A 287617-nucleotide genomic window follows, 5' to 3' on the forward strand; every position below is an offset into this window, starting at 1 on the left:
CCAAGATTTTGGTCAGAGACTAACTTTTCTCATTGAGAAAATTCTTGCTCAGTTCCACAATGAGTAGGAGGTTGGATGATATGACTCAAGTTCTTTCTTTGTGTCAATACCTCCGGAGAACATTCATCCAAACAGGCAAGACATCAGCCAGGATATCTGATGTTCCTTTTCCACCTCAGTGATTTATTCACTGCTCCTACCTCATACTTGTTCCTGTGTTGTAGGAGCACCACGTTGCTGACACAGATTATGGTATCTCCTTTTAAACTGTGTTTTCCTCGGCTTTTTTTATAAAGAGTGGCACTGGTAGTTCTAGAATATACCAACTTACTGGGAGTTTTAATGATTTTTCTTTCTTCCTAGCAGCAAAATTTTTAAAAAAAGTAACAAATTCAAGAGTCTAAATCATGGTTATTTTTTATCTAGAAATTTCCCACATCAGAAAACTTTCTGCCAAGAGGGTGAATGACCGTTTGCTACATGTGTCATTGCAGTGATTGCAGCCCAATTCCAAGAAAAAAAAAGCAGGTTTGGGAAGAAACTATTCTCACATTAAGGCAATGAAGATTGATGGTGAATATGGAAGGAAAGAAGTTCCCTACCAAATATGATCTTGAAAATGTGGTTTGATAGGTTCGTGATTTTTTTTTGGCGGGGGGAGGGCTTTAAACTTTTGTGGTTGCACTTTATTAGAAAAGTAACATTTAAATTAAAAGATTTGAGATTAAAAGGACAAAAATTCCCCTTTAAAATGTCAGTAAAGTGGAAACTGCAAACTCTATATATGTGTATGTACTCAAGTGTGTATTGGTGACATACTGGTGACTATATTTAATTTAAAGTTAGTAGGCTGATGTTCAATGAAATTTTTCTTACAGATAAAAAGAACAGCTAATTCTTTAAACTTCTGTCCTTTTGATACATGATTCAGAGGGAAGAACAAGAGAATAATTGTTCTCTACTTAGATACTCCTCTTCGAGTAACTTTTTTTGCACAGTAGCCCATTGAAGTAAGCCCTGAAGGTGCATTCCCTGCAGTTCTGGAAAACAACAAAGTGAAAATCCCTTTGGAAGCATACTAGTCTTCCTATTGTGGTCAAAAGAGGAAATTGGTGTTTCTAGATTTTAGTTCATCTTATCCTTCAGGAAACAGTAAAATCTCCAGTAGGAATTGGGTCATGCTTTTCTCTATTCACTTCTAAGAGAAATCAAGCAAACGTGATGTAGGCATCTGTATTTACAGGAATGCCATAATTATACTTCAGTTGTGATTTCTGTTGCTGTGCCCTGCTCCATTCCAAGTGATTTTATCCCACCCTTTTTATTTGTGATGATGTCAATGTTTTTGATGAAATCAACAGTATCTACACAGATAAATCACAGAATTGCAGAATGGATAAGGTTGGTACGGGGTGCCCAGAGCAGCTGTGGCTGCCCCTGGATCTGTGGAAGGATTGGATTGCCCCTGGATCTGTGGGCATGGAGCAACCTGGGATAGTGGAAGGTGTTCCTGCCCATGACACAAGTGACCTTTAAAGGTTTCTTCCAACCCAAACTATTCTATTCTTCTATTCTAAAACTACACAGCCACTTGAATAGGGGTGTCTTCATCTGCCAGCTAAATGACATCTTTGCCATCCATCCCATGCTCCAGTTCCACTGCTCCCAAAATTGTTGTTTTGTAGTGAAAGTGCTGCAAGACAAAGTTGTCAGCTAGCAATATCACTCTCAGTTTTGAGAGACATTACAAAGGTGACAAAAACACCCTTCAGTTGTCAATAAAGTGTTTCCCTGCCCAATCACACAAGCTCCATGCCAAACACAAGCTACAAAAATTGAGTTGTGCTATTGCTTCATTTGACATTAAAGCTGCAATTGATAAATCTAATTTTTATAGTTAGGATGTGTTTGCAACAGTGAGCATAGTAGGCTGGGATTATAATCAAGCATGTTCAGTTTTGCAGGATCCAGGAGCTGTTGGTTAATGAAGTTCAATGTGATAGTGTCAGGAACCAAGATGATAATTGGTTACACAGAAATGGCAATTTCAACAAATGCTCCTCATGCAGGTGGCTGGGAGAAATTGCTTTCACTCAATTATCTCTTCAATTATTTTGGATGAATGAGGCAGGATCCTTTCGCTCATTATAAGCCCAATTCCACAATAAGTAAGTAAATATTTTGACACAGTGTTGAAACTTCTGCAAAAGCATCTATAATATTTATAAGCATTGGAGAGGTCACATATTGTATTATCATCATTTGATGCATTCAGTGCCAGCTGAAGGAAATTAATGGTTTCAGTAGCCAATATCACTGGAGAAATATTTTAATACTGTGAGTAGTCAGTAGTTTTCTGGAATATTGTCAGAGATTTTATGGCTTATAAATACCCATGTGTGGTATCATCTCTAAGAATGGAGCATTAAGCAATAGGAAGCATTTGCCTTGGTTATGGGGGTAAAACTATATGTTATCATACACTGTGTTGGAAAAGCTGTATCTATCAATTTAGGAGTAGGATTTGATATTAATTTACATCAGAGGCCAGACCATATTAAAAAAATACAAGAAAATATTAAATATCTGAAGACTCATTTGCTATGGCTGAGGTGCAAACATTGACATCTTCCATTAATCTCCCTGTTCATCCTGAAGGAAGAACAGGAGATTTCCACCACTCCACTATCTGCCCAAAGAGCCAAATGTAATCTTTGACTGGAGCATTTCAAAATTAGCATCCACATTCAAAAATTATTGCCAAGATTTAGGTAATCCCTTCCTGCATGTGCATATATTTTGTCATTAGACTTTGGATAAAATCACACTCTTTGATTCATTAATTGTAAGCCTTTGTTAGAGGGTTTATGGGAGATCTCCAGGTGATTCAGCTTGAAAAACTTAATGGAATTTTTTTTTTTCCTTTTCAGAGATGAGTGTACACCCTGAATCTCTTTTACCTCACACAGGTATAAAATTCAAATTTGAGGTACCCCTCAGGCAGCTAAGACTTCTTTAGAAGTCTTTCGAGAAGACCCAACATGTGGCCACGAGAAACACTTGTAGCAGACATGGAAAATTTCAGGTATTGCTGGCAAACATCTCTCCCAGGCTGGCACCAGGAACTGTGCCCTGCTGAGATTCAAAAGCCATGTGGGAACTGGCTTTGGATAGCCCTGCTCGAGTGGAGAGGGTGGACAAAGTGACCTTCGGGGGTCCTTTCCAACCCCAGCTGTTCTAAGGTGTTCTGTCTTCCAGACCATCAAACTACATGGCTGCTCATTTTCCTTATATTCATGTATAATAGTTGTAATATTATATAATATAAATAATTTATGTAATATTATAACACTTGTTGAATTATAAAACAATTCCTAAAATTGATCTCAAAAGGGGAACCGAAGAGGGATCAATATGACAATAGACTGAGTCTCATGGAGTCTGGAATTCATGAGGTATCCTTGTTAATAATCCAGGATCCACAGAAGGTACAGGCTGGGAAAGGGAGAAGGGAGAAGGGAGAAGGGAGAAGGGAGAAGGGAGAAGGGAGAAGGGAGAAGGGAGAAGGGAGAAGGGAGAAGGGAGAAGGGAGAAGGGAGAAGGGAGAAGGGAGAAGGGAGAAGGGAGAAGGGAGAAGGGAGAAGGGAGAAGGGAGAAGGGAGAAGGGAGAAGGGAGAAGGGAGAAGGGAAGGGAAGGGAAGGGAAGGGAAGGGAAGGGAAGGGAAGGGAAGGGAAGGGAAGGGAAGGGAAGGGAAGGGAAGGGAAGGGAAGGGAAGGGAAGGGAAGGGAAGGGAAGGGAAGGGAAGGGAAGGGAAGGGAAGGGAAGGGAAGGGAAGGGAAGGGAAGGGAAGGGAAGGGAAGGGAAGGGAAGGGAAGGGATACAGAACAAAAGGTCTCAGAAACAGAGGCTCCAATTTGGATAAAAATGAAGTCTTTTTCATAGAGACAGAAGAAGGTATAATTCATAACCATCTCAAGGAGTCAGTGAATGTTTTGAATTTCAATTTTGCACCTGAACCAGCCAATAGATGATGATAAATTTGGTTCTTTCAGACCATGTTTCTTTCCTCAGACTGTTCCCACTTTTTCAGCTGATAAATGACTGTTACAATTTCTTGTGCTTATAGATGGTATCTCAGGATGTCTCTGGGTTCTGGGAACCCCAGCTGTACTTTAAGGAGCCAGATGCAGTTGTCAGGGATGTTTGTAGTATGAAAGTTTAGTTCCCAGGCTCACAGCTGCCGGGCTGGCTGGAAATATCTCTGCCAGTATTTTCCAGCAGACATTTTCTTCTGCTCAGTAATTTTCCCTTCCTAACCAGGCCACCTTTAAGGCTGGTCACATTGAAGCCTCTGCAGAGGAGATCCAGTCTGATTATCCCACCTGCTTCCCTTTTCCAACTGGAAATTCAGTCCCTCCTGAAAGGATGGGATTCTCTTAGTGTAAATATCTACCTCCTCCAGTGTGAGCACCTCTATTTCTGCCTAGGAAAAGGAAGATTTCCTGAAAAAAATCTAATATATAACTCCAATTTAAGCAGGATTTATACTGGCTATACTACATATGTATGCACAATGCTGTGGAGCTGAAAGAGGTCAAGAAGGCAGAGCTTAAAAATCATCATTGATCCTTCTCATCAGAGGAATAAACAGTAGTGATGATGATTAATGATGAGAAATGCAGAAAATCTGAAAAAAAAAAAAAAAGAGGAACTGCAGAAATTAAGGACTTTAACTACTGTTAACCACTGAACCAAAAAAAAAAAACCAAAACAAAAAAAAACACAACACCTTCCTTATTTTAGACTCAATAAAACCAATCTGACTTCTGAGTGGTCTGAGGAATTCCAGCATTCCTTGAGTTTTCAAGACTATTAACCTAAAAATATTTTTCTTCAGTACACATTGCAAATGCACACAAGGCTTAATTTGCTCTTAGCTGCTCATGTAACAAAATCAAGCAATCCTTTCAAAAAGCCTTGGAAAAATCCGTGCACAGAACAAGTTTCTAAGGTAAATTTTATTTTATCCTGTTAAGTGTTTTGCCTCTGCCATGAGCTGCCTTGAAGCACTGTCCTCATGATGCACAAGGGAAATCTTATCTGATATTTATGACCAATTTTGAATTATCCATAGTGAACCTGACTGCCTCCCCCACATTCCCAAGGATTATAAACCATGGATCTGCTGTTTCATATTACTTGACTAAATGTTTAGGTGAATCAGTTACCTTTACAGCATGTGAAAATGAGCTTTTTTAGCAGCCGATTGTGAATTTTCTGAGTTTTTTCTGAGACTGTCTGTACTTGTGGGTGACAGAAAGAAAAGAAAGGATATGCAGGAACTGCAAGAAGTCAGAAAAAAGGACTTGTGGGACTGCAGCAGATCGATTTATAGTGCTTACAGATTGCATGCCCAGATAATTTCAAAGCACATGGTATGAAGGGGTCAGATCAGCCTCGTGCCAACATTTTTTGCAGCATCAGGCAAGACTGTCACTTAAGACCCAGCCAAGAGATTTACAATGTAAAATGGTTAGTGCATATGGGCATGAGATTGCCTAAAGTCCCCAGCTGCCAGTGTAGACAAAGCCTTAATTAGCCAATAATGCTGGAAATTTGTGCTTCTATGGAAGTTTTCTTTATTCAATAAGCAGTTCCCCAAATAGTACTGAATTGAAAACAACAACCAGTTTGACAAGAAACCGAGGAATGTGGCTTTAGGTCAGTATATATTAACTAAAAATTCAATTAGCTACCTAAAGGTAAAAGTTTATCATTATATCTCATGAGACATTTGGTACACTAAGTGACTGAGAACATGTTTCTTTTCAAAGATTAGATATCTGTGTTGGAGATCTAATTCCTTAGCAAGAAACCTGATTATGTGGCCAGTTTTATAGATCTGGAGAAACACAGTTTCCATGAAGGATATAAGGAACAGTATGCACTTGTTCTGCAGGCAAGAAATGTCTGTCCACATATCTGGGTGAAGAAATTCAACAGGTTCTAGAGATTTAGACTCAGTTCTCAGTAGGTGTCAAAAATAGCAGTTTCTATATTCAACTTTATGTAAAGTCATCAAATGAGACAAAATCCCTTCAGTGGTTTCTTTTATTGTTTGATTTAATAGTCTTTCTTAGCCCTTGTTTTCTTGATGTATGAAATGAGGCTGCTGCAAACAATGTTAAACCTTAGGCAGAGAAGTGATTTTTTTTTTTACATATTCAAGACAGTACAAATGTAAGTTTGTTTCTTTGTTTTCCTCAAGTACTCCCTAACTTGTCTCAGATTCTCACTCTTTTGCATGTAGGGAAGTGCAGAAGTATAACATTATTTCCAAAAATACAAGAATTCTGGATTACTTGCTGTAATGTCCTGGAGCAGAGTCAAAGTGTGTAAGGTACATAGAGGCATGCAAGACTAATCAGCTTAATGCTGATGAGAATCATTGAGATGTGTCCAAAATGGTACTTTGAAACATTTTCTCTCTCTCATTTGTGTGTTGTGCTCTTTAATTCTGGAGAGGTCTCAAAGATTTCAGAAATTTCCCTTGACAAAAGCAAGAAGACTCTCATAATAGATATCATCTGTATTTTTCATATGGCTAAAGGTCCTTAATTGCAAGTGGACACATCTCATGATCATCTTCAATCCAGAACTGGGGAAATTCAAACCTTCATGTTTAATGGACCAACGACATCCAGGACAGTAGTGAGAAATCAATCCTAGGTATTGTTTGAACTACAAAAATTATCCTGCATTGGGAAAAAAGCCCTTTTGCTGTGCCTGCTGACTTTACTGTGTGCTGCTCAGTACTATTAGTACCTAAACTTGGTTTCAGAACTTGGTGAATTATGCTATAGTTAAGCTCTTCCTACAACAGAAAAGGCATGGAAATGAGTGAGACCAGCATTTCTCTTCCAGTCCCAACACTTTATGGAAGTTATAATTCAGCTGTCTGAAATTTACCTATGTACTAGATATTAGTTTTTCTCTTCAGGTTATGGCTGCAGCACCAGAGAAAAGGATTCATTGTCTTCTTTGGAACTGATATGAAGAAAAGATTTTGTTCCATTTTACATCACTTCAAAATTTCAAAGGGTAACTAATGAGCTATGTTTACTCACCTTGTCCCAAAAGAACCCCCTGGAGAAACTGTCCTCACGTTTGCAACAATGGACTAAGCAATAACTGAAGGGTTGATAAGAACTTTTGTGGATATTTGATGTGGCTTTAGCAGAGTTGAGCTGATTAATCCATTACAGGTGCAGGGAAGGGGATTTATCTTCCTGTTTGTTTTAAAAAACCACAAGTGTTTGAATTACCAAATGTGTAATATAGCAATTACCAATATAGATTCAATGCATAAAGAACTACCTGACACATCCACAGGGATGGGATATACTCTTATGGCCTTTTGAATCCAGAAGATATGTGAGTTTATATCTCTTTAAGGAATAAAAGTGGTAAATTATGTGTCTGGGAGTGCAACTGCTTCCCAGTGCCCAAATGTGATGGCCCCTGTGGGATCACACCACTGGTACAAAAGTAGTTACAAAACCAGTGTCAAATGAGCCCATTTCAGTGGAGCAGGGGCAAATATTTTGCCAATTATCTTGTCAGAACAGAACTTTGTGACATAAAACCACACATATGTCTGAAAACACTATTCTGGTTCCTGCAAGTGCATCACTGATAGAAAATCACTTGCTTTTAAGGTTAGTTCTTGTGGTACAATGCAAATTATCTGTATTAAAGAACTCATTTCCAAATCTATAAAAACTTTGTCTGCTTTACTCTATACTTACACTATGGCCATATTATAATCTTCCAGTTGGCCTTTTTTTTCTATCAATTCTTGCTGCCTGTTAACTAGAAATATGCCTCCTTCAAATCTCCTGGCTAATCTAATTCCTTTCTGAAATACCTAGACCCTCATAATATTTTTTCTCAATCTTATTTGCCTTGACACCATTTGAGAGAACTCAAGAAAGATGCTACTATTACTAAGTTGTTTCCAGCTTTTAATCACCATTGAATTTTCAGAGAATCTGCAATGTCTTGTTTTTCAGGCTTCTGAACACCTAAAGAAAATTCAAGGTATCTTGCCTAACTGCAGATTTCTAAACTTTAAGATGATCCAGTGTAGTCTTTTCATTTTGCCTGGATAGAAAGAATCAACTGCAGAAAGTGTTTTATATTAATTTTCAGACGTCTGCAAAGAAGTGATGTAGAACCCTCTTGCAGTTGTCCATCTCTGTTCATCTGCTACATGGGGAGCTTACAGAACCTATTAAATTGGACATTTAATGTGAGAAGATCAAATTGTTGGGTCAGATCAATTCCACCCTCTGCTGAACTACTGTATACGTGCATTTCAATGGAGTAATGATGAATCGGATGAAAACCAGAACAAAATATGATCCCATGTCTGCAAAAAGATTCTTTAAATATATATATATGTATTGTATCATGTTTTTAAATCTGGAGGAGTCAAATTAAGGGATTTTCGTACCCGATAGATGAATGTTGCACAAGAGCACACTCCTAACTTTTACTCAGGCAGAAATTCAAGGACTTGAAGAACAGGAAAAAAAAGGGAGCCTGGCATTTAAGCAAACTGACATCTGTTTCATTAACAGACAACCTGGATAACTTGAGTTTGTGTATAAGGGGTTTTCATTTGTCATAACTCTTCAAACTGGAGGAACTGTTTAATCAGCTCCAGCAGAGCATAATCTCTTACCTTGATACTTTTCCCTCACAGCACTTAGCAATGCAAACAATGTTATGAATACCTGGGAGCATTGCAGCAGGTTCACAATAGCAACCTGCCTTAGTCTGCCCATGTGAAATTGTTCCTGAGACAAAAACAAACAAACAACTACAAGAAAAAAAAAAAAAAAAGAAACTACCAAGAGAAAATAGCTGTCATTTGGGAAACTCATATTAATTGCCTACAGTCATAGTCAATGTGAACCTACTCAGCAAGGAATATTTAACATTATGATTTGAGCAGTCCCCAGAAAACCAGCTTCTCTGCTTTAAGTCAGCTGCACACTTTAACAACTGGCAGAAGAGGATTTTCACTAAGGCAGTTGCTCCATTGATCTGGAAATGACAAGATTTAGGACGTGCATTTACATAGAACAGAGGTGGGGACAGCTTGAAAAGTTATCAGAGTATGGAAATTTCTGAGAACGTAAACCTGAGGTTTCCATCATGGACCATATGTGTGCCCCCAACAGGCACTGCCAAATAGGTTATCCTGGGTAACTAAAGCTGTTTCAGACTGGCAGTAAGAAAGTCAGAAAAATGAAAAGTGGAAAATGTTGAGAAAGAAACGCAGGAGTTATTCAAACAGATAAAGTTTAAAAAGTAAAGCAACGAGCAAAAGCAGATCTCATCCTCTGTGAACATCTCTAGACTGCAGGAGAATTAAGTTAATCAATCTCTCCTCAAGGTATCGGGCAGAAAAAGGGAGATGGAAAAAAAGGCAGAATAACCCAAATCCTTCATATCAGTCCCTGTGACCTCTGTGATGGTGGTCTGGTTTCCTCAGGAAAACCAATTCCTGGCCAATATATGACCAATGTGTTTCTGTTACTGAGTCTTCCTCTTATCAGTGTAGGGAATTACTTTCTTCCACAATATTAATGCTGATGAAGATCTCATTTTCCTTCTTTATAACCTTCACACAATACATAAACCATGAGATGGGACCTTTATTTCTCTACATCTCTTAGTCCTACCTCGATTTACAACACATTTCCTTTTGGTTTTTTTTTTCCTGTATAGCTGCATACCTGCAAGAATCTGAAGTATTGTGGTAATCAGTGCAGATTCAAAGGCATTTCCTGAGATTTTGCTGGGTTTTTAAGAAATCAGTCATCTGGAAGAGTTGTAACACCAAGTGAGTTCCCCTTGACATATCAAATCTCATGGAGATTTATCGTACTGAAACTATGAACTATTTCTGAGCAGACCCACTGCTTCCTAAAATAATTCACTGTTACATTGCAGCTGAACGACACAAGGTTGTACAACTACTTCAGTGCTGAAAGTGACAAGGACCTCAAAAGAAAATAAGGTATTTATCAGTACTGGCAGGACTGGCATGGAAATGGTACAAACAGTGATTTGAAAAATGGTGAAGTGTTTCATTCCACCTATAAATAACTATTAAAAATATTCACATGACTATTTGTTATGAACATGATTTTTCTTTATTTCTCTGTTTACAAATTCTTTCATAACCTTGATCAAAGTTTTAATTAATTGGTCAGGAAATTTTTTTATAGAAAGGAGTTTCATCTGGTTTTAACGAAAAAGCAAAACAACAAACAAACTAACTAACTAACAAAATCTCTCCAAATCTACGTAGAAGGAAAAAAAAAATCATTCAAAAGTCAAAATTTTGACAGTTCAGAAGAAATTATGGTCTTTTGCTACAATGATTTTTTAGGCAGACATTTGTGTCCAAGAGCTCTGCCATCAATGTAGCAGTGCAAGCATTTCCAAAATCAATAGGTCTGGTCTTTAGTTGTCCAATCCAAGTGGGTTAAATCCAACGATGTCTTTTGCAGTCTAATCACTACAGGACACCTATATGATTATCTTAGACCAGACACCAGGCTGTAACATATGAAAACTTTGTTGAAAAATTATCTCACCATTCATACCTAAATATGGTTATGTTATCTTTTGATATAAAAAAGAAAAATACCATCTGTTTTGCATAACTCTGATCAGTAATAAATCCTTGTTCTTTTCTAAATGGAGTGAAAACTAATATGGAGAAACATTTTCAGTGCAACTGTAACTCACTTCAAGTAAGCTCATTTTTTAGCTGCATGTTCAGATCTGGTGAGTGCAAAGAACCTATTGAGTGGTGAGACAGGGGCAAGTGAGATTACAAAAAAATTAGTAATAAAAGAGCACACCTTTGCCTACAATTTAACTCCCAAATCTACTGCTATGTAGCAATATTAGGGCATAGTGAATGTGCTCTGTTATTTGCTTCACGGTGGGCTTTGAGCCAGGGAGTCATTCTGCCCGAGAGACAAAAGACGCTCTGTCTGCGCAGAGATCCTGCATCTTCCCGACACGTTTCCTCATACATTTTGTGAACTGTCTTTCCCCTCCCCTCTCCCTCTGTTATGTGAGCTGTGAACTGCACTGAAAATCTGTCTGTGACAGACACTTTCAGTACTTGGTCAGCTGTCAGACAAGCATGAGGTGAAAGACTTCAAATATGGCATTGGGCTCACAAGCACACACACACAGAGAGAGAGAGAGAAACAGCCATCACTGGCTACTGCTCATGTCCAAGCATGGAATAAACAACAAAACACACCACCGTCCACCCCCGCCCCCCCCAAAAAAAAAAAAACCCAAGGGAGAGACTGCTTCTATATAAATCTGAGATCTTGCAAACAAAGAAGGCATATTTTATGGTTTTCACACGACCACAGACACAACGGGTCAGATTGGAAAGGAGCACAAAATGGTCACCTGCTCCAACCTCCATCAAGCAGGGTCATTCCAGATCACTTTTCAGTTTGTGCTCCAAGTGAAATATTCTCTCTAGGCCCCGTACCATAATAAAAGAATGTTGTCTTCTCCTACAGCACCTTGCAACCCCAATGCAGTACTGAGGAAAACCAAAGGAAACATCCCAGGTGGATCCAGTCTGAGATCAGACCTGAAAAGTCTTCTCTGTTTAAAATCTTACCAAACAGAGCATCTGGGCTGCAGTATACAAATGACACAAATTCCTTGATTTGTTTTTGACTCTGAGAGAGATATTTTAGAACCTCTGGGCTGCAGAACACCTTTAGTGTAATTTATAAATCTAAACAAAAAGCATGGCCCACATGTCTAATATTTAAAGGTAATCCTAATGTCTCTGGATGCCTGTAGAAAACTGAATTTCACTGACAGGGATTACAGGAGTCAGGACATGTTCCTCAAGTGTAGACACCTACAATTAGGTGTGTGAATTTGAGTCCTGCCATAGGCTCACTTCCTGTCACTGCAGAAATACAGGCACCTGTGGCGGGTGTAAAAACCTTCTTTTTAAGATTGAGAGAAAACATATCAAAAATAAATATGATAGAAGTGTCTGAACTTTATCTTCATTGAGCCCTAAAGTGGACTAAATGGCTGCCATTTAGACAGCTGATTGTCCATTCCTCTCCCTGAGAGTTATTCTTGGCTGTCTGAGGTGCCCTGTCAAAGCTGAGGCAGGCACCCAGGGCTGTCAGATACTACAAAACATCAATGGGAAGTTCAAACTTTGTGCACCAGTAGCTAATGTTGAGGAACACTGTTTTAAAGCATCTCAAGACAGTGCCAGGCACTGAAGTGGAGACAAAATCAAATTTGAAGGAAAGTGACTGAATCAGATAGTGGGCTATACTCAGCTGCCCAAAATTTGGTGTTTAGTATCATGTACCAAAAAAAAAAAAAAGAAAGGCAGGCAAAAAAACCAGAACAACTAGCTCCTGGACATACTCAAACAGAAAAAGGAAGCAATTGACAGATAATGCCTGGTAAATGCCCAGAGCTGGAAGCATAGCTGAGCCAGGCAATTTGACTTATCACACATGAAATAATGGGGATGGGATTAATTTGCCTCTATGTAGACATTTAAGTTTATTTTTAAGTACTGCAGAATGTCCTACCTTGCCTCCATCTGACACTCCAGAAGGGGAGTCTCCCATAAGTGCTGTGTAATACCTGTTAGTACCGTGCATATGTCTCAAATATGCCACAGCAAAATTGGCAACAGACGTCCGTGTTTCAACAACAAAATCCTCCCTTGCACGCCTGCACTTCCAACTTCCCTGAGCATTTGGAAATCCCACCTTGCAAGTTGTCACCCAAATAGCACAGAGCAGTGTCAGCCAGTGATGGCACGGAGCAGAGCAGCCTGGTGTGCCTTCCAAAGTACCCTCATTCCCAAGCAGCTCGTGAATGGAGACATTTGTTCCTTCCTTTCCAGCCATGAGGGGGTCGGTCTCTTCTCCCAGATAACCAGCAACAGGACAACAGCACATGGCCTCAAATTGTGCCAGTGATAACATAGGGTTAAAATGCTTCTAAAATCATGGGAACTGTATACAACAGATTCAGGGGAGGGGGAAAAAAGGTTGAGCCTGGATAGGCCTGGGAAGGGAACCAAAACTACACAAGCCCTGAAACAAAGGTTAGGTTTTGCCTTTAGTAGATCATGTACAGAAGAAACTGAACCTGCATAATCATCATATGATCAGTGATAAGGTTGTTAAATGTAATGATTGGTTGGTGATGGAATATGATTATTATCTTAAACAAGAATCATGAGAAACTATATTTAGGGAGTCTAATGAATATTACAAGAATTCATACAATAGAACAATGTGAGTTTAATAATTAATGTGTAGTTACATAATGAAAGAGAATAAAAACATGTCCATTTTGAATTCATGTTGGAGTCAGATTTGGGTCTGTATCCTGTACCCCTGATTCCCAGAGCTCTTCAATAAAAGCACCTGCATATAATCATTCTGTGATTTTGTGTTTCAAAGTTAACACCATGAGAGGTTAAAACTGGATATTAGGAAAAGCTTCTTCATTGAAAGGATGTTCAGGCATTGGAACAGGCTGCCCAGAGAAGCTGTGGGGTCACCAGGCCCAGAGGTGTTCAAAAGGTGCACATGTGGCACTGAGGGACACGGTTCAGTGATCACCTTGGCAGTGCTGGTTGTTGATCTGAGAGGTCTTTTCCAACTTGCATCACATCTGTTCTGTGATTCTGCGATTCTTGCAAATAATCCAAGCTTGCTCAGTGTTCTCTACATTTCACCCTGAGAACGTATCCAGAGAGGATGCTCAGACCTTCCTGGTGTGTCTTCAGCGCATGGGTTGAGATCTGCCTCATGCAGTTCCCCATAATGACTGTTTTTTCCAAGAGAAGGTAAAAGGAAAGCCTGGCTTTGTGTGCAGAAGTTGAGTTTCATCTGTGACTGAGCCATAACCTCCCTGGATGTTGACAAGCAACTCTTTTCCTCTTATTTCCCTCTATCTCATCCTGCTATCAACGTTACGTCCCTTTTTCTGAGATTACTTGAGTGGGCATGTCCATTAATGCTTATCAAATATGTCCAGAAAAATCTTCACCACTGAATTTTTTAGAATCCTTGGGGGTTCTTGACAGAGAGATAATAATCAAAGTTTCCTCCTGATAATACTGAACTTTTTCACTTCTCTCCATCTCTCTGTTCCTTCTTCTTGTTTTTTTGTGGTGGACATCAAGAAGTCCCACTTCGTCTCCACAAATTCAGCCATCGTGTAAGAACAGAGTTTGCTTTCTCTTCCCCAATGTAGCATTTAGTATTCTCTTCCCCTTGCTCTGACTGAATTCTACCTTTTCTCAGTCTGTCTTTAAAAGTGTGTCTTTGCCCAGCATGAGAAACCACGCAAACCAGAGAGGAGCTACAGAATTTCTCTGTGAAGAGAAGAACAGAAAAGATGAATTCTCCCGGAATGTTCATGTGCTATTCTCTTCCTTCCCCAAAATTACCTCAGCTGCTGCTACATGCTTAGCCGAACAAGGTGAGTTCCTAGTGTCCTTTTCATTAATAAGTTAAATACAAAGGATTGAAATAAAAATAATTTAAAATATGTAAGACTTTAATGCGGCCATTCAATAATCATAATAGTATAATTGTAAGTACTTTTAGGACAGCATATGACTTTGTTTAGATGTTAACTTTAGGATCAAAGGAAACATGTCCCAAAGATACCTGTTAATTTTCAAAGCCTATGAAAGGAGCCTTCCTCAAATGTAGATGCCCATGATTATTTAAATTAAATTTCATGTGCATAAATGACCTGTAGAATGTGATCTTGATGGTCTTTGCAATATTCTTTTCTTCAGAATGTCTCATCATCTTTGCTGGTAAAATTTGGATTTAGGTGGATTCAACAGGGATGTGACTATATAAGCTATGAATGCAGGATAAGGCCACAGATATAATGTATAGACTGTTAATACATCTTAAAAAATCAAAATGCACAATCTGGTACAATAATCTCTATTTCTTCCTTGCACTGTTATCATAACTCAATTTTGACACAGAAGTTCTTTAGATCAGAAGGCTGATAGATAAAGTTTATTGCACTTTGTGTGTCTGTTAGCATAGAATACCTGACAAAAAAGGATTATTTTTTATTATCTTTATATGCATAGGATTTAACATCAGGATGGAGACAATATTGCTTCAAAGCCATTTGGAATTATGTCCAAGTACTTGGACAGCAGGATATGATTTCAAACTGTAGAAGAAAAAGGAATTAATCCAAAATATTGTGGGGTTTCTCAATAAATCTGGAAGCACATTATTCATAGAAATAATTATTAAGCTCCTCAATAGTGAAAAATTTCTGCTTGAACATTTCCTGTGCATGGTGTTAAGGCCTTTTTGTGGGAGGCAGATCGAAAAGATTTTGGAGGTTTTCTTTCCTGTGACAGGCCACAAGGTTTAATTCTGAAGTGCCATTGGGGACCTAAATGTCTTCAGTGCTTGGAGAACTACGAGTACTGGGGAAAAACAGAGAAGAAAATGCACTAGACAAGGAGAATTTTGTTCACAGTGCAAATCTAAGTCAAGGAGAGTTAAATAAATACATACAGCAATAAAAAAAAAAAAATCCAAAAAACCCAGAAATGCAGCTTGGCAACAAAATTTTCTGCCACTTAGTTACCTTAACAGAGGAAATATTTTCATTCTATGTCCATTTTCTTTATAAAGTACATTACTACTCTTAAACACAAGACACTGCTGCTCCTGTAAGGACCCTTGTTTTTGAATACCTCAGGGTCTGATTAGGCTAAAGACCTGAAAAATCATGTTGGAAAGAAGAGAAACAAGGACTCTACTAGTCCAGTGCAGCAATGAGTGATGAAACTGAATTTTGGAACTTTTCCATATATGTACTTCAATGATCCATGCTCAAAAAAGGGTATGAAATATATGTCAGACATTTATAAAAATCCACAGAATGCTTCTATCTTTTTTTTTTTTTCTTTCCATTTATGAAAATGCTTTTCATAAACCTTGCCTTCCATGACATCTAACACTTTCTTCTTGACATTTTAAATTCAGAATTGGTAACAGCAGGCATGCTGGGAATTAACTATACCAAAGATCTAAAGGAGACATTACAGAAAAGTGTGGTATGATATAAGGATGTTACACAGCCTTGCTATACTGCTAAGATAATGGCAAACAACATCTCACCCTAAACACAGAGACACTTCTTTCAGATAAACTATGCAAATTTAATTTCATTTCATGGTCGAGTAGATCCTTGAAACAGAATCCTTCTAAATAAACGCACTGTTGCTAAATGCATCTGCTACAGCAGAAATCTGAAAATACTAAAAAATAATTAATCTTCTTCAGAGTCCTGCTGGCCTAGAGCTACTGGCTATGGGAGGAGCTCCAGGAGAGCCTGGGGTTTGTGCCCTCAGTTAAAGTTAGGGATGAAAGAGCCATTGACTCTTGAAAGAATTAGTATAATTTTTAGGATGGTACCAAGTACCAAACCTCAGTGATTGACTTTGCAGTCTGTCTATTCCTAGAGATAGGTAGTGGAGCCTTTAGGCTGCCTTTTTTCCAAAGGTTGTGCTGATGTCACAGGGCTTTCATCAGTTTACTTGGAGAATTAAAGCCCTGGGAAACACAAAAAAATGAGGCATTAAGTTTCTTTCAGGATTATTAATACAGTTTGGAATCTCCATAATAGGCTCAAAATATTTATCAAGCCATGTAATCTGAAGCTGCACTGAATTACCTCCCTGAGATAAATGCAGATGATACACAGAAAAAAAACCCCACACTTTTGTTCAGGCTAATAAAAAAATTATATGCTCTGATAATTGAGAAAATTTTTATCATATGGAATATGAGAAAAGAATGTGGCTGATTATATCTCAAATTGCAAGGGAAAGCTGCCAAGAAAGCCTTTAAAAGCAATTTATTTATTGACCATTCCATTTGTGTAACAGGAATGGAACTCCAGCTGAGCATCTGGGTTTTCAGTCTGTAGTGGAAAGAAAATGAGAAAACTTCATCCATTTATAATGCAGGACTGAGTGATAGAAAGGGAATATGGGGTAGTGAAGGTAAAATACCTCAAATGTTTTGACATCTTTAATTCAGGTCTCTGCTTTATTCAGTGAACAGGAATATCACCCAAGGTTGGTCTCTAAGTAAGATGAACCTGGAGATTATTCACCACTTCAAAGACTTAAAAATAATTTTTACATTGATAAATTTAGTTTAGCTCATAAGGTTTGTCTCACAACTTAGATGTACCTGGAGGTTACCCACCACTTTAAAGACTTAAAAAAATTTAGATTTATAGATTTAGTTTAGTTTAATCCTAACCTATGCTAACAATTATTTTTTCCTCCACTGGAGAAAAGCTCATTTTTTCTAACTCTAATTCTCTCTCTTGAACCATGAAGTAAACAAATACCAGGAGCATCTAGACATCTGGAGACTGCCTCCTACATACAAAAAAAAAAACTTGGCAGAGCAGAGTTTCAGAGGTTTTTGTGACATTTACCCTAAGTCAGGGTCACTGTGTGGCCAACAGGAACAGAACAATACTTCCAGAAGTTAATTTACTAAGTTAGGAGTCTAAGATAGGAAAACAGAAAGGTGTCTTTGATTACTGAATATTCAGAGAATCTGGACACCTGTATTGTGTTATATGTATCATTTGGATTTCTGAAGATATCTGAGAGGAATCTAAATTATATAGTTTATTAGTACTTTTTGTTCTTTATGTGATAGGCTCTGGGACTCTTCTCTGGGAACTTTAGAAGATGCTGTAGAAATAAGAGTGAGTAGATGCTTTTCCTCCTAGATATTAGAGAGCTGGATACAAAACAAAAGAAGGGTATAGATAAATAAGGATAGTAAACAGAGAAAATAAATAAATAAAAGGTTTGATCTATATATAAGACAATATCCACAGACTAGATCTAGCTTAATGCACTGATATATTTTGTCAGCATCAAAACTAAGAAAATCCAGAAGAAACTACAAATGTTTATTCATCACTTTCCCATTACAAAGTGAAGATGTTGAAAATACACCAATAAACAGATTAAATTTATCACCAGGTGCTGAAGGAGTCATGGTCAAAATCTGAAGAGTGGGTGTAAGATGAACATCAGGAGACAAAGAGAGGCTGTGCATACCTGAAAAATGGGAACAGTAGCTTATGACTGATGAGATAGAGCTGGCATGAAAACTTAAAGACAAGGAAATGCATTCTTATTAGCAATGCCAGGCATAAAGAGTCACTACAAATGCCTGAGACTTAATGGGATTTGCTAGAGAAGTGAGGTTCACATAATCAGCCAGTTTGCAGGAGATGCAACCTGAAAGGAAGGGCTCCTACACCAGGTGGTTGAGCTGCTGTTCAGAGGGACCTCAGCAGGCTGGAGAAATGATCTTTTGAGGCTCCCTCCAACCTGAAAGGTTCTGTGACTCTATGAAAATAAAGTGTAGGAACAACTTAAGAAGTGCCATGACAGAATATTGGCAGAAACATTATCGGGGGATTGCTGCTCTGAATCATCCTCCCGGGTTTATAGGCAGCTCTTACACTTGAGTGGGAAGGTGATTCACAAGGTCTCAGAGTATATTAGGCAGAGAGATGACTGACAAACACAACAGGATATAGTCTTTACCTTGTGATCCATTGGTCACTGCCACCTGCATGGAGCCTTTTCATTGGTAATGGTTATAATGATTATGCTAATAACACTTGTTTTCTCATACAGCAGTGAGAGGTTCCCACTCTAATGTGTTGAACTGTCATATCTGTCAACAAATAAAATAAGACAAGTCTCACTTTGTTCCTCTCCAGTGTAAACAACATGAAAATCACACAACCTTAGAACAGTTTCGGTTCCACAGGATCTCTGAAGCCCCTTTGGTCCACCATCATGTTCAACATCAAGTCCGTGTTGTAAAAGTCAATCTCTGCATTCTGTCTTTCCAACACAGTAGCCCTTTGCTGGGTTTACTCTGTTTAATGCCTTTTTTGCACTGGGGATTCTAAAACTGGACACAGCAGTCCCAACACCATTTCAGAATTGCTCAAAGGTGAGTTTAATCACTATTTTCAGTTGGTGCACTATGCAGTGGCTAATCCAGTGCAGTTTGTCATTTGTCATAACTCTTGAGCAACTTCTCATAGAATCATTTACATTGGAAAAGACCTCTCAGATCTTCCCCACCCATGGTGGGAGGGTTGGAAGTAGATATCTCTAAGGTCCCCTCCAACCCAAACCATTTTATGATCAAGTCCAGCCCCTAATGTATTTTTCTAGAGCTGTTCCTTCAATGATTGGTGTCTCTCAATCATTTGCTTTCAAATCTTTTCTGTCAAATCACAGCTCCAGCTTTTTGAGGTTCATCTGAATGACAGCGCTTTTATCCAGCACATGGACTGCTCCCTGCAGTTTGGTGTCAACCCCAAACTTGCTGAGGGTGTGTTCCTCTCCACATAATTACAAACCATCAAACCACCCCACTGCCATGTCATGTGGCAGAGCCAAGGTGCTGCTTTCCCAGGTGTGGAAAAGCAAAGGTCTGTTCTGTAGGCATAACATCAGGATCAGGGAGGAGCTGAGTGACTATGAAGAGGAGAGATCTGAATTTAAATAGAAAAATGGCAACATTTGATTTAAAAGCAGACAATGACAGGTGCTCAGGTCAGCAATTACTGGAGATTGAATGTGTACAGAAGCAGTCAGTGCTCACACAAAAGCCCTTCTGATCTGGCAGTGTTCCAATCATCCTATCTCACCCCATGAACCTAGAAATGCCAAAAAATAAAGTGGTTTAATGTTAAACCACATGGTAATCTTTAAATCTTTATCCAATATTGATTAAAATATAAATTACAGAAACATCCTTGTCTTCTTCTTTGGCTTTTACACTGCAGGACCGATGCAAAGAAGCCACAGCATGAACAGGAATTTGGCCCAAGGCTTTTTAAACTCCCCTGGAAAAATCAATGGACATGATTCCATCTTGGTTACAATGTCAGACATGTGTCATTAAATGATAATAATAATAATAATAATAATAAACAACTCAGTAGCCAGCTGAGTCTATTTGCATTTCTGGAGATTAGGATCAAATGTTACCACAACTGGATGAGTCAATCATGAGCAGAGAGAGTTTTACCTGGCGTCCCCATTAACTGCAAATTTCACATTTAAGATGTAATACATTAAAAAAACCATTTCAGGGTATTCCACCTTTTCCAGTGCAAGAAGAAAGAGGAAATTAAAATGGAACACAAGGAAACAAACTCCTTTTTGGATGAATTTGGGGTTGAAAAATACGGTGTTCTATCTGGTCACTACGTGAATTTTGTAATACCTGTGACGTTGAATCACCTTGTCCTATCAGGAAGCAGGAGAGCTATAAATTATCCTCCAGTGAAGAATTCCAGCCAATTCCACAACTACCTGAAGAAGGACTGGAGAAACTTCTGATCTTCCTGGAAACAGAAGGTAGGATTTGTCTTGATTCATTGGCTTAAGGTATTGTGATTTTTTTCATGTATTAAAATAGAATCTATCATCAGAAGGCTTCTTGAAAAATTTAGGGCAGTCACAGAAGAGAATCCTATTCAGTGAAAAATAAAGATTATATAGGCAACAGTGTAACACAAGCTAAAACAAAAAGGTAGAGAAGTGGATAAACAATCAAAAATACAAGAAAAGCCACTTTTATCAAGAAAGCAGCATCTTAGTAAATTATATGTCCATAAAGAAAGGGACAGAGAGACAGTAAAACACTCTGAATGGGATATATATTCAGCTCTGTAAGTTCTATTGGTTCATGTTTCTACCACCACCTATTTTCAGAGTGGGGAAATTAACACCTTGTTTAATTGACTCGTCTTCTGCAAAGTGGCTGCTAAGTAGCCTTTGTGCAATAGTGCTGTACAAGTGCAATCACAGAAACTTTCAGGTCTTTTCAGGTCTGTTCAGTCTCTGTTCACAAACTATTTCAGGTCTTTTTCAAGGATAATAAAAAATAATTGGGATTTTTTTTTTTGTAATGGTTATTCAATTAAATGAATAATTTAGGATACACCTTTTAAATTTTTATTTTAGAAGGAGAGACGTGAAAAACATATTCACATGAGTTTGCCAAACTCATACAAACTAGGGATGCTAAAGCACCATCTTTCAGTGGCAGATCCCAGTATACAGATGGATTTGCAGGAAAGTCAGTAAGACTTGGCACACGTCCTGATTTATGTTTGATTGAGGGGGAACAGGGGAGGGGGAGAGAGAGACTGATTTTAGGACCGGTGCCTAGAAATTAATGCAGAGCAATTAAATTTACATCTCATAAACTGTAAGCATTTGGTTGAAATCAGTGGGATTGCCAAAAGTATGTTAATATCTTGGAGTGGGAAACCCACTGGGTCTTAAAAAGCATTCCAATGGCATTTTGAAACTTGTATCATTGTATTAAATTACCAATTATATTTAATTGTAAGTTAATTCATAGAAAATATTACAGTGAATGAATACTTTGCCCATGTGTCTAACTTAGCTTCTTCAGCTTGGTTTGCAAAATAGAAAGCTTTGCAATTTCAGTGAAGAGAGTTTTTTTCCTTTAAAATGTGCTTTAAGTGCAAAAAGGGTTGTTTTCTATTTGCATCTCATCATATTTTGCACTCAAAAGATGTATTTTTACTTGTAACTTGAGTACAGCTAAAAATAACCCCAATTCTATTTACTTTCTAGTTAAGAATTAAGTAAAAAGCATATTTTTTCATTATATTGGGATTATAACCTTTTGTTGCTGAACACCTGAGTCAGATAAAGTGCAAAATTTTGTAATGGCTCTGAGAAATAAGCTTTAGAGATGTTAATAAGAAAAAATTGTGTGATTCTAAAGCACTTCAAGGAGTCACAGGTGATGTCAAAATTAAAAGTAAGGGACATGAAACAGTATTAAGAACAGGAGATAAATTACTTGTTCTGCTAAGTATCCATATGTTTTCCACTGGATCAACTAGATCTTTCCTCAAATACAAGTTCTTGGAATAAGCCATCCTATTTTGAAGGCTGAGAGGGTTTAATTGGGCAGATGTGACCAGTCTTTCCAGTTTTTTTGGCTTCTGAGCTCCAGCTGTCCATCGTCACATTCCATGGGATTTGTTGTTTAGCAGAGCTGGAGCAGCCTAAGCCTGGGCACTGTGGGTCACCCCCAGAGCAAGATAAGAGGCTGATGAAAAATTGGGGCCTCGCTGTAACACCTGGAGAAAAAGGAACTTTTCTTAACCATGTGCTGTCCACAAGTACCAGTGCTCTCCAGAGCACCCTGTGTTTTATAAAAACTGGTTGCCTCGAGGCAAAGGGGCTTTGCTGAATATGAAAGGATCAGCAAACCCTACTGGCCCCTCCCCAAGAACAATTTAAAACTAAAATCAGCAGCCTCTCAAAACCAAACAAGTAAAGGTAATAATATACCTCTGTGGTAACACGCCCATAAATTCCCTCAGAGTGGGAGGCTGGAAAATTGCCAGAACAAGTAAATTCCACTTTAGTCACCTGCATGCCTGCCGGAGGTAGGTGAGCAGAAACATGCTGAATGCAACTGGTGTGACTGATTGCAGAAACCTGAACTTTGCAGTGACCTCCTGGGTCACTGGAATGGTTCTTTGAGCCTCCCAGGCAAGTGGAGTCTTGGAGTCCAGGGTCTGGTGGATGCTTCTTCAATTAGAATCAGATATTTGTAGAATAACCTGAGCTGGATGGGACCCACAAGGATCATCAAAGTTCTACTCCTGGCCCTGAATAGGAAATATCAAGAATCCAAATGTTATAGAAGGCTGTAATTTCTGTTGCCATTTCTTATTACTTGTAATATAATCAAGGCTTGTCTTAAAACACACACACACACACACACACACAAAAAAAAAAAAAAAAAAAAAAATAGCTTCCTGGTTTTTCCCAGTTCTGCCCCAGCTCACATGTCAGATTTCACAGTGCTGGTCATCAAGCTTTGAACAGGTTGTGAATCCTGACTCCTACACTGAACTGTAGAGATCACATGTAGAGATCACATGGACTCAGTGTCTAATTCCCCTTTCCACCAAAGCTCTCCAGTCAGAGCAGGCAAAGGGGGAGCAGGGGAATTTTCAGACTCACTTAGACACAGGGCCCAGCTAAGAGCAGCATCCCTTCCCATCCCATCCCACACTTTGAAAACGAGCAACAGGTTTCCTGCAGAAAGGGCAGCAAAAATATCTGTGAATACCTATGGGGATCTTCCATCAGGGATACCGCAGGAAGCATGAGATGTAAAAAGTAGTTGATTCATAGAAATTTGGAAATGAAGAGAGGAAATAAATTTTATTATTTTAGTTCTAACAATGGACGAGGAGGGAGGGAGAAGAGAAAGAAGGAAGGAAGGAGGGAAGGAAAGAAGGAACTTGAGCAAAAGCCAGCAAACACACAGGAGAAAGATGTACTTTGTATTCAGAGAAATGAAAGCTCTGTGAAAAATGAATTAATTCCTCATCTTCACCTTTTCAGAGATGATTCTGCCAGTGGTTTTCTGTGTCTCTCAACTGTGCTGTCTCCATCCACTGGACAGGTAGAATACATAATCTCTTATTTGTAAAATTTGGGTGGGCCCTGAGGCACTTGTAGACCAACTGAATGTGGTTTATCCTATGTACTCCAAACATAGGCAGAAAGAGTCTGATGAGGTATTTAGGATCTGGAAAGTATTTATCCTTGAAGTCTGCTTCATTTCAAAGCAGTTCTCTGGTTCCACATTTGAACAAAACAAAACAAAACAAAACAAAAAAAAAAAAAAAAAAAAAAAAAAAAAAAAAAAAAAAAAAAAAAAAAAAAAAAAAAAAAGATTCAGCATTACTTGGGTCAGAGATAACCGTATTTTCCAGAAGTTTCCATGCACAAATCCAATATTCTGGGCCTCCTAAAGATCCAGCACTTTTTGCCATTAATTCCACACAGGTTTACAGATATCATTTAGCTACCTCTGCTCCTTTCTCATCCTACAGGTCCTGAGGTGCTGCCTCTCCTTTGCTCACAGTCCATCCGCTCAGCCCATTTCCCCCAATTTCCCTCAAACAGCTAAATTAGCACCCTGGATGCACACAAGAGTGGTTCCTCCTGACCCAAATTTAGTCTAAAATCTGTAGTTTTCTACTTCTGCATCAGAAACACTGGATGTGACTGGTGGCTTGACTGCATTTCCTCCTAATTCTTCAGTTTTCTCCTCTCAATGCTGCAGTGTAGACTAGCTGAGAATGAACGTAAAGAAGAGGCTGAGCTCCTCACGTGGCTATTTTTTAATTAGAGAACAATGAAAAGCATGAGAAATTGTATCAGTTACGACAGAATTGGAAGAAAATCTATGGCATGAGAGCATAAACATTTTCTGTTCAGTGGGTTGTCCTGATGAAGTACCACAAGAGGCCTGAGACGATCCTGTGATTGAACAACAGAATTCTTCAATAGAAAAACTTTGATAGGGATGTTTAAAACTAGACAGAATAGAGACACATCACAAACACAATTCATAGATGCAGATGATTTTTAGATCCTCTTCCACAAAACCTCATCAAGGAAATTACAATATTAGTAAATAAGGCTGGTTCTGGTGCCTAAATGTATGAGTCTACAGGCACAAAGGCATTCCAGAATATCTCAGTCCTCCACAGAGGTTGGAAGATAGCAATACAGGAATCAGTGTTATTACTGCTAAGCTCTGCCCTGTGGAACACTGAAATGCTGCTCCACATGGAAGCACCCCTGGAGACACTCAGGAAACGCAGCAGGACCACAGTCCTTTCTCCCCAACAGGGATTATCTCCTTGGTTGAGAATAAAGTTTGGTATTTAATATTTCCTACACAGGATGCAGGATTTAGTTTACATTCAAAATAAGCAGAAATACAAATTTTTGTTTTTTTTCAATTTAGGAAACTGAAGCTCTGTCAAGCAGCAGAGCAGAGCAGCAAAAGCTGATTGTTGACAGACATAATGCCCTCAGGAGAGGAGTAAAACCAACTGCCCAGCAACATGATGAAGATGGTAAGTTCTATGCTGTAAATCTATTTTTAATGAGTAGTGAACTCTATGAGAGATACAGGACTGATGCAGGATCAAAATTTTTTACTTAGCCACGTTTATTTTATTTAGCTATATTTATTTTATTCCTTCTCTAGACCTTTCCTAAAGATGGAGCATAGCCAGCACCAAGAGAAAGATATGGATGGGCAAGTGGAAGAATAAAACTGGAAAAATTGCCGGTGTATCAACAATAATGTCTCTTTTGAAGGAAAATTAAAAGGAGAAAAAAGATCCATAGCATAATTAATTTCTTTCTGATTCATTCCTCATCTGGCTCCACAGTTTCTATTCCCTTGGTGCACAGTGACTTTGCTCCTACCTACCTCTCCCCTCAAAAAAATGGATGAAAAGGATTGTGCATTTGACTTTTTTCTTATTTAAATGTGATTTCTAAATGTTGCTCCTTTATGAGGGGTTATTCATAGGTATGTGACAGACTGATTTTTTTTTTCTTTCATTAAGGAATGGTGTCCTGCAGCTGCAGAGAATGCCCAAAAATTTGGGCCAATCAATGTACTTTAAGGCACAGCCCTCCTAATCTGAGGAGAACAAGTAAGAGAAGCATGAGTGGAACTGAACAACACATTATTTATGTGACCAGTTTGGGGTTTGCTTGCTGGGGGAAAATGAGATCCAATTTAAATTCTATATTGATTTTTCTTCTTTTTGTCATGTGACAAAGAGAAATTTTCAAGGCAGAAATCCTCCCAGTGAGTGAGAAAAGTTTCAATCCATTCTCATCCCAGTTTTTACATATATATCCTGTTTTCTACAGCAGATGAAAAAATTAAATCATAGTGATATTGTGTATTCTCCTAAATATCAAAAAAAAAAGTGAGTCTCAAGATCTAGAGCCAGTTAAGTGCAGAAACAAGTTTACATGTGCTGGTTTGAAATGTCTAGGAAGAAAGGGGCAAAAGCAAAGGTTGTAAAACTGGCTGGTGGTGCTAGAGCATAGTTTCTCAGATCAGACAGTTTTTAAATCTCCTGGCAAATTGCAACCTAAAATTGTCTTTGAGGTTCAGAATTAACACTTCAGTCAGTCACTGGATATTCAATTTACAGCTGTGCCATGTTAACAGCCCAATGTGCTGTTGATTGACTTCTGCCTAAACCATATCTAGATGTGAACAGTCCGGTCATATTTTTCCTAAAATCCAAATCCTATTTTTTGTCAGGGTGAATGCCATTTGAGGACCCAATGCAGTGGGGTTAGACCTGGACAAAACAGTAGATAAGAGCAATATAGACACTTTCTTAGGGTTTTTTTTTATTATTATTGGGATTTTTCCCAAGATTACTGGGCTGTGATCCAGACAACAATTACGTTGGCAACTTCCAATAGCAAAATTACAGTCATGAACCTGAATGCACCTGTGCAGATGTTCCTACAGTCATACAGAATATCTGCCCAACAAACAACCACCAGCCAAGCAGGGTCGAGTGACACCTTCAGTATTTACAAAGGTTGATGTCACTCAACTGGAAAAAAAACCCAACATCCTGCCACCCCTATTTAGAATGAGAATTTCTATGGAAGTCATCCCACCTTTTGCTGGTTTGTTTTGTTGTTGGTTTTTTTTTTTCCTCTCATGCATGTATTCTCTATGCATTTCTCTTTTCGATGTGCCATGTGGTGAAAATCTCTTCATGTCCTCTGCCCCGTTCTCATGGGCAGATATTCTTCAGGCCTGGTACAATGAGGAGAAAATTTCAAATATGGAACTGGGGCAAAAACAAAAGGTGCTAGTTTGGCCATTACACTCAGGTAAATGTATTTTATATATATATATATGTGTGTGTGTATATGTATATATATTTATATTTCAGGCTGAAAAAATCAATTTTAGCTAAGCAATTATACCATCTCATCTTTAAAGGAAGTAAATACAATGGAGACATGAGAGTTATTCTAACCAAACAAGATGAAAACTTTCAAAGGAACAGAATTAGAATGAAAATAATAGGGGAAATAACAAAATTAAAATGAAAATAATAGTCTAAGTGTATGTAGGAGTAAGAGTAAAGATATTGGTATTTCAAGACTTCAGGAAATAGCAGCTTATTTGTTTGTTTAACATCTGAAAATTGCCCAGATGCTGGAAAAACAGGGTTATTACAGTATCATCAAGGAAATATAAATAGGTTTGTTGCAGCCAACAGAATTCTTTTGACTCAGAGGAGTTGGACAATGGTTCATCCTAAATTTCTACAGTACCTGCACAAACACAGATACAAAGTTTTACATCATTATTCCTACATTACAGTTTCAATTGAAATAAGACATAAATACAAAATCAAAGGCTTTATAAACATGTGTCTTGAATTATTATTGTTATATCCCCTATATTCTTAGGTTAATAGGGGTGAAAATAGATTTCAGTAAAATGGACTTTTTACAATAAAGGGTAAATAAAGTGACTTAACATCATTGCAAACATTCCTGTGATGCATAATGTATTTCAGTGATTTTCAAATGTATATTTTTCATACTCCTATGATTTTTATTCTTATACCTACAGATGGTTTTGGCACAATTCTTATAAAATTGGATGTGGTTTCTCTTTCTGCAGCAACACTACCTACAGTTACTTTTATGTCTGTCAGTACTGCCCCGCGTACGTATGATTCTGATTTTGGTATTATTACATTATCAAAATTAGTCAGGAGCTGGTGAAATTTGTAACAGGGAACATTACCAATAGCTGAGAAACAGGTTGGAAGATTGTATTAGGAATATGAAAGGACAGAAACATACTCATGAAAGAGTTGTCAAACAAGAAAAGTATAAAATATATAAAAGGGATACTGATTTCAGATTAAATGTAACTTGCCTAAAAAATCATAATTTTCATAATAGTTAATTAGAAATAAATATTTTGCACCTTCTACTTGAAATCTCAGTTCAGAAAGGCATAGCAATCTGTACTGTACAGTGAAGACTATAATTAATACCAAAAACACTTTAATGGGAATGTTAAGGTAAAGTGATGATTTCAAATAGTGCCTAAAATTAATTTCCACATTCACAATATCTTGTTGTGGGTTGACCTTGACTGACCATCAGTAGCTCACCCAGCCTCTCTGACTCTTCTCCTCAACAGGAACAGAGTAATTAAAAAAGATGGCAAAAAGTTCACAGGTCAGGATGAGGTCAGGGGTGTTCACTCACCAGTTACTGTCATGGGAAAAAAAGACACTCAGCTTGGGAAAATTATTTAATTCATCACTATTCAAATCAGGCTAGGATAGTAAGAAGTAAAACCAAATCTAAAGCACCTTCTACTAGCCCCAGCCTTTTTCCCAAGCTCAACTTGACTCCTGATTTTCTCCACCTCCTCCCCCTCAGCAGCACAATGGGATGGCACTTGGGGCTCTGGTCAGTTCATCATGTGCCATTTCTGCCACTCCTTCCTCCCCGTGCTCTTCCCCTTCTCCACTGTGGGGTCTTCTCTCCTCCTTCAGTGTGAGCCCTTCCCATAGGCTGCAGTTCTTCCCAAGCTGCTCCAGCATTCCTTCCACACTTCCATTCCCTCAGGTTTGGACTGCTGCATAATGTGTCCCCCACAGGGTCACAAAGTCCAGTCAGGGGTCTGATCCAGTGAGGGCTTCCCATGGGGTCACAGTCTGCTCCAGGTGTCCTCCTGCTCCAGTGTGGGTCATCCTGCAGGTGGATTTTTGCATCCCCATGGACATCCATGTGCTGCAGGGGCACAGCTGCCTCTCCATGGGCAGCACCAGGGAATTTCAGCTCCAGAGCCTGGGGCACCCTCCTGCCTCTCCTTCTGCACGACCTGGGTGTCTGCAGAGTGGTTTCTCTCATATAGTCTCACTCCTTCTTCTGGTTGCTGTTGCATGCAGGATTTACCCTCCCTTGAATGTGTTATCTCAGAGCCACTATCACCATCACATGGGTCCAACTTGGAGCTGGCCAGCCCCTGGCCCTGTCTGGAACAGAGACAGTCTCTGGTGTCTTCTCACAAAAGCCACCCCTGCAAACTCCTCACCTCTGCCCACTGCCAAAGGGTTTCCAAATAAACTCAGCACACCTGTAAAAACTGATTCACATATAACCAAAGACTGAGCCTAAATGTAGCAATAAGTTGTATAAGTGTAAATCTAAAGGTCTTGTAGTTTAGTTTTTTCTCTCAGCTATGGTGTAGTGACTTCACAGCTGATGTTGGTGACATTGATGTTTCAGGGGAAATCTAATAAGTTCAATGAAGACTCCCTACAAGGAAGGAGAGCCCTGTGGGGATTGTCCCAGTGCTTGTGAGGATGGATTGTGCAGTAAGTTCCAAGCATTTTAATTGTGATCTGAGTAAACTTCATGCTTAAAAAAAAAAAAAAAAAAAAAAAAAAAACCCTAAACAACAATTATTTTATGCAAACTGATTTAAAAAAAAATATTTGCTGAACTACTAGGCCAAAAGCACTATCAGAGAATCACATTTCACCCATGCTGTCTGCTTTACCTATGTGAGATAATGCTTTTCCATGCCAAGGAGAGATCCTTGGTCCTAACAAAGTGTATGGAAGGAAGGGACTTCTTTATTTTTTTTTTCCTTCTCCATCCTTTGGAAAATGGTGGCAGATCAAATGGAAGTAGCAACACACTTGATAAGGGCAAGTGGCAAACGTGAGTTTTTAGAATTCTAATAGGAAATAAAAACATAGGGCTGAATCTCACAATGCAAGATTTACTCCCTATCTTCTGCTATGGAATGAACCAAATTCTCACCACAGGCTGTAGCATAAAGGAAGAAAGCTTTAAAATGCTTTTATGGATAAGTGAGAAATCTTGAGAGAGCCACGTATTTTCTCTGTGTGGTCAAATTAGTGGTTTGGATGCTGCTGGGTGGTAAATGACAACAGAGAGGCAAACATTAGAGAGAAAATGATGTTGAAAATTATTCTGAAAGGACACCCTGTGGGTTTTCACTTCCAACACATGATTAAATTTGTGTTTCAAATTGTTTTCAGCCAGCCACTGAAAGTTTGAAAATGCTTTTTTCCAACACTCCTGGCAAAGTGTCCAAGATGTACCCAGAGCTTCGCTAAGTCCACTGCTCTGCTCTTGTCATTGCAAAAATGGAATAAAACAACAGGTTCAACTTTTACTTTCCTGGACATCCATCTCCTTGATGAATTCTTCCACAGACATTGATTCCATCCTGCCTCTCCAACATGTGCAGAAGGACTGACTTGAGTACAATGACTCATACCAGAAAAATCTGTAGGATGATGTATATTCTTTTTATATAATGGTCCGGAACATGGTAGAGATCTTAATTTAAATTTGTTGTTTATTTGCCAGATATATTAATTATTAGCTTTTCTCATCTTTCTTTTCCCAAAATGTTTTCTAATAAACATTTTTTAAGTTCTGTGGTTCCATATGTTTATTATGTTCTTGGCATAGACAGATAGTGCTTGGTCATGTAACTACTCTTAACTTGATTGAAAATTTTAACTGTTGTTCTGTTAACAGGACCAGAAGATAAACAGGATTGCTTGAAATATGTAATTCTTAAAAGAAATTAGGAGAGCAGAGTAGTTTCCTCTAGTTCTATTCTGGTTTAGATTCTGTTGCTGACATACGTTCTACTGTAAAATGCTCAGTTGTGGAAAAAACAGAAAAATACCCCCCCAAAACCAAACCAAATGTAGTTAATTTAAATTAAGAATCCTGTTTATAGTGTAAGGTTGCATTTAAATACAGGTGACCAAACCTGCCTTGTGAAGAAAAGAGACTGTCTGAGAAAAGCGTTTAATTCATAAAACCAGATAGTCAAAAGGAGGAAGGTCCCTGCATTTGGAAACTTTGCTTTTCATAACAAGTAGACACATTCCAAAATTTTTTTAATATCTTCTTTTGCTGTATCAGTCATTAAATTACCCATTCTTCACTGACCAGTTCATCATAATTTTAATTCTTTCTTATTACCATGAAATAAAATTCTCTAAACTTCATCAACATTGTGACTTTATTGGCATTAGGTGTTGAAGGGAGCCTAAATATTTAGCAGCATGAGCAGAACAGGTTATGTGAGAAGATTCCTAGGCAAAAAACAGAAATCAAGCAAACAATCCTGCACCAGACTCCCCTTCAGAGAGAAATAACAATTAGCATAAATAACCTGCAATGCCCACTCTGTGACCTTTGGGAAACAAGTATTCTTTTGCAATTAATAATGGGGATAAATATTATTTCAGTCTCACCTTACAAAGACTGCACATTCCAGTCGCTTTTTAGTAAGGAAGCTGCTGTCATAATTAAGATTTCAAGTCCCAGACACCTTGGCACAGAATAATTTCATCACACATTTCTGACTCCTTCATTCCAGTGGCATTCCTTTTAGTGTGAGACAAGTATTAAATTAAAAGTTCAATTTCATGAGTCAAAGTGCTTATTATTTGTTTTGTTTTCTTTTTCCTCATTCATCTCCACCACTTTTCCCCTCCATGGCACACTGCCCTCTCCACTGGAGACAAGTCTAAAAGTGAATTAAGCAATGCCAGGGCACAGGTGTGAGTGCTGGAACACCACTTACTACACTCTGAAATAATTAGCACAGGTCCAAGTAAAAATGATTACATCGCAATAGTTAATCCAAAGTTTTTATCAATAACGAAGTGGGAAGAACCATTACTCTCACTAACAAAAGACTCCTTTACCATGAATAATGGGTCAAGAAATCATAGAATGATTAAGGCTGGAAAAGACCTCCAAGATAATCAAGTCCAAGCATTTACCTATCACTGCCAGGTCCCCCACTAAACCATGTCCCTAAGAACCCAAGCTGCATGTTTCTTAACCACTTCCAGGGGTGATGACTCCAACTCCTCCCTGAGTGGCCTGTTCCAATGCTTGACAACCCCTTCTGTGAGAATTTTTTTGCCAATATCCAATCAAAACGACCCTTGGCACAGCTTGAAGCCATTTTCCCACTGTTTGTTACCTGGGAGCAGAGACCCATCCACATGTGCCTACAACCTCCTTATAGGGAGTTGTGCAGAGCCAGAAGGTTTTCTTAGAGCCTCCTTTTCTCCAGGCTGAGCCCCCCCAGCTCCCTCAGCTGCTCCTCCTCAGACTTGTGCTCCAGACCCTTCCCCAGCTCCGTTCCCTTCTCTGGAAATGCTCCAGTCCCTCAATGTCTTTCCTGCAGTGATTTCTGTTACCATCCACTGCAACGTGAACCACAAGAACACATTTCTCAGTCACTCATAAGAGGAAAGAGCTAGTGTAATAAGGAAAAAATCAATCATCACACATCTGACCCAGGACATAAATGGACATAAGGCTAATTTAGATCTCCAGGAGGATAATGGAAATTTTTAACTTATAATTTTGTAACCAGAGTATTAAACATTAGCATAAATTCTTCATGAACTGAACTTGGCAAAACAAACTCTCTTCAGTGAGCACTCAGATGAGTTGTTGTGATGGCTTAAGTAACAAACTCGGAAGGTGTGGTTTAGATGAAAGTACTAGAACACAGCACATCCATGCAGCTGAACACACACATCCATGGATGCTCCTGAGCTGGGGGAGGAGTCAGAAACCTCTGGCACCTCAGTGTCCTGGTGGATGACAAGATGTCCATGACCCAGGAGTGTACCCTGTGATCAAGAAGACCCGATGAGGCACATCTGGAGTGTTGTGTCGAATTCTGGGCTCTTTGGGGCAAGAGAGACACGGAGCTCCTGGAGTGGGTTGGGTGGATGGTGGTAAGATGATGGAGGGACCAGAGCATCTCCCTGCCCAGGAGAGGCTGAGGGAGCTGGGGCTGTTCAGCCCCGAGAGGATCCCCAGCTGAGAGGGGCCCTCAGCCCTGGGTGTCCCTGTGTGCAGGGAGGGCTCAGAGCAGGGCCAGGCTCTGCTACAGGGGGCTCAGCAATGGCCCCAGAGGAACGGGCAGGGACTGAGCCCAGCAAGTTCCACCTGGACAGGAGGCAGGACTTCTTTCCTGCGCAGTGACAGAACACTGAACTGATTGTCCAAAGAGGGGATGGAGTCTCTCCCACTGGATGAATTCCAGAAATGGCTGTAAACACAATTGTGCCATGTGCTCTAAAACCACTGCCTTATGTGAGGCCCAGCTATTGATGTTTCTAGGGCATGAGAAATATTTAGTGACTGACTATGACACCAAAGGGCCATGTTGCAATCAGCCACTGCTGGTAAAGATTTAAAAGCCATTATAATATGTATCTTAACATATTACAAGGCAGTTTGCCTTGTCCCTGATAGCTCCTGTCATCACTGGGATCCCCACAGCAGAGCAGGCTTTCTTCTAGCACATCCTGTTGCTGCTTCCTTCCACATTTCAAGGAGAAACCCTTGACACCCTGTCTACCTTTAGCAAAGATCCAAAGCAAACAAGGAGATGCCATGGGAAGGCCTGTGGAAAGGGATTATTTCCCACTCCTCCTTCCCATCTACTCCCAACAGAGCTCCTTGCAGAGAGCTGGCTGCTCTGGGACAGGGCCTGAGTTATGTCCCACATGATGGACCTCCTGGCTCATTGTGAAAATACATAGGATAGGATAGGATGATAGGATAGGATAGGATAGGATAGGATAGGATAGGATAGGATAGGAAAGGATAGGATGGGATGGGATGGGATGGAATGGATGGGATGGGATGGGATGGGATGGGATGGGATGGGATGGGCTAGGATTAGGATAAGATAGGATACGGATAGGCTAGGATAAATCAGTTAGAGGGGACATACCTAGTCCAACTTCCTGACCAAGATTAGTTTGGCATAAATTAATCTCTAAGTGCTGAATTGTCTCCCTTGTCCAGTTTGTTTAAGAGGAACATGATGATGTGGACAGTTACCCCCAGTGTCCTGTCCTCTTCCCCATAAAAGCGAGTGTCCCTTAATGGCAGTCCAGTGGAAAATCTTGTATCAGGCAGAACTGTTGTGTTCTTTTTCCAGATTTCATGTCCTTTATAATGACCTTAACAAAATGGGGCTGTTGCTCTTGAAATATTAACCATTTAGCAGCTTAGCAGAAGGTGCTGCCGTTTCTACTTCTAGGGAGATAATCCTTATTGCTTTTCTCTGCAACATTTAGCCACACGTAAGCTTTTTAGGCACGTGTTATATAATGAAGAAATGACATTCTACTAATCCAGCTGGGGCCATTTTCAGATGATTTTCTGACTTTATGTCACTGTCCATCTGCTCTGCTGTATCAGATTGCCGAACAGGTAAGAAAGAAAAAAATATAAAGAAAGCAGAAAAATCAGATAGTTTTACAGGTTTGTAGGCTTAGCATTTATCATTTTGTAGTGGAAAAGAAAACATCATGTCTATTCTCAGGAGATCAGGTTGAGATCATACAGGGGCTGAGAACATCTGTGCCCCTGATATACAAAAAATGCTCCAGAACCAGGTGTTTTGCACCCTGAAATCCAACTCTGGCAGCCACAATCCTCTCTCTGGCACCCAGGCTGCCCACACCAGTGATTTACATGAGAGGGAAATGTCTCCAAATTGGATGCTACATTGCAACAATGGCTGAGCGGAAGAAGTGACCTATTTCAATTTAATAAGAATCAAAGTTTTAATCCTCCCCCTCCGTCTGTGCTGGGGTATCACAAGGGGGTTAAAGTTTCCCGGCATAGCAGAGTGCTATCAGAACAGTTAGGACCACACATTTGGATTTAAGCAGCTGTATTTCTCTCCCTGAGCTGTCCTGTAAGGATCCTTATATCTCAGTCCAGCCGTCCACAAACCAGCACTCACTTGTAATATGGTAATAAAAACTCTCTTACTTTCTCAGCCTAAAGTGCAAGCCACTGCCTGTTTATTACTCTGCTATATACATTTGGCCATAGTTTGCTGGGATTATCATATAGTATCAAAAATTGCTGTCCATTTTCCATAATTTAGATGTTAATGCTGTTCTGGCTTCACCATGGAAGTGAACTTACCTGAGGTTGTTACACAGGTTTGCAGGAGTAAGATCATCCCCAGTGCCACCACTACATTTTCTCCTTTATTAATTGATCTCCCCTAAAGTGGCAGAAATGATCCACAGCCTGGCTGTACTGAGACAGACAGCCACAAGAAAGAAATAATTCAGGACATACAGGGCAAAAGAAAATGTGCCAAGTTGTGAGTAGGTTTAGATAGACTTAGAATTGGAAAATTCTTGACTGAAAGAATGGTCAAACATTGGAACAGACTGCCCAGGAAATGATGGAATCACAAAAAAATATGAAGATTTGGTCCTTAGCCCCGTGGTTTGGTGGTGAATATCCCAGGATGAGGTGCAGCCTCAGGATGAGGACAGACCTTGAGTCTTTGGTCACACAAGCCTTGTAACCATACCACCGTACTAAGATGTTACCCTTCCCTAATCCACCCCTTTCTCCTCCTCACCAAATCCACGTCTGGTTGTGGATAAGAAGGAACAAAGCCAGTTTTTTAGCTATCTTCAAAAAAAGTGTCCTTGTGCCTGATTAACTCTTGCTGATGTAAACCCGGACACTAAACCCAGCAGAAAAAATATTCCTCTCGTTAGTTTTCTCTTAGGGGAGGTATTGCTCTTTCTAAATCACAGGTTCCAAAACTAAAGCATAACTTTTAGCAACTGGATGTACTTGACTTTCCTGTACTGTGTACTGCTGGAATTAAACACTCACATTCACACAAAGGCCAACACTTCCTGATACAGGGAGCGCTAAAAATTGGTTTCTGGTTTAAACCTGCTCTTAAGATCTGCAGCTGCAATGCTCGAAACGCAATAGAAACAGGTCAAAGAAGCACTCGTTAGATGAAAGCTCTCTACAGACCTTCTGCTGAGATTTTAGAGCTGGGGGAATACATCGCAGGGTCTGTCATGTGTTTATCTCCCAGCTTATCAGAGGAGGATGTCAAAGGAAGAGCATAAGTAAAATATAAGCTAGCTTGAGACTGACAAGACCATGTTGTCTAGGTTTGCCTGAACAGTGACACAGCAACGTGTTAACCAGCATCGTTAGCAAAATCAGGGACAGGAATTGCACATCTGATGGCGCTTGTGAGGAGCAGCCACCATCTAATGAGTGCCACAGGTCTGTGGTTAGTGCCATGTACTGCTGGCTACATCTGTGAAACAAGGAGGAGATAAAAGATAAGGATAATAAAGTGGGATGTCATTAATCGGCTCCTACAGAAGGAGTGTATCAGGATAGCATTTAATAATGCATCGCCCCAAGCAGCTCTGTGTCTGAGCCTGATCTTATCCTCTGCATTAAGCATCTCCCCTGAGCCCCTGCTGTCTTTGTTCACTTCATGAGCTGCAGCATCAGACCTGCTTTGCTGGCAGTGGGTGGGAGCAAGAGGCTCGTCCTGCCAGGAGGTGATACACAATGCATAAGATGCCTTTCTGCCCAATTTAAGGAAATAACAGCAAACAACAAGGCCATTTAGGCTAAACCATAATTGACAGCTGGCCCACCCCATTACCAGTGAACATGAAACAAGACTGTAGAGGTTGAGCCCTGAAAGCTCTCCTTAGCCAAGATGGACCACGCAGTGGCTGGGTTCAACCAAAGCAATGAGTTTGCCCATGAAAACCTCAGGAATATCAATATGAATGAATGTATCAGCTCAGTTCTGGGGAAGCAGCAGGCATGTTTCAAAGGCAAAATAGCAATTGTGCAGCATGCCTGACTATTCCAGAGTTCTGGAATACACATGGTGTGTGCACTGTTGACCCTCCTCATGACCAGGAACACATCAACAGCTGCAGCTGCAGTGCACACTCAAAATAGCCCCAAGGTCCAGGCAGGAATGAGAGTGCCTGTACACACATGTGCATGAGGTGGTTGTGAGGAGCTGAGCAGCTGAAGAAGTGCAGAGGTGTGATTTTGCATTGTTTCTCACAGAGGAAACACAGCCTAATTTAATCATTCCTACAGAATGTGGAGACACCATCAAACAGGCTCCAGAGGTGACGCACTGATGAGAAGATGAATCATGTGTCCATTGCAGTCTAATACCTGCCCTGTGTACTTCAGAGGATACGTGCACACTCTTGGTACATCACTGATGGCATTCTACAGCAGGACAAGTAAATGCTTGACCTGAATATTTTCTTAATTTCAGACCTTTTTATATAGATTTTCCTCTGAAATCTCTCCATCCATTCTTTTTGCATGTCTCTCTGTAGTAGGTTACAGAGTGTCAGAACACAGGTCTGAGCACTGAAAAGCTTTTCTGTGTCTTTATATTCTTAGTCCTTGACACAATTTTGGCTTAGAGCAAATAGCATTACCTTCCAGAAAAGCCTTGGCACAGGTTAATAATGCCAAGGGCCTTTCAGCATCTTTGAAGACATGGTTCAAGAAGCAGCTCTACTGACCGTGGCCTTAAGACCCAAAAGTTATCATAGACATATTTTACCATCCATATCCTTACATCTCTTCCCCAAACAATTGTTTTCCTCAACCTTACCCAGAAAGAGATATAGAATAGTAACTGACTTGACTAATATAATACTTCTTAAAAAAATCTTTTTGATGTCAAGGCAGTCATTTACCTTACCTGCTCATCCAGCCTGTCTCAGGCATCTGCTGTAAGAAGAAAGGTGAAATACAGACCTGAAGTATCTCCATTGCCTCTAAAAGCAGCATAAGGAGAATGGCTTTGAAGTAGAGCCCTGGTGGGAGATGAATGCCCCTCTAGCAGTCTCCATCATGCTCTGGCAGGGACAGGTTTTCCTCACCATCTGCAGGTTCAAGAGACCTGTAGCTACAGTGAGGTTGATTTGATGGCAGCAGGCCTGGCTGGGGTGGAGCATGAAGGTGAGGGATCTCCAGAGAAAAAAGTTCTGGATCAAACCCGGGAAGTGAATAGTGGAGATGCTGTTGGTTAAACACTGAGACATTTTCTACAGTGGGTCAGAAGTTTAAGAAGTTTAAAAGAAGTACTTTGAAGTAAACTTCTCAAAAAGAAGTTTAAAAAGTACTTTAAGATAAGTAGTCACAAAACACTGCAGAGGGTTGAAGTGACTGGTCCCATTAGATGAACCAACTTCTCCACTTCAAACCCCGAAGGCAAAAGGTCATCTGCTACACCACACATTCATGGGAGATCCATGTTCTTGATCACCATTTGACTACATTGAGAATGATGGATTTGGCCAAAGAAGAGAGTGGCTGATGAATTTGCTGGAGCACGGGGAGGGGAGTCACCACATGACCAGGCAGCCAAAGTCACCTTTATTCAGCCACAGAATGCAGAGCTATAAACAGCTGGGGGAAAAAAAGTGGGGCAGACAGAAACCTTGCCAAAGGTATCCATAGGAACAATACAAGTGAGAAGAAAGGATTTAACAAATGACACGTGCTCACGCCTGTGTTAGCTCAGCCTGGCTTTGCCTTGAGTTGTCCCATCTGGTGCAGTTTAACAGGGATATTTCCTTGGAGCAGAGCTGAGGGTCACAGTCTGATTTCAAGCTGTTCCTCCTCTTTGACTTAAGATGAAGGGCAAAGTATTTACCTGACCAGTTTATGAGTAGCTGTGAGAATCTGCCACTTTTGACAGTGTGCCAGAACATCTGAACTGCTCAATGCATCAAAATTTCAATCCTCTGCTTACTCTGTTCATCTATATTTTGTTCAAATTTCCAGAAAATCTTATTTCCTCCTTAAAACTGCCTAACCATTGCAGTAACTAAAGAACAAACCTGATTTAATACATCTTCAGGATAAATTCAGACTTCAGAGAGCTTGGTTTACTCTTGTGTGCATACATAAAACAAACTACTAATTTTCTGAAACATTTTATTCAGAGCCTTGGCTATTTTTATCTCCACAAAGTCATGCTTTCTCTTCTACATCAATAAGCAAAGTGCCTGGATTTTCTTCATTCAAGTACGTTTACCTTAATTACTGAAAATCATTCTAAGGTTATAAAAGCTAAAAAACAGGGTAAAACACAGCCCTGTAATTTATGATTGGTATAATATATGCACACACATGGAGATATACATATAATATATATATCTGACAGGGACACCACCAACAAATTCTTCAGTTTTTTACAGATTTGACTGCAGATGGTTGTCTTGCATTGTATTTTGATGTAAACTGCTGAGTACCATAACTACACAATCAACCCAAGCTGCATCAGCTGTGGAAGCAATTTAATTTTTGTAACAATGCGTATTTTTATGAGGTGAAGATTAAAACCACAGGACTGTGTATGGGATGGAATACTCCACGGAAAATACTGAATCTGGTGACACAGTGGCCTTGCTGCTCTTCAGCAGGAAGACACAGATCCCTTAATTAAACTGGGCCATATCAGACACTCGGTATATGAACTGGTTATTATTTTGTGTGCATCAGCCTGACACACATGGGGTCCTGAAGCCTGCTGTGCCCATCAGGTGGCAGTGGAGGCTCCCAGATGATGGACAGTGCTGGCAGATGTTCAACAAGGTCATCCTGCTCCTGCATTTTTCCCGTTGCCCTGTCACAGCTGGAATTGCACTGCCACACAGAACTTGCTCGTCTTGTTCTGACACTCGCCTTCATTGAAGATATAGGAGTGCCCTCTGGTGGAAAACTGAGCAGTGAAGCTCCAGTGTCACTAAAAGAACCATTATTTCCTCAAATACAAATGCCAGTTTCTTGCTGGTAACCAAAATATCTCAGTTACATCACTGAATGTTTCAAGGCCACGTTTTGTGCTTTTTCATTCTGCAATGAAGTCTTCAGAGCCCTGAGGCTCCGGTGCTCCAACCAGGGCAGTGGTTTGGTGAAAATATCAGAGAAATGGTTTAGATTGAAGGGGCCTGAAAGATCGTCTGGTTCCATCCCCTGTCATGAGCAGGGACCACCTTCCACTGTCCCAGGCTTTTCAAGCCCTGTCCAACCTGGTCTTGGACACTTCCAAGGATGGGGCAGCCACAGCTTCTCTGGGCACCTATGCCAGCTTTTTGAATTTTCCTCTAAGAATGAGTTTAATGCCATTGCTCTGCAATCTGAAGCTCCATCCAGATATGTGCCAGGGCTTGGCTGCCTGTGGTCCTGATATCCAGGGCTCAAGCACTCACATTTGGCTCCTACAACTGGGAAGGAGCAGATGGAAAAGTTTGTGAAGGCTCAGCAAAATAAAAACAGAGAAATTAAGTACTGTTGAGATTGTGTATTACTAGCTCAATGATTTACAAAGGAAAACATCAACATTTAAACGTAAAAAAGAAAAAAATATTTTTAAAAGCCATGAAATCGGATTAGGAGCTAATTGGGAATCTCCAGGTTTTTGGGTGAGCTGTCAGAGCCATCTGTGCCCAAAGAGCTGGTGGAAATTGGTATCACAGCAGCACCAAAAGAAAGAGAGAGAGAGAAAGAGAGAGGGAGAGAAGAAGACAGGAAAGAAAGACAGGGAAAGACAGAAAAGACAAAGGCAGGCAGGAGAAGGAAGGAAGGAAGGAAGGAAGGAAGGAAGGAAGGAAGGAAGAAGAAGGAAGGAAGGAAGGAAGGAAGGAAGGGAAGGAAGAAGGAAGGAAGGAAGGGAAGGAAGGAAGGAAGGAAGGAAGGAAGGAAGGAAGGAAGGAAGGAGGAAGGAAGAAGGAAGGAAGAAGGAAGGAAGGAAGGAAGGAAGGAAGGAAGGAAGAAGGAAGAAGGAAGGAAGAATGAAGGAAGGAAGAAAGGGAAAGAAAGAAAGAAAAAGAAGAAAGAAAGAAAGAAAGAAAGAAAGAAAGAAAGAAAGAAAAAAGAAGAAAGAAAGAAAGAAAAGAAAGAAAGAAAGAAAGAAAGACAGACCAAGGAAAGGAGTAGTAATTTGCTAAAAAACTTAGGCTTGCAGATGATGACGTTCTTTTAAGGTAAATATACATTAACTTGATTATTTGATAACCTGAACAGACTTTATGATTTGTTGCTTGGCACTAAAAGTATCCTTGGAGCAGATGAAAAAGTTCCCTGCTTGTACAATATGGAATAATTAAGAAAAATTACTTTGGCAAACGGCAGGTTTCCTGGTAAACACTCTCTGGCTCTGTGGGAGTGGTACTTCACTGACCCAAAGTGTTTGCTTTCCACAGAGCAAAGGACAAGCAAGAAAAAAATCTGTGAGACCAAAATCTGCAGGTCTGTCATATGAGAATGTCACAATGTAAAAACTATTTTTATTTATCTTCTAAAGCCACACAGACATGGGGATAATCCAGACAGAGAAATTTAAAACCCTTCTCATACACAGGGAAATGCAATAAATGTCCATGTAAATGGTTTTTTCACTACAATAGAACAGTGGGATGACAGAGGAGGAGTCAAGGCTGATGAAATTCACCACCAATGCTTAAAGAATCAATTGAATAAATTTTTGAACCATGATCAAGATTCAAAGCAAGGTTGGATGAGGCTCTAAGCAACCTGTGGGTCTCATCTCTGCCTACTTGAATTACATAAACTTTACAGTTCCCTTGCAATTCTGTGATTCTGTGATTTTAACAACCAATTTCATGAAGACCATCATCACACAAAATTTAGAGAATTGGGGCGATGGATATGGAACTTCTGCCCAAAAAGAGAGCTAAGGGAGCATTTGAATCACTGACCTCATCTGATCCAGGGAAAAAATCGTGAATCAAATTATTGAAAAAGCAATGCATCAATCTGTGGAAGCTATGCTGATAGGAAAACACACCTAATATTTTAAACTTTCATCAAGCAAGCCTGTGAGATGAAGAGGCCTCATGGTAGCAAAGTTCTTAGAAGGGAACTTTTACACTTCTCTTTACATACTCAAAGCAGAAATGTGGAACAAGTTACTCTGCTGCTTTAGTATGCAAAGTGCTGGCACAAAAACATAAGAACCTGCTTGTGTTCAGCTGAAAGAATCAAGGCTAAAATAGAATAATTTTACATAAAGTGGCTCTGTATGCTAAAGTAAATACAATAAGTCTGACCTGGAAAATGACAGAGCAGGTTTGGGTTGCAGTGACTCTCACACTTACTGTTCAGTAATGCCATATACAGATAAGATTGCCATGGGAACGCTCAGAAATATCATGGTTTGGATAGACTAAAAGCAAAACTAGGTTCAGAGTGGGATATGGAATTAGGAAAGGAGATATGGGGGTGAGTGGGAAGGGAGGAGATCGGCTCAAACTCAAGAAAAGGGAGAATGAAGAATGGAATCAAAGAACATTAGGAAATCAATCATCTATCCACAAAAAGAGGGACAAGTACAGACATGAATTATGCTGATTTATGGCCAGCTAAGGGCCACCCACTGTAAAACCCAATGCACTGTCATGAGATCAGTGTCTGGGTGAGTGGAATAGAACTGGGACACAGTATTTGAATAATTCTAATTTGAAAGTGGATCTAGACCTCAATTTACCTTTCAGGGGTATAATTAATAGCTTCATGGTTGCACATAAATGCCTGCATAGCAGTCAATTAATATTCAGAGAATTGCAAAATCACAGAATGGTTTGGGTTGGAAAGGACCTGAAAGATCATCTCAACCCACCCCCTGCCATGGTTAGGGACATCTCCCACTACCCCAGGTTGCTCCAAGCCCTGTAAAACCTGGCTTTGAACACTTCCAGGGATGAGGTAGCCTAAGCTTCTTTGAGCCAGGGCTTCACCTCTGAATAAAGAATTCCTTCCTAACATCTAATCTAATCCTGCTCTCAGTCAGTTTGAAGTCATCACTCCTTGTCCTGTCATTCCATGCCCTTGCCAAAAGTCCCTCTCCAGCTCTCTTGGGGCCCCTTCAGGTGCTGAAAGGTCTAAGGTCTCCCTGGAGCCTCATCTTCTCCAGAGTGAACAATCCCAATTCTCTCAGCTATTTATATTCCTCAAAGCATTTAGTTCAGCTGTGAGCCCTCAACTTCCTGACATCCCCCAGTGTATCCTGCCAGGGCTGCAGATAAAATCTGGAAAGGCACAATCTTCCATATGCACTTGCAACATCCTTATCACTTCCAAGGTGTCTTGTTTTGTATGAGATGACGCCAAGTGTCTCCTCATGGGCTGCTACATTCAGACTCAGGTCTTCACTAACCTAGAAGATCTCCCTCCTTCTGGTGAGAGAACTTACTTAGATGTAAGTAGAACATGTAGCAGAAACCTACACTTCAGGCAACCTCTTTTAGTTAGAAAACTACATATAATTCAACTGTAATTTATGACTCATCTCAAAAGAGTTTATTCACTGATTTATGAAGAACTGCACTGTATTTGCTTTTCCCTGACGTGACAATAGAAAAGCACTAACACATACTGAGATATCAATATACGTGTGAACAACTGAATGCTGTCCAACAGCAGAAAGCTGTAAAAGTTGTGTATCACTTTCCATCAGGAAATACTTTTTCCTCAGCAGTCGTTTTTTCTGCTGGTCACTACAGAACAGTGTGTTCTAGGTTCATCTTTCTGTATGCACATTTTCTGTCACAACACGTCACATCACATCACCTCTCTCAAGGGAAAAATATTGCAGGATGCAGAAAGCAGGAATTTATATCTGCCTTTGCAGAACTTTTCTCAGGGCCTTTCCCAGCAAATAAATGCCCCTTCTTACCTCTCTCCCCAGCCAGCTCTGTGACTCCTGGATGTCAGGCTGTGGAAAGGCTCAGCTCCAGTGAGGTGTGGGAAGCCCCCTCGGTCAAGATATGCTTTGAATGAGTATTTGAAATACCCTCTTGGTTATGTAGCTTCTATTGATCTTCTATCAAGTAATTTCCAGCTTCAGACTGTTGTCAAATCTATGCCACTACTAAAAAAAGTGAGAAGTCACTCCACAAAGAAGCTTGACTGTGGCCAAAGGCAGTTGGCCTTTAAATAAACTATTATTAGTCAAAATGCATTTAATCAGCAGTAGCATTTCCAGATGACTCTTCAGGCTGGGATTCTCTGGTTTAAAGTGGAGTTTCTATAAATATTTTTTTTCACAGTTCCAAATATTTCTCATTTACTTCTGCAACCAATCCAATAGAATGTTCTGTGTGAGACTCATGCACTTGGAAATAAGATTTTCCTGTTTTCTAACACATTTTACTCTTTGTTGCAACAGGTTCAAGGAATTTTTTACCAACTGGAGACCATTACAAGAAGAACAACCTTCTTTCTGCACCCTCTACAAAAATTCTGGTTTACTTTTATGTCAAATGCATGAAAAGACTAAAATGCTCATATATAAACATTTAAGGAATATAAGCAGTTTAAGGAATTAATTTCACACCCACACTTTTGGGAAGATTTTATAGTAAAAGGCCCCACATTGTCACTACTGCCAAGTTACAGAAAATCCTCTTCCAGCAAATGCATGCAGCAAAGGGATGCATGCCCATGAAAAACTTCAATTTGTGTAGCCTGTATTTTTCAGACAAGTATATCTGAAGTTATTAACCATATAAATTGAACATAAAACCTGTTTTATCCATGAGTAATGAACAAGTGCCTCCAGATGATCATCACATTTGAGATATCTGTGATAGCTTGAGTCTGCATTGTTTTGTGTCTTTCACCATTAGTTAGAGAGAAAGGGGTGTATTCTCACTTCCTTTAAATAACAATAAAAATTAATAAATCACCTATAGCACAAGTCATTTTGAATTCTAAGAAAAGTCATTATGGTTTGTTTGCTCTGTTTCCTGTTGTCCAGATTTAGTTTAAATAAAGGAATTGTTCTAGAGGATCAACTGGGCTTTTGTTTGGTTACACCTGACTCACACAGAGGAAGACATATCTGAAAAAAATAGTGTTGTTCTAATGGTTTCCACACAGAATTCTTTTCTGTTCACTTTTGGTGTATCCTTCCACGCTGTTGTTATAATTCCCTTACAACAGGCATTGCTTTATTTGATTTATGGGAGAAATATGATTGATGAGATGAAGCTCATCTCTCTCATTGACCTATATCTGATATTTTCTCTTATTCTAATCTAACATTTTAAACATATTAGATATTCTGCTTCCCAAGGTGACTTCAGAGGTGTGCTTTATCTATTTTCAAGGAAAAGTCTGGCTGAAATTGCAAATGCTTTCGCTATTGTCCCAGGAGATGGAATGAGTTTTACCCCAGACTTATTTTCTGGAGACAGATTTTTGATGTCCCATAGCAGAGATTTAGAAAATGTTTCTAATGACTTACTAGAACTAAAGTGAAGCTGAATTAACAAACCGTATATGCTTATAAAAGGAGAATTATGCCTTTTTACAGTGTTCAGCTTTGCCACATTTCAGCAAAGATAGTGAAGGGCATGAACACAGGCATGTATTGAACTTGGATATGAGAAGTGTATGATTGTACTGATTGAATCATCTGCTAATCCATTTTGGCTTCATGAAAATTACTTTCACACACATTCACAAAAAACCTCCTGCAATTTTGTATGTTAGACTTTAAAAGCTTTCTGGAATAACAGTACCGTGAAAGAATGAGGACATTTATCACCCAAGGAAAACCATGAAATCTTCTTGTTGCAAACTTTCTAGAAACATATAGAAACACATCTCTAAGGAAGAGCTGATATTTTACAGATCCCTTTTTGGGAGCACAAGAAAAGGACTAGACCTTTAAAAGTTTCTGTATAACAATTTTTTTTCATTATTCCATTATACTGTTCTTATGTTACTCTGACAGCACTTTTTGATTGATGGACAGCAACTCTGTTGCTTCTCTCAATAATAATTATCATCATCATCATCCAGAGTGGAAGGTGAGTTGAGTTGTGTGGAAGAAATCAATAATGTTCGTTTTTGCCAAACAAAGTTAGGTCTTCAAGGTGTCCTGACAGCCAAGAAAGAGATCTGTGCAATGTTCTGAATCACACAGAACTGCATGGATTTTAACCTAAAGTTCTGCTATAACTGTCATTGACTTCAGTGAAAATAAGAATCTGAAGAAACTGGGTTTTTGTCTTCATTGCTTGAGATAAATCAGATTCCTGCAGTTCAGGTTTACACAAGGCCTGGAGGAGAACTTCCACAGTCAAATCACTCAAACTCATCTTTTTTTAAGAATTTTCCATAGATTTATCTCTAAAAATGCACATACATTTGCAGAAGCCCATGGAATAAATTCTTGATATCTTTTTTAATTAAATTACCCCACCCATTCAGGTATTCCACATGGGGAAGTAGGAATTGCTGTGCTAAATTGTTCTTTGTACCATGGTTCCGGATGTCAGTTTTGTTAATCTTCTATTTCCTCCCAATTATTTCACCCACAGACCATGAATTGTAGCAGATCTTTTCCTTTAGAAAACAAATGGTTTTCGCTATTCAAACAGGTGGGGCACTCTTTAAAGAAATACTTGTAGCAGCATAATTTCATTTTAACAGTACAAATAAAGCTCAGGTGACTGTAGTGAATGAATGAAAATTGTTGAGTACAGTGGAAAGGGTAAAAGAATGGAAGCATCTCCCAGGACATTGGGAATCTGGAGCTGCTGGTCTACCTCCCCTCACAGTCAATAGAAATGCAGTCTCAGTAACCATGGTTGGTGTCTCATGAGGTTTTCTGATGGTGATAACCCTGGTCTCATCAAAATTTTCACAAGCACTTCAGATTAAAAAGTGCCTTTGCCCTTATCTCAGAACATGGAAGGATGTGGGAGACCTTATCAGAGGCAACTTATAGGAAGTAAGTGCTGCCTGCTGCAGAGAGAAAGAACAAAGGCAGCTGTGTTTTCCAACGCAGGGATTATAATGCAATATTAGAACTCTGGCAACAGCAGAGAGCTGCAGGAATTCGGCAGAAATCTGGAAACAGTGAGACAATATTGACTTGCAGCACGGGCAGCCACCTCCACCCAGTGTGGTGAAAAGGGTGGACACACCACAGCAAAGGCAAGGATGGGGAAGGGAACCAAAAAAGGAATCAGGACATGTGCAGATGCTTTATGCCCTCTGATAGTCAGCAGACTGCATGGAAGGGAGCCAGAAAGGTTGTGATTGAGCAATGAGGACCTGTCAAACTGCCTTCGTGATATTCTACCTTATAAGAGAGTGGACACAAAGATTCTGCAAGAAAGAAGGATGAGCAGATACCAGGTTGGACAGGGCTTGGAGCAACCTGGACTAGTGGAAGGTGTCCCTGCTCATGGCAGGGGGTTGGAACTTGCAGATCTTTAAGGTCTTTTCAACCCCAACCGTTTTTTATGCTGCACTAGAGCAGAGCACATGCCACACATCTCTCTAGACTGAAGAAGAAAGACATGAAACATCTGCTGCCCTTCTGCAATAACTTAACCTTGAGCAACATTTGGGGTGAGTTATGTATACAATAGTCACAGAATCACAGAGTCACAGAATGGTTTGGGTTGGAAGGGACCTTAAAGATCACCTTGTGCCACACCCTGCCATGGGCAAGGACACCTTTCATTAGACCAGATTACTCAGAGCCCCATCCAGCCTTGTCTTGGACGTTGCCAGGGATGAGACTGCCACAGCTTCTCTGGGCAATCTCTTCCAGTGTCTCACCACACTCATAGTCAAGACTTTTTTCCTAATATTTATTCTAATCCTGCCCCCTTTCAGTTTAAAGGCATTCCCTTTCGTGCTATCACTATGTGCACTGGTAAAAAGTGATGCCCAGAGCCACAGCTTCAGTGAGCTAATGGAATATGTTTTATTCAGCAAATGGAAGTTCAGGAACCACTTGAAAGAAAACATCGTTGTGTTGCCCACAGTACAGATCATTCTGTGTAGAGCTAAGAAGTTGCTCACTTGTGTCTCTGCCTCAAAACATTAATCCCACTCTTTTGCCAGAAACAGGAAAGATGATTGTACAACCAGCTCGGAACTCAAGCCTTTATTTTGTGAACACATTAACACTGTAGCTTGCTGATCAGACTAGAAGTTGAAGTTCTGCAAAAAGACAGGTTTTCTGTCTTCTCTTTATCCTTACCTTGGAGACGAGAAAAAAAATCCATAACAATGCAGCAGGATTGGTTCATTTTCAGTCATCTGTTTCTTAAGATAAGTTCTTCTTGCGCAATGGGCAGCCCCAAAGCTGACGTCATTTATCAGCAATAAATATTGACAAGGAAAAAAAAAAGGGAAAATGTGTATATATATATACAACTCTGGACTGGGGAGAGCCTCTCACTCTCCTGCAACTTCCTCAGGTACAGCAGGATCCTGGTGGACAGAGGTAATGTATGCAGAACTGAACTTAAGCCTTTGAGATTTTATCCCTAGCGTCTTGTTCATTGTGCTACAAAGGTTAGTGGAGTTAATAGCTAAGTTGTACCAATAATTGATGATGTGATAACTGAAAGGAAATTTCTGCTTATAATATCTCAGAGAAAGAAAGTTAAATAAAATGTATCTTCTCTGAAACCACATGTTCCATGAGTAGGGATGAAAAATTGCTTCAGTGGAATCTAATTCCTGTATTTCTTTAGATCAAAATGTAACACTTGGACCCACTTGCTTCTTTCTTCAAATGTGAACATAAAAAAATCCCAAGAAAATTTTGAATGGGGTTGTCAGTCATGGGGAATGCTTTTCTAATAGCTCTTGAATTGTTTTGATGCTGCATTTATTTCACTTGAGTATTGGGATACATCATTACAGCTGAACTCAGAATTTTGTCATCTCTAAATGTTAACTATCTGTCCAAACTTTCATGTATATATACTGCTGAAATGTCTAATATATATTATAGTATGTAATAAGCTGATTAACTTTTCTTAATGGAGACTGAGTTTATAACTTTAATGAAATTAAAAGGCAAACTCAGAGAAAGTAGAGGAAAAATATATCAAAATTACTGAGAAGACAAATATCCCCACTCTGCCAAACTCTCAAACCTGCTATGCCCTAAAAGCTGTATCAGATGGTGGGAGAAAGGTTCTACTGAGGAATGAAACATAAAGACTGTATTTTTCAAATAGAAATTTGTTTATGATTTTGAAGCTAACAATGTTTATTTTATTCATCTTTGCCCTCAACCAAATTTTGATGATTTTCAAGTAGAACTGCCTAAAGGTGCATTGCTGTCATTTTTTTTCAGAAGCATAGAAGTGATTCAGTGGACTGAGCACTATTGACAGGGGGGGATAATTGTATCTGGGAACCATCAGCGTTTGACTTTGAAAGTAAAGCCCACATTTAGTCCAAGACACATTTAGTCCAAGAGACAGATTTGATGGCAGAGTTTGGCAGCTGAAGATGTTTGGTAGTATTTAATCAACTTTAACTCTGGATCCAGAAATATTTTATGTTTCCTGTTGCAGCACTAATCTGGAAAGTCCCCAAAAATTTTTGGTTTTGTGTGTACAGGCAAGACAACTCCTCCATGTCCAAAAATATCCCTGCAGCTTAAGATTTTATTCTCCATTAATATCAGTGAGATCCCTGCCTCTACCTCATGCAAATTATTTCTTTATGAAATCACAGGAAAACAAGATAAAGTCTGAATATCTGAATGACATGACAGGACAAGGGGTAGTGATTTTAAACTAAAGGAGGGACAATTTTTTTTTTTTTTTTTTTTTTTTTACTGGGATAGTTTCCCTGTCAAGCAGAACTTCCTAGATTTCTATTGACCTATCCTGCTCACACCATGGATTTTTTCTCAGAGGCTATCTCTAAGGCATTTTATATTTTTGGGTTTTGTTATCTCTGTCTTCTTTTTGCCTATCTGGTTTAAGGCAACCTGCTGAGCTCAAAGTCACGTCTTTTTAACAACCAAAAAGACCTTTCCCTCCATATATCCTCATCAATACAAAAAATATGTAACTTTTACCTGTTTTGATGTGCAGAAAAAGCATTCTGCGTGTGTGAGTGGGTTTCAGAGTGTCTGTGTACATCTGCATGAGGTGCCTCAGGAGTAAGAGTGCAGTAGCCAACACTATTTGTTAATAACATCATATTTGAAGGTTTTCTTTATGTCTAGGTGTCAGATGAAACATGAGGGTGATCACCACCATTTGCTTGAGCCATTGTGTTGCAGATTTAATGAGGAAACAGGGAAGTGGGAAAGAAATGGAGACAACAGTCCATGTGTTCAGTGCTCCACTCCAAAACAACAAATCTCACTGTGGATGATACTTGAGAAGGATTCTGATGTGACCATACTGAGCACATTAATGGGCTTTTTTTTTTTAATGTATAGGGCGGTAAACATGAAGGAAATATTGCAAATTCAAGATATCTTGAATAAAGTAGTCAAAAGGTGGCTGATCCATCTGTTCCAAATAAAACACAATTTTATGCTATTTATAGACCCTGCTTCCATGCCAGGTGGATTCTTCTCTCTGTAGAATGCAGCGGTGCCTATGCACAGACCCAGCACAAATATATCCAGAATAAACTAAAATAAACTTTGTGCATGCTTCACTTTGCAACAGTTTTCTATCTTGCTTACTTATCACATTATGCCATAAAATGTCTACAGCAGAGACTAATGGATTTTGGGGGTTTGTTTTGGGGTTTTTCTCCCTGTAGAAATGGATCTATTAGCTGCAATTATTTTCCTGGCTGCTTTGCTACACCACTCTGATGGACAGGTAGGAATATTCATCTGCAAAATACCCATATCTGACTCTAGTGAATAGATATCTGACCTGATCTAGTCTGATCCTGTGATCTCTAGAGATTTAGAATTATGGGGTGCAAGTATTGTTAGTGTGTTAATGTAACAGTTTGAAGATGAACTCTCATTTAATACAGATTTTTGTACTATTGTTATTATTATTACTATTATTATTATTATTATTATTTATATATTGGCTGAGCAACCTGATCTCATGGAAGGTGTCCCTGTAGAAGACAGGGGCTTCAGAGCTCCTGGCTCTGTGAGCTCCCAAGCCAAATCATTCTGTGATTCTGCCTATCAAAATATTCTTCCTTTCATGGGGCTAATTTTAAAAAGACATTTTTCATAAATAGTGAAATAATTTAAAATTCAGAAATCTGATTCATAAATCTCCTAGAGAGGATTAGTATCTGCTATGCAGATACTTGCATGAGAGCTATTTATCAAGACCCTCATATAAAAAGAAATAAGTACTTTAGGGAAGAAAATTATCATTTTCTTCAATAAATCTGAAGTGAACCATGTTGTCAGTTGATACTTTCCTTCACCTGAATATAGCTGCAGCCTAAAACAACTGGCTGAGATGTTATTTATACCACCATAAATGCCTTAAGTTAAACAAGATTAATGAGACTAATTATTTGGGTTTGTTTAGTTGACCAAATAAAAGTGACAAGAAACTCATAACTTATCATTTTTATTATACTTCTGCTAACTGGGACCTTTACTGTTATTTTTTCCAGGGTTTTCCATATAAAAAAATGAGTGCTTTCTCCTTACCTCATTTTAAGTCTCAAAATGAAAAACAGATCCTTGAGCTGCACAATGAAATACGGAGATCTGTAATTCCCCCGGCCAGGAACATGCTGAAGATGGTGAGCTATGAATTACAGCTAGCCTTAATTTTCCCTTGAAAGGATGGGACAAACCCAGCACCAAAGGAAGCTGTGGGATGAAGGGATTAAGAGCAGCCTGATGAGAAGGACTTGGAGGCGTTCATGGATGAGAAACTCAACATGAGCCAGCAAAATGCTCCAGGGACTGGAGCACCTCTGCTCTGGAGTCAGGCTGAGAGAGCTGGGGATGTTCAGCCTGGAGAAGAACCCAAAGAGACCCCAGAGCCCCTTCCAGTGCCTGAAGGGGGTCTATCTTATCAGGGCCTCTTGCAATATCACAAGGGGTAATGATTTTCAGTAGTCAAGAGAATATTCATTTAGATTAGATCTAGGAAGAAGATTTTTATGCTGAGGGTGGTGAGGTCCTGGCACAGGGTGTCCAGAGAAGCTGTGGCTGCCCCATTCCAGGATGTGTCAAAGGGTTCTGAGAAACCTGGTCCAGCTGAAGATGTCCCTGCTCATTGCATAGTGGTTGGACTAAAAGACCCTTCAAGGTCCATTTCAGCCCAAACTATCTCTGATTCTCTGAATCTAAAATGAGAAACAAATCCTGGATGAAGGAAAGAGCCTGCAAAGCAAAGGGGGAGCGGGAGCCCAAGCAGCAGCTTCTGAATTTCACACTGTCAGGAGGGAAAAAGAGAACTAAATCTGCAAAACTTCTCTCATCCCTGTCACCTCTGATAGTCCTTGTTATCCCTGTCCCACGACCAGATGAGCTGGTCAGTGCTTTGAGGTTAATCCTGCCCAGAGACCACAAACCCTCCCCAGGTTCAAAGCCCAGCTGATGTGAATCACAACAACTCGGCTGCACCTGGGCTGAAAATCAGTTTTATATCGTTTTATCCAGTGCACCCTGCAGTGTTCATTCAGAAACAAAACTGAAAGAAGGCAGCAGTGTGTTATAAAACCCTTTTAATCAGCACCATCTGGAGATCAGGACTGTGTGATAGAACTGTGCAGAATAACCTGCTCCAAAATCTTTAAGAGTTGAAGAAATGTGGTTCCTCTGCCCCAGGAAAGTAAATCAGCACAATTCCTCCTCTTTCTGTTGAGGGCCATGGCAGCACTCAGTGCTCAACACCCTAGCCATTCCCTATTCTTTTTTTTTTTTCCCTTCTCGTAATCTGCACTAACCCATCTGTGACCTGGACACTTCTTGCTTTGTGTCTTTCAGGTGTGGAGTGAGAAAGCTGCCAAAAATGCTCAGAAATGGGCAAATCAGTGTGGGATGAAAATCAGTCCAAGAGACAAGAGAGTTATTAATGGTACTGACAAGGATGGAGCCTAAACTGATGAGTTATTGACAGTTTGCAGATGATCCCTGTGAATGTTAAATAGGAATAAACATGACTTTTAATCTGTTGTAGAATAGCTTTTTAGGATTATTAGACAGAAAGTGTCCTTGTACATGGCAAGGGGGTTGGAACAAGATGATCAACCCAAACTATTCTCTGATTCTGTGATTGTTAAACACAAAACCATCATTTTTATCAGATGAACGCTCAGAAAGACAATTTATGAAGGTTCTTAAAATCACAGGGCAACGTGATTGGCATTATAAGCATTTTTTTTTTTTTTTTAGAATATAGCTACAGCCCCTCTCCCTCCCTATAGTCCCTATGTCCCACCTCCCTCCCTATAGTTTGCTTCTCTCCTAATAAAATAGATTTATTTTTTCTCCAGGTGTCACCTGTGGTGAAAATGTGTTACTGTCATCCTACCCAAGAACATGGGCTGATACAATTCAAGTGTGGTACAGTCAGTCCTCCAACTTCAAGTATGGATATGGACCAATCTCAAAAAATATCAATGTTGAGAGCTACACTCAGGTATGGAGACTTGAAACAAACTGCACGAATACACCAGAATCACAGGAGTACACTTAGGCTGGCTGGGAGTTTTTAATAATCAGGAAAAAATTATCAGTGTCATCAAACTATTATCTATAATTCATACTCTGATCCAAAGATGTATGATAAGCTAAAATTCTTTTGCATCTAAGCAGGAAGCAATGGAAGCAGTATTTTGGAAGAGCTGTCCGGAAAGGAAATATTAGTCTGTAGAAAAACCTTTAGTTTGGAAATAAATATTTTCTATACAGGGATTGATATACATGATTAAGAAGCGCCAAAGCAAAATACCTATGATGAAAATATTTGAATTTCAACTTTAGTTCCTGCCATAAACTATGTTCAAAAACATTTGGAAGCTGCAGGAAAGTCTTTTTTCTATGTATTCTTTATGACAGCTAAACTTTCAATTTAAAAGTTGACTAGAAAAAAATGAAAGAAAAACATTATTTTCTGGTTCTGTTACATTGTGAGGTTTGTTTTGTGGGTTTTTTTGTTTGGTGTTTTTTTTTTTTGTTTTTGGTTTTTTTTTTTTTTTAATCCCAAGATTTCATTCTGAAATAATGTACTTGTTTTTTAATCTACAGCTGATCTGGTATGACAGTTACAAGGTGGGATGTGGAGTTTCCTACTGTCCCTCGGGCCCATACAATTACTTCTATGTTTGCCAATACTGCCCTGCGTATGTACTGCCTCCTAACTCAGTCGTGATGATTATGGATATGGTTCCAAAACACCCTTGGCTCTAGGATAAAACAATTGCAATTTACTTTAACCATTCATACTTTTGAAAATATCAATGAGGGTTGCAGGTTTAACAGCATGTTGAATGCCAGTATTTGTTTTATTTCGCATTGAAAGAGATATTAGGGGAATTTTAGCAGATGAACAGGGGTTTATCTCTGTCAGAATCAGGCACTGGGCACAAATCATGCTCTAATTTTGACCACAAAGGAGAAAAATCAGCTATAAAGTGGAAGCCACCACTTTCACTACCTCTGTGAATATTCACAGAGGTAAAGAACTGCATTTCAGAAGGGTTTTGCTGAGGTTTGGAGCAACCTGATGTAGTGGGAGGTGTTCGTGCCCATGGCAGGGTTTTGGAACTGAGTGATTTCTAAAGTCTCTTCCAAGCCAAACCAGTCTGTGATTCTGTGATTGTATTATTTCCTCAAGCAGTTGAAATAGATTAGAGAAGCAGAGCTAGGAAGCACACACATTTCATTACTAGATAATGATATACATATACAACCAATCAATTAATTTTGTTTCTCTAAACCTTATTGTTCTCTTATTTAAAATTTTTTTTTGTATTGTATCTGAAACTAAAACATGACTGCCTAGGAAAATACTTTTATCCAAAAACTTCTGGATGCCTTTCACTGCAATAAACAAAAAACTCCTGTTGATGGCTCAGAGCTTCTTGTTGATCTTGTTTTGTCTTGTAATTCTTTCAAATTTCAGAGGAAACAACCCAATGCAAATAGCCATGCCTTACAGAAGTGGACCAAAATGTGCTGACTGTCTTGGCCACTGTGACAAAGGACTTTGCAGTAAGTTGCTCCATTCTCCTTAAAATAAACCACATTCTATAATATTCAAGCCATTCTAATAGCAGAGGAAAAGTACAAAGTTTATATAGACATGAACAACTGGAATTTCTGGAAAATGCAGAAGTATCAAACCAGAGCTCAGTTTCCATACAATATTTTATGTGTTTGCTTCTCTCTCTTTTATTTTAGCCAACCCTTGCAAGTATCAGGACCTCCTTGGAAACTGCAAGAATCTGAAAATGTTGTTTGGCTGTAGCCACTCACTGGTGAAGAAGAAGTGTCCTGCAAGTTGCAAATGCACCACTCAGATCATCTAAAGTCCTGCTGGGTCTCACTGCAGTTGGTGTGAGATTATAAGGAAAGAGTAGAACCCACTGTAAAGTGTATTCACTCTCAGTGCATCTGCTCAGATTGACCTATAGGTGATAATTTTGTCTGAAATATTACCATTACTTCAGTCTTAAACTAGACTACTAGCTTAAAATAACCTCTGATGTTATTTTAGGTTTTGTAGAAATCATGTTTAAGCTACTAATGTGTTACTTTTGTCTTTCCTTGCAGTGGATCTGCCACTGATTTGTTCCTTTTTAACTGGAAACCCAGTTTTAAAACAGGTTTTAACAGGGGTGGGGTTTTTTTGCATAATTTGTTAAATGCCACGAAATTTTCTTCTGTTAACTTTTTGTTGATTGTCAATGGAATGTCTTCCTGCTAAATAAACACATGATTTACCACCAATTCACAAACAGAGCTTTTAATTAAAGTTATTTATAAATCTAGGAGGGCTTTTTTTTTTTTTTAATTTGGAAAATTCCTTATGGATATTTTGAGGCTCTTTTATACTTCATGTGATGAGAAAGGAAAAGAAGTGCAAAGCAAAAAGGGAGGTAATGTTTTGTACAGGCCAAATAAGAGGTACATGTTGTAACTGCAACTTTTCCTTTGACCTAATCACAATAATTCTGCTACCTCTGCTTGCAGGTGATAAATAACTTTATTCCTGTGGATCTTTCCCACTAACCTTGCACCACACTGAGGTGTCCCACCAGACCTCCAGCTGCTCCTGAAAGGGTCCTGGTTTTCCATAGCCCCCCAATCCCTTAAACCAGCCTCGAGCAGGGCACAAGTCACTTGCCACTTTCCCTTCTTATTTCAGGACAGTAAAAATAGTTTTCTCCACGAGGCTGCAATTCTAGATAAAGACACAAGAGGGTGAGCCATACCCAGACATGAATCTGCATTGCTTTTTCGTTTTTCTACCTGTATAAAGGGTATCTCCTTTTATTAGATATTAAGGTTCTGGACCTAGTTTGGTCTGATTTAAACACTTGCTTGCACAAAGTTTCTTAGGTAATATAGCCTCAATAAATAATCAAAACATATAGAAAGTTTGGCAGTGGTTTCCTCCCATCTATTGTTTCATCCTGTTTCTGCTGGTCAAATTACAATAATATTAAAACAATTGAGAACATTGAATTAGGGAAATGTAAGGTTTCCAGGATATAAATTACTAATTCAGGTAGCTTTGATTTTCTCCCTTCCTGAAGCTCAGTTTCATCTTCGTCATCACTGCCACTGTGCAAGGCTCCAAAAAAGCTGGAGAGAGACTTTTCACAATGGCGTGGAGCAATAGGACAAGGGCAAATGGCTTCAAATGGAGAGAGGGCAGGGTTAGATTGGATTTAAAGAAGAAATTATTTCCTTTGAGAGTAGTGAGGCACTGGCACAGGCTGCCCAGAGAAGCTGTGGCTGCCCCTGGATCCCTGGAAGTGTCCAAGGCCAGGTTGGACAGGGCTTGGAGCAGCCTGGGATAGTGGAAGGTGCCCCTGCCCATGGCAGGTCCACCTTCATGGAGGTGGAAAAAGACGACCTTTTAGCTCCTTTCCAACCCAAACTTTGATTCTATGATTTGTAGAGAGTGTAATTCAAACTAAAGCTGGTGAAAATTTCCTTTAAAAACTGTGTTCTCCTCAGAAAACACTAACCTGTAAAACCCAAATTCTCTTACAGGAGAATGCATAATTTTGGCAAAACTTGCAGGTGTTTTCTGGGTTATTTTCCAAGTCTTTCCTCTTTTCTCCCCCTTTATCTAGGCCAATGAATATTTAACAAGGAATTAGTTTATTATCAGAGGTTTCTGCTAGAGCTCCCTCCCCAGAGAGCCAGGTTTCATGCTCTGGATATCCAGCTATGATGTTTGAGCACAGCAGGAGCTGGAAGGGATCTCCTACAACTTGAATTGCCCCCCTGAAGCACCAGGCACCTTGCTGGATTACTGCAGGGTATCCAGGCACAACCTCTGTGCTTTTGCAGGAGACTTCAAAAGATTCTTCCTCCCTACTGGTGTGCAACAGAACAAATAGGAGGTGAGATGAGATGCTGCCTGGGTGTTCATGTTTCTCAGAGCTGACATCAAGGAGGGCTTGGGATTTTGTTGTTCATTTCCCTGTTAAAACTGAGATGCTGCTGAATTTAGGTTTATGGCACACAGATGGGGTAAAAGCAATATGACATTTGCTGAGATCCAGCATGTCAAATGACATTTTTCTCTGTTACTTGCCTGCTTTTTCACAAAGTTATTTTTCATACTGATGTCTTGACAGTGGTTTTATTTTTGACCCTAGGACTTGCTTTTCGGTTTGTTCTGAGCTGTGTTACCTTTCAGGTGTTAGTCCAGGCAAGAAGCAAATAACACCACGAATTTCTTACAGTTTCTATTCTAGTTCATAAGACGCACATATGCTGAGGGATGATAAGAGCAGCTATTACAGAACAAGTCTAAGCCTTATCTGTGGAGAGGGGTGTAAGAGCTCTTCAGCTGTTAACTCACATGACAAGGGCCTTAAATACACTTTTGAACAAAGGTTATGAAGCAACTTAACAACCTGACAGTTTCTGAAGAAAGAATATTTTTGATATTTAAAATGCACCAAGGGCAACAGTTTCATTAACAAATTTGGCCTCTGGGCTCAGCCAAAGGGAAGGTCATCACTTTCAGTATCCCAATGTCCTGCTGAGTGTCATGGGCCTGTATCTCCCCTGTTTTTCTCCATCTATTGCTGTGTTAGAACAAGTCTTCCACAAAACTTGCTCCACTCTTATTCTTGACAAATCTCGCCATCAGATTAACAGGAAATTAAAGGATCATTAAGGTTGGAAAAGACCTTCACCATCAAACAATGACGGCAAGTGCCACTCTCACATGCCTTTTAAACACCTGCTGTGCTGGTGACTTCACCACTTCCCAGGGCAGCCCATTGCAATGTTTGACAACCCCTTCCACGAAGAAATTTTCCCTAATACCCAATTTAATTCTTCCCTGACACAATAGCCTCAAGACCTCATACTAAACAGAAAGCAAGAGTTGGAAACATTCACATGACATTAGAAATTTGTATTGTCAGAATATCCAATTTATTCCCATAAAATAAAATCATGGCAAGATGTTTGAGCAAGCCCAAGCAGAAAAGGTCCATCAGAGCAGGGATGGGAGAGGATGTTCCCCACCCCTGGGCTCCTCCCATCTCTCTAGGCCAAGCTGCCAAAAATAGGATTCCTCTAAGTGTAAAGGCCATGGTTAAACTGTGAAAAACAGGAGACGGACTCTCTGATGAAGAGCTTTCTTGACAGCTCCTGTCTCCACTCTAGGCTGTGAGCAAGACTTTTAACCCCCAAGCAAAACATTTGACCTGTGAGCTTCAGCCTCACCGACTGCAAGGCAGAGATAAACCCACACAGTCAGGGCCAGGAAGATTAATTAGTGAACGCTGAGAAAGAGCCCACAAGGCCCACAAGGCCCTGTAAATTTTAATATCACATTTGATAGCCACACCTCCAACATAATTATATCTCAGTTTGACCGCAAGTCAGAGGGGACAGGGGGCAGTGGGAGATAGAAGTGAGGACGTGACACTCCCTCCCAAGCCACCAGGGACATCTGAGGGTTCATGGGCTGGTCACTGGGCCCAACCCTCTGCTCTGAGGTCTGCCAAATGCCAGCCTCAGACTGTTCCCTGGGACTAGCAGATGCTTTGACACCAGCATCAATAACAACTCTGGAAGAAAGGCAAATTTCAGGAAAAGCTGAGGTAGCAAACTGGCATGGAAAAAGTCCATGTTAAATATTCATTCAGTCACTGATAGAGAGCCCAAGGCTCAGCACATGTGACTGGAAATTCCTCTTTTAAATCATTATCATCAGATTCTTGCAGTTTTTCTCCACAGAAATGACCATTCGAAATCAAATTATGTTTTTCACTTGGTGTTTTGCATCATTAACACTCCTCCGCTTTCTTCTCTTCTCCCACTGCTCCCTGAAGTGCTGAAATTAAAAGAGGAAAGCCCTGGATGCCACAGTAAAATCAAATTACGGCATTTATTTATGACATTTTTTTCTGTTGAATGAACCACAAAAGTTTTTATTTCATTCACTGACTTTAAACCACCAAGTTTCTTTTTTAAAGCAGTCAAACCCATTCACCTATCTTCCTTAAAATGCCTTTTCTCAATGTAAACAAATTCCAGAAAACTACACTAAAGATAACAAAGGAAGTGTTCTATTATATTAAACATGTTGTTTTTATTTAGTGATATACAACATTCTTTGTGCAGGCACATATGATAAGTTCCCCACAAAGTTATTGCTGAAGTGTCAAAAGAGGCTTATTTTGGCAAAAATGGAACTGTAACCCTTGTGATTTTTTGCACAAGACTGACACATTGAGGAGTTAGGGACAGTGTCTGAGCACTACTGCTTCTGAAGCACAGAAATTAAAGGATTTCTATAAATTCAAAGCAAGAATGAGTTCAGCTCTTATGCAAATGTGGCTTTGCAACTCCTCTCAGATGATGGAGGTGATTTTCCACACTCACCCAACAACATACCAGAAAATGTTTCCTAAAAGAGACTCTCAAACTGGGAATTTTTTTCTAGGAGTGGCTCCTGTGCAGGTGACACTGTTCAGGCAGGAGATATCTCTCAACATCTTGCATTTTAGTATTTATTTTTAGCACAAACCAAAATATAGATATAGATAGATAGATAGATAGATAGATAGATAGATAGATAGATAGATAGACAGACAGACAGACAGACTTCATTAAGAAATTAACCAAAAAAAAGTCAATTTCTAAGCATTAAAACTGGAAAGGTCAGCGGCAGCCTTCCACCTGAATGAAGAAGACATAAAAATCTTACAAAATATTTATTCAAGTTGTTATGTGATAACCGACCTACAATTGCAGGAAAAGTCCTCAATGACCTAAAAATTCCATGCTCCTAAAGAGAAAAATGCTGGGTGATTGAAGAGGTAAAAAACGTCAGTCACAATAAATTAGGTGTTGGAAGCAGTGATCATGCTTCTTCCACAGATAGCAGTGGCTCAGTGTTCATGAGGAAATCAGCTTATAAAAGGAAAAGGAGAAAAATGGTAATGGAAAAGGACCCTGGAGGGGAAAGGTGAAATGAAAACACGTTGTAGAGTGTGAAGGCAGGAAGGCAAACCTTGTGATAAGGGAGAAGCCACCCAAAGATGCGGAAATTTGCTGGGCAGGTAAAAATAGCCAGAAATGTCAACAATCATCTGAGCCTAGTGTTTAATAATGAGCTCTGAGGAGATTTTAGCCTCCTTGAAACCTCTCCCAGCACCTGCTCATGGCCCAGGAGCACCATTTTGGCTCAGTCTGTCTCTGGTCTTGCTTGGATGAGCCTGAGACCATCCTTTCTGTAATCAATAAACATAAGGATGGGTGCATTGGAAACAGAAAATCAATCCAGATTTTGACATAATACTAACCACAACATGACATAAACCTAGCTTAAATCTTTGGATCTTAGGTTATTCCAGTAGCCTTGCACTAAAAGTCACTGCAGATCTAGACAGATCAGTTGAACAAACCAGTGTAAAGGTTTTTATGCAGCTTTATATGAGTTATTTACACTCTATGAATGTTTTAGAGATAAATGAGAGGTATCTAAGAAGAATGTAGCATCCAATGAGCGATAGCACAAAAACTTGTACTTTTCACAGCTTGGTATGAACATTTCAAGATTGGATTTTTCCACTGAGGTAATTTTTCCTTCCATACTCATATTTACTTGCTCTCAATTCATTGTAGTATCTCCTGTGTTGGCTAGTCCCGGAAGGGGTGCTGTATTTTAGATAGTAAGTTGAGTTGTAGTTGTTCATTGAATTTGTTCTTGGCCCATTGTGAGGAAATAATAAATTCATCTTGTCAGTTCAATAGCACAGGACTACTTCGGGATATTCAGTGATTTACCACCTACTTCCTAACAATTATAAAACAGTCATGTAAATTAATTATGAAGGTCACAAATCATGTCTTCCATCAGGTCAGCATTCAAGCTGCAAACAAAGAAGTCCTCACTTGCCTAACATTCAGCCAGCTGGAGGAGACGTTAGCTGTACCCAGGAAGAGCAAACAATATGGGAGTTTATTATAGGAATTTGTTATTTACTAATTGTTCTACTCAGATTTGCAACTTGTGCCAAGGTCAAAATGATTAGAACTTGTGAGTCAGTGTGGACACATGGACAAAATGAACAGTTTATGTTGGGGTTTAACTCGTGGTGTGGCTCAAAGTTTACAGCACTCACTGAGTCATAGAAATTTTGTATTTACTGTCTCCCTCTGGCTTGACAAATCCTTGTGGTAGATCAGACCAACTATTTCATGCTACCACTAAACTACACCCTGATGCTGTACCACTGAGAACATCAGAGCTCAACTTCCAGAGGCTGATGGTTGTAAATAAATCATGGAAGAGTCACACTTAGCTGGAGGTTTTCTGGAATTGCACAGATTGACCAGTGCCTGTGTCTGCTGATTTAAGTAAGGAATGCATCATGAAAGGTCAGTGAGGAGCAAAATCATAGAATTAGAATGGTGTGGTTTGGGAGGGACCTAAAATAACATCCATTTCCAGCCCCATGGGCAGGGATGCCTTCCACTGTCCCAGGTTGCTCCAAACCCTGTCCAACCTGGCCTTGGACACTTCTAGGCATGGGGCAGCCACAACTCCTCTGGGCAACCTGTGGCAGAACCTCACCATCCTCACAGGGAACAATTTCTTCCTAATACTTAAGACTCAATGCTATTCTCTTCACCTTCCTTTACAAGTGTCCTTTCCTAGTGCTCTTCTGGCACGATGCAAAGAGACAACAAAAATCCAGGTGTACTCACAGCTACAGAGTGGATTTTGAAACCTAGAGACAGCCATTCCTCTGTAAGGAAAGACAACTGAGATGATTCACTGCCAAGTCTGAGGTCACATCCTTGTGCTTTTTCAGATGCTTAAGACCTGCTTGCCTCTAGAACCAGACTCTATAAGGGACTTCACACGGGCAGGAACAGCCTCATCAAGTGCCCTGTTACAGGTAAGCACAGGGGATGATGAGGAGCAAGAGAAAACATTAACATAAGAAAAGTCAACAAAAAGACATGATTCATGGTTCACACCACCTGAGACTAAAACAAGGACATCTAATTGTTAGCACTCCTTATTGCTTTCACAAAGTATTAGGTAGAGCTTCTAGGTGTTATGCAAAGCATCCATCTTAGCTGAGGTTCCTTTTTATCACAAGAGCACTTCAGACAGGCCCACTGGCCGTTGTAGAAGGGAGCAGAACCCTGTTATCTTTAGTAAACACCTTCCCTGCAACTTTGGGATACACCTCCACCAAAAGTTTCTGCTTCAGCATTTAACCCCAGCTTCACAACATTCATGCAATAAAAGCAGAAGTGAAAGAGTGAAGTTTTCAAGTGAAACATGCTCCTCTTCAACAAGTCATGCTTTAGCTGAGGATAGCCTAACTGGATGCAACTATGTGGCCTATTCTATTTAGAGGAACAAAAAACCCCTAATTCCTTCTATTTTTACCTTCTATTGATGTTCTTTGTGTACTCAAAAAATTAAAAATACTGTATAGTAATTAAGCAGAGTCTTAGAGAACAAAGTCTGTGAGATTTCAAATGGAAAAATAAAACGCATTTACAAGAAATCAGCTAAGAGGCTGGTGGGGGTGATCTGGATCCAGTCAAGACAAAGAGGCAATGGGCAGAAACTGATGCACAGAAAATTCCACATGGACAGGAGGCAGAACTTCTTTCCTGTGCAGTGACCAAGACCGAACAAATTGTCCAGAGGAGGTCTAAAATCTCCTCACTGGGGATATTCCAGAACTGTCTGGACACAATCCTGTGCTCTGTGCTCTGGGATGACCCTGCCTGAGCAGGCATGAGGGACAAGATGAGCCACTGTGGTCCCTTCCATCCTGACCCATTCTGTGTTCTTATTGTTGCTATCTAAGGAGTCAGAAAATCCTCTGAATGTTACTTCTTTCTTTAAGGTGAAGGAGGCTGCTTAAGGACTGTGGGGACAAACTGTATTTTCTTGGCTGAGCTTTCAACTTGAGGAGACACAGGGATCTGCTGACCTGAAGAACTGAAGTTAATGTTTAATGAAAATAATGTTGCTACCAGAAAATCACAGAAATGGGATAAATGTCAATGTTCTCAAAAAACTTTGCTCAAAGCTCAGGAGATCTAAGAAATATTTCTGTCTAAGAAATATTTCTCCAATGTGGAGGAAAGATGGACCTTATTCCACCTCCCTGGTCTCCATAGCTGTGTCTACAAGAAGAGCACACATCAAAAAGAAAATTGAAGATTAATGAGCACTCAAGTCATGCTCTGTAGATCAACCTTGACTGAGGAATCCCTCAGTTCAATGAATTCTGTAGCTCAGAATTCATTGAACTGAGATCAGAGTCATTAATAATATCAGCCTCTTCTAGGAGACATGAAGCTGATTTGCATCTATGTCAGCCAACAAACATGACCAAAAAAGGCCCTTTTTTCACCTGGCCTATTTAGCCAGTTATTTTAGGTAACTTACTTTAACATGAAAACAAATGCTTCTGGAAGTTTCCGTTTCTTTTGGAAAATAAATAGAAAAAAATCTGTAGATATTGTGCTGAGGGGGTATCAGTGGTGGTGCTGGTCTAGTGGTGAACCTGGCAGTGCTGAGTTAATGGTTGGACTTCACAGTCATAGAGGTCTTTTACAACCCTAATGGTTCCATGAGTCTGAGATTTAAAAGGGAAGCCTTGCAAGTTAGATCACGTACAGAAATGTCTGGCCAGTGGAATGACACTCCTAATGATGCTTGAGGACATTCTGTAAGAAGATTATTAAATGCATAGTCTTTCTCATCCTTTGGGTAAGATACTGGCCAAGCAACCCCTTGATTTCTTATTTTTATCACTCCAGAAGCTTGAAACTCTGACACAACTGTTCACATTTATTTATATAAAGTTTGTGATATGTGACCAATGTCCTATTTAGATGGAAATCTGAATAAAAAATCCAACAGCTATTTAAATGACAAATATTTAAAATTACTTAGTAGATCCAGCTGTGCAAAAATATTTGTCAAAGAGCACCCTCAGTCCTTTATCTGCATTTGTAGCCACCAGGATTGGGATAAAGCAAATAAAGAGGCATAAGGGAATTTCCTAAAGAGGAACAGTTCAAGATGTGTGCATTTTGATTGCCCTAATCAGCAGCTGGATGGACACATAAAGGCATTTGAAAGATGTTGGAGATGGCTCTTCCCCATCACACGGAAAGTCTGCGTAAGAAACAAGGCAATCAGGAAAAAATATGGGAATGACACACAGCCACTGACATGGCAGGTGCTTCTGCTGGGAAATGCATCAGATCAAAATGTAGGACCTCCTGGGTGCAATGTTTCCAGTGGGATGTAGGGCTGAAGGATCCAGATCTTGTTTTCCTGATTTAACAGGGCAGACATTCCTTACTCTCCACAGTGTGTATGTGCCCAGGGTAGGGCTCTTCACAGTTCTTCCCGTGGAGAGCCTTGAGGAGAATATCCACCTGTCATTTCCTGAAGCAATGCCCAGACCCAGATATGACACAGGCCAAAGCCCAGCTCAGCAAGAAAAAACTGAGGCAGTAAGTCAAGCCAAACTGGGTTTCCCCAAAAGGTCCAGTGAGCAAAATAGTCCAGCTCCACCCCTTGGATAAAGCATCTTCTTCCTGGCAGTTTGTGTTGTCAGTCCTTTTAGCTTAAAGTTGGCAGTATCTGAAGATAATTTGTGACAGATTCAGCCTTCTTAGTGGTGAGGGAGAAACGTTTCATTTATTTAGAGGAACAAATATTAGAGTGCATAAATATTGAAGCATAACTTATTCAATATCCCTATTTGTGTGTAAATCAACTGTTCACATCTAGGGGCCATTCTGTGGCTGCTGGGCACTAGTTTACCTCTGGGTAATACTGGGAAAATAACTAAGTTATTCTTCGTGGCCAAGGAAAAAGGAAAAAGACGTGGATGAATACTTTTCCAATACAGACTGTGTGTCTCTGTGTGTGTACGTATCTGCATGACATTTAAAAGATAAAATAATAACCTCAGAAAATGTTTTTATTGAATGAATTTGACCCATTTTAAATTCTAAACACTATTAAAAGGCTCTTTTCCTGTTAAGATTTCAGCAAGGAAACTTTTCTGCAGCCCTGAAAGATCTTAACATAAGGATTATACATGTCATGAGATCTTCACTAGGAAAATCTTTATGCACTGAATACACAACATATTCCTGGCTGAGCTACGAGTAAAAAAAATAAAAATTAACTTTGCCCATGAGTTTGTCTTTTTTTAATCACATCCTGAGCAAATGTAGAAGCTCACAGGTCCTCACAATCAGACCTGGCTGTGTGTCCTATCCTGTGGTGCAGTGAGGATGAGAGATAGTTTTTAACAAAGCTGTTTATTTCCTTTGTCTGAGCTAAGGGGAATGCTAAAAAAAGAGCAACCATTCAAAATGAAAAATGGAGCTATTCTCTCCAAATTCTTCTTTTTAATAATTACAGCTTTCCTTTTTATCGACTATGAATATCCTTTTTACACATAAAGAAGTACAAGAATTTCCTTCTTAAATAAGTTTACAATGAGAACTCGTGCTCTGAGAATGAGTATTTCACTGTGATTAAAAAAATTACTTCAGCGTGTTGAAAGAGATTCTCTCTGCTTATCACAGCCTATATGATTTTCCATGTTTTATTTGCAATGCAAAATTATTTACTTTTTGGAAGAAGAGGTACAACTTGAAAATATTATTGACTGCAGGAAACATAATTGAGAGTCACTGTTCCTCACTGTGTGCAGCAAACCAGGCTCTGTGAGATTTTCTTGAAGGCAATTTCCTTTTTAAAATACATATAGGCAGTGAGTGGTACAACTGTGGCTGAATGAGCTGGCTTGTATTACAAACTGGAAAAAAAAAAAAAAAAAAAACAACAAAAAACACATGCAAGCCAGCATTTCACACACAGAAGTACCCTGGGAAATGGAAGTCACTATATTAACCCATACTTTTCCCCTCCCATAGTGGGTGGGACTGTGTGTTCACATCTCTGTTTCTTTTTTTTTTTTTTCTTTTTTTTTTTTTTGCTATATCACCCAGATCCACGGAATTAGTCAGCTCCTCTGGAGGCAGACACCCATTATCAAGCTCTCACAGCCACCTGCTCTCCAGCAATGCCTCCAGACTTTGACACCAACATGAGGTTCAAGTTCTCGATCCTGGCGCTTCTTCTGGAAGTGATTGTCATTGTTTTGTATGGGATATTTGTGGATTATGACAAAAGTTCTTCTTCTGAAAACTTATACCCACGTAAGTATTTCTTTCTAAGATTTCTAGAAGCTGAAATTTCTTTAAACTGATCCTAAGAAAAATTTCTGAATGACTTATGAGACCTACTGATAAAGCTGGAAAGGAAAGTTGTGTTTTGGGGCAAGCACATTTTTCTGAGGTGTGAGCAGCAGGCTTCAAAGAGAAATCCAAATTGAGCACATATAAAATTCTGCAAGTACCTCACTGCTGAGAAGTTTACTGTTCTGGGAGAGAAGAGCCTGGGAAATAGTTCTAGTGTTTGCACAGCAGGTTAAGATTTGGAGACCTGTGTATTACTTTGAAAGATTCCAGCATTTTCTGGAGAGAGATGGGAGTGTTTCATGCCAGACATTCTACCCTGATCACTGTATTAAATAGTCAAAATGAGTAGAACATTTCACTAGTACCATCCAGATTTGGAAAAGGTGTCTTATGAGAATGTTGAAATTGAGCTGCATATACATCATTATAAAATGTTAAAGCTGGACTTTGTGAAAGCTGGACTCCAAAAAGGGCCATAGTTTTGGTGACAAGGGAGATAATTCCCTGCTATCTTCCAAAGCAGTGGCTCCATTAGGCAGTAATGGCTTAGCCTGAAAATGTTTCTGTTGATTTGTTGTTCTGCAAATACTTGGTGATCAGAAAAAGCTCTTGGCCTGAGAAGTAGTTGCTTCTCTCACCTCCTGCTCCTCATGCAAAGAAAATGTGAATAAATAGAATGTGAATAAATAGAAAACAAGTTTGCAGAGCTTCAAACTGTGTTCTCCTGGCAGTACTGAAGGTTTGTTGTTCAGTTTTTCTGCTGTGAGGCCTCAATGACTTGTAGCCCTGATTGCAATGCACTTGGTGAGGATCACAGAGTACAGAATTCCCTGCCTGCAGGTAGCACTGTGTCATTTTCAATATATCTCTCTTCTTCTCTCACTCTAACTGTCTTTTCTGTGGCTGTGACAGGGGCATGTGATCTCAGGTTGCAGTAATCTTATGTTGTATATTCTCATGGAGAGCATTGTCTGGGCCAGAGAACAGCAAATGAGGGCATTATTCAGATCCAGATGCAGGTCAGCTGATGGACATAGGGACTAATTACTCCCATTTAGGTGAGCTCCATTGAGATGTGGCAGTACCCCTGAGATGTGGTAACTTAGGCTCTGCCAGAGCCCCGCTCTCTGTGACACAGTTTGGCCATGTCAATGGTGTTCATAGAGCTAAAGGAAAGCTTGGGTTAGAAGGGACCTTAAAGCTCATCTCATTCCACTCCACCCTTTTCCAGGGACAACTTCCACCATCCCAGGTTGCTCCAAGCCCTGTCCAACTTGGTCTCGGACACTTCCAGGGATCCAGGCACAGCCACATCCCCTCTGGGCAGCCTGTGCCAGGGTCTCCCCACCCTTACAGGGAAGATTTCCTTCTCAATACCCAATATAGACCTCTCTTCTTTTAATTTAAAACTGTTCCTTCTTGTTCCTCCTATCATTATCTGCCCATTTAAGAAGTCATTCTCCCACTTTTTTATAAGCCCCCTTTAAGTACTCAAAGGTGCTTTAATGTCTTCTCTTCTCCAGGCTGAACAAACACAGCTCTCTCAACTGGTGTCATACTAAACTATCCCAATTGTATTGAACCATCCAAGTTCCTAAATTAGGCGGCCTTATCTGACAGTGTATTGGGAATTTTCTTGGTCCACTGTGACCCAGGAGGTGACTGCTGGCCTGAGCAAAAGTTATATCAAAACCTACATGAATAATTTGACAGCACAGGTAATTGAACTAACACTACAATACAGGTCTTTAAATGTAACCTGCCCAGTTAGGGATCACTTCTGCTTATTTCTTTACTAATATCAGTGTTTAAAAATGAGGGAGGAATTTCCTACTGTCTCCCATTCCTCCCTGCAAAGGCAGTGTATGACTTATTCCTACACACTTGTCCCTTGGCTGCCCACACTACTGACCTGTGAGCTGCCTAATGGAACAGTTTGGGCTCATGCAAACTGGCCCATTGACCTCCTGCCAGGCATGGCTTTAGGCATAACATAGATAAGAGACTATTCTTAAGGTGGGAAAAGTGTTTTAGGAGAGAAGAACATATATTTCTTTTGGCCAGGGTATACAGACTACCAGTAGAAACATAAACCAAACAAACACAACCGATGTCATGTTGAATTTTTAGATGCTGATCTCACAGAGGTCATTCAAATAAAAATGGAAATAAAAGTAGATTTTCACAATATTTTCACTTTTAGGACCCCTTACTCTCAAGTTTACCTGTACAAAGTGTGAACAAAAGTGCAGTTTGCCTGACGACTTGGCATAAATTTATTTCTGTAGTTGTATAGGTGTATTAGGAAACATCTTGAGCCAGGACTTTCCTTGAGTTTCAAACTGATGGGTTCAAACTACTTCCCATGCTATGCCTTAGGAAGTTAACCCATCTGTATCTCATAGATCTGATTCTTTCACCCAGGAGGTAATTTATATTCTCAGAACTACAGTGCAAGACCTGATTTTTTATGCCTTCGACACCTCAGAACCACAAATTCAAGCTGTTTCAGTGCTTTTGGGCAGGAGAAAAATGAAAATAATAGTGGAGGATCAGCATAGCTTTGCACTCAGGTAAGGAGGGCTAAGCTGAGATCATTCCTAAATCGTAGCTTTACATTATATCTATTTCTGGTGGATACAAGTACAGGAATGGCAAATTGGATGGACAATCTCAGGTGAGTTGTGCCACTGGAATGGGAGAACAAAGGGGTGTGATGGTAATAATCCACTATAAGAGGATTTCTTTCATATTTGCATCCTGTATGCATTGTCCTGTGAGCATCCATGACCCAGAGCTTAGGAAAACTTATGCATCCCTCTTGATCAGGGTTCTATGGTTTACGACTTTAGGTCAAGCAAGACCAGTTTTGCAGTATGTCACAAGCATCTTTGTGTTGAGACTGGCCACCTTGCAGTGGAGTTTATATGCTGGTCTTGGCCAGCCTTGCAGAATCCTGTGCAGTGGCTTTGTTCAGGATCTTCTGGTGGGTTTTTTCCCAGTACTTCTTTTCCCCTCTCACAGAAGTGCTTTGCTTTGTCAAACACAGCTGGTTACTGAAACGGTTCAGTTGAAATCATGCTGTTTTCTTCATCATTTAAAGTCACTCCAGACCTACTCTCCATGAGATATAGTTAAAGTTCAAGGTACAGGCTAAACTAGAAGGAATTTGTCCTCAACACCCATGAATTAAGCTAGTTTTAACCAGGACATTAAAAAATTTGTGAGAATAAGTGCAGACAGCTTTAAAATGTCCAGCCTGAAGAGTAAACAAAAGGGTTTGGAGGTGTTTGTGAACCACCTGCATTTCTATAAAATCGGAGAATGGCCTGGGTTGGAAGGGACCTCAAAGTTTATCATCTAACCCCACGCCAACCAAAGATGCTGCTTCTAAAATGCAAAGTAAAGGCTCTTACTGGGTATTTCAGTGCTAGGGCAGGGCTGGAATAGGACACTGCAAATATAAAAGAGTTTATTAGGAATTCCCAGTCACTTCTTATACTTCTGGGCCCTCTTTTGGCTAAGCCTGGTAATGCAAAACTGAGGAACGCTTCAAGTAATGGGAATTGCAACTTCAATCCAGATGTTATACTAACCAGCTCAAGTTTTTCACCCTTGTTGGCATGTAAGAGCAATTAAATAATTTTTTAAATGGTCTCTCTATACTGGAGGTTCTTATTAACAATAATATCAGACAAAAAATTGCAATTACAGGTCTCAACCCTCTCTGATTTGGAGTCAATTAAATCACATAAAGCTTAAAAGTAAAAAAAAAAAAGTATCTACGTGTTGCTGATAGACTCATTTTTTTATTAAAAGCATAAAAAATAAAAATAAAGTAATAACTTTAAAAAGTAAAAAAAACTAACCATATTTTAACAAAATTCATATTTCAAAAAACAACAAAATATTTGAAGACCAATTGTATGCTGATTAACTATATTCATTTGTAAATCTAAACTTTGCGTAAAAATTAATTTTTCTTTTATCCATATAAAAAGATCAGTGTCTTGAACATTAATTTTTAGATATCCCAAGCATTCCTTTGCACTGGGACACCTAGCCCTCACCCAAACAAATCCCATCTACAATTTTGGAGGTAGTCAGAACACACTGGCTCTGACCACCTTTATCGGAAGGGGAACATGACTCTTCTGTAAGGACTTGAAGCTGTGATGATGTTCCAGGAAGCTTCATAAAGGGAGAACAGTGCCAGATACAAGCAAATTTACAAGTATAAAGATCTCTAGTGGCTTTCCATAATGATACAGCAATCAATATAATCAATAATCAGACGTGGCATTTTCCAGACATTCAGTTTTCAGCTGGTAGACTGGTCATGACGTGGGAGGAATGGATCACATGCATGACTGGAGTTTGGAACTCATGTCTCCTCAAGCTGCCTTTGTCCCTTGCTTTTCACCCTTAACAGTCACTCTTCACAGTCTCTACACAGACATGTTTTCCCTTCAGACTTCCAGGATGTCCATGTGATGATATTTGTTGGATTTGGTTTCCTGATGACCTTTCTGAAGAAATATGGATTCAGCAGCGTTGGTTTCAACATGCTCATTGCTGCCTTTGGACTCCAGTGGGGAATTCTGATGCAAGGATTTTGGCACATGAAAGGAGGAAAAATTCCTGTTAACATCAAAAGGTACATGTCAATTAAAGCAAAATAGATATTTCTATCCCTCAAGATATCAGGAGAAGCCATAAACCACAACATCTGTGGGGTCAAATTTTACCTAAATTTCGTTAAGCCTTACTGTCCATCTCTCCACATCCTTCTGCTCTTCGCCTCTGAGGAGGCCACTCCTGGTGCGCTGGGCCAAGGTAACCAAAGTTTGTGAAGAAATGTGAGGTGCTACATTATGTGTGGGAGGTGTGGGTCCTATAGAGAGATTGCTTTGAATCTCTGAAGCTGTGGAAGCTGGAAGATTTCCAGCAGCAGCACATCCTGCATCCAGCAGGCATGGAAAGATCTGTCTTTCCATGACACGTGAGGCCACAGCAGAAAGGCTGGAGCAGCATGTCTATGCGCTCACGAGGTTTTCTCTTCTCAAGGAATGATTTCCATCATACTCCAGCAAGGTCTGAACACTGATCACAGAATAAAAGATCTCATGGGCAATGTCTCTAAGCACATTTAATGCCCCTCTTACTCACCTGTCCTGCCTCTACCAAGGTCTCAGAGTGTTTTCCACATCTGCAGTTCTGTTTTCTGAGACCACTTGTGAACAATTTGGAAATGAACAGCTTCCAAACATTACTGAGGGCAAAACAGGAATGATACAAGTAGCTCCCTAATGCTTACAGGTAGGCATTTTTAGAGGGACCCACAGGTTAGTGCCTCTCTGTGCTCTGTTTTTGATCAATTTCTGGTTTTATTTACTTTTTCCCATCCCCTGCCTGACAGCTCATGCAAAGATGATGCAGAGACAGACAGGTATGCAAGGTTTCCAGGATCACACAAACCATCTGACCAAAGACCTCACCGTCATCTTTGAAGCCGAGGTGACAGTCAGGGCTGGAAATTGAGGGGCTGGAGCATGTTCAGAGAAGGGAACGGAGCTGGGGAAGGGTCTGGAGCACAAGTCTGAGGAGGAGCAGCTGAGGGAGCTGGGGGCGCTCAGCCTGGAGAAAAGGAGGCTCAGGGGAACCTTCTGGCTCTGCACAACTCCTGACAGGAGGGGACAGCCAGGTGGGGTCGGCTCTGCTCACAGGGAACAAGTGACAGGACAAGAAGAAATGGCCTGAAGGGACAAGAGGAAATCACACCAAGGGAGGTTTGGTTGGATATTAGGAAAACTCTCTTCACAGAAGGGGTGGTCAGGCATTGGAGCAGGCTGCCCTGGGCAGCTGTGGAGTCACCTGGAAGAGTTTTAACAAACCTGTAGATGTGGCACTGAGGGATATGGTTTACTGGTGGGCTTGACAGTGTTGGGTAAAAGGTTGGACTCAATGGTCTTAGAGACCTTTTCCAATCTAAATGATTCTGTGATTCCATGACATCTCTGCATATCTCAATACACTTCTCATCTCCCTTTTCATCATAATTCCAACCAGCTAAGCACATGTGTATGGTGTAAGTGGGAGGAAACCTTCTACATTTACTCTTCACTAGCTGGTAAGATCCTTACAAGATCCATCTGGAAAGGTTTGATTTAATTTTTATCCATGAAGGTGAGCTTGATAATTTTGTATCTAGAAGAATTAAAGCTTTATAATTTTAATGATATAATTTTGATGGCATGTTGGATACTACAGCTTTTAAACTAATTTTCTTTTTTTTTTAATGTGTTTTGGGGTTTTTTTTCTCTTTTCTTAACTTCAGCATGATAAATGCAGACTTCAGTACAGCAACTGCTTTGATTTCATTTGGAGCACTCCTTGGGAAAACAAGTCCCATTCAGATGCTGATCCTGACTCTTCTGGAGATCACCATCTTTGCATGCAATGAGCACCTAGTTACCGAAATATTCAAGGTACAACTACATAGCAGTCATTGTTTTCTCTTTATAACAAATGTTTTCACTTTGTAATACTTCTAGTTTACTTATGCTAGGCTCTGGTTTCTACCACAGAATTAAACCATTCAGTCCTCCAGACTTCTCATTCATCAGCCCCTTGTCTATATATGTTGTAAAAAATCTGTGGCATTATTTTGGCTGCCTCTTACAGGCCACAGATGTTGGAGCTTCGATGACTATCCATGCTTTTGGAGCTTATTTTGGTTTGGCTGCAGCTTTCGTCTTGTACCGTCCTGGTCTGTCTAACAAACATGAAAATGATGAATCCACCTATCACTCAGACATGTTTGCCATGATTGGTAAGTGAAATAATGTTGAGACCTGATCAGCTGTTCATCCCTCTTCTGTCCCTACTTTTTTCTGATTACCTATTATTATGCTACATTAAATTTCCTAAGTACACTTCTGGAGGAAAATTCCTTTTAGTCTCATGTCTGCACCATATTTTCAGTGGCACACATATTTTTACAGTTTTTCCTTGCCTCCAAGGATGGAAAGATCAAATTAAATATGTGTTTTCACTGTGCGTTAGTGCTGACTTCCTTTCTCTTAAGTCTTGTGCTTTTCAGCAGTATATCCAAAGCAGTTGTCCAAAATTAAAAGGATTGAGTTTTGCCAATCGTTTGCAAATCGATTGAGTTTTGCCGTTTGTCATGGTAACGAATGTCAGAAATCATATATCTGTCTGTCCATGAGAACTGTTCATAGACCAATTAACCAGCTAAAATGTTCAGTTGTGTTGATAGATGATAAAGGATTTGCATGTCAATTGTGTTGCCTATGCCTCTTATTCTGGCTGGGGTTTCACAGTGGTGGTGAGCTCTGACAGTGAGTGGGGCATGACCAAGAGGTCATTAGAGCATTCCAGTAAGATTTGACAGGAGACCATATGTCAAAATCCCAGCTGCCAGTGTCAAAAGTTTCTGCATATTCTATTATTTCTTCCAGAATTTTGGCTATTCCATGTTTCTCATTAATCGTGGTCCTCACTTCTTGTAGCTCACTCTGTTGTATTGGCCCTTGTGACTAAATAGGTTTTGTTTTGACTTCTATTCATCCAGGTACCCTGTTCCTTTGGCTTTTTTGGCCCAGTTTTAACTCTGCCATTGCAAGCCCCACAGCATACCAGGCAATAGCCATTATGAACACTTACTACTCCTTGGCTGCCTGTACCATCGTGACATTTGCCCTCTCCAGCTTGGTGGATAAAAGAGGCAAATTTAGTATGGTAAGAATCACATCATAACCCTTGTTAAATCGAGTCAACCCTCTCTAATAAGGATGAGTAGGCAGATTCCCAGTGTCCATCTATCTGTCCAGGCTGTCTGGAGCCCTTCCCCACTCTATAGCCAAAATTAGAGCTATTATACTTGTAAAACCTATAAAGTCTGATGAGAAGTGGCTGAGGGAGATAGGGAGAGCTCAGTCTGCAGGAAAGGAGGCTCAGGGAGGATCTTCTCACTCTACAACTCACTGAGTAAGAAAGATGGAGCCAGGTGGGGCTCGGTCTCTTCTTCAAATACCAAGTGACAGGTTGAGAGAAAACAGCCTCAAGTTACATCAGGGCAGGTTTAGACTGGATATTAGGAGACATTTCTTGACAGAAAGGGTTGGAAAGCAATGCAGTAGACTGGGAACATGGTGGTTGTACTGGTTTGATGGCTGGATTTATTAATCTCAAAGGTATCTTCCAGCCTTAATGATTCTGTGATGATTCTCTCTTGTCCACAGAACCTGCTGGACCTTAGAGACATTAGCCCAGTGTTCAGGTGGATTTTTGGATCTTATTCCAAAGATGCTCCTACTTGAGTTTCCTTATTACAACAGCCAAAATAGTTTTCTCAAGGCAATGACCCATTCTTAGGAAACCTCAGTGCAGCTGCACAACACAGAAAACCAAATCAGCTTCTATCCCCTTGCCCTAAAGTCCAGCTGTGTTTTCACCCACTCCTTTCCACCAGCTGCAGTTATTTGTCCAAGCCCAGCATGTGCAAGGCAGCCTTCAGAGGCACTCAGCCCTAAAACAAGCCTCTGCTCCTCATGTGTGACCTCTGACTCACTCTGTGTCCCCTCTGCAGGTTCTCATTCAAAATGCCACCCTGGCAGGAGGAGTAGCAGTGGGTACCTGTGCTGACGTGGAAATCCACCCTTTTTCTGCCATGTTCATTGGGGTCATTGCTGGAATTGTCTCTGTCCTTGGATTCCAGTTCCTCACTGTAAGTATTGGGGACCCAGCTCTGTTCTCATTTTTATTTCTCTTTGGCTTTCCTGGAACTCCCTTGGTTTGCTACAAAGGGAGGATAGATACAGCAAACTCCAAGTAATGGTGACTTTTAATAATGATTTGACTGTTGTACTTCTGCTCTTTCTTTTGTATATCCATCTAGAGATCAGGGAAGACTATAAACTCTCTATAAACTATAACTTTCTGATTCCCCTCCTTTCAGCCTCTGTTGGCATCCAAGCTGAAAATTCAAGACACCTGTGGAGTTCATAACTTGCATGGTTTACCTGGAATTCTAGGGGGTATTGCTGGCATCATAGTAACTGCAATAAAAACGGAAACTAGGTGAGTTATAGAGAGAAGAGAGAAAGAAGTTTCTTGAGTTTTAAAGGTCTGTTCTAATTTGCTGCCTTCTTTGGATCTAATTATGATCTTTTTTCTCAGAAATGCATCATTGTTTTGATGTCAGGCATTGTATTTTCATTTAACTTGGGTTCTACTTGATCTCCTGCCTTTAACACACTGTTTAAATGTCAAGCTTGTTAGAGATAAAAAGCTCAAATAAATAAATATATTACTTAAAATAAAATAATATAATAAAATTATATTTTAAATATAATTTATATATTATAAAATAATATACAAAATTACAATAATAATTATTAAAATAAATATATTATTAAAAGCTCAAAAAATTAAAACATCATAAAGAAACAACACACCAAACCATTCAAATATAGAAAAAATCTTTATAATGACTCTGCAATTATACTGCTGGTATTTGTAAGAATTCAAAAAAAGGCAAAATGGGTTTTTTCCATTGTCTCATAAAACCCCCAAAATAGGAAATGCTGGTCTTTTGACAACAGAGAGTATTCTGTAATGGCTTACAGGATATTAATAACCTTCTCAAAGAATTTGCTTTCATCTGTAGCCTAAAAAAAGCTAAATTAAAGTCCTGAGTTCAGTCTTGTACGCAACAATGGCAGGATTTGTTGGACTTGCTCTTGGAGATCTTTTCCAACCATAAAGATTCCAGGACATTTTTCCTGTGAGACACCTTGTCCAGCATGCAGCAAGTACAATGTTGTAAGATTGATCATCAGCCTCAAATGTAACAGTTTTTTGATAGGCAGTGGTTTGGTTTTCTGCACTTTTCAGGGATGGTCACCTGATGACTCCTGCCATGCAGGCTGCTGCCCTGGGAAGTACACTTGGAATTGCAATTGTGGGAGGAGCACTCACAGGTCAGTGTGATGCTTATAGTGACTAAAAACACATGTGAAATTAGAGGTTTTTCCATGGAGAACTTAAATGTATCAACAATTGCGTGTAAATAATAAAAAATTGAAATAATTGGTCCCGATGCCAGAAACTCAAATATGGAAAAGCAATTTTCCAGTGCTTTTATCTTCAAATCAAATTCAGGTTCATCAGCAAGAATTTCTTCACTGAAAGGGTGGTCAGGCATTGGAAGGGGCTTCCCTGGGAGGTGGTGCAGTTCCCATCCCTGGAGGTGTCCAAGGAGTGACTGGATGTGGCACTCAGGACTCTGGTCTGGTTAACAAGATGGTGTTTGGTCTAGGATTGGACCTGATGATCTTGGAGGTTTTTTCCAACCTAAATGTTTCTATGGTTCTGTGATTCTATGTACCTTACTGAATACATGCTCCAAAAGCACTGAATTTTATATCTATAGGAATAATAAGGTGTTGTTCTTATTAGAAGGAATTCTTCTCTAGATTCAGACACTTCACACTCTGAACAGAAATTACTTTGAGATCAAGACATACTCAATGAGGTGTCACATGTTTCCATGTGTTTGTGAATACTTCCAAACAAACAAACAAAAGTCAGGCTGAAATAGAAAATTTTGGTCTGAAAACTGGTCAATTAAAAACAAGATCTTATATATGGTCTTATTTATGTTTGTATGAATCTGCATCACCTCTCAGAATAATTGACCTGATGTCCCAGGGTGGTTGGGTTTTCCTGTAAATTAGGAAATCAGTCAGAAAACTTATCTGGCTGCCTAGGGCACATCTGAGGGACAAGTATTTGGCCATTTTCTTCATTTTTTTTATACCTCTCACTCTGGTTTCCCTGCAGGTGGTATTCTAAAGCTGCCCTTCTTGGGACAAGTGTCTGACCAGAACTGCTTTGATGACTCTGCTTATTGGGAGGTAAGACACAACCTCCTCCTATTTTCATTATGTTGGAGGATGTACAGCCAATGCTCTCCTGTGTTTTGTGGTTTGCACACACGAATCTGAAAGGCTGCCTCTTCAGAATTCAAAAATGCTGCTCTACCTCAGGCTGTGAATTTATCAATGCCACTTTCAGGATCCTTATGTTATCATACCTTTTTCATCGAACTCACCTGGAACAAAAAGCAGAAATAGAGACAACAAATTGATATCACAGTGGAGGGCTTTATCTCTTTCCTGTGTGCTCACTGTATCAGGTATCCTCTTCCTTATCAGAGACTGATGACGTATTCTTAATTTAGGCAATCTGAACTTTATCCTTTATGCCAGGACAAACCCAAAAAGTCAAGGCAAGAAGTAATATAAAGTATACATTCCTTGCAAATAAAATGTGAAGTTAAAGGAAATTTTATTAGGTATTTTTAATGAATTAAATTCCTTCTTTTATAAAGAAAACCCTGAGTTCATTCCTCTGCATCCAGAATTGATGGTTCATATCAGGCTGTGTCAGTGTTAATAAACAGACATACAATATATACAAATAGAATTACATTCTCAGCACATTTTAGTCTTCTTTTATGGCAAAAGCAAATTTGTCTGTCTTTAACTGAGCTCTTTGTTTTGCATGGCAGGTTCCAGAGGAGGAGACTGTACCCGAAATTCATTCCAGCCACCGTGATGAGCACAGCAGATTTGAAGCTGCCATGTAGAAAAATAATTAATCTGAAATATTTTTTCCTAGTGATGCTCTTTTCTGTTTCAAATGCTAAGAAACAATGAAACAACATCCAAGTATTGTCCCAATCACACCAGGTTTTTTAAGAAAAGCCTGAAGATAGCTATATATTTGTAAAATAAAAAAAGCTTGATTTTAGATTACTTAGTCATTATACCAAGATCAGGTGAAAAAATTATATCACTCTAATATTTTTGTTCATCAGAAAAAGGCACCACAAACTGCTCTTTAAATTTATCTATATTTTATATTTTGTTGTCTCTGACAACAATATAGCTGTCATAATAAACTTTGGGTTTCAAGATTATTACAGGATAATATATTTAATTGTGAGATTTCTCAGTTACATCCTTCAACTTTATAGGGGTAATCAAGAAGAAATGAATTGATATTTTTTATATGGATTTGAATAAAGTTTTCACCAGAGTATCCCAGCTTAACTTTTTAAGCAAGTGTGTTTTCCTGTTTTCTGATGGAGGAGAAAACATGCTGTATTTTGAAGTTTGATTATGACAGGAAGAAAAATATTGAAATAATTCTTACAGCAAAGCACAGAGTACAGTAATTGATAAGAAAATATGAGAGGCAACATGAGTATCAAGATTCATTGTTAATATGTTTATTGAAAAGGAACTGAAAGTGAAATTGTAAAAAAAATCATTATTATCATAGATCTATTTATTTATTGTCATAGATTTAGTTAGTTTTAAGGACATAATAGGGGAACTGAGCAGGACCTATGAAAACTAAGTGATTGCATAATAGGTCTTATTCTATTCAACAGTAATAAGTAGTGTTAATGTCAAGATTGTAGCAGTGTTAATGAACTAATGCCAGCCCCGGAAAAACATTAATTGTTTGGAACTGATTGGAAAGAACATGTTCAACCTACAGAAGACTTGGCAGAGAACTTCCATGGTGTGAATCACCGACTCTGAATTCACTTTCTCCTAAAAGAAGTGAAAGCAAAAAGAAGAAAACTGAAGCTGAATTAAGGAAAATTAACTTCACTGGAGAAGTGGCTGCCCAGTTCAGAGACAAAAATTGAGGTAGCTGAAGGAACTTCCTGAGGTGCCTTTGTGCATGGGATAATCCACTGAGAGACAATGGATGGGAAGTGGGAATCAAACAGAAGGAACACAGTGCCTCAGTTCATCATTCATGGAAAGCTACTGCTGGTGTCTCTGAATAAGAGGCCAAAGTGGGTGAACTTTCAACTTTTTTTTTATACTACGACCTTATTTCAAGTCTTGCTTATCAGACTTAAGGGGGAAACTCCTCTCATATAAAATAGCACATACATTTTAACTTCTGCTGATGTATTTTTCCTTGAAAATCTTTAGAAAGATATTGGCAGGGCTGTCCCTTATGTTATACCTGCTGTGCATTGCTAGATATGTCAGATTTCTATCAGTGAATTAAAATTCATTTGTTGTATCACACTTTAGTTCAGTTAAGCTCTTTTGCAGATGTGCAATGACTGACTCCTTCTACTTTGTTGGCTGTAAGACATCCTTTATCCTTTCAAAGCCATCACACATTCATTTGTTTGTAAAAACTGGGGAAGCATTTAAAAATGTAAATATCTCATTTGTCAAGACTTTAGAAACATTTTGCACATAATTTATGAAATGTTGAAGTACTTGAAAAAGATTCCATCTGTAAAAATCTTATCTTTAATACATGAATTTCACCCCTGAAATTCCTACTTGGGAGTTCAGAGGGTCTTTTATTCACCTTAAAGAGGGTGAGGAAATTTCACTAATTTTGAATGCTGACCACAGAGGAATACCTGAGTGAGGAAGCACCACCCACTGTCAGTAAATCTTTGAATTATAGAATCCTTAGGTTGGAAAATACTACTGAGATCATCAAGTCCAACCTTGGATGGATTATCATCATGGCCAGTAAACCACATTGAGAATGCTGTGTCTACTCACTTCTTGAGCACTTCCAGGGATGCTGACTCCCCTGCTTCCCTGGGGAGCCTGTTCCAACGTTTAACCACTCTTCCAGTGAAGAATTTTTTCCTAATATTGAATCTAAACCTTCCCTGGTGATTGATGCCTTCAATAATACCCTCAATTTAGAGGGTTTCTTGAATTCCAAGAGGAAAAAAAATTAACTATACAGTTTTGTTGTCCAGTTCTCCTTACAATCATTCCATAGTAATCCATACCCTCATCCTCTAAATACTGATTATTATCCCTGAATATCTTTTTCAGAAGATTCCTCCTCTAGAGAAATCAGTCCCTTAGGTTCTCTCAAAAAACAGAGTAGAGAGATGAATCCTTTTGTCTAATCAGAGCTTTAAATGTTATTTTCCTTTCCATGTGACTGTGCCCTTCAAGTATACTATTTGTTTCTCCAAAGGTTTTTTTTACCCTAATTGCTCACCTCCACCTTGCAGGTGTCAGTGGTATTTGCCTCTCTGGCTTAGGGTATTTTCTTTGGTTGGTTGTTTCCCAATTAATCAAAGCTTTGAATACCTTGAATCAGCAGAGCTTCATTAATAATTAGTTACAATTTCTGTGTAATATGTGATTGGACACTTAAAAGACACAAGCTTAAAGTATTTCATTCTTCCATGAGGAAGCCTTGCACTGGCAGGAAAGGAAAGTAAGGAGTTAAACATGACACAGAGTGGAGGATCAGCTCAAAGGATGAGACTGAAAAGTAAAGAAAAGTTAAAGTACTACTACTCTAAATTTGAGGCTCACAATCATCAGCATTTCTTTTCTTTCTCGTAAGAGACTGGCAATGTTTTATCCCTTCCAACAACCACTCAAGACTCTTACCTTTGCTCTCACTTTGACTCGTTTTTACATTAAAAGAGCTTAAATAAGGTGTAGTGTTCTGGGTTTCTTTTTTTTTTTTTTTTTTTTTTTTTTTTTTTTTTTTTTTTTTTTTTAATGAGTAAAAACTTTAACAATATCTTCTTTAAACTAACCAAAGGTCAAGTCTTTTTCAGAAAACCAGTGGGTGATCACAGCTTTGAAGGTTGTCTTATAGTGCTCCTTTCCTACCTCTGTCAGAGCAGTATCTTTGTATTTCATTACTGAAAAGAAAATTTATTTGAAAGCTATTGGCTGCATATTTGCTTACAAAATTTCTTTTAACATTTTTGCCCAAATCTGTTGCTGAATAAACACATTAATTGAATTTTCAGATGACCAACTGTATTTATTTGACATGTCTTGGGGATCTCTTCTTTCTCTCTTACTGAGATCAAATTTTTCTCCAAATACATTAACAAAATACGTCTCCTCTTGCCAAAGGAGAGCTCTTTCTGTTCTTCTCAAGCCTCCTGTAAAATGTTTAACCTTTCAACCTCTTCTCAGTTCCTTGCTATTAGTTAAGTCCCAGATATATGTGGAAAACTACATTTTCAGTGCCTTTTTACCCACTCTGGAAAGGTGAAGTAGAACCAGGTCAACTGGAGCACAGATGGACACTGGCCTTGGACTTTTCCCAGCACACCTTCCAGGCTGGTGAAATGTCCTGGTGTGTCCTTCAGAGCCCCCGGGGACAGCAGCAGGCTCAGGGTGAGCCAGGCCAAGAGCAAATTTCTCTAGCCCCTCTCCCGGGCTCCCAGCCATGTGCCAGGGCTCTTTTCCTCTAGGTCTCACACCCCCACTCCCTGGGGAATTCTCCCATTCCCTTCTCTCCTCTGCATCTGGTCATGTCTCTGCAGGGACCCTGACACTTTTGGGAGAGAAGGACAAGGGGCACTTCACCACACACAACCTCAAGGCCACAAGAAATTTAGTGTTCTGGATTTCTACTAGGAAACTCTTCCAAATATTGTTCTGTGGGCTGTGACTCAACTTTTATATCCAGTCTTCCCCTTGGCTTCTTCTTTCAACACCTCCTCCTCTACGGTTCAGTCTCTTGGACTCTGAGATACCTGAGGTACCTCAGCCCCTTTCCACAGCCAACAGAGGACATCTTTTCCCAGTGCTGTGCCCAGTTCCAGGATTCCCAGTACCAAAGAGATGTGGATAGACCGGAGAGAGTCCAGCAAAGGCCCACAAAGATACTGGAGTGATTGGAATGTCTCTTATGTGAGGAAACACAGAGAGGTGGGAGCTCAGACAGAGAAGGCTCAGGGGGATATTATCAGTAGACACCTGGGGGGAAGATCAAATAAGTCAGAGCCAGACTCTTCTCAATGTGTGCCAGGGTCTAGGGGCACACACTGAAACTCAGGAGGCTCCCCCTGAATATCAGGAAATACTTTTATATTGTGAGGTACTAAGCACTGGCACAGGTTGCTCAGGAGATATGGAGTCTCTCTCCTTAGGATCATAACAATTTTTAGATCCTTGGAGATATTCAAAGCCTTTCTGGACATAGGCTGGGGCAAGTGGCTCTTGGTGGCCGAGTTTGAATGGGGGATTGGACCAGACAAATTCCAGAGTTCCCTCCAACCTCAATAATTCTGTGATTCTCTGATTTCAACAGACCCCTGATGCCCCTGTATTCCACTGAATTCAATGGAATCGAAGTTATGCCACCCCTAAATAGTTTTGTGAGAAAACAGCACCCTGAAAAGCCCTGGAAAGCACAGGAGAAAGCAGGTTACACACAGTCTGAAAACAGGAAAGGCGTTCCCTTGAAGCTTGCAAACCTTGAGGAAAATAACAGACCCAGGCTAATTGATTTATTAGAGGTTTACAACCGGGTTATGCGTGAAGACCTGAACAGAAATTCTCACATAAAGTGTATAAGTACTGTCTTAACTCTGAGACAAACAGATTAATTTGCTCTCAGCTTGTGAGTCTCACATTCATACACTGCGCACTTCAAAAAATAAATTTCTGTGCGCTACAACTCTGGGCAGTGGAATTTTGATTTCTCAAGGTTATCAAGGATATCTGTGCTAAAGGCAAAAAAAAGAGATTAATCAGTAACCTGGGCAGCATGCAGAATTTATGGCTTTTATAGCAAATGTCAGGTTGATGACCTGCAGTAATCCACGTTCTCGGACTTTCACACTTGCCCAGTGATCCACACTCTCACCCGGTCACACTGCTTAGCAAACATTTATTTGTCCCTGTGCCCTTCTGAGGATTCATTAGGAAGCACACGGGAAAAGAACAAGTCACCAGCTGCAATTAAAACATACCCTTTCACTGGAAAAGAGGTTTATGGACTAACACAAGAGCCTCTCCAGCAAAATTATTTCAGGAGGACAGAGATCCAGAGTCCATATTTTCTGTTTTCTCTTCTGTGGCAATACTTGGTTGAAGAGAGATGGGCTGGAATACCAGCACTTCCATTGGTTTCGTGTTCATCCTGGCTTTTCTATCCATTTTGAAAACGGCAGGTTTCTGGAACAGCAGCACTTCCCTTCTTTTAGTGTTCACCTTGGCTTTTCTCTCCATTTTGAAAACAGCAGGTTTCTGGAACAACAACAGAATTCAGAATTTTCCTCCAGGTCCAAGACCATTACCTATAATTGGAAACCTTCTTTTGTTTGACTTGAAGAGACCCTACAGGACTTACCTACAGGTAATCATTTTCTTTTCTATTGGTCCTATCAACCAAGCCCCACAGTCCAAGATGCCAGAGAGTTTCTCCTACTGCACCCAATGTATTGCATCCACGCATGAGCCTTTAGCAAGGGACCCAGAGATGGTTATTTGAGCAGAAAATGTTGAATGAAGTATGGTTTTTTTGCTGTAATATTTTCTCCATGCATACAGGTTTCAGCCATCAACAACTTTCAAATTAATAGCAAAAGTCCAACCTATTTTTGTAGTAATTTTGAGAAAGAGGCAGCTGAATAAGGAATTATTTTGATATGTGGTGTAACCCTCTCTGCCTTCCACTGACTGATGTACCTGAAGCTGTGGCTATGTTGGAGTCCAGGGAATCCCTTTGGTCACCCTGGAAGGTCAGGGACCTCAGCAGAGATGTCTGGGACTCGAGCAAGAGGGTTTGAAACCTGTACAGGGGGATCTGGGGTCTGTACAGGGGGGTTGGAGACGCTGGCACAGAGCCCAGGAAGACACTGTCTTTGATTTCAGTCCATTGGAAAGGCTTCCAACACTGAGAGTGCAATTGCAAGTCACAAAGGTGTGAAAGACAGCTGTTTAGCTTATCACAGGGTGGAAAATTGTGTCGTTTTGGGTTTTTAGAATGTAAGTGCATGGGGGACAAAACAGAGGAATTAGGGTGGTGCCCTAGGTTCTTCTTCTTCATCATCTCCATCTTCTGCTGTGACGGTGGCACAAAGTAGCTCAAGGAGACTGGGTCAGAGTAGAGATGGCCTGTTTAGTATGGGTGATAGGTATTGGTATTTAATTGTGAATAAGGGACATGTAATAATCAGTATAAGAGGGCAGCAATGTCCCATCGGGGGGGGAGTTACCCGTTGTCCGCGCTGCTGAACTGACTTTGGCTGGGCACAGAGAAAATTGTAAGGTAAAAAATAATAAACAAAGCAAGAAACCTTGAGAAACAAGAACTTGAAGACTCTGTTTTATTCTTGCATCAGGCTCAGGGCTTTCCAGAGGGCAAAAGACTCTATAGTCCACCTGAATCTTGGATGCAAAAACCCAAGATGACTGCAGCATCTTGGTTTCACTGATTTATCAATGCTCTCATCTCTCTTTCCTCTTTTCTTCCCCAAAAGCTGAAGATATAACTATATACTCTTAATATTCAAGACGAACTTTTACCAAAATAATAAATCTTTCCTTTTTCTTCTAGTGCTTTCTTTACCTAGTTTACTGCAGGGCTTTGCTAGCTTTGAGTCAGAAGAATTCTATGAACTTGCTCCTTTCTTACAGTTTTTTCTGCTTGGACATTAAATTACACATCTTCTCTGCTGATTTTGAAAGGAATATTTGCACCAACAAACATACATATTTGGATGGATGTTCTATCCACAAATCAAAAGACTGCTTAGATGCAATATCTGGAATATCACTGTAGCTCTCCAATACAGCCCAATCATGTTGACAAAATCAAATTCCACCTCTTTTCAGGCCAACAGAACCAACTGTAATTCAATGATTCCTTTCTGATGCTGGATATTGGTTCTCTGACTTGAGCATAGTCCACATATGCATTAATGCTCCTGTTATATCAGCTGGTTGTATTTGCTTACCACTTGCTGAACATTTTGCATCTTGATGCCAAATAGATGCCCTCTGTTTCTCCCTGCAAACCCACTAGAAAATGAGTGCAGTCAGGAAATACCCCTCCAGCTGTCAGAAGAATCAGGAACACTGAGCTACATAAAAATAAATCTACCTGTACCAGCTAAAAAGGTAGCACATTGTCTCTGAGACATGGTGCATGTAATCATGTATGAAGTTTGAATGTATCTAATGCTAAATCCTGGCCCAGAAACAAATTGATTTATTTTCAATAAAATAATGGCAGCAACATTTGAACAGGTTGTTCAGGTGTAGTCTGTACACAAAAAAACCCTCACAATAGCATAGAGATAAGTGTGAAAACATGAGTCAAAGATTGAATTTACAAGGATTTCTGAGAGAAGACAGAACTCTCAGTGCAATCCTTTGCTGACTTGGGGTTTAGGCTGTTGACACTTCTGCTCAGTTTAGCACAATGGACCTCTTCTCCCAGCTGTGCCATTCGGTCATTATCCACCACAATGTCTGGCACATTCCCATCATTTAAATCAAGTGTCTTTTCCTGTAGTCAGTAAAATATCTACCATGTTAGTCACCCAGAGGCAGGACTGGAAAACAAGCAGCATTGGAAAGGCTGATGAATTTCTTTGTCAGCTGTAAAAGTTGTAAATCACTGTTCTCTTCTTCTGACAGCTGTCCAAAATATATGGTCCAGTCTTCAGTGTTCAGATGGGGCTCAGGAAAGTTGTAGTGATTTCTGGCTATGAGACAGTGAAGGAAGCTCTCGTAAACCAGGCAGATGCATTTGCAGAGAGACCTAGTATCCCAATCTTTGAAGATTTGACCAAAGGAAATGGTAAGTTGATATTATTTTTCCTTAACAGCTTGACCTATTTTTTTTTTCCTACAGACAGATTAGGAGCTGGGACAACACTTTGGATCAGAAATCACAAAAATTGGCATTAGAAATAGGGAGCAATTTCATTGACTTCAGCATTCTTAGTCAACTTTGAAACTACTGACAGTGGCAACAAAACAATCATAACTCTAAAAATAACCACCACAACAGATAATGGTAGTGACACACTTTCAGGATCTAGAACAGGGAATCCATGCCAGATAAACTATTCTAGCTCTCATGATATGGCTCTGGACTTGTGTTACTTTGGATTTATAATAGAACCACCTTTTCTGAAATTATTTTTCTACTATTGCTTGTCATTTCAGTGGTAAATGGTGCTTTGAAATTCAGAATGTGACAATAGATAGCATGTAACACATAGAGAACTGTAGATTTATTTTAAAAAGGGGTATACTGTCTACTGAGCTGGATTTCAAAAGAAGAATTTCACACCCAAACTTCATTCTAATTTAGCATAAGAGTTTTATATTTATATCTCTGCAGGTTTTTGGAGAAATCCAGGAATAATTCTGTGAATATTTTAGTGTCTGCATATTTTGATTATATTATTGCATAGACTCTTACTTTTCACTTTATTTTTTGTTTGAAAAAAATCATAGTTGAGGTCATCAGTTAAATAATGTAACAATTCCAGTGAAAAAAAAAATTGATGGTGGAGGGTTTTAAGACATTACTTAATATTTTAAGACATTGTTCCTACTTAATTTTTTCCTGCAGTCATCAGAGATCTCAGTTCAATTCAACTTCCAAACTATGATGCTCAGCAGTTTGAATTTGAATTTCCAATGTCCACTTTCTTTCAGTGACAAGTGTCTCTGAGGATATATATATATTATTCTTAAGATTTGATTAAATAAACCTTAAATATTTATCCTTTGCTTGTGTAATAAACCTGTTGCTGAGGATTGAAAATACTTGAGGCACAGTTGCATTTTCCCTCATCTGGATGCAATTTAACTTGTTTTAAAAGTGACTACTACTAAACAGCTCCCTTCTACACCTACAAAATTATTTAAAATCTTCTGACACATTGAAATGTTCTCTTGGTCTCAGGGATTCTTTTTGCTCACGGTGAAAACTGGAAGGTGATGAGAAGATTTACCCTCACAGCCTTACGGGACTTTGGGATGGGCAAAAAGGCCATTGAGGATCGGATTGTGGAGGAGTACAGGCACCTGGCAGACACCATCGCCTCACAGGAAGGTGGGTGGGTCATTCACTCTTCACACCTGCAGAATCACAGAGTCACAGGCTGGTTTGGGTTCGAAGGGACCTTAAAGATCATACATTTCCACCTCCTGCCATGGGCAAGGACACCTTCCACTATCCCAGGTTGCTCCAAGCCCTGTCCAGCCTGGCCTGGAATATTTCCAGGAGTGGGGCAGCCACAGCTTCTCCAGGCAACTTGTACCACAGCCTCACTATCTTCAAGGTTTTGTCCAAGTATGCTGAGGCTTTTTGAGCCTTCTCAAGTTCAGACCTTTCTATGAAATGTATCTCAGTTTGATGAATTTGGCTCCTCTGGCAATTTTGTGTCTTGGTATGGTATTCTGACATTGGATAATAATCAATGATAGCGATCAATCGTAACAAATAAACAGCAATATTTAATAATAAATTTACATTTAAAAATTACATATCTTTATTACAGTGCAATAAATCCTCTTGTTCCTTGTCTAGGAAATCCCATTGATGCCAGCAAAATGATTAACACAGCAGTTGCTAATATAATTGTGTCAATATTGTTTGGAAAACGATTTGACTACAAAGACTCTAGATTTGTGAGACTTCTAAACCTGACCAATGAAAACATGAGGCTTGCTGGGAAACCTTTGGTTACGGTAATGATACACATGTTTATGTTGCTTTTCCACAGGAAAATAGCAATACTGGTGATCAGTTTCTTCTATTAAAGAGGAAAACCTGAGACTTTGAGAGATAATAGGCTTACAAAGCACTTTCTTGGAAAAAAAAACCTTGAGAGAATCATGAAGTCAACAATCAAGCCCTCAGTCTCTCAAAAATATATTTAAGCAATAGTTCAAAGAGTGATAGTGAGTGAAAAATGCCTTCAGATATTTGCATGCAATGCTGCCACACCCTGGATTGATTCATGTTTATCTAGGTTTTGAAAAAGAAAAAAAAATAAAAAAGGTTAATGGAAGAGTTGGCTAAAACAACAAAAAAGTTGCTGGCCAACATTTCCATCTGCCTGGTGGTGGCCTGAAGCTGTTTGAGCCTGACACCTACACTACTCCTGAAAAACAGTAATTTGGGACAAGATTTTTGTATGTATTCACTGGTCCTTGATGAATTTTCTACCAAAATTCATCCAGTCACTTTTTCTGTGTCCTAAAAAACAAAATATTAATCTTAAGTTTTTGACTTTGTATCTGCAAAGAAGGCCAAATGTTGCTAATTTGTTTCTGTAGTGTTTTCAGAGCTCTGGCTCATAAATTCTCTCTCTACCAAATTCCACTCTCGTAGGTATACAATATCTTCCCGTATCTTGGATTCCTCCTAAGGGCTAACAAGCCTATCCTCCGAAACAGAAATGAATTCCATGATTTTCTGCGAAGTACTTTTGCAGAGAGCCTCAAAAACCTGGACAAAAATGACCAAAGAAGTTTTATTGATGCTTACCTGGTTAAACAGCAGGAGGTAATTGAATATTTTCTTGCTGATTCCATCTTTTATGGTTCTATGAAGGCATCTGCAACTTTCTTTCAGTCCTTACAATTGCAGCTGAATTTCTATAGGGAAGCTGTCTTTGAGAAAATACATAAGACAAAGTGGTAGAGTTGAACAGATACTTCACGCTGGTGAAGTTCCAACCTCTTTTAACCAGCAAAAATTTATCCTTATTTATTTTCTTCAGACTGAAAAAATATATTTATTTGAAATATATATATTTCTTTTATCCGCTTTCTTTGTTGCCACAGCTCTTCTGGCTCTTTTGAAAACATAACGCATTACAGAATGGAATCACTACCCAGGATTTATTCGGGGTCTTATTTGGGGTTTCTGATGTGTCTGGGTTACCTTCCCCACGGGGAAAGGAACTCTCTTGGCAGATAGTCCCAGTAAATGCAAAGATATGTCAGCACCCACCTACAAGCACAAGTCCAAAGCTCTTTCTTGTCTTTCACACTTTTTTAAAATATAGGATTTATATCTTAGCAAATGTTTATCTACATAAATTGCATTTTCACATGGAAAGCTTTGAGTTTTCATCCTTTTATCTCAACCACTTTTTTTCCAGGAGAAATCCACTACCAATGGGTATTTCCATAATGACAATTTGTTAAGCTTGGTGAGCAATTTGTTTACTGCTGGTGTTGAGACAATTTCCACCACACTAAACTGGGGCTTTCTGCTGATGCTAAAGTACCCTGAAATCCAGAGTAAGTGATTTAATGGTAGTTACTGTTATACTCAGGGTATTAGGGACCAAACAGGAACCTGGAAGATCAACACATCTGTCAACAGGCCAAGGTACAAAAAGCTGAGATTTCCAGCCAATTACTGTCTCTGTGATGTGTGGTTCAGACCAGAGGGTCACACTGGTCAGCCAGCAGCAGAACACAGAGTTCACAGAGGCCAGGCCCTTTGCTTAGGGAAACCTCATTAATTAATAAGTAAAGAGCTGTCCTGTGATGGTCAATGATTTTGCTCTCAAAAAACTAAAGCCCTGTGCAGATGTTAAATGAACTGTACTGAGGCTTTAGGGACCTGAGAAGATTAATGGACTTGCCCTTGTCTGGCATCTCCGTTCCAGCTGATGGCACAGCATTGTTTGGAGTCAAATGGGGGTTTTGAGACAACTCTTGGGCAGAACATAGATCTTTAGGCAGAAGAGATGGCAGAAAAAAAAGTCTTTAGGTTTCCTGGTGGTAAAGAATCAATCAAACACTATATTTCTGTCCACCTCCCATTATTTCTGAAAGGAAAAAAAAAAGATTTTTGGAGAATTTCTGGTTTATACTCCAGATTTATTATACTTTACACTAGTAAAGCAGACTGTGTCTCAGGGGTGAATGAGTCCTTGTATCTTAGAGCTGATTCTTTTTTCAGAAAAGGTCCAAGAAGAGATAGAGCAAGTGATAGGGTCCAACCCCCCGCGGATCGAGCACCGAGCTCAGATGCCATACACGGATGCTGTCATCCATGAAATTCAGAGATTTGCCAATATCCTGCCACTGGATTTGCCTCATGAGACTGCTGCAGATGTCACCCTCAAAGGCTACTTCATTCCCAAGGTGAGATGCCTAAAGGATTGCTTCTTTTAAACATTTCTTCTTTCTGAATTTGTCCAAGAATTCATTCCTCTGCCCTGTTTTGCAGGGAACCTTCATTGTCCCTTTACTGACCTCAGTCCTGAAAGACCAGTCGCAGTGGGAGAAACCAGACATGTTCTATCCCGAGCACTTCCTTGATGCCAACGGGAAATTTGTGAAGAAGGATGCTTTCATGCCTTTTTCAGCAGGTGCTTTCTCTTTGACATTTACACAAAACACGCAGCAAAATTGTTTCTGTGCATTTCCTGCTTCACTTTCCCACGTTCTTTTTAAAAAGTCACAAAAAATTTCAGCTGGGTCAAGATTTCATATAGTGTGGCAACCAAGAGTTGCCACAGAAACCCCCAAATTCTGTCTAAAATCAAAGGACAGAAGGGGCTTGCCCAGAGTGTGTCATTCACCTGAATTTACACACCTGCACCATGTGCCAAATCATGGGAGATTCCAACCCTGCTGCTTTGCTGGCATTTCTCCTGCTTTACAGGCTCTGAAATTGATCTTTTTAAATTACCATACATCAGTCTCTGGCTAATTTATTTATCATATCCACAACACTCTCCATTTTTTTATCGACCCTATTTGTAGGTTTTCAACCCTGTGTGAACTTCAACTACTATCTTTTTTCTTGTACTGACCTCCAGTACACCTTGGGTTTTCTTTGGTTGTTTTTGGTTTTTTTCTGTTTGGTTGGTTGGTTGATTTGTTGTTTTTTTCATTCTGTTTTTGGGGGGTTTTTTGGTTGGTTGGTTTTTTGGAGGGTTTTTTGTGGGTTTGTTTGGGGGGTTTTTTTGGTAGAAGAATTTAAGACATTTCCAATTCCCAGGTCTTTTTTCCAGACTTAAGTCTAGGTGTCCTAGCTGAAAGCACATCCAGGGAGTATCAGGTCTGGGCATTCTCTGGAGGGCTAATTTCACATCACAGCCATGCAATAGCTCTCCATTTTTCACTTTCTGTCACAAAGGGGTGTTAAAACCAAATTTTAGTTCAGGCTTTTGTTAGTTCTGTCCTGGAATCACCATGCTATGAATAAGGCAGTTCACTAGCTACTGGATTTGACAGAACTTATATTTACAGCACTTTTGAATATCCATAAAATATATCCTTCTACCTTGCTTTTTAGTCCCATTCTGACCAGCATTTGTGAATGTTCAAGGAATTTGCTGACAAATTTTAGTACAAAAAATTGCCTATGAGTTGATTAATAGACCTAAAGTCTAGACTAAACTAGTTGGTTTGGGATCCAAAAATTGGGCCAAATAGAAGAAAAATGTGAAAATTAAGTAAATATTCGGATTATATTGAGAACTCGAGTTTAGGAATTCAGACTACAGTTCCAAACATTCCCCTCCAAATGCAACCATTTAGACAAAGGAAAATAAAACCCCATAACCACCAGCTGGCTTTGGTATGATACCTCTGAAGATCAAAACTCTCTCTGATAACTTGTACCCAACAGACTTTTAAAATCTACTGTATTCTTTATTCATACCTAAGATATAACATTCAAATGTTCTGGGTTCCCACTGACCTTTTTCAGAGCAAGAGCTGATAAAAGAGGCTTTTTTTCTTCCAATACTGAAGAAGCAGCTCCCATTGATATTCTTGTGATCCTTTTGCATTTTGTTCCAGGGAGGAGGATCTGTGCTGGGGAGACTCTTGCTAAAATGGAGCTCTTCCTCTTCTTCACCAGTCTCCTGCAGAGGTTCAACTTCCGCCCTCCACCTGGAGTTTCCAACTCAGACCTGGACCTCAGCCCTGCCATTTCATTTAATATCATCCCCAAACCCTATAAAATGTGTGCTGTAGCACGTTCCTGAGACCTCTAATCAGCATCCATTGTGTTTCTAACATGTTTGAATCATTTTTCAATGAAATCTGTCTTCTTAATTGACCAAAACAATCCATATTTCAATTAAGGTTTCCAGTACTTCTAAATAAAAGTGGTGTTCTTTTGTTTTTCCCTTATTGGGAGAGGGCAGAAATGGTCCAGAAGCGTAAAGTAATTGATGGCTCTCAGATCACCTAATCTGGGCTAAATAAAGACCTTCAGCTTTCTTATTCTTGCTGCCATTTTAACTGAATGTTTGGTGAAAGCACATCCCAAAAATGCTCCCAAGTCCAGGTTGTTCCCAAAAGACCTACAAACCATGAAGCTGTGCTTAGGATGCACAAGGAGATAAAGGTGGGATGTTCAGAGTTTCAGGCTGTCAGAACAGAAGGGCTGTTTGACCTCGGCCTTCAGCTGGATTTGAAGCTGGGCTGGATATCCTGATGTTTTCCAGTGCCTCAGTGCAGCTTCTTCCCTTGGCTCTTCTCCCTGCTCCTTCCATTTACACATGCAAAGAAATCACAGTTCTGTACTTGCTGTCAATCATTTCTGAGGAAAAACCTTAAGCCAAGTTGACCCGAATCCCGAGGTTCATTCAGATTTTCAAGTATTCCTTAAATTGACAAACCCAGTAAATAAAGCACACACACATGGGAAAATGTCTTACCTACTTTAAAGCCAAGGTTGGTGAAACTGAAGTTTCAGGCGCTCCCAGGTCACAGCTGTGGTCACAGCTCCACATATATGGATCAACAGTGAACCTTCTGAAGGAGGCCTCAAATCTCATCAAAACCAACAATCTGATCATTCTGAAACTCTGTCCTGGAGTACCAAGTCAAGCTAAGACCACCTAATAACTGCCTGGATTTATGTTCCCTGTTTCATGTTGCCCTGTTTATGTGTGCCTGACAACCCCAGAGTAACAACACCCTCAACCAGCCTATCATACATCACCCAGGGTCAGGGAAAAACTAATTAAATTGAAGTACTTATGGCTTGCCTCTGTAACTACCCAGAGCTGTAATGGAGAAGCTCATTCTTCAGTTACTATTTCAACTTCTTTGTGTGGAAACTGAATCTGACTCCTATTCACTGCCCTTCTCCAAACTTTCTTTCAAAACAAAACAAAACAAAAAATTTAAAAAAAAGGTCTCTACCTGGTTCAGGAAGCTCAAGATCCACACAGTAAATCACCCTTAGTGAAAGCTAAGGAGTATATCTTTACTTAACCTTTCCCTGGCATGCAGGAAATTTTTTAATCCATACTCTGGATTAAATTATTTGGGGGGAATGGTTATATCAGTAAATGCTCCCCTAGCCAAGTGATCCCAAATTTGAGACGTATTTATAAATAATTATATTTCTTTTCCTGTGATTCAGTACAAAGCAAGTACTTACTCTGTTTTTTCTGATCCTACGTGGTTTAGGTAGTCCTGTGAGGAGTAGAAAGTTGGACTCAGAGATCCTTACAGGTTCATTCCAACTTGAGATATTCCATGATTCTAACTCCAGAGGTTTTCAAACCCTCATAAAAGAGAGATAATTAGCTTTTCTCTCATTAAGAGAAAAATTTACAAGCAGCAGCTTGTAAATAGAAGAACAAGTGTTTATGAGGCAAGTTAGTGTAAAGTGCACTGCTATCTTCCAGCAGGGAATTTAACCTGAGAAAGTATTTTGTTGTTTGATGTTGGTTTTTGTATTAAGCAATAAAAAAGTAAAAACAATTTTGCACATTTGATAAAAATTATTCAATTTTCTTCAATTGAGGGCTTTTTATTACAAAACAGTAGGAAAGTTGAACAAGGCATTTAAAACTGAGTATTAGATAAGTTTATTTTTACTACCTGTTACAGGTTTAAACTCCCAAATACAAACTACTTTGGTAAAAGACACTGCCTTCAGTGATTTACAGATAAAGAAGTGCACATACTGGAACAGTTCCTCCCTTACTCTGGAAAAACCAAATAACCCAGGATCCTCTCTTCTCCTAAGACAGGATACATCATCATTAGAAGTCACCACAAGTCAAAAAAAACCCTAAAAAACCTTGACAGATTACTTGAATCACTTGAGTCCCAAAATGTATCTACAGATTTATACACCAATGTTAACAGAAAATGCCTTAACAGAAATTCCACAGTCACAACAGGAAGGCCATTAGGAAGAAAGCAGTTTCCAAGCTCAGCATGGCGACTCCACACATTTTGGCTTCTCAAAGCAAATCTACCTTCTCATAGGTCTTTTCAATGAGGGTTAACAAGTTCTTCAAGTCAGCTGACTGCTGAATAGTATTCAGATCCTTTAAGAGGCCCTTCTGATTCTTGACCTTCAAAATTTCCTCCTAAAGAAGGAAAGAATAATGTAGACAACAAATAAAAAACCAGCCTTTGTCAAGTGCAACAGGAATTTCACTTTCATGCAGACCAGCTACAGCTACAACAAAAAAAGATTCAAAGTCACAGAATGAGTCTTCCCTCCAGCAATTATAGATGTATTTCAGAAATTATAAGTTCCCTAGGGCCATAGGGCTTTCAAGGAAAAGACATGTGATGTTTTAAATCATAAGATCACAGAATGGTTTGGGTTGGAAGGGACCTTAAAGACCAGCTTGTTCCAACCCCCTGCCATGGGCAGGGACACTTCCCACAAGGCTCTCCAGTTGCTATCCCCAGTTGCTCAAATCCCCATCCAACCTGGCCTTGAACACTTACAGAGATGAGGACTTTTTTTAGGATTTTGTCCTAGTTTTTAAACATATGCATATAGTTCTAAAGAAAAAAAAATTACAAAGGAAAATTAATACCTATTCGAATTTCCTGAATTTTCAGAATTGCTCCCTCTGGCAGAGGTTAAGGGATAAAAGCACGTTCTTTTGCCTTCCTCCTCATTACTAAAGTGTCTCTGAAAAGATAAATATATGTTCCCTGCTCACCTGCAAAATGGGTGCCTGAAAACTGCGCTTGGGGAGTTCTGGGAGGTGGAGTGCTCCACTGCCACTTTCCTGGAATACCTAGAAAAAAGAAAAAGAGAATGAAAAAATAATCCAAACCCCTAAATATCAGGCACACGAGCTGGAAAAGTAACCTGTCATTATCTACCTTCTGAAACTAAACTTCTTAATTCTGTGACTGAAGTTGGAAAGATTACAAAGATCCATTCCCAAAATGCAAATGATGCCTTTCTTAAACGGCACTGCCTGAGAAACAGTTTCTTTGAGAAAGCTCTGGAAGTCAGCTCATTCCTCTAGGTTACAGGAGTACACAAGAATTCGTGAGAAATACCTTCTTGGCATCTTTTTCATCTTCCTCTAACTGGTTCTTCAGCACCTGGATTTTGTACTGCAGTTGCTGTATGTTTTCCTGAATGCGCTCCGCTGACCGCTCCGCTTCCGTTATCTCTTCCTAAAACAAAACAGACACAAAAGAGAATTCACTTTAGAGATGGTGAGTCTTTCCCACAGAACACACTGAGTCACTGAAAAAAACAAAAAGAGACAGAGCTTTGCAGCAAAGGTGGGTGACAATGATGAACACTGGACACTCCTCCAGCACAGCACAGGCACAGCCAGCAGTGTGGTCAGGTAATTTCTTCCCTTTCTTACTTTTCATACCTGCAGTTGTACCAAAGACTCCTCGTTCACCTCCAGCATTTGTTTCTCTGCCGTTTGAAGGCTCAGGATATTCCTTAGGTTGCCCAGCTTCCCTGGAGGCACCTTCAAAGACTTGAAACTTCTCAGCACCCTTTAATTCCAGAAAAAGGAAAGTACAGTTTGTTTGGAGTTCTTGGCAAAGCAAAAAGAAAATTCTAGGGGAAAACTAATCCCAAGTTTAGTTTTAAACTTCATTGCTGCCAGTCAAGTAAAAGGTTGCAGACAGAAAAAAAAACTTCCTTGAACTGTTTTCCAAAATCATGTAGAGTAGGAGTCTTAGAAAGGAATCAGGAACAAGAAATCCCAATAGTCTCATGTTTGTTATTGCACTGACTTTCTGTGGTTTATATTCCATTGGCCTCTACACTCTCTGACTCTAAACTGACATTAATTAATATTTCCCAGTTCTGATCCTTCTGTTTTTCAAACTGAAGTTCTGAGAGGAGGATTCTTAACTGATTCCAAATGAAGATCATTTTAGTAAAAGCTAGAAATGCCTTTATGAAACAAGATATATAGCTTTAAGTCAGAAAGAGAATGTTTTAGCTCACTCTCAAAGTATGGTACAAAACAACTGGGTAGAAGAAATCTCTTCTCTTCCTTGTTGTTTTTTTTTTTTTTTTTTTTTAATTTATAATTTCATACCTTTCTTTCAGTACATTGAGGTGCTTCTGAACATCATCTTTTTTCTCCCTCTGTTGGGACAAAACAGATCTGGAAAGAAAATAAAGGCAGAATTTCCATCACAACGCCTGCAAGCACAGAGAACACAATAAAAAATACATTGACTTCCAGTTCAAATAACACTATTTTACTTTATTCCTTGTGGAAACAAAGAAGAAACACCAGGATATTGGGCACTTACAGTACTACTGAATCCACTATTTTTTCCAGGAGCAGCTTACTGTTCTCTGAGAGAGGCTGCCAAGATCCCGTTGTAGCACTGGACAGCTTCACCCTTTTTGAAGAACCATTTTCTCCTGTTATCACAAAGGAATAAAGCAAGAGGTATGACTTGTCAAATCTGGACAGACAGCTTTGTAACTCAGCTCAGACAGATCGGTGTCAAAGGTGTAAAACAGTTCTGATTTAACAGGAAACAACAGGACCTACCTGCAGGGGAATGGTCCTTCATTTCCTTAACTTCCCTTTCGACTGTCCGAGGGACCTGCTAAATGGAAAAATTTACAGCAAATGTGGTAATTTTGAGACATCCTCTACTGTGCAATCATTCATCTACTCCTATGAACTCACTATGCCAGTGTCTGACAAAAGACTTTGACCATAGACAAAGTTTTATAGAATACTGCTCAAAAGAGCTCTTCACACTGGGGACTTCCTCAAGAGAACTATTCTTAGTTAATGAATTATTCTCTATAAATTCCAATTTTAAAAATGGGAACAAGTACCTCTTTTCCCTTCTCCCCACCCCCCCAGGTACTTTCCTACTGTTTTTGATCCAAAATAATGAATACCTGTCTTTTTCGACTTTGTTTTTTCCCTTGTTCATCTGCTCCCTTTTTTTTGCTGGAAGGCCCTTGCTGATTTTGTGACTTAGAAGGATTTTTTGCTGATCTCCCACCAGTTGGTTTCCCCATTTTCTTGGAAGCGGCGGGGGCTTGTTATCTGTAAACCAACGGGAACAGGAGGAAACAAAGACAAAATTAAAATCCAGTAATTATAACCTATATAGCGCAAACCACACTTAAAAAAAAAAATGGAAATTAGACTCAACCCAATAAGCTCCAAATGAGCCTAAATGAGATTAAATGTTTGAATATTTGCTAACTTAGAGCCAGAATCCAGTAATTTTACTTAAATGTAGGACCACTAAAAAAGCATCTCTGGAGGATGTCTCTGCTCTTGGCAGGGGGTTGGAAATAGGTGATCTCTAAGACCTCTTCCAACCCAAACCATTCTGTGATTCTATGATTTATCCTTCTAATTTTCAGTGCAGTCATCCATTAGCAGAACTTTTTACCTTAGCATCTAAGCACAGTGATTCTTGATGAAATTTAAACCTTCAGCTTCTTTTCTTACTATAGAGACAGAGGGAAAAGCGGTCACGCAGAATAGAGTAAGTAAACCACAAACCCCATCCCCCTTCCAGTCTATAAAGCACCACGACTCAGATTTGCTCAGCTTTTCCCTCACCTCCTCGGGCCACTTTTTCCCTCACTCAGGTCCTGACACTTCTCACCAGGTGACTGTCGAAATTGACACCAGACAAAAAAGCGCCGGCCGGGTAAGTGAGGCCTATAACAGGTAAATAAACACTATACTAGGTAAATAAGCACTAAACCAGGTAAATAAGCCCTACCCCTCCCCTCCTCCGTAACTACCGATATTGTGGACAGCTTTCACGGCGGACTGCAAGCAAAGCACGGACTACAACTCCCGGCAAGTATCGCTCCCCGCCGCCGCCTAGAACAATCACCCGTCATTGCAGTGCATGCTGGGAATTGTAGTCCTCCCCACCCATATCCGCTCAGACCCCCCAAATGCCCGCTCCCCGGTGCTGCCGGACAGCATCAGAGATAACACCGCCACAAAACCCTTCCTCTCCTCCCGGCTCATCTCAGCCCAAGCCTCACCTTCCCGGCGCTGCCGCCGCCTCCTCAGCGCCGCGGCCGGTCCCGCCTTAGCCCGCCGGCACGTTACTAAACAAACCCGCGCTCCCCGCGGCGCACGCGCAACGCCGCTCCCGCCCGCCGCGCGTGCGCGGGGGCCGTGCGCTGACGGAGTGACGGGGCGGCAGGTAACGGGGGATCCCATCGCTGTCCCGAGCCTGATCCCTGTCTGTGTCCTTGTCCACGTCCCTGTCCATGTCCGCAGCCCCCAGCCTTGCCCTTGTCCTTGTCCCTATCCCGTATCGCAGCTCCCGGCCCGGCCCCCCGTCCCCATTGGCCGCCCGAGGGGCGTGTTGAGGGCGGGCGGTGGCGGCGGGCGCTGTCCCGGGGCGGAGAGCGGAGCGTTCGTGTCCGGCTGTGGGTGCTGAGGAGGGAGAGGTGCGGAGAGATGGTGACAGGGCGGCTCTGGGGTGCCCTCGGGGTGCGGGGATGGGAAATGGGCAGAGAACTGTCGGAAACTAAACAAGGATAAATGCGGCGTCCAGTCCTGGGCAGGAATAATCCCGTCTTGCGTTAGGAAGAGCAGGAAGGTGATCCTGCCCCGCTGCCCAGCCCTGCTGAGGCGTATCTGGGGTTCTGTGTCCAGCTCTGGGCTCCTCCGGACAAGAGAGACACGGAGCTCCTGGAGCGGATCCAGTGCTGGGTGACAAAGATGATGGAGGCACTGGAGCATCTCCCTGCCCAGGAGAGGCTGAGGGAGCTGGGGCTGTTCAGCCCCGAGAGGATCCCCAGCTGAGAGGGGCCCTCAGCCCTGGGTGTCCCTGTGTGCAGGGAGGGCTCAGAGCAGGGCCAGGCTCTGCTCCAGGGGGCTCAGCAAGGGCCCCAGAGGAACGGGCAGGGACTGAGCCCAGCAAGTTGAGCAGGAGGCAGAACTTCTTTCCTGTGCAATGGCTGAGCACTGAACTGATTGCCCAGAGATGCGGTGGAGTCTCCTCACTGGAAGTTTTCCTGAACTATCTGGACACAATCCTGTGTCCTATGCTCTGGGATGACCCTGCTTGAGCAAGGAGGTTGGAGAGATGAGCCTCTGTGGTCCCTTCCAGCCTGACCCATCCTGAGACCTATGCAGGAGTGTGGGCACAGGTTGCCTTCCATCCTGGCTGCAGCATCACATCTACATGGGGCATGAGTGCTCCTCAGCAGCTCCTCTGTGCTTTTCAGGCTATGGGCATACCACATTTAGCATATACATTATTAAGCACATGTTTGGAGGGTGTTGCTGCAGCGATACAGGTGCTTTCCAGTTTCATGCAGGATTTCTCATAAAGATGTCAGGAAAGTGTGTGTTTCTTGGGAGTTGTGAAAGAGATGAGGCAGTGAGGAAGTCACTGACCCTTGGAGCCAAGCTGTAAAGATCTTGTTTTTGCAAGGAGGTGCAAGGATAGGGATAGAGAGCAGAAGCAAAGGAGCTTAAAGCTTTTAGGAGTTACTGAACTCAGACTGGTTTGAGTGGGAAAGGACCTGAAAGATTGTCTCGTTCCAACCCCTGCCATGGACAGGGGCATTTTCCACTAGACCAAGTTGCTCCAAGCTTCATCCAACGTGGCCTTGGACACTTTCAGGGATTGGGCAGCCACAGCTTCCCTGGACAGCCTGTGCCAGGGCCTCACCACCCTCACAGGGAATTGTTCACATCATTGCCCCTGTCAGTCTCATGCATGGTGGAACAAGCTCTGCAGCTTGTATTGTCCCTGTGTTGTCACATACCACATTTCTTTTTTTCTCCTCTCTTTTTTAACCTATCTTTAGTTTCCATCCAGCCCAAGCATCTTTTTGAAAGTGTATGATTATATCAGCAATTTTCTGACAGCTCACTTCCTGCAGAGCACCTCCTTGGTGCTGGATACTGGAAAGAAATTATTCCCTGTGGGGGGTGGTGAGGCACTGGCACAGGCTGCCCAGAGAAGATGTAGTGTCCCATCCCTGGAAAAGCATTGCTCTTTGGCATTAAGGAATTCCTAGATGAGAGAGATGTGAAGGTGAGAGGGTAACTGGCCATGCCGTCTTCATGCCTCACACTGGCTTTTCAGTGGCTGATTAATGACAGTGGTGCTGTGCGACTGAAATAAGGTACACATCTCAGACATGGATATAGATAAGTTGTAGAAATGTTTTCCTTGGTTAGAAGAAAAGGTAGGATTTTTTCTGAACTCTGTTCCTGGTTGAAAGGCAAGAGGAAGGGCTGTCTATCAAATCAGTGCTTGAAAAACACATCTCATTTTTCTCCTGAGGGATTGTTTTTGCTTTAGCAAACTGCTTGGCCTCTCCATCCTCACATCTCCTATGTTGGGTGCATATAATAATTGAAAATACTTGTTTCTGTTTTGTGCAGCCTGCCCCAGGCTGTGAGGAGAGCCATGCTGAGGGCAGGGGACGCTGTCCTGCGGCTGCGGCCGCGCCGCTGCGCGCTCCTGGCCTGCCGCTCCCTGCACAGGCAGCCGCTGCACCCCGAGTGGGCTGCCCTGGCTCAGAAGCAGCTGAAAGGCAAGAACCCAAAGGATTTAATTTGGCACACCCCAGAGGGCATCGACATCAAGCCTTTGTACTCCAGAAGGGACACGGAGGACTTCCCTGAGGAGCTGCCAGGGGTGAAGCCTTTCACTAGAGGGCCCTACCCCACCATGTACACGTACAGGCCCTGGACCATCCGCCAGTACGCTGGGTTCAGCACCGTGGAGGAGAGCAACAAGTTCTACAAAGACAACATCAAAGGTGGGGCAGCTGGTCTGGGAAACAGCACTGCCTTCTGAAGCAATGGGGGACATGAATTCAGTCAGTTACACGGCAAGTGTGATTATTCTACGCTCTGAGTTTGGATTTCTGATAAGGTCTTTCCAGTGGCACTCTCTTTCTTTATTACTGCGAAATTGGATCGTTTCTGGAAGTGCCTTTGTTTCATTTTGCTGTGGAGAATGAATGTGTTAAATGCTGGTTTTATTTATTGGATCTTAACACATAGACTTAATTTGGATCCATCCCAGGGTTCAAGCTGCTGAGATCACAGAGCTGAAGCAGAAGTGGTAACCTGGGTTAGCTGGTAGCACAGCCCAGTTACTGGTCAAAGGGAGGAAGGCCTGGGGACAGCAGAGTTTTGTGTTTTGCTTTTAGGTTGCAGCAACAAGAGCTCTGGTTGTCCTTTTCCCTGCTTTATATGAATAATTTTTGCTTACTGCAGATTTACAAATAACAGCTTGTGTTGGTAGAGCCAGGGAACAGCCTGTGTGTGTTTAGTTGGTGATAAAGAGAAGGTAACATGACAGAGTTTATGACACTTCTGTTCCCAGCTAAGCCAAGCTGAGTTGTTTGTACTGCCTGTCTAAGCATATTTATAGCTTGTGGGAAAGCAATTTTTAAAGCACAGTAAGAACTACCTTTTTGGCTTTTTTTCCCCAGTTCAAAACTTTTTCATTTAAAGTTTAAGACTACTAGACCTTGGACAGGTTTGGGGAGGTAACAGTGTTTAACATCAAAAATTTATTTATCCATCCAAGCCTGAATCATGTAAAACAGAGTTAATAAATTTAGATCCCATCCTGATGCAAGTCTGTTCAACACTTCTAACTATTTCTGTTTGTTGGTTTTTGGTTTTTTTTCCTTTCTTTTTCATGTAGCTGGCCAGCAGGGATTATCAGTTGCCTTTGATTTAGCCACCCACCGTGGTTATGACTCAGACAATCCCCGAGTTCGAGGAGATGTTGGAATGGCTGGGGTTGCCATCGACACAGTGGAGGACACCAAAATCCTTTTTGATGGAATTCCTTTGGAGAAAATGTCAGTTTCCATGACAATGAACGGGGCAGTCATTCCTGTGCTGGCTACATTCATTGTGACTGGGGAAGAGCAGGGAGTGCCTCAGGCCAAGCTGACAGGGACAATCCAAAATGACATCCTGAAGGAGTTCATGGTCAGAAATACCTACATCTTCCCCCCAGAACCATCCATGAGGATCATTGCTGACATCTTTCAGTACACCTCAAAGGTATTCATTGTTTAAATTAAATTCTATCACTAGGTTAACTGTTTATGAGGCACTTTGAAGAACAAAGAAAAAATGCGAAGACATTCATCTTCATAGAGAAAAATAATGTGGTTGTTGAAAGGGCCATTAGGAGAGGTTAAGATCCAACATCACTTGTAATATGAATCTGAAGTTTGAGTCAGACCAGATCTGCAGACATATCTTTGTAGCGATGGGTTGTATTTGCAATCAACAAGGAATTCAGAGAATGGGCTGGAGCCCCATGACTCCATGCCCTGGAGGGCAGGCTGAGAGAGCTGGGGCTGTTCAGCCTGGAGAATCCTCCAGGGGAACCTCACTGCAGCCTTTCAGTGCCTAAGGGAGGTTTATAAAATAGATTGAGAGCAACCTTTTACACCAGTAGTTACAACTTTTTACACAGATAGTGACAGGACATGGAGAAATATTTTTAAACTAAAAGAGGATTTAGATTAGATGTTAGAAGAAATTCTTCCCTGTGAGGGTGTTGAGGCCCTGGCAGAGGTTGCCCAGAGAAGCTGTGGTTGCCCTGTCCCTGGAAGTGTTGTCCAAGGCCAGGCTGGATGGGGCTTGGAGCACCCTGCAATAGTGGAACGTGTCCCTGCCCATGGCAGGAGGTGTTGAAACTAGATGGCCTTTAACTCTCTTCCAACCCAAACCCATCTGTGACTCTGTATGAATGTTGATAGAATGAGTATTTGATCCTTCCTTCTGCTGTTATACCCCGTTATATCTTTTTTTTTTCCAGTATATGCCAAAATTTAATTCCATTTCCATCAGTGGGTACCACATGCAAGAGGCAGGAGCTGACACCATCCTGGAATTAGCTTATACCATAGCAGATGGCTTGGAGTACTGCAGAACTGGGCTTAAAGCTGGCCTCACTATTGATGAATTTGCCCCTAGGTGAGCTCAAGAAATTGGCAAGTATAAAATTCATTTTTGGTAAAACCTCAAAAGAGTTTAATACCAAATTCAATATTTTTACACATACAAGCAAATAGGAACATTCCCATCATCTGTGAAACTACATTAATCAGAGAGACCTTGCTGTATAGTGCTTCTCTGTTACTGATCCAGAGCTATTAGAATGATTCAATGTTATATTCTGTTCATGTTTTCCTGTTACAGGCTCTCTTTCTTCTGGGGAATTGGGATGAACTTCTATATGGAAATAGCAAAGCTGAGAGCTGGGAGGCGGCTGTGGGCTCACTTGATAGAGAAAATGTTCAAGCCCAAGGATTCCAAATCTCTTCTGCTGAGAGCACATTGTCAGACTTCAGGCTGGTCACTCACTGAGCAGGTTAGAAATTGGACTCTCATCAACATCCTTAATTTAAGGTGTTCTTGTGGTGTATGTCTAAAGGGGGCAGCTGGTGTTACTCACAAAAGTGCAGCTGCTGTCCTCTCAGTCTGACAAACACACACTGGCATTGGATACACCTTTATGTCAATTCAGGACTCAGAGGATGAAGCTCTCTATTGGATTTGTCCTGTGAGTTATCCTTCCAAAATGCAGTGCAGTCAGCAAGCAGAGGCACTTTTTTCTGAGGATCACTGGCTTGAGAGTTCGTTTGACAGCCAAGGGAGTCATTCATGGCCCTGATGCTCAGTGCTGAGGAGAGAAGTTATGGTTACAGCTCATCTGCTCCTTTGAAGCTGGGTTCACTCTCTGCAACTCCTGCTGATTTACATTACAGCAAGGAGATAAATCATTGGAGTGCATACAGATTCCCAGGTGAGGTCAGAGCTGGGTTCCAGCTCTGATCCCAAGATCTGCTGCTCAATCAAAGTCATGCAGTAGGAGGTACTTTTAACTTGTGATTGTAAGCATTGTTGACTTCTGTGCCTTGTTATTTTTGTTGTTTTTTTTAAAGCAAATTTCAACAATACAGTAAAACTAAAACAATAGAATTTTTTGAACAGTGGCCTCTGTGGGTCCTCCAATCAAAAGTATTGTGGGAGTGCAAAAATGTTATTATTACCAAAACTATATACAGTTGTCTTCCAGTGTCCAGTGTAAAAATATTTCTGGCTTGATCATAGCTCTTCCATTTTTGTCTAAACATTGTGTTTTATCTTAATATAGCTTCTCAGTGTGCAGTATTTTCTCCTTGCAGGTTTCAGAGGGCAAATATACTTAACATGCCTTTATGTTTTACATTCTTACCTATCCAAATCACACTTTTCTATAATTACCTTATGTGATGCTGTCATTAATGAAAATATTTAAGCCCATTTGGCTCCAAAACACATCTTGACTAGTAATTGGTCTGGCACATGTCCTGTTCACTGCTCCAAGAATTCTGTATTTGGAGGATGGAAGACATCAGGCCTGCTGTTCCATCCTCTCTAATTTGGATTCACTAAGTTCCTTGAAACACCACTAAATATAAATTAGGCTTTGATTTGTTACTGTGAGCATTTTAGTAGCACAGTGATCATTCTGGCTTTGTTCATGGATTAGTCTCTTTGTTAACATATCGACAAGTGATAAATCAGTTTGATTTGGGTTTTTTTTTTCCCAGCTTCTGTTCTGACTACAGTGGTTCAGTGGGGATTTTTGCATTTGTTTCTTAGCAATAATGGCTACCCTGCCTCAGCCCCTTGGCAGAACCACTGGGCTCCAGAGCTTTTCCTTTTTCCTTCCAGGATCCCTTCAACAATGTCATCCGCACCACCATCGAAGCCATGGCCGCGGTGTTTGGAGGGACACAGTCCCTGCACACCAATTCCTTTGATGAGGCCCTGGGGCTCCCCACAGTGAAGAGTGCTCGCATTGCCCGCAACACACAGATCATAATCCAGGAGGAATCAGGGATTCCCAAAGTGGCAGATCCCTGGGGGGGATCTTACCTCATGGAGTGCCTCACCAACGATGTCTATGAAGCTGCTTTAAAGGTCGGTTTGCAAAACCTCTGGGGAAATTTTTAGGATAGGAGTTTTGAGAAATGTCTTCTAAGAGACTGTTTGATTAATTGGTAACTTCTAATCAAGGAATGATTTTACACTTCTGCTTCAGTGATACCTTTGTAAAGAAACTTTACAAAATGCAGTTCAGAGCACAAAACTGTATAGAAAAGCTTTAATGAAATTGTGGGTGGTAGCACAGGTACAAAGCTCAATTTTTAAACCTTGCTACTACTCACTATCTCAACCCTCTTCATTTCACAGCTTATTGAGGAGATAGAAGAAATGGGTGGAATGGCCAAAGCTGTTGCTGAAGGCATCCCCAAACTTCGTATTGAAGAGTGTGCAGCTCGGAGACAAGCCAGGATTGACTCTGGTAGGAGCAGGGGGATGAAAGAAGGGAAAATTGCCAATAGAATACTTCAGTGTAAAAGATTTTTACTCAAATGTTCATTGTGGGTTTTTTATTTCTCAGTTTAAGAGTAGCAGATTGTGAGTGATAGAGAAAATGGTGATGGTTTTGTGTCAGTGAAAGATCTGAAAAGAGACAGCCTGTACAAAATACAGCACTAGTGTGAAAAGTCTTGCTTGACATGTTCAAGATTAGATTAGACCGAGCAGTAGAAACACCATTTTAACGGAGTGTTTGGAGCCTTCAATAGAGAATGGCTTGATTTCTGATAGGAGCTTTAAGGTGTGATTCCTGAGTTTAAAGGCAGAAATGTCACCAGATGGTGATACTCACCATAGCTGGCCAAATTCCTGGGTTTTCTGGAAAACTGCCCATTTTTTCTGATCATAGCAGAGGATAATACAGCTCCTTGTTGCCTATACATATGTATATGTACTCACAGAGTAAGTATTTGTGGAGATATTTACACATGTCTGCTTAAAACTCTATTCCACTTTTTGTAATCTTCATTCCAGTTGTAATCCAGGAACAGAAACTAGGGATAACTCAAACGTGAAAGAAGTTACATGGACTTCTTTGTATGGAGGATAAATTTGAAGCAAATCTTAATTAGGACCATTAAAGAGTAATCAGTAAAGTTCTGTGTTTTCTCTTATAAAGTAAATTACTTCATGTTGTTTCAAAGAGTGTATTAATGTTATCTGGCACTGCAAATAAAAATAGTTTATGAGTCCATACTGATTGAAACCTAAAATAAAATTTTCCAACATGATAAATTAATTTTTATACACATTGAGTAGTTTTAGGTAGGAATTTCACTTTCTTTTTATCTGTTTAATTAGAAAAGTAAATGCAGAGCAGGAGACCACCACTTCTGCTTAGTTCTGTTGGATACACTTAGGTAAGCTTAAAAAGAGAAAAACAGCCCATGTATTTTAGGGACTCATTACTAAATCAGTTTTCAAGATAAATATTGTTCTATTTTGGGGGGGGGGGGGGGGGCTTGGGGGGGGGGGTATTGTTTTGTTTTGTTTTTGTTGGTTTTTTGTTTTTTGGGGTTTTGTTTTGGTTTGGTTTGTTTTGTTTTTTTTGCTGCTGCAGTATTCACTGTTCATGCATTTAATCTCTCATCATAAAATCTGGAAAATACAGACTTAAGTCCATTCTATAAGAGTAGATTTTACGTATTTGAAATGAATATGGTTATATAAGCAAAGCAATGCATAATAATGCTCAAAATCTTCTTGTCCTGTTAACATTGTGTCTTTTCACAGTAGTTTGCAAATATGTTCTGAGTTTTGGTGTTTCCACTGGAATTAGGGTCTGAAGTAATTGTTGGAGTGAACAAGCACCAGCTGGAGAAAGAGGAGACAGTGGAAGTTCTGGCCATTGATAACACTGCAGTCCGTGCCAAGCAGATTGAGAAAATCAACAAGGTGGGAACAACCTTCTTAAAAATAAATCTTACTGTAATTGCAGACAGAGATTGAGTAAAGGCTCCTTGCCAGAAGTTTGACCTTCCAATTTCTGAGAGTCCACTCTGGTCATTAGTGGAGAACCTGGAATATATATCTGTATGTTCAGCCTTTAAGAACTGAGAGCTTTACATGTTCTGAAAATAAGATACAAACCATCTACGCAATGTTTTGCTCTAAAAGCCTGTAGCATTGCTTAATCACTCACTGTTGTGTGCTTCTTGTCAAGTTCTGCTGAAGGATACAGAACCAGAAATCAACATCCACTTTCATAATCAGTGAAAATGTAGATAAAATTGGTTTAGGGTTATGTTACGGACTTGTACACATTTTAAGGTCTGAGTTGCCTTTTGACTTCTAATCTTATTAAAATAGGAAGTGGATCTTGACAAATGCACATCCAGAATTAATATTTGAAATTAGACAGTCTTCCACACTTCACACAGACTTCCCATTTCACTTTGTGGTTTCTTTGAACTGAATGTCTCCCTCCTGCACTTTAGGTGAAGGCCAGCAGAGACCAAGCAGCAGCTCAGCAGTCCCTGGCTGCTCTCACACAATGTGCAGCCACTGGGGAAGGCAACTTACTTGCTCTGGCAGTGGAAGCAGCACGTGCCAGGTACTGGGGGTGGGGTTGAACAGCCAATTCTTGTTTAAAAATTGAAAATTCACCTTTTAACTTTTCTTGGGTGTGGTGTCAGCAAAACTGGAGTTCTGGGGGTTTTCTTTAGAGGTGGAAATAAATAATGGCTGCAGTTTCACATTGTAAGAGACACTATTATTACATTTTACAGCCTCTTAAGGCAGTGTTTTGATTTCTCACAAGGAACACTATGGATATAAAGAGTCTGATATGAGATGAGGCTGTTCATACACATTCTGCCATTTACAACTCATATTCTTACCAGTTCCAGGACATCAGTGGGTTTCTCTGTCACTCAGTTGTTTCATGGGTCAAGGAGTTTAAGTGTCTGAGATGTGAAAATGGATATTCACAGTCTTATCATGCTCTGTTGCTTCATCTTTCCTGGCACCACAGATTGGTGTGAAAACATTTTTTGTCTGAAGGAGAAATCAGTTTGCTTAGTCAGGCAAAGTTGTAAGAAATGTTCTTGAGCAGTGTGAGGCATCCTTAGAGTCCAGTGAAACAGTTCCTTTTTTCACCCAAGGTGCTTTTGAGGCTGTTTTCTTTCCTGTTTCAAGGTCAGCATCAATCTCTAGAATAGGTCCTGTCTGTCTGTTCCTTAATGAACTAAATAGCCCAAATATGAGCAAACTAAAATCACTCCTTATTGGAGTGCTGCCCTGTTTTTACTGTCACCCCTCAAATTCCTTCACTGCCATTCCTAGAATACTTAATAACTGTATTTTAAATGCATTTAACCACAGCCTGTCAGGAATCTCCAGCAGTATGTCTGCATTTTTCTTTGAACTGGGAAGGTCACAGGAGGGCAGTGTTGGATTTACAAGGGATTCATATCTTCTGTACCAAAATCGATCAGTCACCTCCTAGTTTCTATCCTTGGTGACCTCATTTTTGTTAATTGTAAAAGCATTAATGGACTGAAGATGCACTTTGTAAGTTCCAAACACAAAACCTAATTCTGCCCCAAAAGTATGTATGGGATGTGACCACAGAAAGAAACTGTCCTGGCTTTGGATACAGAGTGTTTGAAGGAGGATTGTGAGCTCTGGGAACATATACAGGGAGCAACATGGGAAAAGTTTTCAAAATTAACACATTCACCCTTCACAATTAGTAAACAAGTGGGCCGTATCACCAGCATGGGAGAGACAGATGCCTCTTTCCTGCTAAGTGGAAAATGATGGATTTTGAGCAGGATATAATATAGCCCACTTGGAATAAAATGAGTAGCATGGAATTGTCAGTGCTGAGCTATGGAAAGGATTCTGTGGACTAGTACAGAGATTTCAGTGCTGACAAACGCCAGTAGAAATCTAATTATTTCCCTCCTAGGAAAAGGAATGAATAATGTAGGTAGAGTTTACAAAACACTTGTCCTGTTTCCAGAATTTCTGAATTTTTCCAGAATTTCAGAAAACCAAAACATCTCAGGCACAAAACCAGGGCTACAGTCTGACACTCTGAAAGGGAGTCAGTATTTACAGACACTAGTTTTTAAATCTGCTGCAAACTTGCTTTTTAACCTTGGGGAAGTCACCTTACCCAATGCACTTCTGCAGTTTACTTTTCATTCTTTGTTAGTAATTGCAAAAAGCAATAATATTACTAAGATTATTTAGATGTCCTGAAAATCAAAACCTGATGACACAAGTGATTAACAGTGAGTCAAGCAGAATTCCAGAAAGCCAAGGGAAGGAAAATTACAAAAATGGCTGAAACAGCATCAATAACATGAGTTAAAAATGTGTGTCTCAGAGTGATGCTTTCTTTAGGCAAAGCTGGCAAACTGAAAAGTGATACCAGAGATAAGAGGCCACCTCAGACTTCTGAGCTGTAGAGATCTTACCTATGTGATCACAAATGGATTTCTGGCATTTTACCTTTGCATATTTACCTTTATAACTAAGTTTGCTGAGAGCAAAAGAGCAAATTAGTTGGGGAGTCACAGGAAGTAAAACATCTCTGTGATATTTACTGAGGGATTCAGTGAATGCTGCAGAAATCCATATCTTGTTTCTTTGGGGGCACGTGTGGCACATTGCACGTGGTAGGAATCAGTGGCTGCTGAAACTGCAAACAGCAGAAGCAAAACTGAGTACAGCTCATTTGACCATCTCCTTGTAGAGGTGTGTGGACAGCAAGGTGCACCTTGTCCAGTCTTTCCTGAGCATTTTATATAAAAGCTTTAGAGAGTGCTTAAGTTAATTTTGCCTCAGAGTAGCTTGTAGTTAAATCATAGAATCATTTAGTTTGGAAAATTCCTTTAAGGTCACTGAGTCCAACCATTCTGCCAGCACTGTTAATCCACTACTAACCCATGTCAGCCAGTGCCACATCTACACAGCTTTTAAATCCCTCCAGGGATGGGAACTCCACCACTGCCTGGGCAGCCTGTCCTAATGCCTGATACCCTTTTCAGTGAAGAAATTTTTCCAAATATCGAATCTAAACCTCCCCTGGTGCAACTTAAGGCCATTTCCTTTTGTCCTGTCACTTGTTGCCTGGGAGAAGAGACCGTCCTCTACCTGGCTCTACCCTCCTTTCACAGAGTTGGAGAGAATAACTATAATGTGGTAGGAGAAAATATGGATTCCAGAGGTTTGAAATGTGCTAGCTTGGTTAGTTATATACTTAATACTGCTTTGGTGTCTGTATTTGTAAATGCACTTTTAAAGTGGTTTAGAAGAGCAGTACTTTTATTTCCTTCCTTTGACAAAGTTTGCAGCAATTGGTATTCAGCACAAATTTTTTAATTGCTTTGGGATAGAGGCTTTTACTTATGATGTTTGTACAGCACAGCCTAGTTTGCTTCTCTCACTTGTACTACAGCAGATGTATTATTTCAAACATGTACAGTGTGCCCAAAGCAAACAAAACTTGTAACTTGCACGTAAATAAATTTCCCAGATCCTTCTTCATCTCAGTGGGTAAAGGAGCTGTGTCAGGTGTGGAAGAGAAGAAGAAATACTAAAATATAAGCATCAAGGGAAAGGCAAATAAATTCCTGTTAAAATATTAGGTTTCAGTCTCTCCTGTGTGTTCTTCCTTTTTTTGTCCCCTCTTGATTTATATTTTGTATTTTAGCATGAGTCCAAATGCAGGATCTTTCAGTCTGAGCCCACCCAAAAAAAGCCTCGTTCAAAAAAATCTGATTTAATTTTCACTTTGCCATTCCTCATTGGCTTGCCACTTGTAAATCAATTGTCACATGAGCAGTAAAGTATTTTCTTAAAAATGCCTTTGTATGTTCTATTAGTGAGGTGAGTCAGATGTTCAGAGTTGCAGCACCGGAAGGAAAACCAATGTAAATAAATTCGTTTGAGCCAGTTCCAGCGATGTCTGTGTTCTGTTTTCATTTCAGCCTGCTGATAACAGGAATGTTTTCTGTCTGTGCCTCAGGTGCACCGTGGGGGAGATAACAGATGCCATGAAGAAGGTGTTTGGGGAGCACAAGGCCAGTGACCGCATGGTCAGCGGGGCCTATCGCCAGGAGTTTGGGGAGAGTGATGAAATCCTTCATGCCATCAAGAGGTGAGAACTCTTCTCAGGTAGCCAAACATGTGATAGCCTCACATTTCATCCAGGAGGTACATGTGCTGCTGACTGTGCCCTGAAAAAACGTTTCCCAAACCTGGGTGACATCCCTGAGGAAAACAATGACCTGCAAAAGCACTCTTGTGAGCAGAGAAGTAGAATGATAAGGATTAAGTACAATAAGACAAAGTTAAAACTTAATTGGAGTTGTATTTGCTTGCAAACGGAATTTACTGAGGTGAAGTTGTGATGTGAGGATTTTGTTCAAGTAGCTTAAGCAGCCACAGGATTAAGAAGCTGGGAAACATTGCCTGAAATCCCTGTACATTGGGTTGCTTCTTTTAAAGGCTGTGTAATAGTCATCTCTAAAATATTTCCAGCATTTCATTCTACAAAACCTCGTTTTGATCTACCCATAAATTGTTCCTGCACTTTCACTCTTACTGTTGCTAAAACTGTTGCTAAAATCTGTCTGTGGGTGTTACTCATACCCCGATGGAGAAGGCATCCGAAGATGTTGCTATGTGTGAAAACAGTTGCCTCTTTGGGCCTTTTCTCAGCTTCTGCCTTTCCTGCTGCTCTCAGGGGTACAGAGCCTGAATTGCTGCTATGGGAGATGATGCAGCACAAATGGATGCTCACTAGTCCCTGCTTTGTTGGGGTTTACCCGTTACAGAGTTCAGGCTCTCCTCAAAGGGAATTACTGATGGATTTGCAGTGGTGATGATTAGATTTACGTGAAAGTAATTCTGCTAAGAAATGTCACCATTGTTCTTCTATTTTAACTATTTATATTTAACTGTTTTTAATTATGCTTTTATGTGAAAGAGAACTGAACTAACCCCTTGAAAATCACGATGTAGCTCCCTTTGTTACATAGAATCACAGAATCATTTAGGCTGGAAAAGACTTTTAGGATCAGCTCCAGCCTGTAACCACAGACAGATCCTGGTGGTACTTGAATAATGAGCAGTAAGATGACAGGTTAATATCTGAGGCTGTGATCACACAAAAGCATCAGTACAACAGAAATATGAACTGCCACTATGCAAAAAAAGAGGGGCAGTGGAATAAGTGACAGAATAGGCGATGCAATAATCTTTCCATGGACAGATTTTTGCCCAGTGGAATGATAATGGACAATATGATGACCAGGACCCATCTGTGTGTGAGTGCTTTTGAAATGATAGATAATAATTATTTTTAAAAACTAAAAAATGTGTAACTAAAACAGAGAATTCAGTATTGTTAGAAAGCAAATAGTGAAAGATTTTTTTAAACAAAGAATGTTTTATTTTTGAGGCTGGTAAATACGAGAAGTGAGTTAGTAATAACTTAACATGAATATTAACATAGTGTGCAGACTGCATAGCCAAACCATGACTTAGAAGATCTTTTTATTTGATGAAATTACACTACACTTGCAGCAAGTGCATTTTTTTATGTGTGGAAATACTTCCATCATTCTCACTGACTCACAGTGACAGAAATGTGTGTTTTCAACCAGGGTTAACAAGTTCATGGACCGTGAGGGCCGCAGGCCTCGGATCCTCGTTGCCAAGATGGGTCAGGACGGCCACGACAGGGGAGCCAAGGTCATCGCCACCGGGTTCGCAGACATCGGCTTTGACGTGGACATAGGCCCCCTCTTCCAGGTAGGACTGAGCAGCACCCAGAGCATTCCCAATGCTCCCCCTCTCCCTGGGATGTGTGCTCAGCCCCGTGCTGTGGCTGTGCCCCACCCCACGCCCTGTGTGTGCCCACAGACCCCGCGGGAGGTGGCGCAGCAGGCGGTGGACGCGGACGTGCACTGTGTCGGGGTGAGCACGCTCGCCGCCGGCCACAAAACCCTGGTGCCTGAACTCATCAAGGAGCTCAATGCCCTGGGCCGGCCCGACATCCTGGTCATGTGTGGAGGAGTCATCCCGCCTCAGGTACGGGCAGCATCATTTCCATCCAGCTAAGAGGCTTGTTTATCTCTGTCTGAGCTGTTTGAGCTGTTTCCTCTGTTCTGTAATGTCAGAGCACTCTGTACATTCATGACCAGCACAGATCTGCAAGGTGAAGGGCCCCCAATCTGATTTTCTGTACACCATGCCCTGGTTTAACTTAGAGTGTTTGTGAGATGGAATATGCAGCTGTGTTGTGAAAAGATGAGCTTCAGGGAGATGTTCTTTGTGCTCTGTTGTTTTGCATCACCAGTCCTTGCATATCATTGGTTCAGGCTGGCTTCTGTCTTAGGAGACCTTTTGACTTCCAGCAATGGTTGGGAAGAGCCACAGCCAGTGACTAAGGCCCCTAGCAGGTCCCATCACCCATAGGCTGCACATCTCACTCACTTTTCAGCCTTTCCTCACCTTCCTCATCATCAGGCAGGTGTTGCCTCTCATTCCCTCTGCTTTCTCCTAAACTGCTGAGCAGTTTGTTGAATTCCCTTGCAGTTGATCGGTGCTTTCATTTTTTAATTTTTCCTTTGCTCATGCATAATCTGCCTATCTCCATCACCTTACAGCCTTCCTCTGTCTGTGGTGATCCAAACTCATTTTGCACATAAATCTCCTGTTATTCTCTTTTTCCACACCTCTCCCTTTTCTAGGCAGTTAACTAAGTATTCGGGAATGACAGAATTCCAAACTGAACAAACAAAACTCATAGTATTTTTCTAGGAGAAATCTCTGTTCTGTCCAGTACCTCTCAATGGGATGCTACTACCCTGTGGTTGGTAAAGGTGTAATATATCCTATATAGAAGAAAGAGAGAATATAGAACTGTTTCCCAAGTCTTTTTGAAATTTCAGGACAGTCATAAAATTAAATTAACTCTAGATTGCAAGAGACTGCTGGCAGTCATCTGCTCCAAGCCCTTTTTTAAACTAGCATTTTCAAAATTGGAAGTTAGATCAAATTTAGGTTAGGTTATTCAGACTTATATACAGGTGAGTTTTGAATACTTTCCAAGGATTGCCATTAGTCTAACTCTAAAGAAATAAACCCTTTCCTCTGAATATTTTTCAGTATTTTTTTCCTACCTTCTAACTTCCACCCTTTTCCCATTTCCTTGAAGCTGTGCTGCCTCTCTCTGGGACTTGTTGCTTTCTCAGGCCCAGCACAGAGGACAGAGCACACACCAGTTATAAATCAGTTATATTATCAATTGTCTGTTTCACTATTAACTATAGATCTTAAATCTCTTTTTCCAACAGGATTATGACTTCCTGTATGAAGCTGGCGTTGCCAATGTGTTTGGTCCAGGCACTCGTATTCCAAAAGCAGCTGTTCAAGTGTTGGAGGATATTGAGAAGTGCCTGGAGAAGAGGCAGCAATCCATGTGACTCTGAAATGTCACAACACAGTAGCCTTACACTGACCACTTGATTGTCAGCAAGGGATGGCCAACCACAAACCTCTGCTCCCACTGCCCCCTGGCCTCGTGTTTTGTGCTTTCTAAGAAAGTTCTAAACTCTCTGCTTGTTCTATTTGAGGATTATTTATATAGGTACCCACAAGAAAATTTTATCTCTAGAACTATGACTTCAGGAAGTGAAGGGAATTCAAGTGAGTGTGTTTGAGTTTGTTTTTGTTTTTGTTTTTGTTTTTTCCAGATATACTGATAAATAAAATAACTGCTGCAGCTCTTTGGTTGATCTTTTTTGCCTGATCTCTCTTGCATGCAGAGAACTTGTCTGGAATTTTTTTGGCAATTATAGTAGACATAGAAGTCTTCAGGCAGGATCACTCATTCAGCAGAGATGAATCCAGCAGCACTTTGATTTGAAGAAATGGTGGCTTCTCAGGGAAGGGCAGTGATGGGGACAGAGCACAGTGCACAGCTGCTCTTATACAGGCTACTGCCATGTACAGCATTTGTATCTTATTAAGACACGAAATTCAAAAATTGTGGTTTGTCAACCTATAGTTTTATAAAGAGAGTTATGTTGTGGCTGCCCCATGCCTGGAAGTGTTCAAGGCCAGGTTGGATGGGACTTGGAGCAGCCTGGGACAGTAGAAGGGGGTTGGAACAAGGTGATCTTTCAGATCCCTTCCAACCCAAACCACTCTATGATTCTGTGTTTCTGATGAAGTTGTTCATCAAACAACTTGTGTTTTACATTCATGAGCAGCAAAACTGTATCTGTTATGTGCATGAGAGAAGAACCCAAGACAAAGTTTGAGTTGCACAGTATTACTGGCAAAGTAATGGGGTGGAATCCAAGCCTTTGCACTGTTATGCTCATGCTCTAACTTCTGGAATAATGACCTCTCTCAAATAATTGACCTTTGTTCTCAAGTGAGTCACATTTAATTTTACGGATGGACAATTGACCATTCAAATTTTCTGTAAAAATTCTGTAAGTTATTCCTATGCCTCAATAACCAGAAACTGCCTAAAAACTTTTTCAAAGTAAGGCATTGAATTCGAACTTATTTTAATACAAAACAGAGTTTTAGTTGTATTATCTAACTTTATGTGTCATCATCTAAATAGGGAGCTCCATTTATCCTCAATGGAGAGAAAGAAGCCAAAGGTGGCTGGCTCATGTTGAGTGTCTGCATTGGAAACCTCCTCTGAGTGGTGAGAAAACTCCTAGTATGTGAGAGGTCTGATCTGTTGGAGTTTTTAGATGAAATTTTTGTTATTGAGGTGACTGCACTGGTGATTGCAAACATGAGGTGCCCAGACTCACTCCTGAACTCGGTGCTTGCATCCAGCTTCCATCTCTGAAAAGACAGCAGAGTGCAGACCTGGCTAGGAAATAACCATGCTTTATAATGCATGGAATTATAATTTGACCATAAATTACTTTCTCAAAACTTAAGAAAAACAACCAAACAAACCTGGTGTTATGATTGTACTGAATCAGCAAACTCTGTCCTCAGTTGCAGTCATGTCAGTGCCCTAGCCAGGGGGGAGTTTGGGATCTCAGGAGTTCCCATGGAAGCCATGAGAGCCAAGGACTGCATCTGCAGGGTGACACTACTCAGAATGTGACCTGGTGTCATCCGATACAGAGAACAGCTGCAGAGAAAAGGATGGGAAGGCACTGGAACAGGCTGCCCAGGAAAGTGGTGGAGTCACCATCCCTGGAAGTGTTCCCAAAATATGTGGATGTGGCACTTGAGGACATGGTTTAGTGGTGAACACGGTGGTGATGGGTTGATGGTTGGACATGATTTTAAAGATCTTTTCCAACCTTAACAAGTGCTCCAACAGCTTCTGTGGCAGTGGAGCTGTTGTACCTCAGCCAGGAAAAGCTGAAGGACACAACTCCTCCTGCTGGGAGCTCCCTTCCCTTCCCACTGTGCCATTTGGGATGCACAGAAGGCCTCCTTCACTGACTGCCACATTCCCACCCAGCCTCATCCGACCGAGGCTGCTCAGCTCCTTGGACTTGTGTTTGGAGGCGTTGGAGCTGCACCTCTGAAAGAGCAAGGAACCAGAGATCCCTAAATCGTTTTGGAAGCAGCCACATTCTCACCTTTTCCTGGCAGTGAACATTACTTGCTCCCCATATGGTTTTCAATCTGTATAGCTGGAAAACTACACACTCAGCTGTGTTTATTTGGTAACACTCTGTGTAACCTATGGTTTTCTCTGATGGCTGTGTTACTAGTAGAGCCAAGAGTTAGTTGGCAGATAGATTGTATTAAAAAAATCAAAAGTATAGGGAAAAAAAATCAACAGAAATAATAGATCTCTGTTTATCTGAAAATAAGTTTAATTTTCATGATATTATGTTCAGTACATAAATCTATTTCCCCTAAAGTGGATTTGCTTGGGGAAAAAAAAAAAAAAAAAGAGAGATTTTTTTTTTTCTGTGATGCCTAAAGACAATATTTGAGAGATGCTTAAAAATATATACTTAAACCTCTGTATTGACTTAAGATACGCAATGACAACCTCATTTGCTGCATCCCTGCCCCTTTGGAGCTGGGGGTGAGGGCGGGTTGGAGCCGTGCTGGGACCCCGCGGCTGCACTCAGGGAACTGCAGCTCCCGGGTTCTCCGCCTTGGGCGCGGCGGACAGACGGACGTTGTCCCTCCCGCTCCACCAGGTGGACACGGCGTTCTCCGCGGAGTTGTCGGAGCTGAAGTAGTGAACCCTCCAGCCGCAGCAGCACCGCAGCTTCCTCACCTCGCAGCGGAAAGTCTTGCTGAAGACGTAGTAAATGACGGGGTTGTAGGCCGTGGAGGACTTGGCGAACAGGCAGGGCAGCAGCGTCACCACGGGCTGCAGGGAGTCGCTGGAGTTAAAGATGGACCAGAAGCTGGCGGCTGCATAGGGAGTCCAGGAGCTCAGGAAGGCCACTGAGATGAGCACGGCCATCTGCAAGGGAACAGAGCTGTTTGCAGCTGGCACAGGGAGGGTTGGATACCCTGGAACATCGGGGGTGTGTGGGACCACACCAGGACTGCAACACCCGGAGTGCAACACCCGAGCTGTGCTTGCTGCGCCCGCCTGACAAGAGAGACATTGAGGGGCTGGAGCGTGTCCAGAGAAGGGAACGGAGCTGGGGAAGGGGCTGGAGCACAAGTCTGAGGAGGAGCTGCTGAGGGGGTTCAGCCTGGAGTAAAGGAGACTCAGGAGGACTTTATCAGTCTCTACAACTCCTCGGAGGATAGAGCCAGCTGGGGGTCAGGCTCTGATCCCAGGAAAAAATGAAAGGACAAGAGGAAATGCCCTCAGGTTGCACCAGGGGATGTTTAGATTGGATATTAGGAAGCATTTCTTCACAAGAGGGGTTGTCAGTCATTGGGACAACTGCCCAGGGCAGTGGTGGAGTCACTGTCATTAGCAATATTAAGAAAAATGTGGTGCTGTGGTGCTTAGGGACATGGTTAAATGGTGGATCTGTCAGTGCTGAATTAGTGGTTAGACCTGATGGTCTTAGAGACCTTTTCCAGTCTTAATGATTCAGTGATTCTATGACTGGCCTCCACAAAGCTTGGATCAATTCTGCTTTTCCACAAGAAATGCACAACTGAAGTACTTATTTGAAAAAAAAAAATTCATAATAATACTTAATATTAATATATTAAAATCTTGTTTCCATACCGAATTTCTGTGTAAGTCTCCATAATTCCATGATTTTGTGAGCTATGCATGAGCAGAGCCGGCTCTCTGCCAGCTCTTGATTACTGCACACTCTTCCCATCACAGGGATAACTCACCAGGGTCAGCTTCTTCTCCAGTTTGGCTGCATTAGGGATCCTGTCAATATTCTGGATCTCTTGGTATGCTTTATGAACCTTCCAGGCAATCCCCAAGTAACAGGCAACGATGGTCAGCGCAGGCAGGACCGTGCACAGGAGGAACATGCTCAGGATGAAGGAGAAACCATTGGAGGAGTTGTGGAACTTGCTCCAGGCTATTGTACAAGAGATGCCAAAGGGCTCAGGGCCGTAGTAGCCCCAGCCCACCAAGGGCAGGATAGCCCAGAGCAAGGAGTAGAGCCAGATAAAAGCAATCAGGATGCAGACAGTGTTCTTGGTGATTTTGTTACCTGCAAGAAAGAGGAAGAGCAAGAGTATATGGATCCCATCCCAGCCACACGGGGGTTTGCCATAACTTCTCCTTAGACAGAAGGATGGTGGCTACAGATACACCTGGGCTGCTCCTGCAGGTCCCTAACCTCTGGGCTTCCAGACAAACAGGGTGTTGGAGGATTAGATGAGACCTGAACACAGCCCTCCGTGCTCATCCAGAGCTTAGTTAGGCAGGGAGCTTTACAAGATCAATTTCACCTGGAATGTGCTGTGGTCCCAGCCCAAGAATGCCAGGAGAATATTCCTTCCTTTTAAATTCCAGTGTATCTGCTTGGATACAAATAGGAAGGGAAGGCAGTCTGGTCTAGGAAAACATTTGTGCTCTCCTTTCTCAGGTAGTTTCACTTGGTAAAACTGAGAAGTGAAAAACCTCACTGTTTCATACAGAGTTTAACCTGGGAACACCAGGATTTGATATTGCACTAAAGGTTGAGGCTTATTCTGCTGTTACTGACCTGACATTCCACAGAGCACCCCTCAGAGCAGGAGCCCAAGCACAGCCAGGGGAGCAGACGGGTGATTTACTCACTGTTGGATTTGGACGAGTTGGTGACGAGGAACCGAATCACGGCCATGGCACACAGAGTCATCATGCTGCAGACCCCGAAGAGGAAACCCATCAGGGCATAGTAAACACAGGAGGCGTCTCCCCCGAGCCAGGCGTGGTTCCAGGCGGAGGCGATGGCCAGCGGGTACATGCTGAGGGCCATGCCAATGTCTGCCACTGCCAGGTTCACTGTCAGCAGCTCCGGGGGCTTCAGCAGGGAAGAGCGTTTCACAGCCGTGGCAAGGACAGCTGAATTCCCCAGGATTGTCAGGATGGCTGAAAGGGAAGTGTGGAGTCCTTCAGCCACTCAGTGTAATCTCTCTACACAATGGTTAGGTTGGTTCTGCCCCCGCCTCCAATGACCTTGGCCTTGCAGTTCCTTCCCCCTCGGTGTGTCTCCATTTGGCTCCAGTTCAATGCCCTCACCTGCCCTCTGCCAGCCCCCAGACCCTCTACTTTAGGGGAGACAGGACTGGAGTTCCCTCTCTCGCCTCTCTCACCCCTCGCCCTCTCTCTCTTCACCTTCTCCTCCCATCCTGGCTTGGGGTGGGGGGAGGAAATTAAATGGACTCTGGTGCTCAACCAAAGAGATTTGTCTCCTGTGTTTCCCTGCCACCTCCCTGGGCACAATGAACACTGTTGCCACACGATGCAACAAGGAAGGATCAATGCAGGCAAGAATATCACACAGGTAACACACCTGTGAAATCCGCTGGAAGTGTGTGAAGTGCCTGAGAGGGGCTATAGCAGAGCTTAGGAGGGATTTCTTACGAGATTATGTAGTGATAAGGGGGAATGGCTTTAAACTGAAAGAGAGCAGGTTTAGATTTGATATAAGGTGTTCTTCCCTGTGAGGGCAGTGAGGCCCTGGCACAGGTTTCCCAGAGAAGCTGTGGCTGCCCCATCCCTGGAAGTGTCCAAGGCCAGGTTGGACAGGGCTTGGAGCAACCTGGGATAGTGGGTGTCCCTGCCCATGGCAGGGTTTGGAATGTCACATGACTGTCTGCCCATGTGAAAAGTCACTTTCAGCCTTTTTTATAAGCCCCCTTTAAGTACTGCAAGGCCACAATGAGGTCTCCCTGTAGCCTTTTCCAAAGAGAACTCCCCAGCTCTCCCAATCTGTCTCCAGAGTGAAGGTGCTCCAGCCCTCAGAGCATCTTTGTGACCTCCTCTGGACCTACTCTGGCAGGTCCATGTATTTCTTGCACAGAGAAAGACTATCCTCACTTCTCCTTCCTGCTGAAGTACTCCAGCCATCCTACCCACCTGTCCTCTGCACTTCCCAAAGCCTTCCTTCTGGGTGACTTCCCTCATCTTCCACTGGAGCCCCAGCACTGGGCTCTGAGCTGCCTGGGTGGTGGGCATGTGCTGGCTGGGCAGCTCAAAGTCCTTGCTGATCCCATGACTGTTCTGGTGGTCTCTGAGAGTAGTGGGACCATGGGAGTTGTTTAGCCAGGGGCATGCAACAGACCCAGAGCTTGCTTTGCAAAAAGAGCTGTCAGACATACATTATTCAGGTGTGCCACAGGGCTTCAAAGTGCTGGTGACAGCAGTGTCAGAAGTACAAGCACCTAACAACTCATTTTCTCTCTTCTTTCAAGTGAACATGGTGCTGTAGCAACATTTTGATGACAGGTTTTCCTGAGAAAGTGTCCTCTAAAGTCAGACATGAAAGAAGGAGACAGAAAAAGATTCTGTCATGTTCCCTTGTGGCTGTGAATGCAGGAAGGTTGCATTTGCTCACAGGTACCACTTAAAAGTGCCCACAGAGCACTTAATAGAGGCACATGCAATAAAATGGAATAAATATATTGGCATAAATACAAAAACCTCAGAGGTGTCAAGAGGAAGGCTTAACTGAAATGGGGACACAAATCTGAGACCCCATGTCTCTCCTTCATTCACTTTCTGACCAAACAAGTTCACTTGCCACCTCTGGATGCCCTTGAAGGGTTCCCTGAGCTCTCAGGATCTCTGTGCTGCACACACGGGATGATGTCCACGGGGCCTTGGCCACTTGCTGACAGAGCAACCTGCAGCTCAGTGGGCAGAGCACTCTCCACAGGCTGGGACATGGAATCATGGAATCACAGAATCCTTTCAATTGAAAAACACTTCTAAGATCATCAGGTCCAGCCATTCCCCAGCACTGACCAGGCCACCTCTAAAGAATGTCCCCAAATGCCACATCCACACAGCTTTTAAATCCTCCACCACTGCCCTGGGCAGCCAGTTACAATGCTTCACAGTCCTTTCCATGAAGAAATGTTTCCTAATATCTAATCTAAACCTGCTCTGGTGCAACTTGAGGCCATTTCTTCTTGTCCTGTTACTTGTAATCTGTGAGCAGAGCCTGAATCCCCCTGGTTGTCCCCTCCTGTCAGGGAGTGCAGAGCCAAAAGGTTCCCCCTGAGCCTCCTTTTTCCCAGGCTGAGCCCCTTTCCAGCTCCCTCAGCCGCTCCTGGTGCTCCAGCCCCTTCCCCAGCTCAGCTCCTTTCTCTGGAGTCACTCCAGCCCCTCATTCTGCATCTCACAGTGAGGGTCCCAAAATAGAACATCCTCAGGCTTCAGGAGGAAAAATTAACCCAGTTCACTTTCTTCTGTAAGAACCCAACCCTTACACAAGATGCAGGAAGCAGCTCTGCCATCAGAGGTGACATCCAGGCCCAGCCTCTCTTTTGCCCTGACAGAGGCTCTTCCCATCCATCCCACAGCCTGCGTGCTGCTGGCTGGTCCAGGACAGAGCTGTAAGTGTGGGACAGTAACCAAACAGCTGGTGGTGATGCTGCCTCCCATGCCCTGGCCTTGTTCCCAATAAAAACATCATTTCAGGGCACAAATGTGCAGCCCCAGTGAGGTGGCAAAGCTATGGATAAATACAACACCTGTTTCCAGTTCAGCTCCCTGCTTTATTTCTGAGAGTCCCTGCAGGATGCAGTGCACCTGGCTGCCACACAGGGCTCTGGACCCGATGCTGGAAGATGTGCCTGGAGTTTCAGTGCCTCAAAGTCCTTTAGGAGAGGTGAGAGACTGCAGCATGGTGGACCATGAACATGGGGAGCTCCAGCCTCCAGCCCTTTTTTGTTGTCTCTTCTCATTGCCTTAACTGCATCTAAATGTATTTACATTTCTGAGAGAAGGGAGCTGGCATCCTGACTTGAAAAAGCCCTTCATTGTTTTGTAAAAATTTTCTCACCCTGAGCTGTGCTCTGCTATGCAGAACAAGAGGAAATATGAAGTGCTAAAGTCCAGCACTTCTGTCCAGAGCCTCAGTATGGAAGCACATGAAAATATAGGCTTGTCTTTCTTACATCAGCCAGAGCTTTCAAGAGAGCTGAAGGAAGGAATCAGGAAAAATTCAGGTGGAAAACATGCCTAAACAAGCTCCACTCCTCTCCAAACCCATGAGGGTAGAAAACAAATGCCTGTGTACATGCAAGAAGCAGACAAGGAAGAAAACACTTAACTGAAGCCATGGGCTGGTAGCTATCTCCACTTGTATTTCATTTTCAATCCGCCTGCAGCAGGGCAAACAGGCTGCTGCAAAACCCAGAACTGCTATCTGGAAACACTCTGCTGTTCTGTAGCAGTTCATCCTACCAAGACACAGCAGGATGACACTTCCCCCACCAAGGATCAGCCCACAGCTGCTTTCCCCTGACCAGTCCCATGGACTGAGCTGCCCTGGCTCAGTTCTCAGGGCTGAGATGCCACAGAATGTGACAACTTATTTTGAATATTTGTGATGCCACAGAGGCAAATTTGTGGTGGCCATTCTTCAGCATCAAAACAAGATTTCACATCCGAGAGTGGAGATTAATCCTGGCTGCCAACCACCTCCAAGGCACTAAGCAGGGGAATCTGTGGGGAAATATTTGCTGTCATTTCCCTCCAGGTTCTTCTGCCTGACCACAGCACAGACAGGGAATCCCTGTATCCTATTCCCTGGCCCCAAGCAAACGAGCAAGCTGTGAACTCACCTATGATTAGAAGAAAGACCCCAGCTCCATAATCCACTACTGGGTGGAGTTTGGAAATGTACTGCTCCTCCATGGTCCCTTGTGGAGACGGGTGAAGGTTTTCAATCAAAGGTGAAGACACTGCAGGAGCAAAGAGCTCGTCCTCATGGTTTGCCTGCTGCAGGTGAGAGCTGGTGTTGGGTGCTGGCAGTGCAGGGACCCTTCTGCTGCCTCCTTGCCCTGCCTCTGGTGTTGCAGGGGAGAAGCCTGGAGTGAGAGGAAGGATTTCCCCCTGGGAGGCAGAGTGAAAGCCAGGCAGAGCTGCTGCCAGAGCAATCCCGCCTGCCTGGCTGGCAGAGCAGCTCTCCTCCCACCCCTCCTCTCCCACCCTTCTGCTCCTTGGCTTGTCGGGAAGATTCACAATGCAAATGCCCTCAGATGAGCAAAACCAATTGTTCTTCAACCATCAGCAGCCCTGGGAAATAAAGCCAGGCTGTAGGGGCAGGCAAGGGAAGGAAGGTTGGGAGTTTTGTTTTCCAGCTTTATGGCTGAGTATGGGAGATACAAGGTTTGGGCAGGAGTCTCTGAGTTGAAGTGTAAGAGGAAAGGTGTTTGCTGCAGGGGCTCAGCAGGGTCAAAGTCACACCACTGAAGACAGGACTGTCTGAGCTGCTCCAGTGCAGATCTAGAGGATGCTTTGTCCAGTGTAGTGTACCAGAAGAGAACCAACCTCTGAGGTCACTCAGTGACACTCCAGAGTTCTGACCTGGCAAACAGCCACAGGAACACCTCACCTCCATGTTTTCCTTCTCCTTAGAATATTTGAGCCTAAAATCACCATAATGAGCAACCTGGCTTAGTGGGTGGCATCCCTGCCCGTGGCAAGGGACTGGAACTAGATGGTCTTTAAGGTCCCTTCCAGCCCAAACCATTCTGTGATTCTGTCATAAGGAATTTTTAAATTCATAAGAGCATGGAGACATCACAAGTGTGATTTAGGTGGAATTTAGGTGCTCAAGTATAGCAGTAACAGCCTAAAGATAGGAATCGGGGAGAGTTTGAAAACCTTTAGTTTCAGCAGGGTTCCATACATCTCCAAGCATGGAGACTACACAACAGTTGTTCCAGTGCCTTTTTGTTCAAAGTCCCACATAGTTCTGGAATAAAGGCACCACTCAACTCATGAAATGCAGCAGCTGCTCAGGAGCTGTTCAGTGCAGGTGTCCTTCAGGAGAGGAGGAGATTCAGCTGAATGAATGAATGTGGGTGGTTGTTGCAATGCTCTCGAGCCATGGGTGTATAAGTGAGACTCAGCATAGGAAGGTAGGATATATACAGTGTTAATCATAAAAGGAAGTTCTTTTACCAGAATAGAATAAAAAAGGGAAGAGGTGATGTCTCAAAAACATGCCCAGTACTGAGAGTTTCAAACAGCTTGGTCAATTCAGTGTAGTCTGTGCCAGAAAGAGCTTACCATTTGATAGCAGTGTCCTGGTTCTAGCCAGGACAGGGTTAATTTTGCAGTAGCCAGGAAGGGCATGGCCAGGACGTGGAGGTGATTCTGTAGCACCTGGGCAGAACAAGGACAGGGAGAAATGTCTGCTAGGAGTAGAAACAACACAAATCAGAAAGTAGAGAATTGCCACATTCTGACAGTTACTCCAGTACACAAACCCATTATATTGGTTCACAATTACACAGTGCCAGATCACCACAAAGAGGATGGATGTCCACCTTGCTAAATTCACAGAACAGCTCCTGGGACTGCTTTGGGCTGCACCAGCTGGCACTGTCCTGGCATTCCCAGGCACAGGTTAGCTAAAACAAGCCCAGGATTGTTGCCAGTGAGCAGTAACATCATCAGCTTTGAAAACAAAGAGTTTTGTTCCTTGGCAGAGATGTTGTCCATGTGTTTTGCTCTTATCCTGAGTGCAAACATTTAGATTCTCAAGGTGCAGCCACTGGATGAGGATTGAATGTTTTAAAGTTCTCAAACAGAGCTTTTAATTCTGATAAAACCCCTTACTGATAAATCTCCTGACCTGTGCTATGCAGTCATCTCACCTAATGTTTCTTTTTGGCCTTTCTTGGTGAAAAGCATTGAAGAAGGCTCAGTTCAAGGAGCCTGATGTCACCCAGCCAGATCTCCTGCTTTCCCACTTGTTGTATGGTCAAGCCTCTCTCTACTGAAATGAAACATTGCCTTTCTTCAGGCAAGCAAGGAGACCAAGGGTAAGATTAAAACATTTTGCTGAGAATTTAATTGCTAATTATTATTTAATTACTGGAGACTCCACTAGCTACATCATGAAGCCAGTCCTCTGCCAGCTCTTGTGGGCACCTTAGATTACACTGCGTGGCTCTTTCATGCTGGTTTAGATGGCATTTCATTTATTGTGAAACCCTCAACTTAGCATTCACATGGGGAAGGATTACATCAACAGTCCAGTTACGAAATGGAAGAGAAGAAAATGAATGATTAAAACCAGAAGAGCTGACGGATCCCAAACCCAGTGCATTATTCCAGTGTTGTTTAACAATAGCAAGTTGTGCTCATCACCATCATCCTGCACATCAGATCAAGCCATATGATCCATTCACAACAGCCCAAGTTTATATATCTTGACAGACCCCGATTTGGGTGATCATACTTTATAATTGTTTTGTGAAACTTACTTTTGATTTAATAAAGTAGTGATGAGGTGAGGTAGATGGAAGGATGAAGTTAATAAACTCACCATGAAACTGTTACACATATTTGATGTAAATATGGACATATATACAAAACAACTTCCCATTGTTGGCATAAAGCAGGGTATGAGTTTTGATGTACCCAGTGAGAACATACTATAACTTCATTTTTACTTGGCACAGGGAAAAAAAAAAAGAGTATTCTGAATCTGTAGGAACAAGGGAATAGCTCTGAATTACCAGTTTGCCACTATTTAGTGGTTCAGTTTGAGAGATAAAATGTCTCAATATTTGGAGATGCTTGGGATATGTATACTGGCATGTGTTTGATAATATATATCAAAATCACTGATATTTTCTGATATGTGGGGAGGGCTATGAATCTGGGTCCTTATCAGGAATGTCTATCAAAAATAATCATGCATCATTTAGAAGAGGACATGACTTTGTTATTTCTGTTTCCCTCTGGCTGCTGTGTCCAGACCTTCTCTTTGCAAAGACTCTGAGATCTCAAGTGAGCAGAGTGTGTGCAGTTCGTGGGGACAGATCCTTTTGAGTGCCCTCTCCTTGCTGCAAAACACATCTGCCATGAGGCACAACTCAAGCTTTTTGATTAAAAAATGCCACCTTTTCCAAACTCCTTGGAAGAAACAACTTCATCATATTCTCCAGGAATTCCTACAACTTCCTTCCTTTTAAAAATTCGTTTACTTCTGCAGTTTTACTTTTGGAAGCTCATCTTTGAGCTGAGACCTCTAGCTGAGCTTCTCTAGCTTTCATCTCTATTTATAAAAACCAGAACCAGCATTTAAGTAGAATTCTCAGTCTCCTCATGGAGTTGTATGTTTTCAACAACTTAGTCTTGTTTAAGCTGGTATTTGCAACCTCAAGCATAGTCATTTTTAAATTGTTTTCTTCTGGCTGCCTGCACTGACTTGCATGTTATTGCCTGAGGGTTATTTACAAAGTCTAAATTCAGTCTAGGGACATTAAACTCCTTAACTTCCCTTGGCAGGAACTGAAGAATCCAGTTGGATCAATACATTTTGCTCTTTCATTACAACCAGTTTAATATATGATACTTGTGTGTTGGTTAACCCAGTCCAAGTGAATTACTTGGGTCACAACATCCCCTGCAGTGCTGCAGGCTGGGAAAAGAGTGGCTGGAAAGCTGGAAAAGGACCTGGGAGTGCTGGGGACAGCACTGAGCATGAGCCAGCTGTGCCCAGGTGGCCAAGGCCAATGGCACCTGGCCTGTACCAGCCATGGTGTGGCAGCAGGACCAGGGCAGTGATTATTCCCCTGTTCTGAGGCCACATCTCAAAGTGCTGTGTTCAATTTTGGGCCCCTCAGGACAAAAAAGACATTGAGGGGCTGGAGCACATCCAGGGAAGAGCTACAAGGCTGGGGAAAGGTTGTGGAACTGAAGCCAGAAGCTCACATTTATTAAACAAAGTCATTATTTGTTGTAACCATGATAGTTATACTTCACTGGTGAAAAAAATACCAGGTACACAGCGAGGAAAGTCACACATGGAGTAAAGATGTCTCTGACATGACATAGCAACTCTTTTCAACTGGGCAATAGGCTGCCCTCTCAAGGACAATTTTTTTTTTTAATCTCCCAGTGTTCTCAAATATGCAATGAAAGGCTCTAATTTGAGAAAACAAGGCAAAGGAGAAACATAGCAGGAGGTGAGAAAGGAGAGATTGGAATGAGATATGAAAAGGTTAATTCAACATTCAAGTATGAGGCATACTACAGCTGTTTCAGAGGTGTGAGAAGACAGACTCTAATACACTAAGAGTGGAAAGGAAAGGTGCTAAAGTAAAAGGAAAGCTGCTATTGTGTTAGGAAAAGAGAAGAATAAAATGTATTGCCCATGCAATGGAATATGACATTGCAAAACCTGCTCATATTTAATATGATGACCATGTTCCCAGATCTCAGTTTAACAGTGGTATGAACAGCAGCTACTCGCATTTTCAAGGGCACAGAGACACAACCATGCTCTGTGATGCTGGATATTGCACAAGTAATCACACAAAGATGCTTTCTTACAGAGTTTTTTCAACCATTTATTGACATGTTGGTTTTGGTCGCAAGCTCCACTGACTTTTCCTTTGTATTTTGGCATTTTGGTCCTGCACTCTACTTAGTCACAATTCCTTTATGTCATTCAGACAATGGGGAAAAACCCCATAATTTGTAGAATGGAGCACCTGGGCCACCAGAGGAATATTGCTGTGCAGCAACTCTCTCTTCATCCTCTGCATACCTCTATGGTGAGCACATCTCTGGCAAGCACAAGTGTGGCTACAGAGAGGGGCTGGGAAGTGACACATTCCAGGCACTCTACCTTCTAAAAAGAGAAAATCAGCAGATTGAATCATTTAAGACTCTCCAGTTTTGTGTTACTGTAGCATGATGGCAACAAGGACTGTCTGTGATCCTAAGATCAGAAATGTTCTGGAAGCAGCAAAACAGCAAATAGGACCTGGAGACAAGGGATCACAGTGTGTAGGGCTGGGAACAAACCTGCCCAGACCCTTCCAGCAGCACTGGGAGCAGGAAGACCATCTCTGCAGGAGTCTGTCCAGCTTCAGGACCAGTCCCAGCTCTGCTCCTTTGTCTTTTCTTTCATTTGACCTAATGCTGATTTGGGCTCTCCCCTTCCTCTTTGAATGAAAAAACTCCATCTTCTCCTTTTTGCTAGGAAATCCAGAACCATACTGAGAGGGAGCATCCCTCCAGCAGCACAGGTGAAAGTGGTCCTTCTCTTTGTTCCTTAATTTTGATAGCAGGACTAGGATCTGGCAGAACTGAGACAGGACCAAACAGGCTGTGGTGGGATATTTGGGATGCAGGGCCATATGGGACAGCAAACACTGCAGGGCCCTCCTGGACACTGGCATGAGGACAGTGAAGGCCTCCCAGTGCTGCCTCTGAGAGAGTTCACTGGCTGCAGCTGGTGTTGCTGTTTCTTGCTTCACTGAAGAGTGGAAAGGGGATTTGTTTTGAGGAAATGTTTATCACATTTATTTAAAGGTAATCAAAGGAAAGGTTACCAGACTGGAAGACAAGAGATTAGGGGTTTTATACAGCCTTTGAGACAGAGCTGATTATTTATTGATAATCTTGACCCAAATGGTGTAACCCAGTTGTGTTGACACCATGGGCTCTCTGAAAACTGGGTGCACTCACCTCTATTCCCTGCTCCAGTTTCTCTGCCAAGGCAGGAATGGAGCAGCCCAGGGATGTGATCCCAGAGCAGGCATGGCTGTGTATCCCACACAGACAGCATGACAGGGTTCAAAAGTGCAATCCTATGGCACTGCAGATGAACTCGATGGCACTGCCCTGGCTCTGCTGTTCCCTACTGTGTGACACTCCTCAGGTCACTTCCTTCCTCTTGCTGCCTCTGACTGACCCGCTGAAATTGCACATTTTCCAAGGTCTGACTGATCTCCAGCTATTTCTGCCCTGTAACAAAGCAGCGCCATTGTTGGCTTGTGCCTCTCAGCACCATTGTGACACAACAATAGCTTAAAGAGGCCAATTTTCTTTCATATTAGAATTACTAATTTCTAAATAGACCCACGCTGGGAATTCAAAAATGCCAGGATTACAAATTATTATTTAGAGAAAAGAAAAATAGCTGAGACTGAATCCTGTAAAAATATAGATGCAGATAAGAGGGGAAATTCATGGAGATTCTTCTCTTGGATGGAAAAGAGCAGGTTTCTTTGTTCAATCTGGAGCACAAAGTTTAATGGAGAAAGAGAAAAGATTGGGAAACAAGGGCATAACAGAGGCTTGATGATAACAAATCTCTTGTTAGGTAGAATGGGGAAGACAAAACTTCTTCTCTGCAATAAACTGTGGTGGCATCACCAGCTCTTTGACAATGACCTTGTTAAGGACATCGTTGAGCAGAGCTGCTGACTGACAACTATCACAGCAACCTGAGGCAACTTCCCTATATTTTAACCTCCAGTGAAAGACACTGCTTGGAGTTTAAGGTTCCCTGGCAGCAGGGAGAGCACCAGAAGCCTCATTTCAAGACCCTCTGTCATTTTTCTTCATCAAATCATGTTCAGGTCTCTTTTCCAGCCTGCAAATTATAATCATATGAGTGCGAGAAGTCAGAGCTATTCTTTCTTGACTTCTTTTCTAAGGTCTTTTGACTCTTTAAGCCATGTAGTGATTCCCTCTATACAGAACTGCCAGCTCGAGATGGCTGTAAATATGGCACAGAGTAGGATTGTGAGGGAAAGAAGAAAAACTACTTTCTCAAAATTATTATTTTTCAGTCACTAGCATTTTAATTGCTCGAGTTTTCAAGGTTAACTGAGCTGCAGCAACACGTTGCTCTCAGAGAGCATTTTCCACACCTTGGAAAGTGCTTGATGTTTTACTTCTTTGCACTTCACTCCTTTGCAATGGTGTGAAATGACCTTTGAAGGGATATAAGAGATCATTAAACTTGCAAAAAATTAATCCCACAAATGTTATTGACTTGCAGACAGGTCCTTTACTTCATTGCTCTTGATACTTGACAGGAAACAAAAGTGGGAGTAAGTTAAATATTTAGTGGATATTCTTGCATTGGCACAGAGAAACTTCCAGCTCTTTCCCCCATGTTTACACAGTGCTCAGTTTGTTTTATTAATACTGAGTTATCCCTCTGCTTGCCTTCCCAGGGCTACTCTACAGTGGAAAACTCATAAGACAAGGAAAGGCCTCAGACATCACTGCAGTCTCCTTCATCTTAGGTACGGATGACATCAATTCCTCTGCTGCTTGCATTTATCTGCTGTACATCAGAAAAGTATTGTCTTGCTTCTAAGAGGCTGGTTTGGATTATTCGCTAATAGACCATGCTAAAAAACAACAACAGCAACAGCGACTGTGAATGCTTCCTGCACTCACACTGAAAAAAACAGATTAACTTATCCTGAGAAAAAAAAAATATCTTGTGGTGAGGGCCCTGGGGCATTCTGGGTTCAAATCTTTGCCTTGCCATAGTCTTCCTGTCACTGCTTTTTGGCCAGAGATTAAATCTTTCTGTGCTTCAATGCCTCAGAAATGGATGCAAATAAAAGCTTTCTTCTTTATATCCTCTAAACCACTGTCACACGTTCATGGGAACAGAATGGTTTGGGTTGGATGGGACCTTGAAGCTGATCTCATTTCAGCCCCTGCCATGGGCAGTGACATCTTCCACTATCCCAGGTTACTCCAAGCCCCATCCAACCTGGCCTTGGACACTTTCAGGGATGAGGCAGCCCTGAGACAGTTTCTCTGGGCACTCTGTGCCAGGGCCTCACCACCTTCACAGGGAAGAATTTCTTCCTTACATTTAATCCAAGTATAAACCCTGTCAGTTTGAAGCCATTGTCCCCTGTCCTGTCACTAAACACCCTTGTAAAAAAATCCCTTTTTGGCTTTCTTGGAAGCCTCCTTTAGGCACTGGAAGGGACTCTAAGGTCTTCCAGAGCCTTCTCTTCTCCAGGTGAACATCCCCATCTCTTCCAGCCTGGCATTCAGAGCAGAGGGCTCCAGCCCTTAGAGCATCTTTGTGCCGTCCTCTGGACCTGCTCCAACATGTCCCTGTCTTTTTTTGTGTGTGTTGGTGCTCCCAGAGCTGGATGCAGCACTCCAGGTGGGATATCACAAGAGCAAAGCAGTGAGAGAGAGAATCCTCTCCCTTGACCCACTGCCCAGGCTGGTTTAGATGCAGCCCAGGACACAGTTGGCTTTTTGGGCTGCAAGTGCAAGAAATGACCAGTCATTGCTGAGTCATGTCCAGCTTTTCATTGACCAGCACCCCCAAGTTCTCCTCAGCAGGGCTGCTCTCAATCCATTCTCTGGGTTGATACCAGGGGTTTTCCTGACCCAGGTGCATCATCTTGCACTTGGCCTCATTGAATTTCATGAGGTTTGGTGCTGGGGCCTTGTTGAACCTGGATGAGGACATGGGGAAAAAGTCCCCCATGACTCACTTGGGCTTATCTGGAAGTGGAGCTGCATTTTCTATTCAGTTTGCAAACATTGTTTTTTGTTTGTTTGTTTGTTTGCTTGCTTGTTTGTTTGTAGACTCCATGTCCTCATCAGAAGAGCATCTCTGTGTTCATCCAGAAGAGGAAATTCTAGGCCATCTCTACCCATTACAGTTATTTAGAAAAACTCTGACAGCATGAATACAACAGGCACAAAAATCATGAGGTAAATAAAGAACCATAATAATGACCCTTTTTCACTCACCATTGCTGTCATACTGACTTGTGACCACTTTAATGCGTTGACAGGGTAATACCAATCTATTTTTGCCTGTAACTGAATATGTAAAAATATTTTCCTGTCACACATGTTGAAATGGCTTTTATAACCCGAGCATTTGAAGCAAACATTTATTGGATTGTAACTGAATATATTAAAATCTGTCACATGTACTTAAATAGATTTTGTAGCCCTAACTTCACCAGAGAATGTATTTCAGCTAAATAAAACCATTTGAAAGGTTCAGATCTGGCTGAAACTGGTCATCCAGACCTCCCCTGGAGTCAATAGAGAAAAATCACTGAAATGAAAGACACTCTTGGTGGAGAAATATGCAGCTTCTCTGGATAAGATCAGTTGTTATTTGGAAGTGCCTCTTGACATTAAATTCAATAATAGCAATAATAATAGTAGTAATAATAATAATAATAATAATTATAATAATAATAATACCGCCATTATTCACTATGATGGTGAGCAGGCCCTGGCACAGGTTGCCCAGAGAAGCTGTGGCTGGCTGCCCCTGAATCTCTGGAAGTATCCAAGGTCAGGTTGGAGGGGCTTGGAGCAACTTGAGATAGTGGAAGATGTCCCTGCCCACAGTAGACGGTGGCACAAGATGATTTTTATGGTCCCATCCAACCCAAACCATTCTGGGATTACAGAGAGCCCAGACAGATATCTTAAATAAGCCATCCAGTTTGAGGTGGCTAAATCTGGTCAATTTGAATCCTGTCCTGACAGACATTCTAAGAAACACAAGAAACCTGTAATAATGGATGAACTGGAACATATGGTCCCAAATCTTAAGGCTTTCAACTGTGTTATATTCCCCTTGTTTCCATTACTGCCAAAACTGAAATTCCTCAGAGCATGCAGTGGTCATGAAGCCTGCTTGATATTTAAAACAAAACAAAGTATTTTAGTCATCCAATTTTAATATTATTTTCCAAAAGATTTTTAATTACCAGTTCCTTCCTGTAGAAACATAACCAAGACAATGATGTTATTAGTATTTGAATGATCTGGGTTTGACTGTGAAAGTCACACCACAGTGACCTGGACAACACAGTGAACTTGAGTTTGCCCCTCTTTTGATGCAGAAAATTGTCAGTACCTGTAGGGCTTTTCTTGTAAGGCAGTAGCATGTTCTCTGAAGCACTGTGTGGGCTCTAAAAGAATAATTTCTCCCAGATAATGAAAAGGATGTTTGGGAGTGAGTAAAAGTATAAGTATTGCAAAAGCACCCACAATACCACAAAAATAAGACAAATATTTAAACTCTTCTGTTTTCTCTCCACAGTCTTCACTTGCCCCAAAAACTGTAAAATCTCTTCATGTTATTTAATTGTTAATTAATGATGTTTCAAGCTTCAATTATACAATTCAATACTGAATTTTCTCTTAATAGTTTTCCTTCAAATAAGCAACATTTCTGCCTGCCTGGCAGAAAGGAAGAACATCTACTTTTTACCCCAAAATTTTTGGTCTATCTTGAGTTCTTATCAAAGGTATTTTACCCCACTCTTTATCAGGGGTAACTTGTTTACTCCACCAGACTTGCTCCTGAGATGCAGCTTCATGGTGGTCAAAGGCTGAAAGGACAGAGATCACACGTCAGGGAGTGGGGATTGGATGGGGAGGCTGTTCTTTGTAAACCACAGAGCACTGGCAGCCTTGGAGAAAGGGATTAAGTATGGATTTCTACGATGATGAAGACTATGGACTAGATAAACCAAAGCAGAGGAGACTCAGGTACCAAGGGAAGGAATAATCTGCTTGGAGTAACACACACAGCCTTTATGACCAAGTGAAGTGCTGTATTAGTCTGTGGCTAACTTTGGTCTGCCAGCTCTGCTGTGAGACTGCTGACCTTTGGCAACACATTGATAATAAAATCCAGGAGAATGACATTATCTTAAATTGTGGCACCCAGCTGCTAAATTAATGTATGCTGAAACCCTGGGGTTTGCAAAGCCCATAGAAGCCAGTGGAAAGATTCCCATTGACCTCAGTGGGCTGTGAATCATTCTTAAATGGAAATGCAGCTCTAGTTCCAGTGGCTGGTCTCATCTCCATGCAGACTTGTCCTGGGAGAGATCCCATATCAGCCATGGCATCTGCTGGGTGATAAAGCTATTGCTGATAAGGCCAAATGTTGTACCCAGATGTGGGGACAGGATGAGTTCCTCCAATCCCATCCATCACCTGCATCTAAATCCCCCTCTGGCCTTCAAGTACTCAATGGGGAGAAATCAGCATTTCATCTGCAACTCATCACTCCAAAATGGACATCTAAAATAGGTCAGATGACTCACACTCTAAATTCCTGCTTCCTCCCATCAACAATAAAGGGAATAAAGCCTGAAGTAATTTTCTCAGATTCAAATGTGTGGTTGGAAGAATACCACTCTAAGCATCTTTATTAGACTGGCTTCCAAAATGTTGTCTTTTATAGCTGATTGCTAAATCAAACAGCAAAGTCAACACAAGATCCTAATGGAGACAGGTTCAGATAAACTCAGTTGGTTTTGACTTGTCTTGCATGTACTACAGAGCTTTGCCTCAGTAGGATTTTATATTAGCAACTTAAAAATATTCCATTGACAAGACAGTCTTTGATGTATCCTACTCTGGTTACATGTTCTGGATCACTGGCCCAAAATAGTCTCATGCATAAAGATAATAACAGTAAATGGACAAGAGACTTCAAGTTATTGTCACTAATTAGTTCTCAGAAAGCTCTCATCCCAGGGGTGAACAGACTTGGGGGAAATTCAGCACCAAATTCAAACCTAAATGGACATGGCTACAACAGTCTACATTCCCATTATGCTTAGTGGAGAATGACTCAATACAGGCAATAGAGACAGGAAATCACTTGTCTAAGTAGAGGTATTTAATTTAAGACTGACTTGGACTACACATTTCTGGCTGTAGAAAATCCCTCTCCAAATCAGGAATTTGGCCATCAAGCTCCAATGTAGTCACGACACAAAAAAGCCACCTAAAATTAGGTAACTGCTGATGAATCTCATTCACTAGAAACTGCCCACGTGGTTGCCCAGCAATAGCATCCTTACCTGGTTCTTATCCTGACAGGATACAGTGTGATGAGCTGGGCCATGTCCTGAACCATTAGACCTGTTGTGTCAAGAGAGAATCACTGAATCACAGAATTGTTTAAGGTAGAAAAAACCTCCAAGATCATAGAATCCAATCATTAACCCAACACTGCCAAGCCTGTCACTAAACCATGTCTCTACATGCCACATCTACATGTTTTTTAAATTCGTTCAGGTATGGTGACTCTGCCACTGCCCAATAATTGACAACCCATTTAATAAAGAATTTTTTCCTAATATCCAATCTAAACCTCCCCTCGTGCAACTTGAGGCCATTTCCTCTTGTCCTATCACTTGTTCCCTGTGAGCAGAGCCCGACCCCACCTGGCTGTCCCCTCCTGTCAGGGAGTTGTGCAGAGCCAGAAGGTTCCCCTGAGCCTCCTTTTCTCCAGGCTGAGCGCCCCCAGCTCCCTCAGCTGCTCCTCCTCAGACCTGTGCTCCAGACCCTTCCCCAACTTTGTTGTCCTTCTTTGGACACAAACCAACACCTCATACTAAGATTAGAAACCAAACAAAAGAAGTTTTGAACTAGTAATTTAATTTTGAAGTGAAATTTCTCTATATATATTTGTTCTTTATTTAAAACAACACTTTTCTAAATGAGCAGGAAAGGGTTTATACTTGTAGGTATGTTCATATGGAGAATAAAAACATACTGTGAAGCTTTGACATTTGCCATGAAATGGAAATGCTGAGTTTCAGACAGCACAAGAAAATTCAGTAATGCTCTGCAAAGTGTGCAACATCTTCAGCACAACCAAGCCCATAAAGGCTCCATAAGGGCACATGTGAGTACCACTGCCAGTCTTTGTTGTGCCAGTCTGATCCCCTTCCCAGATGTTTCTGGGATGACAGTCCAGACAAATTACCTCAAACATAATAGGCCTCTTGAGTATTTGAAAACTCTATTCAGAATCACAGCTTCTAACTTGGCACTTACCTCCAAATATTCCTGACTGTCAGCAGCTATTAAAACCAAGAATAATAACGGCTATTTCCATAATAGCTGTATTTTGAAATCTCAGAGCACTTTGTGAACTTAACAGACATATCTGAGATGTGTGAATCCATACCACCTATCAGGGACCACAGACCTGTTTGGGCAAGATCTGGATTTCTGATTTTAAATATTCCATAAAGAAATACAGATGAGGAATGAATACAGATAAAGAATGAGATTCCTGAAGGTAGGAACACCTTCCATTAAGCCAGGTTGCTTCAGGTCCTGTCCAATCTGTACCTGAACACTTCCAGGGATGCAGGGGCAGCCACAGCTTCTCTGGGCAACCTGTGCCAGGGCCTCACCACCCTAACAGGGAAAAATATAAATATAATGTCTTTAGACTGCTCAACCACGCTAATAATGATCTTTCTTTAATGAGAAATCTGTAACACTTGTTGAATGTCTCAATCACTTCCAAAGTGCTGTGTAACTGGAATTTAGCAAAGCAAAATTACAGAAAAAAACCCAATGTTCTGCACTTTGCTAAAAATGCAAAACCTAAAATATGTTAAGATGGAATAATCTAAGATGGAAGGAAAATACAAAAAGAAGCTTGGAGGGACCTGACATGTTGAGCTGAGGAAAAGGTTGCAAACACAAAAAGCTTTGGCTTCTCCTTTTCCATAATTTTTCTTCATTTTTAATCTTGTCAGCATGAATAATATTGTTATTTTTGCTGTAATTTAGAAGCAGCTGCAGAACATAAAACAAAGTTGAAAATCAGTTGAAAGACCATTCATCTATTTTGCTTTTAGCTGAAACAGTGCTCCCAGCTGAAGACAAGTAATCAGACTGACTATAATTCCATAAACTATATCTGATCACCATATAGTTCAGGCTTGGGGGGACTTTATAAGAAATCTTTTGAAACATATAAGCAAAAAAGTTACTTGCACGTTATAGCAAACATCTTTCTAGATGGCATCATGCACGCCAGAAGTTTTCATATGATTTTATACAGGCATTAATCTTCAGAGAAGAAGTTATTTCTTCTGTTTATTTCTGTTCTGGGAAATTAGCCCTGGCCCTAAACTGTAACTAACTCCTAAACTGTACCTGGAAACTGATAGGAGAACTTTTGTTTGCCTGGATCCAAGTCAGAGTGACCTGGCTAGAGGAAAGTGTCCCTAATCACCCTGTTTGGGAGGATAACAGGAATTCAAAATAGGGCATGAGCAGATCGCACCAAAAGGCCTCCAATCTGCAGAAAAGTCCTGCCACACAAAATCACAGAGTCATAAATGGTTTGGGTTGAAGGGACTTGAAACCTCATCTCGTTTCAGCCCCTGCCATGGACAAGGAAATCTTCCACTATCCCAGGTTGTTCCTAGCCGTGTCCAACGTGGCCTTGGACACTTCTAGGGATGGGAAGCCAGAGCTTCCCTGGGCAACCTGTGCCAGGGCCTCACCACCCTCACAGGGAAGAATGTAATGCAAAACATTGTGAAAAAAAAAAAAAAAAAAAACCAGCTAAAAAAATTAATTAATATCCAGTTATCCAGTTAAAAGCAAATAGAACATTTTATGTTTTGAGTGAGGCATCTTTGCCTTGCTCTATTAAAAAAAAAAAAAAAAAAAAAAAAAAAGTTTATCACGTTTTTGGATTGATCTTGAAACCTTGTGCCTAAGAAGCACCTTTTTCACAAACTAATTATGCTATTTTATCTTATCTGGTGTGGATGAGTTATTTTCAGTTAATTTAAGTCTATTATGAATACAGAAAAGCTAATAAGAGAACTTTTATTGTTATTCATATTCAGACAACTGAATTAAGCTTGCAGCCAATATTATCAGTGGAGTCTAGAGACAGATTAGCTGGTCTAATGGAGCAGGTAGACTGCATTGTCTAAACAAAAATCTTACATGCTCTACTGAAGAACACTTCACACAGATGGTGAATTATTAAACTCCTGCCACTAAGCAAATGCACTTCCCTTCACCTGTGGGTTACCCAGCAACCGGCAATTGGCAGCAATACACTTATTTTGATGATTAACTTTGTCAATCCACAGGCACTTGCTTTCCCAAAGAGCAGACCTTTCTTACATATTAGTTTTGAAAAGCAATGGATCATTACCCTCTGTTACTGTCAGTATTTTAATGCTCAGTTTTCAAATTAATATAGAAGACAGAGGCACCAACACCCTCTAATAAGATCTCCTCACACTTGCCATGATGAGGCCTTGCTATGCTGGAATTTTCAAGCCGAAATTTCCTTTGCCACATTTGTCTCTCTCAAACTGCAACAAACTCCATAATTCAGCTTTGGGGTAGCTTTGTTCAGATCAGTGTGGCCTCATAAAAATAAATTATTTTTGATTCAGAAGTTCTCTGTCTTTCACATCAGAAAGGCACGAGAGAACTGCCCCATCATTGGAATTGTTCAAGGCTGGGTTGGAAGGGACTTGGAGCAACTTGGTCTAGTGAACAGTGTCCCTGCCCATGGCAGTGGGCTTGGATTCAGTGACCTTTAAAAGGTCTTTCCATCTTAAACTATTCCATGATTCTATGAAGAGAAAAAGAGCAAAATAAGTAGAATGGACCATGCTCAATTTGCCAGAGAAAAGGCTCTGTATTTCCAGGTTTTCCTGAGTTTTACCTTAGGAACATTTGTCTACAGGTTTAGGGAAATGCTTCATATGGCAATAAATCAAACTCTGCTTCCAATACTGAGAGCTGAAAATGTACAAAAGCACTGCTCTGTTCTATTAAAGCAATGTGAAGAGCTTGAAACACTCCGCAAACAACAGGGATTTTCACAAACCTGCAGAAAAAACAGGAATGGAAATCAAACTTCCTGGCACCTGTGTCCTAAGCATAAGACTGATTTTTTCCCTAGTCTTGCAGTTTCTACAAGTTCAAGGTGAATTTAGTGATAAGAGACCTGCTTGGAGCTGAAGGTCTTGGAAAAAGAGTGTGCTGGGATTTTGTATGACTCTTAATCCTCAGCTGCATTCTCTGTGGGCATTTGGTGTGAGAAGGTTCTGTGCCTAAGTGCTGCTCAGCTCTTTGTCATCACTAATGGCTTTTCTTCTCTTCCCTCTGGAACAGACTTCAGTGGAGCTGTTTTCAAAAACGAGGGAAAAAAAAAAAAAAAGTCAGTGGCAGTGTGAGAAAGAGAAAAATAAACTATCCGGTTTTACAGTAAAAAGAATTCACTCAGTTACTAAACCTTGGTTTGTTACTGCAATATCTGGGCTGTTAAAAAGGCTCCCAGTTCCTGTAGTTTGCAGTCCTAATACAGCTGAAACTGCACTGAGCAATCCTTCTGGAGATATTTCCCTCTTTATATTAGCTGATATTGATCAATAACTTCACTTAAAACTTACCCAGCCTCTTTTCTATGCTTTTCCAGCTGGACTTTCATTCAGCGACCACTTCTGCTCTTGCCAGACCATTACATTGTGCACCTACATAATGTAAGTTTCCCAGGAGCAATTCTAAGACTTTCCCTGGTCTAAAAGTGACATTATCTTTTATCCCTCAACTTTCTAGGCTTTCTGTTCAATATTTCCAGCTTGACTTTTTGTTATGTTCCCTCCTGGCTGGTAAAGTGAAGCATACTGATGTAAGACCTTACAAAATTACTGGCCCAGGCCATTCCAAGCTACAGGATTAAATGAAAGAGGATAAAACCCACTTGGAGCCTAAGGTGATTACACTCTCAAGTAACACCTTTGTAGGTCAGTATGATAAATAGGTATGATTTGTGCTGACAAAACTGAAATAGTAATCAATATTTTAAAACAGTAGTTAAAATGTAACTTTTTAGGAGAAGAGGGAGGGGGAAGTTTCTCCTCCTTCTCCAGCAGATGTTGAGTAGAGGGAGACTGAGATAAGAAGTGCTAAAAATATCTAGGAGACAGGCAAAACTAAGGAAAAAATCCAGAAAAGTGGTAACTATATTGAATTTATTGCCTTAGGCTTCCAGCAAAGGTATATTTATATATTTATATATATAATAAGCTTAATGTGCATGTTTAATTAGGAAATGTCATTCACAGGACATAGAGGAAGATGAGAGCCTTCATCCCCATGACCCCTGAAATGAGGAGACCCCTAAAAAGGGGATGGTGGAAATAGGCAGTGATGAGGCCAGTGGTGTAAATCTTATGAATTGAAAATAGGAGGGAATGGGAGGTGACACACAATATTAAAAGGTTAATTTTAGAACGTCATATTTGTACGGGGAACAGGAGACCAAGTCCTGCTCCGTACCCCACAGGAATGTATCCCGCGTTATAAATTTGCTTTTGTTTTATTATTTAGAACCAATACTATTAGCAAATTATTGCAACTTTTAAGCTGTTCAAATTAAACTTGCTGCTATATTTAATTTTGTTTGGAGGGTTTTTTTTTGTTTTGGTTTGGTTTTCTGGGGTTTTTTTGGTTGAAAATTAAGCAGCACATTCATTTATAACATCAGTATCTTATGTTAGTTGAGGTAACTCTGTGCCACCATTCTGGCCACAAAAATGTCAAAATCCACACTTCAAATAATCACAATTTATTGGGGTTGCTTCAATTTCTTATAGTGTCTAATATTGCACATAATCACAAAATGGTTTGGGTTGGAAAAAACCCTAAGGATCATCGCATTCCAAGCCCCTGCCATGAGCAGGGACACCTTCCATAGACCAGGATGCTGCAAACCCCATCCAAGCTGGCCTGGAACACTTCCAGTGACAGGGCAGCCACAGCTTCTCTGGGCAGCCTGCGCCAGGGCCTCCCCACCATCAGAGAGAAGAATTTTTCCCTAATAGCCATTTCAAATCCACTCTCCTTATCTTAAAGCCATTTCCCCCCTGTCCTGTTGCTTACAAGATATTTTCCACAACCTTTTTCATGCTGGACTGTGGGCATAAGCATGGTTGAAAGCATATTCAGATCACTGCATTGCAAGCTGAATTTGTAAAATGTAATTTCATGCAATGGGCTTGTAAAGACAGATGAAGCCCAGACTGCCCAGACTCATTCCTCAGACACTTGAAGGTCACTTTGTTTACTGGATGACTTACTAGGCTGAAAGTAATAGTCTGCTCCCTTAAGAAAAAAGTGGAAAGAGCAATTTTTGAGGAAAAATGCTTGGATGAACATATTTTTAAAGTTTTTGCAAAATTTTCCATGTTTTCTAATAAGGGAGGTATCTTTCAAAGGAGATTATTTTGAAGTTAGTGCTTTAAAAAAAGAGAAATAACCAGTAATTCCAGGCTCTCCCCTCGCAGAGCCTATGGCTGCAGAGCCATCTTGTGGGGGAGACTCAGATGGTTCTGCCAGGAGGAGACTTTTTTTTACGTTTGTTTTTGCACCCACTGTGGCTTGCCCTGGTAGCAAAAAGTCCATGCAAGACGTGGTGCTCACCCAAGCATCTGTTTCACTCACCTTGGAGTATCAACAAGTATTCTCACTCTGTAGAGATTCCCAAACTCCCTAAGAGCTGAAACACAAAAGCCAATACTCCTCTCATCTTTCCCTAATTCAATACTCCCAGTTGGGAGGATTTTGGAAATGCTCCTCCCTTGATATTCCATCAGTTCTACTTGAAAATAAAAAGATGCCATCTAAATTTCACAAACTGAACAAATGCTCCTACAAATGGGCGCAGCTCCATACACAAGAAGTGCAAGGCTTTGAAATTAGGGCAGACAATTAGTTCCATGATTTTTACTGGGGGACGAAAAAAGGGAATAGGGCAAATTCCTAAATTCCTCTCATTGGAGTGGCTAAACATTCCACCCTCTTCTGGAGACACCACTATGGAGTACTGAGCCTGGAAAATGAGAACGGGGAATCCTCTAGCAGTGTAGAATGTGGGATCATAGCTGGGGTGAGGATAAAATAATGTCAGGAACAGGGTGCTGGGAGCTGGGGGGATCCCTGGGGTGGCAGGGAGCTACTGGAGAGGCCTCAAAGATAAGGAGGCCTCTGGAGCATCTCTTATGAGGAAAGACTTCAGGAACTGGGTCTGATTAGTCTGGAGAAGAGAAGATTTGAGAGATCTCAGCAATCTATCTATCTCCAAGACAGGTGCCAGAAGGATAGTGCCAGGCTCTTTACAGTGGTGCCCAGCAACAGGATGAGGAACAACGGCCATAAAATGAAACACAACAATTTCCATCTCAACATAAGGAAAAACTTCTTTATGTTGAAGGTGGCAGAGCACTGGAGCGGGCTGCCCAGGGATTTTGTGGATTGTTCTTCTCTGGAGACATTTCAAACCCACCTGAACACATTTCTGTGTCATCTGCTCCAGCTGAATCTGAGTTACCAGGGGGTTTGGACTGGGTCGTCTCCAGAGGTCCCTTCCAGCCCCAACTCACAGAATTACAGAATGGTTTTCATTGGAAGGGACCATCTCATTCCAACCACCCCGTCACGGGCAGGGACACCTTGTATGTACCTATATTTATACATGTATGTAAAGATCTACATGTTTACACATGTAAATATGTATGCACAGGTTTGTTATAAATGAATAGAGGCCATTCAAAATAACAGAATTTATTTAGAAATTTTCCAAAATCCAATTAAAAAGCCACAATAAAATTGGACAACATCGATGGAATGCTGGGAGGGCAGAGTGACAGTAACAAAGGTACCATCCAACCTTGACCACACACACTGGGTCTCAGCGTAGGGTTTTTATACAGTTTATTTATCCTGAGGCTAAGTCCATTGAAAGTCTAAGTATTCATGTATCTCTTTATTTCCAATCGAGGTTTTGAAAAGAGTTCTCTAAGTATGAAAAGATGATTTGATAGTCTTTTCGGATTTCTCCTTTGGGGTGCTGATTTGGCCATCCTCCGGATCCCCCACTAGACAGATATCAGATGTCGAGCAGCCGTGGAGGCCCATCCTTGATGAATGGGCCATCTCCAGTCCGGACTATGTCATTTGTGCTGCAAATGTTGTGGTTTCACAGCTTGCACAATAGGCCTTGGAATCTTGGAGACGCTCTGGAGTAGCTTTTTAATAGATCAAACTTTTGATACAATATAATATTGATACACGAATTTTTCCATTACATTTACCACAGGTTCATATATTTTCCACTTTCAGCCTGAACAGCCACGGAGGAGAACAGGATGAAACCAAAGGTGCTGTTTTGTGTTTCCATGAGTTTTGTGACTCCTGCCTGTGATTGTGATTCCTTATGTCCCCAGCAAGGGAGTGCCCTATTGTTGGCACAATTCTTGTCTTAAGAGTATGATCGGTATTGGCTGAGATCTAATTTTACAAGAAAAGGAGCAACAACCGATCAAAATTGCTTAAAACGGGAATAGGTTTCGCAGAGCATTCGAATAATTCTGCCCGGGGCTGGGGGCTCCGCGGCCCAGGCGGGTGATTAAACGGAGTTATTAAACACTGAAGAGCACCTCTAACACCGAGTTTTAAGGCGCGTTCGGAAGCCTCGGGGCCGGCCGCGCACACCCCTCAGGCCACGCCCCCGCCTCGCGCTCATTTCGGGAGGCGCCAGCGGCGCTGTCCCCGCCTTGCTGCGCAGGCGCGCGCAGCCGGTGGCGCGAGTCCCGCGGTGGCGCGGCCCCGAGATGCCGATGGAGACGCCGGCGGAGGCGGGAGCGCGGCCGGCGGCAGCGCAGGGAGTCCCGCAGGCGGCCGCAGACAGCGGTGAGTGCCGGCGGCCCGGGCGGGGGCCCAGCGCGGCTCCCGCGGCGGCGGCGGTGCCCGAGAGACCGCGCAAAGTGCGGACGGCGGGAAAGGGGGGGGGTGCATCGCCGGGCCTGCCCATGCGCACTGGGTATGCGTGTGCATCATGGTGGACGCGGTGCCGTCGGGTTTTGTTGGTTTGGGGGTTGTGTTTTGGGGGGAGGGAATTGCGATCATTGTGTTTGTTTCTCCTCGCAGAGCCCGAGGTGTTTGAGACTGTGCTGCCAATCACTGTCTTTGTGCTGAGCGATGAGGATTTTCTCCAGGATGACGATAAGGACCAGGAGGTGTCCATTCCCGAGGTGGAGCAGGAGTTTAAATTAAACAACAGCCTTTGTCTAAAACATGAAGTAGAGCCTTCAAACGACAGTAGCAGTGCAGACAACTGGGACGCAAACAGGAATGTTTCAAATGAAGATAATTGTATTGAGCACTCTGAGGATAAGTGGTTTGTTGAGAGTGTATGTAACACATCAGAATTACCTTTAAGTGATGGGTTTGGGGCAGACACGGATAAATATGGTCAAAATTGCACGTTATCTACATCACCTTGCAAAACAGAGCTTCTAGAGATAATAATGGAGATGGACTGTGGCGATAATGATGGCCTTCAGAAGATTCCTCTGCTCCTCTCCTCTGCTGACACTGACACAGCTGACACTTTTGAGACACTGGTAGTGGAGCCCAAACATGAAGAAAAACCTGTCAGTACTGCAAGTGTTCCCCTTGATGGCAGTCCACAGAAACAACCAGATATCCACAAGGAATTGGAGACAATTGTTAAAATGGAAGGTAATATATTAATAAGATTATTGCAAGAGTTTAAAAAATATGGTAAACTTCGAGATTTTGAAATGAAAAACTGTGTAGAAAACCAGTTTCTTTTAGAGTAAACATTTCAAATTAGATTGATAAATGCAGCAGAAGGGAAATATTGCCTAGAATATGCTCAGTTCTTTCAGAGACTCCTGCGAAAGGCAGTGAAACTACAAAAAAGTTGTTACTTTGTCATTCTGCTCCAATGAGAAAAAGGGTGGCCTTTCATTAGGGAAATGTTCTTAGAATAAAAACGCAGAAAAAGCATGGTATTGTGAGAATGGAGCATTAGAAAAGTTTTGTGTTAGTACTTGAGAAGAATCCTGGCACAAATGTGTTCTGTTAAAAACTGGATGTGGTGTTGTCCTGTGAAATTCAGAGTCTTGAGTGTGAACAGCATGAAAGAAGGTGGCTTCTAACTAGGAGCAACGCTTAAATGTTGGGGGCAGAGGGGAGCATGAAGAGAGGCATTATGGAAAAAACAGAGGGAAATAATAAGGAAGCAGAAGTAGCAAAGAGCAAGCAAGTTGTTAGGCAATTTGGGATTATCACTATGAATTAATCATGAATATTTGTGATTGTATGAAATGTGACTTTTTTTTATCTCCTTGTAGATCCTGATTCCTCAAAGAATGAAGATAATGAATTTGATTACAGGAAAGTAATCAAAATTGAAGATGAAACACCGAGTTCTCTTTCAGAACATGGCTTGAAAGAAGAAGTGAAATTTACCTATAATTATTCTGATCCATTTCTTAATGGATGTTCTCCTACTTTTAAGGAAGATCTAGAAGATGGAGAGAAACCTAACATGAATGCTTCCACTTCTACTGAATCAAATGCTGCTGGAGAGCATATTTACAAGATGCTGACACCATTCAGTAAGAAAAGACACCAGCAACAAAAAGTTGTTTCTTCTCTTGCAAGCTCAAAAGAGTTCCAGAGCCAGCAAGAAGGTTTAACGTGGCTTAATGGCAGTATGACCATCACACCTCTTCCTAAAACATCTTGTTTGACAAAGAAGAATGAAAGATCAAGTTTCAAGTGCAGGTTTTGTAGTTCTGTGTATAAATGCAGTGCTCACCTGAAGAAACATATTTATTCAGCTCATAAAGATAAGAAGGTACATAAATGCTGCTTTTGTAAAAGAACTTTTTTCTTTTCTTTCAATCTTAAGAATCACCTTAAATTTCATAAGAAAATTGCTAGGTTGCAGAAGGCAAGAAAAAATAGAATAAGTGCGAGAAAAGGGAGGCAGAAAGGATCTGAAGAAAGAGAATCTGAGACCAAGAAAAAAGAAAGTAAATACAAGAAATTTTTCATTAAAATTGAAAGGGACTTTACACCTCTGGATGTGCCAGTTAGCTTTTCCTGCAGAATTTGTTTCTTTTCTTCGTCAAGTCCTAGGAATTTTATTAATCACATGAAGGGACACAAGGAGAGACCACCTTACCAGTGCCCTCAGTGTGATTACTCCTGCAGCAGCTTGTCCTACCTGTTAAATCACATGTACTGGCATGCTGGCTATAAGCTCTACCAGTGCAGGTTCTGCACCTTTTTTTCATTGTATTTTGCAAGCATGGTGAGGCACAGCCACATCCACACAGGGGATAAACCATATTCCTGTGGGCTCTGCCAGGCAGCATTCACCAGCACCTCAGGGTTGGAGAGGCACAGGAAGATACATGCAGGGACAGAAACGTGCCAAGGGCAGCAACCCAACTGCCTGAGTGGGAGAAAGAAAACCGAAAGACCTCCAAAGAATTATCCATGTGATGAATGTAGCCTGGTGTTCTACACTAAAGGACACCTCAGCTTTCACAAGAAATTTCATGAACAGTTAAAGGCTAATGGTTATAGGAGTCAGAGCAATAAATACTGTAAAAGCAAAATATGCAAAGCTGATGGTGATTCTCAGGGCCGTGTTTCTCACTCTCTTTTTGATAGAGAAAATACTTGTCTGGGTGGGGGAATCCTGGCTTCAGAAGTGGAGCTTGAGAAAGCACGTGATGTGTGGGACAATAAGAAAATATGCCCTGGAAAGAAAATCCTTCAAAACAGCCAAGGATGCAACAGCCTGGCTGTTCCTGGAAATAGATCAGAAGTTCCTCAGACCTCTTACCAAATGGATAGTGTCACTTACAAAGAGGAGCAGTTCTTCCAATCAAAGGCCTCTCATTCACGAGTGCAAGATGATGATGCTTCATTCCATAACTTCGGGGAAAAGTTGAAGGATACATATCCTCCAAATTTAGATACATTCCAAACGTACAGATGCCAGCACTGCAGTTATACTACCGCTGTTCTTAACAACTTCAGGCTGCACCTAAAGATACATACGGATGAAAAACCATTCGTGTGTGAAGAGTGCAAGGAGGCATTTAAAACATCAAGCCATTTGCAGAAACACAGCCTTCTTCACGTGAAAAATGGACAGGAGTTTGGAAGTTGCCTCTTTGTAGAGAGGTGTTTAGAGAACCTTGAACTGCATCGTGAAGTCCACAGAGGCACATATCCAGAAAGGGATTTTGATTCCTACCAAAGCTCAAACAGCTCCTTGCTTGATTCAAAAGTCTTTGGAGTTCAGCAGGGTGTTAAGAGGGGCTCAGCAAATGATGTGCAAGCACAAAGTCAGCCACTGCTATATGAGTGTGCAGAGTGCAGCTATGCTACTGGCATTTTAGGCAACCTGGAACTCCACATCAGAACCCACACAGGTGAGAAGCCCTACAGCTGCACCGTTTGTCAGAAGAAGTTCCGTACTTCCAGTCACCTGAAAAGGCACAGACTCACTCATTTGAACGTGGGGCACTTCAAATGCATGAGCTGTGACTACTCAACCAACAAATGGCTGTCCTTGAAGCAGCACCTGGCTTCGCACACCAGGGAGGGCATCTCCTCTCCTGGCTGCCATTACGAGCACAAGGAGCTGCCTGTCAAGACTTACAAGTGTGAGGAATGTGGCTATTGCACAACCCACAACGGGAACCTGAAGCTGCACCTGAGGATCCACACCGGGGAGAAGCCGTTCCAGTGCAGGCAGTGCTCCCTGGCCTTCCGCACCTCCAGCCACCTCAAACGCCACCTGCTGACCCACCTCAGGCTGCACTGCAGGAGGTGCAGGTATTCCACGATGGACAAACACGCTTTCCAGAAGCACAAAAAGAAGCACAAAAAGAAGTACAGGTGTGCGAAGTGTAACGTGGTGCTGCTCAGCAAAAAACTGCTGGAGAAGCATAAGCAGCATCATAAACTTGGAATGCAAGGTTGAGAATTAGAAGTTGGTGCTTGGTTTTAGACGAGTTTGCAAGTCCTGACTTTCTTTATGGTGTGTTGTTCCTTTGCTGTGCCCAGAACAGTGGCTGGTAATGGATGCATCCAGCATTTTAGTCGAGAGAGTGAAACTTGGGGTACTGGTTGGTTGCAGGTGTTTCTGAGAACAGCAGTTCTAGCACAGGCTGTGCTGAAGGTTTTGGAGACACTTTTTCATCGCTGAGTAACTGCTTCAGTAGAGGTCAGTTATTTTGGCCAGTGTTCATCTGTGTTTGAACAGTTATTTTGCACCACTTATTTTCTGATAAAAATTTAGTAAGAAAAAAAGTATCTTTTCTAACTGAAAGAATGTCTAAAGGGAGGGAAGGAAAGCCATGGTATATTTTATAGTAATAAATTTTCATATAAAAATTATCAGTGTATCTGGATGCTACCTCCCATCTGCTGAAAGTTGCCTCCTTTACTCCCAGGTCCTTTTGCAATACTTCTAGGAGGAAAAAAATTAGTATTTTGCCAAATTACAGAAACAAAATAAACGTCATCACTGGGTAATTGTGACATGAAAATGTTTTACATGTGTCTGTATGTATGTTTATTAAGCTTTTACCTTTTCCGCAGTTTTGATAATTTGAGTAGTCTGACAGAAATGGTAGTTCATATTCTGTTAATATGAACCCTTGCTGATAATTGTGAATGCTATTTAGTTTCATTGAAGAGCTTAGCAGTGTCTGAAACTGCTAAATTTATTTTAAGAACTTTAAATTTAACTGTTAAATTTATTTTAAGAAAATACTGTGTGAAGAGTACTATGCAGTAGTACTATGCAGCAGTTGGTGCAGGTTGTGGTGAACCCACATGGATGCTGCTTCCAGTTTATATTCAAATCTAGACAAATCTTGGTTTGTTTAGGAGTTACACAATGCTAGGAAGTCTTGAGTGTGGTAAATGGTTTCAATAATAGTGTGTTAGGCCCTGGTGTGAGGAAAGACAACAGCAAAGGAGTGTCCCACTGCTACAGCTCAGTCCATGGAGCAGCAGAACAAACCTGTGGTTTAATTTAGAGAATGCAAATGTGGACCTCAGTGCTTTTTTTTTTTTTTTTTTTTTTTTCCCCCCCCTGCTCCTGCATGTGTGCCTTTCTGTAGAAATACAGATAATATAATGTAGAGGTTCTCTGGTAGGACACAGGCTGGGAAGGGCTGCCCAGACAGGTAGTTGAGTTCCCCTCTTTTAAGGTATTTAAAAGCCATCTGGATGTAGTCCTGGACAACCAGCTCTGGGTGGCCCTGCCTGAACTCCTGCAGCCATTCTGCGATTTGGAAGACGTTTTTCAATACTGCATTGAAACTCATGGACAGATGCATGTATTTAAGGCCAGATCAGCAAAGATATTCAAGTGATCCAGTTCTTTGTAGCTTCAGCAAAGTCAGACAACTATCTGTGCCTGACCTGTGGTGGTTACAGATGAGTGGTTTAGACCTTGGAGCCACCTAATCCAGTTGTGAGAAAGAAGAATGTTATCCTGTATGAAGACAAAAAAAGCATTCTTGGGAAATACTAATAGTTACTCAAGCTTGGAGAAGTTTTTTACCTGTGTTATGTTACAATTTTCATCATTTATTTGAAAAGAACGGGTACAAAGAGAAAATAAAAATACTGAAGGAATTGTAAGCCTCTGTATCAGATGAGACCAGGAAGGTTAAATCTGATAGAGCCCAGTTGTTTAAAAGTATGGTAGAGTCTTTTTTAGGGGGATAAATTATCTGCAGTAATTTTTGAAAGAGTTTGTAAATGTAAGTTTGTTAGTTTCTTCAAGTTTTAAGTAAGAACAAGAAGGTATTTTCAGTTGGGGCTTGATGGTTTTGTAAAAATGATTATTCCTAGTCACCGCCTCTAATAAAAATAAATAGTTCAATGACTTCTGACGTTGCTTTATGTTCATTATGCACTGCACTGGATTTTTGGGGTTTCAAAGGTATTCTCAGTCTGCTAAGTCAGTGAAATTTAAAGGTTGAGGCATGTTCAGTTTCAAATTCAAATAAGACATGGGCTGTTGTTGGTATTTCTTTTAGTAGCTAGAAATGTGTAATATTTTTTATTCCTGCAGTTTAAACAAAAGTCAAAGCCTTTCCTAAATTTTACTATGAAGTTTCCTATTTAAATCAAGAAAGTTTTGTAATTTTCTCCATGAGCATATCCCGATTTTGGACAAAACAGAGAAATGTCACAAGACAAATTGAGCAAAAGGCTGTCATTCTACCTGCTGTGCATCTGCTAATTAAATGAGTGCAAGTTAAACTAGAGGTGATGTAAATGAGCAATAGTGAGCTAGACCTGTATGGTGTGGTGGTGCATCCTCCTGTTTGGGTCACACTGGTCTCAGAAAATCTCATTAGGGCTGGTGAACTAGGGATCCAGCTCCTCTGGAGTTTATCCAAAACACTGCTCCCAGGAACTTGTGCTGGCCAAGGAGCCCCATGGGTTTTAACAGCCTTGAGAACTTATTTTTCTTACCTGAATAACCACCCAGGTGAAACAATGTTTTCGGTTTTGAACTTTCAAAGAAAGAGACATGAACTGCAGCCAAGATAGAAAACTACTGTGACCAAAACCAGCTCTTTTGTGACTCTCTGAACAGTACAAAGTGAGACTCTCTGGGCTCTCCAGGACTGCAGTGGGCTGAGAGCAGCATTTCCCTTGAGTGGGGCCTCTCTGAACCACACAACCCCCAGGCTGGAGATGCCCCTGGGGGCCACGGCTGAATGGCAATGACAGATCCTGAGCTGAGATCCTCACCCTTTGAGACTCAGCCCTTCATGTGTTGAAAGTGACATGAGTACTTGTGAAAATTGCTCAAATTCAGGTATGTACCTTGTACAGCCTCCTTTAGTGTGTGTGTGAATATGCAAATGCACTATCAATGTCGCTCTCCTGTAGAATCATAGAACAGTTTTCCATTGGCAGCTTAAAGATTATCTCGTTCCACCCCCTGCCATGGGCAGGGACACCTTCCACGATCCTAGGCTGCTCCAAGCCGTGTCCAAACTGGCCTTGAACTCTTCCAAGGACGGGACAGCCACAGCTTCTCTGGGAAACCTGTGCCAGGGCCTCACTACCTTCAGAGCCAAGAATTTATTCCACACATAAACGCACGGGGGTTTTCACTGCAATTAACAAAACACCCTCTAAACGGCACACTATGGAGATGCGATTACCTTCCGCTGTCCCTTTCCTCCCTCACTTGCGTCCCCTTGGGGAAATGTGAAGAGTTTAATGAACGCCGAGTTCCTCCTTTCGGCCCGTGCGCTCCTCCGGCCGCCAGGGGGCGCTAGCCCCGAGCGCCGCCTCAGGACACGCGGGGGGCTGCGCATGCGCGGAGCGGCCGGACCCGCTTCCCCGCAGGAGCAGCGGCCTCAGATCCCTTGAAAAAGCCGCCGGTTCCGCTTCCCTGGGAAAGCAGCCGGACCCGCTTCTCGCTTTTCTGGCAGAGCAGCCGGCTCCGCTTCCCTCGCCCTCGGCACCCGCCGCCGCTGAGGGCGACCGTGCGCGTTCTCGGCCGGCCCCGCTGACGCCAGCGGCGCTCCCGTCCCCTCTCCATTCTCTCGCTCCAGGGGTTCGTCCCCGCCTCCCTTCGCCGCCAAGATGCCGCGGATTATGATTAAAGGCGGCGTGTGGCGGAACACCGAGGTAGGACTCGGCGGGGTTTGAGCCCTCGTCTCCCGTGAAGGCCCCTGGAGGTGGGGGAGGCCTCACTGGTGCGCAGGCGCGGGGAGTGTCGTGGTGCGCAGGCGCGGGGGGTTCGGGTCTGGGGTGTCCGGGGCAGGGTCGGGTCTGCCGGAGCCCCTGGGCCGGGACAGCACAGGGTTGGGGTCCGCAGGGCCGAGTGCAGGGGAGGGCAGCGCAGCTGGGGAAGGGTCTGGAGCACAGAAGGGTCTGATGAGGAGCGGCAGAGGGAACTGGAGGGGCTCAGCCTGGAGAAAAGGAAGTTCAGGGGGAACCTTCTGGCTCTGCACAACTCCCTGACAGGAGGGGACAGCCAGGTGGGGTCGGGCTCTGCTCCCAGGGAACAAGTGCCAGGGCAAGAGGACATGGCCTCGAACTGCCAGGGGAAGTTTAGGTTGGGCATTAGGAAGAATTTTTTCGCAGGAAAGGGTGATTATGTATTGGAATGGGCTGCCCAGGGAGGTAATGGAGTCGCCATCCCTGGAGGTGTTCAAGGAAAAACTGGATGTGGCACTGAGTGCTGTGGTCTCATTGACGTGGTGGTGATCACTGATTAAACTCAGTGATTTGAGAGGCCTTTTCCAAGCTAACTGATTTTGTGATTCCTTGGCTCTCTGTTGGGCTGCATTCCCCAGCAACCTGTGCCTTCCTCCTTCCTGCTGCCTCAGTGGGCAAAGGTGATTGTTGGTGTTTTTCCCTCGGGCTGCAGGTTGGGAAGCTCAGCCACGTGTGTGTTGTGTCCTGCCCCAAAGAAGTTGTTCCCACTGCCACTAGAGTGGAAGCACAGGCTGTGCTGGGCTTAGAGATGTCCCTCTCACAGACTAGAATGTGACTTGTACTGCATAGGCAGGTTTCTTATGCTCTAGAGGAATCTCTTGCCCTTGAAGATATTTCCAAATTGAAAATGGCAAAGGCAGAGTCATAGAATTTTTAGGATCAGAAAAGACTTAAGATGACCAAGTGTGCAGCCATCAATCCAGGACCACCACCATGATCACCATTTAACATGTCATTAAGTGCCACGTGGGTTTTTTATCACTTCCAGGAATGGTTCCAATGCTTTACAACCGTTTCCATGGGGGGGAAAAATCCTAATAACTAATCTAAAGCCCTGGTGCAACTTCAGTCTGTGTCTTGTCAATATATGTGGGCTCTTCATCTGCAGCCCCAAGAATTACTGTTACAAAAAAGAATGATCCCCTCCAATTTTGCTGTCACAAACATTCAGAACCACAAGTGGTGAGAAATCAAGGATGTCAGTTTTATTAAATACATGTTTAAAGCAAAAGGAGGTACCTGGCACTGTGAAATACAGAACTCTGTCACTGCATACTGTGAACACCAGGCATGTGTGTGGTTCCAGGAAACAGTGAGGAAAAAGTAATAGAAGTTAAAATGTGCTGTGTGTGCTTTTAAGCACTTGTGATATATCAGTGGTGTGCCAGGAAGCAGCTAAACTTGCGGTCAGCAGAGGACAGGAAAACTCATGTTGTCTTCACCCCATTCTTAGGGTCTTCCATTCTTGGTAAATTTTGGTGACTGTTTAAGAGAAAGAGCAGTGCATTAAATGGAATTACAGAATATCCTGGATGGGAAGGGACCCACAAGGACTATGGAGTCCAGCTCCTGCACAGAACACCCCAGAAATCCCACCTTGTGCCTGAGAGCATTGTCCAAATGCTGCTTGAATTCTGGCAGGCTTAGGGCTGTAGCCACTGCCTTGAGGAGCCTGTTCCAGTGGCCAAATGGATCCCTAGTTCATCAGGCTTTGTGTACCAGTGATAAAATTGGTGTTGGGTTGGTTTTTTTTTCCTTTTATTAACATTTTGATTATACATACAGCATTAAAAACAGAGAAAGTGGGGCCAGATGATACCAGGTCATTCATAAAATGACCAGTTACTTGCAAAAAAAGCCTGTTGATGTCACTGGTACAGCTCCTGTGTGCCATAGAGCACCAAGTTAAAAAGAAACACACAAGAGAGGATTTACTATTTATTTTAGAACAGTAATTACATGAATTGTTGCCTGTAGCAGCTCAAGCTAGATGAAGAGCTGATCATAAGTTCACTGTCAAAGCTGCTGTTCTCTGGGAGGTGTCCGTGGAAACAGTGTCAAACTCACTGAACACTCACTGGGTACAGGACAGGGATGTCTGTGGTTGACAGGGCTGCAAGAATAGCTTTAATGCATTTGAAATACCAGTTTCTCTGAATAAACCAGAAATAATGAACCCACTCATTGAGGGAGAGAGGGATTGATAGATGGATGAACAGAAAATTGATAGCACTTCTGGCTTTTGATCAAACTCAGTGCACACTTTGTTGTCTGTGAACAACCTGGCTCCCAGGCTGAATCTATTACATTTTTATTCCAATTGTATTAAAATGTGAAAAATAGATAATTTTGTGGTATTATTTAAAACAAGGCAGCCAGAGATATCTGCCAATTCAACTTTTTTTTCAGTTTTGTTGTCATTACCAAACAGTTCCTTACCTCTGCTGCTGTCCTTCAGGGAAGACACAGAGCCTTTAAACACTAATGCATTAGAGAGCATTGAAAATAGTAATTTGGGAAGTTCTGTTGGATATATGAAGTTTGGAACAGTAATCATGTGTCTTTTTCATTTAATCTTCATAGATTTCATTGGCCTTTAAAATACAAATCATCATTTTTCTTGGGCATAAAATGGAACAGAAGTAGCAGTGTAATGCTGTTTCCGCTGGGCCAGCCCATGAAACTTACCATGTTCTTCTTTGCTGGAGCTCAGACTTTCTGTTTTGCAGTCCATAAGGGTATTTATTTATGTTTTTTTTCCAAGGATGAAATTCTGAAAGCAGCTGTTATGAAATATGGCAAAAACCAGTGGTCTCGAATTGCTTCGTTACTGCACAGGAAATCAGCAAAGCAGTGCAAAGCCAGATGGTAAGTGAGAGGTTCTGTGCCTGGGAATATGACCTTCATAATTAGTGGAAATTTAGGAAAAAATGTTACCACAGACTAATTTATGTCCACAGAGCATCAACAGTTTTAACACTGTTGGATTTTATCATGGAAACTTCAAATTCTTACTGCTTGAAAGTAGTTGAACAAAAGTAGCCAGATGTTCTGTTTGCCAATGACTGCAGTGTTAGCAAATGCAGGATCACTTTAAATTATAAACATTAGTGTTGCCCTTTATTTAAACATGTTTTAATTGGTGGATATTGCCAAGGAAGTAAAATTATAAGATACTAATCTCTCTTACATATAATTTTCTAATTTCATGTAATGGGAGTTTGGCTTGAGGGTAAACATTTAGAAACTGCACTGTGAAATGTAATATTTTATAAAAAATAGGAGCTTTAAACTGATGCAAATGCTGATGCAGTATGAGTGTATTTGAGAATCAGACTTTGTTTCTCAAGTATTGAAATGGACATATTTAATAATAAATCTCTACTTCTTGTAGAGAAAATAGGACTAGCACAGTTGAGGATTAATAAGATAATTGTTGAAGGCTCCAGACCAAACAGTTCTACCATTTCTCTATCTTTGACAGTGGCAATTTTGGCTTTTTGCTTCAGGATTAATTCTGTGACTCTTTACTTTGCCTGAATAGAGGTGGGAAAAGGAAGAAGAGGCAGTATTTGTATGAAAAGTGCTGGATAAATAATACATTTTAAAGCTCAGATACATATGTCATTAAAACACTCTTGAAGACGAATCAGTGGATAACTTGGGTCTGTCATACTTAATTTTTTCCCTTACTCAGGTACGAGTGGCTGGACCCGAGCATCAAAAAGACAGAGTGGTCTCGGGAGGAGGAGGAGAAGCTGCTGCACCTGGCCAAGCTGATGCCAACCCAGTGGAGAACCATTGCCCCCATCATTGGGAGAACTGCTGCACAGTGCTTGGAGCACTATGAATTTCTGCTGTGAGTTTCTGCTTGCCTTGAAATACTAGGAATACTCAAAAGAATCTGTGGAGTTGTAGCAATGTGTCATTCTCTTCTCCCATGCTGATAAATTAGGGTGGTTTCCAGTCATCTGAGTCCTTTTGTAAGCAAATCTTTCAAGATTGTTTTCAGTCACTTGTGCCAAACTTGAAAGAAGCTCCTGGAACCTGGAGAGCAGCTTGAGTAGAGATAGGTGTATCTCTTCTTGCTCCTGGTCAAGGGGCTGTCTTAAGATTTATGTTTTTATTAGGCTGTTAGGGCAGTTTTGACTGGCTGATCAGCAGGAGTGGGTATGTGAGAAAGAAAAGGGACATAAAACACATGTTGAAATGGCTGAATGTGCAGATACCATCTCTCTGCTACAAAGAGTTTCTTTAGGCCACAAGAAGAGAAAGAATGTGCTGTTTTCCCTCATGAGATTTCTCAATTCTGGTGCTATTGGTTGAGTAGAAAAAACATCATAGAAAACTCGATTTTTTAATTGTGTCACACTGCTTGAATTCTTGTTCTTATTGTTAAAGATTACCTGAGAAAACTTCTTTACTACTAGCTCTATCAGTATTGTATTTTATGTAATATTTTATTGTTGTAATGTAATACTCTGTTGGTTTCTTTTGTCTTGTTTAAGGTAATGGAACTGCATCACACTTGTGAATTGTATAACAGATGTAATGTATTGTACAGAGTACAAGGTTACTGCTTTATTATCAGTCTTTGGGGACATTTAAGGGATGGTTATTATGAGTCTGAGGGAAAATGAGGAGCTGGTGGTGACACCTACAATGTGTTTTTAGGGACAAAGCTGCTCAGAGAGACAATGAGGAAGAAACTGCTGATGATCCTCGGAAACTAAAACCTGGAGAAATCGATCCAAATCCAGAAACCAAACCTGCCAGGCCAGATCCCATTGACATGGATGAAGGTGAATTAGGATTATGTTTACCATTTTAAACAGAAATCTGATCTGTTTGATTTTTTTTCTGTTTACACAGCCAGTGTGCCTTGGTTTTCTTCTTTTTTTCCACCACCACCTGGTCATTAATTTACTTACAAATTTTGTCTTATTTTTTATCTGGCCAGTGAGTTACTCTTTTCCAGTTTTCCTTTTCTTGGTGTGTTTCTTGCCTCCTTATCTGTCACCTTCATCTGTTATAATAACTGGCTGTTCTTTGCTTTGACAACTTCTCTGCTTGTTTGAATTCTGTATCTTCATCATTTTCCATCAGCTCACACATCTCACATGAATCCATGCTGAAGCACAGAACTGCCTCACTTTTTTTTTTTTCTTCCTTGCAATGAATGTTATGAACTGAAAAATGAGCATTGTTGAAATTCCATGAATGGACCATTGGTGGTTTTGAACAGTCACAGGTTCACAAAACCAGTGCTCTCAGCTCTGGCAGTAAATGCAATTAATAAATTCTAAAGATAGTACTCTCAGATAAAGATGTAAGTGGAGTTTTACTTCCATTATGTGGTCATTTTGCCTCTTTATGTAAATATCTTGACTTGCTGTTTATACTTACTGATACTGTTCTCAACATTAGGAGGTTTTTTTCTAAAAATCTTCATTTCACCTGGCCAGTGATTCAGTAAATACATTGGGACAACTTGGCCATTAGTGGTGATAGAATGATTGATTGGTACATCTTTTAAAGATGGTTTTCTGATCTTAATGTCACCTTTTTCCTGACTCATCTTTGAAGTGCAGATTCACTGCTGTATTTATCTGTACCATTGCAGATGAGCTTGAAATGCTGTCTGAGGCTCGAGCGCGTCTGGCGAACACACAGGGAAAGAAGGCCAAGAGGAAAGCCAGGGAGAAGCAGCTGGAAGAAGCTCGGTAAACTCACACTTGGTTTCATATCCCAAGACTGCTTTTCTTTCCTCTGCACTTGAAATCACCTGGTTGTCACTGTTTCTTTAGACGTCTTGCTGCTCTCCAGAAAAGACGAGAACTTCGCGCCGCCGGGATTGAGATCCAGAAGAAAAGGAAAAAGAAGAGAGGTGTGGATTACAATGCAGAGATTCCATTTGAGAAAAAGCCTGCCCCTGGTTTTTATGATACATCAGAAGAAAATTATCAGTCCCTGGATGCAGATTTCAGGAGACTGCGTCAGCAAGACCTGGATGGAGAATTAAGATCGTAAGTGTGTGTTGTAATAAGGAGGGAACAGTGTACTTGGGAAGAAAAGCAGCCGATAATGTGTGTATGTTAAGCCCTGGAAACATGATGTGTGTGGGAAATGTATTTTTCATGGGACAGACATAAGTGTGAGTGGCCTCTGCCTTTTCAGTTTTTTGTGGTTTTTTCTTTGCAAAAGCTCTGATTCACCTATTGTCTATGACCACCTTTTTTCCTTTCCTCTAGTTCACCTTTTATCTATCAGAAAAAAGCTTCTCATGAATGTTCTTGCTCTTTAAGTCATGAGCTTTTTTTTTTTAGCTGTTCATTTGCTTGGGTATTTAGTGTCCTTTAAGTAATAATCTTATTAAGATTGCTGATAGAAGTAGATCTGTAGTATTACTTTTGATGGAGTTGTTCTTAAGTTGGCATCCTTAATTTCTCCCCATCCCCCCAAAAAATCCCCAAAAGTGTAGTTGAGAAGTTAAATGCCACTCTTGGGTACATACTTAGTTGTACAGTTGCACTTCCCACTATTTCTGCCAAAACTGCTTTTTACTGAGAGAGTCCAGTGCCACATACAATTTGGTTTAGTAACTCATGTGGTGTTACTGATTTTTCTGTATGGCTCTTTGTTCAGAGGGTCAGGCAGGAGCTTCAGACTGAAGCTTATGATTTCACTGACTGCCTCCATTGCTGTTTGAAGGAAATGCCATTTTTATTAAAGACCCAAGAGAAATTGCTTCCCACTTTCCCCAAAAGAAAATGTTCATCTTCCCTTCCAGCTGCTGGAGAAAAAGGGACTGTTCACATTTCCTTGTTTTTACTGTCTAAATTCTTGGCTTGACTTTTTTTTTTTACTGATCCAGTGATCCTGTTGATTGTAGTTACTCAGCCTAAAAGCTGAAACTGTTGACTGATTCCATCATTTAAAAGCATTACACTGCCCTCTAGTAGGTTCTGCTGCAGGATCTGCAGATCACATCTAATCACCCACAAGATGCTCCACTCTTCCTGCATTGTTTTATTTCAGCATATCCAGTGTTTGATAAAGGTCCAGCCTTTTTGCTCTTGGCTTCTTTGCTTTGCTTTGTAGCTGCTCTGTGTGTTCTGAGATGATTCTGTTTTCTGTAATAACAGTGAGAGGGAGGGAAGAGAGCGCAAAAAGGACAAGCAGCACATGAAACGGAAAAAAGAGTCAGACTTGCCCTCAGCTATTCTGCAGACCAGTGGAGTGTCAGAATTCACCAAGAAAAGGAGTAAACTGGTGCTGCCAGCTCCTCAGGTGAGGTGTTTACTGATAATAAACAACTTACAATGCCAGTACCAAACAGTGCTTTCTGTTTATTGAACAGATCTCAAAGTTATTTTGTGTCTTATTGTGCCTTGGGATTTTCTCTTTCCAAGATATCTGATACAGAACTTGAAGAAGTTGTAAAAGTTGGGCAGGCAAGTGAGATTGCACGGCAGACTGCTGAGGAATCTGGAATCACAAACTCAGCTTCCAGCACTCTTCTCTCTGAGTATAATGTAACCAACAACAGCATTGCTCTAAGGACTCCCAAAACTCCAGCAGCCCAGGACAGGATCCTGCAGGTAGAGTATAAATGTACAGGATGGGTTTTAATTTTTGGAGCAGGAGTCGGCTGAGTAGAAGGTTTAAGTGCCAGAGAAACACTCCTTAGATGATGTGCAGTATTGGGATTTGAAGCAATCCCAGGCTTCAGGACACTGAAGGGCATGGAAGCTGGTCTGCTTCTATTTGATCAATTGTCACTGTGTTTCAAAACATTTTGTTTCTTTTTCTTTTAGTCACATATTGTGTGAAGCTTTTAACCATTCTCCTGGTGTCTTGCATAATTTTCCCTTGTCTTGTGTGTTTCTCAGTGTTGAGGATGTATAAGTTCATCTCCTTAAAACAGTGCTTTATCTTATCCAGCTTTTATTTTAATTAAAAGTAGGAATTAACTGCAACAATGCTAGAATATTTTCATTGCACTTTATTGGCTTAAAACTTAGGTTAGCTAAAACCTGCCTTTGCAGCCTCTGATTGCCTGGATTTTTCGAAAGTGATAATGTTGAGTAACATTTTGTTGAGTGTGTGGAAACGGATAAATTAAATCAGTGCAGCTAGTGTGTAGGACAGAACAAGGCCCCAAAAATCCCACTGGAAAACAAAAAACCGTCTGAGTTGACAGTAAGCTGTATTTCAGCAGTTCCGTGATAGGCGAAAAGAGAAAGTTCCTGTCTCTACAGATCATGACCTAAGTCTGTGCAATGTTTGCAGGAATGGTCAAGCTCACCTTCCAATGGAGTACTCTGACATTATAAATGTCACATTATTATGCATATACAGAGTTCTCTAGGTGGATTAGTGGTCTTCTGGGAATGTATTTGCTATTTGTAGTAGTATAATTAGCTTATTTTCAGAGACTTAATTCTTCACTGTAATAAAGAAAAACGATATAAAAAGGGGGCTGTTCATAAAAGCCCCAATTGAGCCATGGATCAGAAATCTGAATAGTGACCATCTCTTTTGGAGCATTCTCTCTGAAGTGCAGTTTGGATGAAGTTGATTGAATTCAGGTTTCAGAGTTCAAGCGTGGTCTTCTCTCTTAAAATCAGGATTCTTAGATTACCCGAGTCACTAACAAATCTTGGAGATTCATGGAGTCTGGCAAGCTGAAACAATAAGTAACCCACTCATTTTTTGCAGCTCCAGTTTATAACATATTTTGCTGCCTCTCAGTGAAACAGTAGGGTTTATAAATACCACTGTATGGCTGTTACAGCTAAGAAATTTTAAACATTTTCCACTAACTGATACCCAAATAACTCTTCAGCTGTTCTTGCTGCTACTGAATCTGTTAAACATGACTGTGAATGTCTTGGTGAAGCCCTGCTTGTGTTGTCTGTTACACAGGAGGCCCAGAATCTGATGGCTCTCACAAATGTGGATACTCCCCTGAAAGGAGGTCTTAATACTCCCTTGCATGAAAGTGACTTTTCAGGGGTAACACCACAGAAACAGGTTGTTCAGACACCAAATACTGTGCTTTCCACACCTTTCAGGTAAACAGACTCTTTTTTGTGATGGGTGCCTGGGTGGGCATGTGTCTCTTTGGAGGTGGGTGAACAGAGCAGATTTTGATGTGTAAAATACTATCACAATTACGGCTTCAAAAGAAATTTTAACTCACTTTTATTTCAAGCTCTTGTTGCAAAAATTTCTCCTTCTCTGTGTCTTTAGAAAGCTCAGCCGTATCCTCTTCAGCTGTGTTCATACAGTGTATGGCTCACTGGAGTTTTGATCCAAAATGTGGCCTTCTGTGGTCTGGAGCAGTATAAATTATTCTGGAGCAATGCAGGAGTATAAATAGTAAGCTGGAGTGTCATTCTCAATGTGGATCCTGGCCTTTCCAAAGTACTACCTTGGAGTCAAAAATGTGGGAGGTCCCTTAGCCAAACCCACACTGAATTTTTGAAAAGCTGAAGTAAATATTTTATAAGCCATATATATCCAAAATAAAATATTTCTTATATTGCCAATCTAAATAGTACAGAATTGCTGGTTTAACTCTTACAGTGAACAAATATATATCCCACAAATGCTAAATACCGTACAGCTAAAACATGTTACAATTGGTACATTTTGTGTGTCAGGTTTTTCCACTTAGGTTCTAAGTTTACTTGTATCATGTTAGTAGGAAAAGTGGAGAAGGAAATAAAAAGGACCTTTATGGCAGCTTTTCCAAAGCAGCTTTATTTTGTTCAGAAGCTGTGTGCAAAAGCCCTGATCTTTTAATTAAAAGAGCGGCTCCAGCAATGAGGGCTTTTTTTGAAGATCTCTTGGTGTCAGTGTGGTGCAGAATCAGTGTAGACTTTGACCTGGAGTGATCTGGCTGTTGATTTGGGTTATTTTATATTTTAAAAAGTAGAGATACTTTAGTTTTGTTGTTTGAGATTTTTTGTGGTGTTTTTTTTTTAGCTTCTGAGGTTCCGATTTGCACATGTAAATATGCTACCTATAGGTCAGCTTGGCTTGCTTGCAGAAATGCTGTGTCAGTGGGAAGATCCAAGTCCTTGAACAGAGGGAAAAATTAATAAATCTGTGAAGTAGACCCTCATTCGTGTAGCAGGTCATTGGGATAGAGAACAATATTCCTTCCCAGTCTATAGGAGAAACAATTGGGGCCAACAAAATCTAAGACTTAATCCATGTTGCCCCACCATAGATGCTTAGAAGTAATTATTATAATGTAATTGCTTCTTCAATAGTCAGTGAAAGCAAAGAGGCTTTTTCAGTATGATCCATCCAACTGCAACGTGGGACAGCTGTTGGGCCAGATGATTTCAGAGTGAATGATTTGCCCAGGTGGTGGGGAAATCAGAGCTTGCAATTCAATCCTGATTACTGTATCCCAGAATAATGCCTGGTGACTGGATAAGCTCTTCTCTCAAAAGCAGTGATGGGAAATTGTGTTGGTGGGGTTCCTGAAGCTTCTCTTAAAATGATGATTGGCCTAGATTTCTTGACAGGACCTTGGTTACACACTGACAGGCTTAAACAGTTTATTTTTAGTGTTTTTGTAATTGTACTTCACAGTTTTGTTGCCTCCCGGGAAAAAAACTCCAGTTTAAATGTATAGAATGTGTTTATGTAACTTTTCCCAACATTCAGACTTCTGTAAGTAGAGCTCTTGAGTGAAAAAACTAATGACTGCCTGCACTTCCCTAGAACACCCTCTCAGGGGTCAGAGGGCCTCACTCCTCGAGGAGGACTGACTCCCAAACCTGCCCTTGGCACCACTCCTGGGAGAACTCCCCTGCGGGATAAACTGAACATCAACCCAGAGGAGGGAATGGCAGATTACAGTGACCCATCCTATGCAAAACAAATGGTAAGTAGCACTTAAGAAGTGGAAATCAGTGCTCTGTTAATTTTCAGGCTTCTAGTTCTCATCTGCTGGAAAGAATTCTATTTTATAATAAATAAGTGTTATTTTTCCACCTGTCTACAGGTCTGTCCTCAGCACATAATAAAATACAGTCTTTATTTAAAAAGCCAGAAGTCTTGCCACTTAAAATGGCTTTCAGTGTGCTCAGTAAACACACTCTAAAACTGTTTTTTGGAGAAGACATAGTTAAGTTTCCATCCTGTTTCTATCTTTGAAGCTGAGCAAGAAATGCATCTTGAGCAGAGATTCATTTTTCTTGTAATCCTACACAATCCTCCAATTCCTCATCATCTTGGCTTCCTGATTTACCTACAGGACCTTTTCATCAGTCTGTCGTGTTGACAACACTGAGCTAAAGGAGTTTAATTTTTGCCATTAGGAGCACTGGAGTTTTGAGATGTTCAGAAATCTGAGTCCCATCCAGACTCTTTCATCACCTTTGGCAACAGATGTTTCCATTCGTGGAGATTCAGCCAGATGGACCCTGCCAATTAGACATGGTATAAAAGGGCACATATCTAATAGGTAGCACCTTGGGAGCTCCTTTTATGTGGCTGATTCTGCAGCCTCGACTGTGGCTTTGAATATCTCCCACCTGAGCTATCAACAGTTTTCTTTTTGGCCTAGCTGAGATATCCACTCCAAGTGTTTGGCATGTTCTCACAACAATAACTCTTCGAGTTCAAAATTCCAGAGCTCCTCTTAGCTTGAAAGAGAAGTGTTTTTTTATGTACCTATACTTTGGTTCTCTCTTAACCTTTTTATAGTAAAGAGACTTTTTACTGCCAGAAGGGAAACTGAGGCTTCAAATTTCTGGTGGAATCCACTGGTTTCCTGATCTGGTGCTTTCTGGCTTTGCAGCAGACTGAGGTGGCCAGGGAGTAACTATATGTGTTGTTCCTGTCTGTTAATGCAGACAAATGCAGAGTCTGACTGTGTTGCACTCAAGATCTGAAGGCAGAGGTGTCACGTGTCACTGCTCTTCCTTCCCACAGGAGAGGGAGTCCCGGGAGCACCTGCGCATGGGGCTCATGGCGCTCCCTGCTCCAAAGAACGACTTCGAGATTGTTCTGCCTGAAAACGCAGAAAAGGAGCTGGAAGAGCATGAAGTAGATGAAACCTTTGTAGAAGATGCTGCTGATATAGAAGCCCGCAAACAGGTCAGTGTGTGAGATGGGGATGGTGCCTTTTGTTTACAATAAAATGTGTTCCTTCCATGGTTTCCCAGCATTTCACACCTGTTCAGTGGAAGAGGCACAGGATATTCTACAGGATAACAAAGTAAAATGCACCTGTTTTCTTTGCTGTTATCAGAGTATACATACACAGAGGCCAAATCAGTTTTCTTTCTAAATCAATTTCTTAATTTCTTAATGTTTGTAGCACATCATTTTCTAACACAAAGTCCCTAAGAATGTCTGTGACCCCCAGAAGATAAAAATTTAATTAAAAGCTTTTTTTCTACAGTGGCACATGCTTGATTTTAAGCACATAAGTACTGTAAGTACTGTGCTTTTTTTTTTTTTTTTTTTTTTTTTTTTTTCAGTTGGAGATTATTCTCTCAAGGCTAAAAGTTGCTGTTTGTGAAAGGTTAGACAGGTATATACAAGCTCAGGCAGGCTGGTAGCACACAGACAACAATATGCCATGCAGGGAATTGGTACGCTTGGCCAGTACCAGAGGATTACCCAGATAGCCAAGGTGTGAATGGGTCCCTGTTGTTTTGTTTTGGTTTGGAATCAAGGAAGGTTGGATAAAGTCCAAGCCTAAATTCTGCCAGTTAAATGGCTGTACTGACCAGTAACCAGAGACATTTTAAATCTTTCTAAAAACAGTCCCTTTTCTATTTATTGCTTAGCCTAAATTTTGTGTTACAAATCTCTTTTTATTATATACCTTATATAATATAAATGGGTTTTTTTTAATAAAAATAAATGGGATTTTTGAGTCCAGAGAAGTTTTTGACAATAGCTGTGCTTTGACAAGTGAAAAAAAAATTAAAAAATACTATGCTTTGCTATCTTTAAATGGGGTAAGCATTTCCCAGAATTTGATTACTGGTGTGTCCTATTTAGGGAGAAACATGTTTTACACATGTATATTTATGTCTTATGCATACATACCCTAATAAAAAGTCTGAATAAATACAAGTAATGTATATGTTTAGAATAAAGAATCTGAGTTGTACCATCATACAAAAGAAGAGCATTCTGCCTTCATGTGAAGATGTGACATGCTTGGATTAGAACATGGAAGATGTTGGTCATTGTTCCTGAAGTTCCTGACAACACTACTTTTCATGTTACTTATTGCTTGAAAATGTACTGTAAAGAGAACTCTCATGTTTTTCCACTTTCACAAGTATTGTTTCAGTGAAATACACACTTTAAGTCATTGAAGATGACAGAGTCATGGCTGCTAACTTAAGTCTTTCTTTTCCTGGTGGATTTAATGTCTGAAGCATTAGAGCAGTTGTCACACATGGAGAAATGTATAAAGAAATAAGTCTTGCTGGAGTTGAGATTGAAGAAGAATTTGATGCCTGAAAATGACTTTCAAAGATCTCTTTTCTCTTGGAGTTAGTCTGCTGTGCTCTTCCCATTCACTTTAGAGGCAGTAAATTACATTGTCATCACATTATTTAGCTCTGGCTTAGTAACATGAAGTCTTTATAATGAAAGGAATCTTCACTGCAATAATCAATTAGTTTTTATATCACATACCTTCCTAGGCAGCATCTGATTGTGGTACAGTGGCTGGAGTAACTCTTGGCTTGTTTGTTTAGGCTCTCCGAGAAGCCGAGCGAGCCAAAGAACTGAAGAGAATGCACAAAGCTGTGCAGAAGAATCTACCACGGCCCTCAGAAGTAAGTGGAAACAAAATTCACTGTTAACAGAAGTGAAAAGTAAAGGCTTTAACTATTATAGGAGGAAGTACAGTCTAAGGAGATCATGAGAGAATGAAATCTTTATTTGGCTATGATGAGTTACAGGAAACTTCCCTAGCAGAGTTATCATCAGGTATTTCATCTGCACAGATGTTGAGATTACTGCATGTGTCCCACCACAAGGGATTTTGGCACCTCCTCTGTGGGGTTTAGCTAATACATGAAATTCATACTATCTGAGTGGAGATATATGAATTTAATGTTATTTCTGATGTAAATGATATTTACAAACCTTTTTTTATTCCTGGGCAGGTTAATGAAACAATACTGAGACCCTTAAATGTGGAACCACCTCTAACGGACTTGCAGAAAAGTGAAGAACTCATAAAGAAAGAGATGATTACCATGCTTCATTTTGATCTTTTACACCACCCATTTGGAGAACAGTTTACTGGTAAGAAAGGGAAAGGCCCAGGATTTGGAAGCAACAACGCAGAGCACATGGCTTACTTGGAACAAAATCCTTATGAGAAGTTCTCCAAAGAGGATCTCAAGAAGGTGAGGATTGTGTGGCCTAAGGACATCTAAAATCTCCTTAGGGCATAGTTCTGTAATACTAGGGAAAAAAACCTGCACAGAATTCAGCTGGGAGGTCTGCAAGGAGTTGTATGAAGGGCTGTAATCATAGAGTTGAAGTTGGAAAAGCCCTCTAAGATAATCAGGTTTGCAAGTTAACCCAGCACTGCCAAGCATTAAGTAAGGGTGAGTAAATAGGTAAGGGTGATTTAAGGGCACGTTCTCCTTTCTGTGAGCTGATGTTAATCAGGGCTTTCAGCAGAATGATGAGGATGCTGTATTTTCCTATAGACATTGCCACGGAGATACAAATTTGAATGTGTAGTGGTTGCTTATAATTTTAAATAAGGGTAAGAGCAATAATACCCCAACAGTTACCAAATTCTTCTTTGCTGTTTCTGTAAATTGGTGTTAAATCATTGAGGCATTAACCAGGTGTGATACCCACCTTCTCTGCCTGTGAATTTCATTAATCCAGAATTACAAAGCATTTTCTTCAGAGCAGTGCAGACCGAATGAGACAATGGTAGTCAGCTTGTCCCTTGGAGCAGCAGATCAAGTTGTTTAATTATGCTTGTCAGGCTCGATCCAGGCAAACTGTGCTGGTGCAGAGCCTGCTGTGCTGTGGCAGCTGCTCTTACAGCCATACCTGGTCCAGAAGTGCTGAGCAGGCAGATTGGGCCGTGGGCGGCCTGGGCACTGTGTCCTGTTTTGCATTGTAATCCCAAGTTAAACAGCAACTCTGGACCAGGGCTCCAGTTGAGGGTGTTCATTTATTTAAGCAGCTACAGATGTTGTCTTTTGCTGCCAAGTGACAGATAGGCATTTCTGTGGTTTAGCTCTTTCAAAGAGCTTCACCTGTGAAGCTGTGCCAGTAACCTTTGACCAAATGCCTACAGGAATAAAAATGAGTAAAAAGAACAAAATCATGGGCCACCAAGTTGTCTGTCTCTCTAGGCTTGTCCTCTGACAATACCTGTTGCATCTCTGCACCTAAATCCCCTGTTCCTTTAAGGTGACTCTAAAGATACACTCACAGATTTTAAATACATGTCCTTGACTATATCTGACCAATAAATATAGAGCCTAAGAGGAGAAACAGTGAACAGTGTGTACTTCCAATTTGCTGTTAAATGAAAAATTATACTTCAAGATCTCTTACTAGGAGACATTAAAGATGGAAAATACAGTTACATCATGAATTTCATTGCCCTGCCAGTGTCAGATTGTTCCCTTAGGAATGTTCTCCAAGTGCTTTCTCTAGTTGTTTTGAAGTGCAGCAAGAATCAGGTTTGCTATCATTTCCCTCAGAGACTATTACATGGTCCAGTGGTTTTTGTCTGGAAACTTTTCTTCAAAGTCCCTGGAAGTTTTGTCTCCTAACTGATGGGCAGAAATTTTTTTGCATCACTGCTCCTGCTTGCTCTCTAACATTCAGCACAGTATTCCCTCTTTGTGTAAAATCCAGTTCAGACCAGAAAATTTTCCTATCTCTCTCATCTCATCTGGGGCTTGTTTATTTTGATTATTTAATTTGTTTTTAGAACATCTTTGTGCTAAAACCCTTTCATAAAATACTCCTTTCTTTTCCTGATGTGCAGTTCTCTTTTGGGAAGGATTAGCAGTGGTGCTGAGCTCCTGGAGCTGGGAAACACTTCTGGTGCCACAAGTAAATACCCTCAAGCAGTTCCTCACAGTGTACTAATCTTGGCTAATTGAAATTTATAGCATTTAGGTTTGTCAGGTGTGGTTGTGTTACTCCTATTTTATCTATCTTGACCATCAAGAACAAGTAATTAATTTTCCTTTCCCCAGTATCTGTGACATAATCTAATCTGGTGATACTTGAATTTCTACCTGGTCAGTCTGCAGTTACCAAACATAACATCTTGCAGTTAAGATACCTACTGCTGATAGGGAAATTTGTGCTGCACCTGTCAATGCTGTTGAGGACATGGACATGCTCTTATAACCAATGAAGTCTGGATTGGCAAAGATATTTTAGTTTTTTATTTACTAATAAAATGAGAAGGACCAAGTTGCCTGTGTAGTTTTGTGGACCAGGCTCTTTGTCAGAAACATTAAGAGTTCTGAAACCAACAAGAATCTTTTCAGTTCATCACAAACTTTGTAAACTAAACTGGAAGCAGCAGAGTGGTCCCATCTCACCAGTTCCTCAGCCACAGGTGTTAGTTACAGCCAGAGTTGTGTTTCCTGCAGTGGAGCTTATGCAGCTCACCCGGGAGTGTTTAGACTTGACTTTACAGGTTGTGTGGAGAAGGGCAAGCAAAAGGAAATGAAAAGTGATTTTTGTTTCATAGGACAGCTGCTTCTGTCTGTACAGTTCTCCCTCCCCTCAAGGTCCCTGCTTTTATCTTTGTTCTTGTGCAGCAAGATGAAGTGTTTCGCTGTGCCACAGCTTTCATTAGCCACACCAGAGTGATGTCAGGTTTGGCCAAATTATATTAAATGAGGGATAGTTGTGCTGTGAGGAGCCTTCTAGACTGGGTTTCATTTGTAATCTACACCATCTGTGTTTGATTTCATAGTTAGCTTAACCTGATGGTGAGCTTTGAGTATGAAAAGCCAAGCTGCTCCCATGAATTGCACACTGAAGGTTTGAAAAGGAGAGGAATTTTCTTGTATCCTGTGTATTGTGACTGCAATTTCTCTCATCCTTTCCAACAGGCACAGGATCTACTGGCACAAGAGATGGAGGTGGTAAAGCAAGGAATGGGGCATGGAGAGCTGTCAAGTGAAGCTTATAACCAGGTGTGGGAAGAATGTTACAGCCAGGTGTTGTACCTGCCTGGACAGAGCCGCTACACGAGGGCTAACTTGGCCAGCAAAAAAGACAGGATAGAGTCACTTGAAAAGAGGCTTGAGGTCAGTGTCACTTTTTTCTGCCTCCTTGTGGGGTTTTTTGTTTGGTTTTTTTGTTTGTTTGTTTTTGGGGTGGTTTTATTTTGTTTGTTTTTTGTTTGGTTTGGTCTTTTTGTTTGGTTTTGGTTTCATTTTGTTTTTGTTGTGTCTTGTTATTTCATCAGAGATGTTCTTGAGGTGCTTAAATTACCTTCTCTCATCTTCCTCCTTAAAATATGCCCACACAGAGTATTCTCACACAAAGTTTCTCTCTGCACTATGAGCTGTAACACATCCACTCATCCACTCCATTCTCAGCTGGAGAGAAGGTCAAGTTCTGCTGTCTCGTAATAACGTGGATTTTTTGATGTTTTCTTAATCTTTGCTGTGAGTGGTTCAGATCTTTCTCAGTTTGCACTTGATTGTGGCCAGTATGAGGAGAAACCTCAGAGAAAGATGCTAAAAAAAACCAACTCTGTCCCAAAGTTCCTCTCAAGTTCTTTCCAACTTAACTTTTGGTTTCTGACTGACTGTTACATATGTGAAGGTTAGATAGTCCTGAGTTCTTACCAGGCTGGTATCTTCTTCCAGTTCCAGAAATTCCCTCCAAAAAGGAGAACAATGGATGTTTGTGATCCCATTTCACTTTCTTTATCATACCCTTTGACACAGATTTCCCTTGCCCAGTCTTCTCTCTAGATTTTGAGATGCTCCATACAAAAAACCAAAAATGGACAACGTTCATGATAACAAGTAAGCTGGTCTGGAATAATTTCTTCCCACAGAACATGTTTGATCTGATTTGCAGTAAGTCATTAAATGTTTTCTAAAGTACCATTCTAGCCTAAAAGTCTCTTTCAGTTATGCAGGCATCAGATTATTCTTCTCCCATGGTAAAAGGAAACTTTGCAAAAAAAGTTTTTTCTGTATTTAACATCAACACAGTGACTGCTGCTAGAAGCAAACCTCCCCAAACAGCTGCTCCCCTAGAAATAACAAGAGAGGCCAGAAAGGCTGGATTTTCACTTGATTCATACACACGAAATACAACGTGAGTGTGTTTTTTGTAAAGTCTGTCAGTCAAGAGCGTTGTCCAGGTACAGATCCCGCAGCTGTTAGCCACACTCGGGGCCAGAAGCAAGTTCACCTGCACGTAGCCTGGTAGTAGGGGCTTAGTATGAGCTGCAGAGCCCGTGTCGTGCTGCTGCTCACCCAGCAGAGAGCACCATTGCCCTGCCCAGCGCTGCCTGACAGACTCTGGCTCTGCTTTCCCAAACCCGTGTGCGAGCTCAGCCGCAGCCGGGCCCTGCATGGCAGCAGGGCGGGCGGGCAGCGCGCCAGCAGTCGGAGGGCTGCACCTCATTTGTGTACAAATGCTTTTGAAATTTAAATATCTGAGCTCCGAAACGACATTAGAAGGGCATTATTAAAGTTGCAAAGTCAAACAGTCCGAGTTAGGGAATGCACGAACAGCCTTAATTTGCCTATGCATATGCTTTTTGAGACAGTCTTTAATTTCATGATTGCAGCCTAGTTTTTCCACAGGCTCATTTACTGCACAGGGTGGATGGTACTTGCTTAATGAGTAGCTCTTGAATATTTTGTTTTCTCTTAATTGTTTGGTGTGTGGCCCTATGCCTTTATCCTGTGCACTGTTTCTGCAGTCTAAATTGGTTACTTCTGTGTGGGCTTTGTGCTGTTGATTTCTGTCCTTCCCAATATTTGAATGAGTATTCAAGTATGGTGGAATGCTTAGTAGGGATACTGAAGCAAAGTAAGGTCAACATTTATCAAACTCATGTGTTTGTTCTAAATGGTCTTTGTTCTGCAGTCACAATGCAGTCACCCCGGAAGCAAAATACAAATCAGAGGTCTTGCCAAAAAAAAAAAAAAAAAAAAAAAAAAAAAAAAAAAAAAAAGGGGGGGGGGTGGGTTTATTTGCTGCCACCTTTGCATGGGACTCTGTGAAAGACACTTAACAAAATCCTGTTAGCTGTGTTACATCAGGCTGAGGAAGATGACCCTGCCCCTCTGCTCAGCCCTGCTGAGGCACATCTGGAGTGTTGTGTCAAGTTCTTGTCCTTGGGACAAGAGAGACATGGAGCTCCTGGAGTGCATCCAGTGCTGGGTGACAAAGATGATGGAGGCACTGGAGCATCTCCCTGCCCAGGAAAGTCTGAGGGAGCTGGGGCTGTTCAGCCCCGAGAGGATCCCCAGCTGAGAGGGGCCCTCAGCCCTGGGTGTCCCTGTGTGCAGGGAGGGCTCAGAGCAGGGCCAGGCTCTGCTCCAGGGGGCTCAGCAATGGCCCCAGAGGAACGGGCAGGGACTGAGCCCAGCAAGTTCCACCTGGACAGGAGGCAGGACTTCTTTCCTGTGCAGGGACTGAGCACTGAGCAGAGACCTGAGAGGCTGTGGAGTCTCCTCACTGGAGATGTTCCAGAACTATGTGGACACAATCCTGTGCCCTGTGCTCTGTGATGACCCTGCTTGAGCAGGGAGGAGGGACCAGATGAGCCTCTGTGGTCCCTTCCAGCTTGATCCATCCTATGTCTTTTATCATTCACTGCAGTCGTGAGACTGGCAAAAGTAGCTACATCCCCTGGGAGCTCAGAATGCTGCTGGATGAGACTGATGGCTTGGTGCAATTCCGCACACAGTCCTCTCCCATATTCCTGTGTTCCAAAATACCACCGTCCACCTCAGTCCAGGCAGGCACTGGGGCCAGCAGCATCCTGTGCCTGCAGGTGCAGTGAACAACTGTGCTGCCTCTCACAGCTCACTGTTGTTGAGTGCAGGTGTACTCTGTGCAAAGTTAAATTTGACCTGAGAATCTCTCCCAAGTGTGTGCAAAATGCAGTTTAGTGCAGCTCTGTGGCCTGACCCTAAAAGGCCCTTCCTAAAAGGAAGATATACAGGTTTTTTAAGCATAGCTCACCTGCTGAGTCGTTTTTTAAACAATAAATAAAAAGCATAGCAGTTTAATGCACAAACGAATATGCAATAAAAAAGCACATATTTTTTTCCTACTCCATTCTCAGCAATAATAAAACCCACCTTAGTTTTAATGTTTTTTCAAGGAAAATTGTCTGAAAGTAATATCAGTTGAAATAGATATTTTAATGGGAAGTATCAGACAAGCTTAATGAAAAGCAGGGCTATTAGCTTAGCTTTCAGTACCTCAAGACACTTGCTTGTACTCTTAGCTCTTTTTGAGAGAAGACTAGAAACTGAAAAACAGTTTGCCAGCAACAGCAGCTGATGTTGGTCAGTTTTGGAGGCTGCTCTTTCCCCTTTATAGTGCACTAAGACTGTTAGGGAAAAAAACCATGAGAGTGTACTGATATTTGCCACAGCTGCACATGGGGAAATCACTGTCTAACACTTCCATTTGGGACTGCTGATACCCTGCAGATCTTGTGCAAAAAAAAATCAATTCTGGGTCTGTCTTTGTCTCTCAGAGATTCCTGGCTGAATTGATGGTGTGGACACACACTCATCTTCCTCTAATTGTCCTGTTCTCACTGCCTGTGTGGTTTAGTTGTGGCAGCCTATGTTGACATGGTATTTATCTTTCTCAAATGGATGCTGATATCACAAACAGATTTGTGCTGTTATTGATGATCTTAAGAAGGCAAAGTGGAGCCGTTGTGGAGAGCTTCTGTTTGGCTGAGTATCCTGTCCAGGCATCATCAATAATGCACAGCTCATCAGTAGTTCTGATGTTGGGATGTACTGCTGTGTATTAGTAATATCTTTCATTGTGTTGTTTTGAGGGTTTTGGACTCCTTGAATGTGTTACTTAACGTGGGTTAAGAGTGTTAGAAGACTAGTATGTGTACTTGCATTACAGATGGGGAGTTGCAGGTCTATGCAAGTGAATCCCTGTGACCTCAGTATGTGTCTCTGGTACACCTTAGATTTGTGGAATTTTCTGATCTTTCCAGTAGCTTCTAGAAATCCAGAGTATTTTTCCAAGGCTAGGCTACACTGCAGAGCAAGAGATTTCAGAAATTGAAGTTTTCTGATGCTTGCAGTTGTGTTGAGTAACTGCTTCAGTTTTCTGAAATACCCTTTGCTCCCTTCTCTTCCAGACAATACACTTATAAAGAAAAGCATTCCTTCTAACATATGTTAAACTGGGAACATTGTAAGATGAAATGAGATAGTAAAGGCATCTATTTAACAACCTAGTTGCTTCTCTTTGTAGTTCACAATATAGAAACTTCCTGCCATCTTTACTTTCCCTTTGAAGACAGTTAATAAAGTTGACTTGCAGCATACAAATACTTGTATTAAAATAGTGGTAGTTAACATTATCATTTCAGTTGATTACTAAATTATAAATGCCACTGGAAGCCTACAGGGGAAAAGTTCAAGGTACACTGTATATGCAAAATACAGTAAATTAACTATTCTTTGCAGTATCCAAGAGACATCAAGGTGATGATTTACTGAAATGTTGATGTTTGCTTTTAGTTGCAGCCCAAATCCTCTGAATTAATTCAGATTAAAAACAACTTGCTTAGCTGGAGTTTTATAGGTTGCAGGTACTTTGCTGCAGGGTGTATCACTTAGTTTATTGGAGATTGTCTTTTGATTTCTCTCTAGTTTATGTGCTAAAGTTTGCAGTTTCTTTTGCATTTTCAGGTGTGCTGGTACTCAGAAAGCAACTGGGGAAAGTAAGAGATTTTATAGGACTGGGAACAGAGAAATTAGTCACAAATCTAAAATACAGTGAAAATCCTGAGTATCGTTGCTTTTATGGTCGCATGTTTTGTGCTAATGTCTTGCATTTGTGGAATGCACTGCTTTTAATAAGATCTGTTGGAAATGTAGTTGGCACCAGAGGATCACAGCAGAGAGGTATCAGAGGTTTTCACTGTCAGATTGTTCAGAATCTGGTCACTTAGCTTAGAAATAAAGTTCAGCATTGACAAACCTCTCATTGCAAAGGCCTTTGCACACCCTCACTGTTCAGAACTGACTCCTGCAGGATCACCATGGGGCATCTGCTGTACTGAGAGGGAACCAGGCCCTTTGCCAGCTACTTTATTGCCTGAGCTTTCACAACCTTGTCAGCCTCTGGAAGAGACCAGTGCAGGCACTCTGGGTGTGCAGGGGTACTGTTTAAAGGTAATTACACTGTGCTGGCTGCCCTGTGACCTCCTCAGACATTGCAGTAGCCTGTGTTTGCTTGTGGTTAATCAAAGATCTTGGCCTCTGGTGGGTGTTGGCTGTCTGTGATCTTAATGCAAGGTTTTTCTTTCCCAATGAGTGGTAGAGAGTTTCCAAAAAAGTTTGGTAAAAATAAGTCACTCATTTTTCACAATAAACTATTATCTTCTAGACATCCTTCTGCTGTGATTGAGGTAGGATCCTTGAATCATTAAATTTGGAAAAGATCACCAAGTCCAGCCATCAACCTTGTACCACAATCTTGTTCACCTCTAAACCATGTCCTCAAGTGCCATATCCACACATTTTTTTGGACAGTTACAGGGATGGTGACTTCACCAATCCTCTTTGCAGCCTGTTCTAATGCTTGGCAACCCTTTCAGTAACAAAATCTTTTCCTAATATCCAGTTTAAACCACCCCTGATACAATCTGAAGCCATTTTCTCTCATCCTGTCATTCATTACCTGGGAGAAGAGACTGACACCCACCTCAGTGCAACCTCCTTTCTTTGTAGGGAGCATATATGGGTGTCACTCATAAAACTGCTGGTCTTAGAAGCAGTTCCCAAATAAAAATCTAAGTGGACTTCAATGTCCTGGCTGTAGATCAGCAGTGACTGCTGACTTACACAGTAACTTTTCTAGATTATTTTGGTTCTAGGTGGTTGGATGCTGTAGGAGCACTTGCTTTTCATATACCCTGTATTGTCTTTACTCAACAGTCACACTGACTCATGGTGTTTAAAGACAAGTCATTGTAATTTCTGGAACATACATGCTCTTGGGTCAATAAATTTAGCTGTGAGTAGAGAGAATGGTGTTCTGCAGATACCAGTAAGTCATAATGGTTCAGGATCTATGTGAACAAAGTACAGTATAAAGTTTATCTGAGGCTCCCCTATTAAACTGGGAAAAGGCAGTTTTATACTGCTATGCAAGCTCTGAACTGGTCTAGTTTCAGTTGGAGGGTTGTAGTTGCTTACTAGCAATGCTTTAAGTTGAGGATTTTTTAAAGTGAATATTTCCATAAAAATTTGTGTGATCCCAGCCAATTAGAATTGATTTCTGCTTTTTCATATCTTAACAGCTACAAGCTCAGTCTCTGTTTGACTGCTCTGATCTTGATCAGCACCTTTACTTCGTGGTCCTCATCCTCCCTTGTACATTAAGTAAAGCACCTTACTGGAGGTGAGGTGTTCAAGGCCAGGTTGGCCTTGGACTTGGGCTGGGAGCAGTCTGGTCTGGTGGAAGGTGTTGGTGCCCATGGCTGGAGGGTTGGAATGATTTGATCTTTCAGGTCCCTTCCAACCCAACCCGTTCTCAGATTCTGTGATCGCTAGTGTCACGGCAGAAATGTGAAATTATGTCAAGCCCATGGAGTGGTTTGGGTCAATGAGCTGAGCTCATGTTCTTTACAGATTGAGGCCACATTGTTTAAACTGGACATGCAGCTTTGGTATATACTAACTTCAAGCCTCAGTTTCCACGAGAGTTGACTTACCTACTTACCTTTTACTAACTTGGGGGTAACTCAGGCAGGGCTCTACAGAGGGTTTTGCCAGGTCAAACTCTAGACAGATGTAACAGTGTTTCAAGCCAAAAAAATGAGAATTCTGTCCAAGAGCTTAGAACTGAACAAGCATTTTCAAGTAGAGAAATTAATGACTTTAAAAATAAAAACATGCTCTTGTTGACTGCGCCATAAGCTTGTAGAAGCAGATGAGCCCAGCATGGCCAGAGGATTCTGTAGTGTGAGAGTCTTGTCCCTGGAGTGGTTGGAGGTGCCTGGCCTGGAGCACAAGCTGCTGTCCAGCTGAGGGCTCTCACCCCAGACACTGCAGCTGAGCCAGCATGGGCTAAGCTCACAAACCTGCCATTCCAATTAAGTCAATCCATCTCCTGCCAGCAGAACTGAATTTGGGAGGGCCACATGTGGGTCTGAGGTGAGGAAGGAAGTTACAGTAAGGTTTAGAGTAGCCCTATGTATGTTCCAGGAGTGCCCTGCTCAGCCAGCGTGGCTGAAGCTGGCAGAGGATTTCTCTGCACAAGCGAGGCAGCTTTGTGATGATGTTGATTCTCCAAGGTCACGGAACAGGTTGGTTTACTCTGACTGTGGCTCTGTTCAGAACATGCAGCAGTTTTTCTTCCATGTTTGTTTAATCCATCCAGCATGATTACGGAGATCAGTTAAAAGACAAGAGAGCTTAATGCTGTTCAGGGATTACCAGAAGCTCCACGTTAAAGGGAAGGAAAACAAACCAGTCAGTACAGCGAAAAAGCCCTTGGAATTGAGGAGGGGTGTCCTCAGTAGACCTGATGAGATGAGAATTCTGAAAATGCAATTTTTAAGGCACTTGAGCTCTTCCTTTCTCAGGGTCAGTTTTTCTTAAATCTTTCCCAGTGGATGTTTGTTCTCATAAAGGAGTCCTTTTCTGTCCTTCATTGTCCTTAGTTAAACCTTACAACTAACATCTAAAATTTTCTTTCCAGATTTAAGTCCCTCTTCCTTTCTCAGTAGCTGTAAGAACAGATGAATTTTTCACAAAAACCATTGTGATATTTAAAGCAGGTGTTCTCTTTCTTCTTTTTTCTCTATTTTTGCTAGGCAGGGGAAAAACAAACCAAACAAACCAAACAAACCCTGGTTTTCCAGTCAGTCTCCCTTTTCTAGATCATGTTTTATAAACCTCTGGTTATGTCTGTTTCTTTTTTGGCTCTTTTGTCTGCTGCTTGTTTTGGTTTCTCTTCCTTGGTTCTCTAGTGCAGTACTGAAAACTGAACACCACTTTACGAGTCATGAGGGACGGCTTTTACATCAGAGGTTTGGGATAGGATGAGGCTCTCACACTTGCCTTAACATCATATATCATCTTACCTCGTGTCTGTACATGCTGTTCTCATTTTGCTGTAGCTGGTATAAAAGTCAGCAGAACCAAAGCTGGCTAAGGAACAGTACAAAATAAATAAGTGGAGAAATCTTTCAAATGTCTTTTTACTCTTTCTGTTAGGTTCAGGGGGAAATGGTTGTCAGATTTTACTCAAATCTATTTCTTTGCTTTAAGCAAATAATGTAGACTACTGTTTAAACACACCTCTTTATAACTGCTTGGAATTTTTAGCTTGGTATCTGAGCCTTAAAATTTTATGAAGCTTGAACTGAAATTATATGCAGTTGTTGGCACTAATGCAGCAGTCAGCAATTTTTAATAAATAGTATTTGTTACAAAAGCTGAGACCTCCTTTTGACCTTTTTGTAGTAGGTCCTAAAATTTTGTAGTTGGGAGGGAGGGGAAAAGGTGGTGAGTGTTCACATTTCTCCATAAGCAGAGAAGGAAGAAAGGACTGTTATTTCTGGGTTTTGGTATTTGAGAGGCTTTTTTCTTTTCTTTTTCATGTTTTTTTTTTCTTCTTACAGCAGTGAGGCCTATGATAGTCTAAGATGGATAAGGAGCTGAGTAGAAAAGTGATATAGCAGCATACAACCTAAAGAGCTCTAGTAGTTAAGAGTCCAGTATCCAGACCAACTCAGAAATTTTAAGTCCAATTCTCATTGTCTGAAAATTTCAAGAGTGCCTAAATAGTCAGTTTGACACTGTAATAAGTATTAGACTTGAACTGGCTTTGTTAAAAGCTTCACATTTAGAAATGCCTTGTGTATCTAACACTTTTAAGACAGTACACACTCAGGGTGGGATTGATCTCCCTGATCTTGGATAACAGTGTCTGAACAAAGAAGTTTGTGCTCCCATCAGTCAGTGAAGAGCTCTTCAGTGGAGTATTTAATCTTGTCCCAAGGCCCTGGATCAGATGAGCCATGCCCTGGAGTTGCCAGTTTCTCTCCTGATGACAGAAAGACCTTTTGTGACAAACTCAGATGTTGGTGTCTAAAGCCAAGCAAAGAGTATCCCAGCTGAAGAGTGTGAAAGTGGGAGACCAAGCCACTACTACCTCTCTGCTGGTGATATTTGGTGATACCATGTTCCATGCTTGGAACATGGGGATAGTTCAGGAGACTTGTGACCACACTGATCAGTCCCTTTTTTGTATGGTAGGGATAGTGCTGGTAACTGTGTTTATGTCCTCAGGTACTCAGTGTTTAACATTTTATTAGAAAATTAGGTTGTTGAGAGATCACAGAATGGTTTGGCTTGAAGGGATCTTAAAGTTCAGCTCATTCCAACCCCTTGCCATGGGCAGGGACACCTTCTCCCAGACTAGGTTGCCCAAAGGTCCATCCAGCCTGGCCTTGGACACTTCCAGGGATGGGACAGCCACATCTCTGGGCAACCTGTGCCAGGGCCTCACAACCCTCACAGTAAAGAATAAGATCTTTACTCAGGGTGACAGGACAGTGGAACTTCTCTAAATGGTCTTTTTTAGCCTGCTCTGAAGAGTGACATTGTGATGGGAGTTTCATTTCACACCAACCATACTCTACATTGTCTGTAATGCTGGGAGCAAAGTGGACGATTGATCTTTGTTATGTTAGGCCTCTGTAGCAAACAAAATTCTGTTTGCTGTCACATCCATCTATTCCATGATCTCTAAATGTCAGTGGTGCTCAGGACACATTTTTCATCCAAGAAACAGTAATTGGAAAATAGTTCATTGACCGCACAGCTGTATTTGTTGTTGCAGTAATAGCATATTATTTACCAATGAGGACATTTAAAGCTTTCATACTTTTCCATCAGAGAGTATCCTCACAAATCCCTAATCTATTTATTTAATTTTCTCTAGATTTATATAAATATTGAAAAAGAGGCGCCTTTCTGTATGCTTAAAGCACCTTGGGCATAGCTGAAGTCTGCATTGCAAACAGAGTTTGAAAAGCGTAGCAGTCTGCATCGCTCTCCCCAGGAGCAAACTAGACAGCTCAGAAAGTCAGATTTCTCTTTCACTCACCCATTAACAGTTTGCTCCCTTGACCATTCACTTTGTTTATCTCTGCACCACCAACTAAAACTGTTCTAAATGAGTGAGTAAATTGTTAAGGAGTAGGAGGGCACGTTACAGAAACTTGCAGCTGTGTAACAGAGGGTACTTCAGTACGTTGGAGGGCTGGAAAGCTGATGAAATGCACTTTGCAGTACCTTGGTGTGTAAGACTGTGATGGCTGACTGTAGTTATCACTGTGAAGGGCAGATCTCTCCTCAGTAGTTCCTTCCCAAATGAGTTCTTTTTCATTGGTAATAAATTATATATTGAGTAATTGTAGCAATGAAAAGGTTCTGTATTTTGGTTGATTATTGGTAATTTCTTTGTATGTGAGAATGTTCACCAGCAAAGCTTTGATTTTTAAAGAAACAAGGCAAGGATTGGTGACTCAGACACTGTCTTCTGAGTTAGGCTTTTATACTTTAACACTTCAGAAACTTTCATATTATATTTCATGTCCTGCATTAATATATTATTAAGTGTGGCAAAAATCAAAGTCTGAGAAGTTTGATTCCTTTTTCCTTGAGCTTGGCATTCTTCACACAATCCTTTCTAAAAAAAGAAGGATTTCGTTTTGTTGGTTTTGGTTTTTTTTAAGGAAATAGCATTAAAAAAGCCTCAACAAGGAACTTTATATCCCCGTTCAGAGATGTGAGCTGTTGCACCTCTCCACAGTAGTGCTCTGTGGTGGAGGCCTGTGTTCTTTCTTGGTTTCATAGGATCATAGAATGACCTGGGCTGGAATGGACTGTAAAGATCATCTCATTCCAACCCCTGTCGTGGGCCAGGGACACCTTCCACTATCCTAGGTTGCTCCAAGCCCTATCCAACCTAAACTTGAACACTCTGAGGGATGGGGCAGCCACAGCTTCTCTGGGCGACCTGTGCCAGGGTCTCACCACCCTCACAGGGAACAATTTCTTCCAGATATTTAATGTAATCTAATCTTCTTCTTTAGGCCATTTGTGATTGGGATTCAGTGTTAAAGGTTTCTTTGATCCTTCTTCCAGGCCTTAAAAATTCTGATGGCTATTTCATTCTTTTAGTGCTCATTTAATTTTACCCCAGGTGGAAAAATGCACAAAGACTTCTATTATCTTTGCTATTTATAAATGTTTTATATAACATTTATTACCTGCTAATACAAATATGTTCAATTATTGGTGTTGTGTCTCAGTTGACAGAATTTTGTAATTTGTGTCACTTGTCTGTTTATGGATTTTGTCTGGATTACAATTTTAGGAATGTATGATGTCTATTATAAAAATTTTAATTCAAAAGTCTAGTTGTTGTAAAACGTGCAGTATGGTTCTTTTAATAGAAATCAAAGAACTTGATCGACTCAACACAATTCCACAGATACATTTTTACTATCTTTTTTTTTTCCCCTCTTGACTTTTAAGTTCTGGGTTACTAAAACAGCTTTTGGGTTCTTTCTGGCAGATCAACAGAGGCCACATGACCACTGAAGCCAAGAGGGCTGCCAAGATGGAGAAGAAGCTGAAGATCCTCCTTGGTGGTTACCAGTCTCGGGCAATGGGGCTGATCAAGCAGCTGAACGACCTGTGGGACCAGATCGAGCAGGCGCACCTGGAGCTGCGCACCTTCGAGGAGCTCAAGAAACACGAGGATGCTGCCATCCCTCGGAGACTGGAGGTGAGAATCCAAAATCCAGGACCTGAGCTCGCACACAGGCACCTCAGGGAAAAGGTGTTTTTACAAAGCACAAGCTCTGAGCCTCACAGCCTCAGTTGGTATCAAGTTTTTAGTGTTCTCTTAAATTCATACTTCTGGCTGTTACCAGATTCATCTGTCTTTTACTTAAGTATCAAAGGTTCTGTGATACACATATCTGGGACTGGGACTAATCTGGCAGTGTGTTCTCTAACTTTGGGGGTTTTTTATTTCCTTGTGTGGTTGATTTATAAGTCTTCTGCAATGTGTATCAGCACGAGTTCCATCTCTCTCTTGATTTGGTTTGTTTTGGGTTTAATTACTATTAGAACTTTGGGTAAATGTAAAACTTGTCTAAAATCTCCTTCTTCCTTATAAGTCAATGGACTAAATGCTGGCATATACCTGAAGTCAATTGTCTTGGAGCCACTTTTCTTAGTTTAAGCATTTCCAGGATATTCTCCTATTCAGCTAATGAGACAGCCTTTAATCAAGACTCAGTCCTAGGTTTGAGCCAGTGCCAGCCTTTCTTTCCAAGGAAGAAGTGTTCACCTGAGCATAATTTTTATTGTAATGTGTTTTTCCTCCTGAACAGAGGCTTCCATTGAGGCTTAAATATTCTCAAACACTTGTTATAAGAAAGATAAAATGCATCAGTTCTTAAAACTGATTTTATGAAGATGATTTAAAAATGCTGATAGATGTGTCTGCAGACTCAGAAGTGATTCATTGATTTAGTGAAAGATAACAGTTAAATCATATTAAATCACTTGATAGCTGCTAATAGCACCTGTTTTTAGTGAATGGCAAAGTTCCAATTCGAAATCTCTTGTTTTGAAGCATTTGATCTTAGCTGCTGTCAAAAGCAGTGTGAGCTACTTGACATTTGAAGTATGATAACTGTGATTCTTGATAGTTCAAATCCACTGCTCTTGTTTTACATCTGTATTTAAAGTAAGTAATTTCAGCAATGTTCTGTCTTAATTCTGAGCTCTTCCTCTGGAGGAACTAAAACACAGCCTTTGCTAATGGTCTTCATGGGTGTGACTGGTGGACAACTGCCTGGTTGTTTAATGATGTTTTCCTTACAGTGTCTGAAGGAAGATGTGCAGCGACAGCAGGAGAGAGAAAAGGAGCTCCAGCAGAGATTTGCTGACTTCATGTTGGATAAAGAGACTTTTCAAGCAAAGTATTAAAGCACAAAATTCCATCCATCACTGATGTAACATTTCTGAAGTGTGCAGATACTTCTCCAGCAGCTTTTGCCAGCAGTTGCAGAAATCAAGTGTAGTCTGCTGTTTCCATCTTGTCAAGTTTTGTTCCTTCAGTGGACTACTCCAAATGCTGTAGGTGTGAATAGCTCTGGCCAGTGTTAAGAATGGGATTGAAATGTCCCAAATTTTATTGAAAGAAAAGAGAAATCACTCTGGTATGATTTTAGCCATGTCTTCATTTGCTAGGGTTATCACGTTATTCCTAGTGTTTTACCAGTTTTAAGATCTGTAAGATACATGCAGAATAATGTCTTTTGAATAAACCTGGAATGTTTAAAAACAGTGAAGTAATAATGTCTGTCTTTCAACTAAAACTGAATCTTCACACATCCCAGCCCTCCTTTGTGTTTTTGGTCTTCCCTTCCCCCTACTACTGCCTTTATTTTCCATGATTAATTTGTAATAGGAATTACCTGTGCAGGATAGTTGTTGTCCAGGTAATAAATACCATGTTCCCAACTCTTCTCTGTGCCTGTGAATAAACACTCACAGCTTTATCAAGGTACTCTAAGGATCATACTGGCATAATCTCCCCATCCTGGAACCATGGTAGGGATAAGTTTTATAAAGACACTCAGCATGGCCTAATGGAGCCATAGGTTTCAGCAGAAAATGTACTGTCAAATTTTCTGAGTATTAACTTTCATAAATCATCTGCTTCGTTGTCCATGGTGTGGGATGGGAAGGAAGCTCTGTGTTTGCTCCTCTTCTTATTTCACCACATCTCAACAGGATTTAACTGTTTCACTGCTTTATCCTGAAGGGTAAGGGTGGAATTAGGGAAAGGCAGGAATGTGCCTACACTTTGGGTCTTTTGGCTTGTTGAAAGGCACAGGGATAAAGGCAAAACTGTTGTTAACAGCACAAAATCCAGTAATTAAATACATCCAGTAACATGCATCATGTAAATTTGCTTGGCTATATTTGAAATTTAAATGGGGATTTTGCTGTCTGGAATTTTACCAGATTACAGTGTCACTTTGCTTAGGCCTTGGAAATGTTACTGGGGAACAGTAACGTGTCAGGGATGTGCTTGTGTAGTTTTGTCAATGCCATCCATGGTGATCAATGATTATCAGATTTTTTTAAATGTAAGCTGGGTGAGTCCTGCTGATCACTGACAGGAGTCAGGACACAGCCAGCCTTGGAATATCTTTCCCTTTACTCACCAGGACATCATTCTTCTGAAGTATTAATGCAATTATAGACTACATTCTTCTAGAAATGTGTTAAATATTTAACTAAGCCAGAACACATCTGGAACGAAGTATTAAGCATCAATCTTGTAGCATATGGGGTATTTTAGCTTGGATGGTTATACCCAAAAGAAAAAATCATGGCATATCATGTCAGTTTTTGTGGTTGTGTGGTAGCTGGAGATATTAACAGAGAAACCCTTGTAGGTTTACCAATACCACAACTACAATTGTTTCCTTTCCTTTTAGGGCTGCAGCAGAGCCTCTTTGATGTGCCCTGTATTTTTGACAGCTTTGGAGCTAGACAGGTATTTAAACACTGCCTTAAATTGCTTAAATGACAAAATCAGAAGGACTGATCAGTCACAAAATACTTTTTTTTCTTGAAATGTGTGCAGTTAACGAGTCATTAATTGCAGGAGGCACAAGGTAGTTCTATTTGAGAAGTACCTCCAGGAGGTTTGCTCGGTGTTTCTGCAATAGTTTGTTCTCACAACACTTAGGCAGGTTCACAGATTTCCCTGTCTTTAGTCAGAGGTTTTATCCTGCAGTTTCTATCTCAGTTATGAAAAAAAAAACGAACGAAATCTCTTTTCTTACATAGAGCTTGGCTGTGTCCTGCTTTAGCTCTTTACCTGCTTTAGGGCAGCCAGTCATAGATCTGCTGAAATTACCCCAAAAGCTTCACCCAGGGTACTCTGTGCATTTGTTGGTTTAAGAATGATGTGAATGGAGCAGCAGAGCCTGGCTTAAACATCCTGAGATTATTCAGGTGTGGCATCTTAAACTGGAGTGTCTGGGAAGTTTATCCAAGCAAATTTGGATGCTGGTAGATGTCAGTGTTTCCAGCTGCAGGTGATGATGGAGCTCAGGCTTGCCAGATCTATTTCTTGGGTATAGTTTATGTCCTGAACAGCACTCCTTGAACCTTTCCAAATGGCTTCTAAGTGCAAATGTTTGGTGGACACAAGAATGACCAGCACACCTTGACAACAAATTTTTATTTTAAAATTCTGAATCTGGCCACTGATTTGACCTTTTTTTCCAAGAACAATAATAAGTATAACCATAAACAATGCAAACTCATGGACACTTCACTAAAGTGGGGAAACTCTAACCTGGTTGACAGAAGTGGGATGGGGGTTGTGCTGTGTGTGTTAACAATTATTTTGAGAATTATTTAACGTTCTCCCCGAGAAATTCCTCCATTTCCATTCAGCATGCCAAGATATATCTGCAAGCCTTTAAATAATTTCAGCTGATGATTTTCCTCCCTTCCTGGAATCAGACTTGGCATATACATATTGGATCAATCCCGTAGCTGGAGCCTGCTTCAAAGTCCGTGGGGTTGATAAGGCTGTCATTTACTTCAATTGAGTTGGATTCAGGTACCTGGGAAAGCCAAGGGTCTAAATTATAACAGCTGGGTGTCTCATCCATACCCAGCAGATAACAGAGAGAATGAACTCGAGGTGAGGGGGAGACTACTCAGAGTCACAGGAGGTTCCCTGTGAGAAATCCAACAGAGCTGAAGCCAGCTCCTCCAAACATGGCAAATCTCCAGAGAAATAAGCACTGTGTAACACTGTAATTAGTCACGGCAGCCAGCAGTGGCCAAGACACACCAGAGTTCTCTGGCTGCCTGTCAAAGACACTTCCAGCGCCAGCAGGAGCATCTTGTCTTTGCCTGTTGCTGCTTGTTTGCCTTTTGCACCCTTGTTTGCTGCGACAAGCATTGGGGCAGCACATCTGGGTTAAAATATGTTAATCCAGCTGGACTGTCCAATCCCCTGTACAGGACAGATATGAGTTGGGCCACATTTCCTGGTAGGAAATGAAAATGAAGGTGGAAGTGAGGCAAGATATTGTTCAAAGAGGGGCAATGGAGCTAGGGAAGGATCTGGAGCACTAGGAAGCAGCTGAGGGTGCTGAGGGGGCTCAGCCTGGAGAAAAGGAGGCTCAGGGGGAACCTTCTGGCTCTCCACAACTCTCTGGCAGGAGGATGCAGCCAGGTGGGGGTCAGGCTTTTCTCCCTGGGAACCAGTGATAAGCCAAGAGGAAGTAGCCTCAAATTACACCAAGGAGGGCTAAACTGGATATTGGAAAAAATGTCTTCATTGAAAGGGTGGTCAGGCATTGGAACAGACTGCGCAGGGAAGTGGTGCAGCCACCACCCCTGGAAGTGTTCAAAAGCCGTGTAGATGCGGTGCTTAGAGACGTGGGTTAGTGTTGGGCTTGACACTGCTGGGTTAATGTTTGGACTTGATGATCTTAGAGGTCTTTTCAGACCTTTACGGTTCTGTGATTGCTTCTGTCAGAGAATGTCCCACTTCATTGTCTGCCTAAAGTGAGTGTGAAACATGGGCTGGGTGCTCCAAGGCCAGCAGCTGACATGAGGTAACTACCCACAATTAGGTCCTCTGACAGACTCAGCTGGATCCGTGCCCCTGATGAAAACGCTGGAAATTCATTGTTTTTTGTCATCATGGCCTGAACATAGATTTCTAAATAAAATGCATCAAAACCCATGTTTGAACTTTTGTTTTGGCTGCAGACTTGCTAACAGTATCATAAACCAGTGTGTGAACTTTGGCTTGCCTTCAGTATCCTCGGTCAGTGATGTTGCTGGAGAAGAGAGATTATTGTGGTCTGGACTTAATCTGCCTCACATTCATCTCTGGAATCCAGCTTGCAGTTATCTTCCATAATGTGGGTTCAAAGCAACACCTGTCTCCCAGGCAGGATTTAAAAGTGGAGTATCAAATAGCATTGCCCCCATTTTCCTAGCTGAATGAAAAGCTCATTGGAAAATAGCCAGATACTCATCTCAAGGCAAAGTGTCCCTGTAACTGATTCCAGACCGTGTGCTCTGCCTTTCCAGGCCTCCAGTTTCTACCTTTCCTTACCAACAAAAAATACCTAGTTCTGCTGGTCTTGAAGGCTTGCACTGACATTAGGAGTGAAATCAGACAATTTAAAAGACTTCAAAAGACACATTTGACACATATCTAAACCGATGCAGCCCTGTATGTCCACTGAGTACACACAGTTGTCTCACCCTTTGAAAGTTCCACATAAGCAGTTTTGAGACCTTAAGAATTTTGAAGTAAAGGGGAGTAGCTGTGGGTGGAAAAAGAGGAACTTCACTTTTTTGGTTACATGCAGGCCTTTTGGTGAGTCATCTCCCCTCCAGCAAGCCTCATTAGCTTTTTATGTATTTAAATGAGGTGGCTTTAACCAATTCCTGCTGCCTCAGGCATGACTGTGATGCACACAGTAGGTGAAAAGGTAAAGGAGTGGGTATGAGCAGTGTTTTACATCATCACTTCTGCTGCTGGTGTGATTACTCATAGTGGGTTTGATTGTTTGCCAGTTCTTGGAGGGTGTTGTCTGGGTTTACTGTAATTTATTGAGAGATGCCTTAGTGTCAGGGTTGGAAAAGTCTTGCAAAGGTTTTTCGCAGATCAGATTAGACGGAGTCTGCCTCATTCGATGACTTTCAGGTTTCCAAGTTACAACCGTGGTGCCGATGTGTTTGGATTCCTCAAGGATTCCTCAAAGGAAATGCAAGAGCGTCTTTTAGGATCATTTATGTGCATCGAAAGCATTCACTAATTGCGACACAAGGAGACACAGACTGTTTTATTATTTATTCACTTCATACATCACGTCTTTTGCCAAGTACATGCTACTGGTAAATGCCTCACAGGATCAGACAGATGTGTGTGTTAGGTTCCTCTCTTCTCCTCCCACTGCCTCTCCCCTCCCAGGGCAGAAATGTGGGCTCTGTGTTGTATAATTAACAGGTCAGTAGCATTTTTAAGTGTGTTACAAAGTTTAGGTGGCCCCAGTGAATTCGATGGGAGATTTGGCTTCAGCTTCAATGGAGCTGAGATTTCCTTTCCTATCATCTCCTGTCTGTATTTGATGAGCCTTTCTGTCAAGAGAAGAAAGAGATCCTCTTTTGAAAAATAGTCATGAATGCTTAATAAAGCTGAATGAGCCAGCCAGGATTACGTTTTTAGCTCTATAGCCAGCAAAATCTATTCCAGAACTAATTCTGATTAAAAGAATCCACTGGTTGAACCTCAGACACAAAGGCACCCCTGAAGTAATTCTACTGTATGATATATTTGTTTTTTTAAAACCTAATTATTGCATTGATCTTTATAATATCTGGCTCTTGTGTAAAACATTGATTTCAAAGCTGTCTCTCTCTTATCTATAATTGTTCATGAATTATCCTAGGGCTTGGGCAGGACCATCACTGTAACTGGGTCTTAAAAAAAGAGTGAGTTTACTGACCACATTAATTAAGCTCCATGGCAGACCATAAAATAGCTACGAATAAAAGTTAAATTATTCCTTAGGTTGTGTTCTCCCTCTTTTTTTTTCTTAATTCTGACTCAACCAAATCAATCCCTAGCACAGAACAGGCTTATCCCTCCTTGTTCTGTGCCCCTGCCAAGTGCTTCCAAGGGTCTAGGAAGAGGTGGGGTCTTTCATTATTAGAAAGGTGGAGAACACAGATATTTACAAGACCCTGAACTCTGAAACTCACCTCCCTGTTCCAGCTGGTTTATTCAAAGATATTCTCCCTTCAAACTGCTGTTTCTATATCTTCAGCCTGTCCTGGCTCCAGCAGTGACTTTGAGGGATTTTGTTCCCCATTTTGCTGGTGCTTTAGTTGAAAAAAGACAATGCTGGTCATCTTGCTTCAAGTTTAGAGGAAAATGAGACAAAACTGGGAACAGCAGTTTGGTGGGAGCACCCATGAGGTGTTTTCACCCCACATAATAAATGGTTGGTCATTGCTTCAGAGGGCCCTGAGCACTTTCTGTCCCCATTGTAGCAGATGTTTAGTCACACAACTGTGTCATTTTGCTATGATGAAGTGCCTTTCCAGGGAATATGCCAAATTTCCTCCCTGTCTGGGATTGGAAGTTCTGGACCTTTGGTCACACTTTTGACAGTCCCAGAGATCAACCCCCTGGCATCACTGTGTTACCTGGAAAGTACCCACATTCTGGTGAAGGCAGAATTTTTTGGCTCTGGCTTTTCTGCCTGGTCTCTAGAGAGGAAGATGGGAGTATCTGGCCACTTTCTGCCTCATGGAAGGATTATACAGCAGGAAAAAATTGTACTGTATGTGTTTCATGTTTGCTATAGCACATCCTGTGGATTTTATAGAATCATAGAATCATTAAGGTTGGAAAAATCCTCTAAGATCATCAAATCCAACTGTCAACCCCACACCACAATCATGTTCACCACTAAACCATGTCCCACAGTGCCACATCCACACAATATTTGAACACTTCCAGGGATGGTGACTCCACCACTTCCCTAGGCAGCCTGTTCCAGTGTTTGACCACCCTTTCTATGAAGAAATTTTTCCAAAGGTCTAATCTAAGCTCCCATGTTGCAAGTTAAGGCGATTTTAGTCTGTCATTCTTAATAATGGCGATGTTACCAAAATCCAGGGGGAAAAAAAAGAGATCCTTAAACCTACAATCAATATAAAATATCCCACCTAATCCTAAATCACATTAAGCTGGGGGTGGACTTAATTATGTGGGTGAGGATAGAACAGTGAATTAGATTTCCTAGCAGGTCCTGTAATGTATTGTTAGCAGCAAAACAACCCCTCCAGCTCTGCATTTCACTTCCTTTCATTGCAGATGCCTTTTGGTTAACAGCAAAGATCTGATTTAATTTTACAGCTACCCGGTGACCACAGGACGGGGAATGTGCATCACCAGAGAATGCACAAACGTCTGCCTGCCTCCCTTTCTTCCAGCAGGAACGAGGCATGGCAGGAGCACAGCCAAGCCCATGTGGCTGTGACTGTAATTGAAAAAACTGCTGAATCAGCCAGAAGGACAAGGGTTCACAGAGCAACTTGGGCCAGGCAGACACATGTCCTTGGAAGCACGAAGCAAAAAGTGACCACAAATAGCAGCGTGGCCAGGAGAGGTTGAGAGATGTCAGCTGGGTGGGAGGCACCGTCCTACCTACGAGGACAGTGGTTTACATCTTCCTCAGGAGATGAAGAGGAGGGGCAGGCACTGATCTCCTCACTGGTGACCAGTGACAGCACCCGAGGGAATAGCCTGAAGTTGTGTTGGGAGGTTTAGGCTGGATATTCGGAGAAGGTTCCTCACTCAGGGTGGTTGGGCACTGAACAGGCTCCCAGGGAAATGGTCACAGCACCAAACCTGACAGAACTCGAGGGGCTTTTGGACGATGCTCTCAGGCACAGGGTGGGCTCCAAACCCAGGCTCAGGCCACTGCTTCAGAAGGCAGTCAGCAGCACGGATCAGCCTTTCCCCACCCATCCCCTTGGTTTGAGGAGCAGGAGCCCGGGAACAGCTGCACAGCGGCTGAGAGCCTGTCACAGCACACAGCTGGAAGCAGTTTTCCTGCAGAGGCTGAGCACAGCTTCCAAGCCCCAGGGTGGAAGGAGGACACTGCAGGGAAGTGGGGCAAGGCGCAGGAAGGGAGGGAGACAAGAAGCTGTAATGAAGTGCACACACGTGCATGTGTGAAGGAATGACCTGACACACAAGATGTGTGCCAGCAAAATTAAAAAAAAAAAAACAAACCAATAAAAAGTGAGTCCTGATACTTTTCTGCTCATGTAACACATGCAGGACTGACCTCAGATGCCTTCTGTCTGGCATCACTACACTCCCAGAGATGATGGGACTCAGGTGATGTGTTTGGTCTTTGGCCATCTCTGGCTCAACTCCTCAACTTGGCCCAATAAAAAACATGGGAAGGGACAGGCACAGCTATATGTGAATCATCATCATCATTCTCTGCTGCTCAGCAGTGCCTGGACCAGGAGCTGCCCAGTTTTGCACTGTAGCAACAAGGCACTCAACTCCTCTTCACCCCTTTCCCAGGCCAGACAGACAAGAGCACTTCAAGGAAGATGTTGGGAGACTTTCAGTCAGATTTGTCTTTGTTTATTATATTCAGTCACTATTAAATGAAAAATATCTGAGCAGTCCTCAGGCCTGAGTGTGGAGGCCAGGACTGCTCCCTGCTCGCTGACTGTCCCTCTGAGGTCACAGGGAGCTCTGTGCAGGGCATGGCCACGTCTGGAGCAGCTGAGGTCTCTTCAGCCCTGGGAAGTGGAGACTGAGGAGAGACCTCAGTTACAGCTACAGCTTCCTCATGAGGGGAAGAGGAGGGGCAGGCACTGATCTCTTCTCTGTGGTGGTCATTGACAGGACACGAGGGAACTGCCTGAAGCCGAGTTAGGGGAGGTTTAGGTTGGACATTAAGAAAAATTTCTTCACCCAGAGGGTGACTGGGCACTGAACAGACTCCCCAGGGCAGTGGTCACAGCACCAAACCTGACAAGAGCCCAAGGAGCATTTGGACAATGCTTTCAGGCACAGGATGGGACTGTTGGGTTTGTCCTGTGCAGGGACAAAAGCTGCACTCTATAATCCTTGTGGGCCCCTTTGAACTCAGGATATTCTATAATTCTGTGATTCTATAATTCTATGATCTGTGCCAGGAAACTAAACCACACCTCTCCTGTCTCTTGTATGGATTATGTCCATGACCTTATTAAACTTGTTCTCCCAAGACGAAAACTATGTCAGAAATTTGCCCTGGGCCCTGCTAACATCTGAGGAAAGCCTCGGAATCCATGCTGGAAAGGGAGCACACAACACAGACCCCAGGTCCAGCACACTGGTGACACATGTATGTCATGTTTATGTATTTCATGTTTATTATAGCACATCCTGTGGATTTTTATAGAATCACAGAATCATAAAGGCTGGAAAACACCTCTAAGATCATCAAGTCCAACCATCAACCCAGCACCACAATCATGTTCACCACTAAACCATGTCCCTAAGTGCCAGTTCCACACAATTTCTGAACACTTCCAGGGATGGTGGCTACACCACTGCCCTATGCAGCCTGCTCCACTGCCTGACCACCCTTTCCATGAAGAAATTTTTCCAAATGTCTAATCTAAACCTCTTGTCGGGCAACTTGAAGCCATTTCCTCTTGTTCTGTCCCTTGTTCCCTGTGAGCAGAGCCCGACCCCACCTGCCTGTCCCCTCCTGTCAGGAGTTGTGCAGAGCCAGAAGGTTCCCCCTGAGCCTCCTTTTCTCCAGGCTGAGCCCCCCCAGCTCCCTCAGCTGCTCCTCCTCAGACTTGTGCTCCAGACCCTTCCCCAGCTCCTTTATCCTTCTCTGGACACGCTCCAGCCCCTCAATGTCTCTCTTGTCATGAGGGGCCCAAAACTGAACCCAGGATTTGAGGTGCACAGCCTGCAGCAGGACAGCCTCCCCTGAACCACATCTGTGTGTCCCTTAAGGCAGTGCCAGGCATTGGCTTCCCTGGCTGTGCAAACACCTCAGAGGGACCAAAGATAGTGTCAGGTCATTTCTCAAAATCACATCTCTTCTATGCTGAGGCTAGAAAATGGCAAATAGTATGCAGGATTTGGCTTCATAGTGTCTGCTGTTGTCATGAGTCATGAGTTATTTTTATCTTTTCTGTAACAGAACAAATGGCTGCAGTAATTAATCTCTGTCTGTTCTGACAATGGCCTGGCCAAAACACATGATGTTTTTGCAGACAGTGTAAGCAGAGAAGCACAAAAACATCATGTGTGTGAGTCAATATTTTGTATATTTTCCTTAGGTTTGCTTTTTCACAAGCTTTAAAATATGCTTATGTACTACATTTCAGAGTATTAAATAAAGTTAAAAGGAGCAACAAGTGCTGTTGCACAGGTTAGCTGCGCAGATATAAATCTCTGTTTTAAAGCTCAACCACATGTGGAACAAGATCTAATCAAATCATGGCAACAGCAAAATTAATTTGAGTCTTTTCAAGGGGATCCAATCCCAGTGGAGGATTTTACTCTGCCAAGCTCCTTCCAACTTTATTAGATGATAATTATTTCTGTAGAAAGAAATGTTGCAATCAAATGCTCCCCCAACAGTACTTTTGTTTTCTGCAGAGCTGGTTGAGCAATTAAAAGATTTATTAGTGGAGAATGAATTAACGAAGAATTTGTGGAGAAACAACCAAAAAACCAGTGAGTGGAATTTCCACAAAATATCTCCAGGGTGTGAGTTTGCCAAGCACACAGTTTGCAGATGCCCAGCGCTCCCTGTGGAGTAACAATCATACCCCAAACTCTGTAAACAACTATTTTTGCCACCCAGAATGCCTAAGGGGGAATACCAGTTTACAGTAGTATCACAGAATCACAGAATGGTTTCAGCTGAAAGAGACCTTAAAGATATTTCATTCCAACCCCTGCCATGGGCAGGGACACCTTCCACCACCCCAGGCTGCTCCAAGCTCTGTCCAACCTGGCCTTGAATAATCCAGATGTACAGACCCCAATTCGTCTCTGAGCCCAGAGGAGCAAGTACTTCATCATCTGAGTTCAGGCTGCCTCTGATTGTTGGCTGAACTAAAAAACTGCTCATCCCATAGGCATAAATTATAGTTTCTTGTCCCTTCCTATGAAGCTCCATGTTCTCATGATCAAGAGGATACGAGCCAGACAAGCCTTACACAGATTTACACAAACACATACTAAAATAAGAAATATCCATTTTCCATACCCATTACTATAGTATATTTATGTACTATCTGAACAGTCCTGACACCCTTCTATTTAAAAGAGTCTTCCTTGCCATGATCCATGAGATAAGACAATAATTAGGCTTGTGCTTAATCACTTGAAGCCTGTTGCCCAATAGGACATTTTTATAATGCCATCATTTTTGAGATCTCGGGGGAAAAAAATTCTCCAAGTCTCTTGTAGCAGCAAATGTGCTGCTTTTTCATCCTTCAGACCTTGTAAAAGTGAGAAGAAGGCTTGCTTACAGCATTAATTAAGCCTTTCATTTTTGTTTATCAAATCAAATAATATTTTCTGAAGCTGTCTTTTCCCCACCTATGGGAAAAACATGCAGGATACATGTCCAAGTTATTCCAGTGCTGGGGTATCTGTATTTGTGTTGAAGATAAACAGTGACAAATTTCTCTTCTTTCCAATTTACAGACAGTTTGGACTGATGTATTTTCTGGAGTTGCATGGAACTGATGTGTTTGATAGAATTCAGGGGATATTTTTGAACAGTTAAAGGAAAATACACAAGTATTTCCTGAATTTGTTTCTTCTTATCCCAAAGTTTACGTGAACTGTTCAGCAAAGGGAAGCAAAAGCTGAGCTTCAACCAAACCCAGACCAAAGCAGAGCTTCTGGTAGAAACCATGTTGGGATTAAATGATTTCCTTTGGTTTCCATCCAAAACCAAGCTGAATGTGGATTTCTGGTTTGAGTTTCACTTTGAATTTTTGGTTTTATTCGGTTATGAAGAATTAAGTGAAACTTGGGAGGTTCAAACCGTCATTGAATGATCCTGAAAAACGATCTGCAAAACCCCTTGCTATGGAGTCCAATTTCATACCTTTGATCTCTGTGGATGCTGTGAGCAGCACCAGTGTCTCTTCCAACCTATAAAAAACAGAGAAGTGAAGCCACTACATTTTTTTTTATGTAGAGACTTAGCTATTCAAGAGACAATATCTAATCCCAGTCATCACCCTGGGCCAGCTGGAAAGCAGGAAATCCCAGAATTTGCCCTTCTCCCAGACAAGGTCCATCAAAGCCAGTAGGTACCACCCTGAGCAAGCCAAGAGCCTCCTGAGAAATACACAGAGGAACACAACTGAGGGTCTTACTGACTTTTTCCCTGGATAGAGGAAAGAATTTACCTTCCTGAGCTCTCAGCTTATGCTGGAATCACAGGCAGTGCTCTTTGGGCTTCCCATCATGGTCAGGATGATCCATGAGATCCCATTTAAGTGTTGTTGTTGTCACTGAGCAGCACATCCCACCCAACAGGAGCAAGAGGGCAACCACTAAGCTGGTGGCCATCCAAGTAATGAGCATTTTGCTTCTGTTTATTTACCCATTTACACTCAGGAGAGTAACCCCATGCGTGCCAGCTTTGGCAGGAGAGATGGTGCAAGAACTTCCTGCCCCACCATTTTGAATCTTCATAGCTTGTTTTTTAATGGGAGTCATTTCCATGATCTGACTTCAATCCTGACCCACACAAGGTGGTGTGATGATATTGGGGATGGGGGCAATTGCATCTCAGGCTAAGAATATTTTGGGGAAGAAGAAGCCTTTGAAGCTACTATGTCTCCCAAAAATACCCTCAGGTACTCCTGTTGGACCCTGCTTATGGATGTGTGACACATGTCTCCTGGTTAAGTCATCTTTATGGAGCACGTATTTCCTGCTCCCTCATGTTTTTATTTTCTTCTCCCCCTTCAAATACTTCCTGCCTCTGGCTGTCTGTGACTGAACTCCCTGGAGCCTTAATAGTCTTGGAATCTCTCCACTTCTATAACTTGATTTTACTATTTAGCAGAAAGTTTGATTCATCTCCCTCAAACCAGAGAGAGAATAAAGGAGGGGGGGAAATCCTGTTCACCCACCAGCAAAGGAGCAAGATACAAAAAGACAAGATTATTCTCATTCAGCTATTCCTGGCTTTGGCGTGCATTTTATTTCACTGTCTGCACAGGCCTTTGTAGCCACCATCTGATTGAACATTACTTATACTGCATATTATAAGCACTAATGAGAAAATGATTCTAAATTGCCCCTAGGGATGGTTATGATTAAACTATTTGCTTTTGCTTCCTCTAGTAAATTAAAGCAACCAAAAGAAAGAGAAGGAAAAGGAAAAAAAAAAAGGAGACTTAATCTGGAAAGCAGTCAGAATAACAGCTTGGTAAAGTTTCTGAATTCCTAGGAACATTTTCACCCCTAACCTGGCCATGGGCTATGTATTTCATGCTGCAATTTGAAGCTAAAGCTGTGACAAATGTGTGACACAGGGAGGCATTTTGGGGGGCTGAACTGGGCATGATTTTCTGTGTTGTCAACCAGCTCGCAGCCCTGATCAGCTTTAATTGCAGCCAACTGAAGCCGCTAAACCCCTCTCTGCCACCAAGGAGCTCCTCCAAGGCGTCAGGCGTCTGTCTCTTAAAAAGAGCATTTCAGAGCCTCACATACCCAGAGCCTCATTCAGACGTTTTATTTAAACTCTTAAATCTTTTGAGCTTCAGATGAATAAACAAGTCCCTGAAATGCAATCCATTCTTGCCGGTCAGGGTTTTGCAAGTGTTTTTCACAGGGAAGAAACAAAATGTCATTTGTGTTTCCTTTGGCCATTTTGATCACAGCGGGGTTTGGGGAGCTGAGAGCCACTTTCCATTGGATGTGCCTGAGCCTGTGTGTGCTCACGCACAGGGACTTCCGTGGGAATTTTATCCTTGATGGGCCACGGCTGTGGGATTACCTGATGAATTAATTAAACGTGTGAAAACTCTGTGGGGCGAATTGCCAGGTCACGCAGCTTCTGCTTAAGCACTGGTTAAAATATTGGCACTGGTGGGCCCCAAACAGGAGCCCATGCCTCTCTGGTGGTCCCCAAGCCTCAGCAAGGTGGTCTCCATATCTTCACACTCTCTAACCTGGACAATCTCACTTCCAACACCCAACCCAACACGTTGGAGCCAATTGCTCCTCGTGGTTTGTGGGTTTGGTTCCAGTGACCGGGAAAAACCTTGAGCTGACCTGTCTGCCAAAATCCCAAAGCACTTCAGATTCTGTGCTACAACCTGGGATGTGCACGGCCCCTGCAGATGCCTTGGGGGGTCCTCAAATGATAACAAGGTGTAGAGCTTAGAGACCCAGCAGAACAACCAAATGATGCATTGTTGAGTTTTACTGTAGAGCTACTAATGGTTCTACATCCCAGCTTTCAACAGTGTGTCCTGGGTTTATTCTCTATATACCACAGGGACATGAAAGAAAATTATTGTGAGATTATCTGGATGATACTTGAGGTCACATGTAGCTTCAATCACGTGGGATGAGAGGAACCTGTTCTTCCTTTCTTCTGGCCACGAAGAAGGGACCACTCAGCAATTCAGGTGCAGTTGTCTGCACCAGCAACCTCTGAAGCTGGAGGAATTTTGTGGATAAGCATCATTTTGCTGGGATAATGGAGACAGCTCCAGGCTCAAATGCTCTCTCAAGTACCAAGCAAGATCTTGGCTCTGTGCTTGTGTTAGCACAAGCACAAGATGGTCACTGGTGTTTGTTCATGCAGCTTAATTTGGGATCCACATCACTGTGCCTCAATCTCTGCCAAGGCTATAGGTGTCTAATAATTGGTTCCCTTGAAGGAAGACCTTTCTGTCCACATACAACCAGTGGTGAAAGTAGAAAAACCAAACACAGCTTTGAAGGTTTTTTGGGGAACACAAGTACCCAACCTACCTGCTCACAGTAGGCAGGCTTTTCCCTTTAGAGGCTCTCTAAGGGGCTCCCCATTAAGTACCCAAAGAAACGTGGATCATAGTGGCAGAAACATCTCAAATTTTGTCATTAGTTTGATGACCAAATAAGACAGGATTTGGGCTGCCTGTCTCACTCCAGCGCTTCACTAGCCCTCAGAGGATGGTGAGACACTGGCACAGGTTGCTCATAGAAACTGGCTGCCACATCCCTGGAAATGTTCAGTGCAGATTGGACAGGGCTTGGAGCAACCTAGGATAGTGGGAGGTGTCTCTGGCCATGGAAGAGAGTTGGAATGAGTTGTCAAGTCCCTTCAGCCCAAATCATTTTTGAATTTATGGCTCTTGGTTAACATGGATAAGGTCTAATTTTATGTATTGGGCTGATATGAGTATCTGCACCCCCGGATCACCCCTCTGGAGTCTGGACATGTGTGCTTCTATGCACGAGTGCAGTGGGGTGAAATGAGAGAGAAAAGGAGTCAAGACTCTTCTGGACATTGTCATAACAACCCAGAGCTGACATTTCAATGTCCTGTCTCTTTTGTACAGAAGAACTGTGGCTTTGGTGGCAGAAATGCATTTCCAATTGACCCTAGGCTTAAACCTGAAGGTGGAGTGCTCTTTCTTTTCTCCCCACACTGCTCCCTCCCTATAACTGGAAGGTTATGTGTTTCTTAGCTACTGGTCAGACTGGTGGTGCCTGCCAAGAAGCTTTCAGGGAATTTCCTCACTATGTAACAAATTTATGAGTCATATGAAAATCTGGGAAATGATTCAACCAGCTGTCTTTCGTTGACTCAAAGATTTTTACAACACCTCGGTGCCTCATCTTTGATTTGAGCCAGCAGAATGGTTTATTGTAACATCAAATGGTCTTATGTTCACTGGAAAGATGCTTCCTACTACCAAAAAAAAAAAAAAAAAAAAAAAAAAAAGGGGCAAAAAAAAAAAGCTGTAAAACTTTTGAAGGCAGCCTGTCATTAGGTGAGGGATGCACAGAGCAACTGTGGTCATTCACTATGAACTGATGAATGTGGCTGGATTGCTGCTTCCCTGCAGGATGGCTGCAGAGGTGGCTGTCACTGAGCAGTGTGGCTCAGCTGCAGGTACAGCCTTTCTGCGTGGCAGAAACTAGACTTGCAGAAACTTCATTTGGGTTTCATTGGCTATTTCAGCAAAATTTAGCAAATCCTGACTGTGCAGCAACACAGCTAAAGGAAATGTTATTCTTGTTACATAGCTTTTCCAGGTGGGAGAGGCAGGAAGTGGACCAGGACATTTCGTCATCATGTAAGATGCTCACTGTAGGAGGCAGGCACAAAGAACATTCTTTCCATCTTTTTTTTTTTTTTTTTTATTTTGGACAAAACCACTCAGAGCTGCTCTTTGCTGTGCTGGAATCACTGGCAGCCCTGAGCAGAGATGCAATGGGCAGCCCCATCTTACAGGCGATCTTGTGCTTTTTAAAAATCATATTGGGGGATAAATCCATGGCCCTAGAGCTAATCTGTGAGTGGGAAGCAGAAGTAGAACAGAAGTAATTCTTCCAGTAAGAGTTAAATTGCTACCAACAGAAGAAAAACTGGAATTTATTATTACAAAGCTAAACTGACGCTCTACATAAAATATCCAAATGAGTTTAATTATTAGAACCACGTTTCCAGAATGAGTTTCCATGTCCATGAAAGCAATCCGCCACACAAAGAACTGCTCCCAGTAGCCTCAAATCCTTTGTTTCAGACACTCAATTTCCCTGCCAAAATCATAGAATGATTTGGGTTGGAAGAGACCTTAAAGATCATCCATTTCCAATCCCCTGCCAGGGGCAGGAGCACCTTTCACTAGACCAGGTTTTTCCAAGCCTCATCCAACCTGTCTTTGAACACTTCCAAGGATGGGGCAGCCACAGCTCCTCTGGGCACCCTGTGCCAGGACCTCTCCATCCTCACAGTAAAGAATTTCTTCCTAATGTCTAAATCTAAATCTATACAACTACAGCTCAAAGGTATTCCATACAAATGGCTGTAGCCAGAAGCTCTGAGCAGAGCTGGAACAAATGCAGCTCTCACAGCTGTCACCAGTCACTTTGCAGGTGTAATGTGGCTTACAAATCTCAAAGTGCCTTGTGTCAGCACCTGGAGAATCCACTGTACCAACTGGGGAAGACAAATAAAACATACTTGAAACAGACAGAACAAGAAAGGGTTCAGAGGAGAGCAGTATTACTTTGATTTATTGAGGGTCACAGCCTGTATTCAGTGAGCTGAACCACCCTTCTCAGTCCAGGGACTTAATGCAGCTCTACTCTTTGGTATTCAGGTAAGAACTATAAATCCTGGTCAAAGTTTTTATCCATATTGCAGACATAGACTTGCTTGCACGAAGCTCCTGTTTCTATCCATTTCTGAAGGATACAAATCTGGGAATAGTGGAGGATGAGGGAATTAGAAATTCAGGGTGAAGAAAAAGAAATCCTAAATGGTGATATTTTCTCATGACTATTTTCTGGTTGAGAAGTTCCCTTTCATCTTTCCATCCCCTTCTCATTGAGCAGCTTTGTAGCTTCCATTTGTAACAGGCAGAGAGTGCAAAAATATCTGACTTCGGGGGATTTGGCAAAGGTTCTGGCCTTGAACCCAGCAGCAGATACAGAACACTTGTAACATTCAAAACAGGCCCTCTCTTTCTTGACCTCTGTGATTTTTATTGCTTATCTGGGTATACATAATCATTTTAAGATGTCTCCCCTTACCATAAAATAACCATGAATTATTTTTAAAAAGGTAGATAATAAACTTCAGAATAACTCTTAAATGTACCCAAGCAGACAAGGGGAATGTGAGGTTGCTGTCATGAAGGATAGCTTCTGGCAACTGATCTGAGGGAGCCACTAATGATTTTAATTAGCTTTTGGAAGCACAATCCACCCATTCTGAAGCCAGTGCCCTGCTGGCAGCGACGACGCTTTGGAAGATCGACAGCATAAAACATTTTCTGTAATGAGACTTCGTACAACTCCATGTGTCAGGCAAGCAGCGATCTGTCTGCAGCAGAACTGCAGTAGGAAAGCTGTAGCTGGAACATTTTCCAGCTGTGGACTTCCAGCAGGTAACACACGTGCTTCCCTGGGGAACAGGGGATTAATGACCAGGCACCGAGACCTGGCGCCGTCAGGTGCAAATCCAAAAATCAGCTTTTCCTCCTGGCAAATCACTTCACCTCCTAATTTATTTCATCTAGTTAGGTTACAGGCTTCTCAGAGGGATGGTAATCTCTGACTACATGTTTGTACAGAGCTTAGGATGTAGTAAGGGATTAATCAGTGTTGGGGCTATCATCCTACGGGAACAGGAACGATGAAGTAGCAATAAATTGGGGAAAGCAGCAGAAGATGCTGATGCCTTGGAGGTGGTTGGAATAAGAACCAAAGCTGGATCACAGTTCAGCCAGGAACAAGGAATTTACTTTAGTGAGTAAACTGCAATAGAAAAAGATATTTAAGCTATTGAAAAATAAATTTAAACCTATATGAAAGACCTTTACCTACATGGCTTTAAGATGTAGGAGGATGGATTTAGATTACAGGTTAGGAAGAAATTCTTTACTCAGAGGCTGGTGAGGCCCTGGCACGGGTTTTCTAGAGAATCTGTAGCTACCCCATCCTTGCAATTGTTCAAAGCCAATTTTGACAGGGGTTGGAGCAACTTGGTCCAGTGGAAGGAAGCTTCCTTCCCACTGCTCTTGGCGGGGGCTGGAAGAGATGAACCTTCCAGCCTGTCACAACCCAAACCATTCATGATTCTATATTCTTGTGCTCAACAGGCAGCAGCTTCTGCCCTCCCAGCCTCTGGAGTATTTGAAGTATTTCAGAAGAGAGAAGGAAGAATCAGTAAATGCTGAGGTAGAGTCATCAAGTATTTTGAGCTCAACATGAATTTATGCTGAGTGATGAAATAATAGATAGGTGGATATTGGACGTATTATTTAAAACATATCAGATCAAAGAAAAGAGAGATTGACCAGAATTTTCACTAGAAATGCAAATGAAATCTGGGCTTAGTTTTTTCTACAACTTAGAAGAAGTCTGGGTTCCTTTTATACTTTCAATCATAAATCATCAGTCCCAGAGCACATGTTTAACTACTTTGTTGAATCAGGGTCATTATGAATAAGAGCCTGGCAATGCTCCTCTGTTAATGAGTTTCCAGGAAATGTACAATTGTTTTTAGAAGAAGTCTAATGAAGATGGATTTGTAGATCTCATTTGATGCAGCCAGAAAACCCAAACTCATCAACCAAACAAAAGCATGGGAGTAATTTTTTTTTTTTTTTGTGTGTGTGTGTGTATGTGTGTGTGATTATCCTTCCAGGAGTGCTGGTGTGTAACGCTTTCAAACTTTCACTGAACTTTACTCTCTCGCTCCAGGCAATTATTTTTCCTTGATGTCTGATGTTGAATGATATACGTGCACCTGTGTGATAATGGCTGCTTGGATATATCTTTACTGAGCTGGGAAAACCCAGGACCTCACCTCCACACGTAACCATTTGATTTCTTTTATGGCTCTGGTACAGATCCCTGTACTAAAAGCTACCGGTGGAGCTTACATTTGTCAGGGGAAATGTGGGTGTTTTATCATACCAGCTGTTTAAAGTCTCCTACAACTTTGCTTTAAGAGCCCTTGCTTTTATCACTGCTCAAACTTCCAAGCAGTCGCCAGAACAAAGGAAGGAACAGCTGGGAAGTTTTAAAGGCAGCAATGTTTGCAGTTGCACTCAGGTTTAAGTACAATAATTAATAAAACTTCCCCTCCTCTTCCACCTCGTCTCAGTGCACAATCATTTTGGAGCAAGACTTCTCACTGCCCCCTTCTGCTGAATTTCAGCTGGTATATTTCCCTTTTCCAAACCAGCAATATTTATTATTATTACTATTATTATTATTATTATTATATTATTATCATTATCATGGCACATCCATATTGCTCTAGTGTCCTGCATCAACCTGCTAAGAAGCAGTATGCTTGGGGAAATTTTTGTATTAAGCAAAACCAAATCTTCTGGCATTTCATTCATCTGAAGGAGAACTGCTGCAGAGGATCAGGAATACAGCACCCATGGCCAGGAGAGATGAGGACCACCTCTCTCCACTACAGACATCAAGAAATTTGGGATGTCACAGGGGTGAATCCTATGGGCTCCACCTACAGAGCTGGGCCTCCAAAGGGTGATTTATCCTGGCTGCCTCAGACACCTCTCCTAGCGTATGATTAATCAATCCTTGACCCTCTCCCACTCTTTCCACCAACTAGAAAATGATATCTGGCACCAGCCAAGCTTGCAGGCAGCCGCAGTGAGGTCAGGTGAATCCTGCCTAGGCAGTGCAGTGGCCTGTCCAGCCTGGTTTTCTGTCAGCCCTTCCATCACTGGGTGCTGATGGATGCTCCTCAAGGATGCAAAATAAAGAGCAGCACTGAGATCTGTAAGCATGGAGCTGCACAGTAATAAAGTGTGAAGAAAATTGCTTCCTTCCCCTCTCCGGTGATTAGTGTCGGCTCTGGACTATGAGCGCTGGATTGATGGCTGCTGTAATTTTATCCAAACTGAAGCTGCTGGAGGAGATTTGAGGGGTGGAAATAGTGCTGCTGATCCCTGCAAGACGGAGCTGAGCCCTCTAAAAGGACCCAGAGGCTTGAAACAGTGATTGCAGAGAAACCAATCTGTGGGATTTTAGCAGAAATAGCAGGCATCATGTTTTCAGGCAGTCCGTGCTTGGAGAGTTAGCAGCAGCAGAAAGTACAATTCTGAGTGTTTCTCAAGGTCATTTAGAAGTCCTCATCTAGAGATTGAAATGACTTTTCCTTTCTCTGAGTTAATTTCAGGATCTGTGGCTTTGGCTCCTAGTTCAGGGCATCCTCATTGCAACTATTCACCATCCCAGAGGACTCTCTGTGGCATGAACTGAGTCCTCCCTCTGGCAGGTGAGATGTGTCCTTTAGTTACACCACAGCACATCCAGCTGCAGTTGCAGCAGGGATCTGCCAGGGGCTGTCCTTGCTCAGAAATTATCTGAGTGAGTTCCCCAAGGAGTTCATCTCCCCAAATCCCAGAGCAATGCCATTTGCATCCCATGGTGACATCCCAAATGCCACCAAAGAGATGGATGTGTGGATGGAGCACAGGACCTTGGCCATTCAGCTGAACATCGTTTCACTGTGGCCACCCAGGGTCGAGGCACTGACAGTTATTGGAAAGAAAACACTCAAAGCACCTCAGAAAACACAAGGTACCTGTGTTCCCCAGCAGAGACTTTTCCAAGATAGTGGCAGCAGCACTTCCGACAGACAGAATTTACAAATCATTATTAACCAAACAAAGCTCTTTAAAGAGAGTCACCCCAGGGCACTCTGGCCTCTGTTAAAACAGACGTTTCAAATACATTTATGGACTTAAATAAAACTCATTTCAGAACGCCAGCAAAATTGCCTCCAGGTTGCACTCTGGCTTTGCTACCAGTCTAGTCCTAAAATTATTCACCAGGAAAGGGAAAGATATATTTTTTTTCCTAGCTAAAGGGTTCCCGTGTGTGCTGCTCAACTGTGAGAGTCCTGCCAGAGTGTAGCTGGCCAGATGCGGGTGGCTGAGATTTGATGAAGTGTATAGACCAGATTTTCATTATTATTATTATTATTATTATTATTGTTATTATTGTTATTATTGTTATTATTGTTATTATTACTATTTGTATTACAGCCTTGCCTGTAATTTTGCATCTGCAAAGGATAGGAGTTAGAAATGTTGTAGCAGAGGGACTGAGGCACAGAAAGATCAAGTGGTTTGTTCTGGGACACACAGGAGGTTGGTGGCAGAGCTGGGAAATAAGCTCAGCTTTCCTACAACCAAACCAACATTTTTAGGTCTTACTGACCCTGGTGACCCTTACTTACAACATTTTCAAGGTGTCCATCACACTGACACCCAACAGCCAACCTACACAGAAACTACTGTGCTCTGGAAGCTGTTCTTTATCCTTCTGCCAGTAAATGCAAAAGCCTCATCAGTAAGTGGGGGAGAAATGGTTGCAGAAATTCATTTGCTGGTAACTTTCACTCTCTAGCTCATATTGTTAACACACTTGACTCCAAATGCTGGATGGCAGATGGAAATAGTCATTGGCCTGATGGATTTATGGATGTCTGATGCCTTGTGGCAGTACATATTGCCTTCACAACAACATTTTCTTCACAGTGAGCCAAGTCCTGGTACAGTTGAAGTTATTGGAAGTTTTGCCACTAACATTAATGAGATCAGGATTTGGATTTGTGTCTGCAGAGACAAAAATAACACACTGTGGCAAACTGGAAAGTAAGAGTTGAATTAAATGGAGTGAGACTGAGAAAGAGAGAGAGATTGATGCTCTGGTAAGATTTAGGATCCAGATTTGCCCCATCTCTGTGTCTCCTTGTTCTGAAGGAGGCAATCCTATGACTACGCAGATCAGCATTTGGCCAAGAAAAAAATGTTTTGTCTCCCAGCAATGAGATGTAACCCCAGCCCCTACCACTGGTGACCAAAAGCTGCCAATGGTGTGGCATTTGCCTCACCAGTGCCCTGTGTGAAACCAGGTGTTGTTCTCTGCCTTGCTTACACCATGTAAAGACTCTTAAATCCAAGTATAAGATGGATACACGGCTGGATCATTATCTTCTTCCAGGTAACAAGTGATAGGAAAAGAGGAAACAGCCTCAAGTTGTGCCAGGGGAGGTTTAGATTGGATATTAAGAAAAAATGCTTCACTGAAAGGGTGGTCAGGCACTCTCAGATGAGGCTGCCTTGAGAAGTGGTGGAATCACCATCCCTGGAATTGTTCAAAACACATGTGGATATGGTTCAAAACCTGGGGACATGGTTCAAGGGGGAACTTGGCAGTGCTGGGGTGATGGTTGGACTTGGTGGTCTTAATGAGCTTTTCCGACCTTAATGAGTCTGTGACTAAGATACAGCAGGGTGCTGAACTGAACTTTGCCCTAAGAACAGCCCAAACACTTTCTTTGAAATAAATATGTAGAAGAGATAAGAGAGAAGCAGAGACAAATGACCCAAGTGCCATGACCCTGCCTGACTCATTTGTAAGAGCTGCCCTGGGAAGCATTGCTTACTGGGAGCAGTTCTGACTGGGAAAATAACAAGGAGCACAAGGCATTCCAGACAGCTGACCCTTCTGGGGCGATTCCTAGCCAATTTGGCTTAAAAGCAGGGGTGTAAAACTCACAGCAATCTAAACTGGTATCCTGCTGGTGGACAGGGAGGTGAGGATGCTGCTTTGGTGAAGGTGGGTTTTGCAGTCAAAGCAAACCAACGGAGCTGAGAACAGCTGGACCCAGCTCCTGACAGTGCCTTGGTGATTTTGGGGCTGCTCTGAAACCAACAGGAAAGTTCCTACTGCATTTTAGGGTCGGGGTGCTGTGTTACTCCCTGCAAGTCACCCCAAGGGTAAAAGAACGCTTTACCTAAAAAACCTCTCAGAAGTAGAAGCAAAGACCAAAGACCACCAAGTTCACTGAGCATCTTCAGTCTAGCTGGAAAGGAAAAAACCCATCAAGTGCAAGTCTTTTCATAGCTCTGCCTTGAAAGGAGAGACAAATTCCTCCCTCCCGAGCTGCTGGGCTTGGCCAGCCCCAGCTGTGAGCTCGCAGCCGCTGCTCTCATCCCGGGCAGGGGAGGAAATCCCGCCCGGGGCTCATCACACAGGGGCAGGTGTGATGCCAAGAACGTCGTCACTCCGCTCTCTCGCCAAGTACCTGGGTGCAGTGTGAGCAATCCCATCCTGCCGATAGCTCCGTCAGCGATGAGCACATCACCTCGGAGATAGGAGATGCAAACTAATGTGCCTGGGAGCCTTTCATGTGCAGAGCTGTAACAGATGTTCAAAGATCATCCTTTGGCACTGGGACAGTGTCTAGGAGGGGCCCTGGATAGGAGTTTTCTTGACACACTTTATTTATTTATTTATATGAGCTGAAGGGGAAAAAGTTCCTGTTACTGATTGTTTTCTGTCTGTGAGTGTCCCAGCTCATACATCAGGGCATGCCAGCTAGATAAATGCAGCTTTCCTCTTCCCTGTGAGTCCCCATCTCTCCCTAGGCTTTACAAAAACCCAGAAGACATTCTTTTTGGTGACACCAGCAATTAAAAACTGCAGCTGGAAACACCTCACACTTCTTTTCTGACACAAAACTGCAGATCACGGGGGATGCCCACAAGAGTCTCAGACAACAACAGTGGGATGCCCCACGCATCAGGATCTGTCCTCAGAGCTTGTCAGGGATGAAAACACAGAATCATTAAGTTGGATCAAAGATCATTGAGTCGAGATGGAGATCATGACTCTGCTTTGATTTATAAGTGTGGGCAGAGCACCTTAGAACCACCTTTTTGATTCACTGGCGGCCAGTGATGGCCACGTCAGGTCACTGAGGTTTCAGAAAAGGTGGCCACTTTCAGGAACATCTGAAGGGTGAATGCCACTGGTGCTGGCTGTGGAGTTCATTGCAAATCTGGCTGGATGTTCCTCCAACCCTTTATCCATGTGCAGAGGGGGGATGCCCACAGGTCTTCTCTTGGAATCACAAAATTATTGGATCATTAAGGTTGGAAAAGACCTTTAAGATCATCAAGCCCAACTGTTAACCCAGCACTGCCAAGCCCACCACGACATCATGTACCTGGTGCCATATCCACACTTCCAGGGATGGTGATTCCACCACTTCCCTGGATGGCCTGTTCCAATGCCTAAACAACCTTCCAGTGAAGAAATTTTTCCTAATATCCAATCTAAATATTGCCTGGCACAACCTGAGGTCATTTCATCCTGTCTCTTGTTACCTGGGAGCAGAGACCAACCCTCATCTGGATGTCAGATCATGGATGTCAGATCCGGATGTCAGATGTCAACTCTCCTCCTGTCAGGAGTTGTGCAGAGCCAGAAGGTTCCCCCTGAGCCTCCTTTTCTCCAGGCTGAGCCCCCCCAGCTCCCTCAGCTGCTCCTCCTTGGACTTGTTCTCAGGTTGATCTTGCCCATCTCCTCCCATCCTCTGCTGTGCACAGTTCCTCTCCAGCTGTGGATATATTTGATTTGCAGGTTGATGAGGCTTTGAAGTCCCTATTTACTCTTTTAACTGAGTAGTCAAATGCCTGGCACAAGCAATCAGGATCACATCCAACCGAGTCTGTATTCCTGCTGTGAAACCTTATAGCAACCATTTCAGCTGCCTTACCAAGGACTCCCCATCCCACCACGGGATGATGCCTGCAGGGCACAGCCGCATCCTGCAAACCAAATTACACAGAAGCCAGTCCTGTGTAATTAATGAGGGTTTTTTTGTTGGGCAGCTAAAACATCCTCAGTTCACTCAGTGAGCTTGGCCAGATTACTGCAGAGCTACCTGACTTTAAAGTGACTAAAAAGAAGGAGCATTTATCCCCAGGGTCGGAGCTGGAACCACTGCAAAGCACGAGGACTCTTTTAACTGATTACACAGAGCTGGGAACAGCCCCCGACTGACTGCTGAAAAATGTAGACCTTTCTCATTTTGTTTTTGAGTAGAGACAGAGAAAACATAGATAAATAGGGCACAAAAGACATTTTTTTTAGTATAGATCAGAACACCACGGGAAAACCTCACCACTCCTCCATTTATCAGTGATGTGTTTGGAGCACCATTTTGGTAAAAGGATACTTCACTATTAAGTTGTAATGGGAAACCTACCATTGAATGGACATCAAAGTTAAAGGGAGCTTTGTCCCAGGTGTCCAAAGAAGGCCAGAGACACACAATAGGCCTTTTATAACTTCTAATAAAACTGGGGGCAATTTCTCTCAGTTTGGGCTGGTAAAATGGATTTCTCTCCCACTCTTCTGGATTTCTTTCTAGAAATGGAGCTACAGTACTGTAAACTTGTTTGCAGCTTGATTAAACACGGAGTTTAATTCATTAATATTTACAAATTGCTTTAAGATCTGCAGCTGGATAAGTGCTAAATAGTCTTATTGCTGTAATAAGGATGATTTTGCTTATCTCCCATGTAAATCAGCTTAAAACATTGCCCTGAAATTAACAGCTCTGGGGTTAACAATGGGCCCAACCACACGCTGCACTGCAGCACTTATCATATCACAACATTACCCTTATTAATTACACGCCCTGCTGTGGTTTCTGGACCAAAATCAGCTCCACTTCAGACACGGACAGCCGGACAGCGCAGGGAGGAGAGTGTTTGTAACTGCATGACACACACGTTAATTGTGAAATTAAACAGATGGCCCACTCACTCATCAGTGAAAGTCCACCAGGGGCTGTAAGAAAGAAGGAGATTTCCTATGTAACATAACAATTTGGACATCAGAAGGTTTCGGGTTACAAGATTTTTCTTTATCCTCCACCTGAAACTTTTAAGGGGTAACGTCAGGGAATTCCATCCGGTCTTCAGATACTAATCCCTTTTTATGCTGGTTTGATCTGTCTGCGGGGAGCTGGCAGCCAGCTCCTCTGACTCCACGTAAGTGAACACCACGCAGCAGATGGACCAGCCCCCTGCAGCCACTGAGAAGTGTCTGGGGCTCACAAATGTCTCCAGAAATCCCCACGTGTGATGAGCTCACAAAGGAGCCAGCCCCAGCACTCACTGCATCACATGCTGGCAGGATGGGTTTAAGGACTGAGATGCAGGGCAGGAGGAGCAAATATTCACTTGTTCTCATCCATGCATCTGCTCTGAAGCCACGAGGGTCAGATGTGGTATTACAGCTCTTTTCAGGCTGTGTAACCTCCAAGCGCACAGCAAACTCACTCTGCAAGTTTTGCTTACTCTGAGCAGGGAGCACAAGTTATACCTGCTGCCTGATTGCCTGAAATAAAACCTTAGAAACTGGATAATAGGGCAACTTAAGATTAAAAATCAGTTTACAGAATCATAGATTTATACCATTATTTTAATGGAAAAGAGACCCTTAGGATCATCAAATTCAACTGTTTACCCAGAACTGCCAATCCACCACTAAACCATGTCCTCTAAACCCCACCTGCAGTTCTGAACCCAGGCCTGGGGCCCCCAAATCCAGAAAGACATGGAACTGTTGGAACAAGTCCAGAGGAGGCCACTAAGTTGATGAAGGGCTGCAGCTCCTCTCCTGTGGATCCAGGCTGGGAGAGCTGGGAATGTTCAGCCTAGAGAGGAGAAGGCTCCAGGGAGAACTTGGAGCCTCTTCCAGTGCCTAAAGGGGCTCCAGGAGATCTGGAGAGGGACTTTGGACAAGGCCTTGGAGGGACAGGATGGGAAATGTTTCAAAGTGACAGAGGGAAGGGTTAGATTAGATATTCTTTACTCAAAGGCTGATGAGCCACTGGTACAGGTTATAAATACAAATATTTGTTTCTATCCTGGTATTTAAATGCCTACCAGTGTTTTCAAAACTTGACATCTAATTCTCTTAGAAAAGCTGTTCCAGATTTACAGATGTGGTCAGCTCTCCCAGCTGAGGGTCTGTTTTCAAAAGAGCTTGGTCGCTGAGAGAAGGTCACTCAGACAATGGGCAGGTTTTCAGAAGTGCCCAGTGTGGGACTTTAAATGTTTTGGAAAAGGGGAATAAGAATCCAGATATGAACTTGGGGTATGAAAATCCAGATTTACACATCCTTTATCAGTTGCAGCCTGAGATTATACATTTGGGCTTAATAAAAACTCTTTCTATGAAGAAATTACTCATGTATTTTCATATATTCAATTAGGCAAGTATCTGCCATCTTCCCCTTCAGCGACACAAAAAGCCATGGATAGTCTTTTTTTCCCATGATCGTGACAGCAAGTTTCCTACACAGAACAGTTTTGGGGAAATGAGATAGTTTTTCTCTCTCTGTTTAATATATATGAAATTTCCTTCTGAATTCTGAACACTTTTACTTACCTACATTGCTTTTAAAACTGACTGGGATTTATTGGAAGCTTTAGAGTTTCTATTTCAAAAATATCAGTGAGCATTAAAAATGTTTTGCTTATATTTTGCTTATATTTTCCAGGTGTGATAAAATGATTTCTCAATAAACTCAAATTTGGAAAATGGAGCTGCAAAATACAGAAAAAGACACATGTGTGAAAATTTTTTCACATACCCTCTAAAGGTACAATATTGATTTGAATTTTTGCTGGATTTATTTCAAGTAGAACAAGAAAGCATCTTGTAGAACAAGATGAAGCAGATCAAGTAGAACAAGAAAGATCTTCCTAATGAACAAATCAAATGTTCAGCACAAATCTTTCACTGAGATGATTTGAGCCATAAGAAATATTTCCCCTTCAGATATCCCAGAAGCAATCACAAATAGTTTGGGTTGGAAGGAACCTGAAAGATCATTTATTTCCATGCCCTGCCATGGGCAGGGACACCTTGCACTATCCCAGGTTGCTCCAAGCCCTGTCCAACCCAGCCTTGGACACTTCAGGGATGGAGCAGGCACAGATTCTCTGGGAAACCTGAGTCAGTGTCTCACTACCCTCACAGAGAAGAATTTCATCCTAATATCTAATCTAATTATTTTCTCATTTAGTTTGAAACCCTTCCCTCTTGTTCTGTCACCTCATGCTTTTGATGAAATTCCTCCTCCATCTCTCTTGAGACCATTTAAGCACTCAAGGTGCTCTAAAATCTCCTCAGAGCCTTCTTTTCTCCAGGTGAACACCCCTGGCTCTCCCAGCCTGTGTCCAGAGCAGAGAAGCTCCAGGTCCTGGAGGATTTTCATGGATGTGGAAATGTGTTATGCCTTCATCTGTCTGTCAGCTGAGAGGGAACAACAGGGCACGCACTGAGCCAGTATCGCTGCAGCTTTTGTTAAGCTCTTTATATTTTCTCCTCCATTCCCTCTCCTTCCTCATTTTTAGCCTACAGCACCAAAAGGTGTTGGAATAAAGGCTCTCTGACGTTGTCACACGGCAGAGGGTCAGATAAGATGATCCCACAAGGTCCCCTCAGCCCATTTATGCTCCAGTCTTGTGATATGACTCAGTTTCCTGGGGATTAATGACCGGGTGGGGTTAATGGTGCTCAGCTGCAGCAGTAAGCCCCCAGGTCCTTTTAGATGGTCAGTGTTCATTCCTGCATGCCAACCACGAATGTAGCTATGGGTTTAAGAGCCCTGAAAAAGCTATCCGGGTTTTCCATGGTGGCCTGGGTAGACATCCTGTCCCAGAAAAGGGCTGGGACCAAAGCCCAGAGGTAATGACTTCTGCACAAGCACTGCTGAGGTGGTTCCTTCATGTTTTTCCCTGCTAAGCAAGGTGTTAATCAAAGCCCAAGCGCTGCAGTCATGAGCATCTTGCAAAGAATTTCGTGTTGATCAGAGACATCTTCATCCACTTCTTATTCCTGGGAATGCTGAGACAGGAGGTACCAAGCAGTCTTTTCTCAGCACAGGGAACTCTTCCTGGCACATCACCATCTGCTGAAGGCAGGGCTTGGCTTTCTCTGCCTGCACAGAGCTGTCCTGGCCATCAGCACAGCCTGGTGCCAGGGTGCCAGCACAGGAGTCCTGGAATGCCTGAGCCTGCAGCCCAGTCACTGGATGGGGACACAGGGGGATTGCTCTGGCAAAACTGGGATGCTGGGACGGAGCCTGCAGACAAAATGCCCAGGAGGCAGTAGGGATCCCACACAACACACCTCAGCAGTCCTCAGCAGTCCAACCTGGAGAAAAAACTTCACTAGATCTGCCTCAGCCTGCCCTGGAACTAAATAAAACATTTACTGTGTCCAAACCCATTATTTACCAGGATCCAAGGTGCTGCCCTCATCCTGGGAATATGTGTTCCTACCTTGTCCTTGTCCTCCATTCCTGCAAAGTGCACCCATCCCTGGGGAAAAATTTTCCAGCATATAATCAGAGAATCAGAGAGTGGTTTGGGTTGGAAGGGACTTTTAAAGATCACCTGGTCCAAACCCCTGCAGCCAGTGGGGACATCTTCAGCTAGGCCAGGTTGCTCAGAGGCCCATCCGAGCATCCCACCCATCTCCCGCTCTGGGAGCTGCTCCCAGCAGGAGACAGGAGCTGAGCTGGAAAGGGCTTTTCTTGCAGCAGGAAAACCAAAGCAGAACCTGTGCCAGCCCCCAGCAAGCCACGGGCACAATTCCTGATCTTCATGAAATCATCAACCCTGTGTCCTGGGAATAGGGGCTCAGATAAACCGCCCAGAGGATCTGCTGTGCAAACAGCAGGGAGGGGGAATTTCTTCTCCTTAGCTGACAAACTATATAGTCTATAAGAAAGATTATTTACCTAAAAGGATTTACCTATTTCAGACCTTGAGATGTGGAGCATCTGGGCCACGGAGCCCCATTGCCCTGTGTGCAGGCAGGGGGCACAGGCAGAGACACTCCCCAGCAGCTACCAGGGCTCCTGCAAGGCAGGACAGCTGCACATAAATGTGCAACTCATAAAGCTGGAGGGGCTCTGTAAGCTATTAGGTAATTAAGCAAAGTGAGGGCTCAGAGCGCCCGGCTGCTCCTTCCAGCCCATGGCTGCGCTCCCTTTAGGGTCTGATTGGATAAAGGATTTTTATTAACTTCATATTTTTGCTTCTAATTTTCCTCTCTTTGCCTTTCATATTGCAGGCCCTGAGCTCCTCTGGTCTTGTGGTGATGTTTATTGGCACTGGCAGGTTGCAACACCCCTGCAGGCTTCCCACAGACAGACCCCAGAGTGCAGACCACGAATCGAGGCAACTTCATACGCTGCCTCTGCTGTGAAATTGCTCAGGCACTTCCCTCATGGTTTTCCTCTCACCCTCCCCACCTTCCCAGCTGGAGCCTCCTCCCCCCAGCTCTGCCTCTCCTTTTCCAGGAGAAGAGGCAGAAGGCCCAGAAAAGCAGCTGGTTCACAGGGCATCACCAAATTCATCTCTCTGCTGCTCCTTGAGGCTGTGGCTCGAGAGAGAAGAGAGTTGCTGTGGGCTGCAGTGGGCATCACCTCAGTGTAGGGCAGCACCGACCACAGACAAGGGAAGGATGGAGGGAAGGGGGCTTTGAAACATCAGCAAAATGATGCCATCATTGGGCATCTACTTTTGACTCCACCCTAGACCTGCTTCATCTTCAGGGTCAGATAAATCCTGGTATCAGAGGAGTGGCAGTTGTCCCACCCCTGGAAACATTCAAGGCCAGGTTGGATGGGGCTCTGAAGAACCTGATCTCATTGGAAATGTCCCTGCTCATTGCAGGACATTGGACTAGATGATCTTTAAATGTCCCTTCCAACCCCAACCATTCTAAGATTCCATGATTTTTCAGTCAACTCCATCCAACCTGGATACGTGGGCAACTTCACTTTGATCCCTTAAACTCACTGTTCATTCCCAGTATCTTCCAAGCAAGCTTAAACATGCAAAAATTCATTTTTGTTGCCACAGTGCTGGTGTTTGAGCACCAGCACCGACTATTTGCTTGGAGAGCTCCCCAGCCCCTCTTTGCAGCACTAAGCACCTTTCTGGAAGTTTTCCCCAGCCTGAAATAGTTGTGCCCTGGGATTTATTTAACCTGCAGCTGCTTGTTGTGCCCCATCAGACAATGGGCTCCACTTTGCAAGGAGGCTGGGTCGGCTAAATTGGCTTTTTTCTGCGATGCTCACAGGCACATCTGGTAGCAGCAGCTGGCTGCCAGCCCAGCCTCCTCCTTTTTAATATCGCCTTGGGGTTTTACTGGTAGTGTCTCTGGACAGTAGGAGGCAAAGAAAGAAGCGACAAACCCCCAGAGTGCCACCAGTGAATCCCAATAAAAGGCAGGCGGGAAAGCGCCTGTTTGACGAGCACGGTGCCCGGGTTTGGTGGCCCTCCAGCTGCTTGTTATAATAGCAGGGGAGTGGCTGGGTCACTCGATGATTTATCCCAGCCCCTTGTTCTGGTTGCAAGGAAACATAAAAGATGCTTTGTTTCCACGAGCGGGAGATGGGGAGTGCTCCAGCCTCCAAATCTCCCCGCCTGCCAACAGAGCCCGATGCACTCCCCCATCATGTGGGATCCATTTGAGCCTGAAAACTTGACAAGGAATGTCATGGCAGCACCAGGGTGTTCCCCCATCCAGCACAGCAGCGGCTGCTCATTTGTTCAGCTCCCAGCTGCTGGGCACAACCAGCGCAACGCGGGGCTCTAAAGACGTGCGGGCAACCCCTGGCTGTGCTGAAAGGATGGGCTGTCCACAGGGAGTGCTTTCGGAGCCACGCTCAGCATTGTTTAAGCTCCCAGGCATCTTGTCTGGCTCTCACAAGCCCTCGTTCCTCTCAAGCACTTGTAAAACTTTCAAGCCGAGCCGTTTCCACCCTTTTGGGGCTGCTGCCCTGTTCAGTGGGAGTGCCCCGACCCAGACTCAGCAGCTTCTTTAGGTTCCTGCCTTCTTAACAGGCTGAATTTAGAACCCAAAAGGTGATGTTGGATCTGGACTGACACCTCTGTGATTATCTGTTGCTCTTTATGGCTACAAAGAAAAGGAACACAGAGAGACATAAGCAGTGCATTTGGCAGTTCAGGAACAGCCTGGAGCAGCAGTGGCTGCTGCCTTCACTCAAGGACATGTTCATCTTTGGAGAAGGGCTTTTTATCCAGGGCCCCTTTCAGCACAGCACAGCCCCTTTCACTCAGAGCAGCCACAGCTGGTTAAGCCTATGTAGTTATCATAAATTTTGTCTATGATAGAAGTTTGCCTTTACGTCGAGAAATTCAGTGTTTGGGGGTCTGTTAGAGAATGTGAACTGGTAGCAGTCTCCTTTATTGTAAATAAATGTGTGTAAATAATTCAAATAATTTTAAAAGTTTATTGGAAATGGCAGAGATCTGTGTATCAAGATCTGATCTGGGTTTTGTTTCCAGCGTCACCTTTTTATTCTGAAGAGGCACAAGATGTGGTGTGAGATAACTCTGAAATACAGGATTACCCCAAGAAAATAACACATCATAATTTAGAAACATTTCTACGGTCCTTTGCAATCTCTGGACATTGATACTGTTCTCTCTGATCTGCATATTACTTCAGGGAGGCATTTTCTGCATTTACTGAGGCTACCTGGCATTGTCACTCATACTTTACAAATGGAAAAGCCCTGACAGGTCAAAAGACTCACCCAGGTCAGGTAGATGAAGAGTTCAGAGTTGATGAATTTCAGGTTCTGGACTTAGGAGGAAACCCCCAAATCAATAAATACATATTGAAAGACTAAAGTGATATGTTTTGCTGCCTGATCTTTTCCCCATGCCATCCATCTCACTGTCTCTCCCACAGAGTCACTGCAATGAGAAGTTTCTCTTAACTGGTGGAAGAAATTTTTCTTCTGGAAGAAGGGAAAAGGCTTTGTCATGTCATATGGCAGCCCCCAAAGGAATAGGAGGAAGAATAGCTTGGTGAGTGAAAAGCTCTGCTCAGAAATGACTCAGTCCATGCTGGAGGAGCCAAAACTCAGTGTCAGCAACTCCACTTAGCCATGTAATGATGATTTGTCTTAGGATGTCATTTGGGATTTCGGGCTGGATGTGGCCCTGAGCAATCTGGTCTAGTGGAAGGTGTCACTGGCCATGGCAGGCGTCTGGAGTGAGATGATCTCTATGGTCTCTTCCAGCCCAAAACATTCTAGGATTCTGTGTTTCTATGATTTATCAGACTTGCCATAGCCAAGGGACATCCAAATCCTTCCTCCATCCTTGATTCCAGGACAGTATCAGACATTGATGGGCAGGAGCACTCAAAAAACGATGTCAACCTTTCAGGATTTCAGTTTCTAGTGGAAAAAGAGGTGCTGTATTCCCATGGTTTCAGGATCACCAGCCATCACATGGTCCCAGCACCACTGGCATTGGTCCTTCTTGGTCACAACTTCTGTCACTGTCACCAAGGCTCTTTGTCCAAGCAGTAGGGTTTTTGCCCAGATTACAGAAAAATTCTTGTTGGTTCTGGCACTCCCTACACCTGCAGAGGATCAAGCCCAGGCTCCAGCTGACCTCACCATGCCCATCTAAGTCATCCTGTAGCTCCCTTCCTACGGGCATTTCTGCCTCTGAGAAACTGCCACCCTCTGACAAGTAGTGACTCAATGAGCTTCGTCAAAGGGAAAACCCCCAACTTTAAAAACATCTTTTTATTTTTGCTGTTTCCTTTAGTATTTGCATGTTCTGAAACTACCAGCTGGTGCAGCCCAAGGATGCTGTGTGGCTGCCTGGAACGTGTTTAGCTCTCTGGAAGCACTGCCATTAACAACTAATAAATGTCAAGATAAACTCCATAATCGACGATTGTTGCATCCAGACCTGAAAACTCCCTGGATTGTTTTACCTTTAAGCAAAACCACCGCCTAGATGGATTGACACATATTTTTAGGGCCAGGAGGCACTATTAGATTCTGAAGTTCAGCCTCAAGGGACAGATTTCAGGCTGCAATACGCATGGCAGGCTTGATGGAAAGCGGCTGATGTGTTATTGTGAGCTGCCCATGTTCATGAGCTGATCACCATCATAAGGTGACTTTGGAATTCTGGTCACCTGCTGGTCCAGTTAAATTATGGACATCTGCAAAATATAATCTGAGAGACTCCCCACGTCCTCGTGGCACACCAGTTGTGTTTTATAACGATTCCAAAACAGCTCTGAGTGAAAATAAACCACCCGTCTCAAGAACTAACGCAGGCAGGGTGCAGGGCTGGAAAAGAACTGGAAAAAATTAACTTCTGGTATATATTTCCTATGGTTCTTTTCAGTTAGCTCACTGCAATGCTTGAAATGCTTCCTTGCCCTATGAATCTGCTGCGGTGTATTTAGCATATTACCAGTATAAAATGATGCAAGTGTGAGTTTCTTTTATCAGCAGAGTCCAAACTATTGCTCTCCCTCTAAAGCAGGGATGGAGCCGAACCAAAACCACAGATCTGATCACTCCCTGAACATTTGGGCAAGTCTGGATCTTCAACCTAGCATCATATGCATTCCTAACTTGTTAATAGGCCCACACCTAAGTACTAAATCCAAAAGTTGTTGCATGTGGAGTTTGTTACTTTTAACAAAAGCAATCAAAAAATTTATTTCTAGGACACTGGCTATGGGGGAATTTGGTTCTGACCAAAATCTCATGTTTTTCTCTAAACAAAACAGAAAGGAGAAACTGGAATTTTACCCCTTTTCTGTTTGGACAGAGATTTCATTTTATTCCAAAATTCTCCTGGCAAACGCCATAGTTTGGGGAAAACCAGAGAAATTTTACAAGGTGAGGAAATGATATATGGTTTTGGGTATTTGTCCTAAAAGGATTTTTTTTTTTTAATAATGAAGGAAATTTTACTAGGGTTGGAGTGTATTTTTGACAGGTACAACCATTTTCTATTGGTTTTGATATCAGCAGAGTGAGAGCTAATGGAGACAGATTAGCAGTCACAGGACAGTTTGCTCTTTATCTTGGTCACATTAGGGACAACCAGGTCCTTGGACAGATCTCCCTGATGGTGCTCCCTGTCACAGGGGCCCTTGCCAGGCTCCCGTGTCTCTCCTACTGCTCCCAAGGACAGTGCAGGAACAGGCACAGTCCTGGGACCACTTCCAATAGATGGCTGGATGCAGCTTTAATCTGACAAGAGTTTAACAGGCTGGAGGTAACCAGAGTGTCAGTTTCCAAGCACAGGAAGGAATCCTGGCAGTGTTTGTTTTATTAATAGAGATGTAACCTTTGAGGTCAATGAGACAAACTGGAGAGATGAAGGCTGGAAGAAGATAAAAGTCTGATCTATAAATCCTCTGCTTTTTTACTACATGGGAGTAACACAGCAGTATCACTTTGTGCAATAGCACTAACCCAAAATCATAATTCTGAGCAAGATGTTGAGGTTTCCCTCTGAGAACACCTTTGGCTCCAAGACCCAGTCATTTGCTCTTTTCTGCCAATGCTGTCAATGAGACTCATCCAAAGCTCTGGAAATCCCTGAACTCTGAAAGGGAACAAGTAAAACACATGCCACAGAGTCTGGCAGAAGAGTCAGCTCAGATCTGTTCTGTCTACCATGTCTTGTTATGATCATAGAACCATAAAATCATGGAGTAGTAGAATCATAGAATCATGGAATTGTTTCAGCTGGAAGGGAACTGAAAGATCATTTTGTTCCATCCCCTGCCATGGACAGGGACACCTTCCCCCAGACCAGGTTGCTCCAAGCCCCATCCAGCCTGGCCTTGGACACTTCCAGGGATGGGGCAGCCACAGCTTCTCTGTGCCAGGGCCTGACCACCCTCACAAGGAATATTTTCTTTGTAACATTTAATCTAAATCTCCCCTCGTTTACTTTAAAGCCATTCCCTCTTGTCCTATACAATCTGTGTAAAAGTGAGTCAGTTTGTACTGACTCACCAAAATGAGCTGCCTGAGAAAAAGGACAGACAGCTGGAAGAGCAATATTTTAGACCTCCTTGCACAGGTTCCCAGAATAAACTTGTAAGACTCTAATCCTTTTGACTTAAAGCTCAGAGTAACTTCTCCCATCAGAGCACCTTCTGCTCTTGTTTGCAGTACTCAGAACCACTGTGGGTTTCCAACAGGTTTCACAGAAGCCAGAGAGCAGGGTTTTTTTTTTTTTTTCTGTGACATGTTATTTTTGTGCATCTCTTTAGCAGAAAGGACACAGTCTGAAAATAACCTAACCTATGCATGGAAGTTGTGATTTTGTAGACCTTCTGGTTTCAAACCTCTGGGATTTTTGTGTACCCAGAGCCCACTGGAAGAGGATGCTCAACTTCTGATGGTGGATGGGACCTATTTGGATCCTTTAGGTGGAAGCCAGACCTCAGAGAGGTATCCTGACCCAATTTCAGAGTTTCTCCTCATCTGTTCCATCTCAGATCTATAAGACTGAGATGAAGAAGGGAGGAGACTTTAAAACCAATCCTGAGTAAGACAGCATTACTGTATTCTGAGTTTCTCAGTGTGCTACTCATGGTTAACCCTTCTGTGTCAATAAAATGTCACCAGCCTCCCCAGGGCCTGTACAAACAGAAGCATCTTGCTGTGTGAAGGTCACCAAGGCGTTGCTGCAAATATTTCTGTTGGGTTTTTAGGCTGTTGTTTTTTTTCCCCTCTGAGTTCCCCTCTTGTTTTAGACAGCTTTCATCTCCCTCTGTCTCTTGAGCACTGTCTCACTGTGCATCTGTTTTCCCTTTGCATGCTCTCCCTTCCCCCTCTGTTTACTTTTATAAGCAGACTGTTGTTTTTTATTCAATTCCCCTTGGTTTTCTTTGAGTTTTTCAGTTCTTCTAATCTTGTCTGCAGCTCTCCCATTCTCTCCACTTGTCTCCCAGTCCAGAATGCTGCTGGGGGGCCTGTTTCCAATTAGATTTGTTTTGTCTTGTATACTGGAGTTTCCTTCTCCCCTGTGTTTTACAGGAGCCACCTTTTCTAATGGATCTCTTTTTCCGTTTGCTGATCTGAAGCCAGGACACTACTTCTTCTTCACTGCTGTAGGTTTTATTCATTTAGGTATTTTTCCTTCCCCAAGAAATAGAGTTTATGGTTGTTTAAAAATGTGTAGACTCTCATTGTAGCAACTGCTGTGGAAATTACTTTCTTGCATATTAAACTGTGGTAAAAAAAGCCCATCTTGATATCCTCTCATGTTCTCCTTTGCCTCAAAGAACCTCATCAAATGTAGACCCAGCCCTATTTGCCACCAGATTTCCTTTCTGGAAGACCCACAGACTGTGGTCACTGAGCACCACAGTCCTCATCAAGCCTTCTTGAATCTGCAGCTGAAAAGTCAAAAGCATCCTTCTGAGCCAAAAGAAAATACACAAATTTCAAGTACAACTTCTTGTTTAGGTCTCCTGCAAGATTTGCCAAAACCAAACCACCTCCAGGAACCATTCAGATAGGAGCAAACCTGCCTTTCCTAGCAGGAAAATGATCTGAGGGGAGAATTTCTCACTGGATCTGGTTCATAGTCAATGTTACCTTGTCCTGGATAGTACAGCAGGGAAAAGTGAGCATCACAAGGGAAGGAAAATTTAATTAAAAAGAAAAAAACTCAGGGAGCAATGTGCATTTCATCTGCTCATTTCCTTTTATTTTCAAGGAAAAGGAAACAAAATAAAAGTTTCTGCACTTGGCAGCCTTCTGTCCCCTTAGAGCTTAAGGGCTCTTTTCAGCCTTGGGGGCTAAAAGTGGGGCTGACCAAGATGCATAATGGCAACAGAATCAAATTCTACAATAATAAAATTTGTGGGGAAAATTATCCACCAGCTTAGAGAATTCCAACAGTGCTCAAAGCCATAAATGTTTGGCAACACAAGGCATTCAAGAAATCTGAATGGGTGATGCTGGGCTTGGTTCTTTGAAAGCTTTCCTTCTCACTCCCTCTTTGTTGTGTTCTTTTTGTGCTTGATTCTTATGAGCAGAAGTGGTTAACTCAGTAGTTTATGAAACAAGAAACTTGGCTTCCATCCCTGGCTCTCGCATTCACTTTCTTCCTTCTCCTGAAAAAGTCACTTAAAACTAGATCTCTGTGCAGACTCAGGCTGTTCCAGACATCAGGCACTCAGGATCTCTGTCAGCAGATTACATGAATGGATTAGCCTAAAACAGAAAGGAGAGCTTTAAAACACCTGGGAAAAATGGTAGAAAATAGGAAGATGGGCAAGACTCAGGATGCCAAGATTTCTGGTCCTGGATGAAGGAAGACATGGTGTGAAAAAAGCTAAGTGTAAAATAAAATAAAAATAAAATAAAATAAAATAAAATAAAATCTACATTAAATTAAATTAAATTAAAAAAAAGAGGTGTGCCATTTTGCAATATGGTTTAGCCGTCCTGGTGGCATTTGGCTGAAGGTTGGACTTGCTGGGCTTGGAGGTCTTTTCTAGCCTTAATGATTCTGTGATTCTGTGACTCTATGGCTATCTGGGAGTCTTTATCTGGGATTTTCAGCTCTGAATCTTTTTCTAGATTAAGTACCTATGTCACCTTAGCCCAATTTTATGGAAACCTGCAGGACAATGAATTGATTTTAGACAGTGAAAGAGGACCATGGAGAGTTGTCTTCTCAGACATCCCTACACTCCTTTGAGGAACTTCAACCCACAGCTTGAATTTTGGGGTAGTTTTTTGAGCATCTCTTCAGCTGAGCAGGAGAATGAGCAGGAAACCTGTCCAGTTCAGTCACTGGCCTGTGGGATAGGGTGGGGCATACGTGGCAGCCTTAGAAAGTTCCATTGCTACCTTCTGGTTGGGGAAAAGCCAAGCACAACAACTGTGCCCAGGGAAATACAATAACTGTGCTCAAAGTACAGCGTTCCCTGGAGCAGGTCCTCGAGGAAGGAGCAGCCTGGGAGCTCTGCTTTGCCTCAGATGTGGCACAGGGGGCTCAGCAGGATGACTCCACAGCTTCAAGGCTGGTGGAGTTTCTCTGGTGGAGACTCGAGGCCCACGGGGTTTTGTCAGCACTAATGTGAATGTTCATAGCCCTCAGCCACAGGAATTCGAAGGATCCCTGTAAAATACCAAGTTGGAAGTAGCACTCGGGTCATTTGGTAGCTTTAGCTCAGAAGCCTGATTCTGTGATCTGTCTGCACCCCTGACTGCTGGATTGCCTTATGGAAGATGTGGATATTCATACAATCCAGTTGTGTTGAGGAAGTGAGCTGCAGTCAGCCAATTGTGTAGTGTGTGTGTGTTTAAATATTTCCTCAGAAGTTTGTTTTGGAAAGCCAAAAAAGAACAGCTCAATGTTAATAAATAATCCTATCAAATGTTTATGATGCCAAAGCCATAATATAAATCAATATGTTTAGATTTGAGTGTGATAAATAGACCTTAAAACAAACGAGTTGGAAATAATTTCCTCATTTCCTTACCTGCCAATTTTTCTGTAGAAAGGCCTTTGTTTCTCCAGCTATTCCTGATAACATCAGAGCCACCTGAAACAGCTCTTGGAGCAGACCTCAGAAGCAATCCAGACCTCATGAATCACATAGACACGTGTGCACAGAGAGTATGGGCCGTGCTAAAATGCTGACTAGTAACAATCATTATTGTTTTTAACTGGTTAGGGAACAGGGACATGTGTGTCATCCACTGGCTGGGTGACAAGCCCAAAATCTTGGCAACCAGCTGTGTACAGGCTTCTTTATTCTGCTTGATCCCCTGCAATGGCATGAGGATAAAATGAGAAAAAAGAAAAAAAAAGTATAAAGCGTTTTCCAGTGACTGGAAAAACAATTAAATGTAAAACAATTAAAAATGAAATGATGCCTTGCCTCAGCATTTGGAGCTAGGCATGGAGTTAGGTGTCTACTTTGCCAACTTCTTACACATTTTACTTTTGTTTCTGAGTGCAGACCCAGGGCTACATGGCATCCACAGCCAAACTGTCCCCAGGTCCCACCTGACATCTGCTAGGGCAGATGGAGATGCAGGAGAAGACACCAAATGTGTTGTTTTGTGAAGAAACCGTCTATAATTGCATTTTTGGAGCCCACACCACAGTTCTGTCACATAATGCCAATGGTGGGGTTTCCTCCACTCATTCCTGTCCTATGGTCAATGACTGCTTGGAGCAGAGAGCTGCTCCTTCCTGTCTGAAAGCACTGCTAGACTTGAATGACTCCTGCTTTTCCAGGATGAGAAGCAGATGAAGTTCGTGTCCTAAAGCTATGATGGCTTTTCCTTGTTTTAAAAACATCCAAAGAGCAGGTATTTGCTCACTGTGTATTTTAGCTACTGGCAAATGTCTCTAGCCATGCTTAAGAGTTGATCATATCCCTCTCAAGCTTCCAATTTGGATGAAAAAAGCCCTAGTAACAGTTGCTAGCAAAACATTCTGGAATGGATTTGTTGATAGAAGACGACTGCTGTGCTTTCAGAAGGAAAATTAAACTGAAGAACAAGTATATTTAAGCATAATTGCTTTAAAAACAGAACACATGCTGTATTATAATCTGTACTTCACTGGAAAATGGAATAATCCAGAAGGCTGAATTCTGTGTGGTACACTGGAAATGGTAATTTGCAATGAGCCCTGCTTGATGGGTTTTATCAGAAAATGTACATAAAATACCTCAGCACCACTGGAGAGCAATCTGCTTGGACTCTGATACCACAGTGCAGTAAGACTCAGGTGCAATTTTCAAGAACATCATTTTGCAGATCAAGATAATCTTACCAAAACCTGTTTTTAAACAGGTTCCACTTCCTTTTGGTTGTTGGATAACTTAAATGTGACGTGTGTTCTCCTGACTCAATACAAATGACCTTGTCTGTGGTGCAGCCTCTCCTCATTGGGCTGTCTCAGCCATGACACACTATTAGAGTTGTAATAAATGCTAATAACAAATCTTCCCTGGTGAAGTTTTTATTTTCCTTCTGATATGAGATCATGTTTGAATCACTACCAATTTTCTTCAGTTCTGATATTCAAAAAGAGAGTTTTCATTTTGGAAAACTGGAGCTTCCCCACTTCGTATGTGAAATACAGGGAGACTCAGACAAATCCATTTGTCCAGCAAGTCTGAGCCCTGAAGGTCTCAATAAATGGCTCAGACATCCATAAGCCTAAATATAATTTCTAACCTTCAAATGCTCACTGACTGCATGATGCAGAAATTATTTATTTTAGCAAACAAATAAATAAATCATGCCTAACACCATTTTTTTTGCTTGTCTTTTCTGGTTACTTTTTTTATCCTTTCCTCTTACTCCTTATTCTTCATCATATGGTTGTTGTGCAAAATGAGGCCACCTCACAGGAATGGAAATCACAACAACTCTCAGAGCCCTTGTAGGTCAAAATTAGCTGGTAAATGGGCCTGTGTTGGTCAGACTCCACCAAACTGCAGCCTCACTGTGCTCAAAGTAAGCTTTTGCACTGAAATGTCAAAAAGATACCAAATCATGAGCAACTCCAGCCTTCTTGTAGCTCTGAAGGAATGAAATAATCCATCTCGAGATGCATTGAGCCTTCTTGTATATAATAATCTATGTCAAGTCTCTTTGGAGCTTGTAAACCAGGGAAGAATAATAAACAAGCAGAGGCTGAAAGGGGTTAGGAGGAACCTGGTGTATATAACAGGAATTCAGCTTTGCTGCCACCAGGGTTTCAGCAGGCCTCTCATGACAGCCTTACACTTACAGCTCATTTCTTCCCAGTTCAGTGAGTTTTGAACCATTTCCCAAAATCCTCAGATGTAATTTTTGAAAGGTGTTTTAACAGAACGTAGCACACATCATGCTATTTGTTCCCACAAAGAACTGCAAATGTTCAAGGCCAGGTTGGAGGGGGCTGTGAGCAACCTGGTCTGGTTGAAAATGTCCCTGTTCTTTTTCAAAAGTGTTGGATTAGTTGTCCCTTAGAGATCCCTTCTAACTCAAGCTATCCTATGATTCCAACTGTATAACTTTTTTTTGCCACCCATGGAAACATCCTGAGAAAATCAGGATACTCAGGGAAATCAGTGCACCAACTATGTCAAGACAGGTCTGTCAGTGAAAGTGAGACTGCTCCCTGGGGAGCAGAGGGCTCAGCCTCTGCTTAGGGACACTGATGCTGGGCTGGCTTTAGATGAGGTGTGCTCCTTGGGGACCACGATGGCTTGGGGACAGTGCTGAGCCATACCCTGGGGACATGTTTGATTCCCAGCTTTCCCTGGTGTTGAATTTAGATGTCAGCCATGTATTCAGTGCTGCATCAAACAGCCAGCAGGTTGAGGAGAGAATTCTCCCTATCTATTACATTCTCCTGAGACCATGCCTGGAGTACTGAATCCCACTCTGGGATCCCCAGAATGTGAAAGACATGGATCTTTTGGAGTAAGTCCAGAGGAGGCCACAAAGATCTTCCAGGGGCTGGAGCCCCTCTCCTCTGGAGCAAGGCTGGGAGAGCTCAGGGTGTTCACCTGGAGAAGAGAAGGCTCCAGGAAGACCTCAGAGCCCCTTCCAGAGTCTGAAAGAGCCCCAAGAGAGCTGCAGAAAGACTTGGGACAGGGGCTTCAAACTAACAGGACAAAGAGAAATGGCTTCAAACTGACAGGGTTAGATATTAGGAAGAAATTCTTCCTTGCACGGTGGTGAGGCATATGTTGCCCAGAGAATCTGTGGATGTCCCATCCCTGGAAGTGTTCAAGGCCAGGCAGGACAGGGCTTGGAGCAACCTGGAATATGTCCCTGTCATCACAGGAGATTGGAATTAAATAGTCTTTAGGGTCATTTCCAATTCAAACCATTCTGTGATTCTATGATTCTACTTATATTTGATGGAACTCCACCAAAATTTTATAAGCACTCAGACTATTTCATCCAGGACCCGAAGGTGTTCACTGTGATAAGAAGCTTTGTTCTGATTACCTGATAAATAATGTTCAAGACAAAGAGGGAATGCATGAGATAAAGTGCTTAGATATTCATTAGCATCTTAATTAAACCTGGGAAGCTGTATGTATTAGCATTGCATTAGAGTGATGGGTAAACTGAGGCACAGAACAGTGACTGGGCTTGCTGGTGCCACTCAAGACGTTGGACCTGCACCATGACCTTTTTTGCAGTTGACCCCTGCTGCCTGGCCCTAAAAGTTATAGAAGGGAAGATCCCTGTTGCCAGCAGCAAATATCCCAAGGGTGATAAATTTATTATTTTCAGATGTCTCTTACACTCTCTGTGTATAGAACCCCTGTCCAGTAAGACCAAGGATTATTTTGATAAGCAGCTGGTCTCAGCCAATATTAGTTTGTGGGAAAGTTTCTTGGATGTAGCAAGCCTTCTCTACAAGGCTCATTAAATTGCATTTTGCTACATTTACTTCATGTGAGCAGTTTCCCTCATATGGATTGACTGTTTATGCTCATTTCTCAGCTGTGTTTATTGTTTAAGTTTCATAGCCTTAATCACAAATGCATAACATCCCTAACCAATACAGAGCATCCACCATTTCTAATAACATATGTTCTGACCACTCGATAGTTTGGATGCCATGGTTCATTAATTCTCCACAGGAGTAATAAGCATTTGGTATCGTCTTGTATTTTAAGCCAATTTATTGTTCCAATGGGACAAGAAAAAAGGACCTGTTATAATCTGAGTTTAAACAGCCCTTTGCTTAGTTTTTCCAGATCTGTGCTGCTGTGTGACAATGAAATCAGAGCCACAGGACTTTTGTCTTGGTTAAATAAATGTCACTCCCAATTGACTGAAAGCCTCCAGAGGCAGGACTCTGGTAAATCTCTAATGTCATTCTGATGTGCTTCTTCCCCTCATCCTGTTTTGGAGAAGCCTCATCCTTAGCATAAGGATGCAAGAAAGAAAGAATTGTAAATTTAACAACACATAAATTTAGGACAAATTAATTTCTGCACTACACCAAAAGCTTGGGAAAATCCCACTGTTTGAAATAAAAACTCATGAGCCTCATCAGACTCCTAGAGATATGGAAGGAGGATTTTTAATGAAGAGGACCACATCAGTGGACAAGGGAAGGACTTGATAAATGTTATCTTCCTGAACTTCTGAAAAGCCTGGATAGTCTTATACTTGTCTCTTATCAGTTCAGTGAGGTTTGAACATTTTTCCAAAATTCCAGAAGGGCTGACATCTGAAAGAAGTTTTCACAGAACTGAGAACTCATCATGCCCTTTGCTTCCACAAAAATCTGCTGAACTAGAGACATTCAGGGAATGGTTTTAAACTGAGAGAGAATAGGTTTAGATTAGAGAAGAAATTAGGAAAAAATTCTTCCCTCTGAGGGTGATGAAGCCCTGGCACAGAGTGCCCAGAGAAGCTGTGGATGCCCCATTCCTGGAAGTGTTCAAGGCCAGGTTGGACAGGACTTGGAGCAGCCTGGGATAGTGGAAGGTGTCTCTGCCAGTGTCAGGGAGGGTGGAATGAGGTGATTTTTAAGGTCCCTTCCAACCCAAACCATTCTGTGATTCCATGGTATTAGTATTCTAATCAGGCTTCCAGAGGGAATCTTTTGATTCTGGCAAATTTGAGGAGGCATTTCACAGCACAGCAATTATTATGAGGCCAGCAAGGTGTAAGAGGGAGGGTTGTGTGCTCCTGTGAAACTTTAGTGACTGAGACTGAACAGCCAACCCGATCCACTGGCAGAGGGAGGGGTGCAAGCCATCAGCTGAGTTGTTCAATACTTGGGCCTACTTGGCTGGTTCATTGTCAATTTTCTGCAGTTGCTTCTCATCCTCCGAAGACATCTCCCACCATAAACCCAGAGGTGCAGTCTCTTTTGCAAATGCTTTCATGTGGGGAAGTTGATTCAGGCACAGACCAAGAGGATGAGACATTATATGGGCTGTAGGCCACATTTTCGGGTCAGCCCACAAGATATGCAGGACTGCAGCCAACTTATCCTTAAAGAGAATGCTATTGTTTGGGTTTCCTAAATTAATTCCTGAAATGCAAAGTACCAATAGAAATGTGGTGATGGAGAATGATGTCTGGTGGCTCCAGTCCACTGCAGTCTTTAATTGACTCCAGTCTGAATCTTTCTCTGCTGGGATTTGTTTGTTAAAATACCCTCTTGTGCTGCCCCTGGTGGGAGCAGCAGTGAGATCAAACATTAGGTATTCAAAGAATTTACTCACAAACAGCAGAAATGTTTAACCCTGATGGGGGTGAAGTTGCCTAGGAAGGGAGGTAATGGGTGGCAGCAGGTTCATAATGATGCTTAAATCCCTTCTGCTCCTTCAGTATTTCTTTCCAGTAATCAATGGGAATTCTTGGGGACAGGCACTGGGCAGAGCTGTGGACCATAAATCTCCCAGTTATGGAGGTACAATACCTTCCACTTTTTTTTTTTTTTTTTCCCTTAATTTATGAAGAAAAAGCTGGTAAAATCGAACCCTTTCTGTTCTTCAGCCTCCTACTGGCATTGCTGACCAGAATTGAAAACATCCAAATGAGAGCAGATCAGAACTGAGAGGAGCATAAGACAAGGAGTGTTGATTTTTACTTCAAAATCTCTTGTCCAGAATTAATTGAAACTTTTGAAAAAGTCATTTCTCTATCTTGGCAACAGTTAAAAGCCCTTGTCTGAACGAATTTTTAGTTAGTTTGTCTTAAGTTCTGTTCCATTAGGCCATAAAAAGAGTTGTTGTCTTCCCTTGAGAGGCGTGAGTAAGGTGAGATGCTTGTCACTGTCTCTGTGCTGCAGGACTTGAGGAGTGCCTGAGTCCTCTCTGAACTCTTTACCTGCACAACATCTCTCACCAGAGCAACATCCAAATATCTCTCATTTCCCCTCTCATGGCAAGGTTGTACTAGAAAAGCAACCTGGACACATGGTTGAAGGACATGAGATGTTGCATCCAAGCCTTGAGCCCACTGTGCCCCATTTCTGCTATTAAATGATGGAAGAGAATAGAATAATGGAATCTTACACACCTTGGCACAACTCTAAAGTACCATTGTATCACTCTGGAGCGTGTTGATCTTTAAAATGTGTGTTTCCAGATATTAATGCACATTGATTAGGCTGCCAGTTCTTTTTTTAAGTGCTGCATAGTGAGCCATAGTGTGAAAATGGTGACCTTTCTACACTAAAGGTTATGCATGGTGGTCATATGTTTTGCATTCTCATAATATTTGACCAATCTTCTTGGCCAGTGAGAAAAAGTGTAATGAGAAAAAGTGTAATGCGTGTTGCCTCTTCACATGAACACCCAAGGCTTTAAAAATATCTATCTGACCTTCTTCAACTCTACCTCAATAATTTCCAGTGGTAGAGGATTCCTTAGGGTGATTATATGCTTTAAACAGAAGTATTTCTTTGCACCCATTTTAATTTTTTGCCTGTGAAATGGACTCAGCAAACTCCTCTGATTCTTGCTTTATGGGGTTGGATGCAGAGCAACGTCCAGATGGTTTTTCCACAAACCAGTCATTATTGTGTATTCCATCGTTATTAATATATAAACATAAACACAAAAAAGAAACACGAAACAACTGCAAAAACAATAACCCGCTTATATAAACAGGAAACATCTAAAAGTTTTTTCCTGTACCTTTCCAGTCACTTACATGGGAGGAAGAAAGAAAATTCACCTTAAAATATTAGGTGCACCCAGTGTACACAATAAATGGGCAAAAACTAGGTGGGTTTCCCCGATATATTTTTTTTTCTCCTTCAGCTGAAAGTGAATTTGTCTGGGCATCTTCCTCTGACACTGAGAGCTCTGGCTCTCAGGTCTCTCTTGCTTTCTTGGGTCTCTCCCAAATCTTCCACCACCACCAGTGAGGTTGCTGTTGGAGTAACAGGCTTAGGGAGAGCTCCAGTAATGCAGCTCTGCCATGTATTTTCATGCCAAGATGGCCACAGAGGTTAATAAATTGCTCAGCAGTGGAGTCACAAACAGACAACCTCCACCTCAGCCTGCTCTGTGAGTCTGCTGGATAACTGTGATGAGCAGCTGTGTGATGAATTTACTTGTATAGGTACTCTAGAAGTCAGTAGGTGGGTGAGAGACAGTTGGGTGGGTGGGAGATGGGCCAGGAAATGGATGGGAAAAGACCTGTGGGAAATGAGTTCTGCTTTACCTTTACTAAGGCATTTAGCTTTAGTCCAGACCACAGAGACTCCTTAAAGGAAATGCTGGAAATCTACTGAGGAAATAAAAATTACGAAGCAGGAACATCTGACTTCCTCATCAGGAAACATCTAATCACATCCCTCCATGGGGCCACTCTGGAAGATCCATGAAGTTGTGTTGGAGAGGACTGGCCTGTTGTGCCAAACAGAAAGTGTAAACACACAGCTATAGAACTGGAATGGACTTAGTAAAGGACTACTGACTCCAAATTCACTTTCCATGAAGGAAAATGTCTATCATCTGAAATCAGGGATTTCAGAAGGCTTAGCAACTGGGAATTCTTCCTTCACAATCTCTTCCAAGCTGGTCTCAAAGGTTTTGTGTTTGAAAATCAGAGCCTTTACAGAGAAAAAAAATTAGCTCCATTCAGTAGCTCAGCTGAACAAGAACCCATTGGTTCTCTGAAGACCTCAGAGCTCCAGGATCAGCCTTGTGTCAACCCTTGAGCTGCAGAAGCTTCCCAAAGGCCACCATGCCACACTTGCATCAGCATATATGTGTTTAATCAGGCTCTTGACAGGTAAAGACTGTGAAAAGAGGACAGTTTGTTCTCCCAAACTGTTCGCTCTCTAAGTTCCCTGTTTATTTTGGAGGTGAATGAATAACATTGTGCTGGGAAAGGAAATTAAAAAAGCAGGGTTGTAATTTACAGTAGAGAAAAGAACAGATTTAGGGTCCCTTTTTTTTTTTTTTTCCCCTCCTCCTTTCCCCTCCATTCACTGCTCTAGTTCCAAACATCCAAACGTGCTACAGCTGAAAAAGAGGACCTCAAGCTTTCCTTACTGCTGGCAAAAAGAAGTGAGTTACAATTGCCAGTCTCTGTATTCTTGCCAAGAGAACAAACTGCTTCAAGGCAAAAGAAAAAAAAAAAAAGAAAAAAATTAAAAAAGGAGGTTTATCAAAACCAAATGCCACTGGAAATCCTAATGCTGCGCAGCCTAATTCAAGATGTACATTGAAACCTATCCCCAGCCATTTAAGGAAAGAGAAGAAAATGGATTCTTTAATAGAATATTTAAAATATAACAATTGCTTTGGAGTGAGGAATTCTACTCTCTCTGGTTCTTATAAAAGCTCTATTTTTTTTTCTTCATCTCTAAGTAAACTCCCAGCAGTTTTCTTTGAAAGTGGATCCTAGGCAGGCACCTCTTTTCCAAAGAGCTCAACATTGTTCTAATGAGATGTGATAGGTGGTTTGGACTAGGAGCTGGGCCAAGGAGCGGAGGTATCGCTTTATTGTGTGTTTGTTTTTCTTTTAAAATTCAGTGATCTGGCTACTCTTCATTTTCACTTTAATGCTTCTTATTATTTTGTTTCTAACCTGTCCCCTGGATCCAAATCAGATCCAGTCTCCTTCCCCCTTCTAAGCATTCACTGCAAAATGGAAAGAGGGAAAATCCAAGGCTTTTTATTTTTAGGCTAGTGACAGTTTTGAAGACCAGAGGGAATGAGCCATTCAGACCATCTATTTAGATTGCTGGACACCACAGACCGTAGAATTTCATGCAGTGATTTGTCCATTTTGTATGGGAACTGGAAAACACTTTCTGGGAAATCACCCAAGCATCCAATCCTGCAGGAGCCATCACAGCCTTGGGCATACAGACCTAATGGGTGAGTCTCACCCCTACAAGACGTGCCAAGTTTTGCCTGGAAGACTTTAAAGCCCCAATTCAAGACATTCTAGCTTGCTATAACTTTAGAAGACACTTTGTGATGTGATGTGCTTGTCCTGAGTGGTACCTGCAGACCATGGCTGGGGCTGTGGCTCCTAAATTTCATCTGAGAAAACATTTGATCTGGCCTATTGTCCTAAGGATCCACAAATGTCAGCTGAGGGGCAGGTGGTATTGGCTCACAGGGACACAACAATCATCAGCAGATGCTACCTTTGTGTGAGACCAGAGTCTGCAGCCAGACCAGCTGACAAATACCCCAAAATTGTGCACAGAGGTAGAAACTGCAGAGTCAGGCTCTAGTCTCAGATGAGAAACTGGGGAGTTCCTGGCGCTTTTCTACATGAAAGCCTTTCTCACCTTACTCTTGACCATAGGAAGGAGTGTGTGATTGTAACCCAGCCTCAGCCAACAGCTCCATTCCCCACCAGGAATCACAGCTGGGAAAAGGCAGCTGAAAGAGGCAAAGCATTGGAGAGTCACTTCCCAGGCTGGCCGTGAGCTCAGAAACCATTGCCAATGTCACCTGTTGGAGCTCAGGGTAACTGGCTGAACCTTCTGGGTGAATCTCAGAGGGCTTCCCAACACTGGCTACAGGCATGGACAACTAACAGAGACACTTGGCAAAAGCCCAGGGAGAGACAGGCCAGCTCCACCATGCAGACACAATTTAAATCCCTCCCTAATTTCCCCATAGACAGAGGAAAGAGCTTCAGTATCAGACCCATTTTTCAGATCCTGAATGACTTACATAATTTTTTCCTGAATCTATTTAGACTTCCTTGAAATTCACCAAGTCTGCAAGGCAACAACAGCCCCTCTAATACAAATACAGATGCAAGGCCATTTCCTATACACTATTTTACTGCTTATTGCTGAGAATTTTTCCTGATGGGTGCAGGCACATTGTTTATCCACGGCATTTCAATTGATGCCCACTATCCATGCACCATCTTTACTGTGTGGATGTGCTCATTCTTCCATTACCCCATTGAAGGTAATTGAGAATCAAATCACCTGCTTCAGAACCTTTTTGATTGGTGCTGAAGACTAATTTACTCCAACCCTTCACCATACAAGTGAGTGTCTCCAGAGATTCCTCTGCACGTGTTCCTCTCCCAACAGAAACACAATGAAGCAATCAGTGCTTTCTTCCACCACCCAACCTCATGGCTCTGATGGGGAGAATGCAGCTGAGACCCAGAGAGGAGAGTGCCAGAAGAAATAAGAGGTTCTGGATGCAATCTTGGGGCCTCGTGTGTTGACGTGAGTTCCAAGTTTTGCTTCCTCTGTAATTGTTACCCTGATGTTTATATTTTCACTTATTAAATCTGTGTCACATAATAAAATGTGCTATAAATTAAAGGCAGAGTAGGGGTTTTTTTCATCTGCTCTCTGCTCCATGTCAGCATCAGGATGTTGCACTATGGAGCCTTTCCTGGTTCACCAAGCCTCCTGCTCCATTATATCAAAAGTGAAACCAGTGAAACACTCCCTTGTTATTAACTGTTAATATCTGATTTTTTAGATTTTTTTTTTTTTTAAAGACACAATGCCCTGAAATTGAAATTGGAGCTGCAGCACATTAGCAGCTGTTAACACGTCTCCCTGAGCTTGTCCACCAGCCATGGAGCACCAATTCCTTTGCTCCGCAGCTGAGCAGCTCAGCTCTGTTTCAAATGAAAGCACAGCTCAACTTCAAAGTGAGCATCCAGAGCAAAGCTTCCTCAGCATCAGAGGTGTGGACAGGCCCTCACCAAGAGGCACATCAGTCTTGACATCCAGATCCCAGTGAGGTTTCCATAGGAGCTGATCAGGATTTGCATGAAAGCAAGAAATAAAGGGAGAGGCTTGCCGGGATTTATGTGCTGGATTTGAGTGTTATCTGTTGACTTAGCACAGATTTCCACCCTTAGGTTCTGACTGGTTTTCCACAGATTTATGGAGATAGGACCTGAGGGGAGGATATGAAGCTGTGTCATGGGAAGTTTAGGTTGGAAATTAGGAAAAGATTCTTCACCCAGAGGATGATTGGGCACTGAACAGTCTCCCCAGGACAGTGGTCATGGCCCCAAACCTGCCAGGGTTCAAGAATTGTTTGGAGAATGCTCTCAAGGCACAGGGTGGGATTCTTGGGGCTATCCTGTGCAGGGCCAAGAGTTGGACTTGATGATCCTTGTGAATGCTATCCAAGTCAGGATACTCTCCATGATTCTATGACCGAAACAAACATTTCCATGTCTGTGGGTGCCCTGTGGAGGTGGTGTAGAAGAGTGGCTGGCTTGGGTAGCCCCTTTGGATGGGAGCTGTCTCCTCAGGAAGTTCCATAGTGGAGGCAGTTGTTCATATTTGAGTGATCACGTATTCCCACTAGAATCTCTACAGAGTTTAAACAGGGTGCCAGCAGCACAATTCCTTAAGGAGTTGAATAAATTTGTCAGCTACCTTTAGGAAGCTCAGGAGAACATGGAAATAAATATTAGGACTTCCTTGGTGGCATCTCAAGAGAGATTTTTTATATGCTTAAACTACATGTCTTGCCTGGATCCAAATTCAGATCTGAGTACAGATCAGACTGTGGAAATGCTAAATCCACACTGCAATAGGTCCCTGCTTGGGCTGTGAAACCCTTGAGCCCTTGGGAATGCTGACTTGCTTCTCATGTTTGTTTAAAGCACAGGTGCATTACAGCTGAGAGAGGCTTGGGAAGCTGCTGCTAATTATTTCTTGGATGCCGTCCCTCAGCTGATATCAAGATCCAGGAATGATGGGGAGAGAAAAGGAAACGATCTTCTCTCCACTTTGACTTGTTCTCAGGGCCCAACTTTACGTGACGGTGACACCAAGACCTAGAAATAAAGTGAAGGAGGATGAGGATTTCTGTTTTCTTCCTCTTTTGTGAGTCTGTGCTCTATTCCTGTGGCCCAGCTGATACCAGAAGCCAAGGCTGCAGGGAGGTATAACCATGAGGTATAAATCTGAGCTGGGCTGCTGGGACCTGTGCCCCACTTCACAGAAAAGATCAGAAAATTCATTGATAACAATAGATTCACAGTGAGATATGATATATGAAAAATCTGTGTCCATTCCACATCACCTCTGACAAAGCAGCAATCCATAATATCCCTGGAGGACAGTGTCATCCTTCTCTGCCTGGCCTTGAGCACTTCCAGGGAGGGATCATCCACAGCTTCTCTGGGCAACCTGTTCCAGTTCCTTACCACCCTCACAAAAAATAATTCCTTTCTAATATATAATCTAAACTTGATTGTGATCTGAAAAACCACTGAGCAGGAAAGTGGTCACAGGATTATCTGTTCATTCAGCTGCAGTCTCCTATCACATGCACACACTATGCACAATCATTGTTTTCCTTTCCATCCCTGCAGATATTGTTTTGGATCTGAGGTGCAAGGAGTTGCCTCCTTTCCCGTAGCTTTATTTTCAAAAGTGATCCTATAGAATAAATTATACCCTTATTTTCTATGTACCTTATGGCCATGGAATTCAACATTCAGAGATGTGTCCAACTCATTAAACTCCAGCGGATTTGATTAGAAACAAGTGAAGAGAAAATGAATCATTTTATTGACTGCACAGGGAGTGAGAGGCAGCTGAGTCTGTCTTAAATATGCTTGTTCTGCAAGCCTTGGAGGACTGGAAGCCAGTGTCTATGAATGCATACAGGGGGAGGAATTCAGGCTAAGAAAATGCCATTTCCTATTAACTTTTCAGGGTAAGAATCACAGCATGGGAGAAAAATATCTGCCTCTAAATCAGCAGTAAGAATTCCATTGGAGCTTAAAATGAATCCGAGCTGTGAATCTGGGATGCTGAGTATGGAGGAAGAACAGGTTATATAAGAATTTATATTAAATCCAGTTAAATGTGTCTTCCAGTGCCCAGACAGTGATCAGGAATGCATGGTTTTAAATTTGTGAAGGAAAATTCAGCAGGTACTGCTATAATCAGGGTCTGGGTTTAAGCACCACTATATTTATGCACAACAGAACTGTGGTGTTTCCAGGTAAAGCTTAATAAAATTTAAAAAAAACAGGAGACAAAGCTGAGCAAAGTGAGGCTAGTATGAGTTAGAGACACTAGCAGAGATGCAGGGAAGTCAAAGCCCTTTTTTTTTTCTGTTCCTTTTGGTGCATTATTCTTCAACCATAAAAAATAATAGGGAAATTTCTCCTCTCAGGGAATTTTTATGGAGAAATCTGAATGTGGTCTTGAAAGAGACTTCAAGTTTCAAAAAAAAAATAAAATAAAAAACTGGGGAAACCTGAGAAGTTAAGGGCAGTAAATCAAGAGGAGCTGATGATCTTCACCCAAGGGTATAGAAGGAAATGAAGTGTGAAATAGCAGAGATCTGAGTTTATGCAATAAGGGACCATTCCAGAAGCCACCAAAATCAATGGAAAGACTCTCTATATTTGTCTGAAAACTGGATCAGACCTTCCCAGATTAATTCAGACAAACAATGAGTGCCCACAGGAAGATGTCCACCACCCCCTCAGGCCAGGTGTGGGAAGCACAGAGGTGTGAGGAGGGCTGTGCTGAGCAGGATCAGCCCGACAAGGAGCAGGCTAGACAATATGGAAAGCTCCCTGTAATTAGAGAGCTCCAGCTCTGCCAGTGCAGTGCAGCTCCACTGGAGCTGGCCCCATAATATCGGGAATGACATGTGACACAGCCAGCACCAAGCCAAACCCTGCCACCCACATGGCCCCGTGGGTGCTCCCAGGCCAGGTCCAGCCCGGTGGCACCACCGTGTTTGATGGGGTAGATGTGAAAGCAGCTCTTTCTTCCCCAAAATCACTGCTGGCAATCATTTGTCACGGCTAAGGACAACATCTCCTGCTGCCCAGGGTCTCTGCACAGGCCAGGCCTTATGGACAACTTCAAGTTTCCAAAACAGCGTGAGTGCAGAGCACGGGCCAGAGCTCCCCTTGCAGACACCGGGAAGCAAACACTCCCAGCTGCCAAGGATTTTACTTTATTGTCATTTAAGTTGGCTCCTCCGGCACAAGTTGCTGGCGGTCTCACAGTAGCAGGAGTTGAGTAATAATAGTATTTCCAGTATGCTCACCTCCAAGCAAGGCTTCAGACTGCTGGGAGAACAGGATGAGGACAGTTTGTATTGGCTGTTCCTTCTCTCTTTCTCATCAGACTGTGATTCAAACAAGCATCGAACTACAAACTCCATCACTCACATCCCCCCTGTGGATTTTCCATGTTGGCTCCTCAGCAAGAGGGACTAGACTGCCATTCATCAGCTCTCAGAGGTGCTGAGAGGGTCTTCTCATCTTGGAAATTTTGGAACAAAGTCATCCACCAGCTTTTCCTTTGCTACACAGGGGCTGGAAATTGATGTATTTTTGTAGGAGAAGATTTTTCAGGAATCTTGCAAAACCTAGACTTAGCAGGCTTCTCTCAGGTAAATACTCAACATCCCCTCTTCCTGAAACTTTCCTCAAGCTTGGAGACACGCAAAAAAAAAAAAAAAAAAAAAAAATCAAGGCAAGTGTCTGGAAAGACGGTAGTGTTACAGAGTTCCAAAATCATCCCCGAAGTCATCAGTGTCCTGTCTGAAACTACCTCTACATGCACTGTTAATAGAGTCCCTGACTATATCCAATGCTCTTCTCCATTTGCTGCTTTGAGAATGCCAGAAGTTCCTCCCCCTTCCACCATGCTCTTCCTTAACATTGGCCTCCACCCTTCCAAAATACTCTTTTTTCTAATTTGGAGGCAAAGTCATGCCATTGTGAAGAAGGAATGTTTTCTTACTTTTTTGGGAGCTGGGAGCCTTTACCTGGAATTAATTCAAGTTGTCTTGCATTTCGTTTCCTAGACTGTTCTAAAAAGTAATGAGAAAACTAGGCATTTCTTATGGTAAATAATACTTCAGTCAATACCTTACCCTGATTAGGCATCAGTCCTCACAACTTGAAGAGAACTTGGAGAAAAGGAAAGGACTTATCATTGCTGCCCTAGTCTTTCCTTTTGTGGCTGGAAATAGTTCCATGAGACAGTGGAATGAAAGATCAGTTATTGCCTTGTTAGTTTGATGATGGTTTTCTACCTCATAACAAAAAAGGGTAATGAAAATTTACACCACTAAAAACAGTCTTGAAGTTTCCAGGATTTTTTTGGATGAAATTAGTGAGCCTGTTGGATGAGAAAGAAGCAGAGACTTTATGCAGTCCGCTGGGAATTAGGATGAAATCTTTACAGTGTTGTTTTGGGTCTGGCTGAGCTGTAGTTAATTTTCCCACTGCAGCCCTCACAGTGCTGGGCTTTGCATTGGGAGCTGGAAAGGTACTGAGAAAACACCAGAGTTTTGGCTACTGCTGGGCAGGGCTGGCACAGCATCAGCTCTGTCTCCCCAGCATTCTTCCCATCAAAAGGCTGGGACTGGGCAAGATCCTGGGGGAGCACAACCAGGCCAGCAGACCCAAATTATCCAAAGGGATATTCCATGCCATAGGGCATCAACTCAGATATAAAAGCCGAGAAAAGGACGAAAAGAGGACATTCCTTTTTTCAATGTTTGCCTTCCAGAGCAACTGCACCATACGCTGAAGTCCTGCTTTCCATGAAGTGTCTGAACGTTGCCCTACAATGAGAAGTAGAGAATAAAATTTTTGGGTTTTTCCTTTGCTTGTACATGCTCAAAATTTTGCTTTTGCTTCAATAAACTTATCTCAACCTACGAGTCATTTTTCATCTTATTTTCTCTCCCCTATCCAGCTGAGAAGCAGAGTGACAGGGCAGCTTGGTGGGACAAGGCCCACCCACCCCAAGTTTCTGGATTTGCAGAAATTTGCCTTCCCCCTGGTTTGTAAGGAGAGTGGGTTGCAGTGTGCAGCTGGTAGTGTGCTGTTTCCCACCTGTGGAGTGAGATAGCTGGATACACCTACAATCTCAATCTTCAGCGCTCCAGACCCATCCATCCCAGCTCCCAGAACAAAGCCCTGGCCTGCAGGCTCTCGTCTGCACCTTGCCACAGAGATGAGCAAGAGATGGCCCAAGATTTTATGCACTGCACCTTCTGGCACCAAAGATCTATTCAATATCATCCAGAGAGCTTTCTGAGAGGGACAGCCCCCACATAGACCCACCAAGATCAAATACTCATAGAAAGCTTTCCAGGTAGGACAGTCCCTGGGCAGACCCACCAGGAAGATTTCCCCTAAGCCAAGGTCTTCAGCTTTACGGAGTCTGTAGCTGTAGGGCAGGGAGTGATGCCAAAATTTCCAGACAGTCTCTCCTGGAGCCAAGAGCCTGGAAGAGTAGATATAATCTGGGCTCAGCTCCCAGGTCCACAGCAGGGAGCCTGGAAGCTCAGAGAAGCCTGGCCAGAGCCAGAGCTCTCCAAGCACGCTGGTTCCTTGCTGCAAGGCTGTGACTCAGAGCCTGAGCAACAGGGACAGACTCTAAGGATGGGAAAACATCCCAAATGCCAGTTGTCCTCAACTGGACCTAGCTGGACCAGATCATGACTTAGGGAGCTGTGTCCCAGCAGGATGGTGACTGTTGTAGTAGCAGGGCTTCAAGTGGTCTCTAAGCACTTGTTGGGACAAGGAAAACCTCTGTGTCAAAAAATCCCATTTCTGTTCAGAAACCACCATGTTTCAGGAGCATTGCAAGCAGAAATTAATTGGAATTTCAAAATACTCTTTGGGTTATGTCCAGCTTAGCCGGAAATCAAATTTAAAAGATAAATTTAAAAAGTTGGAATTGAAAAAGAGAAAAAAAAAATCCCTGAAGTTTTGAAACATTATCTTTTGCCAGAACAGTATCTGCTCTAGGCATTGATGGGAGGAATTGACTAATTAGAACAAAATAGCTTTTTCCCTACATGTTTCTAAATGAACTGATATAGCAATCCAAAGACAGAAATGTGGGCTGGGTTCCTCACTAGTGTGTGAGTCCAGTTCCTCTGACTTCTGGCAGGATTTCCTCAAAGCAAGTTATTCAAGAATGAGTGCACAACCCACCAACTAAATTATTCACAACTACAGTCCCTGCTTTATTAGACTTTATTAAAAAAAAAAAAAAAAAAAAAAAAAAGAGAGAGAGAGAGAGAAATAATCATTTATTATTTATTTTGACTAATCACAAATTCAAATCACTTCTCTAGAAAATGATATGCAAACAGCTCTAGTCAGCTTAATAAAGTTTAGGAGGGAAGCCAGGGATTGATTTGGTCTCTTGGAGCTTTGATATCACACTGGCCACAGTGCAATGGTTAGAGAAGTCAGAGATGCAACAAGCTGGGTTTTTAGAAATCCCTGCCAGTGGAGACAGCTGCCTTTGGGACTGACACCCCCTGAAGTCTCACACACACAGAGGAATATTCAGTTTCTAAGTGGATGTGTTCACACTCTCCCTACTTGCTGCATTGGCTCTGACACGTTGTTGTGTGGACATGGTGCTCAGCAAGCTGCAAAAAGTGCCTTTCAGATAAGGTGAGTCCTTCCCTGCTAAGCTCTGTATGGGTCTGGAAAGTCTTCCCTTCACTCAGCAAGGAGGAATTAATGGTAGTGACTAATGCAAGGTGGGCAGGGCAGGCTTCCCTTCGTGTTTTTCTGTTTAGAAGTTTTTCCTTCCCACTCTGTGACAGGTCTCCACCACAGTGAAATATTGTATGTTTAATGGAAATGCAGGCTCCAGCAGCAGAAAAGAAAGGAGTTCTTGTGGGACAAACACAATACTAGGAGGCAGGAGATGTTAGTTCAAGATCTGTCTCTCCTACAACCTGCCTGTATGATCCCTAACAATTCATCCCATACCTCTGTGCTTCTGTTCTCCTGGTAAATGAGAAAAACAAATTGCAGACTTCCTTCCTCTCTTCAATTTGTTTAGCCTGCAAGACTCCTTGGAGCAGCCCGTGTCTCCTGTTACACATTGATGCAGGGCCTTCCCCAACAGGTTGTGGACTCAGAGAAGATTCCTAAGTGCTACCGTAATAATGAGTCATTTATCCCCAAACTCCCTCAGCAGGTTATTGTAGATAATAAATAAGGGAAAGACTGACCTTTACTGAAAGCTGAAAACTTTTTGAAGGTTTAAAAATCAGAGCATGCCAGGAAAGGAATGTCAGTTCAGCTCCCTACAGAAAGAAAGACAATTATCTCCACTTCAGAGATCGAAAACTGGACAGCAAGAACAAATTATAGTTTCCCAGTTCCTAATCCCCTGTGGAGTTTCTGGGAATTAACCATAAATCTCTGTTACAGAGCTCTTACTAACTGGTTTTCTTCTTTGTATTTCAAAACAAAAAACGTCAAACATTTCTCCCAGGTTCCCAGCAAAGTCAGGATGAGAGTGAAGTGGTTTTTTCCAGTCCTTCAATTATTTTTTGTTGAGAAATATTTAAAAATTCGAAATCTAGCCAATCGTGGGCCATTTTTTTATAAAGAAAATGCTAATTCTCTTAATAGCATTCTTAGCCCAACCACTGGGCTACATTCCTATTACTCAATGAAATTGTGATTTACAGAAATGCAGTTTGAAGTCTCTTACCTCACAATACAGGGTAGGAAGAGAATGGATTGAAACCAGCCCTGCCAAGAAGGACTTGGTGGTGTTGGTGGATGAGAAGTTCAACATGAACTGAAATGTGCACTGGCAACTCAAAAAGTTCATCCTCTCCTGGGCTGTGCCAAAAGTAGCAGGTCAAGGAAGAGGAGTTGTGCATCCAGCTCTGGGGCCCCCAAAGTATGCAGGACATACAGAGAAGCCATGAAAATGCTCTGAGGGCTGGAGCACCTCTGGTCTGGAGAAAGACTGAGATTTGGGATTATTCAGGTTGAAGAATAAAAGGCTCAGGGGAGATCTCAGGGCCCCTTCCAGTGCCTAAAGAGGGCTAGAGAGGGACTTTTTGCAATGGCATAAAAGGGGGAAAAGGGGGAATGGCTTTCAGCTGACAGAGGACAGGGTTAGATGAGATATTAGGGAGAAATTCTTCCATGTGAGGGTGGGGAGGCCCTAGAACACGTTCCCCAGAAAAGCTGTGGCTGCCCCACCCTTGGAAGTGTTCAAGGCCAGGGGATTGGAGCAACGTGGGAGAGTGGAAGGTGTCTCTGCCCTCACGAGGGGAACTGGAATGGTCTTTAAAGTCCCTTGCAACACAAACCATTCTGTGATCCTGATTCTATAGCAGAATGTGTGTATATTTCCATGCATGTCTATACATATACTGATAAACTTATATACTTTGACTTGAAATGTTTGTCTAGCACACTAAATATTGTAAATGAGAACAGCTACAGCATTCTTTCCAAATACATGAATAGCCCTTGCAGAACCTTGCCTGTGTGCTTAGGCTTCTCCTGTAGATTAATTTCCTGAATAGGGCATCATCTCTGTAGGAGTCACAAGGCATCTTTTACACTGCTAGGTTCCACCACTATAATGTGGTCAGGAACTATGAATTTTTTAGGTACCATTCAGGGGGCATTTTATATGCATATTTCATGAGAGGAGGAGGTGGGAATAATGTTTTTGGCAGACACTTGCCAGGATATGAATTGGATTCAGGAGAAGATGACTTTTCATACAAGTAAACTCCACTCAATTTAAACCATGGCTCTTGGGAAGCATTTAAAACATAGAGCTTTAATGGAGCTGCACTGTAAGCAGCCCAGAGCAAACCGTCCAGAATGTATGTATATAAATATATATCTATATTTACATACAGCCAGATGCTCAAGGTCAAAGGCACAGAGGTAGCCCCCTGGGGACTGGAGCTATGAAACAGTTTGCTGACACAACTGGCTGTTCAGAGCTCTGCACCTCTGAGAGGCTGCTCCAAACTAGGATTTGTCATTGGGGTGAACTACAGGCTCTAAGACACTGCCACAGCACCCATGGCAAGGCACATCTGAGGAGCTCAGGCAGCAGATGTAGAGAAAACAATGGTGCAAGTCGACTGGGGTTTTAAGTGTAAAGTCATTTATCCCTGTACAGCTGCTCTGGACCTTTCAAGACAGGACACCTCCTTGCCAAGCAGCTACAAAGCTCAGATCCTTATAAATGCTGCACACACAGCTACATGTTCAGCATAAGTGCAATAATCCATCTGTCTCCTGAGGCAGCACCTCGTGAGCAAAAACTGGGGAGGGAGAAAAACTCCTCATGTAAAAGACACAGTGCTCAGTGAGAGCAGTCAGGAATATCTGGTGCATGGCATCAGACAGGACTTGGGGGTGGCATGGAGAGCTGGGAGAGCTCAGCCTGGAGATGAATAGGCTGAGGGGAGACTTCACTGCTCTCTACAACTCTCTGAGAGGAGGTTTAGTGAGGGTCAGTCTCTTCTCCCCAGTAACAAGTGACAGGATGAGAGGAAATGGCCTCAAGCTGCACCAGGTGAGGCTTAGATTAAATATTAGGAAAAAATCCTTCATACAAAGGGTTGGAAAGCATTGAAAAGAGCTGCCCAGGGTAGTGGTGTGGAGTCATCACCCCTGGAAGCCTAGGCCCTTGGATTGGCTTGGTCAGAGCATGGTGCTGATAACACCAAGGTATGGGTGCAATTCCCCCATTGGAATATATTCACTTAAGTGTTGGGCACGACGATCCTTTTAGTCCCTTCCAACTCAGACTATTCTGTGATTCTGTGATGAAATGTGTAGATGTGGCACTGTAATGGTGAATGTGATGGTGGTGCTGGTTTGACTGTGGACCTTGATGGTATTGGATTCCAGCTTTGAGGGTTCTGTGATTTCATGGAAGCTGAAATCAGTCTTGTTTTCTTAAGGTAGTCAGTGGAAACCAGAGGGATGGAGAGGCACAACACATTCCATCAGCAAAACAGAGAGATTGACTCCTCAGGACACTGCAAGGCTACAGGAATTCTCATAATCCAGTCCTCCTGACCTCCACGTCCAGACTGCTTCCCATCTGCCCCAGGCACTTGGCTTTTGCCCTGGCCCTGAGCAGACTTAGCTTTGCCTTTCAGAACATTTACCATGCAGCCAAAAGAAAGAAAGACATGAAACAGCTTGGCAGTCTGAATATATTATTAACAGGTTTTGGAAATAAGTAACCTGAATATAGTTCCAAAGCCTGTATTTTCTCTGCCTAACTTTAGGCACACAGTGGAGCCACAAGAATTAGTAGGGTAATTGCCCAAAGCTCCTCTCTAATTGAAGAGACAAGCACAGAGAGAGGTGATGTGGTTCTTAATTGGGCTGGAGGTTTTTGCTCTCTTCTTTTCTTCTACAGTGGAGCATTTTGAATGATCTTTCAGTGATGGTTCCTCATTTCAGCCTTCTTGAACTTCCTCAGCCCTGCCAGAAAGTACATCTTGGATGTTCTGGGCTATTTCTTTAGAGATAAAGAAAAAGCTCTCTTAAACACTTGGACTTATTTTTACCCCTTCTTTAATCATCACCTTTACTTCCTCAATGCTCTAGATCCAACCCAACCCTTTCCAGTTTAATCTCTCTTATCAAACCCAACTTTAATTTCTGTGTGGAATAGTAATGTTTTAGCAAATCTAATTTGTCTGGGTGGCTTCCCTGAAAGAACTGGGAATTAAAATTCTCCATTACTATAAGGCCAAATACACTGCAGGTCAGCCACATATCCTTGCTTTGTGGGATATTTTGGTTTTTTTCCACAAATTCACTCTCAAAAGATGGTGAAAGCAAGATCATGGAAAGAGAACGGAAAAGTGTTTTATTAAAATGAGCTGTCAATGTTAGTCTTGTACAACTTGAGCTTGCTGGTGAGAGCTCCCACCAGCCCCTCCAGGAGCAGTCAGAAAGCAGAAATCATCTGCCTTGGGACCAGTCAGTCATGTCTCCATTCGATGCTGGCGCCTGTCCTGCTGAGAAAGGGGGCTTGTCTCCACTGATTTCATGATGTCACCATTAGAGGAATGGGAAGCACTATTTCCATGAATAATAATATGCCATGAAGGGCAATCAGTGCTCAAGAGCACCGTCCTTGATCGCTGTTCAGCCAAGCAACCCAAAGAGCTCTCTCCTCATTGCGCAGGAAAACGAGTTACTGATTTGCACATTGTTGCAGAGGGCAGTTCTTAATCATAATTAAGCCACTGTGAAAAGTCAAAGCATTCAAATCATGTGAAGGTTTTCACCATTGCAATCTGGCATCCATATGTTCAATGGCAACTCAAACAGACTGATTTAATTTTTCTGTAGGTTTTTTTTTTTTTTTCTTTCCCTCTGAAGACTCAATATCATTTACCCTTTTAAATATGTCAGTTTTGTGATTTTGGATATGCAGCCCCATATTGTCTTTCAGAAGGCTAAGTTAAAACATAGCACTCTATTTTGATGCAGTGTACAATAAGAAATCATTTCTTTAAGAAAGATAAGACATGACAGTCACTATTGTGTTGATATTCCCACAAACTTCCATATTTCAATCTCAATATGGGCTACTTCGGAACCTGACCAAGTTGCTTAAGTAAATTATGAATAAAAGTGAGAGGAGACAAAAATACTATTAGTTGATTGTTAATCTAGGGCATTGAATATATCCTTCAGATACTTCCAGGCATCGCTCAAATATTTCTAGCTGAAAGGTTTAGTGTTCATGTTCATCTTGGGTTTGGTTAAGAAAATTTGGAAAAAAAAATGTCCAACTAAAATCTCCTCCTGAAGGGAATCTAAAAGCAGTTGAATTTTAGCAGAGAAGAGCAGTCCCTCTCATCAAGGAAAAAAGAGCTGAGGAGTGAAAGAGGGGGTTCAAGTGCAAATGGGCTACTCTTGGCCTGGAGTGTATTTCCTATAAAAAATTATATGTATTTTTCAAATTTTCAGATAGCTGAGGTCTGAAATCATCTTACAATGAGAATGGTAGCAAAAACCTTGGTGGTTTTAGAGGGGAGGACAATCATTTTATGAAAGGGTTAAGACTTCTCCTGACAGAAGGAACAGAATCCCTGAAACTGCACCCCAAGTGCTTTCGTCTGCAGGCCATGGGAATGAAGGAGCTCCTCTATATGGTCCTCCCAGCCTAAAAAAATATCTAAACCAGGTCTCAGAAATCACTTCCTGGACACACCAGTTTCCTTCCACTGTCTCTTAAGTGATCACAGTGTGTCTACAGGTTAGATGGACCAAACTATGCCATTGGAGTTAGATGATCTGAATCTCATCAATGGGCCAATGTTTAATTTCTCTCTATCAAACATATCAACTTATATCCAAGTCTAAAATTGGAAGAAAACTCAAAGGATTTTTTCAGAGATTCTGGAGTACAAAGTGGAACTGAGGATGACATCGTGTATTATATATTAAAGAGGAAAATGTGTCTTAACTTGTCTGAAAATCACTGGAACACATCAAATTCATCAGTTCTGCTTTGGACCTTTCTGCCCTGCCTTCCTTCAGATCCCAAATCCCTCCCTAGGAGTCCTGCAGAGCACGTACCCGCGGTCCCTTGCTTGCAGAGCTAGCCAGCTTTTTCTCAGCAGCACATCACTCAGCAAATCCAGTAGGAAACAGGAAAACAAATGCCATTTTTTTGTATATGCTCTTGAATCCTATCCCAATGAGGATCTTCTATTGCCTCTATGAGCTGTGTGAGCAGGCCTGAAATAAGGTCATTGAAAGGATAAGAAAATAGAAATTAACTTACGCCAGCCTAAAAGCCCCTGAAATTTTCTTATTTAAAAATGCTAAAGTGTGAGGAGGTCAGGGACACATTTTCAATGCAAGATAATGTTTAGTGATTGAAAGTCTTAATTGACAACAAAGGGGAGAGTTTAAAATCATTTCAGACTACATTTGAATGGGTAAAATATTAAAAACTTGCCATGTCCACCATCGGTTCCTTAGAAACTAAAAGTGGAAAATTTCAGCAATGGGAGACCCTGGGGCCACTGAAGGATTTAAGAGCCATGAACTAAACTTATAACCTAAAGCTCAGTTCCTCAGGTAGGACTCATGGCAGTGTCTGTTTAGAAAGTGGTGCTACATGACATCTCTCAGTACATCTCCAACTCTTCATGGTGATGAACTTTACAAAATAAAACCCTCTCCCCTGGCACAAAAAGGAGATAACACTTAATATAACCACACAAATTCCTATATTTATGGTGGTGCCAGCCTGACTTAGATGGTGTCTTCATGGCTCCTCAGCAGCTGTCAGACCATGTGTTTCACCACAAGAGCCCTTTACAGAAATGTATTGGCATGACAGAGTTTTCCAGGACAGATTGGAAGCACCACCTCATTCATAAGGCCTTAGCCTTGCAAACACTGGAAAGGCAAAGCTGAAAATGCCTTGTACTCCTGAAATCCCTAAGCAGGTAACATTATGCACTACTCCAGCACGGATCACCAAATTGCGTTCCTGGTTTCCTCATGTGAAGCCCAAGTAACCCATAGAAATAGAAAGGCCTCCTTCTGTATATTCATAATTAATTACATTTGTTAAGCCTGCTTTAACAAATTAATTGATTTGATATGACTTAGAAGGACAAAATTTTCCACTTTCTTTTGGCATTTTACTGCCACATCTAAAAGAATCACAGAGGGCAAAGGAGTCAAAGTGAAGGACAGGGGAACTGGCAGCTCCTCTGGCTTCCCATTCCCTGAAAAAACTAGAACCATTCTGCATGGCAGAGTCCCCTGTCTTACCCCCAGCCCAAAATACTATGAATAAGGACCACAGTTCTCTGTTTGCTCAGGAATGCCAGATATGAAACCACAATCAAGCTTCGATCTCTTCAGCACAGCATGCTCCACATGCCAATCTACATCTGTTGAAAAAAAAAAGATTCTGCTGGAATAAGTTTCTGTTATAAGCTCTCACTGTGTACATTTTTTGGAGTTAGTATATAATTCCTGCAGCAGAAACCAATATCTTTTCTGTTTTACAACTGCACATAAATACAACTGCCTTCCATCTAAAAAAAATAAATATTCACAATGTCTGTTCAGTTTGCCTTCTCGCAGCATCTCTCTCCCTCTGCCCAAATATAATCACACTTTCTAACCCAAATCACTCGTGGGGGGCGGGGAGAGCCAAACAAATCTCACATTCATAAACTCAGATGACAACCACCCTGAGCCGTAGGAATAGCACGGAATTTATTGGAGCTATTAGCCCAGTACAAAGCAACTGGAGTAAACTGCGACTTCCAAAGCAGGCAAAGTTATTTGGACCAGCTCCAGCATGCAAATGGTAGAGACATTGATAGCTGAGGCAATTATTATTTCCTTTCCCCACACCCTTTTCCTTTCTACAGCTTGGGCAAATGAGTTTTTCTGCAGATGCTGAAGGCACTGGAATGTGATGAAAACTACGCTGCTTTCTATAGTCACCCTCAAATTGTCAATACAAGAATGAAAAAAATTTCCAGCTTGCCCATCACCATGAATTCATGGTGGGAATAGTGTTTACACCTATAATAAATTCACTGGATCTTCGTTCCTTCTTGGAACTGGTGAAGCACGTTGTCTGACCAAGTGATGTGTCTATGTGGAGCAAATAGGAAAACGGCCACTTTGCCTTGAATTAATTTTTTTTAAAAATAACTGAGCACCCTTAAAAAGAGCTGAACCCAGATGAGTCCAAGTTTAAAGCTTAGACTTGAAAACTAAGATAATTATTACTAGTGGTAATATTGTTACTGTTCTTAGCTTCACATCCACAGCTACAATGAGAAAGCTGTTACAGTAAGAATTGTGCAAAAACTGAACAGAAAAATAGTCTTTGCCCCAAATAACACACGATCTTATGCAAGAGACTAACAGGGAAAGTTCAGGGACATGGGGAGTGGTTGGTAGCCTAAATGAGATGAAATAAGGGGGACTCCAGAGTCATCTTCTTTTTCTGTCTGGTTTCTTTCCCCTAGCAAACCTCTGTGTCAGGGAGTCTCCCTTTCCATGCATTCACACAGCTCCAATCATCACCTCTGCTCTGACTGCAAATTTGGGGAGGCTTTCAACAAGTTTCTAAGTGAAAGGTATGCAAGTGGCTAAGACAGACAGCCTGGCTTTGTTTGTGCTCTTTATTCTTATGTTGAATTCATATGCATGTGGGATTGTTCCATGTGTTTCCAGTCAGCCCTGGGACATGGGACTCTGCACTGGCAGGGAAGCGAGAGGTCTCAGCAGCACAGGGTGCTGCAGCAGATCCTTCTGGCTTCACTGCTGATATTGCTGGGTTTCTTTTGTGCTGGGAAGAGGAGCAAAGCTGCCCTGGCGGGATAAGCTGAAAAATTCTTTGGTTTGATGTTTTGGACTCAAAATCTGAGTGTAAACCAGTGGACTGAGCAGTGAACCATGACCTGCCTGATGCTGTTTCAGTTTCTAGCTCTTGTTGATATCTTTTAGGGAGTTTGGGAATACAGATGCACATTCCCATGGTGTTTTGCCCTGCCTGGTACTTCTGCTTGTCACCACATTCTGTAGTTTTGCTGCAACCCAGACATCCCTAACCCAAGGTCTGTTGCACAGTTGGAATATTTCAAAGACTTTTGGGCCAGACACAATTATACAATTTCTTCACGGATCAAAGAGCTAATATGCATTTATTATTCCCTTTGTAATGCATTATTAATTGACAGCCTAAAAATTGTCCCTCACACAACAGCAAAGATCTCATTCCTAAAACCATCACAGAAAGTATATGTCAGTACAGAATCCTGTAACACATTTACCTAATGCAATGTGAACTCACAGAGTAACTTAATGGACATTATAGATATAAGTGGTAATTCCACAGCATTCTGCAGTGCCAGGCCTGGTCTTGCATCAAAGATTTATAAAGACTAGACTGTTAAATTGGCCTGATAAGGCCAATGTTGTGCAATTCAGTACCTACAGGGGTGATACAGTTGGTGGAGGCAGAAGATTTCTACATCAAAAGGGTTGTCAGCACCTGAGCAATTGTCATGGAGTCAACTTTTTTTATACTCTATCAATGACTAAATTTTATAATGTTTATCTGTTGGCTGGAGGAATTTCAATGACAAAATCAAACTGATCTCTTCTGAAGAGGTCAGCTAGGAATGCAGTTCAGCTCACCACTACTAACTGGTTTTATTAGCAATTTAAAACTGGATTTAAATGTATTCTGATAGGATTTGTGACTTCAGGTTTTTTCAACATAGAAAGCTGCTGTCTGTAATTCTCAAAGATATTTATCAACTAGATAAAAGCCAGAAATATGGCACATAGTATCATCTGGAGATGCTGGCATGTTGGAAGTTTTCTGGAACTATACTTGTGGGCTGCAGCATCAGTTGATAGCAAAAACCACAAAAAATCTCCACCTAACAAGGAGAAAGACTTACAGTGGCTGAAGAGTAACTTCAGATGAGGTTATGCCTTTCAAGCACCTATTATATCTCTTGGGGCTGCAATGGGAACTTGGCTCAGATTCCAACATTCCCACCGTGGAGCTAAACAGATGAAATGAATTCCAGGATCAGGGTCAGACTCATGGGCAGCCCTGAGAGGCCTCTGAAGGCCAAGAGTCACCAGGCAGGAGGATGTGGACTCCTATGAAACCATGATATTCTCAGATGGATTCATGAGCCTCGACATTCTCAGCACACTCAGCAGATCTGTATCCTCCCTGGCACAGCCAAGCCTGCCCCTTTCACATGCCTGGGTACTTTTTCCATCTATCTCCTGTACACAGTCCCAGTCCACACTCTCAACAGTTTATGCCTCAGGCTCAGCCATTCCTAATTTCTTTCAGGGCTCTTCTATTTTCCTGGAAGTCAAAGAATTAATGCTTGGGTTAGAAGGGACCTTAAAAATCATCTCATTCTAATACCCTTACCATGGGCAGGTAGACGTTCCACTATCTCAGGTTGCTCCAAGCCCTGTCCAGCCTGGCCTTGGATATTTCCATGGATGGGCCAGCCATAGCTTCTCTGGGCAACCACCCTCAAGTATTCACAGTTATGTTCCTGAGATGCCCTAAAGCTTCTCAATGAGTAAGGTTCTGAATTTCTCTTCTCAGCTCCTCTACCCATACATTTGGTTTGGGTAGTTTTTACACCTGAGATGTGAATTCCTCCCCTGTCCTCATTTCACATCCCCACTGGATCTCAAACTCAGACTTTTCTGTATCTAAAATTATTGTACTAATCTGTTCTTCATCTCTTCATTTGGCCCTAGATTGTGTTCTCTTTTCACTTTTACATGATAGCCTCCCTGCTAACCCTGAATTTCACACAAACAAAACAATTCCCCTCTCTACTTCCACTTCTTCTCCATTTACTTTCAGAAATACAAAAAAAAATATTTTTGACAAAACTTAAAATAGAGATTTCAGAATTTCAAGAGGTGAAGCATGAAAGAAGCAGCATAAAGCAAGGGCCATGAAGGTCAGTCAGCTTAGGAGTTGTGTTTAGTCATATTTATCATGACTAATGCATCCCTAAGGATTGTAACACACATACACAGAGCCTGGCTTTGCTCAACAGGCTTAGAAAAGGTGGCTGAAAACAACCTGACTGGCTCTTGTCCTGCAGGTGTTCAGGCACTGTTTTAAAGCCACCTTTTACACACTTGCAAGAGGAACTGTTTTAATCAGACCAATAATGCAAGAAATAAACACGTCCTTTAACCGCTAAAAGGTGTCTGTGCAGTTTGTAAAAGTCAGCAGCACCTTGCAACCATTTGAAACTCAGGCTTCATCATGTTTCCCCTTCAGCAAAGTAGTTGCTGAGTTAATGGGCAAGATTGAATCCAGTCTGGGCTAGTGGAGTGGGCAATATGAGAGCTACTCCTCAGGCAACAGGAGGCAGGTCTTCCAACAGTATTTCAGGTGAGACTTCTGCTGAAAATTCCAATCTCTATATTTACAATACACATGTGCTGTGACGCAATATACAAGTATTAAACTCTTCACTCATATTTTAAAAAAATACCTTCACAAACATCAGTGTTTTTATTTTTGTACAATTTTCATTGTCTTGTTCTGGTCACTAATGTCCCTATACCTTAGAAGCCATTAAAATCTGAAAAACATATCAATTTATCTTCAATCCAAGGGAAAACTCTTTCCAGCAGAAGTAGAAAAGATGAGTTGCACTTATTTCCAGATTAATCTTCGCACTGGATTGTTAAGAAACTCTGTTGTTTTGTCAACAGGCTCTGTTATTCCATCTTCCTTTCTCATTTTCAGGACCCCAAGACTCCTACTGATAAATTCCTCACAAGCACAAATGTTTGGGCTCAGTGCAGGAATAACCAAGCAAAGCCTTGAAGATCCTTTATGCTGAGCTATTCCTCAGGATTTCCACAGGAAAGAGACAACGTGGAACACGCATGTTCTCCTGTCTCAGCTTCAATATATATTTGGAGCCAAACTTTCACAAAACAATAAATTCCATATCCAAACATTCCTTTAGGTTGATTCCAAGTGAATGTCATCCCTACCTTCTACTTCCCAGTCATTTTCCCCATTTTGAAGTTATCCATGACCTTGCTGAGGTGCTCCCTGTCCCATTAAAAGCCATTAATGACAATGTTCAGCAGTATCAGTCCCACTATCAGACCACAGAAGAGAAGTGCCAGCAACAGGTCACCAGCTGCCCATCCTGCTGATGACCATTGTTCCACAAGCTCAGTGGTCCTGTTTTCTCAACATCTTTGCAGTCCATCCATCCAGTTCACATCCCTCTGAACTTACAGTCATCTCACCACAGCATCATTGCTTCCATTTGCTGCCCATTTTTTTGTTGGTTTAGGAGAACTGGAAAATGCAGCTCTCAGGTGAAACAAACCAGAGCAGCAGTAGTTGGTTCAGCTCACATCCAGACTTCTGAAGCATCAGAAACTATCATATACTTTGCATGTTGTAAAGATGCTTGACATCCTAGGAAGTCACAAGCTGGCTTTAGATGACTTGGGGTGTCTTTACCTCTGGAGTTTTCTGTTGTGATTCCAGATGTGCATCTGATAAGCATTAGCTCACATTTTCATACCTGCCAGTCTCAAGGCCTGGCAATGAATTGTGCCTGAAGAAAGCTGTTCAGTACTTTTTTCAGTCCAAGGAAGAGTTCTGGGGGGTACTGAAGGAAGAAGTCATCCTGGGAGCCCTTTGGCCAGAAAAGATAATGCTCCAAGTCCAAAATGCAGCTTGGGACATCATCCTTTGCTTAGCTAAATCCAAAGATCAAGGTCTGTGACATTTTCCTATCATTTTGCAACAGCAGAAGCCTGAACTAACAGCACTGAGGGTTCATTTCTGTAACCTGAACACTGCCAGGGGACAATCTCTGACCTTGAGATCAACCAGCACACTCTGGTCACACCCCTATTGCTAAATTCCCTTAGCTATAAAACAGGCTGGTTGTCTCATCTTGCCCATAGGAAATGGATCACAGGCACAAATGTCCTGAGTCAAGAGAAGTAAAAAAGCATAAATCTTTCTTTTTCTCATGGTACGTCTGTATGTACATTTTATACAGGTATAAAACAACCAAAATCAGGAGTCAAGGCTTTGGATGCACCCAGCACTGCTGATGATGCAGCTGACCTCAGCAAGGGCCATTAACTTAATGCTGAGCACTTTTGCCTCAAATAAAACAGCTCGATACAACTATTTTGGGAGAAAATGTAGGACTCAGGCACTTTGGAAACCTATTCTAGGCTTCATCTCTTCCTGTGACAAGGAACAAATCAGAACATTATTTGATGGTACTACCTTTCCACTTAGCAAAGCACTATTAGTATAATAATCTACTAAAATACATAAAGAACAGGAAAAGCAGAAAGCATTGGCAGAAAGCATTGGCAATGCTATCTGCCATTGCTATTATTTTTTTATTATATAGGTATTCATTTTGGATTTGATCCCCAGGAAATGAAATTTAGAAGCACAGACAAAAATGGCAGCTTGACCACTTCATTCTGGAAAGTCAAGAGCAGCAAAGTGTGAGATGACAGCTATTAGCCATTATCTAAAATAACTCCTGAAACATAGATGAGCTTATGGAAAACTATCTCTGCAAATAGAGGGGAAAAGAGTCTTGGACACTTCAGTTAGGCTCAACATAAAATCCTAGGTCAACTCCTAAAATCTTCAATATTTTTTCTTTGTTAAAATGAAGCCTAAGAATGGTTGTATCTCAATTTGAAAATTCACATAAAATTACAAAGCATATCTGAGAAGAATTTGCAAGAGAAAATAAAGACAAATTAAATATCTGTATGCCATATCCAGTTTAATACACTTTTGATGTTGTTTTATCTGAGTTTCTCACATATAACCTAAAGTAACATGAACAGAACTACAGTAAAGTGGTTCTGCTGCTGTTCATAATCACAAAGCAGTTAGTAACTGTCACAGTCAAAGTGGAAAAATACATCCAGTAGTTTTCCTCAAGTATCTGATCTGGCTCTGTACAATGTATTCATTAATGACCTGAATCCTGAACCAGGCTTGTAATTGCTAGAAAGTTTGTAGTTAATCCTGGTTTGAGTTTGGGAGTGGACAGATGACCACGTTGCTAATCTTTTCTATTTATCTCTCTACTGTAATACAACCCAGATGATTGTGGCAAGGAAAAAAAATTAAAATAAATGTATTTTAAATGGACTATGCAATGCTAGCCAAATGCAGGGTTTGGGGCTTATTCTGCAAAGTGTTTGTTATGTCCATTCGTTATATCCTGAATAAACACAACTGGTTTTCTATGCTGCAATATTTTTCCCCTGAGATTTAGAGGGCACTCTTCAGAGCCAAGCAGTCTTGCAAACCCTTCACAGATTTATAAAGCTGAAGGGAACCATTTTAATTATGTAGCCTTATCTCCAGCCTAATACACGAAATAGACGAATACATGAGAAACAGGTTCAAGACATCCCAATTTTTTTTAAAAAGAGCAGTAATTATCTGGAACTGATGTATTCATCTTCCTCTCAGGCCACCACCCTGGAATCTTCCTCTGCCATTTCCAATTTACTGAGCTGGGCATGGATTTAAGCCATTGCTGACCCTGGAAGAAAACCACAGCTACGCCACAGACTGGTTTAGATTTAGGTCAGGGAGTGCAGGGCCCAACTTGAAATGCAGAGGTCAAACTTCAGTAACCAGAAATAATCTTCAGAGCTTTAAAATGGCAGGGATCCAAGGATCCAGCTTTCTCCTCAGTTTGATAAACACTGCCCTGGAGTAAATCCTGGAGGATTTGTGTGCTTTTCACATATCTAGAGGTATTCAACATCTTTTACAACTTCTAGCAAAAGCAAGAAGTTGTAAAAGATGTGCCTCTCTGGTACTGAGGCTGCCAAGTGGGCATCTTTGGAGAGGTGGAGATGGGATTCAGTGTCACGTAACTGCGATGGACAGACCCAGGAGGTACCAGAGCCCTGTCCCTCTATTTGTCACACCAGTCATGCTCTCACATTTTCCACATGCAGGGAAGTGGAGAGATCTGAGCCCTTCACCTCTAACTCCCTTTTATAACCTTGTGATCACAACAGAGAAGATAATGAAGCAGCAAGAGAATTTTATGTTTAGGGCAGGTTTTAAGTATGAAGATGGGCAGCACTTTTTTTTTGTTTGTTTGGGCTTTTTGTTGTTGTTTGTTTGTTGTTGTTGTTTTGTAAAAAAAGGGAGAAAAAACCTTTCTGGATGAATTCTGGTGAAGGGCAGCCCACAGCAAGAGAATTCCCTGTTCCCATCCCTTCCTCATCATCCCTCCTGCCTTCCCACAAATTTCTCCCTGGTTAAAGTGCTCACTGTAGGCAAGCAGGGTCTCAAATTTATGTCTCATCTGAGCTGTAGCTCTTTCTGAGCACGATAATGCTCAGTTAACACAACACCATAACACCAGATCAGGTATCATCTGAGGGGGAAAACGTGCCACCTCTGGAGGCACAAATACAACTTCCTCAGCACCTGGGTGTTCTTGGAGAGCTCTTAACTTACTAATTTGCTTTTTAATATACACAGCTATTCAATAATGGCAGAGGAGGCTGCTGGGTCTGGGAAGAAAATAAGAAACCTCAGCTGAGCAGGGACGTGGCTTCAGAATGGATATCCAGAAAAGTATGTCACTTTTCTGGTGAAACACAAGGCTCACAAAACTCAAACTCTTCTGGGATTTGTTTTCCTCTCTGAGTAAATTATGTGACATGGAGGGAGTGTCCAGCAGGAAACCTAAGCAGGGAATTCCAACTTCAAGTCAAGGAGACAGCACTGGGAAAAAAAAATCAGGCATGAGAAACTTCCTCTGTTTTAAGCTACAGGTTTGAAGATACCTTGGCTCTTCACAGCCTCTGACATGAATGGGTTTGGTTTTCTGACTTCCTTCAGAGCTTGATATGAAAGACAGTGCCTCTATCCCACAGGAGAAGCTCTGCTTCCTGTTATTCTTGCCTCTGTCAAATCCTCATGCTGTTTGTCCATGCACACTGCAGAACAGCAAATCCACTGCAGTAACCCCAAAGCACCTTTGGGGAAGATACTGATTTTTCCTATTATCCATTTCCTCTCCAAACTCAAACAAGGAAGTGGAAAACCAAGGAAAATATAAAAATCAGTCACCCTTGCTGTGGATACACACTTGGGACTCCCCTAGCCTTTAGTGGGTTGTGTGTTTGCACATATCTGAAGCCATAACAAGATCCTTCAGTTGTTGTGAGATGAGCTTGCACTGCAGAGCTTTAATCCAGAGCCAGTTTTGGATGCAAACTGTCAAATTATCCAAATACAAAAATTTTTTTGCTCTGGCTAATTACACAGCTAGAAAGCTGCTAGAAGGTTTCCAAGGTCTGAAGGTGTTTGAGGCAAGGAGCTGCTTACCTCAGTACTGATGATGTGGGAGAAGGAAGGGAGAACATCTTCTCGATTGCCTCTGGACCTCCCATTTTACCTGTGACTGGAGGCAGAAATGCTGTGCTGCAAAAGATGTTCTTCACATTCAATTCCCTCAAAAAAAGGGGATATTAGTAGCCCCTTCCAAAACACAGAGAAAAATTCAACTAAATGCTTTCAGCCCTCTCAAGTCTCAGTTCAAGACTTCGACAAAGACTTTGGGTCACTTCTGATTTCATCCAACTGTATATGACCAGCCCTAATTGCACCAGCACATCTGGAAATGCTACACTAAGGTCCTGCCAGCACTTTCATTATAAACCCTCCTGTTTTCATGGGTTTGCAACTTTTCCTGAAGAAAAAAAATAAAGGAACAGCAGAAGGGATGAAACTTGATATAAAAACTTCTCAGCTGGGGAGCAATTTTTGTATGTGTGTTGCAATGTTTCAAGGAAATCAAATCAACCCATTTTGAGAATGACAAAAGAATTCATAAGAAGGGGTGGGAAGGTAGAAGTGCATTTTCTTGAGTTTGCTCTTTTCTTTATATGAAGCACATAGGGAAAAAATATTGCAGCAATAAACCATTTTTCAACTCTGTCCTGTGGCTTGGATTAGAGGCTTTGGGTGACTCTTTCAAAGGACAGCAAAGAAAAAGAATGTTTGCCCACAGCACCTGCTTAGAAATTACTCTGAAGGAGAAAAACCATCAGTATGTCCCTATTATTTGGTGCAAGGTGATGTGAATTGCTGGAAACTCTGGGAGCAGCTGGGATCTCTACTGCTTAAAAAAGAATATGGGCTTGTTTAGTAGCACTGTTTGACAGAGGAATTGCTAGAGCACAATCCTTCTCAACATGGAGAGAAGCACTGAGCTCTCTTTCCAGACAATCCTCGAATCCTTTGGTTTACTCCAAAGCCCTGGCTGAGGGAAGGTCCCACTCACCAAAGCCTGCTTGTGGTGAACAAGTATGTGTCCACAGTGACACTAATTCTGAGGTGAAGATAAATACAAACACCCATGAATCGGTCACAGGATCACATTCTGGGTAATGAAGATCTATTTTCACAGTCATGAAAAGGATTGCATAAAGAAGAAAAACACACAGGATCTGGGTCCTGTAGGACATTAGGAAGGCACTGCTGAGATACTTCAGAGAATCATAAAATGGTTTGGGTTGGAAGGGACCTTAAATCTATTTCCAACCCCTGCCATGGGCAGGGTACCTCAGGTGGCACTAAGCAGCTGAATCACACAATACTTGTACATATTAAATACTAACTGAAGAACTTACTGGACTTCAGTGTTTCCAAAACAACTCTGTGCCTTCTTACTACAGAGGGAATTCAGACATCTCCACCCAGTTACCTAAATTATCCAGAGCCTCCATCCAGCACTCTGCATCAGGAACCACAGAATCAAAGCACAACTCTCATTCCTTGGTCTCAAGAAGCAGGAGAAAGGAGCACTGTATTTTTTCCTGCACCCACTACACTGACACAGCACACGATAAAAATACTTACAAAAGTTATTACTGCAGATGACCCTTGATCTATATGTCATGTTTGGCTTCATCAAAAACACATGAAGGTATATCTGAATTCTTGCATTGTTCCAGGTTATGGGGCAGATTGGAACCCAGCTTGGCTGAAGATAAGTGGCATAAAATGTTATTTGCAAGTGACCCCCTCTGTGTATTGACTATTGACAGCTCCTCTACCTCACAGACAAAGGTCCAGCTGAAGACATTCTCTATTCCCCCCCTTCATGATTGTCCAGACACACTCTGGCTGTAACAGAAGCTTGAATGCATGTGAGCACTAAATCCGTGTATCTCAGCCTGGAGCTTATTATAGTTAGTCATTTTATGGAGATGACTTCCAATCCTCATCCACAGCATCCAACAGCTTCTGCAGAATAGCATCAGCCTCTGTGTTGCATCACATCATATTTGCAACCAACACAGTCAACTGTGGCAAGTCAGCTGCCACATGGCAGCTTGCAAAAGCATGATAAATTTGTTTGTGACCCTGAGCTACAACCCTTAAATAGCTCAGATGCAAATATGCAATTTGTATTCTCACCAATTCAAATACACTCAAATTTTAATGTAGGTTGATAAAACTTGGAAGAAGGTTTTTATTACAGTTTTTAAGCCTGTCTCTTGTCTAGATGGAGCTGAAAGCACTGTGGAAACATACTGGGAATTGTATTCATTACACAAACCAGCCTGGCTAAAATCAGAACCTCAATGACATGTCTTCACTTGGGTGAGCCAAATTGGAGACTGTGCGTTTGGTGACAACCATTGCATAGGTACAAAACTATTTACTTCTGGATTAATAGTCACAATTCTGGTCACATGTGATCAAGAAAGATGAACTGGAAATCAGGATTGGGCAGAGAAGAGCACTGGGATTATCTAAAGAATGTGGAACTTCATACATGGGAGGAGTGGCTTGTTTTAAGTATCAGAACAGAAGCTGGAAGTTGATATGACTATTTAAACAAAAAGACAATTTTTGGCATGAGGACAAATGGGTACTAACTGTCCACGAATAAATTTCAGATGGACATTAGAAAAGAGTTTTAAACTGTCAGAAGAGTGAGGGTTTGAAGCAGCCTTCTCATAGGAGCAGTTATGGCAGGAAACCTAACCCCTTTTAGGAAGGAGCACACCAAATTTATGAACAGATTATGTTACGAGGGAGGCTGAGGTAGCATGTGGCTGAATTGGTTGATCTGTGAGGCTCCGTTCAGGCTACCTCTGAAAAATTTTAAAATTCAATTTTACAATACCCTTTATACTTTCTGTTTGTAATTCTGAGTGTAGAAATACTTTCGCTTTGCAGCTCAGCCCTCTATTTTGTTATTTCCACCTTGGACAAATAAAGGAAGTAATTGGAAAACCACAGGAAAAGCTGATTTTGTGACATTATAGACACTAAAATAGAAAGATAAGCTAAAAGAAATCAGTCCATGTGCATTCATGGGGTGATTAACACACTCTGTAAGATTTTGGTGTTAGACCCCCAGGAACATCTATTTTTATTTTGTCTACCTAGACCCTGACCAATGCCTGCCAAACTCACACATTATACAGGGAATGAGAATTAATGCACAATTCAAAGCATGTCAGTGGCAGGCAAAGCAGCACAGAGGAGAAATATGTGGTAAATAATCAAATAAATTACTTTCAGAAATTAGCCTAGGACAGTTGTTTAGAATTAGTCATTCTGGAATGGGATTCAGTTCACTCAGATTCCAATTTTGTGACAGCCAACAAACCAGCCCACATATTTTCCTGGACTGCTCATTATACAGCCCATAAGTTTGTGAAATGCCCTTTTATTTAATTAGAAATTTTTCTGGACTCTTATATGTACCACTCAAATTCTGTTATGATCCAGGTTCTAACTCTTCCCAAGTGTATACAACTTTGTTTCACCAAAGTTTTCTCAAGAGGGCTTTGAAGTCAGAATTAACAAAGATGAGGTAGTGTCTTCCTCCTAAGAATCTAAGAGCAGTGTCTTCCTCTAAGAATCTAAAATCAGTTCTCTCTCCGTGGTTATGCTATGCACACCTCTGGGAGGAAGGTACTGGAATTTTTCAGCAGGAAATACACAGACTGAGCAGCTGAATTTTGGGTTCCCCACTTCCCACGTCCTACAGGTTCCTGAACCTGAGCTTTTGCCTCTATGTAACTCAGCAGCTCTCTTCACAACTGAGGTTTAAACAGACCCTGCAAAAATAGTTTTCAGGCTAGTTAAAGACCTCAACTCAAAACAACAGACTGTCCTGGGCTTGAGCAACAAGAAAATCGAAACTGTTAAAAATTAAAAAAAAAGAAAGGATGATGGTCTAATTCAAAAGCAGGAATGTACAAAATAGAACAGAAAAGACCCTTCAGATCAGATTTGGCCTCTGGTCATTGGTCTCCAGTTTTCCTCTGACAGCTTTGCTGCCTGAGCATTGTTCAGGAACAAGATCCAGGAAGCAACATAAACAAATTGTGTTGTTCCATAAAAAACTTTTCCTATTTCTTCTGTCTCTTTCTCTACTTTGGTCTCCTCTAGATCATGGTGCAAGGCTTCTCTTTATTTCATGAAGATGTGCACCACCATTTATCATACACAGCTACATCCACTGTCTGGCAAAGTGCTAAGAACCATCATGAAACTGTGAAGAACTTAGAACTCGCCCTGTCACTTCTCATCTGCCTCCAAAAATTCCATCCGTTTTGTCAGACATGACTTTCAGTTCCAGAAACTCTCACAATTCCTTTATATCAGCTCATATTTTTCCAGATGTTTTGTGATCTCATCCTCTGCTAATGTCTCCAAGACCTTGCCTACTGTCAAAATCTAACTTTATTGCAAGTCTGCAACTCCCTGATTTCACCTTGGTCCTCTTCGTATGGAATGGATTTACATTTGCATTGTTCTTGTCCCTGAGTACTCTTTCCTGTTACAATAAGCTCCTAAGTTTTCTTTAGCTGACCAGTATCCTCCTCCATCATCTCTTTCATGAGATTCAGGTGTGACCAGCTGAGCCCTACAGCTGTCTCCTCTTCCTGATGGTTTTTTATTTTTTATTTTTAAAGACTGACCCTCAAATTGCTTTGGGTTTCAGAATCTTTTGTTTTAATTTCTGGCACTGTATTTTGTTTCTTCCTGGAGACCTACTTATCACTGATGGTAGAGGACTAAAGCTGAAGTAATGATGATGCATTAGCTAAGACAACCCACAGACTGACCATTGTTTATAGAGCTTTTTATGTCCAGACAAGACTGGTAGTGATAAAAGATAATGAATATCAGGTGTTTTCTTACTGCTTTATGTGCCAGTGAAAAACTGCTCACTTTACTGAAATTTTTATCTGGAATATCAGACCTGGCAAATTGTTCAGAAGTTCTGTGCTCATGTGTGCTGGCAGAATATGTTCATTGTGGATGAGAGGGGTCACAACTAAGGGATGCAGTAGCTGAAAATCAGCTAATTTGTCCACCATGAATGTGTCCAGACCCATGAGGAAATGGAATAACAGATTTGCAGTGAGACATCCCCTCTTCTCATCGTGGAAGTAAGATTTGGGCCAGTCCTGGGTCTAGAGGAGTGATTTGAGTCCAGGCATCTTGCAGTCCTCTAGGATCCCCAAAACATGTCACTGACTTTGGAAACATCTTGCAGAATATAAAAACAGTCATACTCAAGGGGACACACAATGACTTCAAAATGCTTAACATTTAACAAATTGTATGGCCCATTAGTAATTCATCCTGTCAAATTTTGTGGACAAGATATATTTCCATGTCAAGATTATGTGTAATGTTAAGAAACATAGGTAAATATTTTTTTTTCTTTTTTTTTCTTTTTAAATACAGGAAAAAGATCACATTTTAAAGCCAAAAGCTGACAGTCTAGTTGTTGAGTAGCCTTATAATTCTTCAGATCAGGCAAGGACCCCTTTGCATCAGGCCAAACAGAGGCTTCGTTCTGTGAAATGGTTTGACTGGGTGCAGGGATCCTTGCCTAAATGGGAGCCAAGGATCTGCACAAAGCTCTTGTTTTCCCTATACATTTCCTTAACTAACTGTAGGGTTTGGTTCTTCATGGGCTCAGTTTAGCTTCCTTCCTGTGTTCCAAAGATGAATAAGATAAAGGTAGGGAGATTGCTTTACAGTGAGGGAGCATAAATATTTTTAATATTCAAGAACTCAATTCATTTAACAAAACCTGAATTCCTCCCTCCAAGCCTTTAGTCACACATAGGTGGTTACCAATCTCTTTTTCATTGCTCTGTTCCCTCAGGAGAAGAGGCTTTTGGGTCATTTGGGTCACATAAAGTCTGATGATATAGATTCAGGTCTACTTAGCAATAGAATTGGACAAGTCATAAGGGCTGAGATCCTGCACCAGAGGATTCAGGGATAACAGCTCTCACAGATGCAGGACTATGTTTGATTCATTGCTGCTCTGCTTTGAAGGAAATTTCCACAAGGACTTGCACAAGGACTTTTTGTTTCTTTGTTTACACTCCTCCTCTCCACCCAACAAGTGTGAGGTTCCTAATATAGCATTGAGGTTCCTAATATAGCTTTGACTCAGCTTCCTATTCCACCTGAAAAGTGGGGATAATGGCACTGTCCTCCTTAATTGGCGTGATTTAAAACAAATGCACTGAGGGCTTTAAGCTGCCACTTAGGATAATGGAGGCTGGTGGCAATTTGGTACCAATAGACATAAATAACCAGTAGATGGGACCTCACAGGCTCTGAGATTTTAGTAAATTATTTGAACAGTTTAGAATATTCTACCACTCAAATAAGTGACAGAGTTTCCTTGGTTGACAGTAGGAAAAGAATTGTGTAACAGATAAGTGTCCTTGAATAAGAGCCCCATATATCTACAAGCATTTGTCATTTTTAGCACGTGAGTTATACAGAGAGCTGAAACTGGTGATAACTTCCCTTCTTGCTGAGTTTGTGCAAACATTTCCTGAGGCTTTCAGTTTTACCACAATAGAAGGCTTTTAAAGCTTGAATGGGGATAACTTGAGTTATTAGCATCAGTCCCCCAGCCCAACCACAAACATGTCTGAGCAGTTCTTGCTGATAACACAGTACAACAACTACATTTTCCTCACACATACCCATAAAATAAGCTGATACTTGTGATCACCACCAAGTAGGAAACCACTGGTTTGATGGGACTGCTGACCCCAAACAACCTTTCAGCTTCTTCCCTCCATTTTCAGCCTGACCATTTCAACACACGGTGCAAGCAATTTCTCAGTGAAACCACAGGTTAACAGTGATTAACCACTTTGTTAACAGGTATTGAGGGCACCTGAGGCCAGTGGAGTCAGTGGCTCTCTGTGATGACTAAAAGCAGCAGGTTTGGTGCTCTGTGACTGCACTTCAAATGGGAGGGTTTCCTCACACTTGTGGAGTGCAACAATGTCTCTGGAAGCCAACTCACTGGTTTCGCCCTGGCTTTCAGCATTGCATTGCCAGAGGAACCCCACAGGTACATGAGAACAGATCATAAAACAGAGACTTCATTTCCTTCCACGTGTGAGCAGAACAATGCTCCATCCCAGCTGAAGGCCAGCAGTACGTTTATAACTCAGTGAACTGAGTCTCCTCCAGTTTCCCTCAGTGGCCAGCCATGGCATTCTTCTCCCATATGTACACAGGCCATCAGGAAATGGTGATTACTCCTTAAGGAACATCACTGCTAAAGCCCCTCTGGCCCAGAAGTTTCCTTTTTGGTGTTCAGTTATCTCCCCATCACTTTTCCTGTCCAAACTGCTCCACCTGGTCTTGCATCTGCTCACATGACATGACATGAAAGGTGTCAGTGTAGACTTGGGAGATTTCTCTGTTTAGGCTTGAGCCAAGCACAGAAATCTGTTCAAGGAGCCAGCCCAGACTTTTGTCTGTACACATTTATATGCACATCTGTGTACAGACAGCTGAGGACAGCAAAGGACAGGTTGTAGCCACAAAAGTCACTGATGATTTGTCATTCCTGTCCCACAGAGGTTTCCACATACAATTCCAGATTTCACAGAATCATTAAGGTTGGAAAAGACCTCTAAAATCTTGGAGTTCAGCCATTCACCACCATATTCACCACCATATTCACAACTAAACCATGTCCCCAAGTGCCACATCCACTGACCATTTGAACACCTTCATTGATGGTGATTCCACCAGTTCTGTGGGCAGCCTGTTCCATTGACTGACCAGTCTTTCAGTGAAGAATTTCTTCCTAATCTAATCTAATCTAAATTTTCCTAATCTAATCTAAACCTCTCCTGGTGCAGCTGGGAAAGCTGTCTATCAATTTTATTGAGAAAGTTAAGAAAAGTGTTTAATATTTGAATATTTTTTTTCTTTTCTCTTTTCTCATTCTTCTCCAAAGAAAGAGATGAAAAATGTATTTTCCAATCACTTTTATCTTAAAGATATTTCTTTTTCCAAAATAGATCCTCTAATAATCATCATTACAATGAGCATTTTCTTCCTGCCCTAAAAAATGATGGATAATGTTGCATTTACAAAAATTTCTGCAGTATACTGCTATAAAAACAGTGGGACTAACAGGAACAACTGAACATGTTTGTTTAAGTCTCACCAAGATACAGCATCCATAATGCAAAAAAGCAAGGAAAAAGGTACCTGCCACTGTAATGTTTAACTTTAAGAATAAAACCACTTGAAAATGAGAAGGTAAGGAGTATTTTAAGAAGTAGAAAGGCACAGCTAAAAGGTTCAAATGACAGGAGGTACTGTAATGATTTATAATATTGATCAACTAAAATTCTCCCTAAAATTTCCTCTGATTTTATCTCCTTTTAAAATATCAGAGGATTTTTTTTTAAAGGGAGGAAAAAGAGAAGAGCATACTATATTAGGTTAAATATTAATATATTAATAAAGCAGGACAAGAAATAATTTGAGGAAACCTCTGCCAAAACCAATAAGAAACACTTCAAGAAAATGTTCTAAATACATTTATTTGAAAACCTGCCTGTCAGAGAGGTTAAAGAAATAACAATTGATTCAAAGAAAAGACAGTTCTCAGACAAGACAAGACACATCAGGAAAGCTAACATTTCTTAGTCAAGAAGCAATGAAAAGTTCTTGCAACAAAACTTTCCTCTGTTGGATTAAGCTCAAGAACTGTGTCAAGAATGAGGTGTTATTAGCAGAAATTTCAGAACAAGTCAATAAAATTTAGCAATAAGAAATGGCCAATATCAGACGTCATTCATTCACGAGTTCTGCAGAAATTTACATACAAAACATAAAACTTATTAATCGTGATGTGGGATCCAACAGTAACATAGGACCCCGTGCTAGAGGAGAAGAATACAGCAGCCATAAAGATATCTCTAAAAGCTCCAAACATAACCTTCGGAATGCCAGATAATATTTCAAATTCTCTTTAATGCACGTTGGTATACGTATTAAATTTCCCTGGAAACATTCAGGGTCAGATTGGAAGGGGCTCTGAAGAACCTCATCTCGTGGAAGTTGTTCCTGTTCCTCACAGGGGGTTTGGACTGGGTGATACTTAAAGGTCTCTCCCAACCCAAATCATTTTGTGATTCTATGAAATGGCAGAATTAGCAGATAGTAGATCTGATAAAAGGAACACAGCATCACATTTGTCAAAAGTCAGGACTCATGAATTTATGAGGAACCTCAGGAGGCTCCTAATAGGAGGAATAAAAGGGAATGTCAAGTTTGGAAAGCCAGTCAGACCACTCAGATTTTTTGAAAGCTGTCAGCAAAATCCCAGAGGAAAGTATTTTTAAGAAATTAACCTTTCACAGTGCAATAAAAAGTACCTTGACATAGACTGACTGAGCTGAAAATTTGAAAATAAGTTTGGTGGAATTTTTTTGTTTGTTTGCCTTTTTTTTTTTTTTTTTTTAAACAGGGAAAATTTTTTTTCATGTGGCTGAAATATGAAGGCATCTGAATCTTGTTGCTTGTTTTGCCACTCCCTCAGCACCAGATTTTGCTTAAACTTCCCTGTGCCTTAGTTGCAGGGTACAAATGGAGAGAACATTTCTTCCCTTTCCTTGGGGCTCCTTATCTCACTGCCCTGTGCAAAGCTCTGGTAAACTTGAAAATTAAATGTGCAAAGAATTAGAGTTCATTAATATTAGCTAATACTGCCTTCACTGCACATAACAATTTGACTCTGGAAAGCCAAGTCTACATAAAAAAGAGAAACCCTTCTTTGTACTTGGTGTGGATGGATTATGATCATTCAAGGATTCTAGTTATGTTTGTTGGCATAAACTTAGAGAAGTTTCAAACAGCCAAAGTAAAAATAAATCTTATTATTGTACATTTATACTAAGCAGGGTTCACAGTTTCCTCTTTATTTTTTTTAGATTGCTATTTTGATTTTTCCCCCTGAAAAACAAATACTGGAATATAATGTTATTTTAACTTTGAAATTTATGGGTTTTCTGACAACAGGTAGTCACAGTTGCATTCTTGCAAAAGAAAACAAAATTAAAAATATAGACACAGGAAATAAAATTAATTTTAAAATATATGAAAACATTTATTCTGTGCATCAGCCCAAGTGAACAGACAAGTCTCTGACTGATACCCACCACAGACTGCAGTTTCTTGAATTGATTGATTAATAGGACAGAAATGAGGAGGTGTGAATTTATTTTGGACTTCAACGGGGTTGAACAAGGTTTGGCACAGTTCAGCTGGACTTAATCTGCATTTTAAAGTCTATGAACAGTGACCACCTACTGGCACCCTTCAATGTGTTAGGTCCCATAGAAAGGAAACATTTTGCACCAGACTTCATTTCAGCTAATGTTCCTGGATTTATAAAGGTACTAAAAAGGCAACAGCAATCTGATTTCAAACTAACAAAATACCCCTTTTCCCTTAGCGGGATCGAAACTCAACAGAAGACTCAGGGAAGAAGGAGGAGGGTAGGTGGGATTGGAGAAACAATTTCTCATTGTTTGGAGGTAGATTGTTCTTTTGAGGGCAACATTACCCTGAAAATAAAATTAAATTCCTTTTGGGTGTTTTCACCATTACGCATCAAGAGTTTCATTTAACTGCATGAAAGGTAGTAAAGAAGTAATAAATAACAGTACAAATGGGAAAAAGCTGCAGAGGAGAAAAAAAAAAAAGCTGAAATGCTGAGAATTTTATCTGAGCTAAAAAAATGGAAGCAGAAAGATCTCACTTTATTTTGCAGCAAGGATAATTAAAAACAAAGCCATCTTTTAAGAACAGAGCAAACATTCCCCACCATCTCCTTTTTCTGGCAAAGCCAAGATACACCCTCTGAAGTAAAATAACCATAACAAGAAAAGGCATCTTCTTGAAGAAATTTTGACTCATAGTTTACTGCTTTATAAGCAGTTCAATAGAAAGATGTTCCACGCCAAGGCAACAAGTCAAGAATTCACATTTTTAATGCTAGTTTAGTCTCCTATGTGATTATTTTTACAACATCTGCAATTAAAGACAGATTTTTCAGCTCCCTGATTGTGACTGGATAGAAAAGGGTTTGCACACACACAAACACAGAGGGAAGGAAAACAGCACCTCTCTCTGTAATGGTCTTCATTAAAAACAGCTTTGCCCAGCTTCTGTTTTATTTCATTTTGATGATTTAAATTTTTCCTGTCTGGTAAGTGATGTTTTCTTTTTCTTCCTTACACTTCACTGGTCCAAAGGAAAAATCTGATAGTCCAAACTCTGGCATTTTCAGTTCTATTTTCAGAAAAGGGTTGTCGTGCTTGCAGGGGAGTGATGGGGTGGGGGTGGGAGGGAGAAAAAGAAAACTTAAAACCTGCAGAATCACTGCTCAAACTTCAGGCTATTGACACTCACACAGTTTTTGGGGGAGTTTCATGCAGGTCCCAGTAGCTCCAGAGACTGGGAGTGGTAAAACTGGTCACCCCTGTGCACCCTATTGCACCTGTTAGAGAGTAAACGGCTCAAGACACAAGTTCACCTTTCAGAAATCCCTCATCTGTCCACAAGCCTTTTTCTACACTGATCTTCAAACTTTGTTCCTGGTTTTTTCTCAGTTCTCCAGCACGATTTTAAAATAAAAGTATGTCACTGACCATGAAATTGCCTACTGTGCCTTTCAATGCTTTGGCACTTGAGTTGCCAGGACTTGCATCTGCCTCTGCAAACCAAAATTGCTTTGTAGAAGAAAAACAGCAGAAAAAATTCCAAGAATCATTTTGTTAATTCATTATAGCATTTTTATAGACATTGACTTTGTTCCAGGTAAAATATGACCTTACAAGAAATTATCATTACTATTAAACTACACTCCAGGTCAAAATTTCTGTGAATCCATTTCTTTCAACGGAGGCTCTGGAGATAAATCTGTTTCCCTATGATTGAAAAGAGAGGGACACATAAAAGTTTTATAGCCTTGAAGGTTCCTTCTTTCATTACCCTTTCTAGACAAATCTAACTCCATTCAAGGGATGTTTTTATTCCAGTGCTGGGGCTGGTGTGGGTGAGACCCCAGCTTTGATTCTGCTGGAAACCTCTACAGCATTTAAAGGAGGTTCAAGGTGACCAAATATATGGGGGGCAGGGAGGGGGCACATTCCGAGTTCCCATCCTTGTTTCTTGCTAGGATGGGAGTAACAGAGATTTAGCGATGTGTCAGGTGGGAATGAGGATCTTGGGGCTGTGCTGGGTCAAGAGGGGTGAACATAGGCAGAAAACGTTCAGTTTCAGGCCCCAACACCCCTGAATGCCACCAAAGAGGAGTTTATAAGGGCACTGTATTTTTATCAGTTGGATCAGACTTTAACTTCTTGGGGTGGCCCAGACCTCAGTGTTCAACTGTCGAATTCGTTATCTTTAAAAAATAAACCCCAAACACCAATTTCCCCCTTGCTGCTTTAGTATCAAAAGCCTTGGAGCCATAGGCAGCACGAAGCTGGACTGCCATGCTGCCCAGACCTCCTTTCTTGGGATGGGTTTGGATTTATAACTTGCTAACCCATGTCCCAGTGGGGAAGGTGGGAGGCTCTGCGTCCACGTTTCTGTGTGTGTGCGCACACACACGTACACGGGAAGCGCTGGAGCTCCCAGGGCTCTCCAGGACCCTTTGGAGGGGAAATCCAGACCAGGAGACAAAAAAGAAGGTAGCATTCATGCCCATGCACACAGTGGGGTAAACATATTTTGTAAATGGAAGTTTGTTACTCACATTGTATGACAGGAGCAGCTGTTTACCCACTGCCGGTCAGATGCCGGCGCTGCCAGAGGCTGAACGATTTAGCGGTGATCGCTTATAAATAGTGCTGACCAGAAACAGAAACAGTGCAGAGTTTTCATTAATAAAAAAAAAAAAAAAGTCCTGACTATTTTTTCATTTTATTTTAGGGGTAGAGGTAAAACTACATGCCTTTATTGATATTTCCTCTTTTTCCCTCTCGATACTCTTGCATCCTTCTTATAATTTTGGTTTTTTGGTTTAATTTCTTTTGTTTAATTTTAATTTTATTTTTTTTAAATTTTAGTATTTTATTTTGTATTCTATTTTACCTTGTTTTACCACTGCCAAAAAAAGCAGCAAGGGCAGGGGAAAATAGAAGAAAAAAGATGTAATGAAATGCAGGTAGATCTTAGCATATATTGAAAACTCAAATTCCTATTTTTTTAATAGAAACAGGCTTCAAAATTAAAACCCTCATTTTGTCAGAGAAAAATTTTTGTTATTAAGAAAAGAAGCTTTTAGAATTCCTTATAGTAATAATTTCTGGGTGTTTAGGGCCAACTGGTAGATACAAAACCTAACGCTCCATTTCTCTGGAGAGGCAAGAGTAGCTCAGGAAAGCTAAAATTTAATAGAAAAAGTAAGATAACCCCTCCAATGCATGAACATTTTCTGAGAACCTCCCTTAAATTCCTCACTCTGCAGGTCAGCCCTGGATGCCGTAAGAGAAAGAAAGAAGGTAAAGTTGTGAGGAATCTGGATTTTGCTCTTCAGCCAGTGAGAGAGCCCGTGATGGAGCAGCTGTCCCTGGTGATACTGGTTTGCATCCCCCTGCCAAACACAGCCAAATCTCTCCATCGTGTTGTTCCACACTGAAATTAAATACTGCAAATTCCAGGTCAGGCACTTGCTCTTTTTGAAAGCTAAAGTGATCGTTTCCCTGTACCCAGTTTTGATTTCCTGAGCATAAAAGTGATGTGTGTTCTCCAAAGCGTTGGCCCACACAGGCTGGGCATGTACCCACAGGTTTTGAAGGTTTCCTTTATGAATCTCACAGAGAAGTGTGGCTTCAGAAACCAGACAAAAGTCTGCCCTAAGTCAGAGGGAGTGTTTCTTGTGCAAGAACTCGGGACCACAGAGCTTAAAAGCCAGGGAATCTTTCTTTATGCTTCTTACAGGGTGGTAATACATGAAAATTTATGAAAATTGCAAGTTTTGCTTGCAAGACAGTGGGCAGATGACCAGTCCTTGAGAAAAAAAGAAGAAAAAAATGAATGCAGGGGATGGGAAATAAAAAGAAGAAAATCAAAGGCAATATATTGCCTTCTTTCTGAGAATGAGTAGTGGAGGTGTGGGCACACTAACTCCAGCTCCTTCCCAGCACATCCTCAGCTCATCGGCCCCTTTCCTCCCAAGGCACAGGACTGTTCTTTCTAATTTGGCAGAAAGTACAAGGAGGGAAAGCTGGGTTTGGTTTTTTTTTTCCCTGTAAAGGAACCGAGTTTTTTTCCAGTTCCACAAGGTGGCAACATCGCTTCAGAGCTTGCAGCATCCTTGCAGGGTGCAGAGTGAGAAACTTCCTAACTTTTCAGCTATTTCAAACATGTTCTTTTGGACAATTTAAAATTAGGGGGTAAAAAAAGCTATTGTTATAATTTTTGCCACCTTTGTGTTTTCTAAACATGTGATATAAAATTATATCTACCATCTTTTGTACATTTTACTGTGTCTACTACCTAATAGAATCCCATTTGCTGCAGCTCTTTCTGTACAACTCAGCACAGGGAAAAGCTGGTTTAACACTCTTTCACTGAGTGGGGGCTCAAATCTTAAATCAAAATGCACAAAATAACAAATGGAACAAAGCCAAGCTTTGATCTTCAAGGTTGATAAGGAACCAAATTTTGTTTTGCATTTGTAGGCAGCGTTTAACTTTACATTTAAATAACTTCTTAGAAGTCAAACTCTGTGTCTCAGACTATCCTTTCATATCTCTCCTTCTTATGTTCCTAATCCCTGTTTCTTTTCCTAAACAATTAGTTCTGCTGCCTTAAACAACACCTCTGCTTTTCACTAATGGCTGCATGGCTATTTCTTTTATGGAAGTTGAAAGGGAATCAAAGAATCCTATCTTCCTAAAGAATTTAACTCACCCCCTTTGCTTCGTCAGCACAGTAATAAGGATATAAAAGTATGACAGTTACAAAAAATAAACCAAAAGACAATAGATGTTGTGAAGTTCAAGGCCCTTTTATTTCCCACTCTGGATCATGTCAACTCTGATATAAAGGGCGTGAATAATTTGCCACGTATACCTAACGTCCTGTTAACCCCCTAGATCAGAAGGAAAATGATTTGTGGCCATTCTGGGTATAATTAGTAGGTGAAAACCAGGAGAATCGATCCAAGGGTCCAACCATAATGAAAACAGTGTGCCCAGGTGGCCAAGAAGGCCAGTGGCACCTGGCCTGAACCAGCAATTGTGTGGCCAAGAGGACCAGAGCAGTGATTGTCCCTCTGTGCTGGGGCACTGGTGAGGCCACACCTCAAATGCTGTGTCCAGTTCTGGGCCCCTCCATCCAGGAAGGACATTGAGGGGCTGGAGAACGTCCAGAGAATTGAGGAAGGGTCAGGAGCACAAGTCTAATGAAGAGAAGCTGAGGGAGCTGGGAGTTTTCCAGCCTTAATGATCCTGTGATTCTATGATCCTGTGACTTCACCACCTTGTATCTACTTCAGCTGTGACTCCAAGCAAGGCTCCTGTTACATGCCAGCCACACATCAGCAGCCTTTTCTTTTACAAGCTCTTTAATCTCTTTACGTGTGTCTGCACCAGAGCATCTCAAGAGGTGGCCCAAGACCATGTTATCCAGCTCTGGATATTTCATTGCTTCAGGGCATTTCATGGCCCCCTCTAGAGCCGAAGGAACGTGTCTTGCCACTTCTGCACACACTGCATTGCTCCCAGCTGCCCTCACAAGCACGGTATCAGGTACACTGAGGAACAGCTGCTCCCCAAAATTACACCATGTTCTCTGCTACCAAGGCAAATGGGATCACTGGGCAAGCAAAACTCAAGCTGCTTTCATGCTTCTCATGAGTGTTTGGAATTAGACGAACTTTAAGGTCCCTTCCAGCCCAATCTATTCTGTGTTTCTGGGGACTGTGCTACTGGCTCTACAGAGCAATGTGGCAAACGTATGCATAATGTATTCAGAGATGAGGTTTGTTGTGGAGGCAGGCTCCAAGTGTGGGAACAACCCTACCAAACACATTGTCAGGCTTATTCCAAAGTGGTGTTTGCAGGATCAGGCCTGGTGCTGGTGAAATGTTTCTACCTCTCTGTAGATCCTAGCTGCTGGTACACCCCTGAGACGACAGCTGAGCACAGACAGCATCTTTCATTAACCCCTCTGCAATCACCAACTCTCCTGCTGCTCAGAAGTGGGCTGGGAGTGGGAGCTTTCCACTGGCTGTGCCTGTGTCTTCCAAAACCAAGTTTCTCCACCATTCCATGGAGAGCAGCCATATGTTTGTTTTTTGTTGGGCTGCTGGGCCCAGAGATGCCTTAATAATGAACACTCATTTGATTTATGTATAAATAACTAGAGAGGGCAACTCAGCTCTTCTTTTTCACGGCCCTGGCTTCTCCAAGGAAACCTCGGACACTGCTCTTGGTTAACAGCACAGACTGGAGCTGGGAGTGCCAATACAAAGCTGCCCCCCTGTTAGCAGCTGCACAGGCTTTAACTTTTCCTTTCTTCCTCCTCTCCTCCCCCCTATTTTTTTTTCCATTGTAACTCAGAGTGCATTTTTGCAAGATATCCCTGAAATTACTATTACTACATCGCAATATTAGATCAATGCAGTGGTAACACACTCCAGATTGTTATGGCATTCGCATCTTGATGCCTTCCATACTGTCTTGTGGAATCCAACCTAATACCACGATTAAAATGCCTTTTCCATTTCTCTAAGACACTCTGGCTGCTGCCATTACATAAATGTCTATCTATCTCGGGTTTTGTACTGGCACCCAGCACTGGGGTCTTTGGGAGCCTAAAGAAAAGGACCCACTCATTAAAGGGAGATGGAGATTCTTGCCAAAGCCTGGGATTAAATTAGAGTCTGTTTGGTTTCTCTTCTCACTGACATTGTTATGAATCAGGAAAAACACTCCATTCAAGTTGTCTTAGAGCAGTGCAAAGGCAGTGTGAGTTCAGAATCAAGCCCATTCTGTTTAATACCAGCCTTCCTGTCTCCTCTGGCAGCTTGTTTCCATTCTGCAACTCACCTGCTGAAAACAGCAACCCTTGGTCTAATACAGTTCCTTCTCATGCGCAAGCAGCAAGCTTCAGAGACAGGTTTCAGGAGTCACCCTCAGGTGGGATGGGAGAGAGGAGAAAAATTACCAAAAGGATGAAAAAAGAAAAGGACACATCTGAGCTCCAGATTTAGTGCCACAGTCTTTGAGGGTGGCAGAAAGCACCTTGGTTGCTGTCAACAGGAAGAGTGGGATATTATGAGACGTTATGTCACATTGGGCTGACTGCAGAAGGAGAAGCAGCAACTCATCTCTGGTGAGGCACTGGGATATGCTGGCCAGAGAATTTGTGGACATTCCATCCCTGGAAGTGTTCAAGACCAGGTTGGATGGGGTTTGGAGCAACCTGGTTTAGTGCAAGGTGTCCCTGCCCATGGCAAGGTGTTAGAACAGGGTAATTGTGAAGGTCTCTTCTTATCTAAACCATTCTATGATTCTGTGTCCCTTGAGGGACAGCAGCCCCAGTCTTGCACCCCTTTTCACATCCTTGTGAGGATTCAGAAAAGCAAAGCAGATGCATAGGAGGAGGCACCAATTACACCATCAGACTTTCCAAGCCTTTTCTCTAAAGGACTGTACTCACAATAGCAGGAATTGTCATTCTTGACCCACCATGAAAGCAGATAAGACTAGCTGGCAGAGGAGCTTTCATTTTTCAGTGTCTCCATGGATAGGAATAAACTTGCCATGAGATTAAATGTCCATCAGGAGCTTGCTTCTGTAGGCATGGCACCCACAGGCTGGTAAGAGCAGTTTGACAGTATCTTGTTCAAAAAGCTCCCACCACATTGAGAGCCAAGGAAGGAAAAAGGAAGCCCTTGATGACAACCAACAGATCTTAAATCTATTCCCCACAAATGTGAAACTACTGGCTTCAGTGGGATCCCACAACACAGTTGGCATTCAGCTGGGAGATCTTTGTTGGTGGTATAATCCCAAGGTTTCCTGCATCCCCAGTGAAGAAAAATACTTTCAATTGGCTGTTTGGCACTTGGGTGGAAAAAAAAGGCTGCTTCAGAGGGATGGGATGAAGCTAAGCCAAGGAGAACAAGCCATTTGAGAAATCAAATGGAATTTAAAAGACCTATCCATTAAAATGTTTGTGTTTCTCCACAGATTTTCAAAAATCCCTTCCAGGAGGGTCATACTATCATTCCACACAATATCACAGCAGCCATCCTGTGGCATTTTCACTTTAAAGCTGAAAAATCACCTGATTTTCAGGACTGACTCTAGAATGTCTCCTATCTGCTCTTCTGACATTATTAAATGAGGTGAGATGGTTGGTGGGGTTTTTTTTGTTTGTTTTGTTTAGGGTTTTTTTGTTTTGTTTTGTTTAGGGTTTTTTTGTTTTGTTTTGTTTTATTTTTAATGAGGGCAGTTTTCTGGGAGAATTTTCAGTTTCAGGGATGTTTGTATATCTGCTGTGAATGACATCAGTGCTGGCTCATGGAATCTTGAATTATTGATTAAACTTCAGTGTGATTTTCCAAGTGGGGGCTCATGCTAGGTTATCAGGGAGTGTAACAAAATGGATATATCTCCAAGTGCAACAAAATGGACTTGGGCACTCCCTTACTTCTTGTGTGTGTGAACCCTGCAGAGGCACAGAATCTGTTTAATTTGGTTTATGGCAAACTGCAGTACTGGGACTTAATTGTGCATTGATGTCTTGGGCACTGGTGATTGGCTCTGTCCCATGCATCAGCATCTCTGTGATGTGGATGTTAGTGCCAACCTTCCTTGTAGACCCACAAGAAAGGCCATGAGATACAGATAAAAACCAAGGGATGTGAAAAAAAAATTCACTGTAATGATTAGAATTATTTTTTACTGTAAACTGTAAAGGGAAATTAATTCAGCTGTGTAAAATGAACAGATTCCATGAAATAGGTTTGAAAAAAAATCCACATGCAAGCACTGCTATGTCTCTCCTTGTGATAAAGAAAATGGTTTGTTAGTTAGGAGAAAACAAAGAATTTTCATAGCCACAGCAATATTAATATCAATGCTAGCAATAATAATATAAATCATAATACAGATAATGATAATGATAATAGTAGTTATGATAGTATTATTTCAACTGCATCTCAAATTGAGAAAACCCACAACAAACAATCAGCCAGCAAGTCATTCTCACTGATAATCTGCATGGAAAACTGCTGGCTATGTCTCAATGAAATTAAATCCTAGTCCTACCTTGAGTCACTATAGAATGCCAGCATCTTGTCCTCAGTAATTAGGCATGTAGAAAAAAGAAGCTATTCTTGGCATCACCCACAGGCTACATGGAAGCACTTGGACACATTAGAAAGTCAAGGGCAGTGCAAGGCTGACATGTGTTGTAAATTCATCGGGCAGGGGAGGAAACTGAGGCAGAAGTGAGTTGTGCATTGCAATCACACTGCAAATCCACAGCACTCAGACCTACAAGTTCTCCAGCACAAGCCCTTACAGCACAAGCATCACTCCTCATGCACAGTAGCATTTCCAAGTAAAAGGAAGAGATCAAAAGCAAAAGACAGCCTTTCAGATATTCCATTTCATCTGTAAAGGCAAGCGTAGGAAGATTGAAATGATTTTTTTTTTCTTCTTGACCATTCGATTAACAAATGTTTGTCTGTGTTTCAGTATTTTACCACACATTTATATGAAATCCCTCTGCCTGTTTTTTTTGGTTTTTTGTTTGGTTTTTGTTTGTTTGTTTGTTTTTTGTTTGTTTGTTTTGGTTTTGGTTTTTGTTTTTGTTTTTTTGTTTTGCTTTGTTTTGTTTTTTGGAGTTTTTTTTTCTTTCTTTTTCTCTTGGCCTCTCACAGGCTTTCACCCATGCTAGACCACTCCAGGAAACTTGCCCACAGCACACCATCCTCATCTGCACAACGCCAAACCATTTCCTACACCTCAGCCAGGCAGCATCGAGCGCATCTCAATTCCCTCCAAGAGGAGCAGATTCTTCTACTTTAAACAACCCACAGATAATCCCCAATCTCCTCAGTGAGCTCAGGAATGCTCAGAAGCATGTGCCACCCAGTTGCAGCCTTGCCACTGCCTCTTTTCCCACTGGGGAAGGTGCTGTGAGTCACAGCAGACAACGCTCAGCTCCTCTGGCCAGCTCTCAGGGTTGCGGTTTCCAGCGATAAATTCAGCCCGTGGGCAATTTACTGAGGAATTACATCGCGTCCTTCCACCAGCATTCAAGCCCCAGGAACTGATGAGGTTCAGTGCAGAGCATTCAGATTTGGTTTCTTTTTAATAACACTTACTGAACGTGAACAGTGTTAATAATCCCCAGCAGTCATTAAAAGCTTTTCATCTTCAAAGTGCTCTATATATGCTAATTAATGCTCACAACCATCCTGTGATGGTATTATTAGACCCATGTGGCAGCAAGGGAAATGGAAGCAATGAGGTTAAGTAATTTGCTTGAGGTCAGAGGGAGCTGATGATGAAGCCACAGGCAGAACACCTCATCCTCTTCACCACTGTGCATCTTCCTTCCACCGCCCTGGTTCTGGTCTGTGCTATGTGAGCATGACACAGGTACCAGGAAAAGGGTGAGAAATTATATTTAGCCTCTGGCCATGTCACCAAGCCTACAGGTGTGCCAGCCTACATGTCACATTACTGTGGCATGAAATGCACCAGCATAGGCCAGTTTTCAGGATGAAGTTACTGGTGTAAATCATAATACAGATAATGATAATGATAATAGTAGTAATGATAATATTATTTCAGTTGCATCTCAAATTGAGAAAACCCATAACAAACAATCAGCCAGCAAGTCATTCTCACTGATAACCTGCATGGAAAGCTGCTGGCTAAGTCTTAATGGAATTAAGGCCTCCTAAGCCAACAGAGACCTAAGCCTTTCCTTCACATCCTTGAGACCTGTGGCCCTAAAGTCAGGCATCCCACAGCTCATCCCAACCAGCTAATGGCCCATGTTGCCTCTTCATAACCAGTCTGTGGACATTTTGGCTACATTATTTCTAATAACAAAACCTACCATTGAAGCCAGCTGGGATAGTGGGGATGTACCTTTGTTTGAAGTCTCAACTCTTAAGTCATAGAATCAGAGAATCTCAGGATGGTTTGGGTTGGAAGGGACCTTAAGGTCACTTTGTTCCACTTCCTGACATGAGATGGAACACCTTCCACTATTCCAGGTTGCTCCAAGCCCCATCCAACCCTGTAACCCTTCCAGAGATGGGGCAGCCACAGCTTCCCTGGGCAATCTTTGCCAGGGCCTCACCACTCCACAGTCAAGAATTTTTTCCTAACATCTAATCTAAGTCTCATCTTTTGATTAAAACTGTTCCCTCCTGTCCTATCACTACCTGTCCATGTTCACTCTTTTTTATAAGCTCCCTTTAAGTACTGAGAGGACACAAAATAGGGTTTCCCTGAGGCCTTCTCCAGTCTGAATGAACATGGTGATCCTATTCAAGATGCCCATGGGGAGCAGTCCCCAGCCTGGGCTGACTCCCTAACCCTGTCTGAAAATTGCTGATAGTACTTTTCTTTAAGGCCAAAAAATTTACCAGAGGCAATTTCAACACTTTACTGGCACAGCCAACCAAGTCTAGTGCTTAGGCCATTCCATTTTCTAGTCCATATGCAGTCCATGTGGCCAAAGTACAGCTATAGTCATCAATGTGGATACCTTGTCCTCAAGGATTTTCCAAGACAAGATTCACCATCTCTCAACCATCACCATATAGAAGAAAACAAGATTGAGAGTCATGATTTAGTCAGGATCATGCACTATTTTGGTGCCACAAACATAAGCCCCACTTTGATCTGCTGGCCCAAAATTCAAGACCAGATTACTTGGTCAGCTTTGCCTTTCCAAAGCACAGGTACCTGACCATTTGCCTGAGCACACCAGCTTTTTTTTACATCCAGCCCCTTTATGATGGGTCCAGCTGCCAAGGATTTACTTTTGGCCCACATGATTAGAAGCTGATGAACTTCTCTCTCTATTCTCTACCCATTGAAATAAACACAGAACTGTGTTTTATTTTTAAAATAAACAAAGGCAAGCTGGACTGAAACCATGGTAGGAATGGCCCTAATTCTGTTCTTGGCTGAACTGCCACTTGTAGAAGGTTGTTTTACGCTTATAGGGAGAAATTACTTATTACTATCAGAATAATAAACTCCTTCCTTTTATGCTTCAAATCAAACTGCAATCTCGCCTGTGCAGAACACATTTCCCACTCCTCCTCCTCATTCTCTTCTTCCTCTACCATGGGCTTCAAACACAGAATCCAGATGCAAGCTATTTTTCCCCCAGCCGAAGGATCTGACTTTTTGGCAAGCTGCGCAAGCTGTTGTGTGGGTGGTTTAAAACTTCCCTCTGGGCCTGTCATGTGGTTAGGGCTGTCTGGGTTGCTCTGAACTTCTGGACACCATTTTCTTTTGACTCACCTTTTATTCCAGCAGAAGCTGGGACCAAGTGTGTCTGGCAAAAGGGACTTCACAGGGCTGCCCTGTGGAGACAGGACTTGGACACTTTTTTTCGCTCATGTGAAGTCCTTTGGCTGGGCTCACCAGACGATGCTGTCAGGAGGAAATCCCTGCAAATAGCTGTCTCCCTGACTTCGCTTTGAGCCACTTCCTACTCGGTTTCTGAGTGTCTCTCCTATGAAAATTCATGCTCTGTCATGTGCTACTAGTTAAGCCAGCAGCTAAGTCTATTCTGAGTCTATCAGGAAGGTCAAATCGCAGCCATCAGGGCTCAGCTCTGCCTTTCCTCTGCACCAGCCTGCCTTTCATTAGATGGTGTGCAAGCAGTGGTTTCCTTCTGCATCTTGAAACAGATTGGAGAGATGGCCCCAGTGACTCCATAGTACCAGGAGTCAAACAACCATGCCAGGATTTATCCCTCTTCCTTTTCTTTTACTTACATGATAACAGTGTTCTGCATCTTTCTGGTTAAGAGAAGATACAGCTCTGGTAAAGCAGCTCTGAATATCCAGATCTGCAAGCCGTGTGCTCCAAATCAAGCAAACCACCCCCTTCCAACTCATCTGGAATCCATTTGACATCAGCAAGCCAGAATTCTGGGTAGGTCCCCAACACCGAGTGGGACCCCAAAAATATCATTTCATCACAGACCTCTGAGTATGTGGATTCACAGGAAAACCTGCTGTCTTCCCAGCTTTACAAAGACAGGCTCTACACAACAATCTCTACAGTCAGGGTCATCTCCACTTTAACTGCTTCTGAAAGCAGAAGGGATTATTCCTCTGTGAGCAATCTTTGCTGTCTCCCAGAAAAAAGCCACAGGATAACCCAGAACTGCAGTGATAGGATGACAGGCACTGCTCAGAGAGGGTGCCCTGCATCCTGTGACAAGGCTGGGAGTTGTGATCCAGGGCAGGGTTGTCAGTGCTGATAAGTTTAATGCATAATTGGCATATATTGGCAATGCTAAGTTAACAGCTGGACTTGGTGATACTGGAGGTTTCCAGCCTTACAGATTCTAGAATCCTATGACTGTATATATAATAGATCACTAACTCACCAGTGAGAGTATCACAGGCAGATGAAAGCAGGTGTGTTGTATTTCATGCAATACCTCTTCCCTATGACGAGCTGCCTCTAGATGCTCACAAAACTTCCCCAGGAGTAAGCACAGGCTCTTTAGAGGGCACTTCAGATCCTCAAATGTCCAAAATTATTAGAGCTGGTTCTTGTGATTCTTCTAATAGGGAAAAAAATCAATTTAAAACCTTGAAACCAAACCCACAAGTGTTCTGTACCACTGAGGAAGGTACCTGAGCATGCAAGCAGTGTTTTTGGATAAGTTGCCCAACCTACACGTTAAGTACAGTCTTGCCTGGAAGGATCACAAAAGAGCTTAGAGAGTCACTATAAACATTTTAAACAGCAAAATGCTTAAAAGCTTGAAATGGATTTGTCCCTTCATGTGGATAAATATAATTTTCTAAGAGAGGCTGACAGTGTGTGCTACAGAAATGAAAAAAAAATCAAATTCACCAGATCACAAATCACTATAACAAAAAATGTAAACACTGGCACACAGGTCATGACAAGTTATTCCTGCAATGTGCATAAGCAGAAAAAGTTGTTATGCTTTGGAGTAGCTTAGCAGCCATGGAAGTCAATTCAGGACATGAAATACAGAAATGAGCATCTTCAACTCAAGTTATGTTCAAGTGAAGTACATAACTAACCACAAATCTTTGCCCAGAGCTACTTAAATGATGCCAATTCCATTTTTTAAAGCTCTTAAAATGTTTTGATTAACTTCCCTCAGTCTTCAGAAAACACACTGATGTCTACTGTGCCTATACTTGAGCTCTGAGCTCCCAGGAAGATTATTCTTCCCAGATATTTCTACACAGTTCAGAATCAAGGTGAGATTCCAAGTGGATTTTTATTTCACTGCAGAGTTTCCTGTGGTTTAGAGAACCATCAAACACACACCTGTATACTAGAATTCAAATACTTGGTATCTAGTGCTTTTCTCCACTGATTCATATGATCATGTAATCACAGAATCATTTAGGATGGAAAAGACCTCCAAGATCACCAAGTCCAGCCTTTTACTGAACACTGCTGTGCCAACTAGAGCAGAGCACAGACTGCCATGTCCAGTCATTTTTTGACCGTTTTTAGGGATGGTGACTCCATCACTTCCTTGGGAAGCCCATTTGAATGGACTAATTATTAACAACTCTTTCTGATGTCCCGCCTGACTCTTCCCTGATGCAACTTGAGGTTACGTCTTCTTGTCTGTCCCTTGTTCCCTGTGAGCAGAGCCGAACCCCACCTGGCTGTCCCCTCCTGTCAGGGAGTTGTACAGAGCCAGAAGGTTCCCCTGAGCCTCCTTTTCTCCAGGCTGAGCCCCCCCAGCTCCCTCAGCTGCTCCTCCTCAGACTTGTGCTCCAGACCCTTCCCCAGTTCCGTTCCCTTCTCTGGACATGCTCCAGCCCCTCAATGTCCTTCCTGACCTGAGGGGCCCAGAACTGGACACAGCCCTCGAGGTGACCTCAGCAGTGCCCAGCACAGGGGACAGTCACTGCCCTGGCCCTGCTGCCACACCATGGCTGCTACAGCCCAGGTGTCACTGGTCACCTTGGCCACCTGGACACACCTGGCTCATGTTCCGCTGCTGCTGACCTGCACCCCCAGGTCCTTTTCCACTGGGCACTTTCCAGCCACTCTGCCCCATCCTGTAGCACTGCAGGCAGTTGTTGTGGCCAGTGCTGGACACAGCCCCACTGAACTTCATCCTGTTGGTCTCAGTCCACCCCTTCAGCCTGTTCAGATCAATATATCAATAATACAAGTTATACAATTAAAGAATAATAGAATTGGTCAGGTTTGGAGGGACCACAGGCAGTCACTCAGTCCAACCTCCCTGCTCAGGCATATATTTTATAATAATACTTTACAAATATTTTATAATTATTATATTTATAAAAAATAGACTGCTCAACAAGAAGCCTGGGTTTGGCTAAGCACAGATCCATTCCCTTCACATCAGCATAACTTGATAGATTTTGAATGCTTATTTCAATGCCTTGTTTTGGGTTCAGAACCTTAACTGGCAGCATTCAGGTTTGAAATCTGGCCACAGCTCACACAGTACTTCTATTTCATCACCTATAAAATGGAGGATACCATTTCCCCACAGGTGTTTTATAAGGCTTAACTCATTCATGCGTGCAAAGTGTTGAGATACTAGAATGAGAAACTCTGTACCAGAACAACGTCTTGTTTTGTGAATACAACCTCCAAAACTTTTCACACCCTCTTAGGCCTTCCAATACTTCCTGCTTCCCACCAGGCTAGGACAATTCCTTTCAGGACACTTATGTGCCCTATCCTGGCTGTGGAAACAGCAGGTGGTGAAAGGAGCAAAAATGAATAGAGGTGGGAGGAAAAGTTATCCAAATATAATGGAACCTCAGAAAAAGCTTCAGCCAGGGATGGAGTGAGATTGAAAAGCCTCTTTTCTTTTTTTTTTTCTTTTTTTTTTTTTCCTCTTCTAGTAACCTGTTTATCAATCCACAGCAGTGGCATCTCGTTCTCCACGACCACATCATTTTACAGAGGAAGAATCAGAGGACTGTCACTACATCTCTGAGAGTGGGGCAAGGGAGGATGGAAAGGGGAGGTAATGGCTGAGGCCCTCCTGCCAAAAGTCTCTCTGGCTGTTTTAAAGCTCCGTTTGCTGGTGGAGGGTTAAACCAGCAAAAAGACAGATGGGGAATTTGAAAGGAACAAATGTGGTTTCAATCTGGTTCATCCTTTCTGCTCGTCTTGCACCAAGCACTTCTGCTGCAAGCAGCATCCCTCTAACTCCTCCCTGTGCCCAAAATCTTCTGATCCTTCTCCGCACTCAGACAATGTAGGAGCAAGTCCGGAGCAGGAGACAGTGAGCGAATATAAGCACTTTCCCTCACCCCCCTTCCCAGCCCTGACATAATAACAAACAGCTCTCCAAAAAGCACTTAAATTTACGAACAGTTTATAAATTCACAGACGTTGATTTATGGACGTTGGCTTGACCCAATATTAGACACTTCGGTTTCTTTTCTGTTTTCAGAGCGCTGCTGTTATGGCTCGGGTTCCGAGCGCCGTCACACACCAGCAGCGGCCTGCGGGCGCTCCCCGCGGGCTCCGCTTCCCCGCAAGGCCGGGGCTGGGCTCCCACCCTGCTCAGCTCGGCGGGACGGCTCCCAGCTGCTCAGCAGCAGCGATGACAGGCTTTCCGAGGCTTTCTAGGCAGCTTCATTTCGCCTTCCCCGCCTGCAGGAATGGTGGCTGCGACACGGGGTGTGAGGAGGAGCCCGCGCCTCCGTGTGTGGTATTCCCGGCCTCCGAGCCCCCACTCGGAGCGCGGAATTAACCGCTGAAAAAGCGCAAAACGCACACTTCCCCCCTCTTAAAAAAAATACAAACCCAAACAAAACCCCTCCGTACCCTGCCTGGAGCCACTGTTAATTGGCTAAAAGAAAAAAAAGTGAGCAATTTTTTTTTTTTTTTTTTTTTTTACTCCAGGAATGTTAAAATTCCACCCTGAAAAAAAAATCGCAGGGTGATTTCAATCGTGTGCAGATTTCTGCTCCTGCGGCCACCCAGCACGAGCAGGAAGGCCATGTGCAGACCATGCCACCAGGTGAGGAGAGCGTGAGGCAGAACCGCCTTCCACGCTGTGGGATTTCACAGTCACGTCTGGCTCGGAAACCCAAAATTTGTGGTAACATACGGAGCTGAGGGCTTTGATGGGAGCCGTGAGGGCCTGGCTGAGGGATTGCAACATGTGAAAAGGCAGAGAGAGACCAATTCCTCCCCACCCCCTCTACACACACACTACACAGACAGGAACGCACAAATAAAAGATAGGATATCCATCAATCCCTGCCATTTCCTACTTTCTGCCTCTGGGCAGGTCACCCGAGTTCCTCCAGCTGTGATAAAAAGAAGTGATGGTTCATCCTGCATCCTGATCTCAGAGCTGCTGATAGTGGAGAGAGTTGCCTTTTTTTATTGGAGAAAAAGAGGGCAATTTTTAATTACCTGAAAGGAGGCTGCAGCAATGCGGAGATTGGTCTCTTCTTCTGGATAACAAGTGGTAGGACAGGAGGAAACAGCCTCAAGTTGTGCCAGGAGAGGTTTATATTAGAAATAGAAAAAAATTTCTTTACTGGAGAGGTGGTCAAGCATTGGAACATTGCCCAGGGAAGTGGTGGAACCGCTGTCCCTGGAAGTGTTCAATAAATGAGTGGATGTGGTGCTTAGGGACAGGGTTTAGTGGTGGCCTTGGCAGTGCTGGGGTCTTTGCCATTTTGCCTCACTCCTTACAGTACCTCAAGTTGCTCACCTTGGTAAACATCCCCTCATTCACTCCCTGACAGACCCTTTGCCACCAGGAGGAAAAGCTAGTGGAATCACCTGAAGTGCTGTGTCATTTCAAACCTTTATCTTGGAGTATGGAGTCTATTTTACTTTTAATTTTTTTTCCCTCGTACAGATCTTTTTAAAAAGGCTTCACTAATAATAGTTATTATTAGCATTTAGAAGCCTAGAGTTTTCCATAAAAATAGATTTTTACTGTAAAAAACAAAATGAAAATTAAGGAACAAGTCTACATTTTTCTTTGAGAAATCCACACATTTTTTAAAAATTGAAAAAAAACTAGAACTCTTTTTTGTTTTGCTTTTAATGAAATAAGACCAGCTGTCACCAAGACTTCTATATCTTAGAGACACTCTCTTCCTTGAGAAACAACAACCAAAAAACTACTAGGGAAACTGAACATTTAAGAACATGTTGAATTGACCCTGTACGGGCATGGGTTGTTTGCAGGCAGTTTTACTTCTGAGTAGCCCTTCTCCATTGCTAATCCAGCCCCAGCCATGCTTTGAGGTTGTCTGTCACTCTGCTGAGGTTTTGTAACCAGTAACCAACCAGAGATGCACTATCTCCCCATGTTAAAAGTGCATTTTAACTCGTGATTTAATGCAGGGTCTGAATTCCAGGCCACAGTTTCCTCAAGAGTCAACAGGCTTGCAACTTTCACTTTCACTTCACTTTGCCAACCCATATTTACATCAAATATCATCCAGCCCACCTCAGGAACAGGATCTGTGGCCAAGACAATGGACTGGCTTCCAAGAGACCTGAAGGATAAAACTAAAAGCACCAGCTTCTTCAGATTAAAATTCAGTCCTGGTTGAGCCTTGGGAAGACCAGTCCCACCTTCACATTTTTTCAGCATGGGGAAGGATTCAGTATCCAATTGTCTCTGGAGACCCATCAGACCCACAGCAAAGAGAGGCAGACACCATCAGGCAGACACCCAAAAGCTTATTCAGGTGCTGTGCACCCATGTGCCTTCCAGAAGGTGGGAGGGGGGAAAGTAAAAAAAAATCATTGTGAAAAAGTGCACATAAAATAAATTACAGCAGCCTCCATTCCTAATTGAAATAACTCAGCTCTTCTTTTCGTATGTGCCTGTGTTTAAAGGGAAACCTGAAAGGCACAAGTTCATATTATGGACTAATAGCCTGGAAAATTTCAGTTTAAAAAACAAAGCTGGCTTTGAGTTACACAGGAGAGGCCTGAAAAAAAGCATCTGAAACCACTAACTTCTATTTTTTCCTGCACTTTTTACAACATAATGTGGGTGAATGGATTTTATTTTATTCTATTTTATTTTATTTTATTTTATTTTAAAAACTTGGTTTAAAAAAATAATCAACACAAAAATCCTCTCTCTGGCCTTCATGTGCCAAGTTTCAGCCCAGGGCAAATTTTTTACAGCTGAATTATACACCCTGAAAAATAAGGGGCTTATAATGACAACATTGAGGGTCCCCTAACTATAGTGGTATGAATGGGGAGGGAGGTATAATAAGAATGGTCCATAGTGTGTAGCAGCAGCAATAAGTGAAGGAGCCCTTACTCAGCATGAGGAATTCTATATATCTTGGAAGGCTTTCATGAACCTAAACATTATTGCTAAGAAAGGAATAAACAGTTTGAACTGCTGTTGCCATTCATCCAGCACTCACACACTGAGGAATACACAGAGTTGTTCTCTCAAAGCTGGAGTGAAATATTCCAGACATAATTCTTTCTTACTCCAGGGCTGGAGAGGATTTTGAGCTGCTTGAAGGGAAGTTGGAGAAATACTCTTGCTCTGGCAGAATTTTATTATTTTTATTTTTTTATAGCAATGATTATAATTGACTGTGTACCTACAGGACACAAAGGATCATTATTAGCCAGGGCTGATATCTGTAAGAGAAGTGAAACCAAAAGAAGGTGAACAAAATCCCTTTTGTTTGCTTTGGGTCATTCCATCTTGAACATGGACCAAAACTGATGGCCCAGAAAACATACAGAAAACAGTTTTTAAAATTTTTACATTTTTAAGACTGTTACTTCCAAAATCAAATCATCCATCAAGTTGGAGGCAGAAGTGGGATTTAGGCAGACAACGGAAACAGGGTGTCTATGCCAACACAGCCTGGGCATCTCCTTACAGGAGATCAAATGTCAGGATTTCCACACAGAGCAAATCCCTTCTCTGCACTGCCATTTTTCCTTCTGCCCTCTAATTACATCAGGTCAATCACAGCATTGAGCTTCTTTTACTCATCTTTCATTTTAACTTCTGCTCATCTGTGTATGAACAGACACACAGAGTCTCACTTATAAACAGCTGTACCCACACATATCTCTATATTAAGCATCTCTGCCCCATATTTTTATTCTCTGTTCCTTGACATTTTCTATATCATGGATCATGTCAATATCCATAGCAGAATTTTGCCATTTTCTGAAAGGAAAATTCATCTGAATATTTTTCAACCAGCCCAGTGGCTCCACTTCTATTTAACAAGAGGACATGACTTTTAACACATGATTCTCATCTCTAAGTGGGCATGTAGAAAAGTTGTCTTTAAAATATATTTAGAGTATTACTGACTTCCCAAGAGTCTATGCATTGCTAGCTCAACTCCACGGGTCTACTTTGGAACTACCTAACATGAAATAAGAAAATTAAATAATAAAAGTCCCAAAATTGCTGCTGCCTTTCCCCTCTCCCTCATTAAAAACTACAGTTATCAGCACATGCGGATAATCTGTGTTTCACCACATTTTCATACCAATATGATACAATTTCAGAGTTTTTGTCAGGCTGTGATGGAGGTTAAACTTGTGTCTCTTAGCACAGAAATTATGATTATACCATGCTTCTTCCTGTATTACTTAATAAACTTTTTTTTTATATATATATTTTATTTTATTTTGCTTCTGCTGGAAATCAAGTCCATGAGCATAAATTGAACTTGCAAATAGGCATTTGAACAGAGAAAGTAGTTCATAGTCTTAAATTCACACGGCTCAAGTAAACCCAGTCTTTAATCTC

The 287617-nt window shown here is 41.9% G+C and overlaps 9 protein-coding genes across 15 annotated transcripts; 7 read left to right on the forward strand and 2 right to left on the reverse strand.

Moving 5' to 3' along the window:
* Nucleotides 1-20425: 20425 nt before the first annotated feature.
* LOC136358709 (cysteine-rich venom protein TEL1-like) lies at nt 20426-30508 on the forward strand (the record flags this gene model as incomplete). The annotated part of the gene is given in 12 exon segments (XM_066314661.1): nt 20426-20594; nt 23643-23657; nt 23660-23703; nt 25060-25152; nt 25154-25171; nt 25673-25708; nt 25711-25762; nt 26835-26918; nt 26921-26978; nt 27733-27828; nt 29412-29500; nt 30194-30508. Coding segments are annotated over 12 exon segments (765 nt in total), but the record flags the coding sequence as incomplete, so codon positions are not given.
* Nucleotides 30509-48246: 17738 nt separating this feature from the next.
* Nucleotides 48247-55775, forward strand: CRISP2 (cysteine rich secretory protein 2). The gene is made up of 8 exons (XM_066314660.1): nt 48247-48339; nt 50640-50701; nt 51474-51605; nt 52801-52891; nt 53310-53455; nt 54064-54158; nt 54941-55029; nt 55219-55775. Exons 2-8 carry the CDS (start codon nt 50642-50644, stop codon nt 55344-55346), a joined length of 741 nt encoding a protein of 246 aa, XP_066170757.1. The 5' UTR covers nt 48247-48339; nt 50640-50641; the 3' UTR covers nt 55347-55775.
* A 10756-nt stretch (nt 55776-66531) lies between these two features.
* On the forward strand, nt 66532-81660 carry RHAG (Rh associated glycoprotein). The gene is made up of 10 exons (XM_066314652.1): nt 66532-66750; nt 71266-71449; nt 73130-73280; nt 73477-73624; nt 74387-74553; nt 75404-75541; nt 75773-75894; nt 76711-76796; nt 77659-77732; nt 78389-81660. The coding sequence occupies exons 1-10, from the start codon at nt 66615-66617 to the stop codon at nt 78464-78466; spliced, it is 1284 nt and encodes a 427-aa protein (XP_066170749.1). The 5' UTR covers nt 66532-66614; the 3' UTR covers nt 78467-81660.
* A 1369-nt stretch (nt 81661-83029) lies between these two features.
* On the forward strand, nt 83030-92879 carry LOC136358704 (cytochrome P450 2K6-like). Of its 2 annotated transcripts, XM_066314650.1 has the most exons (9): nt 83030-84006; nt 86295-86457; nt 87577-87726; nt 88204-88364; nt 89011-89184; nt 89786-89927; nt 90598-90782; nt 90868-91009; nt 92451-92879. In XM_066314650.1, exons 1-9 carry the CDS (start codon nt 83749-83751, stop codon nt 92636-92638), a joined length of 1563 nt encoding a protein of 520 aa, XP_066170747.1. In that variant the 5' UTR covers nt 83030-83748; the 3' UTR covers nt 92639-92879. The 2 variants fall into 2 exon arrangements, with proteins under 2 accessions (XP_066170747.1, XP_066170748.1); XM_066314651.1 differs by lacking the exons at nt 83030-84006; nt 86295-86457 and adding an exon at nt 86574-86676.
* A 1522-nt stretch (nt 92880-94401) lies between these two features.
* On the reverse strand, nt 94402-99086 carry CENPQ (centromere protein Q). Of its 6 annotated transcripts, none has more exons than XM_066314659.1 (10): nt 98893-99086; nt 98492-98554; nt 97774-97916; nt 97412-97469; nt 97164-97278; nt 96944-97012; nt 96260-96389; nt 95931-96050; nt 95582-95659; nt 94402-94990 (listed from the first exon to the last, which is right to left on the reverse strand). In XM_066314659.1, exons 1-10 carry the CDS (start codon nt 99071-99073, stop codon nt 94862-94864), a joined length of 1086 nt encoding a protein of 361 aa, XP_066170756.1. In that variant the 5' UTR covers nt 99074-99086; the 3' UTR covers nt 94402-94861. The 6 variants fall into 6 exon arrangements, with proteins under 6 accessions (XP_066170756.1, XP_066170754.1, XP_066170751.1 ...); XM_066314657.1 differs by lacking the exon at nt 98893-99086 and adding an exon at nt 98641-98712 and having other exon boundaries at nt 98453-98554; XM_066314654.1 differs by lacking the exon at nt 98893-99086 and adding an exon at nt 98641-98672 and having other exon boundaries at nt 97774-97924; nt 98453-98554.
* MMUT (methylmalonyl-CoA mutase) lies at nt 99003-115532 on the forward strand. The gene is made up of 13 exons (XM_066314649.1): nt 99003-99056; nt 101261-101640; nt 102540-102907; nt 103674-103831; nt 104057-104228; nt 105578-105826; nt 106100-106211; nt 107568-107683; nt 108226-108341; nt 111768-111899; nt 113410-113557; nt 113669-113836; nt 115105-115532. Exons 2-13 carry the CDS (start codon nt 101286-101288, stop codon nt 115231-115233), a joined length of 2223 nt encoding a protein of 740 aa, XP_066170746.1. The 5' UTR covers nt 99003-99056; nt 101261-101285; the 3' UTR covers nt 115234-115532.
* A 2198-nt stretch (nt 115533-117730) lies between these two features.
* LOC136358351 (opsin-5-like) lies at nt 117731-124046 on the reverse strand. Its single transcript, XM_066314279.1, has 4 exons — nt 123974-124046; nt 119976-120269; nt 119072-119403; nt 117731-118226 (listed from the first exon to the last, which is right to left on the reverse strand). The coding sequence occupies exons 1-4, from the start codon at nt 124044-124046 to the stop codon at nt 117879-117881; spliced, it is 1047 nt and encodes a 348-aa protein (XP_066170376.1). The 3' UTR covers nt 117731-117878.
* Nucleotides 124047-144802: 20756 nt separating this feature from the next.
* On the forward strand, nt 144803-150730 carry LOC136358598 (zinc finger protein 607-like). Its single transcript, XM_066314473.1, has 2 exons — nt 144803-145514; nt 146153-150730. The coding sequence occupies exons 1-2, from the start codon at nt 144803-144805 to the stop codon at nt 148807-148809; spliced, it is 3369 nt and encodes a 1122-aa protein (XP_066170570.1). The 3' UTR covers nt 148810-150730.
* Nucleotides 150731-152183: 1453 nt separating this feature from the next.
* Nucleotides 152184-183223, forward strand: CDC5L (cell division cycle 5 like). Its single transcript, XM_066314648.1, has 16 exons — nt 152184-152498; nt 155356-155459; nt 156289-156450; nt 157266-157393; nt 158215-158314; nt 158399-158617; nt 159737-159881; nt 160004-160192; nt 161520-161668; nt 163335-163497; nt 164550-164714; nt 166340-166420; nt 166754-166999; nt 169706-169903; nt 181437-181649; nt 182759-183223. The coding sequence occupies exons 1-16, from the start codon at nt 152454-152456 to the stop codon at nt 182861-182863; spliced, it is 2412 nt and encodes an 803-aa protein (XP_066170745.1). The 5' UTR covers nt 152184-152453; the 3' UTR covers nt 182864-183223.
* Nucleotides 183224-287617: the final 104394 nt, after the last annotated feature.

Source organism: Sylvia atricapilla, chromosome 3 (assembly GCF_009819655.1).
Source record: "Sylvia atricapilla isolate bSylAtr1 chromosome 3, bSylAtr1.pri, whole genome shotgun sequence".
Taxonomy (NCBI): Eukaryota; Metazoa; Chordata; class Aves; order Passeriformes; family Sylviidae; genus Sylvia; species Sylvia atricapilla.

What these genes read in the sequence shown, in the direction of transcription:
- CDC5L (XM_066314648.1), top strand. Translation starts at nt 152,454, where the DNA reads ATGCCGCGGATTATGATTAAAGGCGGCGTGTGGCGGAACACCGAG. An exon ending in AAGCAGTGCAAAGCCAGATG is followed by an intron (nt 155,460 to 156,288) that starts GTAAGTGAGAGG and finishes TCCCTTACTCAG; the next exon opens with GTACGAGTGGCTGGACCCGA. An exon ending in AAGCAGCTGGAAGAAGCTCG is followed by an intron (nt 158,315 to 158,398) that starts GTAAACTCACAC and finishes CTGTTTCTTTAG; the next exon opens with ACGTCTTGCTGCTCTCCAGA.
- LOC136358704 (XM_066314650.1), top strand. Translation starts at nt 83,749, where the DNA reads ATGGGCTGGAATACCAGCACTTCCATTGGTTTCGTGTTCATCCTGGCT. An exon ending in CTGGGAAACCTTTGGTTACG is followed by an intron (nt 88,365 to 89,010) that starts GTAATGATACAC and finishes CCACTCTCGTAG; the next exon opens with GTATACAATATCTTCCCGTA. An exon ending in TTTCATGCCTTTTTCAGCAG is followed by an intron (nt 91,010 to 92,450) that starts GTGCTTTCTCTT and finishes ATTTTGTTCCAG; the next exon opens with GGAGGAGGATCTGTGCTGGG.
- CRISP2 (XM_066314660.1), top strand. Translation starts at nt 50,642, where the DNA reads ATGGATCTATTAGCTGCAATTATTTTCCTGGCTGCTTTGCTACACCAC. An exon ending in CCAGGAACATGCTGAAGATG is followed by an intron (nt 51,606 to 52,800) that starts GTGAGCTATGAA and finishes TGTGTCTTTCAG; the next exon opens with GTGTGGAGTGAGAAAGCTGC. An exon ending in ATGTTGAGAGCTACACTCAG is followed by an intron (nt 53,456 to 54,063) that starts GTATGGAGACTT and finishes TTTAATCTACAG; the next exon opens with CTGATCTGGTATGACAGTTA.
- LOC136358598 (XM_066314473.1), top strand. Translation starts at nt 144,803, where the DNA reads ATGCGCACTGGGTATGCGTGTGCATCATGGTGGACGCGGTGCCGTCGG. An exon ending in GACAATTGTTAAAATGGAAG is followed by an intron (nt 145,515 to 146,152) that starts GTAATATATTAA and finishes ATCTCCTTGTAG; the next exon opens with ATCCTGATTCCTCAAAGAAT.
- RHAG (XM_066314652.1), top strand. Translation starts at nt 66,615, where the DNA reads ATGCCTCCAGACTTTGACACCAACATGAGGTTCAAGTTCTCGATCCTG. An exon ending in AGACATGTTTGCCATGATTG is followed by an intron (nt 73,625 to 74,386) that starts GTAAGTGAAATA and finishes CTATTCATCCAG; the next exon opens with GTACCCTGTTCCTTTGGCTT. An exon ending in GCAATAAAAACGGAAACTAG is followed by an intron (nt 75,895 to 76,710) that starts GTGAGTTATAGA and finishes TGCACTTTTCAG; the next exon opens with GGATGGTCACCTGATGACTC.
- MMUT (XM_066314649.1), top strand. Translation starts at nt 101,286, where the DNA reads ATGCTGAGGGCAGGGGACGCTGTCCTGCGGCTGCGGCCGCGCCGCTGC. An exon ending in ACAAGCCAGGATTGACTCTG is followed by an intron (nt 106,212 to 107,567) that starts GTAGGAGCAGGG and finishes CACTGGAATTAG; the next exon opens with GGTCTGAAGTAATTGTTGGA. An exon ending in ATCCTTCATGCCATCAAGAG is followed by an intron (nt 111,900 to 113,409) that starts GTGAGAACTCTT and finishes GTTTTCAACCAG; the next exon opens with GGTTAACAAGTTCATGGACC.
- CENPQ (XM_066314659.1), bottom strand. Translation starts at nt 99,073, where the DNA reads ATGGGATCCCCCGTTACCTGCCGCCCCGTCACTCCGTCAGCGCACGGC. An exon ending in GCGGCGGCAGCGCCGGGAAG is followed by an intron (nt 98,555 to 98,892) that starts GTGAGGCTTGGG and finishes TACCTGTTATAG; the next exon opens with GCCTCACTTACCCGGCCGGC. An exon ending in ATAGTGGATTCAGTAGTACT is followed by an intron (nt 97,013 to 97,163) that starts GTAAGTGCCCAA and finishes TTTTCTTTCCAG; the next exon opens with ATCTGTTTTGTCCCAACAGA.
- LOC136358351 (XM_066314279.1), bottom strand. Translation starts at nt 124,046, where the DNA reads ATGGAGGAGCAGTACATTTCCAAACTCCACCCAGTAGTGGATTATGGA. An exon ending in GGTCTTTCTTCTAATCATAG is followed by an intron (nt 120,270 to 123,973) that starts GTGAGTTCACAG and finishes CTTCCCTTTCAG; the next exon opens with CCATCCTGACAATCCTGGGG. An exon ending in CAACTCGTCCAAATCCAACA is followed by an intron (nt 119,404 to 119,975) that starts GTGAGTAAATCA and finishes TCTTTCTTGCAG; the next exon opens with GTAACAAAATCACCAAGAAC.